This window comes from Centropristis striata, chromosome 23 (genome assembly GCF_030273125.1).
Source record: "Centropristis striata isolate RG_2023a ecotype Rhode Island chromosome 23, C.striata_1.0, whole genome shotgun sequence".
In the NCBI taxonomy this organism is placed as follows: domain Eukaryota; kingdom Metazoa; phylum Chordata; class Actinopteri; order Perciformes; family Serranidae; genus Centropristis; species Centropristis striata.
The window spans coordinates 29,799,524-30,087,881 of record NC_081539.1 but is presented as its reverse complement, the minus strand read 5'-3'; the positions used below and the strand labels follow the sequence as shown (position 1 = coordinate 30,087,881).

Genomic DNA, 288,358 nt, shown 5'->3' with positions numbered 1-288,358 from the left:
TAAACTTGCCTTGCCTTGCCTTGCCTTACAAGTTTTTTTTGTAAGTAGGCAATCAAAGATGAGGAAATTAAGTTTCTAGATCTATATTCTAGGGTCAGAGCAAGGATATAGTGGAGGCTCAGTGTCTTTTTTATGTATATATATATATATATCTAACTGTTAGCCTGTTAGCACATACACACTGTACTGCTACAGAGCTAACTGTTAGCCTGTTAGCACATACACACTGTACTGCTACAGAGCTAACTGTTAGCCTGTTAGCACATACACACTGTACTGCTACAGAGCTAACTGTCAGCCTGTTAGCACATACACACTGTACTGCTACAGAGCTAACTGTAGCTAACTGCCACTAACGGCGGCTCTTCTTAACGAGCCGGCCTCCGGCTTGTTAGCGGCTCGTTAAGAAGAGTAAGAAAGAGTCGCTGGATTTGTCTCCAGTCGCTTTCTTGAAAAATTCTTGAAAAAAAGTCTTTAAGGGGGTCTGAAAAGTAGCTAAATTTAGCAACAAAATCCCTAAGTTGGAAACACCGCTGGCTTTTACAAATGGTGTGTTGTTGTCGTGTAGAGTACTACTCACATCCCGCTTAGTGATCTATCCAATCAGTAACCAGGCTTTTTTCATCAACAGCCCTTATTTCTCACTTGATTTATCACCTCAGTAAACATTCTCAAAATTAGTTCATGATCTCAATTGCTAGTTCAAGTCTTCTTCAATACAGCATGACATTCATTGGGTCCCATTTATAGTTAAATAAATGACAGATCCGTTCTTTGCTACTGTAGACAGCGTGTATTTTCTGCCATATTTTTATATTCAGTCTTGGCAATGTGTGGATTTGATACGGTTAAGCTATGCATCTTCAATACTTTAATTTCATGCTCGGTCAAAAGTACTGATAGAGAGAGGGTTATCTCCCATTTTCTGGTGTCAGAAGGCCTGATGCTGAAGATTAAACTTAGTGGTTTCTTTGCAAACACAAAAGAGAGAATAGCTATCTGCTAGACACTGTTATTAAAGAGGGCTTGGTTCTTTTATCTTACATCGTACTGTATGGGGCAAATGTTATTGCCAATAATAAAAAATATAGTCTGGCTGTAAGGTAATATAATAGTCTTGATGTCATATTGGATTCAGAAAAAACATCTGCTTTTTTCCTCACCTTTTCTCTCCAATCTCTCAGTGGCGCTCAGATTGGCCGCTGCTGAGCTTCATTTCAGTTGAAATGTTATCGCTCTAATCTCTGTGGTGGATTTCTTTTTTGTCCAGACTCAATTCTTTCTGGCAGAGGTGGGACATAACCTCACAACCCACTGCCAGGTCTCTCTTCCAGCTTAAAGACAGCTGCTGCTGCTGCTGCTGCTGCTGTTGCCGGGGGAAAACCTCATGAGAAAAGAGTTCTTCTAAACACCCATTCATTGCTCATTTATTTCTCCTCTGTTCGGGTTGTTCTCATCCTCTGGCTCTCTATTCCTTTCACTTGTTAACAGTTGGAGGAGTCAGGGCATTAATCAAACCCAGTGTTCCAGTGGCTGAGTGTTGGGGTTTGCTCCAGACTGGGTGATGATGGTGGACATTGAGCCCTCTGGCTCTCGGTGATCCGGCCTTGCTGGCTTTTTTTGCAGAGGCTTCTAGAAAACGGGGTTGTTCGAGTGTGGGAAGAGTTTGAAATTCTTGGGTATTTCCTTTACTTTTGGTGTTCGTTACGGACCATTTTTCACTTTGTCTCTGTCTTTGCTGCTCTGCACAGTCTAAGACAGATCTGGGCATTGGGCGGCCCGCGGGCCACATCCGGCCCGTTGGCTGTCCTTGTCCGGCCCGCATGAGGTTACCCAGAAATTAGAACAACCGCGGTGCTTTTATTTTGAAGGCGATTTACGTATAAGTTACCCGAGTTACCGAGGTACCTTGTCAAAAACACCTATTAACCCATTGAAGCCTGGAAAGCGGTTACGTCGTTTTGTAGTATTTGTATAAGCTCTCAAATACTTTTTGAATTTCGTTTATATCTGCTACAGAGGCTGAAAAATCTATTATTTAGTAGAAGCGTTGACACTTCTGTTGAATTTCCAGAAAAACTTCAGGTTTTAGGGGCTTATTTTAAAATCACCCAGATGTTTTACAGGAAGTTTTAGGCGTCAATGGGTTAAACATCTAAAAAGTTAATAAATTAACAATTAACAAGTTAATAAATTGAATCCACTGTAAGAGCTACGAGGTGGGAAAACAATAACAAACATTATCATTAGCACTAGAGCTAACAAGCACTTTTACTATAGTTAAGACAACAAATATAGCCACAAATAGATATTTCAGAATAAAATAAACTCTAACAAACCTTGTGTCCTGTCAGTCAGCCACTATAGAAGCCTTTTGATACTTTATATCAACTTTATATGAATTACTACGCACTCGTTATTATTTACCGTTCGTTTTTTAATTTAACCGTTCCACCTGTTACTTCCTGTCACTACCTTTCAAAATTAAAGCACCTGTTTCACACTGGAGAGCACCTTTTCAAAATAAAAGCATCACAACATTGTAAAACACCTTGAAAATTGACAAACGTGAAAAAACAAGCTATATAATACAAAAACATAAATAGGAACCTTGCTAAAGGTCATTTACAGTTGTGTTTAAAATAAATGTTAAAGTGATATAGTGATTGGAGTATTTACTACTTTTTACTGCTATATTTGATTTACTCCACATTAACAGTCTTATCATAACATGTATTGTTATCAATCGCAGCTCAAAACCAGATAATTTACTGTATTTCATAAAGCCGTTAAATTAATACTGAGCAGAATTTAGTTCAGAGTTTTGGTCCGGCCCCCGTAACCTTTGTGGTATTGGTCATGTGGCCCCTTGGGAAAATGAATTGCCCACCCCTGGTCTAAGAGGACATGAGACTGAAATAAGACGGGTCCTTTAAGGACAGTGGCGGACATTCACCCTCCTCTTGAGACATTTTCCCCCCTTCTCTCTCCTCACAATGCATTATCTAGTGACAGAGGCGTCCCAGGCCTCGCTCTCTGGGCCGTGATGGATGGTCCTTGGTGCTCCACAGTGGTCACAGTGATTGGCTAGTCCTGATAAGGCTCTAAATGGCTTTAGTGGGAATCTCATTGCCCCACAATCCCCCAAAGACACGACAAGGCTACAGCTTCCTCTGCAATCCCCTACTGCTGCTGAAATTGAAACCGAACCAGCCTGCCGTTTTTCTCAGGAGTGACCTCTGACCCTTTCGAGTTCTTTCTGAAGAAAAGTACAGCAAAGGCAAGAAAAAGATGTAAGAAAAAACACACAATGGGACAGTTGAGGCCATCACAGAAGCAATCAAAGTCTCCAGATCCCACTGATCAAGCTGCCAAAGGCCTCCGCCTGCTGAGAGGAAGTGGCACTTTGACTTACAATAAAGTTCTTCACCTTTCTCTTTTCTATCCCACTTTACCCAATGTCGTGTCAGCGGGACACTTTGCTCCTTAACCAGGCTTACCTAGGGCGCTGTCTCTTGTCGGGTCAATAACAGCAGGTCTCTTTCTCATACTGATACCCTGAAAGCTACACAGATAGGTTTGGGCATTGTTGGACCTGAAACTAATCTGATCCAACACCTCGACGCCCAGAGTGTTGGCTGTGAAAGCTAACTGTTAGCCTGTTAGCACATACACACTGTACTGCTCCAGAGCTAACTGTTGGCCTGTTAGCACATACACACTGTACTGCTCCAGAGCTAACTGTTAGCCTGTTAGCACATACACACTGTACTGCTACAGAGCTAACTGTTAGCCTGTTAGCACATACACACTGTACTGCTACAGAGCTAACTGTTAGCCTGTTAGCACATCATACTGTACTGCCACAGAGCTAACTGTTAGCCTGTTAGCACATACACACTGTACTGCTACAGAGCTAACTGTTAGCCTGTTAGCACATACACACTGTACTGCTCGAGAGCTAACTGTTAGCCTGTTAGCATATACACACTGTACTGCTACAGAGCTAACTGTTAGCCTCTTAGAATAAAGTTCTTCACCTTTCTCTTTTCTATCCCACTTTACCCAATGTCGTGTCAGCGGGACACTTTGCTCCTTAACCAGGCTTACCTAGGGCTCTGTCTCTTGTCGGGTCAATAACAGCAGGTCTCTTTCTCATACTGATACCCTGAAAGCTACACAGATCGGTTTGGGCATTGTTGGACCTGAAACTAATCTGATCCAACACCTCGACGCCCAGAGTGTTGGCTGTGAAAGCTAACTGTTAGCCTGTTAGCACATACACACTGTACTGCTCCAGAGCTAACTGTTAGCCTGTTAGCACATACACACTGTACTGCTCCAGAGCTAACTGTTGGCCTGTTTGCACATACACACTGTACTGCTCCAGAGCTAACTGTTGGCCTGTTAGCACATACACAATGTACTGCTACAAAGCTAACTGTTAGCCTGTTAGCACATACACAGTGTACTGCTACAGAGCTAACTGTTGGCCTGTCAGCACATACACACTGTACTGCTACAGAGCTAACTGTTAGCCTGTTAGCACATACACACTGTACTGATCCAGAGCTAACTGTTAGCCTGTTAGCACATACACACTGTACTGCTCCAGAGCTAACTGTTTGCCTGTTAGCACATACACACTGTACTGCTACAGAGCTAGCTGTTAGCTCTGTAGCACATACACACTGTACTGCTCCAGAGCTAACTGTTAGCCTGTTAGCACATACACACTGTACTGCTACAGAGCTAACTGTTGGCCTGTCAGCACATACACACTGTACTGCTCCAGAGCTAACTGTTAGCCTGTTAGCACATACACACTGTACTACTCCAGAGCTAACTGTTAGCCTGTTAGCACATTCACACTGTACTGCTCCAGAGCTAACTGTTAGCCTGTTAGCACATACACACTGTACTGCTACAGAGCTAACTGTTAGCCTGTTAGCACATACACACTGTACTGCTACAGAGCTAACTGTTAGCCTGTCGGCACATACACACTGTACTGCTACAGAGCTAACTGTTAGCCTGTTAGCACATACACACTGTACTGCTACAGAGCTAACTGTTGGCCTGTTAGCACATACACACTGTACTGCTACAGAGCTAACTGTTGGCCTGTTAGCACATACACACTGTACTGCTACAGAGCTAACTGTTAGCCTGTTAGCACATACACGCTGTACTGCTACAGAGCTAACTGTTAGCCTGTTAGCAGATACACACTGTACTGCTCCAGAGCTAACTGTTAGCCTGTTTGCACATACACACTGTACTGCTACAGAGCTAACTGTTAGCACATACACACTATACTGCTCCAGAGCTAACTGTTAGCCTGTTAGCACATACACACTGTACTGCTCCAGAGCTAACTGTTAGCCTGTTAGCACATACACACTGTACTGCTACAGAGCTAACTGTTAGCCTGTTAGCACATACACACTGTACTGATCCAGAGCTAACTGTTAGCCTGTTAGCACATACACACTGTACTGCTCCAGAGCTAACTGTTTGCCTGTTAGCACATACACACTGTACTGCTACAGAGCTAGCTGTTAGCTCTGTAGCACATACACACTGTACTGCTCCAGAGCTAACTGTTAGCCTGTTAGCACATACACACTGTACTGCTACAGAGCTAACTGTTGGCCTGTCAGCACATACACACTGTACTGCTCCAGAGCTAACTGTTAGCCTGTTAGCACATACACACTGTACTACTCCAGAGCTAACTGTTAGCCTGTTAGCACATTCACACTGTACTGCTCCAGAGCTAACTGTTAGCCTGTTAGCACATACACACTGTACTGCTACAGAGCTAACTGTTAGCCTGTTAGCACATACACACTGTACTGCTACAGAGCTAACTGTTAGCCTGTCGGCACATACACACTGTACTGCTACAGAGCTAACTGTTAGCCTGTTAGCACATACACACAGTACTGCTACAGAGCTAACTGTTAGCCTGTTAGCACATACACACTGTACTGCTCCAGAGCTAACTGTTAGCCTGTTAGCACATACACACTGTACTGCTACAGAGCTAACTGTTAGCCTTTTAGCACATACTGTACTGCTACAGAGCTAACTGTTAGCCTGTTAGCACATACACACTGTACTGCTACAGAGCTAACTTTTAGCCTGTTAGCACATACACACTGTACTGCTACAGAGCTAACTGTTAGCCTGTTAGCACATACACACTGTACTGCTACAGAGCTAACTGTTAGCCTGTTAGCACATACACACTGTACTGCTCCAGAGCTAACTGTTAGCCTGTTAGCACATACACACTGTACTGCTACAGAGCTAACTGTTAGCCTGTTAGCACATACACACTGTACTGCTACAGAGCTAACTGTTAGCCTGTTAGCACATACACACTGTACTGCTACAGAGCTAACTGTTAGCCTGTTAGCACATACACACTGTACTGCTACAGAGCTAACTGTTAGCCTCTTAGAATAAAGTTCTTCACCTTCCTCTTTTCTATCCCACTTTACCCAATGTCGTGTCAGCGGGACACTTTGCTCCTTAACCAGGCTTACCTAGGGCGCTGTCTCTTGTCGGGTCAATAACAGCAGGTCTCTTTCTCATACTGATACCCTGAAAGCTACACAGATAGGTTTGGGCATTGTTGGACCTGAAACTAATCTGATCCAACACCTCGACGCCCAGAGTGTTGGCTGTGAAAGCTAACTGTTAGCCTGTTAGCACATACACACTGTACTGCTCCAGAGCTAACTGTTAGCCTGCTAGCACATACACACTGTACTGCTACAGAGCTAACTGTTAGCCTGTCAGCACATACACACTGTACTGCTACAGAGCTAACTGTTAGCCTGTTAGCACATACACACTGTACTGCTACAGAGCTAACTGTTAGCCTGTTAGCACATACACACTGTACTGCTCCAGAGCTAACTGTTAGCCTGTTAGCACATACACACTGTACTGCTACAGAGCTAGCTGTTAGCCTGTTAGCACATACACACTATACTGCTACAGAGCTAACTGTTAGCCTGTTAGCACATACACACTGTACTGCTCCAGAGCTAACTGTTAGCCTGTTAGCACATACACACTGTACTGCTACAGAGCTAATACACACTGTACTGCTCCAGAGCTAACTGTTAGCCTGTTAGCACATACACACTGTACTGCTACAGAGCTAACTGTTGGCCTGTTAGCACATACACACTGTACTGCTCCAGAGCTAACTGTTAGCCTGTTAGCACATACACACTGTACTGCTACAGAGCTAACTGTTAGCCTGTTAGCACATACACACTGTACTGCTACAGAGCTAACTGTTAGCCTGTTAGCACATACACACTGTACTGCTCCAGAGCTAACTGTTAGCCTGTTAGCACATACACACTGTACTGCTCCAGAGCTAACTGTTAGCCTGTTAGCACATACACACTGTACTGCTCCAGAGCTAACTGTTAGCCTGTTAGCACATACACACTGTACTGCTCCAGAGCTAACTGTTAGCCTGTTAGCACATACACACTGTACTGCTCTAGAGCTAACTGTTAGCCTGTTAGCACATACACACTGTACTGCTCTAGAGCTAACTGTTAGCCTGTTAGCACATACACACTGTACTGCTCCAGAGCTAACTGTTAGCCTGTTAGCACATACACAGCACATACACACTGTACTGCTACAGAGCTAACTGTTGGCCTGTTAGCACATACACACTGTACTGCTACAGAGCTAACTGTTAGCCTGTTAGCACATACACACTGTACTGCTACAGAGCTAACTGTTAGCCTGTTAGCACATACACACTGTACTGCTACAGAGCTATTTGTTAGCCTGTCAGCACATACACACTGTACTGCTACAGAGCTAACTGTTAGCCTGTTAGCACATTCACACTGTACTGTTACAGAGCTAACTGTTAGCCTGTTAGCACATACACACTGTACTGCTCCAGAGCTAACTGTTAGCCTGTTAGCACATACACACTGTACTGCTCCAGAGCTAACTGTTAGCCTGTTAGCACATACACACTGTACTGCTCCAGAGCTAACTGTTAGCCTGTTAGCAAATACACACTGTACTGCTCCAGAGCTAACTGTTAGCCTGTTAGCACATACACACTGTACTGCTCCAGAGCTAACTGTTAGCCTGTTAGCACATACACACTGTACTGCTACAGAGCTAACTGTTGGCCTGTCAGCACATACACACTGTACTGCTCCAGAGCTAACTGTTAGCCTGTTAGCACATACACACTGTACTGCTACAGAGCTAACTGTTGGCCTGTTAGCACATACACACTGTACTGCTACAGAGCTAACTGTTGGCCTGTTAGCACATACACACTGTACTGCTACAGAGCTAACTGTTAGCCTGTTAGCACATACACACTGCACTGCTACAGAGCTAACTGTTAGCCTGTTAGCACATACACACTGTACTGCTACAGAGCTAACTGTTGGCCTGTCAGCACATACACACTGTACTGCTCCAGAGCTAACTGTTAGCCTGTTAGCACATACACACTGTACTGCTACAGAGCTAACTGTTAGCCTGTTAGCACATACACACTGTACTGCACAGGCTATTTCAAGGGTGCTGAATCCCAAAAAAAAGGTTCCCAAGCGAAATTTTGAGTTTTTGACCTTCTCATCAGCCTGTTAGCACATACACACTGTACTGCTCCAGAGCTAACTGTTACCCTGTTAGCACATACACACTGTACTGCTCCAGAGCTAACTGTTAGCCTGTTAGCACATACACACTGTACTGCTCCAGAGCTAACTGTTAGCCTGTTAGCACATACACACTGTACTGCTCCAGAGCTAACTGTTAGCCTGTTAGCACATACACACTGTACTGCTACAGAGCTAACTGTTAGCCTTTTAGCACATACACACTGTACTGCTACAGAGCTAACTGTTGGCCTGTTAGCACATACACACTGTACTGCTCCAGAGCTAACTGTTAGCCTGTTAGCACATACACACTGTACTGCTACAGAGCTAACTGTTAGCCTCTTAGAATAAAGTTCTTCACCTTTCTCTTTTCTATCCCACTTTACCCAATGTCGTGTCAGCGGGACACTTTGCTCCTTAACCAGGCTTACCTAGGGCTCTGTCTCTTGTCGGGTCAATAACAGCAGGTCTCTTTCTCATACTGATACCCTGAAAGCTACACAGATCGGTTTGGGCATTGTTGGACCTGAAACTAATGTGATCCAACACCTCGACGCCCAGAGTGTTGGCTGTGAAAGCGTTTGATGGGATGATGCTGCAGGAGCAGGACGTGTGGAGGTGGAATCAGCATCACTGTGATTATTAATTATGACAGATTGATGACGAAGGACTGTAATCTTTGCCAACAGTAAAAAGGCCACCAACACACAGCTAGAACTCCACAGAGTCGGATTATCCTCAGTTATACAGCGAGCTTTTCTATCCAGGGAGTCTCACTGAGACGCGTTCCAACAGTTCTATCATTCTCATGAAAGCACATGTGGCAGTTATCGGTTGCTATGCCAATTTTTATGGCAACCAGGCAACAATTCAGAGCTTTCCTTGGTTTGCTTTGTCTTTTATTAGTATGTTTCTAATCAGCTTTGAAGAGAATGACGTAAAAAAAACCCAACCATACTGACGTTATTCACTATGATTTGGGTTCTTTCTGCTTTTGATTACAGATGTGCTGCTGTACTAGTTTTACTTTATATGTGGTGAAAGGTTCTGATGGTAACAACACCGCCAACAATTTATATTTATGTCATTATGATGGGACAGCTTTTTAGCTACACTGTGAAAAATGTTTGTAGAAATGACAGTAAAACACTGTCAAATTACATCAGAAATAGGGTGTAAAATTGAAAATTGTATATCACTGTAGTAGACACTTTTAATTACCGTAAATCAAAGAATAGCACAAAACTTTAACTTTTACTGTCATTAACTGTAGGAAACACACACTTTTGCTGTAAAAATATAACATTTTCATGTAAAATTAATGGAGAAATACCATGATGTGTGAATGAATGACACAATTACCCTAAAAATAACGGGAATATTCAGTCTAAATGACAGTTTTTGCTGATATTTGCATTTAAATCTATAGTAGAAATTACAGAAAAACTGTCCAATTACCTCAGAAATAGGGCGTAAAATTTAAAATTATATACCACCATAGTCAGACACTTAATTACCGTAAATCAAACAATAGCACAAAACTTTTACTGTCATAAACTATAGGAAACACAAAGTTTTGCCATAAAAATACAACATTTTCATATCAAATTAGTGGCGAAATCCAATGATGTCAAAATTACACATTATCCTAAAAATAACGGGTTTATTCAGTCTAAATTACAGATATTTACATTTAAATTTACAGTAGAAAATGTCCACCTCCAAAAAAATGCTATAAAAACATTACAGATTAATATTTTTTTCTACTTTTTTCTGCATAAACCTCTTAAACAACTTCTGCCCTGCTCAAAACTATTAAACATTCAAAGATTTTGAGGATTTTAACCCTTTAAATGCCAATTTGATTGCATGATGTCACTGATGTTTTATATGAAAAAAACACAAAAATTCAAAGATTCAGAACAAAATTGATTTTGATGCATTTTTAGTTTTTGTGTAGTGTCAGATTTAAAATGTAATACCCTTTCAGGCCCTTTGGGCTGAAAATGTCCACTTCCAAAAAAATGCTATAAAAACTGTACAGGGCTCGAAAGGGTAGTAAGCTTGTACACGGTGTATTATAGAGCCATTAGAAAAAATTAAATTAGAATTTCAAAATATATCAAAAAAGAAATCCTTCTTCCAAAAATTATGTCATTTGCAGTATCACAGCCAAAATTATTGCCAAAAATCAAGTGAAAAATTTCTGAAATGGCTGAAAATGTCCTTAGTGGGCCCTGAGGGTTAAAAGTGAAGCTAATGCGGAAGAGCATCAAACCTGCAGTCTTTCTAATATATATATATATATATATATATACTGGCCAGCAGGGGGCGAGAAAAAGTCCATCTGTATAAGTCAACAGAAAAGGACCCTACTTCTTACTTGATTTATTACCTAAATAAACATTCTCAAAATGAGTTTATGGTCTTTATTGCTATTTTGAAGCCTTCCTTAATAAAGGATGATGTTCATTTTGTAAAGTGTCATTTAGAGAAAAATAGACAATAAAGCAGGATGTGCTTTAGGGCATGGCAACCTTGTGATTGATAGGTTTTCGCCTTAAAACTTTGACCCTTTTACAGTGTGTTTTAGGTTTTTCACACACACATGGTGGTCGCTTAAAAATGTCAGCAGCAACTAAGAATCTCACACGCACAGTTCAGATCACCCAAAAAAGAAACAAAATGACCAAAAAAGACACAAAATGACCAAAAAAAAGACACAAATGAGCAAAAAAAAGACACAAATGAGCAAAAAAAGACACAAAATGAGCAAAAAAGACACAAAATGACCCCAAAAAGAAACAAAATTAGCAGAAAAGACACAAAATGACTAAAAAAAGACACAAAATGACCAAAAAAAGGAAACAAATTGACCAAAAAAGACACAAATGATCAAAAAAAGACACAAAATGACCAAAAAGACACAAAATGACACAAAATGAGCAAAAAAAAAAGACACAAATGAGCAAAAAAAGACACAAAATGACCAAAAAAGACACAAAATGACCTCAAAAAGAAACAAAATTAGCAGAAAAGACACAAAATGACTAAAAAAAGACACAAAATGACCAAAAAAAGGAAACAAATTGACCAAAAAAGACACAAATGATCAAAAAAGACACAAAATGACCAAAAAAGACACAAAATGACACAAAAAAGACACAAAATGAGCAAAAAAAAAAAGACACAAATGAGCAAAAAAAGACACAAAATGACCAAAAAAGACACAAAATGACCCCAAAAAGAAACAAAATTAGCAGAAAAGACAAAAAATCACAAAAAAAGACACAAAATGACCAAAAAAGACCCAAAATGACCCAAAAAAGACACAAAATGAGCAAAAATAAGACACAAATGAGCAAAAAAAGACACAAAATGACCAAAAAAGACACAAAATGACCCCAAAAAGAAACAAAATTAGCAGAAAAGACACAAAATGACTAAAAAAAAAAGACACAAAATGACCAAAAAAGACACAAAATGACACAAAAAAGACACAAAATGAGCAAAAAAAAGACACAAATGAGCAAAAAAAGACACAAATGAGCAAAAAAAGACACAAAATGACCAAAAAAGACACAAAATGACCCCAAAAAGAAAGAAAATTAGCAGAAAAGACACAAAATCACTAAAAAAAAGACACAAAATGACCAAAAAAAGGAAACAAATTGACCAAAAAAGACACAAATGATCAAAAAAAGACACAAAATAAAAAAAAACTTCCACTTTCTGTTTCAGCACAGATAGTGCAAAAGAAAATGGACAGCTGTGGACTTGGACAGTAGACATGCTTCTTTACCACAATCTGGGATGTGCATATACGTTGCAGATTACAGGGATGCTGTGACTCAAGACAGGTAATGTAGCCAGCTATGATTTATGTTTCTCTCTGACAGAAAATATTTTTTTTGTGTACATTATAATAGTTCCATTTTCACAAGTTTGACCCACGTCCAAACACAAAAATAACACAACAAGTCCCTTCTGACAGTGGCTGCAACTAATATCTTATGCATCACAGTTATACCAATAATTGTAGAACACCATAAAAGTCTCCCTTTCAACCTAAATGGCAGTATAAATTATATTAGGTTGGAGATATGAATGCCAGACAAAGAGACGGGAGTGGAAAAAGAAAGAGAAAAGAAGGATGAGCAGAGGGTGATTGAAACAGAAAGCTGAAACAGATTGTCAAAGAAAGGGAGCGCAGGATGAAGACAAATGACAAGATGAGAGTGGACGGACTGTGTCAGCATCTGCGTGTGCAGGAGTTTAGATCATCCTCTCTTTTTGTCTCTCTGCCTCTTTACTACCATGTTTTTCCTGAGTGACAAACTCTCTGGAGTACAGAAGCTGAACCGCTCTGCACTCAGCACCACACATGGCTGACCTCCTGTATGCCAGTAGTTCTCAACCTTTTTGAGTCGCGACCCCCAATTTAACATGCATGTTGTCCGCAACCCCCGCTCACTGAACACAATCTCACACGCACAGTTCAGATCACCCAAAAAAAGAAACAAAATGACCAAAAAAAGACACAAATGAGCAAAAAAAGACACAAATGAGCAAAAAAAAAGACACAAAATGACCAAAAAAGACACAAAATGACCCCCAAAAGAAACAAAATTACCAGAAAAGACACAAAATGACTAAAAAAAGACACAAAATGACCAAAAAAAGGAAACAAATTGACTAAAAAAAGACACAAAATGACCAAAAAAGACACAAATGAGCAATAAAGACACAAAATGACCAAAAAAGACACAAATTAGCAAAAAAGACACAAAATGACCAAAAAAAACACAAAATGACCCCAAAAAGAAACAAAATTACCAGAAAAGACACAAAATGACCAAAAAAGACACAAATGAGCAAAAAAAGACACAAAATGACCCCAAAAAGAAACAAAATTACCAGAAAAGACACGAAATGACTAAAAAAGACACAAAATTACCAAAAAAAAGGAAACAAATTGACCACAAAATGATCAAAAAAAAAGACACAAAATGACCAAAAAAAGACACAAATGAGCAAAAAAAGACACAAAATGACCAAAAAAGACAAAAAATGACCCCAAAAAGAAACAAAATTACCAGAAGAGACACAAAATGACTAAAAAAAGACACAAAATGACCAAAAATAGGAAACAAATTTACCAAAAAAGACACAAATTGACCACAAAATGATCAAAAAAAGACACAAAATGACCAAAAAAGACACAAAATGAGCTAAAAAATACACAAATGAGCAAAAAAAGACACAAAATGACCCCAAGAAGAAACAAAATTACCAGAAAAGACACAAAATGACCAAAAAAAGGAAACAAATTGAACAAAAAAGACACAAATTGACCACAAAATGATCAAAAAAAGACACAAAATGACAAAAAAAACCCCACAAAATGACCAAAAAAAAGACAGTAAGTGACCAAAAAGACTAAAACACATTAACACATGAACACTTTAACACAGTGGAGACAGAGCTGACTTCCAAAATGATTTGGCGACCCCCAGAAATCATCTCGCGACCCCAATTGGGGTCCCGACCCCAAGGTTGAGAACAGCTGCTGTATGGGACACTCTCTCTCTCTCTCACCGACACACACCTGGCACACGCACACGCAAACACACACACACACACACACACACACACACCCTGCACCTCACATCCCACAAATTAATCTGCCACAATTGTACCTTTTCTGACTGCTCAGCTCCTTGCTGTGTGTGTGTGTGTGTGTGTGTGTGTGTGTGTGTGTGTGCATCAAGGAGCTACAAATCCTTGACACTGCAGAAAATGCATTTTTTCCCCAAGAATAATTCAAGTCCTTCCTGTACTCATGATGATAAACTTTTCCACCAGTTAATTACAAATGTATGGAAGGATTAGAGGGGGGCAATTATTATTATCACTGGAAAATTTATGATTAGTGTCACCAAGTGTTATATGAAAATAGCAGCTGAAGCCTGAATTAATTAGAGATGTTTGTTTACTGTGAAAGCAGGATGAAGAGCGAGCACTCCTCGTGGCCTAACCTTGAGGTTTAAAGAAATGCATAGCTTTGCTATTTTAAGGTTTTATTTATCCTCTAAGCTGTGGAGTACTCGCAGTAACATATTTTCTTAAACAAATACAGGGATACAGAAGGTCACTCGCTTTGCTTTGCCTTAGAATTACAAAAAAATCAAAAGGAATCACTAATAATATAACTCTGCCGTTGCTTTTGAAGTAGAAAATTTAAAAAGAGCAGAAATAAGTTTGACAAAATGATGCTGCTTGAAATACAAGAAGATATTAGCTCTGTGAGGCTGTGATGCTAATGCTAACCAGTGGTGGGAAAAGTATTCAGATCCTTTACTTAAGTAAAAGTACTAAAACCACACTGTGAAATTACTTTACTTCAAGTAAAAGTCCTGCATCCAAAACTTACTTAAGTAAAAGTACAAAAGTATCAGCATCAAAATGTACTTATGTAAGTATGTAAGTATCAAAAGTAAAAGTACTGATAACGCAGAATGGCCCCATTCAGATTCTTCTATATATTCTAAATACATTATTATTGATGCATTTATATAAGCAGCGTTTACATTTTCTCAAGGTAGGGCTCATTTTAACTACTTAATATACTGCTATGTGCTTAAAAAAAATAAGTCTAATCACTTTAAATTTATCATGTTTTATGTTAAATCTCGACCTAAAAAGTAACTAAAGCTGTCAGCTAAATGTAGTGGAGTAAAAAGTTCAATATTTGCCTCTAAATGTAGTGGAGTAGAAGTATAAAGTTACATAAAATAGAAATACTCAAGTAAAGTACAAATACCTAAAAACTGTACTTAAGAACAGTACTTGAGTAAATGTACTTAGTTACATTCCATTGCTAATGCTAACATGCTAACAACATGCTAACATCATCATCATTTTAGTGAGGTCTATTAGCATTCTAACATCTGGTGATAGGCAACACACTAACACACTAAACTGATGGTGTGTTCAGACTCAACACAAAGTTAATTTTTTTTTTAAATGGCGCAATTACATACAAAGTTGCAAAGTAGGCTTGTGTCAATCTGCAATCAGATCTCATATCAATGATAAAAGTAGTAAACGATGACACCTGTCCAGGTTGGACCTCGTCTCTCGCCCCAATAGTCTAGACGGAATTGTCCAAAAAGTGAAAGTGAGGAGCATTTATGGGTACAAGTCAGGAACTTATTTCAAGGGTGCTGAATCAAAAAAAAATGGTTCCCAAGCGAAATTTTGAGTTTTTGACCTTCTCATTTGCATATCAATGTGGCGGCCAAATTGCCCATCTTGCTCAGTTGTTGGACCATTTTCCCCAAGTTTTTTTGTGAGTAGGTAATCAAAGATGAGGAAATTAAGTGTCTAGATCTATAGTCTAGGGTCAGAGCAAGGATATAGTGGAGGCTCAGTGTCTTTTTTATGTATTATTATATATATATGCAAAATACCAACTTTTAAGGTGAAATTAAGCATTATTTGTGTGTTTTTTTTAAGGCCGACATAAATATTCAATCAATATCACTTTTAAATGTTCCAGTTGGTATTTTGCATACATATATATATACATAAAAAGACACTGAGCCTCCACTATATCCTTGCTCTGACCCTAGACTATAGATCCAGAAACTTAATTTCCTCATCTTTGATTGCCTACTTACAAAAAAACTAAGGGGAAATGGTCCAATGACTGAGCAAGATGGGCAATTGGCCATTTGATACAAATTAGAAGGTCAAAAACTCAAAATTTCGCTTGGGAACCATTTTTTTTGGACTCAGCACCCTTGAGATATGTAAGGTAGGCCGGTTCCTGACTTGTCCCCATAAATGCTCCTCACTTCTTACAGGAGGCCTTTATTCTGAAATCCGTCTAGACTACAATGTCAGCTGTGATCGGATATGTCAGAACTAAAATGCTGTGTGTTTTCTGGGACCACAACAGGTACAAAGCACAATAGTGTTTTTTCAGCCACGGTTGATAAAGGAAAAAAATGGCAGCAAGAAAAGTTGTTGATATCAACACTAGCGTGGGGTAAACAGTGTCTATCCAGTGTTTATGCCACAATAATAGCCTTCAGCTTTATTTAAATGCTTTGCTGTGACAATTTTAGCATTTGATTGCATCAATCCTCAGTTGTTGGAAATGTTTTGCTCGCCTACAGTAAAAGTGAAATATGAGGCACATATAAAGGAGTTCTCAGATGATTGTAGGAGGTCTTACTTTGCTAATTACCCAGACAGGGATGATTACAGCATGCTTTCTTTGTGCCTACAGGCACTGCATCACCAAACAAAACCTTCAATTTCAAAGGCAACACATGTACGGTACCATATGGTTTGTGATGCCTATAACTGTCAGAGAGGAAGCACATTTAATTATCTGCAGGTCAGCGGTCAAGACTAAAAATGGCAGCAGCAAAAGGTCTAGAGAGGGAACAACGCAGAGATCTAATTAGTCTTCATACAGGCAGGGAGCATGTTTCATGACTTAATATATCGTTTGTCACATGAAAACCCTTTTCTATATTTACTATTTTTCATTTGCTTACACATAGTGTCTCATAGGCAGTGGTGGAAGAAGTATTCAGATCCCTTACTCAAGTAAAAGTACTAATACCACACTGTGAAATTACTCCACTACAAGTAAAAGCCCTGCATTCAAAACTTACTTAAGTAAAAGTACAAAAGTATCAGCATCAAAATGTACTTAAAGTATCAAAAGTAAAAGTATTCGCAATGCATAATGGATTCACTCAGATTGTCCAAATATATTATTGTATTATTATTTTTGATGCATTTATGTTAGCTTTGAATTTACTGTTGTCAACATAGGGCTCATTTTAACTACTTAATATACTTTTGTGTGGTTTAATTAGTACAAATTTTAAATCTATTATGTTTTATGTTAAATCTCAACCTGAAAAGTAACTAAAGTAACTAAAGCTGGCAGCTAAATGTAGTGGAGTAAAAAGTACAATAGTTGCCTAGAAATGAAATGAAGTAGAAGTAAAAAGTAACATAAAATGGAAATACTTAAGTAAAGTACAAGTTCCTCAAAACTGTACTTAAGTACAGTACTTGAGTAAATGTACTTAGTTACTTTCCACCACTGCTCATAGGTACTGTAGATTTACATTTCTAAACACACAATGCATGTGTGGATTCCCAACTGTCGGGATTCGTATTCAAGGAAGAAAATAAGAAACATGGTGTACTTCTCATTTCCATTTTGGTAGAAAAAGAACACATGTGGTCCCTCTGAGACTTGAGAAGAAAGGGAACCCCCTCACAGTCCCATGAATACTGTTAAAACAGACTCAAACAGCACAGCTCAGCATAAAGCTGCTGACTTTGGCTCCAGAATAACTGACATACTGAGCTCATCCAGCCTCTTATGAGTTGCAATAACCGTAAACTAATTATTACGTTATGCTTGCAAATGAAACAGCGCCATAAGCAGGAAATCAAATGCAGATACCGCAGGCTGCTTATTCCCCGTTGGCCTCAGTGTGACTAGGCCGATACAGATATTGATTTAGCATGCAAGCTCTTTGAACTTGTCTAGCACTGAACTTTGAAATAAGCTGGGAGCTATGAGGCAGAGCTCAGCAGAAGACATGCACGACTTGGTCGGAGAGGACGGAGGAGCTCGGTGTTGGAGGATTCATCATGGACGAGCCATGCTCGGCTTGGCAGGTGGCTAAGCTGCAGAGCTCACTATCTGACTTTTAAAAAGGTGATCTGAAACTGCAACACCAGATTTTCTTTGTGCAAATGCAATAATGAGCTAAATTCTTAAAACTGTTTGTCAGAGAAAAGTCTTGCACTCGTGTTACACTGCAAAAAAGCCAACTTGTATTTTTTGGCCTAAAACAGTGATTTAAGTTGGTAAAACTTGGAAATATAAATGAATGACATAGCTAACTGATGCTAGTGGCTAACTGATGCTAGCGGCTAACTGATGCAATAATGAGGTAAATTCTTAAAACTGTTTGTCAGAGAAAAGTCTTGCACTCGTGTTACACTGCAAAACAGCCAACTTGTATTTTTCGCCTAAAACAGTGATTTATGTTGGTAAAACTTGGAAATATAAATGATTGACATTTAGGGCAATAATGTAAGTTAGCACAACAAAGGAAGCCAGTTGTCTGCTCAAAAACAAGTTGGTGAGTTGTTGTTACTTATATCTTTAAGTTGGGGTTCACAACAAGGGACAATAGTTCTGATAACTCTTATTTCTTTGTTGTGAAATGCGGGAAAGAGGTGAAATTCGTCATTAGCGAAAGCTAGCGGCTAACTGATGCTAGCGGCTAACTGATGCTAGCGGCTAACTGATGCTAGCGGCGCTGCTTGTTACAGCTACAAGAGTAGCCATTAGCGTATCAATGCTAACTCAAAATTGTGGTCGCAACATTAGCTGACATTTCATAGCGGCGTTACAATCGTTACAATTCAGCACATTGCAGAAGTTAGCAGAAGTAAGGATTAAAAGTTATTACAATGTAAAATTATAAGTTAGTACAATTTACAGTTGAGTTGACAAAAATCTGAATTCAGAGTTGAGCAAACTCAAAAACAAAACTTAAAATATTTAGTTTAATTGTCCAACTTAAACTTTTATCGAAGTTTGTTGCCTTGAAATTTTGAGTTCACCCAACTTTTATTTTTTTGCAGTGTACATATGAAAAATATTTTTCGACTCTAGGTCCCAATCATGAAGTGGATAAAACGGTTCTAACAATTCTAGTTCTTGCATCTTAATTCATTGTAAAAGTCCTGATTTATCTGCACATGGCAACTACCGTATGGTTTCAGTTAGGATGACATCATGGTTATGGCAAATGCAGATACAGTGCTTCCTGTGTTGGCAATAACTTTTGTTGTGTTTTGCAAGGTTCAGCCGGTGAAAATAGTTTCAAACCGGTGTGATATTAAACGAACCACTGGACTGGTACACTGAAATTTACCACCAATTGAGTAGCACCTCCTGTGTGGAACATAATGAGACTGAGAGAGCCAATGAGTTATGGTGTTTATATAAAAATAAAATTAATTGAGTTCTATCCATGTATCAGTGCCCACGTTCATCAATAAAAAGACTAGTTTGTTATCAACACCAGGCACAGCTGCACCACATGCCAGCTGGTTCTGGTTCTTTCCTCCACATAGCTTCATACCACAGTGAGAACATTTCAGAAGCAGAGTAAGACGATGGTGGAGGATTAGTCATCAAAGTGAAAAGGAAACATGTCTACTTAGAAATATATTCCAGATCCAATCCAAGCCTTCTTAAATGTCCGTTGTATTTGGTATCTCCAGTCTTGTCATGAGTTTGGGAAAACTCATTGAAACACTGTGGCGTCCTCATTGCCAACCGCCAGTAAACACTGACTGAGGCTACGTTTTCACGAGGACGGTCTGAACAGAAGACGCAAAAGTGGCGTCGCGTCTTCACTTTTTATTCTTCGTTTAGACGAGCGTTTTCAGGAGGAAATCTGCTGCATACGGTGACGCAAAAGTGTGTGAAATTGGATTGTATGCAGCCAGGCGGCATCACTTAAAGCCATAAGAGCATCTTTGGGCATGCAGAAGTTTTCACGCCACACATTTTCATCAGCTACTCCTTCCACAAAGTTCTCCTCCATCACTAGATCTCCCAGGTCTCGTTCACAGCCGTCTGGCTCCTCCCACCAATCGCTGCATCCAGAATGTGATGGAGGTAATTCCAGATCCTTCTCTGTTCACTAATACTATCTGTACATATCCTGGACATTTGGTGGAAAGACTCCTGTAAGTTTATTAGAGCTGCCAGAGCAGCTTGAAGGTCCCACCATGGAAATAATCCCACGTTTCTTTATTTCCTGTCCTGGAGCATGTATGTGACGTAAACACATACGTGACGTGAGCAGATCAGATCAGAGTTTTGTGTCTTGTCAGTGTAGACGACACGCTACGGAGGAGAGGATTATACTTTTCCACTTTGGAAGGTGGTTTCAGATTTTTGCGTTTTTAAGCCCCAAAAACGCTGTCACCGTCTAAACAAAAGGCACTTCCGATAAAATATTTAGTCGTTTTGCCTAACTCTGCCATGTCTATCGTGTGATGCTGCAGCACAGGTTGCTGATGTTGCTCCTTTTTAATCTGTCAGAACGTGTCATGATAATAAATGCTGGCCCAGAAGGTTTGCATAAAATCAAACTGGTTGAAGCTTGTACACTGGAGCAAAAAACTGTGAATTGACCCAAATCCAGTGTTTTGGTCATTATTATAAAGAATATGTTATTGGTTGTGGTCAATGTCCCTAGGCAGGACTTGTATGGTCCTGGCAGTAAAGGAGCAGAAACAGGAAGTGATTAATATATATCTTTTGCTTGTCCTGTCAAACTGGTGCTGGCAGCTATGTTCTGTTTTTGTCTTTGTTGTGATAAATGGTTGAGATTTTGACAACTCAATCTTCAGTGTTTAGAGTGTAGACAGCATTGTGACTCTTCATCAGTCCATTGCTTAACAACATGAGTCATGCCAATGGCTGACTACAGAATGCCATGTCAACATGTGGGAGCATCTTCTTGTCTACAAATATAGCACTTAAAAAGCATTTGTCATAGTGATTGATTGGAAACAAGTATGGTTCATATATTTTGGTGGTTTGTATAAATGCTGAAATGGATGTTCACTGTTTCAGATGAACAGATATACTTAAACATTCCTATAGGCAGAACTTGTCAAATGTGAAAATTAAGCAAACTTAACCCTGAAATAATTGCCAGAAAATTATATTTTTTAAAAACTTGAGTATTTATTGAACCTGCTGACAAAAAAAAAATCAATTTGCATATATGAATTCTAATTTGTATCATATTTGATACATCAGGTCTTTTTGTACAATTTGTTGCTCACAGTTTGTTTTTCTTGAACTAACAAAAACATAAAACCAAACATTTTTATCCTATTAAGACTTTCCTTTTAACATTTAATTCAAATATGCAAGAAAAAAATGATTTATCTGCTGATATGAAGTTTTCACCCAGCAATGAACCTGTATCATTTTTGCTACATCTGGTATTTTTGTGCAATATGTTGCTCAGTTTGTTTGTTTTTAATCTCCAACACATGTATACATCAGGTTTTTCAGGAAAAAAATATATCACTCTAATGATGTAGAGGTCTCAACAACATGTGTATCAAATGTGATACACTTGGCTTTATAGGGTTAAGTTAGCAGCTGTTTTTACCAAGTGCTACATTAAAAAGATTTGTCTTATGCCCAAAAAACATGATGCTAAACATTTGATTTCTCCATTTCACAATGAGATGAGATGAGGCAACCTGGTCTCACACAAATCCGTGAAATAGCCACGGATTTCGCTTAACTCAAAATCTGTGGAATAGCCACGGAATCACTCAAATTTCCGTGAAACTGACACAGATTTCGCTACAATGCAAGTTAATGACAGTCATATCCCGTGGCTATCCCATTGATGTTTGTTCCTATTGGTTTGTTCCAAGTCACGTGACTTTCAAGGTCCCGGCGGTCAGAACAAAAAACATGGCGGACAGTTCTCATTTTTAGTGAAAAATCAATATTTTGACTTAGTTTCTGCATAAAAATGGATTTTGATCACATTTCTAGCGAGAAATATATGTTTTATTTTCTAAATATTCACTCAGTGAATGTACATAATCACTTTGTATGTTGGAATAGCCACGGGATATGACTGGCATTAACTTGCATTGTAGCGAAATCCGTGTCAGTTTCACGGAAATTTGAGTGATTCCGTGGCTATTTCACAGATTTCTGTGAGACCAGGTTGGATGAGGACAGAGTAAAGAAAGGAAAAGGAGAGACGTTGCTATGTGTGATGTGGCTTCTTTGTGAGATTGTAAATACATCTTCAGAGTGGACAAACACAAGTTTCTGTAATCATATAGAATGAGCCCACACCCGTATGAGTAAATGAAAAAGCATACACAATAACATCTCCCTCCGTCTCTGTCAGAGTCACGCACATAAACACACATCGTCTGCAGTCTCCCAGCAGGCCTGCATTGTGGAGGCTCCTGTGATTGATGTCCCTGACCTATTCTGCGAGCAGACAGCCACATCGGCAACCTAATTACCCTATCATCATCACTGCTCTATCTGCTGGAGCAAAACACACACACCAATACACATTCACAAACAAAATCACAGTGGCAGCAAGTTCCTGGTGACTTTTTTTCTCAGCAAAGTTGAAAGTACAACTTGCAGGTTGGAGTATGATCAAATTTAATTGAGATCTTTGACCTCAGACAACCTCTGACTGAGCACAAAGTGTTGTTTTCACAGTGATTCCTGAGAACATTTCATTGTACTGGAATAAAAAGCTGTTTCTGGCAGACTATGGGCTGTGCCATCCATTTCCTGTTTGGATTACTATACAAGCCTTCATTGTCTCCACTGTGGGAGTTTTGCAGAAACAGTGAACACACCTTTTTCTGTCTGTGTCTTAGCCTTTTTCTATGTACTTCACAGTTGACTACTCCAGTGGTTAGCTGTTCTCTGGTTGGATTCCCTGAAAAGCCAGCAGCTGAAGTGTCCTTTAGCAGCCACTTATAGCAGCCTAATGCAGAAACGCTGCACTAGCTGACAGGGACTACTAGTCTAGACAGATTTCAGAAAAAAGGTCTCCTATAAGAAGTGAGGAGCATTTATGGGTACAAGTCAGGAACCGGCCTACCTTACATATCTCAAGGGTGCTGAGTCCAAAAAAAATGGTTCTCAAGCGAAATTTTGAGTTTTTGACCTTCTAATTTGTATCAAATGGCCAATTGCCCATTTTGCACAGTGATTGGACCATTTCCCCCTTAGTTTTTTTGTAAGTAGACAATCAAAGATGAGGAAATTAAGTTTCTGGATCTATAGTCTAGGGTCAGAGCAAGGATATAGTGGAGGCTCAGTGTCTTTTTTATGTATATATATGTATGCAAAATACCAACTGGAACATTTAAAAGTGATATTGATTGAATATTTATGTCGGCCTTAAAAAAACCACACAAATAATGCTTAATTTCACCTTAAAAGTTGGTATTTTGCATATATATAGATATACATAAAAAAGACACTGAGCCTCCACTATATCCTTGCTCTGACTCTAGACTATAGATCCAGAAACTTAATTTTCTCATCTTGATTGCCTACTCACAAAAAAACTAAGGGGAAATGGTCCAACAACTGAGCAAGATGGGCAATTTGGCCGCCATATTGATATGCAAATGAGAAGGTCAAAAACTCAAAATTTCGCTTGGGAACCATTTTTTTTTGGATTCAGCACCCTTGAAATAAGTAAAGTAGGCCGGTTCCTGACTTGTACCCATAAATGCTCCTCACTTTCACTTTTTGGACAATTCCGTCTAGTCTATACACTGAAACAAGGGTCACAACAGAACTTTCACTAAAAATCTACTTACTTATACAGCACATACATTTGCACATATGTACACAGAATATAAATAAATACATTTTTTTCTCCGGTATGTGAGGCATTAAGTACAGTATTGTCATTACATGTTGACTGCATGCTATTGTATCTGTTTTTGGGACATTTACTACTCTCATTGCTTTTTAAACTGTGTGCTCTCAAACTGCTGTATTTTTGGGAATTCAAACTGGTTTCCAACCTGTTCTGCTTTGGAACTCTTGGGAACCAATTTTCAACCAGCTTTGTGTCTTTGGATCACATATGTAGATGAATGTTGATTGGCTTACTTCCATGTTGCCAGCGCCCAAAGACCCTGGCTCATTTTGCTCACAAAAGTCAGCTGGATGATGCTAAACACTTAATCAGCAACGTGTAACCCATTATCTGGCAGACTGAGCAGGGAGTCTCCAGCAGCTGCATAAACTACCACACTGCAAAAAAAAGAAAAGTTGGGTGAACTCAAAATTCCAAGGCAACAAACTTCAATCAAATTTTAAGTTGGGCAATTAAACTAAATATTTTAAGTTTTGTTTTTGAGTTTGCTCAACTCTGAATTCAGATTTTTGTCCACTCAACTGTAAGTTGTACAAACCTATAATTTCACATAGTGATAACTTTTAATCCTTACTTCTGCTAACTTCTACAATGTGCTGAATTGGCACGATTGTAACGCCGCTATGAAATGTCAGCTAATGTTGCAACCACGATTTTGAGTTAGCATTGATACGCTAATGGCTACTCTTGTAGCTGTAACAAGCAGCGCCGCTAGCATCAGTTAGCCACTAGCATCAGTTAGCCGCGAGCATCAGTTAACAGCTAGCTTTCGCTAATGAATTTCACCGCTTTCCAGCATTTCCCAACAAAGAAATAAGAGTTATCAGAACTATTGTCCCTTGTTGTGAACCCCAACTTAAAGATATAAGTAACAACAACTCACCAACTTGTTTTTGAGCAGACAACTGGCTTCCTTTGTTGAGCTAACTTACGTTATTGCCCTAAATGTCAATAATTTATATTTCCAAGTTTTACCAACTTAAATCACTGTTTTAGGCCAAAAAATACAAGTTGGCTTTTTTGCAGTGCACCCACACTGCAATGACACAAAGCCAGTTGAAAATTGTCAACGTTTTCGAAGTTTCCTTATACAGTATTTCAGAAAATAGTGTTTTTCTGCTTACCTACCCTGATAATCATCTTTGGAATCCTTAGATTTGTATTTTAACTCTTTGTGGTGTTCCTGACGCCATATTTCAGAACTACAGATTTAAATACTGTTAATGTACACTAACATACACTAGTGAAATTGCTCTGTCCTAATTCCATACTACATACTGATTCCAACAGGGTCTTGAGTGTGTAATAAATGAATCCATCCATTATTTCACACAGGAAAAGTAATAAAACTACATCATGAATATTTAAAGATGTTAGTATGAAGACTAACTGAAATGGACTATGGATGGACACTATTGTTCCACAATGAAATCTGAAAAGAAACTTGAGGACCTACTCGCAGCTGGAAAAAATTAAAAGTAATTGTGGCCAGAGGTGAAGCAGCTCCAGGGACAACGTGGAAAACAAAACATTAAATAATAAACAGTATTGTTTTTCTTTGCCAAACTTCCAAATTTGCAGGCGGCGTGGGTTTGAAAATTGACTGATTGATGTAATCTCATTTCCTGTTAGTAAAAAACACATGGTACAAAAGTCAATTTATTTCTTGTGAAATCTGAAATCTGTCAAAACAGTTTACTTACTTCTACTTTTGTGGAACTGCAGTTTTTGACACTTTCTCATTGGCTTTATTTTCCAGGTTGCCACTTGTTTCAGCCATATCTAAGTCTACATACTCCTAAAGAAATGGAGTTCTTAAACTTTAAAATGTGCCTGATTTCTGGTCTCTTGTGTATTATTTTCCACTTCAAAGACCACTATAACCACTATATAACCCATTTGTTTGCTTAAAATCCCAACAGAGACCAGTGGCGGTTCTACACAGGGGCCTCCAGGGGCCACTGCCCCTGTGAAGAAGCCTTTGGCCCCTGCTGTGGCCCCTGTGTCAAATTAATAATAAAATTATCAATTTATAACAATGAACAATGGAACAATTCTAACCTTTTTGTTCAAACAATATCTCATTGTACACAAAAGGAACCCAGAATGTTACATTGTATAATAGTTTAACTCTATGGAGTCTTATTGGGCTATTTTGTCCATTTTTGAATCCTTTTCATGTCTTCACATGTCTTTGTAAGTCATTTTGTGTCTTTTTTGGTAATTTGTGTCTTCTTTGTGTCTGTTGTTGTGTCTTTTTTAGTTATTTTGTGTCTTTTTTTTGTCATTTTGTGTCTTTTTTGTCATTGGTGTCATTTATGTGTCTTTTTTGTGTCTGTTTTAGCTATTTTGTGTCTTTTTTTCATCATTTTGTGTCTTTTTTTGTCATTTTTATGTCTTCTGTGGGGGTTTTTTTGTTATTCTGTCTTCTCATTTTGTGTCTTTTTTGGTCATTTGTGTCTTCTTTGTGTCTGTTGTTGTGTCTTTTTTAGTTATTTTGTGTCTTTTTTTGTCATTTTGTGTCTTTTTTGTCATTTGTGTCATTTATGTGTCTTTTTTGTGTCTGTTTTAGTTATTTTGTGTCTTTTTTTCATCATTTTGTGTCTTTTTTTGTCATTTTTATGTCTTCTGTGTTTTTTTTTGTTATTCTGTCTTCTCATTTTGTGTCTTTTTTGGTCATTTGTGTCTTCTTTGTGTCTGTTGTTGTGTCTTTTTTAGTTATTTTGTGTCTTTTTTGTAATTTTGTGTCTTTTTTGTCATTGGTGTCATTTATGTGTCTTTTTTGTGTCTGTTTTAGTTATTTTGTGTCTTTTTTTCATCATCTTGTGTCTTTTTTTGTCATTTTTATGTCTTCTGTGGGTTTTTTTTTGTTATTCTGTCTTCTCATTTTGTGTCTTTTTTGGTCATTTTGTGTCTTTTTCAAGACATTCAAAGATTTTGAATGCTTAAATATCATCTTTGCCATTTTGTGCCACTAGTTATTTTGTGTCTTTTTTTGTCATTTTGTGTCTTTTTTGTCATTGGTGTCATTTATGTGTCTTTTTTGTGTCTCTTTTAGTTATTTTATGTCTTTTTTTCATCATTTTGTGTCTTTTTTTGTCATTTTTATGTCTTCTGTGGGGTTTTTTTTGTTATTCTGTCTTCTCATTTTGTGTCTTTTTTGCTCATTTTGTGTCTTTTTCAAGACATTCAAAGATTTTGAATGCTTAAATATCATCTTTGCCATTTTTTCATGTGCTAATGTGCCCCTCTGATTAAACACTGGCCCCCACAGTAAAACTGGTCTAGAACCGCCACTGACAGAGACAGAAGATGTGAGAAGACAGACAGGTAAGTGAGTCAGACAGACAGACAGCCAGGTGGGTTGACAGCCGTTACAACTCTTCTGCTGTTTGTTTGCACAACTACTGTACAGTAAAAAAAAAAAAAGCTTTGATGTTATTGCTTCAGACAGCCCCATCCCCGGCTACCGCTCTCTATCACACTGAAGACACAAAAAACACATACAATCACCATCTATTATTCATTCTATTCACCAAAGCCATTTGAATACATCAAGCTAGCTGTCTGTGTGTCTATTAGATATCGCTGTAGGGAGGCAGCAGGCAAAACAAACAGGGAGAGTCTGTCTTTCTGCTCACGCCTGGACAATCATTAGACATGGATGTTGTATTGCGTGCACACACTAATGCATATGTATGGAAGTAAATACACATGCATGCAAACCATTATTCCACCCTGAACCACATTTTCTGTAAGATGATTGAACATGAATATCAGGAGAGCTCTGACTGCCCCAAAGGAGTCCCATCTGCCTCTGTTTCTTTTAATTATTCAGTCTCCATCCATCCATCTATAATTCACTCTCTCTGCTCCCCCACATCTCTGCTCCTTAGCTGAAGGGCTCCTTCTCTACGTAGAGTCGGCCAATTTAAGCATATTTGGAAAACCCCTTCCATGTGGATATAGCAGAAAGAGGAGGACGTGGACAGTGAATGGGAAGAAAATACAGAAGAGAAGAAAAGTAGAGTTTTAGAGGAGAGGAGGGGAGAAAGGAGTAAAGGAATGGAAAGTACGGTTGGGATGTAATTGGGAGAGGAATGACAGGAGATGAGAAGCACCATGGGGAATTCCACCACTTGGAAAAAGCTGTCAGCCATTTAGCCTCTGAAACAACTTCAGTCTCTACTGAAGCAGCAACAAACAACAAATGAAAGCATGAAATGCAACTGTTCTTCCTCCCTGCTCCCCTTTCTTTCTTTAATCAGCTCCTTTCAACCTGGTCTCACAGAAATCCATGAAATAGCCACGGATTTTGAGTTAAGCGAAATCCGTGGCTATTTCACGGAATCACTCAAATTTCCGTGAAACTGACACGGATTTCGCTACAATGCAAGTTAATGACAGTCATATCCCGTGGCTATTCCAACATACAAAGTGATTATGTACATTCACTGAGTGAATATTTAGAAAATAAAACATATATTTCTCGCTAGAAATGTGATCAAAATCCATTTTTATGCAGAAACTAAGTCAAAATATTGATTTTTTTCACTAAAAATGAGAGAACTGTCCGCCATGTTTTTTGTTCTGACTGCCGGAACCTTGAAAGTCACGTGACTTGGAACAAACCAATAGGAACAAATATCCATGGAACAGCCACGGGATATGACTGGCATTAACTTGCATTGTAGCGAAATCCGTGTCAGTTTCACGGAAATTTGAGTGATTCCGTGGCTATTCCACGGATTTCTTGAACTAGTGTGGGACCCTCACCGATTCGATGAAGTTGGTCTTCTACTCCGTTCTGGAACCGAACTCCTGGATGTGGCCTGAATTCTTTCCTTTTCTGTCGTGACTCAAGAGACGCTGGTGGGTGTGGCTAGTGAGAAGAAAGAGTGGGCTACCTTGCGTACAACCAGGGCCAGACAAGGTAGATTAAGCATTGCTCATATTGCAGTCTACTTGTCAGATTAGATCCTCAATTGGTACTTTGCTACACAACTTCTGTTTTTTTTACCCTTTGCATATAGTCAGGTGTCTTAGCTAAATAAAGGGGACACGTCGGACAAAAGCACCACATTTTTTCCACATGCTCTCTATCACCATAGGTTTCAATTTTTGGTAGGAGCCACTTCATCAAGATTGCGGATTGGAGATGGCAGCCATATAAAGTCTATGAGAAATGCTATATCTTCCAAGCCACTTAGAAGGTCCATCTTGGTTTCAAAATCTACATTTTCTGGGTCCAGGAATCATTTAAAGCTATTGAGAATATCACTAGATGATTATTTGATCAAATAGATATGTTCATTTTCACTCAGACTGGGCAACTTGCTTCAAGTGCTGCAGCAGAGAATCCTGAGTTGAAACTGTTTGGAATCAATGTTCACGGGAGAGTGAGGATTAGCTTCCATGAACACTGCTAAAAAAAATCAAGGGTACGCTTTCATCTCATGTCAGATCTTGATCAACACATTATTTACAGTGAGTCATCTAGTGATATTCTCAGTAGCTTTAAATGATTCTTTGACCCAGAAAATGTATATTTTGACACCAAGATTGACCTTCTAAGTGGCTTGGAAGATTTATTGTTTCTCATAGACTTTATATGGCTGCCATCTCCGATCCGCAATCTTGATGAAGTGGCTCCGACCAAAAATTGAAACCTATGGTGATAGAGAGCATGTGGAAAAAATGTTGGTGCTTTTGTCCGGTGTGTCCCCTTTCTTCTCAAATCTGGTCCTAAGCCGCCTGGCTAATATTCAGACGGTGCTTTTCAGACAATTGTCGGTGGCATTTCCTTGTCCAAACACGTGAAAAAAATACATGTATTGCATGTTAAATGACATTATAATGTGTGCTAGAGGGGAATTGGGTGACTAGACGAGCGGAAACGTTCAATATTTAAAATCAGATGAGGCATGAGAGGAAGGCAAGGATGTGACTTGGGGTTTATCAGACTGAATGGGCTGTGGTATTTGAGACTTTTCTTAAATAGATGTGTTTTCAGTTCACAAAGGGAATGGCTGCCTGTGAGGAAACGATTGAGCTGGGAAGGTCATTTCTCCATTGGGGAGTCATTGTTCTATAAGCTATGATTACATTTGCTGATTAAATTATGGGCTATGGGTCTTTGGAAACCACTGAGCTAAATCAGCAACACATTTAGCCTATAATTAATGAGAGCCACATGAACCATTGGTCAAATTGAACTGCTCGAATAACCATATAGCAGTTGGATAGAAGGAGAAAAACTTCACTTTCTGCCTCCAACACCTACGTCATTGCGTGTTATTGTAAAGTTCTAGTGCCAAATAGCACTCTAAATGTGTCTTTATTACTCTTGTACGCTGTTATCATCTGCCAATATGACATAAGTGTGCCACTTGAAATAGATTTTTGATAAAACTAATATGTTTTAAGAACCTTTGAATAAACCACTGTGAGGGGCACAAAGGTCAAACAAGATCCAATTTCACCAAGTGCTAACTAACAACATTGATCCAAAACTGCTTCTGGCTGCGTTTGTGGTTTAGAGCTTTTTGTTTTAGGTTTCACAGTCCTGAGGATTAAATGCTGTTTTAGTTCATTTCATTGGACTTTAAACTGGTTTACAACCGTGGCCTGTTGAGTGAAGTGGCCATGACTGCTGCTGATTTTAGTGCTGTGTTGAAAGAGAGTTGCTTTATGGGCACAATACTGAACAGCTTCTCATGTGGTAGAGAAAAGGCTGGGACAGACAAAAGATAATTATAGATATGTGGCACATAAAGTCAGTCCAGGTTCAAACAACTTTTGTAGACATTGCTGAACTAAAATGTGTGCTTCAACATAGGACCTTGGAAATACAGGACCATGGAAATACAGGACCCTGGGAACATTTGTGGAGCACATATGAAAGCCAACTTGTATTTTTTGGCCTAAAACAGTGATTTAAGTTGGTAAAACTTGGAAATATAAATGATTGACATTTAGGGCAATAATGTAAGTTAGCACAACAAAGGAAGCCTGTTGTCTGCTCAAAAACAAGTTGGTGAGTTGTTGTTACTTATATCTTTAAGTTGGGGTTCACAACAAGGGACAATAGTTCTGTTAACTCTTATTTCTTTGTTGTGAAATGCGGGAAAGCGGTGAAATTTGGTCATTAGCGAAAGCTAGCGGCTAACTGATGCTAGCGGCTAACTGATGCTAGTGGCTAACTGATGCTAGCGGCTAACTGATGCTAGCGGCGCTGCTTGTTACAGCTACAAGAGTAGCCATTAGCATATCAATGCTAACTCAAAATTGTGGTGGCAACATTAGCTGATGTGCCAATGTGCTGAATCGTGCCAATTCAGCACATTGCAGAAGTTAGCAGAAGTAAGGATTAAAAGTTATTACAATGTAAAATTATAAGTTAGTACAACTTATAGTTGAGTTGACAGAAATCAGAATTCAGAGTTGAGCAACCTCAAAAACAAAACTTAAAATATTTAGTTTAATTGTCCAACTTAAAATTTTACCGAAGTTTGTTGCCTTGAAATTTTGAGTTCACCCAACTTTTCTTTTTTTGCAGTGTGGAGGCATGTTCCCATTTCGTGCCATATACATTTGGGGAACCTTGCAACATAGCAATGACCCTAAACATGTGTGGAAATATAAAGGATGTTGAAACTAGTTCCAGTTGCTACGGTATGATTGGACAATCCCTGTTTTGGGGAATGGTTTACCAAGTACTAGTCACTTTGGAGGCAAAGTTGGACTTGAAGCCTTGAATGGTGATTATTGAGCAATGTCTAACTATCCATCTATCTTTACATTCAACCTGGTCTCACAGAAATCTGTGAAATAGCCACGGATTTCGCTTAACTCAAAATCTGTGGAATAGCCACGGAATCGCTAAAATTTCCGTGAAACTGACACGGATTTCGCTACAATGCAAGTTAATGACAGTCATATCCCGTGGCTATTCCAACATACAAAGTGATTATGTACATTCACTGAGTGAATATTTAGAAAATAAAACATATATTTCTCGCTAGAAATGTGTTCAAAATCCATTTTTATGCAGAAACTAAGTCAAAATATTAATTTTCTCACAAAAAATGAGATAATTGTCCGCTATGTTTTTTGTTCTGACCGCCGGAACCTTGAAAGTCACGTGACTTGGAACAAACCAATAGGAACAAATATCCATGGAATAGCCACGGGATATGACTGTCATTAACTTGCATTGTAGCGAAATCCGTGACAGTTTCACGGAAATTTGAGCGATTCAGTGGCTATTCCACGGATTTTGAGTTAAGCAAAATCCGTGGCTATTTCACGGATTTCTGTGAGACCAGGTTCTTACATTATAGTTAAATGCACATTTGCAAATTTTAATGACCAAGAGAAAAGGCAAAAATCATTCCCTTCCTTTTGGGTGAATAGTATCCACATAGAGTGATAATAACATGACCCACTGAGACATGCTAAAGCGCCGCTGCAAATGAAAATGCTTGTATTAGATTGACTGTTGAAGACATTATTGAATTCCAGGTTCGATTTATGAATCAATTTGTCATTATCAAAGGCTGTCAAAGCAGAGCCGACAGCGCTCAGTGGATTTTCATTTGTCATTTCAGGATCGTCTCTGCTTTGATACGAGCCATTCTCTCTTTCTCACACTCACAAAATTGCCTTTCCTTTCCTTTGTCCGACCTGATAATCACTTGTACATTGTCGTCCATTAATGATCGGGAAAGAAGTCTGACGCGAGACCATTCTGAAGGAAAAGAAAATCCCCCTGCCTGTTTTTAAAGTGCCAACGGTTGGTAGACAGAGAATAATGATGTCCATATGTCAGGATAAATGTCAATACTGGATACATTGTGAGGTTTGAGACAACTGTTTTATGAAATTCATGACAGTAAAAGTGAAATGTGCAATATCAGAAATGTGTTATTTTTGCTTGTGTATCCATCCTTTGAGACAAAGACTCGTAATTGTTTTTCTGCGAGAGATAAGCCTGTGCCATGGTTTGATGTCTGGCTTTTATCTTGGTGAAGGCTGTTTTATTAATTGCCCGGAGAAAAATAACAAAAGCTGAATGCGCTGGAATCAAACTTGAAATGATTGTTTGATGCATTCAATGGTGGTTATGCCATAAAATCCCTGAGTGTCGACATTCAGCCAGAAAGTAGCTGTATAATGACTCACTCTCTGCTTGTTGCTTGACAGGAAGTTTGGATTTAATGTCTTTTTAGGTGCGGCCCCATCAGCTGGACTAAGCAGAAGACTTTGACCCAAAGGACCCGGTAATTAAAACACAATGGGATTCATTAATCATCCCTTGAAAGATGAATCAATCAAAACATCCACTTTATATGAATTATGTCTTTTAGTCTTGAGAGAATGACTCCGTAAGAAAAATGGTTTGTTTCCAGAGGAGGGCTAACATCACATTTGATGAGCCAACATGGCTAACAAGCCAACATGTGTGTTTTGTCTACAGAACCATCAGAATAACTCAAAATGTCTCACACTGGATTTAATTTTTTGTAGATTTTTTGGCATGTCTATTATCTCTTGCTGGCTCACAACATCTTACACTGTAAAAAAAAACAACTGTTGTTTTTACGGTAAAAAAACTGGCAGCTGTGGTTGCCAGAACTTTACCGTAATAAATACGGTGCAGCTTTTTCCAATATTACGGTAAAAGGATATTAGCACTGTTGATTTCACATTAAAGATTGCCATTTTATTGCATATTTTACCGTAAAAAATAAAGAGTTTTTCCATCAAAAGAAACGCTGTTTTGCAATATGATTGACAAGAAAATCTTTATAAATTCTTCATAAATTAAAGATATTATCATTAAATATTACAGTATATTTCTGTTAGAGATATGGTGTTTAGTTAATTTAACAGTGAGAAAAAGTATTTATACAAATAATAAATGCAAAAATTATGGCTTGTATATATATTACAGTATATTTTTGCTACAATCATGGTGCCAGTGTATTTTACAGTGAAGTAATGTATTTAAAAAAACTGTAAAAAAAATACTGTTTTGGCTGATATATACATTCACGATGTTTCATTGTTGCTTAAACTTAATTAACTCATTTATCATTTTACGGTCTTTTACTGTCATGGTTTAGCAGTTTTTCACTGTAAAAGCTACAGACATTTTTTACAGTGTACTATAGTGCCAGGCAACTCCAGGAAGTTAGTGCTCCCAGTCAAACAAAAAAAGGAAGGCTATGTCATTGTTAGACTATCAAGTTATGGTTCATAAAGATCAACAGATCATTGGTTTTATGCCCTAACAACTGTCAATTACATTTTCAAGTCCTTCCTGAAACACACGCTACAATGTATCCAGCGTGATGTAACCGCCATATTTTTTTGCAAATGAATCTCAATAAGTCCAATTCAGAGTGTCAGATTGTCACTAAAATGGGGATAACTGGTGCACCTTACAGGTGAGTCCAGCCTGGATGGGGTTTTGAGAAGTTATTTTGTCAATTTTTGAATTCTTTTCATGTCTTTGTAAGTCATTTTGTGTCTTTTTTTGGTCATTTTGTGTCTTTTTTTGTCATTTTATGTCTTTTTTTGGTCATTTTGTGTCTTTTTTTAGTCCTTTAGTCCAACATAAAATGTGATTTTGAATCTTTTTTTTACTTTCAAAACACTATCATGCTCAATAAAGAATTTTAAATGTTGCAAATGTGCATTAATTTCAGAGTACACTGAGACATTAAACTGCATCATTTTCATTTTCACCATCAAGTTGGTGTGTTCTAAAACTTTTGACCAGTAGTGTATGTACCTACAAATATGTACAAGCATAGGTTACAGGTTTATTTTCAGAACTTGATATGCTTTGTGAGGCTGTTTCCCAAATGTAAACCCTCAAACATAGCGTGAAGTGTCAGTCAGAGGTTTCTGTCAGGTTTCATCTTTTCCTCATCATGGATATTCACACCTGCCAGCTCTCTTGATTGAACTCTGCTACTGTGTTGTGAAAAAGAGATAAGAGATGGGAGTGATGAGGAAAAACTAAAGGTAAAGGAGGCAGAAGGGGTAAGAGTGTGTAAAGAAATAAAAAAAAGGGTAACGGAGAGAAAGGAAGACAGAAAGGATGAAATAAAGGCAGATAGAGAGAGATGGATGGATAGAGTGGAGATAACAGCTAACTGGGCCCACAGACAGAGGGAAGGAGGATTGATTGTGTCTTATCAGCACCTTCACCTGACAGGTGACTGACAGCAAGATGCACACACACACACACACACACACACACACACACAAAATACAAAATGAAGCTGTCTCTGTCTTAATAATTTCCCTCATTTGTATGCAACAATGCAGGCTCTTGATTCAGGAAGGAAGGGTGTTGTTTGTGTGTGTGTGTGTGTGTGTGTGTGTGTGTGTGTGTGTGTGTGTGTGTGTGTGTGTGTGTGTGTGTGTGTGTGTGTGTGTGTGTGTGTGAGTGTGTGAGTGCTGTGGGGTCTACCTGCAGCCACAAAATAAACCCAGTTGTGTGTTTGTGATTGCACAAGGAAATCTTTCCCTGCTCTGGATGTTCTTTTATTGTTTGTTGTGTGTGTGTGTGTGTGTGTGTGTGTGTGTGTGTGTGTGTGTGTGTGTGTGTGTGTGTTCTTGTATTTCCTACATTGTGAGGACCACAACATGTTTTTAACCAACAGAGTGAGGACATTTTTGCAAAGTGAGGACATTTCGGCCGGTCCTCACTTCTTTAAAGGTTTTTTTTTTAGATTGCAGACTTTGTTTTAAGGGTTAAAGGTTACATGATAATGATAATTAACTGAAACTGTATTGTGTGGTTACAAAACTAACTAAAATTATAGTGAAAATGTCCTTCGTTTTCCATCTTTGTCAACTTTTTTCATACATAATGAAGATGGATCAGACAAAGGAAATAAAGGCAAAATTAACTGTGTACTCTTTTAATCTCCCACCCAACAAATACCCCATTAGAAAAACAAAAAAACAAACTGAAGTACAACTAAAGCATTTCAAAAAAAAAAAAAAAACTAAACTAAAACTAGCAAACTCACTCTAAAAACGAATTAAAACTAACTGAATTTAATAACAAAAATTCATGAAATTATAATTATAGTGTCTTTTTTTTGTCCTTTAGTCCAACATAAAATATGATTTTGAATCTTTTTTTTACTTTCAAAACACTATCATGCTCAATAAAGAATTTTAAATGTTGCAAATGTGCATTAATTTCAGAGTACACTGAGACATTAAACTGCATCATTTTCTATTAAATTCTGGAAAAGTTGGTGTGTTCTAAAACTTTTGACCAGTAGTGTACATATCCACAATACAGACATAAGAGTGGTATCCATTTTCTTAGAAACCAACACATTTCAGTGCAATGACTCTGCTTACATTCTTTTGAACAAAGTACAGAGGAAAAAACGTTTTTGTAAATAAATAAATACACTCCTTCTGAATCTCATGCATTCTGTTTCTGTGCCCCCAACTTTTCCCAGTTACCTATCAATAAATAGCAGGGGGAAAAAACAATTATTGGACCTCCAGACCTCCAATATGGCTGCCAGAGTGTTCATTTCCTCAAATGTCATTGAATATTGTGCTACCTCAATGTGTCTGTCCAACGCTGAATCAGCTGGGACGCATTTCTTGTCTTTACCAGCCGCAGGTAATCAAGCAGGTGTCATGCTTTTAGGTTTCCCTGAGCAGAGGATTGTCTGGCCTTTAATGAAGTATTGATGTTTTATGAGAGCTTGTGCATGGGAATCAAAACACTTTTCTCTCTAAGAGGCTTTAGTCAGCAGGTACAAAGACTTTACAAGTCTAACAATGATCTCATCTAAAGCAGCTCTTCTCAACCTTGGGGTCGGGACCCCAAATGGGGTCGCGAGATGATTTCTGGGGGTCGCCAAATCATTTTGGAAGTCAGCTCTGTCTCCACTGTGTTAAAGCGTTCATGTGTTAATGTGTTTGAGTCTTTTTGGTCATTTTGTGTGGGTTTTTTTTGTCATTTTGTGTGTTTTTTTTTGTCATTTTGTGACTTTTTTGGTCATTTTGTTTCCTTTTTTTGGTCATTTTGTGTCTTTTTTGGTCATTTTGTGTCTTTTTTGGTCATTTTGTGTCTTTTTTTGGTCATTTTGTGTCTTTTTTGGTCATTTTGTGTCTTTTTTGGTCATTTTGTTTCCTTTTTTTGGTCATTTTGTGTCTTTTTTTGGTCATTTTGTGTCTTTTTTTGGTCATTTTGTGTCTTTTTTTTGTCATTTTGTGTCTTTTTTGGTCATTTTGTGTCTTTTTTGGTCATTTTGTGTCTTTTTTTTGTCATTTTGTGTCTTTTTTGGTCATTTTGTGTCTTTTTTGGGTAATTTTGTGTCTTTTTTGGTCATTTTGTTTCCTTTTTTTGGTCATTTTGTGTCTTTTTTGGTCATTTTGTTTCCTTTTTTTGGTCATTTTGTGACTTTTTTGGTCATTTTGTGTCTTTTTTGGTCATTTTGTTTCCTTTTTTTGGTCATTTTGTGTCTTTTTTGGTCATTTTGTGTCTTTTTTTGGTCCTTTTATGATTTTTTTGATCATTTTGTGGTCAATTTGTATCTTTTTTGGTCATTTTGGTTCTGTTTTTTGGTCATTTTGTTTATTTTTTGAGTGATCTTAACTGTGCGTGATTCTGTTCAGTGAGTGAGGGTCGCGGACAACATGCATGTTAAATTGGGGGTCGCGACTCAAAAAGGTTGAGAACTACTGATCTACAGAACTCTTTATAATGAGCACACATGCACACACAGTAGTCTGATACACACAGCTCTGAATGACATCACTGGATATGCTGCACTGATCAACTGTGATGCTGCAGCTGCAACACACACACATTTACACACATGTGCAAACAAACCTCCGAGGCCCTTTGGCTGGCCCGGCCCGGTTCAGACAGCAGCTTTGCTTTCCCACGCTTCCAAACTGGAGCAGACCGACCTGGAATAAGATACCGTGGAATATTCACTGGACACACTATCGGAATATTGTGTCTCATGTCCAGACAGTCATATTAGTCCACTGGGCCTTTTTGTTTTATTTTCATCTACCACACACACACACACACACACACCTACACTGTAAAAAATAATCTGTTTAATTTACGGAAAAATACCGGCAGCTGTGGTTACCAGAACTTTACCGTAAAAATTACAGTGAGTGGGTTTTCAGTTCTAAATTTAAACGTAAATATCTGCAAAAACTGTCATTTAGACTGAATAATCCTGTTATTTTTTAGGGTTATTGTGTCATTTTGAACAGGACTTGCACACTGTAAAAATGAATCTGTTTAATATACTGTAGTATAATATATAATGTATATGTAAAATACCGGCAGCTGTGGTTGCCAGAACTTCACCGTAAAAATTACAGTGAGTGGGTTTTCTACTGTAAATTTAAATGTAAATATCTGTAATTTAGACTGAATAAACCCGTTATTTTTAGGATAATTGTGTAATTTTGACATCATTGTATTTCTCCACTAATTTTATTTGAAAATGTTATATTTTTATGGCAAAACTTTGTGTTTCCTACAGTTTATGACAGTAAAAGTTAAAGTTTTGAACTATTGTTTGATTTACGGTAATTAAGTGTCTGACTATGGTGGTATATAATTTTAAATTTTACGCCCTATTTCTGAGGTAATTTGACAGTTTTTCTGTAATTTCTACTATAGATTTAAATGTAAATATCAGCAAAAACTGTCATTTAGACTGAATATTCCCGTTATTTTTAGGGTAATTGTGTCATTCATTCGCACATCATGGTATTTCTCCATAAATTTTGCATGAAAATGTTATATTTTTACACACAAAACTGTGTGTTTCTTCCAGTTTATGACAGTAAAAGTAAAAGTTTTGTGCTATTCTTTGATTTACGGTAATTAAAAGTGTCTAATACGGTGATATACAATTTTTCATTTTACGCCCTATTTGTGATGTATTTGACAGTGTTTTACTGTTATTTCTATAAAAAATATTTTTTACAGTGTACATGGAGGCCTGTTTTGTTGGATTTCTATTCGGAGAACTGAGGATCAAATTTATTGTACATGCAGGCGTTTTAATCCAGCCAGCCTGATGGATTACATGTAAAACATGGTGATCCATTCATATGGCTGTATAGTGAAAGAACTGATCGATTTGCCATGCCTCCTGCCTTAATCCTGTGAAGACTCAGTCCTGGCTCCAGCTTGCTGTCCTGTTGCGATGTCTTTTAATTGAGTGGGGCGGCTCAGTGTTAGGCATCACTCTGACGCCTTCGGGGAATGCAGGTGGTAAAGCTTACGAAGGGCTACGAGGCTTCGTTGGGTGTCGTTCCCACTGAGCCATCAGTGGTTGAGCAGCAGTGTGTATACTGATGTTACGTGATACATCCTCTGGGAATGAATTAATTTCCTCCTAAAGCTCGCGTTGTTGGCATCTGGCCTCGTCTGAGATTTCTCAGCTGTCTTTTTCTTCTCTTCTCCCTCCATCTTTTTCCACTGTTGCTTCATGTGCCAGGGCTCCACACTATATTATGGACTGATTATAGCTCCACTGGCCTCATTACTGTCAATGAAGGCTCAAACAGGGTAATAGCTGCCTATTATCGGGCTATTAAGGAAGATGATTTGCCCCTTATTAGCCCTCTTTCCTTGGTAACCAGACAATCAATGAGCCCAACTGCAGCGAGTTTGTTTTTGGGCAGTGAGATATAAAATATACTTAAGTGTAAAGAGCATGCCAACACACAGCGACAGGCAGATGTTAATACTTGTACACATGTAATCACTTCAGCTGCCACCACAAACCAGTAAAAGCACTGGAGTTAGCTTCACCTCATTAGCTCGGTGTCAATCACAGATGCCAGTTTCTTGGTTCCAGAGCATACATCACACTTAAGCCTTCAATTTGCAGCTCATTAATAAAAAAGTCCTGCTGCTACCCCACCATGCTGTCTGCACTGGTGTCAAATAGAAACTGTATTGATATTTTAATCCAATTAAATGAAGAAAGTGAGTATAAACGGTGTCACTTTGAACCTCTTGATTTTCTTTTTAAACAGTGTTGATCCCAACAAAGCAGAATTCCCTGAGTCTTAAAAGTGAAGTCAATACAGAAGTTCCTTAACCTGCTTTCTTTTTAATGGCCAGCAGGGGGCGACTCCACTGACTGCAAAAAGAAGTCCACTTGTATGAGGTCTGTGAGAAAAATGACAGTACTTCTCACTTGATTTATTATCTCAGTTAACATGTTCGTAATAGGCAAGGTTATAATAGTTTTGGATTTTTCATTAGTTTTAGTTTTAATTTCGTTGTCAATTTTTGTTTTCAAATTCAGTTAGTTTTAATTAGTTTTTAGAGTGAGTTTGCTAGTTTTAATTAGTTTTTATTTTTTGGAAAATGTTCAGTTTTAGTTTAGTTTTTATTAGTTTTAGTGTTAGTTTTAGTTTTTTTGTAATGGGGTATTTGTTGGGTGCCAGATTCAATAAGGTCACAATAAATGTTTGCTTTATTTCCTTTGTCTGATCCATCTCAGCCCCAATAAATTTACTAAGTCATAAAACCAGATAGATGAAATAGATTTCATATCAACCAAAAGGGTTCACGTATGAAAGCACATTTTACGGGAAAAGGAAAAGGAAGTGCATGATACTTTTTATTGAGCAAATTTTGCCTTGAAATGTTGTTGGCTTATTTTATATAAGTCTCTGAAGAACACGTTAAAACATTCTCTGAATTATTTTAGCTGTATTTCAGTATAGTATTTACATGTTTGTGCTGACAAAGACGAAAACTAAGGACATTTTCACGATAATTTTAGTTAGTTTTAGTTAGTTTTGTAACCACAAAATGCAGTTTCAGTTAGTTATCGTTTTTTTAAAAACTCTCGTTTTTATTTTTATTTCAGTTAACAAAAATGTTTTTTCAATTCTAGTTTTCGTTATTCTGTTAGTTTTTGTTAACTATAATAACCTTGGTAATAGGTTTATGGTCTCAATTGCTAGTTCCAAGTTTTCTTCAATACAGCGTGATATTGCTTCTGTAAATGAAGATAACATTTAGAGTTAGATATGTGGTAAGCAGGGTATGCTTTGGGAAGTGACAACCTTGTGATTGACAAATTGCAATATTTTGGTCACCTAAAAACATTTTGTTGAGTTTTCAGATGTAATAAAATACACTGGATTCTGCTGTTTTGAATTACAGATGTACCTTGCTAACCTAGCAGTTTAGCACGCATTAATGCTAGCATTAGCACGCACTAATGTTAGATGGTAATTTAGCATTCTCCTAGAGAGATAATAATGATGCTGGTAATAATGATGCTGTAATGGTACCGAGACACGCAGAGAATGCTGCTCTCATCCTTTTCTTAATCAACCTGGTCTCACAGAAATCCGTGAAATAGCCACGGATTTCGCTTAACTCAAAATCCGTGGAATAGCCACGGAATCACTCAAATTTCCGTGAAACTGACACGGATTTCGCTACAATGCAAGTTAAAGACAGTTAATAAGTTTTCCTATTGGTTTGTTCCAAGTCACGTGACTTTCAAGGTCCCGGCGGTCAGAACAAAAAACATGGCGGACAGTTCTCTCATTTTTAGTGAAAAAAATAATATTTTGACTTTGTTTCTGCATAAAAATGGATTTTGATCACATTGCTAGCGAGAAATATATGTTTTATGTTTATTTTCTAAATATTCACTCAGTGAATGTACATAATCACTTTGTGGTGAAGATCTCGCCAGAAAAATATGACTGTCATTAACTTGCATTGTAGCGAAATCCGTGTCAGTTTCACGGAAATTTGAGTGATTCCGAGGCTATTCCACGGATTTTGAGTTAAGCGAAATCCGTGGCTATTTCACGGATTTCTGTGAGATCATGTTGTCTTAATACATAATCACAGAAGCTCCATTTACTATTTGCACAAACTGATAAAACTAGGCAGCACTGGCATCTGATTTAAATTCTACCATCATCCTGCAATCTCTAACTACAATTAATTTAGCCTAATAATCTCGCCCCTGAACTACTGCTTGATTGTGTTGTGATTTGGGAAACTGTTGTTCCTGCATACAGATCTGGTGAATTGTTTTCTTCTTGCTTCTTGCTCCATTCTTGTGCGAGTGAGACACAGATACAAGAAACTGAAAATGTTTTGGTTTTTTTGTGAGGAAATTATTCAGACTTATTTACAGTATTTCTCATAATACATAAATCATATACACTACCGGTCAAAAGTTTTAGAACACCCCAATTTTTCCAGTTTTTTATTGAAAATCAAGCAGTTCAAGTCAAATGAACAGCTTGAAAGGGTACAAAGGTAAGTGGTGAACTGCCAGAGGTAAATAAAAAAAGGTAAAATATAACGTACATTTCAGAATTATACAAGTAGGCCTTTTTTTAAGGGAACAAGAAATGGGTTAACAACTTAACTCTATGGAGTCTTGGGCTATTTTGTCTATTTTTGAATTCTTTTCATGTCTTTGTAAGTCATTTTGTGTCTTTTTTTGGTCATTTTGTGTCTTTTTTTGGTCATTTTGTGTCTTTTTTTAGTCCTTTAGTCCAACATAAAATGTGATTTTGAATCTTTTTTTTACTTTCAAAACACTATCATGCTCAATAAAGCATTTTAAATGTTGCAAATGTGCATTAATTTCAGAGTACACTGAGACATTAAACTGCATAATTTTCCATTAAATTCTGGAAAAGTTGGTGTGTTCTTAAACTTTTGACCGGTAGTGTATGTAAAAATAAAAGCTATGTATATCAACAGCCCTCTTATGCCATAAGTACATTTGCATCTTGCACCGTTACATTACATTAGCTGCTCTGCATGGAACATCTGCTAAGCACCAAAACGATGTAAATGTAAAGAAATCTGCAGGCAGTAAGGCTGAATTATACAGAGCATCACTGACACACACACAGTCTCAGCATTTCAATCCAGTCACTTGTTTAGTGCTGCCTGCTCCTCCTAATCCTCTGTTTATTCTCTTCCTCTTACATTTGCATCCATTTGAATCACTCAGACTTATAATATATTTCCCTGTGACATGCCTTAACACCTCTGTAAGAAATGGAGCTGGCTGAGCTGTGTGAACGTCTTCTGGGGCAACGACATGATTAAGTTATGTGGTTTCTCAATGCACTACTTTGTGTAATGCAATTCCCATGACCTACATTTATTAGCATGTGTGTAAAACATGCAAAGTTTGTACCAAAGTGTTCACAGATTAACATGTATGGAAAACTGCTTTACTACCAAAGGAGACTCACTGCTGTTACGTTTGTATTTCATGCTTAATTTTCAATTTACTGCTTCCTGTCCACTGAGAAGTACCTCTCACCGTGTTCATATCCAACTTCAAAGGCCAACAGGCTGAATTTGTGATGGGACAGTAATTTGGAATGGGACCCATTCCTCTCACGTCGCTTTAAAGGAACACTCCACCATTTTTTCATAATAAAACATGTTATTTGGGTAAGTAAGACGAGTTGATACAGACCTCTTGCGTCTCAATGCGTGCACTCAATCGCCCTAGTGCGCGGAGCTACTTGGCTAGCACTTAGCTTAGCCCAGTTCATTCATTAGGATCCAAACAGATGGACAGTTAGAAGCGACCAAACTCCTCCACGTTTTCCCTATTTAAATACAGCTACACCAGTAGTTAAACGACCAAGTATGGCGACACAAAATAAAACGTGGCGCTTTTCTAAGCGGATAAAAAGGAGAACTATAACGTGTGGCGGAATAGCACTTCGACTCGACGCAGTAATATCATCACTTCCGCTCCCTCTCACTTCCGTCAGGAATGATGATATTACTGCGCCGAGTCGAAGTGCTCCCAAGTGCTATTCCGCCATACATTATAGTTATCCTTTTTATCCGCCTCGAAAAGCACCACGTTTTATTTTGTGTCGCCATACTTGGTCGTTTAACTACTCGTGTAGCTGTATTTAAATAGGGAAAACGTGGAGGAGTTTGGTCGCTTCTAACTGTCCATCTGTTTGGGTCCTAATGAATGAACTGGGCTAAGCTAAGTGCTAGCCAAGTGGCGCCACGCACCAGGGCGATTGAGTGCACGCATTGAGACGCAAGAGGTCTGTATCAACTCGTCTTACTTACCCGAATAATATGTTTTAATATGAAAAAACGGTGGAGTGTTCCTTTAAGGTTGTATTTCATGCTTAATTTTCAATTTACTGCTTCCTGTCCACTGAGAAGTACCTCTCACTGGTGTTCATATCCAACTTCAAAGGCCAACAGGCTGAATTTGTGATGGGACAGTAATTTGGAATGGGACCCATTCCTCTCATGTCGCTTTAACTTGTGATTTAAGCACGTCCTTACATGACAATTTACTAAAATGAGATGATAACATTGCTACAACATTTTCTAGGGTTTGCATGACCTCTCAAGGCTTGCACCTGTCTCTATAATGGCTTCTGAGCTGGTTTCTCAGTTGAATCCTGTTTCCATTGCTGCCACCCATCTGCTCTGTCCTGCTTCTGTGTTTCCCATCCACATCCTGTATGAGCTAATGAGCCTGAGACGCAGACTCCATCATCTGTTCCAATCTACTTCAGCTGTGCAATAGAAGGAAAAAACAAATCTATGCCACTGTGGACCCAAGAGGAAAAACACTATTTTCTGGGAATGATGCAGCAACAAATACCCAAATTTCAAAGTGTGTATTGCATCAAAGAGAAGATATTTTGCAGGGCCAGACCGAAGGTCGCAAAAGGGTCAGAACATTTCCAGTAAACATCTGGAAAAAGTCCAACCTTCAGCATTGACGGGGCATTCAACCTAATATATGTGCAGCCCCCTGCCACTGCCTCTGCACTTTCTAGGCCAAAGGGCTACACGCTTTGACATTGAAATCATTGTTTTTTAATGCGCAACTGCACTGCAAAAAAGCCAACTTTTTTTTTTTTAGGCCTAAAACAGTGATTTAAGTTGGTAAAACTTGGAAATATAAATTATCGACATTTAGGGCAATTATGTAAGTTAGCACAACAAAGGAAGCCAGTTGTCTGCTCAAAAACAAGTTGGTGAGTTGTTGTTACTTATATCTTTAAGTTGGGGTTCACAACAAGGAACAATAGTTCTGATAACTCTTATTTCTTTGTTGGGAAATGCGGGAAAAAGGTGAAATTCATTAGCGAAAGCTAGCGGCTAACTGATGCTAGCGGCTAACTGATGCTAGCGGCGCTGCATGTTACAGCAACAAGAGTAGCCATTAGCGTATCAATGCTAACTCAAAATTGTGGTCGCAACATTAGCTGACATTTCATAGCGGCGTTATAATCGTGCCAATTCAGCACATTGCAGAAGTTAGCAGAAGTAAGGATTAAAAGTTATTACAATGTAAAATTATAAGTTAGTACAACTTACAGTTGAGTTGACAAAAATCTGAATTCAGAGTTGAGCAAACTCAAAAACAAAACTTAAAATATTTAGTTTAATTGTCCAACTTAAAATTGTATCGAAGTTTGTTGCCTTGAAATTTTGAGTTCACCCAACTTTTCTTTTTTTGCAGTGAAGTTGGAACTGGTTCTTGATTCCTGTCCCCAAGCCGAATCTCTCTTTGGTGTTTGGAGAACAGATAATATGTTAGCAGATATATGAGACAATGCTGGAGAGGAGTGGTGTGATGCACCATTTCTGAAATTCTATCAAAAAATGGTCAGTGACAGATGGAAAAAAGCAAAAGCACTTTTTCACTGAACAAAACTGAAATTGAACCCAAATTGTGTATTGTGTCTTTTTTGACTTGCAGTGAGTGCTGTCCAGAGATAGAAACATGACAAAGGGTGGCCATGAGTTGAGATTAGTTTATACATCTGTTTCCATCGACCACAGAGGACGATCACAGCATTAAATGCCTTCACACACAAAAGCGTCAGCAGACAAATGGCTCCCAGCCGATAACAACATAAAAGCAAAAAGATCGAGAGAAAAGTGAAGAAGGTCAAGAAAGGCTGAGTATTTCTCTTTAGGTGGAGAAGACTTGCATTGATTTACAGTGAAGCTGCTACTAGTTTGAGGAGATGGTGCATCAGTGCTGATGGCTGTTTTTTAAAACCTTATCTCTGCGTGGCCTGGGGCGTCACAAACAGGAAGTATCAGTTAAATGTGCATCTGTGTGTGGAGTGTGTGTGTGTGTGTGTGTGTGGACACGCTGAGGAGCGCTGCATGATGGAATGAGGGAACTTTAATATAGTCCGGCGGCTTAGCTAAATAAAGGGGACACGCTGGACAAAAGCACCAAATTTTTTCCACGTGCTCTCTATCACCATAGGTTTCCCATATAAAGTCTATGAGAACCAATACATCTTCCAAGCCATTCAGAAGGTCAATCTTGGTGTCAAAATCTACATTTTCTGGGTCAAGGAATCATTTAAAGCTGTTGAGAATATCACTAGATGATTATTTGATCAAATAGAAATGTTCATTTTCACCCAGACTGGAAGGCAACTCGCTTCAAGTGCTGCAGCAGAGAATCCTGAGCTGAAAATGTTTGGAATCTAATAATTATGTAAATACATGGCCAAAATGAACATATCTATTTGATCATCTAGTGATATTCTCAGTAGCTTTAAATTATTCTTTGACCCAGAAAATATATATTTTGACACCAAGATTGACCTTCTAAGTGGCTTAGAAGATATACTGGTTCTCATAGATTTTATATGGCTGCCATCTCCGATCTGCAATCTTGATGAAGTGGCTCCTACCAAAAATTGAAACCTATAGTGATAGAGAGCATGTGGAAAAAATTTGGTGCTTTTGTCCGACGTGTCCCCTTTCTTCCCAAATCTGGTCCTAAACCTCCGGACTAATAGTGAAGGCAGCAAGTTGGAGTGAGACCTCACAGAGCCAGATAGAACGTGGTCCTCCCAAGTCCTCTGTTTATGTATGTGTGTGTCTGTGAGTTCCTACAGGGCTCAATAATCCAGATGCTCATGTTCCCCATTCACTGTCAGTGTGTTCAGGCAGGACAGGTGAGCATTGGCAGGTGTTTCTGTCCAACAACTGAAATATTTGCATGAGAATATCCAAAGTACTGTCCCTCCAAATGTGCTTTTCTTCGCTGGTTCTAGGTATGCACTGCCAAAAAGGTGCTTGCAGTTTCTGAAATGACTCTTCCATTAGTCATTTCTTTGTCCTACATCTTCTGACTGGGAAATTAAGATTAACGTCCTCAATTGTTGAGGACGTTCCACTCTTTTTTTTTTTTTTTTTTAATTGTGTATAATACAACAGTGAACAATGATGTATGCATTTGTATTTTTGTCTCGTAGGTTTCAAGTGCAATGCAGGTAAAAGTACTTAAAAATGGTTAAAAAACATTCTATTACATTAATAACATTTTTTTTTATTAAACCCCACAACAGTCAATCATTCAAATGATATACTGAATTTTAAAAAATCTACAAAATTAAATGCTGCTTATGTAAATGCATCAATACAAATAATTGAATGACATATATATATCAATATATGTATATATATATATTGATATATATAGATGTATATATATATATATATATATATATATATATATTGATGTGTATATATATATATATATATATATATATATATATATATATATATATGTTCCACTCTTTTGATATGATGAGGAATGTCTTCTAGGTGGCTTTGGAGCAAGGAAACACTCTTTTCTTCTCTTATACCGTAGAGATTCATGGCTCATTTGGAAAAAAAAAAAAGGTATCAAAATGTTGTTCACAGCTGCTCAGACATGACTATAATTTGTTTTATCTAAAAGTTGTTTGTGGTGTATCCAGTTCCAGTTTCCAGATATAATCTCAACAAGCTACTATAGCGAAAAACATGGATCACTCAGGAAGTGAAGTACTAGTGTTTTTACTTTTGTGTGCCAGTATTGTGGAGAAAATAACTGCTAAATCTGAGCCGAGTGTTTAAATGGCCTGCTCAGAGCTAAACACACCTGCAAGCTTCAGGCTTAAAGGCAAGAGAGAGCCTGCCAATTTGAATCCACATATGAGACTAAGGCTTTAATGTACCTGTGTTTCACCAAGCTTTATATAGATTTTAAGAGCACAGATGGCTGTTCTCACCTCCTTTATGTCTGCTTTGTTCTTTCAGTAATTATCTCCAGATTTCAATTCTGTATACCTCACTCCCTATATTGCATTTGAACCATTAAACCTTGAATTTAATTAATGCCAAGGTTGTTTTTGGATTTAATGTAGATTGGAACGTCTTGCAGATTCATGCTCATATTAATAAAGTCAGTATAAGTGGCGACTTCATTGCTAAATGCAAACAACATTCGTGAAAAATAAATACATTTACTACTACATTTTTACACAAGATAGGACTTTTAAACAAAATTTGGCATAATTAAAAAAAAGTTCCTGTCTTTTTCTCATCCTCACATCTCCAGTTGGAGGAGATGAAGAGATATGAAAGTTATGAGTTATGAAAGCTTGCCATTAACGTGACTGTGATATTTTCTGTTGAGATAATAGACTAGTATAGTATAGTATAAAAGAATTGGATGTGACTCTACCATTGGTTTGTGGACTACTGTTTGAAGCCTTGAGTTTGCCATTTTGGCTGTTTTTTGTGGAACCAGAAGTGACCATATTTGGCCAAGACTTTTTTTTTTTTTGCACTATCCTGTTAGCTTTGCAATGACACCATAATTTGAGTTCAAATCTTTTTCAGTTTAAAGTTTCAGTTGCTGTTTGTTGATTTGTTCACTTCAGAATCATAAAAACCACACTGCCCCAGCTGCACTTGACATATCTTGAAGCCCAGCCATGATGGACAAATTGGCCCTAAAAATTACGACGTGACCCTGGAGTTTAGATTGGATAAAAGCGTGGAAGGATTTTCCACAAACAGGATAAACGACGCAGCACTCCTACAGTTTCCTGTGTTTTATAAAGTCGGAAAATCTTTCTCACTGTTGACAGTTGTGGATCCAGAGTGACATGCAGGTGTTTAACATCACCATAAAGAGACTGACTGCATTAAATGAAGTGTCGTAGGAGAGCCGTTTGTACGTTTGGGGCTCAGTGGGAGCGGGATGTCTGCAGTTTTGACAGTTTTGTTGGCCCATAGGGGAGTTACAGGCGTTCTGTGCATCGCTGGGATTTGTCATCATCTACATCAGCTGTTCTCAACCTTGGGGTCGGGACCCCAAATGGGGTCGCGAGATGATTTCTGCGGGTCGCCAAATCATTTTGGAAGTCAGCTCTGTCTCCACTGTGTTAAAGTGTTCATGTGTTAATGTGTTTTAGTCTTTTTGGTCACTTGATGTCTTTTTTTTTTTTGGTCATTTTGTGTCTTTTTTGTCATTTTGTGTCTTTTTTTGATCATTTTCTGGTCAATTTGTGTCTTTTTTGGTAATTTTGTTTCCTTTTTTTGGTCATTTTGTGTCTTTTTTTTTGTCATTTTGTGTCTTTTTTTGGTAATTTTTTTTGGGGGTCATTTTGTGTCTTTTTTTGGTCATTTTGTTTCCTTTTTTTGGTCATTTTGTGTCTTTTTTTTTGTCATTTTGTGTCTTTTTTTGGTAATTTTATGTCTTTTTGGTCATTTTGTGTCTTTTGGTCATTTTATGTCTTTTTTTGTCATTTTGTGTCTTTTTTTGATCATTTTCTGGTCAATTTGTGTCTTTTTTGGTAATTTTGTTTCCTTTTTTTGGTCATTTTGTGTCTTTCTTTGTCATTTTATGTCTTTTTTGGTCATTTTGTGTCTTTTTTTGGTCGTTTTATGTCTTTTTTTTGTCATTTAGTGTCTTCTTGGTCATTTTGTGTCTTTTCTGGTCATTTTGTGTCTTTTTTTGGTCATTTTGTGTCTTTTGGTCGTTTTATGTCTTTTTTTGTCATTTTGTGTGTTTTTTGTCATTTTGTGTCTTTTATTGATCATTTTCTGGTCAATTTGTGTCTTTTTTGGTAATTTTGTTTCCTTTTTTTGGTCATTTTGTGTCTTTTTTTTAGTCATTTTATGTCTTTTTGGTCATTTTGTGTCTTTTTTTGGTCGTTTTATGTCTTTTTTTTGTCATTTAGTGTCTTCTTGGTAATTTTGTGTCTTTTCTGGTCATTTTGAGTCTTTTTTGGTCATTTTGTTTCTTTTCTGGGTGATCTGAACTGTGTGTGTGAGATTGTGTTCAGTGAGCGGGGGGTCGCGGACAACATGCATGTTAAATTGGGGGGTCTCGACTCAAAAAGGTTGAGAACTACTGATCTACATGACAATAAAAAAGCCGTGCAAAGGCTGTAAAAAAGAATATATAAAAGTTAATAGGAGAAAAGCTGAACTCTGGAGAATGTCATGTTTGATTGTTGGGTGCACCGAGTGGTTGCAGCTGAACGCATGTAGTCATTTAAATAATAATACACTTGAAATGTTAAACAAGTAACGAGCCATTTATTCCTAATTATCTACAACACTGCAGTGATTATAAAGAACAATATGAGCATGTGATCTGGCTGCTGCCCAAATCTTTTTGTTGGAGCTCTATTTTCTTCATAATGCAGAAAGAAAAGCAAAAATTCACAGTATATAATATTGGCGTCCCTCAGCTCACAGAGGATGAATGCACCTCTGGCAACAAATTGCGTGTGTTGTGAACTAGAATTTCTGCAATATATTTGTTGGCCAGATTAATTAAAGCTGAATATGGCTTTTGTGAACAATTTGTAATCAGTGGATGTCAGTGCCAATTAAACTACATCGTGTTGAATACAAATAGTAATGCTCAGTGAAACTGTTTCAAGCCTTGTTTTTTGCAGAACCACTGCAGTATTGATTGGGAAAAGTTAATGTATGTGCCGGTGAAATTCCTTACCGAGCATGTGTCTTTTAGTTATATGCGACATTGTAGCCATCCCTTTACAAAACTGTTCTTATTATCAATAAATCCCATGCAAGGACGGACACCGACAGTAAATTGATACTACAATATTGTCTGCTTAGCCAAGCCTGACAGTAAAGTATATTATTCCTTTGTACCATAGAGCTCCATTATTGTCCCAACACTATAAAAACACATCAATGAGCCATATAGTTGGACTGGGTGAGGTGCTTTTTCATTATCATTAACATGGGCACTGTAGATATTGACTCACACCATCCTGTTGCTGAAAAATACCAATTACAGCTGAAAATGCGTATTAATCCACAGCTGAAAATAGTCTTTTCTTCCAGTGTTTGTTTGCTGAAAACTGTAGTTTCTAGTAGAATAAAAATTATATATTTGTTTCACCGTATGTCCTACAGGAACAACCTTGGGGCTGAATTCCACAGAAAGGGTACGGAAGTTTGTATATATGTAAATTAATTAATAAACAATAACACCAGCCTCATTATTCTGGCCATCCAAAGGTCTGGCTCTAGAGTAGGTGTGGATCAGGCGGCAATCTCCGTGTCTGAGCATGGAGGCCACCAGGAAGTGCATAAAGCCTGCAATTCACTGAAAATTCCAGTAGGGGGCGCTAAGTTTGGCTGCAAAAGAAATCTGCCCATTCATTTCAGTGCTAAATTTGAAAACTTCTCACTTGATTTATTACCTCAGAAAAAATTTTCAGGGACAACATTATGGTCTCAATAACTAGTAAAAAATCTTCTTCAAGACAATTTGATGTCAATAGTTCTAATAATGGCCCCATTTAGAAGAAAATAGAAGATAAAGAATCGTATGATTTGGGGGGCGGGGCTACCTTTGATTGACAGGTCACTGACAAGGCGAGCCGTCACCAGGAGAGAAGCAGAGCAATGCGTATCCACGGCAACGTGTCAATAAAGTTATATATAACGTTATATAGATAGAAAAGAGGACGTTTATTGATTTGGCCTCATAACTTTGACCCTTTCACTGTATTTTCACTTAATGACAGTTTATTTGAACGTTTTGTTCAGTAAAAATGTCTTGTTCAGTGTTTGGTTGGACTAACAGACACTCCAAGGAGTTGCTGCTCAGTTTTCTGAGGTAAGAAAGATACATTTTGTTTTTGTTTTTTTGCTAGCCAAAACTAACATCCCAGTTAATGCTCCAGTTAATGCTAACATGAATTAGCAGCAGCTTCTCTCAGTCAGGTTGAGGTGTAGAGAGGCTGTAGTCAGTGATCAGATCCCTCTCCTCCTCCACAGTCCAGATATGGTCTGCTTCCTGTATCGGAAACAAGATGGCGACGAGTGTAACGCTGAACTCGAGGCTTCCAACAGGCCACAAACCAATGGGTGACGTCACGGTGACTACGTCTATTATTTATATACAGTCTATGGTGTGGATGAGGAACCCAATTTGGGAAACTGGTTCCTCCTGATGGAGATTCCTTAATACAGCTTTCTACTTTCTAATTCATGGCTGTTTATATATTTCAGTGCTGCAGGTCATTTTGCTTTATCTCTCGATCAATATGAGTCACAGAAAGAAATTGGGACAAAGCTTAAAGCAAAGTGAGATAGAAAAGAAAGAGAGCTACACCAAATATAGACTTTAACATCCCTGACTGATCATTAGCAAGATGGTGCTCAAGTGTCTCCGCTCGAGCTCAAGTACGGTCGACTGGAAAGGTCCACTTGGATTGGCTTCCACAGAAATCTGAATGGCTGTTATAAATAATGACAGAGGTAAAGTCGAGAGGGATTTTTACAGAAGGGCATGAAATAGAAAGGCTGGAGTGGGTCATAATGAAGGTAGAGAAAGAATAAATGCATTTCGCAATACAGAAACAGGACATGTCAATCAGTGCTGAGTTTTTATTGAGTATTTACTTTCTGCTACTTTCAAGTTCCATGGCAATAAGATATTAAATGTATTTTTTTGGACAATGATGCTATTATTGCTGATATCTACGGTGGCCCTGAAATGCAAATCACAACAGCAAATCAAAAAAAGCAACAACAAATCAGAAAACACAACGACAAATTAAAGAAACACAACGACAAATCAAAAAACGCAACGACAAATCAAAAAACGCAACGACAAATCAGAAAACACAACGACAAATCTAAAAACACAACGACAAATTAAAGAAACACAACGACAAATCTAAAAACACAACGACAAATCAGAAAACACAACGACAAATTAAAGAAACACAACGACAAATCTAAAAACACAACGACAAATCAGAAAACATAACGACAAATTAAAGAAACACAACGACAACGACAGTGACGACTTATGTCGCCGGAGGGTACCTACCTTTTGTGGTTTGGTTAATGTCGTTGTCGTTTCTGATTTGCCGTTGTGATTTGCACTTCAGGGCCACCGTAGATATCAAGTCTGCCACAATACGGATTTTGATTTAATTCCGGAGGCTGTGATCGATATGAGAAAATATAATATGCCCATTATAATATGTCAGTTTTATTTAGCCTTTATCAACTACAAAAAGCGAGAAGAATCGGGCTTGACAATTGTTTTACGAGCTCTTCCAGACATTTGAATGAAAAACAATCTATTACTTTTAAGAGATGGGAGTAAATATTCTCATTATCTACCTGTTGCTAGGCTGCCAGCACTTTTCAAATGTTGAGGAAGGAGGTGTGCTTGGACGGACCATTTGCACTGCTGTGGCAATTTCAAAATAAAGGTGTATCTTAAAGATGATGATATGTATCAATCGAGATCGATGCATCACTGTCACACTAGTTACTATCTCAGTTTGTTGTGTTAGCATCATAGACTGTATATAAATAATGGATGTAGTCACCGTGATGTCACCCATTGGTTTGTGGCCCGTTGGATGCCTCGAGTTCAGCGTTATACTCGTCACCATCTTGTTTCCGATACGTGGAGCAGACCATAATTGGACTGTGGAGGAGGAGAGGGATCTGATCACTGACTACAGTTACTGTTACTGACCTCAGAAAACTGAGCAGCGACTCCTTGGAGTGTCTGTTAGTCCAACCAAACACTGAACAAGACATTTTTACTGAACAAAACGTTCAAATAAACTGTCATTAAGTGAAAATACAGTGAAAGGGTCAAAGTTATGAGACCAAATCGGTAAACGTCCTCTTTTCTATCTATATAACGTTATATATAACTTTATTGACACGTTTCCATGGATACGCATTGCTCTGCTTCTCTCCTGATGACGGCTCGCCTTGTCAGTGACCTGTCAATCAAAGGTAGCCCCGCCCCAAATCATACGATTCTTTATCTTCTATTTTCTTCTAAATGGGGCCATTATTAGAACTATTGACATCAAATTGTCTTGAAGATGATTTTTTACTAGCGATTGAGACCATAATGTTGACCTGAAAATTTTTTCTGAGGTAATAAATCAAGTGAGAAGTTTTCAAATTTTGCACTGAAATGAATGGGCAGATTTTTTTTGCAGCCAAACTTAGCGCCCCCTACTGGAATTTTTGGTGAATTGCAGGCTTTATGCACTTCCTGGTTGGCCTCCATGCTCAGACACGGAGATTGCTGCCTGGTTAGCATGCTAACATTTGCTAACATTTAACATTCAGCTAAAAAAAAAGTATTTAGTTTTGCTGCTATTTGGTTTAAACCAAAGTATGGATAATATCAAATCTGAACCTGATGATGGTGACCAATAGTATTACAATTCATACTGAAGGGGATATGAACCTCTGTACCAATTTTCTTGACAATCCATATAAAACCATAATGTGTTGCTCGAAGAAAACTTACCAGACTCATCAAAGTCATTAAGATTTATCATCTACAACCATAAATGTCTGTACAAAATTCTATGGCAATGCATCCTATAGTGTTTGTGATATTTTAGTCTGGACTAAAGTGGATTTAACATTACGAACATTAATATTTCTATAACAAAGCCACACAGCTAGCAGGGCTGCTAAATACATGAACATTCTATTTTCAGCTTAACACTGGCAGACAAAGAAACTATTTTATTGTGAATCACTTTTGGATTTACCAAAATTACCTCAACAAAACTTAAAAGCACTCCTTCCACACAACTTCAGTTCATAATGGGCCCACTGGGCCTCTTTGAAACTACAGACAGTGTGCTCTTCTTTAAGGTGTCAAGATTATTTCCTTGTAACAGGAAAAGATCAACTGGGAGTCAAGAACTCTAAATAATAAGAATGTACCACGGTATCAAATAACCTCCAGCTGTCAGAAATGACAGAAATAAGTATTTGATATTATTAGCATCATGTCAGAGACTCATTTTAATACACTTTGTCTGACTTTGGGTTTGATGGGACAGGGGAAATCCCACAGGATTTTACTGTGTTTGAATGATTAATTTGAATGATTTTGCCTTTGTAGTGCACCTTCTTGCTTTGTGACTGTGTGAGAGGCCTGGATCACGATGCAGAATAAAAAGCTGACTTGCTTTGATACTCAGCAGAGCTTACTAATTCCCTGCCAGCAGCTCCAGCGGTTTCTCTTTGTTTTCTACCATACAGCTCTCTCTCCACGAGTCTCGCCTTCTCACTTTACCCTCTCTGTTTGTGGTTGTGTCATGTTAGACGTGTGTTGGGATTCTTCCAGTTTCCCAAGAAGATTACACCAGCGTGTGCTGTGCTCCATCATTTGCCATGGCTTAAATCCGGACTTAGAGAAGAAAATTCATTACGGATGCTAACCAGCCCAGTGCAATCCCTTTAGAGTCCCACAATCGCACGTCGTCATGCTTACTCAGCTTGTGTGTAATCATTTCAGACTAATGGACAGATAGGTAAACAGGTAAACAGGTAGGACAGGACGTGAAGCCAAGACAGACAATGAGCAGGCAGGCAGGTGTACACAGGTGCTCTACAGAGGTTTGAACAATAGACAACACTGCAAAAAAAGAAAAGTTGGGTGAACTCAAAATTTCAAGGCAACAAACTTCGATAAAATTTTAAGTTGGACAATTAAACTAAATATTTTAAGTTTTGTTTTTGAGTTTGTTCAACTCTGAATTTCTCTGGCACGATTGTAACGCCGCTATGAAATGTCAGTTAATGTTGTGACCACAATTTTGAGTTAGCATTGATACGCTAATGGCTACTCTTGTAGCTGTAACAAGCAGCGCCGCTAGCATCAGTTAACCGCTAGCGTCAGTTAGCCGCTAGCATCAGTTAGCCGCTAGCTTTCGCTAATGACCGAATTTCACAACAAAGAAATAAGAGTTAGCAGAACTATTGTCCCTTGTTGTGAACCCCAACTTAAAGATATAAGTAACAACAACTCACCAACTTGTTTTTGAGCAGACAACTGGCTTCCTTTGTTGTGCTAACTTACATTATTGCCCTAAATGTCAGTAATTTATATTTCCAAGTTTTACCAACTTAAATCACTGTTTTAGGCCAAAAAATACAAGTTGGCTTTTTTGCAGTGAAGGCCTTTCCCAGCAGTGTGCCAAAATGAGTTTGTAATAACTTTGTTTTTGTTACTTTGTTGTAATTTTGTATTGCCATGCAGTACGACAAAGCATCTGCCTTCTGTCTTTTCAGGGCAGGAACTCAATCACTACTCCTTATATTCACAATTACTCTTGGCAAGTACAGCAGGGTTAATTTTCTCTTTTGGACATTAGAAACTCTGGCCAGTGAGCCTGCCAAAGGAAGCTGAGCCCAGCTGTTGAACTTCATGACTGCCTGTTGTCAGAATCCAATCCATGTCTGGAGTTCCCTCCTGTCAGGGTTCACTGGAAAATGGTACAATGAACCTGAAGTGTAGAAGTCAATATTCCACAATGATCTTTAAAAACCAAAACCATGCTCATCCGAGGGGTAAAGCAGTGCTAAAGTACCAAGTGGCAACTTCAGACTCTGAAAAGTCAAGTCAATGTGCACACTGCAAAAAAAGAAAAGTTGGGTGAACTCAAAATTTCGAGGCAACAAACTTCGATAAAATTTTAAGTTGGACAATTAAACTAAATATTCTAAGTTTTGTTTTTGAGTTTGCTCAACTCTGAATTTCTCTGGCACTTGTAACGCTGCTATGAAATGTCAGCTAATGTTGTGACCACAATTTTGAGTTAGCATTGATACGCTAATGGCTACTCTTGTAGCTGTAACAAGCAGCGCGGCTAGCATCAGTTAGCCACTAGCATCAGTTAGCCGCTAGCTTTCGCTAATGACCAAATTTCACAACAAAGAAATAAGAGTTAGCAGAACTATTGTCCCTTGTTGTGAACCCCAACTTAAAGATATAAGTAACAACAACTCACCAACTTGTTTTTGAGCAGACAACTGGCTTCCTTTGTTGTGCTAACTTACATTATTGCCCTAAATGTCAGTAATTTATATTTCCAAGTTTTACCAAATGAAATCACTGTTTCAGGCCAAAAAATACAAGTTTACTTTTTTGCAGTGCAACTGCCTTAAACTTGCATTCTTTGTAATGTTCAGCAGGGGGCGACTTGACTGACTGCAAAAGTAAATCTGATTATATAGAAGTCTATGAGAAAATGACCCTACTTCCGAAATGATTTGTTCCCCGAGTAAACATTTTCCTAATGAGTTTATGGTCTCAATCACTCATTTTAAGTTTTTTTTCATTAAAGCATGATGTTCATTTAGGAAAGTATGGTCCCATTTAGTGGCATGGCTACTGTATTATGGACAGGTCGCTACTACAGTGCACAACAAGTGTTTTCTTCTTTGAACATTAACCTTCAGTCTTCTTTCAGTTCATGAATTTTAACATTTTGGTCGTCTAAAAATGTCTTGTTCAGGATTTGATTGTACTAAAAGATACTTGCTAAACAAGCCAGCTACACTACCGGTCAAAAGTTTTAGAACACCCCAAGTTTTCAAGTTTTTTATTGTAATTCAAGCAGTTCAATTCAAATGAACAGCTTGAAAGGGTACAAAGGTAAGTGGTGAACTGCCAGAGGTAAATAAAAAAAGGTAAGGTTACCAAAATTAAAAAATAATGTACATTTCAGAATTAGTAGGCCTTTTTTCAGGGAACAAGAAATGGGTTAACAACTTAACTCTATGGAGTCTTGGGCTATTTTGTCAATTTTTAAATTCTTTTCATGTCTTTGTAAGTCATTTTGTGTCTTTTTTTTTTTGTCATTTTGTGTCTTTAGGTGTCTTTTTTGTCATTTTGTGTCTTTTTTTGGTCATTTTGTGTCTTTTTTTAGTCCTTTAGTCCAACATAAAATGTGATTTTGAATCTTTTTTTTTACTTTCAAAACACTATCATGCTCAATAAAGAATTTTAAATGTTGCAAATGTACATTAATTTACACTGAGTACACTGAGACATTAAACTGCATCATTTTCAATTAAATTCTGGAAAAGTTGGTGTGTTCTAAAACTTTTGACCAGTAGTGTAGTTAGCGCTAACATTAGCTGGTAACTTAGCGCCCTCCTTCCTAGCGCCAAGCTCATGTCCAAATATGGTCACACAAAAAACCAACATGTCAACAGACAAAATGCCAAACTTGGGGCTTCAAAAGTAGTATTACACATACCAAGGGTCCACTTCCTCTATGGTCTGGACTCTGGACTGCAGGTGACATGGACAAAAGGCAGGTTGGCACCAGATTGTCATTTTTTAAGGCTGTATCTTAAATCTGTACTGTTGTGGATTCACAAGGAATTAAAGGAACTGCAATGCTGGGCACTTTGAAACCTTCAATCAAAGGATTTTTGGATTGAACCAATGCTACCTAACATGACCCATACACTGGAAATGTGCCTTAATCTATCTATTTTTGGTAAATCCAAGAGCTGTTGTCTGGGAACTGTTAAAAAAAGACCTAATATAGGATTTAGGGGGAGAAAAGTGGGCGAATCTCTCCTATAAATTACAGTGAGTCTCTACTGCTCAGTAATCTGGGCTGTAATTTTTGGGACATCAGCACTTGTGTCATCAGCAGCCTAAACTTAGATTGCTTGGGTTTTTTGGTGTGTGTGTGTGTGTGTGTGTGTGTGTGTTGTCCCTGTCAATGGAATAAGTTTCATGCAGTGATGTGGGAAGGGTGTGGATGATTTGGGAGGGAGCAGATAAAGGCAAAACCGGAGTGAAGCAATTTTAAGCTTTCTTCTAATAACTATTTCTCACCAGGCTGTTGGATACGACATATCAAGACAAAAAACACTTTACCATGTAACATCTCTGCACTGCAAAAAAATCCAACTTGTATTTTTTGGCCTAAAACAGTGATTTAAGTTGGTAAAACTTGGAAATATACATTTTTGACATTTAGGGCAATAATGTAAGTTAGCACAACAAAGGAAGCCAGTTGTCTGCTCAAAAACAAGTTGGTGAGTTGTTGTTACTTATATCTTTAAGTTGGGGTTCACAACAAGGGACAATAGTTCTGATAACTCTTATTTCTTTGTTGTGAAATGCAGGAAAGTGGTGAAATTCATTAGCGAAAGCTAGCGGCTAACTGATGCTCGCGGCTAACTGATGCTAGCGGCACTGCTTGTTACAGCTACAAGGGTAGCCATTAGCGTATCAATGCTAACTGAAAATTGTGGTCGCAACATTAGCTGACATTTCATAGCGGCGTTACAATCGTGCCAATTCAGCACATTGCAGAAGTTAGCAGAAGTAAGGATTAAAAGTTATTACAATCTAAAATTATAAGTTCAAAAATCTGAATTCAGAGTTGAGCAAACAAACTTAAAAACTTAAAATATTTAGTTTAATTGTCCAACTTAAAATTTTATCGAAGTTTGTTGCCTTGAAATTTTGAGTTCACCCAACTTTTCTTTTTTTACAGTGTGATTTGGGACTCCTTTTTGTCTCAATGTGCTAATTATTTCAAGTGCTAATTTTCTATCGACTAAAATGCTGTCATGCTCTTTATAGAAAAGTTTTGCTTACCTTTTATAGGCTCTAATCAACTAAACTAGGGTTCTTCACCTTAAAATCCGTCATTCGCAACCCCGACAGTAGACCAATCCTTTTAGAACACACACACTAATTTATTTATTTATTTTCTATTATTATTTTATGACTATCTATTTTTAGAAACTGTGGCCTGAGGTAGGATCTAATGAACCCGATAAAAAGGCTCCTGCTCCAGTTCCTTCTTAATTGAATTTTGTGTTCAAGTGCGCCCACACTGTCTATACATCTGTCAGTCTACTGATTTGTGTGTGTGTGTGTGTGTGTGTGTGTGTGTGTGTGCAGGTGCCTCTTTATTTGTGCGTGAGCATGCTTCTTGTAAGGCAGATAATGAGCGTGCAGCATGCATTCTCTCATTTCAATCCAAAGCCGCATGACTAGAGTGCAGCGGTTTGTATTCATAAACATAATGCACATCGATCCCTTGATTTGTTTCCACAGCCAAATCAGTCTCGGTGTCTGCCTGTCTCTAATTCACTCTATGATTGGTTATCTGTTTCCTATAATTTTGATCCACACTACGTGCCCATGAGATAGTTGAAGTAGTAGCTCTGCATTGATTTATATCCATTCTCCTGTTGTAGATAATGAGTCTACTTCCAGTCATGTTTTCTTTGTTCTTTCCTTTACATTCACTCTTGGCAGAGTTAAGTAAACTCATGGGAAGATGTTACTCCAGAAGTTAATTTGTCTCATCTTACACATCTCATATATTCACATCTCAGTCTTTATCTTAATGTGAAAATATTTTAATCCCATGCATTTTATTGTATGCGCCAACATCTGAACTTTCTTCTTCTCATCTATCTGTAAAAATGGTCAGACATTGTCAAGTTCTGTCTTCTTTGTGACCACAACTCTGCCCAAACTTGAAAAACTGCTTGATCAATATGCGAAGGATGCAAAGGACAACTCGTTTTCCACTTTTTCTTTGGTTTTTATTTTCTTGAAGATGGTTGGTGATTTATGGTTTAAACAGAATTACGCAGAGTGGTGTGAAATAGGTTGATAACCTTTAAGATAAACAGAAAACAGGCATTAGTTTTGAAAGCAAATCCCACTAAACATTTAACTAAACAGTTTTTCTAGAAAATAAATGTTACCATTACTTTAAAACAAACAAAGTCATTCAAAATTAACCAAGTAAACAATTAAAGTAATGATTTACATACTTAAACATAAGGTTTACTTAAACAAACGTTACATTTTTTGTAACTAATTAAATCAAAACAGTCATAAAAAAGCATGACCTCAACATATATCATTCACAATTTAGAGTGGGTTTCTCCTACCAGTTGCATCTTCGATCTGATTAGGAGTTCTGGTCTTCCCTTGTTTCCAGCAGCAGGTGAAAGGGCCAACTGACCTACCACCAAACATTTAGTGCCATGCCTTCCCAGTTGGTGTGCAGCAGAATATGGTCCCCCTGGGAGCACTTCCTGATACTTTGGTTCCACCCTACTTTCCAAGTGGTCAGAATGTACAACTTCTATGCTCAATATGAGCCAGCATAGACTATTAAAGAGGTGGACGTTGCCATTTAAGATCAACTAGTGGTTTGAAGCCTTAAGCTTGGCATTATGGCTGCCGCCATCTTGCCACCAGTTGGTTTCTTGGTGCCAGAAATGATCATATTTAGACGAGAGTGTGGAGCAAAGTTATCAACAAGAACTCGCTAGCTTGATTAACCAGATACAAATATGAACAGTCTACTCCTTAGAGTGTCTTTTAGTACAACAACATTTTAATGAATTGACTATTAATGAAACAATATTATTCTCATGAATGGGTTTGTATCAAGGTTATAATAATTTTGGATTTTTCATTAACAAAAACAAAAATTCACAACGAAATTAAAACTAAAACTAATGAAAAATCCAAAACTACTAAAACCTTGGTATACAGTCACATGTGGGCTTTGCACAGGGGACAGTTATAGTTTGACACATTCTAGTTGAATTTGCCATCTTTTGCTTTCTTTCTTTCTGCACATAAAAAGGTATAAAGCACTATATATTAATGGTAACATTGGAAAGAAGTGAAAAGTACAGTTGAAGCCATGGACCAAACTTCACCTCTTGTTTTTGTAGGACACACATGGTGCCTTTGACTCAGGAGGAAGCCAGATGTTACAATATTCAAATCAACACTGGAAGTTTCCCTGCCAAGCCCAAATAAGCTGTTTACGGGATGACTTCATACTTGCAGTTCCCACTTCTCACAACAACACTCACCATATTTTACCCAGGTTGAAACCATCTTTCACTGCTCTGAACTGCTGCAGCATCAGATAAAAAACTAGAAGAGAAACATTCAGCGTTTTGTACATGTTGAAAAGCTCGATGCAGACCAAGGTCATTATAGTTAACGAAAACTAACAAAATAACGAAAACTAGAATTGAAAAAACATTTTCGTTAACTGAAATAAAAATAAAAACTAGGGTTTTTAAAAAACGATAACTAACTAAAACTGTATTTTGTGGTTAGAAAACTAACTAAAATTATAGTGAAAATGTCCTTAGTTTTCGTTTTTGTCAACTTTTTTCATTCATAATTCAGTGTTTCTATTTGAACATGCAACACATGGTGAATATGTTTACTGAGACTGGGATGTTTACACTAGAACCAAAATTCAAAACACCCAGAACTGTAAGAGTTAATAACCTTATTGGGGCTGAGATGATAAACCAAAGGAAATAAAGGAAACATTTATTATGACCTCTTTGAATCTGACACCCAACACATAGCCCATTACAAAAAAACTAAAACTAACACTAAAACTAATAAAAACTAAACTAAAACTAAGCATTTTCAAAAACTAAAAACTAAACTAAAACTAGAAAACTCACTCTAAAAACTAACTAAAACTAACTGAATTTGAAAACAAAAATTCACAACGAAATTAAAACTAAAACTAATGAAAAATCCAAAACTATTATAACCTTGATGCAGACCGATCTCAAGTCGTTTTGTTCTTTTGACTCAAGAAATATTTACTGAAACGTCTCCTGCCTTTTGCTGCTGCGGTTTTCTCGGGTTTGATGGGTTATTCATTAAGGTCACTCTGCTCTTTCAATGTGACAGACAACACAAAGGAGAAAATATTATTTGCTTTCCTTTTCAAACAGTCAGTTTAGAATGTCACAAGAGGACATATCTATATCTCAAGCACTAGCATAGAATAACAGAGACTTTGAATAGCTCTGCCTATGTTTGGAGACCCTGACTGACCCTCTACAAGAATCTGGTCTTTCTCATATTCTCATAGTAGAATAATATTGGTCATCCTGAACCGAAACGACCCCTCGGTCTGGGTAAATTGATTCCAAAAAAAGACTGAGACCACTGTGCCAATCTGCATTGTTTTCCATGTGATCATATCTTCACTTTATTCCCCAAACTCTTCATGTGACTGGAAGAAAAATAATCTTACAGCTGCGTCGGCATATATCCACCATGAGGGGTGCAATGAAAAAATGGCTCTGGATTCAGATTGCATCAGGTAATTACCGCTCCAGTCGTTACTTTTATGTCTAAGATTATCTGCCGAGGTGGGGAAATATTCCTATCAGCAGAGATGGCAGATGAAAAGCCGCCATTAGCGGCAAGCTGCTGCATCACTGGCGTTGGTAAGTTGTGCATTTGGAGATATGCGTCTCTGCTGTCGTTGTCGTTTCTGCGGCTTGTCAAATGAAGCCAATTAATCTCAATGAGAATCTTTTTTTCACTGATAATTGTGAAAGAATTTGTCCTGATGACATTGGTGCGGAAAAATACCAGCTGAAAGACAGAACGTCACCTACGAGAGCTACGGAAACTATTTATTTCCACATATCTGTTATTTTACTGTTACATTGATAATAAACAATCAATCAATTCAACCTTTGTTTCACAGCAAATTAGTACACTTCCTCCTTTATGTGTATAAACGAACCTGGTCTCACAGGAATCCGTGAAATAGCCACGGATGAACTCAAATTTCTGTGAAACTGACACGGATTTCACTACAATGCAAGTTAATGACAGTCATATCCCGTGGCTATTGGTGTTCCAAGTCACGTGACTTTCAAGGTCCCGGCGGTCAGAAAAAAAAACATGGCGGACAGTTCTCTCATTTTTAGTGAAAAAATCTATATTTTGACTTAGTTTCTGCATAAAAATGGATTTTTATTACATTTCTAGCGAGAAATGTATGTTTTATTTTCTAAATATTCACTCAGTGAATGTACATAATCACTTTGTATGTTGGAATAGCCACGGGACATGACTGTCATTAACTTGCATTGTAGCGAAATCCGTGTCAGTTTCACGGAAATTTGAGCGATTATGTGGCTATTCCACGGATTTTGAGTTAAGCGAAATCCGTGGCTATTTCACGGATTCCTGTGAGACCATGTTGGTATAAACTGCTTACTCATCTAGACAGTGACTCATGTTTAAACGCAGCACAATTACAGAGCTTTCGATCAACATTGAGAGGTTTGGTTTTTGTTAAACTAAACAGTAGGAAGGATAGGACATGTCATTTTGGAGACTTTGGACAGAAAATTATTGTTGTGCCAGACAACTTGGTTCCAGCATCGACCAACCTGACACTACAGTGTATACAGGACAGTTTATGGAAAAAATTTGCAACAGCAAAAGCAGTCAAGCCAGAGAAAAACATGTTGAAAGAGGTTGGAGAAAGAAAGTGCTTGTGATAGCAAACAGGTGGGCGACGAGTATACAAATACATCCGTATGTTGCAACATGCTGATTGTGAGATGAAGATTCAGAGTCACATGGAGATTTTAATCAACCCTGCTCACCGTTAGCACCACAATGGGATGTTCAAACAGTTTACTGGTTCATATTTGGCCTTAAGAACCAATTCAGCTTTATTGACAAGCAGGCTTGGAATTTTGTCATTTTAGGGGCAAGGCCATTTGGCCTTCCTGTTCACACTTATTTTAAAGGCACAAAGGCCACATGACAGGGCATAAAGGCCGTTTGGTTAAATTACGCTGGTTTTACCTTTCAGATTAATACCTTAACATTCTCATTCACCAAGAAACATTAATGCACAATATATTAAATATATTAGAAAGGACCTTTTTGGAAAATGAAAAATGAACCTGTTTTGAAAAGACGGTAAATGCATATATTTTGAAAAGATGGCAAAATGAATCTCCTGCCTGAGTTCATCTAAGAGTAAGGAAAGAGAAATGCCTCCTCCTCCCATAAAAAGGAACCTGCTGAGGTGAAATCTACATCAGCTAAATGTGGAGCCCTTGTTCCTGAGGTAGGGAAGACGTTAGCGCTATCCCAACTAGCTAGCTATCGCTAGTTTTCATGACGCAAAAATGTAACGTTAACGAGTCGACTTTAAATAGGCAAATACAATGGTAATTACCTATCAATAGTACTTTCTATAAAAACGTAAATGTTAAGTTCTGTCAAATACTACCACATAGTTCAGTCACAACATATCAAAACAGCTTGTCCGCTAGCTTACCTGTGCTGCATCAACACATGGCTCATTAGAATATTCAATGAGCCATGTGTTGATGGGCACACGGGATTGGGTCGAGTTAGCGTTGTGTTTACTGGAACTTTGACAGGGGCGCAAAGGCCACCTTGGCCATAAATTGAACATTTTTTCACAGGGCATCAAGGCCAGAGTGTGGGGCAACGATGGCCATGGCAGTCGTGGCTGTCGTGAAATTCCCACCCTGCCTTGAACGCACCATTAGCCGCCGGACTCCATATGTGCGCTGCAATGTAATTAGTCTAACTAACGGAACATTAATCCTGTTTTACCTGCGATGTTTGTCGCTGAAAGTGGGAAACTGTTGACATCCCTACTCAAGATGCTTCAGAATCAGGACACTGATTAGACCATATGTCAGAGAATAAGGTTGAAAGTGGTGCTAGTATTGTTGCTAATAATCACTACAAACAGCAGCTGAGGTTGATGGAAACATACTTAGTTTTGCAGGTTTATGCAAACTGGAATTTTGAGCCAATGATTGCACTCCATGAAAAGTCCTTACATTTCATCATCGAGGGACCATGAATGTCTGTGTAGAATTTCATGGCAATAAATTAAATAGTTACTGAGATATTTCAGTCTGCAAGTGAAAACTAAATGGTAATGTGGAGTCTTAAAGAAGTCAGTCTTTTTCTTAGTAAAAAAGGGTGCTATCTGGGAGGGCAGTTTCTAGAGTGCAGCACAAAAATTGAAAAATTGCAGGCATGAGTTTTCTAAAGGCCTGTGAAATCAGCTGACAGGTCTCGGTAAGAAGCTGCAAAACTATTACCTGACATTCACAAAGTCACACAACTGCTTCAGAAACCATTATTCCAACATGAGAAAATTCATTCATTTTCTTTCCTCAGCGTTTGAAAGGTTTGCTGAGTCTGTGCAGCCTCCTGTTTGCCCTAGCAAGGTAGAGGGGAGGAGGGTCAGAGCCAAGTCATTTCCGCTATTTGGATTAAACCCTGTGAAAGTGTCCCGGGAGGCCAGAGGACTCATTAGGTGTGGTGACACCATTGCCGCAGGAGGTGTCACCAGGAAACCCGCTGACAGCTCCTTAAATATAACACACATTTCCTATGACCTCACATCCGGACAAGCTGCTGGAGCGTGCTCCAAGGCCAATATGTCTTCAGTCATCGTTTTAAAAGTACACCCAAAGGCAGCACACACACACACACACACTGGTGGACGAGTATCTTGAAAACAAATATACAGTAGAAAGCAGAAGTTTACATACACTATATAAAAAGACACATATGCTTTTTTTCTCACTGTCTGACATGAAATCAGACAATCACTTTTCCTGTTTTAGGTCCGTTAGGATTACCAAAATTATTTCTATTTGCTAAATGCCAGAATAATGAGAGAAGGATTTTTTTAGACAATTTTTTATGACTTTCTTCAAAGTCAGAAGTTTATATACACTAACATTATTATGCCTTGAAACTATTTGGGAAAGCCCAGATGATGCTGTCATGTCTTTGGAAGCTTCTGATAGGTTTATTGACAACATTAGAGTTAATTGGAGACACACCTGTGGATGTATTTTAAGGCACACCTGAAACACACTGCTTCTTTGTGTAACATCATGGGAAAGTCAAAAGAAATCAACCAAGATATCAGGAAGAGAATTGTGGACTTGCACTAGTCTGGTTCATCCTTGGGTGATATTTCCAGATGCCTGAAGGTTCCACATTCATCTGTTCAAATAATTATACCCAAGTATGAACACCATGGGAATGTCCAGCCATCATAGCGCTCAGGAAGGAGACAGGTTCTGTGTCCCAGAGATGAACGTGCTTCGGTCCAAAATGTGCATATCAACCCAAGAACAAAAGCAAAAGACCCTTGAAGATGCTGGCTGAAGCTGGTAAGAAAGACCTTGTGAAGATGCTGGCTGAAGCTGGTAAGAAAGACCTTGTGAAGATGCTGGCTGAAGCTGGTAAGAGTGTCATTATCCACAGTGAAACGAGTCCTGAGACATGGGCTGAAAGGCCACTCTGCCAGGAAGAAGACATTACTCCAAAAGAAACATAAAACAGCCAGATTACAGTTTTGTCAGACCACAGGACATGCCTCCAACTGTAATCTGGCTGTTTTGTTTGACGTGACGTTTACTGACATTCAGGTGAAGCTTTTTACTCACAGTCAGTCCAGTGATGACCAACAACCAGTCAGGTCAGTGATGCTTTGTATCAGTTGACAGAAAAGGAACAAGAGGGACTATGTTGGTTTGATTTCCCTTGTTATATTTCATTTCCACCGCTTCCTGTGTGTAAAGAAACCAAACAATAGGCCAAATGTTTCACTTTTCAATTCACTGTCAGGGGAACAAGCTGCTCCACTTTGCATGCCATTGTTGTTCTCTGAATGATACTGTGCTCCACAGCAACGCTGCCTCAGAAAATCAGTTTCACTCAACACCTGATTTGTGTTTGTGGCTGCTACAGGGGGAACAGAGGTATAATGTGCTGCCAAAGTACCTTGTTGCTAACCAAGCAGAGACCGAGGAAACAAAGGTCTGTTACGCTTCTTGAAAAAAAAAGGGATTTCTTTTCCTTTTCTGAAATATATCCATCCAAAATAAATCTACAAATGCAGAGCAATGCTGTCATATCACCTCATACTGCTGCTGCTTAGTGGGCACAAAAAAGGCCTTTCTCGGGTATGGGAACTTCCAGTTCTTGTATGTTAACAGTTGATGAAAAATTACCCAGATGAACCAATTTTACATAAACAAACACTAGATTTTGACTCAGAGACCCATGTTTATCTATGAAGGTATAGGTGCTACTGGTCAATTACAAAATAAAGGCTTTACCTGCAAAACAAGAACTAAAACCCAACTGATAAATCAATATTATGATCAATATTAGCCAATATTATTGGCTGATGTCAGACTTCCATAAGGCATACTGTATCACCGTATATTGGTATAGGCTGTAAAATTACAGTAAATTACTGGCAGCAGTTTCTCCTGTAAGTTACTGTAAAATTTACAGTACCTCTATTGTATTATAGGAAATACAGTAACTTATTGTAATTATCATGTACAGTAACTTGCTGTAAAAATTCAAAATAACAGTAACTTACTGGCAGCAGTTTCGCCAGTAAGTTACTGTAAAACTTACAGTAGCTCTACTGTATCCCAGAAATACAGTAACTTGCTGTAATTTCAATTGACAGTAATTTGCTGTAACATAAAAATACAGTAGATTACTGGCAGTGGTTTCGCCAGTAAGTTACTGTAAAAAGTCTACTTATTAACCTGTTGAAAAAGTTTATTTTGATATTTAAATCAGAAGGATGCAAATAGAAAAGAGGCATACGATTTTTATTTAATAAATTAATGACAGTGATGTGTTTTTTATTTGAAATTTGATTTTGCATGTCTGCACTATTTAGTTATATATTGTATGTTTATAAGCGTTGCTGGTTCCATATTTAATGTTAAAGCAAAACATGTTTGGTATATATTAAAAAGTTTATTTGTTCAATGTTGGCCTAACGTGTTCCAAACAATCCGAGACCTCTACTGCATCGATGTAAAGTTCTTATGAATATGCTGGTCACATGCCAACTTGTGGCACAGCGTTGTGTGAGCAGCAGCTCTATTAGCTCCTATACATTATGTGTTAATAATCAACAATGTGGCTGATTCCACTGGGGATGCAGGTTGTTGTATCTGTAACGCTGCCTGAGGCCGGTCTGCTGACAGACGACTCCACACAGTGTCCAATAATAAACATATAGGAGGAAACATGAGAGCAGCTTGACTTCCAGTCCTTATAGGTAATCCATCATTGCAGTGCTGACTGGCTAACTTTCACAGAGCCATGTGGAAGACATACAATACAGTAAAGAGAGAGTAAAGAGAGGCCCAGTGTGTTTGCCCCCTCTATTGACACTGAGCATTGTTTCCCACTGTCTCCGCTGGTTGGTCGGAGAGCAGAAAGGATAAACAGAGCACTGAGCTTGGCACAAAGTTTGTCCTCCTCCCTAATGAAGTGCAACCTCCCGAGCCCAAACATCATTCATCATACTCCAGCTCTGTGTTGGTGTGTGAGCGTGCTTGCGTCTATACTGAATGTCTGTCCGTATCTGCGTCTCTGCTTGTGTTTTCATTGCCGTCCTACAGACTGCAGGCCTGGATCAGGCCTGAATGACTGTAACAGAGAAGGAAAACAAATAACCTAGTTTGACCCATTTGTGTTTTTGGCTTTTGCTTTTTTTGGCAGGAAACTCATACATCCAATTTCCTGTTTATTAGCCGCTATCAGAAATCTTAGTTATATCTGAGGGTAAGTTTCCACTGTTGATTTATGTAGCCTTATGACACAATTTCCCAGTTATTCATATAGGAATTACCTCTTTTTCAGACTCTGCAGCTGTGCCATAATATTTGCATGATAAATTGTTGGCTTGTGTTTAGTCTGTGCTCAGATACATATCTATGTTTAATGGTTTTCCCCATCAAGTATGAGCTATGAATGTCTGCAGCAAAAGTCATATATGGATGTGTGTGTGTGTGTCCTTGAGATCAGGGTCAAGACTGACAATTTGTTCCGTGCTTTAAATCTGTAAAACGATCCAGGAAATTAGAATAAATCAGAGTGAATAGAGGATTGTTTGATCAAAGACACAATTCGATGTAATACATCTTGCATGAGGGTGAAGAGCAAAAGGAAATTATGTTTGGAGATAATACTGAGAAACTCAGATCTGGCTTTGGATGTGTGATATCTTCCATATGGTCCTGTTCTGTTTTACAGCTGTAGCATAACAAAGGAAGTTGAGCATATCCAGACGTGGCTGTGTTGAGTGTAATATATGAGGGCCAGTGTGTTTCTCTTTCTGATGTTTTCTGGGGCTTTACATCGCAATGGCTCAAATTCTGTGTCTGTTTCATTAAACTGACACATCCATTAATAATGTTCCTCAGATTCTTATCGTAACAAATTACATCACGGTAGGGTCGCAAAAAGATGTAAAGCAACAGATTTGAACATTTGAGCCGGATCTGGTGAAAATTCATGAAATGAACACCATGTTTTTAGATGATTTATGTTTGTAAACAGTAAAAAGTTGCCTCAGACAAATTATAACATGTGGTTTAGATTGTGGATGATGAATGCTTTCCCCTTAAATTCTAACAACTTAAGTGTCTTCAAATCGACTTAAAATATTAATACACGAGTACACTGCAAAAACAGAAAAGTTGGGTGAACTCAAAATTTCAAGGCAACAAACTTCGATAAAATTTTAAGTTGGACAATTAAACTAAATATTTTACGTTTCGTTTTTGAGTTTGCTCAACTCTGAATTCAGATTTCTGTCAACTCAACTGTAAGTTGTACTAACTTATAATTTTACATTGTGATAACTAATGTTGCGACCACAATTTTGAGTTAGCATTGATACGCTAATGGCTAGTCTTGTAGCTGTAACAAGCAGCGCCGTTAGCATCAGTTAGCCGCTAGCACCAGTTAGCCACTAGCTTTCGCTAATGACCGAATTTCACCGCTTTCCTGCATTTCCCTACAAAGAAATAAGAGTTATCAGAACTATTGTCCCTTGTTGTGAACCCCAACTTAAAGATATAAGTAACAACAACTCACCAACTTGTTTTTGAGCAGACAACTGGCTTCCTTTGTTGTGCTAACTTACATTATTGCCCTAAATGTCAATAATTTATATTTCCAAGTTAAACCAACTTAAATCACTGTTTTAGGCCAAAAAATACAAGTTGGCTTTTTTGCAGTGTATCACGATGTACCAAGTCTCAAAAACCCTTTTTATTTTTAATGTGTTCACATGCAAAGATTCGTAGCACACAGACTGACAGATTGCACAAAAATTAATGCTGCGAATGATGTTGGATGTGATGTTATGCTCTTTATTGTATCACTTTTTTTCCATCAAATTTCATTAAAATATTGCATCTCATCGCTTTGCTTACAGTATTACAGAGCCCTACGACTTACACTGTCACTAAAGTGGCAATAGTGAACTGTTTTTCTTAAGTCATCATTATGAAGTAAATGTGGATTGCACAATGTATTGGCTATAGAATAATGACCTCCATCACCGTTAACATTAGTTCCCTAAAAGCCTAAATTTTACTCAATTTTACTCTGTAATTCTGTCTGCCTCAGGGTCTATTCTACCAGGAAAGAGGCTTGATTTACGGCACAAAGCATGGGCTTATGATTTGCACCTTTATTAATAAAAGTAATAACAGAGTAATAACACAGAGACTTTATTGTTTAAACCAAAACAATAGATTGCCAACAGCAGCGCATTACAGCTTTACTGCTTCCTTTCTGTTCTTTTACAACAAAAACTTACTAAAGATCACTTCACTAAGAAGCAACTAAACCAAAAAGCTCACAACTCAATATAATAATAACATAGCTGATGGAAATACCAATTTTTTTATTTTTTTTGCAGACTTTGCTGTTCTGCTTGTGTCGGCTGGATTTAAACAATTAATACTAGTTTAATGAAGTCATTAATCTATTTGTTTTCATTGCCTTACATGTAAAAGAGTTAAAGTTGCCCAACTGTAATCAAATTCACATGATTAACTGTTAAAAATGATGTAAACACAGTAATATGCCTGCACAAAACAAAGGAAAGCAGTGTAACACCTTTGTGAGTTGTGATGTTGAAATGTAGTGGAGATAGGTGTTGCTGTGTTCTGTTATTGTGCTCAGCTATTCTCCTTCACTTCATAATGGAAAGTCATAAACATTATATTTGTGATGACAGGATTTCTTTATGTTTCTCTGGGACTGCTCGTCTCAGACATTGTGTGCTGCTTTGTTCTGCTTCTTTGTTGATTAAAATTCAAGGCAACATCTTCAACAAGTATTGTTCACCTCAGATGGCCCGCCGCCTCACAGACAGAAGATAAGAAGCTATCATAACACCAGGTAACATAAGGAGAAATAGGTCACATTAAGGATATGAACCTCCGCCTGGCCGTGTGTGTGTGTGTGTGTGTGTGTGTGTGTGTGTGTGTGTCTCCACAGATAACACTCCCCTATCTCTACTCCATTTAGTGCCGCCATGCCTCTGTCTGGTTACATCGACTGCCGCCTCGGGGGAAATAAGGATACGGCTCTCAGGTTCCCAGCAGGCCCAACATATGGGAGCTGCTCTCTCATCCAGTAGAGATGAATTCATCCCAAACTCATCTCCTCACACAGATTAATTTGGCAGACATGGCGAGACAGGTGGAGAGTGTTGAGCAGCATCTGCGTGAGTGTATGAGATTGATGTGGATACTTTGCTTTTGTGTATCTCACTTCTGTACCACTGAAAGGCTGGGTGATGGAAAACAGAATGAGATGTCAGCCTATTGTTATTTATTGGCATGTTATTATTAGTCTCAGAAGTTAAGGAAGGGAGATACATAATTTATTATGACTGAATACATGTGTGAATCAAAGTTCTCCATGTCATTATAGCGCTTTTATCTGCAGCAAAACACAAAAAGATGAATATGGAACAAGACTTATTAGGAAGTCGAGTTTAAAATAAAGGCAGATTAGTACGGCAACGGTAGATGCCATACAGAAATTTTATTTAATCTTTTATATGAACAGTCAACTGTCAACTGAAAATGTCTACGCTGCAAAAAAAGAAAAGTTGGGTGAACTCAAAATTTCAAGGCAACAAACTTCGATACAATTTTAAGTTGGACAATTAAACTAAATATTTAAAGTTTTGTTTTTGAGTTTGCTCAACTCTGAATTTCTCTGGCACGATTGTAACGCCGCTATGAAATGTCAGCTAATGTTGCGACCACAATTTTGAGTTAGCATTGATACGCTAATGGCTACTCTTGTAGCTGTAACAAGCAGCGCCGCTAGCATCAGTTAGCCGCTAGCATCAGTTAGCCACTAGCATCAGTTAGCCGCTAGCTTTCGCTAATGACCGAATTTCGCCGCTTTCCCGCATTTCCCAACAAAGAAATAAGAGTTATCAGAACTATTGTCCCTTGTTGTGAACCCCAACTTAAAGATATAAGTAACAACAACTCACCAACTTGTTTTTGAGCAGACAACTGGCTTCCTTTGTTGTGCTAACTTACATTATTGCCCTAAATGTCAATAATTTATATTTCCAAGTTTTACCAACTTAAATCACTGTTTTAGGCCAAAAAATACAAGTTGGCTTTTTTACAGTGTATAAACACACAAGCACTAGGGTTCGACTAGATAAAAACTTATATATTTGATCTGCAAGTTGTTGGTTAGCTTCTTTTATTTTCAAAGTCTGAGTAATTTTTTGTAGCATTGTTTTCCTCCTTTGGGAGCGTTTTCTGTTTGTAAATTTTGTAACATAGATTAGAGTAGATAGTTTCTTAGCCTGTGAGCTTTTCCTCTTTGGAGTGATTTTGTTTTGTTTCTAAATTTTCATAGAGTATTTCCTGATAAGATCAGAGTAGTTATTTTTTCCTCCTTCGGGAGCGCTTTTTGTTCTGTGTTTGTTTTGTGTTCTTGGTGTGTCTTCGGACCTTCTAGATGTTCATAGCTTGTTTATTTATCATTGCTGTCTAAGAGAAATCTATTCAGATAAATAAAACCTGTCATTACCGCTGCCTATCTGCATCTGAGTCCTCCTTTTTGCCCAAGCCTGACATTGTTGAAGGCAGCAGTTGAAGCAGCTTACAGTGATTTACGCTGTACTGTTGTTTGGGTGCTTTGATATTAATGAAACCCTGAGCCTTTAATGTTGAATCTTATCTTTTCTAGTGAGTCTCATGGTGAATAAATCCAATGCAGATGTTACATAAACCTGCCCAAGCACTTGACTGATTTACACCTCTGAAAATAAAATTGACTTGGACACAAACAGATGCGAGAGGATCAAATGCACCTTCTGTGCTCCGTTAGGCCTTCTTCTAAATGCAGAACTAAGGGCAGATTTACAGTAGTTAATAATGATGATAATAACAGCAGAGAAACTAGTTCAGCCTTGAGGCCACTGGCTCAGCTGAAAAATAAAACCATATGGCTGCAAACACAATCTGCCTTGATCATCCAAACCAAGAAATGCAGCCATTTGGTGCAGCGGCTTCCTCCAGACAAGTCAAACGCTTCCCTGCCTTCATGGTTTTGGGTGGAAGGACGGCAAAAGTGAAATGATTTGGGGTTTGGGGGTTGGCTCGAGGTTATGGCCGTTAATCTGCTGACTTTTTAATTATAAGAGCATGGTGAAGAATAGAGATTTAAAACCGCAATGAAAATACATAGAGCAAAAACATAGTAAACCTCAGAGTGGAAGGAAATAATAAGAGTAAATACTATCTTCTTTTAACTCTGAATATAATCCAGAACTGAAGTCAACAATTTACCTCAAAACACTATTACTACATAGTCATTTGACATGTTTTTCTGACATTATCAAACTGAAACAGGAGCGTCAGAGCAGCTTATTTACTGTCAGACAAAAAGAGTCCATGAATAATGCAACATGCTTGCACAACTTATTTTGAAAATGACTTCCAACCCCTAAAATACAATACAAATCCTTATATTATCAAGTGCCACATGCTACCAAAAGCAGAGTCTCCAGTGGCTACTTGGTAAACAATTAAAAACGAGGAAACATCATAACATTAAGAAATTGTTTTTCAAATTAATTCCCTTTGTGTGCAATGTGTTTTATCTAAAACTAATAACTGCTATAGCACATAAAATGAAATATTCACAGGATAATTGAAGATGCAAATGGGAAAACAAACACACTGAAAGAAGATTAACTGCAGACTGTTGCACCAATATGCTCTCCTAAAATCTAGTGTGTTTTTTTATGCAGGAAACCAAGGACCCTAAAACCTCATCAAAGACAAGAGGACTCTTTAAACCAGCTGCCAACTTGTTGCTCTACAGTTTGTGGCAGAGGTTAATAACCACTGTGGTTGCTATCTGATGGTTTTCCAGGGGTGATGGGAATCTGTGCGTGTGGAAAGAGGACAGAGGAAGAACATGTTTCTGGCCCTGGTTCACAGTCTGACTGCTGCTTTTTCCTTTCCACATTGTTGCTTTTGGGACAGCGAACTAAGATAGCTCACTGGCAGGACTGTGGACGGAATATTACATTATTGTTCTCCTGGGTTTAAATGGGGCAACTGGTGCTACCATGTCTGCTCTGCCCATTCACTGCAAAAAAGCCAACTTGTATTTTTTTGGCCTAAAACAGTGATTTAAGTTGGTAAAACTTGGAAATATAAATTATTGACATTTAGGGCAATAATGTAATTTAGCACAACAAAGGAAGCCAGTTGTCTGCTCAAAAACAAGTTGGTGAGTTGTTGTTACTTATATCTTTAAGTTGGGGTTCACAACAAGGGACAATAGTTCTGATAACTCTTATTTCTTTGTTGTGATGGCTAGCGGCTAACTGATGCTAGCGGCGCTGCTTGTTACAGCTACAAGAGTAGCCATTAGCGTATCAATGCTAACTCAAAATTGTGGTCGCTACATTAGCTGACATTTCATAGCGGCGTTACAATCGTGCCAATTCAGCACATTGCAGAAGTTAGCAGAAGTAAGGATTAAAAGTTATTACAATGTAAAATTATTAGTACAACTTGAGTTGACAAAAATCTGAATTCAGAGTTGAGCAAACTCAAAAACAGAACTTAAAATATTTAGTTTAATTGTCCAACTTAAAATTTTATCGAAGTTTGTTGCCTTGAAATTTTGAGTTCACCCAACTTTTCTTTATTTGCAGTGCATGTTTCCTTAAAGATCAACACATTGGTGACTGCTTCCTATTCGGCCATAGCGCTAATTTGTAGAACAGTGTTCACCAAAGCTGAACCCAACACACACTTATTTAAAACAGTGTTGTGAGCAGCAATTACTTCACATTTTCAAGACAGCAAGGGAATCATTTGTGCTGGAGACCATGCAGCCAGGTATCACAGCTGCATCAGGACTGCCAATTTTGCTGCCATAAATGTCTCATGAGTCATCCACTAAAGGTTCCCACTGAAAGATTTGTTCTTAAATCCTGACACCGTGAATTTGGGGATTATTTGAAAAAAAATTGCAAAACACAGTTATTTAAAGGAACACTCCACCGTTTTTTCATATTAAAACATGTTATTGGGTCAAGTAAGACGAGTTGATACAGACCTCTTGCGTCTCAATGCGTGCACTCAATCGCCCTGGCGCGCGGCGCCACTTGGCTAGCACTTAGCTTAGCCCAGTTCATTCATTAGGATCCAAACAGATGGACAGTTAGAAGTGCTATTCCGCCATACATTATAGTTATCCTTTTTATCCGCTTCGAAAAGCGCCACGTTTTATTTTGTGTCGCCATACTTGGTCGTTTAACTACTCGTGTAGCTGTATTTAAATAGGGAAAACGTGGAGGAGTTTGGTCGCTTCTAACTGTCCATCTGTTTGGATCCTAATGAATGAACTGGGCTAAGCTAAGTGCTAGCTAAGTGGCGCCGCGCGCCAGGGCGATTGAGTGCACGCATTGAGACGCAAGAGGTCTGTATCAACTCGTCTTACTTGACCGAATAACATGTTTTAATATGAAAAAACGGTGGAGTGTTCCTTTAAGAGCTAATATGACACAAACTGGGCACCTTTTTTGAACAAAACCTGCTGAATGCTGATTAAGAAAACTGTGTAATGAATGAATTCCACATTGCCTTTCCCAGAACGGCTTTGGAAACATTAAATATATTAAATAACCCACAGTCTTGTGCAAGGCCATGTTTCTACTGCTGAGACCCAAATTGGACCTCTGTGTGAGTCCTTTGTAGCTTTAGGTGGATGTTGTTGTCTTTAGCCCAACGTGGACAGGATTAGTTCTCCAGCGGGTGGTGTGCTAATGTTGTCATTCCTGGAGCAGCTCTATAAATCAAGACACATTTGCCTCATAGACTTCCTTTCCCTCCCCCAACTTTGTTGTGTCTTCTGTCAGGGTTTACTTGTTACATTTTCTGTGCCGTTAGAGATTTTCTTCACTTTTACTGGTAATGTGCATCGTTGTATAACATGATTTTAGTTGTTGAGGATAAAAGCAACAGCCTCTCTTGCTAATTGTACAAAATGAATACAAAGACTTCTTATCCTGTGCAAATTGGCCATCAACATTGCAGATGTCTGGTGTTGATTTACTTGCTGCGTATTGTGCTGAAAACTAATCTTGTTTGACTCCCTGTATGCATTCTGTGAGATCAGATTATAATGAAATACAGCAAAAATGCATAAAACCCTGAATGTAAGGCACTCAAGGGAAACTAAGGATCCAACAAACCAAAACCACAAAAAAACAGCATGAACTAGACCTGAGGACAAGGCCTGAACAGAGACATTACATACTCCATCACGATCAGGACTAATTACTCACATTATGATTCAGTCCTGATCCAGACAACTGAGACTGTCACAAACAACTATTCTTTTATAGATTTATGTATCTCTTTTTTAGAAATCTTCCTTCGTTTTTAATATGGGAGCCAATGAGGCTGTTGGTGGTGTTGGTGGCGCATCTGTGCGTCCTACGCCCAAACAACCTGGTCTCACAGAAATCCATGAAATAGCCACGGATTTCGCTTAACTCAAAATCCGTGGAATAGTCACGGAATCGCTCAAACTTCCGTGAAACTGACACGGATTTCGCTACAATGCAAGTTAATGACAGTCATATCCCGTGGCTATTGGTTTGTTCCAAGTCACGTGACTTTCAAGGTCCCAGCAGTCAGAACAAAAAACATGGTGGACAGTTCTCTCATTTTTAGTGAAAAATCAATATTTTGACTTAGTTTCTGCATAAAAATGGATTTTGATCACATTTCTAGCGAGAAATATATGTTTTATTTTCTAAATCTTCACTCAGTGAATGTACATAATCACTTTGTGGTGAAGATCTCGCCAGAAAAATATGACTGTCATTAACTTGCATTGTAGCGAAATCCGTGTCAGTTTCACGGAAATTTGAGCGATTCCGTGGCTATTCCACGGATTTTGAGTTAAGCGAAATCCGTGGCTATTTCACGGATTTCTGTGAGACCATGTTGGCCCAAACTATAACTCTGACAGCTTTACCAGAGGATTGTGAGTGAGAAGACAAATTTTCCTACGTTTCTATGTATAAATTATTTCTGTAGAGTGGAATTTGCGGCCTGGAGCGCAGTTTTCAAATGTATTTTTTGACAATGTTTTCTCTCCCTCTACACTCTGGCGATGATGTCACACACTGTGACACGAACATTCCGTGCAATACACACCCATTATAATCTCAGAATTTCTCCAAAAATGATCATGGTCATTGAACAGGGATTGATAAAAAACTATATGACCTATCGAAACGTGGATTAATACACCGATACACAAGACTTGTGTCTACTGTTTAAAGTTTAAATGGAGTCTCTAGCTGAAATTATGCTGGAGAAGTAGACGTTTGAAAATCTCCAATTATTGTTCTTTTTCGCTCATTTTCTTTCGGCCGTCCCATTCACTTCAATGCAAAATTTTTGGCAGTTTTTCGCAACGCATATTCCATAGAGAAAAGTAATAGCACACCGATCCCGATCAAACCGCACGTTTTGATGTATAATTTGTCCTACAACTTGAAGAGTTGTAGGACTAGTAGCGGGACGAAATTGCGTCCAGAAGAGGAAGAAGAAGAAATCCACAGTATAACAGTAGTGCAGCACTGGTCCCATACAGCTATTGCTGTATGGGACCAGTGCTCGGTGCGATTGCCCTAATAAGACTGACTGCTAGTCACAATTATCAGTCAAGGTGAATTTAATGAACTAGCATTTTGGAGGATAGGTGCAACCAAAGCAACCTGGTCTCACAGAAATCCGTGAAATAGCCACGGAATCGCTCAAATTTCCCTGAAACTGACACGGATTTCGCTACAATGCAAGTTAATGACAGTCATATCCCGTGGCTATTGGTTTGTTCCAAGTCACGTGACTTTCAAGGTCCCGGCGGTCAGAACAAAAAACATGGCGGACAGTTCTCTCATTTTTAGTGAAAAATCCATATTTTGACTTAGTTTATGCATAAAAATGGATTTTGATCACATTTCTAGCGAGAAATATATGTTTTATTTTCTAAATATTCACTCAGTGAATGTACATAATCACTTTGTATGTTGGAATAGCCACGGGATATGACTATGTCATTAACTTGCATTGTAGCGAAATCCGTGTCAGTTTCACGGAAATTTGAGCGAATCCGTGGCTATTCCACGGATTTTGAGTTAAGCGAAATCCGTGGCTATTTCACGGATTTCTGTGAGATCATGTTGAACCAAAGACTGGCTACTAACTCGAAACCAGGTTTACTTTACAGCAAAACTTCTCAAAAAAAGTGTTGAAAGTGAGATGAAACACTTAAAACTCTTCTATAATAGAAAAACGAATCATCTGTCCGTAGTTCAGTCCTTTCCTCTCTCAAAAGGCCTGAATTCTCATGTGGTATTATCTTGTATTTCTGTGAAGCTCTCGTCTCCTGCAGCGCTCTCCTCCTCCACGCCACTGCTCATGAGCATGACATTCCTCCTCATTTTCTCAATGGTCTGCTCGTCCTCCTGAGGCTCTGTCACTTTCTTCTGCTAGATCGCCGTCTCCTTCTCCGTGCCTCACCCTCAAACTTTGAGTCTCTCAGTCCTCTGTGTCATCTTATCTACCCTGCTGTCCTCTGCTCGGCTCATCTATCTGTCACTTAACCACCAATCCCAGAGACGGATAAAGACACGGGACGCTCTACGGCACGCACACACAAAAAGAGGGGTGAATCGTGTTAATAAACTCTTAAACTCTTGGTTTCGTGTCGCTCAAATTGTGTGACTTTAACACAGAACCCGAAAATTCACAGATAGGAAATCTTATATTTCATCCTGTTAAGCCACTTCAAGATTAATTGTGTACTGAGTTCTAGTGCAGAACATGCTCCTGTATCATCTTCAGATATGAAGGTTTTTTTCATACCTTTCATTTTGTGAATGCATTAATTAACAACGTAATAAGTGAGATTGTAACTTAAACCTGCTCTGGCCAATTAAGTGGTTATTTAGAGCAGCTGTTCTCAACCTTGGGGTCGGGACCCCAATTGGGGTCGCAAGATGATTTCTGGGGGTCGCCAAATCATTTTGGAAGTCAGCTCTGTCTCCACTGTGTTAAAGTGTTCATGTGTTAATGTGTTTTAGTCTTTTTGGTCACTTCATGTCTTTTTTTGGGGGGTTATTTTGTGTGTTTTTTGGTCATTTGGTGTGTTTTTTGGTCATTTTGTGTCTTTTTTTGATCATTTTGTGGTCAATTTGTGTGTTTTTTGGTAATTTTGTGTCTTTTTTTGATCATTTTGTGACTTTTTTGGTCATTTTGTGTCTTTTTTTGGTCATTTTGTGTCTTTTTTTGGTCATTTTCTGTCTGTTTTGGTCATTTTGTGTCTTTTTTGGGTCATTTTGTGTCTTTTTTGGTCATTTTGTGTCTTTTTTTGGTCATTTTGTGTCTTTTTTTGGTCATTTTGTGTCTTTTTTGGTCATTTTGTTTCCTTTTTGGGTGATCTGAACTGTGCGTGTGAGATTCTGTTCAGTGAGACGGACAACATACATGTTAAACTGGGGGTCGGGACTCAAAAAGGTTGAGAACTACTGTACTAGAGGGATGGAACATTTACAGCATTACATAAAATAATGTATTCTTTACTGTAAATATGCTTCAACCATAGACTGACCATAGCCCAAAAACCATAGCCCAAAAAGACTCCATAGAGTTAAACTATTATACAATGTAACATTCTGGGTTCATTTTGTGTACAATGAGATATTGTTTGAACAAAAAAAAGGTTAGAATTGTTCCATTGTTCATTGTTATAAATTGATCATTTTATTATTAATTTGACACAGGGGCCACAGCAGGGGCCAAAGGCTTCTTCACAGGGGCAGTGGCCCCTGGAGGCCCCTGTGGAGAACCGCCACTGACACAATGTCTATCACAGAATTACGATTATGCTCCCAGGTGGAAAATCCCTGAGCCGGTGTAGAGAAAACCTGCATGTTGTTGCCAATTGTCTAATTGCAGACATAGCAGACATCATAGAGCAGACAGAGAAGAGCACAGCTGATAACTGGTAGTGAAAGTACAAAAGGAAAAAAAACACAGTTTCATTCTGTCTTATTCAACTCTTGGGTGAACCAGACACCCGTTTAATGCCAACACGCTACAACAGTTTTTAAAGGGATTTTTAGGACAGTTTCCATTAATCTTCGCCATATGCTGCGCAACTGTCACAAACAAAAAGCCACCTCGCAAACCAATTACATGTCGGCGCGGGGAAGAAAACACACAGGCGCGGCGACTCGATTAGATGGATGACAAAATGAAACAACAGAAAGGAAACAAATTACACCGTGTCAGCGACGGCGTCAAAAACAGCCAAAGGGATGAAGGTGGAGCCGCCTCACGCAGCTCCATGCTCAGCCCCACCTCCTCCACCTCCACACTACAGCTGCTCCTCTCTGACTGATGAGTCAAGTGAATCATTCATTGGCAAAAACAAACAAACACATTTGTTGTAGAGCTGCAGCATTATCATCCAGTCTCATATTCAACAGTTCTGCTTGTCTTTTTTGTGAATGAGGTATTGATCAGTGCAGAATGCTATGTCTATCATGTTTGAGGTACAAAACTGTATCCACTTTAAGCTGCCTATTACCTACACCAGCTGTTCTCAACCTTGGGGTCGGGACCCCAATTGGGGTCGCGAGATGGTTTCTGGGGGTTCTTTCATTTTGGAAGTCAGCTCTGTCTCCACTGTGTTAAAGTGTTCATGTGTTTCAGTCTTTTTGGTCATTTAATGTCTTTTTTTAGTCATTTTGTGTCTTTTTTTAGTCATTTTGTGTCATTTTTTTGGTCATTTTTTTCCTTTTTTTGTCATTTTGTGTCTTTTTGGTTATTTTGTGTCTTTTGGTCATTTTGTGTCTTTTTTATCATTTTGTGGTCAATTTGTGTCTTTTTTTGGTCATTTTGTGTCTTTTTTATCATTTTGTGGTCAATTTGTGTCTTTTTTGGTCATTTTGTGTCTTTTTGGTATTTTTTTTCCTTTTTTTAGTCATTTTGTGTCTTTTTTTTATCATTTTGTGGTCAAATCGTGTCTTTTTTGGTCATTTTTTCTGTCTTTTTTGGTATTTTTTTCCCTTTTTGAGTCATTTTGTGTCTTTTTGGTTATTTTGTGTCTTTTGGTCATTTTGTGTCTTTTTTGGTCATTTTTCCCTTTTTTTGGTCATTTTGTGTCTTTTTGGTTATTTTGTGTCTTTTGGTCATTTTGGTCATTTTGTGTCTTTTTTTTAATCATTTTGTGGTCAATTTGTGTTTTTTTTTGGTCATTTTGTGTCTTTTTTGGTATTTTTTTTACTTTTTTGGTCATTTTGTGTCTTTTTTTTAATCATTTTGTGGTCAATTTGTGTCTTTTTTGGTCATTTTGTGTCTTTTTGGTATTTTTTTTCCTTTTTTTGGTAATTTTGTGTCTTTTTTTATCATTTTGTGGTCAAATCGTGTCTTTTTTGGTCATTTTGTGTCTTTTTTGGTATTTTTTTTCCCTTTTTTTAGTCATTTTGTGTCTTTTTTTGGCTCATTCATTTTTTTCTCTTTTGGGTGATCTGAACTGTGAGATTGTGTTCAGTGAGTGGGGGTCGCGGACAACATGCATATTAAATTGGGGGTCGCGACTCAAAAAGGTTGAGAACTACTGACCTACACTGTGCTACACATAGTAGTTATCTGTATCTCTAATGTGTCAACATAGAAAAAACATAAAAATATCTCATTTTATGATCTGAAATCTGAGGCCCCAGTTTTTGTAAAATCTTAACAGCTCTTGCAGACAATTTGCATTTTAATTCCAGACTGAATGGTCTGCACACGAGAGCTCCAGCATAGTCACTCTCATAAAGATTTTATTAGAAAGCTATGCATTATCTTGTCTTATTATCGTCTGCAGTCAAGGGAATGGCCCATTTTTATGGCCCCTTTTAGCCTGCTGCTCTGACATTACATCAGTTACCTTGTCATCTCCACGCACTGCTCCGTCGCCAAGACTGATCTTGTTCTCTCTTTTCCTGTTTAATTCTTTATTCCTCCCTCTCTTGTGTTTGAACGCAAACACACACACACACACACACACACGCATTCTTGTACTTCTATCTTTGTGAGGACCCTCATTGGAACAGTGAATTCCCATGGAAGGTTATAATAGTTTTGGATTTTTCATTAGTTTTAGTTTTAATTCTGTTGTGAATTTTTGTTTCCATATTTAGTTAGTTTTTAATTTGTTTTTAGAGTGAGTTTGCTAGTTTTAGTTTAGTTTTAATGTTGTTTAATGGGGTATTGGTTTGATGGGAGATTAAAAGAGGTCACAGTAAATTTTGCCTTTATTTACTTTGTCTTATCCATCTTCATTATGTATGAAAAAAGTTGACAAAGACGAAAATTAAGGACATTTTCACTATAATTTTAGTTAGTTTCGTAACCACACAATACAGTTTCAGTTAATTATCATTATCATGTGACCTTTAACCTTTAAAACAAAGTCGGAAATCTCAAAAAATCCTTTAAAGAAGTGAGGACCGGCCGAAATGTCCTCACTTCGGAAAAATGTCCTCACTTTGTTGGTTAAAAATGTGTTCTGGTCCTCACTATGTAGGAAATACAAGAACACACACACACACACACACACACACACACACACACACACACACAGTTCTCTCTATCAATTTGTGCTCCAGATGTGATAGCCAGGGTGGTGGACTGGCTACAAATTATTCATGATGTAATTAGCCAGAAGGGAAATCATATTAGAGAATCTTGACTTAGACCTCAGGGAAACTTTAAGCACTTCATCAAATAATGGGCCAGGCATCCAAATAATATCCCTGACCTATTTCTGCTCCCCTCAGGGCGAGGTCGTCTCAACCACTGCTAAGAAACAAGAAAAAGTCATGTTTGATCTTCCAGCCGGCTAGGTTCAGCTAAAAGAGGCTTACTGTAATTGACGTTTCAAGAGGATAATTCATACACGCTGAGATTAAGATACAGAAAGGTAATTTCTTGTAGCTCATTGCTTCAAACCTTCATGTCTCAGCTTTGCTCTTTACCAGTGAGATCATTAGATCAGCGATCCAACTCTTTCTCTCCCGATACTGATTGCATTATCTCAACTTACTCTGTTGATACGGACTACAAATCCCATATCATTACTCCTTTTCCTCTAAATTTAAAGGGTTTTCAAAGTGATTTAGTATGGCTATTCTTTAGTGTCACTAGAGGCTGGGGCTGTGGAGGTGAACACATTTTCCCTGCGGTGATTTGAGGTTACTCAACAGCACAATATTTGATATTAGAGCACATAGACGGATCCACATAATGCAAAATCAAAGTTCTTTCCAGAAACTTTTAGCTGTGGGCTATGCCGTCAGCAACAGGTGCTCTGTCAGACTCACTTCCCAATGACCAATATGTTTTAACTTTAGATGAACCTCAAATACGAGTCAGTTTCTCTGGATTCCCAGCATAGTGTGCATCTGCATTCAGGATAGGGCTGGGCGATATGGACCACAGGTCATATCCATATATATTTAGGCTGAATATAAATATACAATATATATCCCGATATTTTTATTGTTGTTTATATACTGTATTTATTCACTTTTCTTACAAGCAAACATACAGAAGACAGGACCAGACAAAACGACAAAACAACAACAACAAGCTGGGAATACCAATACATAAATCAAAGACCCAAACAAAATAATCAGTTCCAGGTAAATGTGACAGGTACAATATGCAGTACAGAGCGAAATACAATGGGAGCTAAATAAATACAGAAAACACTTAAAAAATACAGGGTTTTTTTTTATACAAATGCTCTTGTTAGTATAGCAGAAATATTTACATGAGTATAGTCAAGAAATGGTTTCCATATTCTTTCAAAGGCATTTGTTTTGGAGTGAAGAAGGCAGGTAAGAAAGTCCAGAGGTGTGTATTCAGTTATTGTCCTATGCCATCCCACCACTGAGGGGGGCTTATCTGAGATCCAGTGCTGAAGAATATTTTTCCTGGCACAAAATGTCAAAACATTATACAATTTTTTCTGATATGTATCAGTCACACGATCACTGGGAAGACCCAGAAGGAGGGAAACCGGGTTAAGTTCCAACTTTTTCTTCAGAATCTTCTGTATTTCAAACAAGACATCACTCCAATATTTTTGTATTTTAACACAGGACCAGAAACAATGAGTAAGATCACCAAGTTCTGTTTTACATTTAAGACAAAATGGAGAGACATCCCTTCTGTATTTGGAGAGGTGGTTTGGACCAACATACGCTCTATGCAGTATCTTAAGTTGCATTGCTCTCGTCCGGTTACATACAGTTATTTTCCTTGCATTATCCCAGATGTCCTCCCACATCTCCTCAGTTATCACAACACCCAGCTATATCCCGATATTTTTATCGCAAAGTGAGAGCAAATGTTCAGTCAAAGTCAAAGCCAAATATGACATGTCACAAGTAGTTTTATTGAAACTGTTTATTTAAGTGAACATAAATACTGTATAATAACAGGAGTACACCGGTAGTGTATATCACACATATTCTTATTTGTGGGAGCACTGAACATATTAACATCTTGTGGTTAAAATGAATGTGGACTTTTACCCTTTCCTTCGCCTTTTCTCTTCCCCAAACTTTCTTCTTTGTCAAACATCAACCATTTGATACTGAAGGTGGCAATTTGAAATTTTAGAAAGTGTAATTACAGGTTGTGTCCGCATCTCAAGCTTCTCGTGGAGATTTGAAACTCTCCAGGTGTCTTTTCTAACAGCCAGTCATTGTGCTTCAAGATTTGGGAGTTCCACTCCTCACTGCTACTACCAGTGTATTTACACTACACCCATGTTCACTTTATCCTCTAATCCACATTGATTGCCTGCACCAGTCAGCTCAGCACTGCTCGGAGCCATTTCCCAGGCAGCTGACCAATAATACAAAATATATGGTTGGAGCCAGGGGATGATAATCCAGCAAACATTTCGGTAACACTTTACAATAACCATAATTTATAAATGTAAACAGATAGTTTATTGATGTTTAATCATCATTTATAAACTGTATATAGGGCATTTAGAATGGTAAATACACCATTTATTAATGTTTAACTAACTAAATCATTTATAAATGACAAATCAATGGTATATTAATGTAAGTTTATTGTTACTTTACCATTAACAAACAATTAAATTATAATTAATAAGGTAACACTTTACAATAACCAACTAAGTGATGTTTATAGATGGTTTATAGACCAATTTACAAAGTTCTATACATATTTAATCGTTAAATGTTTGAAACCAATTTCTTGAAAGGTATGTGAATCATTTCAAAATCATTAACATACTTAATATGGTGTTAAAAATGTTAAAATGAGTGCAACTAAAACGATTGATAAACTAATAATTATAATTCAAATGTTTGATTTTGGTAAAGTAACTATAAACTTACATTAATATACCATCTATTTGTCATTTATAAATGATGTAGTTAGTTAAACTTTAATAAATTATGTATTTACCATTCTAAATGGCCTATATACGGTTTATAAATGATGATTTAACATTATAAATGATGGTTATTTTAAAGTGTTACCAACATTTCAGCTCAATCATTAGAATATGATTACTTTTATAATTGCCTCACAAGAACCATTGAGCACAGAAAGTAGTTATATAATGCAGGTATTCAAGCATTTCCCTCCCATCTTAGTTGGGCTGTCAGTGAACACTAACAATGTACAGTAGCGTGATGCTTAGTTACATGCTAGGAGGAGCACGGGAACTGGTGAATTGGATGACGATAATTAGGTGAATAATGACTTGAGGGGATCGGGGAATTGAAATAGGATACAGCTCACTGTTTTAGTTTATTACAGAGTAAATCCCAGCGTGGATCTGGGTGGGGGGAGGAGGAAGAAGGTGTGTTTTTGAAGGAGATTTAGTGTAAAAACATGAGCCACCTGCTCCGGATCCACCATGAGGGTTTCAGAGCCTTCCCCTCCTCTTCCTCTTCCTCTTTGCTTCTAACAACAGTCCTCTCTGTCTGAGATCATCTCAGACCCACTGTGTTGAGTCGGAGTGTGTATATATGTTCATCTAAATTGGATTATACTTTGGTTTTGTACCAAACCAACTTTTCACATCTGCTGAGAAATAAAAGTCCTTGGAATGGCTCCTGGTGGGGAAATGAATGTTCCTTTTTATTCGCTGTCCTATCTGTCTGGATGGCATGCTATTAAATAGTCCCCCCTTACACTCCATATTTTATTGTAAACTGTTCTTTTCTGCCTTTTGCTGCATCACTCAACACCTCCTCAAAGGCAGCTTGCTCTGATATTTTGGGAGGCCTTCTGGATGTATCGATGGGGAAACATTTTCAATTCTTGCCAGGTGCTTTTGTACTTTGTGTTTTGTCCCTTTAAAAATAAAGAAAGAAAAGGTATATCCCTCTTCTTCTGACTTCCGTTGTTTACCCGGAGCCGATGGCTGCCTTTATTTCACTCATAAATCTCGTTGTCAGCCTTTGACTGGTAGATTGAGCAGACAAAATGGGCTGCTACTCTGAGCCTAGAAGGAGTTTGTTCCACGACATTACACCGCTGTTTGCAGGATGCCTCCATCCTGAGAGAAGTGGTCCTGTTTCAGCAGGGAGACGGGAAAAGGGAAATATATCTAAGAATGCAAGGCCTCCATCTGCACGGTTGTAGGACATCAGCCGTCATTTTTACGATGTGACTGAGGTCAGTCGTTAGCTCTTTGGAAATGTCACCTTGCCTTCATGCAGTTTCCCTCCAAAGGAAACTACAACATTCAGGTATATTATGAAATATAGTTAGAATTCTGTTGTTTCCTAAGCACTGATGTGGAAACACTGGCACAGCAATGTTGGTACAACTCCATTCCAAGACAGAGAACACAGACTTTTATCAACAACTGGCAAGTCATGGAGATTATTTAAACTTGCAATATGTATTGCAGTCAGTTTCTTCTAGTTTAAATTCCTTCAGGGTTCATCATTCAGGAGGTTTTTACCGTGAGCTGAATTATCAGCAGAGTCTCATCCTCTTCAAAACAAACACACCAGGCGATTTAAACCAGTAAAACCACTCAATAAAGCAGTTTAATCTTTTACTATTATACCATTATTTGATCAGTGTTAATGGTGTTACTATTATTTGATCAGTGTTAATGGTTTTACAATTATTTGATCAGTGTTTATGGTTTTACTATTATTTGATCAGTGTTAATGGTTTTACTATTATTTGATCAGTGTTAATGGTGTTACTATTATTTGATCAGTGTTTATGGTTTTACTATTATTTGATCAGTGTTTATGGTGTTTCTATTATTTGATCAGTGTTAATGGTTTTACTATTATTTGATCAGTGTTAATGGTTTTACTATTATTTGATCAGTGTTAATGGTGTTACTATTATTTGATCAGTGTTAATTGTGTTACTATTATTTGGTCAGTGTTTATGGTTTTACTATTATTTGATCAGTGTTAATGGTTTTACTATTATTTGATCAGTGTTAATGGTTTTACTATTATTTGATCAGTGTTAATGGTGTTACTATTATTTGATCAGTGTTTATGGTGTTACTATTATTTGATCAATGTTTATGGTTTTACTATTATTTGATCAGTGTTAATGGTTTTACTATTATTTGATCAGTGTTTATGGTTTTACTATTATTTGATCAGTGTTAATGGTGTTACTATTATTTGATCAGTGTTTATGGTTTTACTATTATTTGATCAGTGTTAATGGTTTTACTATTATTTGATCAGTGTTTATGGTTTTACTATTATTTGATCAGTGTTTATGGTTTTACTATTATTTCATCAGTGTTAATGGTTTTACTATTATTTGATCAGTGTTTATGGTGTTGCTATTATTTGATCAGTGTTTATGGTTTTACTATTATTTGATCAGTGTTTATGGTTTTACTATTATTTGATCAGTGTTTATGGTTTTACTATTATTTGATCAGTGTTTATGGTTTTACTATTATTTGATCAGTGTTTATGGTTTTACTATTATTTGATCAGTGTTTATGGTTTTACTATTATTTGATCAGTGTTTATGGTTTTACTATTATTTGATCAGTGTTTATGGTGTTGCTATTATTTGATCAGTGTTTATGGTTTTACTATTATTTGATCAGTGTTTATGGTTTTACTATTATTTGATCAGTGTTTATGGTTTTACTATTATTTGATCAGTGTTTATGGTTTTACTATTATTTGATCAGTGTTAATGGTTTTACTATTATTTGGTCAGTGTTTATGGTTTTACTATTATTTGATCAGTGTTTATGGTGTTACTATTAATTGATCAGTGTTACTATTATTTGATCAGTGTTTATGGTGTTACTATTATTTGATCAGTGTTTATGGTGTTACTATTATTTGATCAGTGTTTATGGTGTTACTATTATTTGATCAGTGTTTATGGTTTTACTGCAACTTGGTCAGTGCTGATGGTGTATGTAAATGTGCTGAGTCACTCTAAAACATACTGTATGGGCTCCTTCTGGCTTGTTGTCTCTACCCACCCTTCCATCATGTCAACAGGCTGACAGCTTTGGGAATAGAGGTGCACCTCGGGACCGAATGGGCAATTAAATGAGCGGCAGCTGGTGCTCTGGCGGCGATGTTACAAAGCATCCAACGATGTTCAACTCAGCCCCGTCTTGCATGGTTGCTTTGAAAGCCAATTCTTCTGAAACACATTTTTGTAATGGAAGGCATCTGGATATATGAGCGTCTTCTGACGACCCTCCTGTGACGATCCAAGGCAGATGGAGCAGCGGGGACGAGGAAGGATGGGGAAGGGAGGAAAGGATCCAGAAAGAAAGGCCTGATGGAGGCTAAATCAGAGAAAATGAGAAAGAGCATGTGGACGAGGAAAGCAATGTAGGTGATATGAGCGATAGAGGCAAAAGGAAATGAGGAAGAGGAGAAGTGTTTTGCTTTCACAGTAAACGATCCATCTGCTGAGGTGTGTTGTTGCTGCAGGGAAGGAGTTTGTTTTGCCCTTGGGATGTCTTCATCCTCAAAGTATAAGCTCACAGCTGGCTCCACATTCAGCTGGTGGGAGCCTCAAACTTAGAGAAGTAGACCTGCAGTCAAAAAGCTGTGTTTTTAAATCCCTGAAACGTTTCAGATTATGCTGGTGAGAAAGTGAATGATACTTTCCCTTCAAGAAAAACATCTGACAACATGCCTTTGAGCGATGTGCGCTTCTACAGCAACTGTGGATGAAAGAAAACAGTGGAGAGTCTGTTTCTGAGACATCCTTAAGTGTGCTATTCTGCCAACTAACCATCACAAGACCAAGAGGTAGGGGAGGGCCATATGGCCAAAATATTCTATCATATATGACAGGAACAGTATATCTATAATGGTAGAGCAATTATTCTGATAATTCAGATAATAAATGGTTTTAAAAGATAACCACTCTACATCACATTTGATTATGTTCTGATATGGGATTTTTTATAGACAAAGATTTTAAGGTCAACAAGTATTTACAACTTCACTCTGCACAAATCAAATCACCCGTCTGAGCTGTGGGATCAGCTGAAAGATGATACAAGATCGCATTACAAAATCTAACACAGTGGAAAGAGAATTGCCAAATCTCAACCAGTGGACATATTTATACCGTCGCAAATTCCCTCCTCAGTGATCCCGACTACACCAACGCTGTCACACACCATTGCTGCTGCTACTACTGGAAAAAAAACTCCTCCACTCCATCTAGTCTAGACGGAATTGTCCAAAAAGTGAAAGTGAGGAGCATTTATGGGTACAAGTCGCGAACTGGCCTACTTTACTTATTCCAAGGGTGCTGAATCAAAAAAAAAATGGTTCCCAAGCGAAATTTTTAGTTTTTGACCTTCTAATTTGCATATCAAAATGGCGGCCGTTGGTCGTTGGACCGTTGTCCCCTAGTTTTTTTGTAAGTAGGCAATCAAAGATGAGGAAATTAAGTTTCTAGATCTACTGAGACACTGAGCCTCCACTATATCCTTGCTCTGACCCTAGACTATTGATCCAGAAACTTAATTTCCTCAACTTGATTGCCAACTTACAAAAAAACTAAGGGGAAATGGTCCAATGACTGAGCAAGATGGGCAATTTGGTGGCCATTTGATACAAATTAGAAGGTCAAAAACTAAAAATTTCGCTTGGGAACCATTTTTTTTGGACTCAGCACCCTTGAGATATGTAAGGTAGGCCGGTTCCCGACTTGTACCCATAAATGCTCCTCACTTCTTATAGGAGGCCTTTTTTATGAAATCTGTCTAGACTAATCCTTCGCCTTTCTAGTCTAGAGTCTGGACGGCTCAAAGCCTAATATGGTTTCAATGTCTTCTTCAAGTCCCCACTATTGAGGAGGTCTGCATTGTGCTCCCTGTTTTGGCTTAGCATGCTGCTTGGTCAATCCAGGGAGCATCCTGTAATGCATATCCATTGCAAAATAACCTAGAATTTCAGTTTTGAATTCAAACACATCATATTTCAAACTATTAAAAGTTAGCGCCTCATAGTCAGGCAGTAATGCAATTCATTTTGGAGCTTTCTCATGAAATTGCATCAGATTATGTGATTCAAAGTGGATTGTTGCCTAACCTTGAGTAGTCTGTAACATGTTTAAAACAGTGTCAGTATTTATTTTGTGGATCTCATTGGAACCAGCTTGTTTTTATGCGAAATCAAACACATTTGTTAATGAGAATACTTGGTTATAGTTCATAAGACGGTCCGATGACCTGCCGTGATATTCATGGAAAGAATTTGATTGCACCAAACAAAACAACCATTCTTCTCATAGAAGAAAGTACACAACATGAAAATATGTCCCATAAGCCCTCGCTACATCAACCCCTTTCTCTTCATCCGTCTCCTTTCAATCTGTCCTCATGTCACCTCATCGTGACCAAGAGGTAGGGGAGGGCCATATGGCCAAAATATTCTATCATACACTACTGGTCAAAAGTTTTAGAACACACCAACTTTTCCAGAATTTATGTAATTGAAAATGATGCAGTTTAATGTCTCAGTGTACTCTGAAATTAATGCACATTTGCAACATTTAAAATTCTTTATTGAGCATGATAGTGTTCTGAAAGTAAAAAAAAGATTCAAAATCACATTTTATGTTGGACTAAAGGACTAAAAAAAGACACAAAATGACCAAAAAAAGACACAAAATTACAAAAAAGACACCAAAAGACACAAAATGACTAAAAAAAGACACAAAATGACCAAAAAAAGACACAAAATGACAAAAAAAGACACCAAAAGACACAAAATGACTAAAAAAAGACACAAAATGACTTACAAAGACATGAAAAGAATTTAAAAAATGGACAAAATAGCCCAAGACTCCATAGAGTTAAGTTGTTAACCCATTTCTTGTTCCCTGAAAAAGGCCTACTTGTATAATTCTGAAATGTACATTATTTTCCAGTTTTGGTTAAGCTTACCTTTTTTTATTTACCTCTGGCAGTTCACCACTTACCTTTGTACCCTTTTAAGCTGTTCATTTGACTTGAACTGCTTGAATTTCAATAAAAAACTGGAAAAATTGGGGTGTTCTAAAACTTTTGACCGGTAGTGTATATGACAGGAACAGTATATCTATATTGATAGAGCAATTTTTCTGATAATTCAGATAATAAATGGTTTTAAAAAATAACCACTCTCCATCACATTTGATTAATAGAAGAAAGTACACAACATGAAAATATGTCCCATAAGCCCTCGCTACATCAACCCCCTTTCTCTTCATCTGTCTCCTTTCAATCTGTCCTCATGTCACCTCATCGTGGCTCGTTAATGACAGAGGACTGTCAGCACCTAATCATTTCAAGCCGTTATAATCAAGATGAAGGTCACTCCTCTCTTTTGGTGTGCTGCTCTGCTTCATCCTTCCTTTGCTATATCTTTTACAGGTAACAAAAGCTACAGAAACGGATTGATGGAAAGAGACTTCCTCTAACTATTGAGATGTATCCAAAGTAAAGAGAATCAAAACAGTCTCTCAGCTCTCTTCCCTGTGGACTTCTGAAATGTGGCCTCCTTCCCTGCTTTGATATGGGCTCAGAGTACGGAGGAGGCCCCTCAGGTAACCAGAGCTGGCTCTTTGGACTGCAGGGCCAGGCTTTCAGAGAGAGACAGATGTGTCATTGAAGACAGCCAAGCATGACCTCCGGGCCGGCCAGACAGCCTGGGAGGCTCTGACAAACAACTACCAGATCTCTGCATGAGAACACACACAGCCACCTGTTTTTATGCTCTTACAATAATCCTGTTGAAAGAAGTTTCATTTTCAGCCTGGGAACTTTGAGAGGGAACTTTTCATTTGCTGATTTCAATCATCGCCCTCTGAAATGAAGCATGTCATGTTTTCATGTGAAAAGAATTGATTGATTTTTCTCAATCAGCTTGTTACTTTGAGCCAGGGGGTCCTACATGAACAAAATTTTCCAACATCTCTTCCAACGTTTTTTCCTTTTTTGACCGTTTTACATGAGAAATGTGTGTTTTTGTCATGTCCTTCTCGTTGTATTGAAGTAGGCGGGACTTTGGTGCTGTAAAACCAATCCTACTTCCTTCTTTATATCAGAAATTTTATTGAGTAGGATAAAGCCCTTGAGAGGAATCCTCTGGTTTTCAAGGGGGTCCTAAAGTACATTACAAAACAAAACACTCAACAATTTACAGACATACAACAACAAAGACAACAGGCATCAACACAAACATAACAAACAAAAAATGAACACAAGAATAATCACAACCTCTCAATGGCCACACGTTGGCCATAACATTAGCCCAGTAAAACTGAAAGAAGTAACATAATATTATTGTAAATTGAAATTGCATTTTTAAAAATAAAAAAAAATATGGCATAATATTATCTGAAACATGTGCAGTTTAACTCAAAATAAGAAGACAGGGCATATTTAAAACTATGAAAAGACGTCGATGATCGTATGTTTAAAGGAAGATTATTCCTCCGATGGCGCTTTGAACTTAAATGCTTTTTTACCGATTGTTTTGTTCACTGTAGGAATGAAAAAGAAGTACTGAGATGAGTGTCGTAATTGATATGTTGAGGAATATGGAATCAAAAATTGTTGTAAATAGACAGGATAATTGCAATGTATACATTTAAAAATAAACTGTTGCCAGTGAATATGTCTTATTATGTTATGTGGAAGCACCATTAACAGTGAGCAAGCTGAGAGCATGCATTGCTAAACCAAAAGTCTGACCACTGATCCTGATAAAAACAAATTGGGATGAAGAAAATTATAGTTCCTGGATAAACATAACTTCAGTGCACTATTTAGAGCGGGTGATTACAGCAACATACTGATTAAATTGAACTACTGAACCAAGAAAAAAATCTAAATAGTAATTTGTTATAAAGGAAGAAAGTAATGATAATGTTACCATTTCTTTCCTGCTATCCAACAGCAATGAGAGTGATGAAGCATACGGTGCTCTAGGTCAGCATGCACTACTGTTTCAGTCCTCACCATCTTCACACTGAACCTGCTGTCAGATAAAAGCTATTAGCTATTATTAATTACAGGACAATTCAGCATTGTGGTTTGTATTCAGAACAGGGGTGCCACAATTCTCTAAATCCACAATTTAATTTGACTTTCTAGTTCTAGATCAGGATTTGATTAACTTTTTTCCAGCATTGACTCATGGTATCAAGTGTGATATAACCAGCATCACCATCAAATTGGATTTAGTTGTTTAAAACTATATATATATAAAATACATAATTTTATTTATTTAAAAAAACATTTTTCCATTTGTTTTTCATACATATCCAAAATCCACTTTAAAAAGAATTAAATAAGCACATGTTCTTTCCAAAAACCCATTAGTAGGCCCCTTGATACTGTAGTTTCAAGCAGCGATATTTACAGTGGCTCCATGTGGCTGTGACAAAAAATAAATAGTACATTTTAATTTTAATTTATCATTGACGTAGGCCCAAAGTAAATGTTAAGCTTATATATGGCAATAAAGCATTTATTTTTAACATAACATAACATGATGAGACCAACCTTGTTTTCTTCAGTTTCTTGTTCATTTTAATGCCTGGTACAACTAAAGGTAAAAGGTATTTGTTTGGACAAATATAATGAAAATATCATAAGAGATTAATTTAAGAGCTGACATCTAGACATTTTTCATGTTTTCTTGATAATGACCAAAATCATTATCAAGAAAAAACATGGAAAATGGCTAGATATCAGCTGTTCATCAATGGTCTAATTATTTTTTCCATGACTGTAATATTCAACTAAAATATGCATCATAGCTTATGAAAATCTTAAAAAGCCTTAACATACAAGTCTAAGTTTTGAGTTTCCTTAGCTAGACTAGCTTTTGATTACAAACTCCAAAATCACATTAATAAATGCTAATTTTGACCAATTGGGCATGTTGGTAGACTAATTTAGAGTATTTTATTTTCATTCAAAATAGGGTTTGCGGCTCAATTCCAACAATTTTTCCCTCATTTTGGCCAATGATGGCTCTTTTGTTAGTAAAGATTGCTGACCTCTGACCTAAGGCGAGAAGCCGGCACAGATCTTCATGTTAATATGAAGTGTGGGAAGGCACTATGAAAGGGCCTAGTTATTATGGTAAATAATCCTGATCTCAGCCCTGGCAATAGGGTACTTAACAGCTAACATGTCATATTTGCTGTATTGCCTCAGGTAGCTGCACAAAGCGTAGCCTGCTAACTGCAGTTATTCTGTTAACGATGTGTTCAATATTTACATAACTTAAGGGGAAGACAAAAGCTCGCCACAGATCTGTTGTTGTTTCCCGCCATGTCCAAGCCAATTTTTTATTTCTTGGAACAAGCATGGCTGTGTTAAAGAGTAAAACAATACCGGGAGTCGTCGATCCTTTTGATCGATTTCCGATTTGGAATGGAAATCATACACCCCTAATGTGGAGGGCGGTTCGTTAACTGGGGCTTTACACATTCTAGTTAAATGGGGTCATTTGGCAGCCTGTGTCTGCTCTCCCACTGTGTATCTCGTACAAAGATCAATGGGACTCATTCTATTCCATTGACTTTCAATCATGTTTCTCTGAGTTCCCTTGTTTCCCACCAGCCAGAAACCACTGAGTCATTACAGGGCCGGTAAAGGTAACCAGGCCTCTGCAGCCAATACATTATGGGCCCAGTGCCCGTGGGCCAAACCATCTTATTCTGTTCATGGCGCTCTAATGACAGGCCGCTGGTGTTTATGCACTAAATTTGCCTGCCTCATTCACAGCAGTAACTTTTCTTGTCAGACAATATTGACTAGCTGAAATCATTCAGAGCTATCTAAACCTCTGGTGAGGTCACACTCTGTGGCAGCTGTTCTCAACCTTGGGGTCGGGACCCCAATTGGGGTCAGCTCTGTCTCCACTGTGTTAAAGTGTTCATGTGTTAATGTGTTTTAGTCTTTTTGGTCATTTCATGTCTTTTTTTTTTTAATCATTTTGTGGGGTTTTTTTGTCATTTTGTTTCTTTTTTTGTCATTTTGTGTCTTTTTTTGTCATTTTGTGTCTTTTTTTTTATAATTTTCTGGTCAATTTGTCTTTTTTGGTAATTTTGTGTCTTTTTTTGATAATTTTCTGGTCAATTTGTCTTTTTTGGTAATTTTGTTTCTTTTTGGGGTCATGTTGTGTCTTTTTGTCATTTTTTGTCTTTTTTTTGGTCATTTTGTTTCCTTTTTTGGTCATTTTGTTTCCTTTTTTGGTCATTTTGTTTCCTTTTTTGTCATTTTGTTCCCTTTTTTGGGTGATCTGAACTGTGCGTGTGAGATTCTGTTCAGTGAGCGGGGGTCGTGGACAACTTGGATGTTAAATTGACTCAAAAAGGTTGAGAACTACTGCTCTACGGCAACTGATGAAGTTTCTAAACCAATTATGTGTTCATAATAGTAATAATTGGTCAAAATCCAATAAGAAGGCTCCCTTAAGAGGGTGAAATTCTGTGAAAGTGCCAAATGATCTAATTCCAGAGACGCTTTAGACTAGATTGAGATCAATATTGAAATCCTATAAAACAGCTACACATCCTATACAATAACAATAATGTATAACATTAGCAGACAAATGTATTAGATAAGCTATCTGACTTTCTGCGTTAACTGCAGAAAGAAAGTAAAAATCCTGCAGTTTTATCAGACAAAACACCAAAAAGGCTGCAGCCCTGTAATGTTGTAGATTCAGACCACAGTAGGTGCCTTAAATAAATTCTGATGTCTGTACAGCAATTACAAGTAAAATCCTTTCCAGCACAGTAAGAAACAAATTAAAAACTTAATAGAAAAACACTGAGGAATCTTTTAAACAGCAGTAAGCAAATGTCCCAAAAAAGCTGAGCTCACCAACAATGGCTGAACCTCCAATTAAGACTTTTATAATACAGGTTAAGTTTTCTTGAATCAGCTCTACACTGTAAAAAATGTCTGTGGATTTTATGGTGAAAAACTGCTAAACCATGACAGTAAAAGACCGTAAATTGATAAATGGCTTAATTCAGTTTCAGTAACAATGAAACACCGTAAATGTATATATCAGCCAAAATAGTATTTTTTACATTTTTATTTTTTTTAATACATTACTACCACTGTAAAATACACTGGCACCATGATTGTAGCAAAAATATACTGTAATATATATTTACAAGCCATCGTTTTTGCATTTAATTTTTGTAAAAATACTTTTTCTCACTGTTAAATATACTAAATACCATACCTCTAACAGAAATATACTGTAATATTTAATGGTAAAATCTTTAATTCATGCAGCATTTATAAAGTATTTTCTTGTCAATTATATGGCAGAACAGCGTTTCTTTTGATGGAAAAACTTTTTATTTATTATGATAAAATATGGAATAAAATGGCAATCTTAAACGGGAAATCAATAGTGATAATATCATTTTACCGTAATATTACAAAAAGTTGCACTATATTTATTACGGTAAAGTTCTGGCAACCACAGCTGACAGTTTTTTACCGTAAAAACAATATTATTTTTTTTTACAGTGTACACAATAGAAAGGTATTTGAGCCCTGTGTTCATTTGTCAACACACCAACCCAAACCACCAGTCCTGAGAGGCCAACTAGCTCGTACCACTTTCCTGTACGAGGAACACGGTGCGAACCTGCTGTTCAGAGCCAGCGCTAACAACACACATCCCATCTGTTCCATTAGTTCAGCAGAAAAAGGTTTGAGGTCCATCTGAGTAACCGCAAAAAGAAAAACAGATTCATCTCCTTTGGAAAATATTATTAGGCCTCCATGGCGGTGTGTACACAAGGTCTGCCTGCTGCCAAGCACACAAACACAGATGACTTTCTACTGTCTCTTTGGCTTCAAGTGAGAGGTCAGCTGGGACCACTTCCTCCTTCTCCTCCTCCTCCTCCTCCTCCTCACTTGTTCTCTCTCTATCTACTGCACTGCAAAAAGTAACCACCTTAGGCTACGTTTACACGCAAAAGTGGCGTCGCATCTTCACTTTTTATTCCTTGTTTAGACGAGCGTTTTCGGGAGGAAATCTGCTGCATACACTGCAAAAAAAGAAAAGTTGGGTGAACTCAAAATTTCAAGGCAACAAACTTTGATAAAATTTTAAGTTGGACAATTAAACTAAATATTTTAAGTTTTGTTTTTGAGTTTGCTCAACTCTGAATTTCTCTGGCACGATTGTAACGCCGCTATGAAATGTCAGCTAATGTTGTGACCACAATTTCGAGTTAGCATTGATACGCTAATGGCTACTCTTGTAGCTGTAACAAGCTAGCATCAGTTAGCCGCTAGCGTCAGTTAGCCGCTAGCGTCAGTTAGTCGCTAGCTTTCGCTAATGATCAAATTTCACAACAAAGAAATAAGAGTTATCAGAACTATTGTCCCTTGTTGTGAACCCCAACTTAAAGATATAAGTAACAACAACTCACCAACTTGTTTTTGAGCAGACAACTGGCTTCCTTTGTTGTGCTAACTTACATTATTGCCCTAAATGTCAATAATTTATATTTCCAAGTTTTACCAACTTAAATCACTGTTTTAGGCCAAAAAATACAAGTTGGCTTTTTTGCAGTGTACGGTGACGCAAACGTGTGTGAAATTGGATTGTATGCAGCCAGGCGGCATCACTTAAAGCCATAAGAGCATCTTTGGGCATGCAGAAGTTTTCACGCCACACATTTTCATCAGCTACTCCTTCCACAAAGTTCTCCACCATCACTAGATCTCCCAGGTCTCGTTCACAGCCGTCTGGCTCCTCCCACCAATTGCTGCATCCAGAATGTGATGGAGGTAATTCCAGATCCTTCTCTGTTCACTAATACTATCTGTACATATCCTGGACATTTGGTGGAAAGACTCCTGTAAGTTTATTAGAGCTGCCAGAGCAGCTTGAAGGTCCCACCATGGAAATAATCCCACGTTTGTTTATTTCCTGTCCTGGAGCATGTATGTGACGTAAACACATACGTGACGTGAGCAGATCAGATCAGAGTTTTGTGTCTTGTCAGTGTAGACGACACGCTACGGAGGAGAGGATTACACTTTTACTCTTTGGAGGGTGGTTTCAGATTTTTGCGTTGTTAAGCCCCAAAAACGCCGTCACCGTCTAAACGAAAGGCACTTCCTTTTAAAACTAAAACTAATGAAAAATCCAAAACTATTATAACCTTGTTCCCTCCTCAGATGGTTTCGGTGTCATGGTTATGATTTGCTGTTCAGCTTGTCCACATGATAGATTTGCACTAGCAAACATGCAGTAGGTCAGACAGTGAATTCTTAAAAAAATGAGTTTGAAGAGATGAAAATGATATAATATCATCATCAATTGAATCTATTTCCAAAGCTAACCTGAATTTAAAAGCTGTTGAAATACCCCAAAACCTCAAGGATGAATTCCTTTATTCTGGTGATGGAGCTTATTGTGAGCTGGCACTCACTTTTCCAGCAGTAATGATTTTATTTCATTTGTATTTCAGAATTTTTTTTGGCAAATTTCCTCTAGTTTCTCTGAGGCTTCAAGCTTTTCTTTCCCTAAATAAATACTGCATTCTTGTCTGATTGTAACAATACAAATACTTTTCTTTTAGCTTGTGAGCAGTTTGTGCTGACAGATCAGACTGATGGGACCACATCAGGTAAATGATGTTGGACATCCAAATATATGCAGGTAAATCAAACATTTACACTTTGTGAAGAGGTCAAGTTTCATTTATTCTCTGTGAGAATTAAACAGTGGACGACATGGATTACTTTACCAATTGAAAACAGGTTGTTAGCTTTGCAGCATCACAGAAAAACTACTGGCCGTATTTTCAGGAAATTTGGTGGAAGGGTCAAGATCAGACCTGGGCATTGGGCGGCCCGCGGGCCACATCCGGCCCGTTGGCTGTCCTTGTCGGCCCGCGTGAGGTTACCCAGAAATTAGCCGTGCTTTTATTTTGAAAAAAAATAGCAAACATTATCATTAGCACTAGAGCTAACAAGCACTTTTACTATAGTTAAGACAACAAATATAGCCACTAATATATATGACAGAATAAAATAAACTTTAACAAACCTTGTGTCCTGTCAGTCAGCCACTATAGAAGCATTTTTCATGCTTTATATCAACTTTATATGAATTACGACGCACTCGTTATTATTTACTGTTCGTTTTTTCATTTAACCGTTCTACTGGTTATTTCCTGTCACTAACTTTCAAAATAAAAGCACCCGTTTTACACTGGACGGCACCTTTTCAAAATAAAAGCATCACAACATTGTAAAACACCTTGAAAATGTACAAACATGAAAAAAACAAGCTATATAATACAAAAACATAAATAGGAACCTTGCTAAAGGTCATTTACAGTTGTGTTTAAAATAAATGGAATAGTGATATAGTGATTGGAGTATTTACTACTTTTTACTTTTTACTAATTTACTATATTTTATAAAGCAATTACATTAATATTGAGCAGAATTTATTTCCGAGTTTTGGTCCGGCCCCTGCAACCTTCGTGGTATTGGTCATGTGGCCCCTTGGGAAAATGAATTGCCCACCCCTGGTCAAGAAGAACCCATTAAACAGAGCAACTGGTTCTAAACCTGTCTTTTGGAGTAGATTAGTAAGGGTGTCACAATTTTTCTGGATCTTGCCTCCGCCACGCCCACCCCCTCTGCATGCTCACTAGGTTGACTGGTGAAAGAGCAGTGCAAGCGGACTGTGGTGGTAGTGTCAGTGTCTGATCTCTATTAGAGGAAACAGTAAGTAAACAGTGAATAACTCTGCTCAGCTCTGGAGCTTCTAGTTCCTTTTTTCACCTTTTCATTGGCTTTTCGAAGCAGTGATGTACTTAATGTAGCTTGCCCGGTGCACAGTTGAATCTCAGATTGTGTTTAAGTGCAGAGACATCTCCCCTTTCAGTAGAGGGATGTGACAACACCTCTCTAGTGACAAACTTTGCAAAGATACAAGTCAATATGTCTTTTAGGAGACATAAACATAAGCAAAACACATTTTAGAGTGCAGGGGGAGTTTAAGCCTTCAGTTCTTGGCACAAGTAAAAACTGCTACAATTCACATAAGTGGGGTGTTAAAAATAAAACATTCGACTCTCTTTTAAAAATTAATATGAACATTTTTTGCAGTGCTCTCTCTCCCTCAGCCTGCTGTCCAAACATTTGTTGATCTATGACATCTTCCCTTCCACGTTGCTTTTGGAAAGTAGGATGTATGAGAGGAGAAACCTTCATTAAGGCGGCCTTGGCATCGAGTGATGGCGTGGAACAAAAAGTGGACAAGAAGAAAGAGAAGAGAGGGAGCAGCACGATGAGCTGGCGGGAGGAGGAAGGAAAGGGGGACGTGGGAATGGCAGCATATGGGTGACACAGTAATTGTGAGCGTGAGCATCTCGGCACACATGCCTGTGCATGTTTCGCTCATGAAGTTGATGGAGATTGAGCCATTAAAGGCATTATCACCGTTCTGCTCAGGGGGACAATTGATGCCGAAGCAAACAAAGACAAAAGCATCTCAACCTGTCTCTTTGCCATTTATCATTGTTAGGACGACAGCTGCAGCACTCCCAGTATCCCCACAAAATCCCCCAAGTGTGTGTGTTTCTAAGAATCCCTCAGTCTCACACTGTATATTTCACAAAGGAGGCAATTTACGATGATGGGAGGGAGATAAAGCTCAGGGAGAGAGAGGCAAACACAAGACGCTAGTGGAAGGAAGCAAATTTTATCTTGGCAGAGAACGGGTGGCCAGAGGGTCGATGTGTTTTTGTATTCCAGATGCTCGCCGGAAAATGTACTGTCGTCTGGATTTCTATGTGAACATAAGAGGAGACAGTGGTGGGACCGGGGGTGTCCCACTGCACAGCTGACTCTCTCTCTGTATTTGTGTGCATGTGTATATTTCTCAGTGTTTAGGAATCTCCAGACATCCATCCAAACAAACTTCCATTGTGCACTTGTTTATGCACGCACACGCTTGTGTTGTGTGTCCGCTGACTTGATTTCCTGTGTGTGCGTGCATGTTTTTTTATGTGCGTCCCGTCCCCTCAGGGCCGGTCCAGGCCACAGTGTTGAGCACTGAGCGCTGAGTCAGTGCATTACTGTCATGGCAGATGTATCCTCCGGCCTGTCCCCTGGCTCTCACTGCTAGCCCATAGAGATGCATTCAGCTGCAGCCAGCGGCACTTTGCGTGATGAGCCTGGGCAATGGCCTCAATAAGGACTGATGGCACCATTTGGAGAAAAAGAGGGAAGGAGGAGGTAGAGGACGATGTGGAGGAAGGATGACTGAAAGGAGGAGATACAGATGTGAGGATGGAGGGTAATAGTTGGGAGAGATGGGTAAAGAAGGGTAATATTGGTATATACTGAGCTGTGTGTGCACTCAAATGGGCAAACTGCTGGCTATTAGAGATAAACAGCCATGTTCTCTGACTACAGCCAGCTCAGACACCTATCATTACCCGGCTGAATTTATTATCAGACACTGAGAAAAAAAAATTGAACCCATTTCACAGTCACATTGAATCAATGACCGGAGCCTCGTTGGCAGCTGAGTCCGTGGCACGTGTCAGCCGATGGCACGCTTTATAAACCTTCACTAAGGCCTGGCGCCTGCTGATGGGAGGGGGGCCAAAGCAGGGGGTGCTATCTCATTAGCACTTCAGATCCATATAGCTGGGACTTATAAATAATTAGCAGTAAGGCACTATAGGGAGCCAGGCATGCTGCCATTTCTAAAGTTAATCAGCAAAAAGGTGATTTATTTACATGGAGATGGTGGATGTGTCACATGGGTCGGTCAACACGTGTCGCTGAGCCAGAGAGTGTTGTTCTTTTCCTTGTGTTGTTGTTCTTTTCCTTGTGTTGTTGTTTCTTTTCCTTGTGTTGTTGTTCTTTTCCTTGTGTTGTTGTTCTTTTCCTAGTGTTGTTGTTCTTTTCCTTGTGTTGTTGTTTCTTTTCCTTGTGTTGTTGTTTCTTTTCCTTGTGTTGTTGTTTCTTTTCCTTGTGTTGTTGTTCTTTTCCTTGTGTTGCTGTTCTTTTCCTAGTGTTGTTGTTCTTTTCCTTGTGTTGTTTCTTTTCCTTGTGTTGTTGTTTCTTTTCCTTGTGTTGTTGTTCTTTTCCTTGTGTTGTTGTTCTTTTCCTTGTGTTGTTGTTCTTTTCCTTGTGTTGTTGTTCTTTTCCTTGTGTTGTTGTTTCTTTTCCTTGTGTTGTTGTTCTTTTCTTTGTGTTGTTGTTCTTTTCCTTGTGTTGTTGTTCTTTTCCTTGTGTTGTTGTTTCTTTTCCTTGTGTTGTTGTTCTTTTCCTTGTGTTGTTATTCTTTTCCTTGTGTTGTTGTTTCTTTTCCTTGTGTTGTTGTTTCTTTTCCTTGTGTTGTTGTTCTTTTCCTTGTGTTGTTTCTTTTCCTTGTGTTTTTGTTCTTTTCCTTGTGTTGTTGTTCTTTTTCTTTGTGTTGTTGTTTCTTTTCCTTGTGTTGTTGTTTCTTTTCCTTGTGTTGTTGTTTCTTTTCCTTGTGTTGTTGTTCTTTTCCTTGTGTTGTTGTTCTTTTCCTTGTGTTGTTGTTTCTTTTCCTTGTGTTGTTTTTCTTTTCCTTGTGTTGTTGTTCTTTTCCTTGTGTTGTAGTTCTTTTCCTTTTGTTGTTGGTCTTTTCCTTGTGTTGTTGTTTCTTTTCCTTGTGTTGTTGTTCTTTTCCTTGTGTTGTTGTTCTTTTCCTTGTGTTGTTGTTCTTTTCCTTGTGTTGTTGTTTCTTTTCCTTGTGTTGTTGTTCTTTTCCTTGTGTTGTTGTTTCTTTTCCTTGTGTTGTTGTTCTTTTCCTTGTGTTGTTGTTTCTTTTCCTTGTGTTGTTGTTCTTTTCCTTGTGTTGTTGTTCTTTTCCTTGTGTTGTTGCTTCTTTTCCTTGTGTTGTTGTTTCTTTTCCTTGTGTTGTTGTTCTTTTCCTTGTGTTGTTGTTCTTTTCCTTGTGTTGTTGTTTCTTTTCCTTGTGTTGTTGTTCTTTTCCTTGTGTTGTTGTTTCTTTTCCTTGTGTTGTTGTTCTTTTCCTTGTGTTGTTGTTTCTTTTCCTTGTGTTGTTGTTTCTTTTCCTTGTGTTGTTGTTCTTTTCCTTGTGTTGTTGTTTCTTTTCCTTGTGTTGTTGTTTCTTTTCCTTGTGTTGTTGTTTCTTTTCCTTGTGTTGTTGTTCTTTTCCTTGTGTTGTTGTTTCTTTTCCTTGTGTTGTTGTTCTTTTCCTTGTGTTGTTGTTCTTTTCCTTGTGTTGTTGTTTCTTTTCCTTGTGTTGTTGTTTCTTTTCCTTGTGTTGTTGTTCTTTTCCTTGTGTTGTTGTTCTTTTCCTTGTGTTGTTGTTTCTTTTCCTTGTGTTGTTGTTCTTTTCCTTGTGTTGTTGTTTCTTTTCCTTGTGTTGTTGTTCTTTTCCTTGTGTTGTTGTTTCTTTACCTTGTGTTGTTGTTTCTTTTCCTTGTGTTGTTGTTCTTTTCCTTGTGTTGTTGTTTCTTTTCCTTGTGTTGTTGTTTCTTTTCCTTGTGTTGTTGTTTCTTTTCCTTGTGTTGTTGTTCTTTTCATTGTGTTGTTGTTTCTTTTCCTTGTGTTGTTGTTTCTTTTCCTTGTGTTGTTGTTCTTTTCCTTGTGTTGTTGTTTCTTTTCCTTGTGTTGTTGTTTCTTTTCCTTGTGTTGTTGTTCTTTTCCTTGTGTTGTTGTTTCTTTTCCTTGTGTTGTTGTTCTTTTCCTTGTGTTGTTGTTTCTTTTCCTTGTGTTGTTGTTTCTTTTCCTTGTGTTGTTGTTCTTTTCCTTGTGTTGTTGTTTCTTTTCCTTGTGTTGTTGTTCTTTTCCTTGTGTTGTTGTTTCTTTTCCTTGTGTTGTTGTTTCTTTTCCTTGTGTTGTTGTTCTTTTCCTTGTGTTGTTGTTCTTTTCCTTGTGTTGTTGTTTCTTTTCCTTGTGTTGTTGTTCTTTTCCTTGTGTTGTTGCTTCTTTTCCTTGTGTTGTTGCTTCTTTTCCTTGTGTTGTTGTTTCTTTTCCTTGTGTTGTTGTTCTTTTCCTTGTGTTGTTGTTCTTTTCCTTGTGTTGTTGTTTCTTTTCCTTGTGTTGTTGTTTATTTTCCTTGTGTTGTTGTTCTTTTCCTTGTGTTGTTGTTCTTTTCCTTGTGTTGTTGTTTCTTTTCCTTGTGTTGTTGTTCTTTTCCTTGTGTTGTTGTTCTTTTCCTTGTGTTGTTGTTTCTTTTCCTTGTGTTGTTGTTTCTTTTCCTTGTGTTGTTGTTTCTTTTCCTTGTGTTGTTGTTTCTTTTCCTTGTGTTGTTGTTCTTTTCCTTGTGTTGTTGTTCTTTTCCTTGTGTTGTTGTTCTTTTCCTTGTGTTGTTGTTTCTTTTCCTTGTGTTGTTGTTCTTTTCCTTGTGTTGTTGTTCTTTTCCTTGTGTTGTTGTTTCTTTTCCTTGTGTTGTTGTTCTTTTCCTTGTGTTGTTGTTTCTTTTCCTTGTGTTGTTGTTCTTTTCCTTGTGTTGTTGTTTCTTTTCCTTGTGTTGTTGTTCTTTTCCTTGTGTTGTTGTTTCTTTTCCTTGTGTTGTTGTTTCTTTTCCTTGTGTTGTTGTTTCTTTTCCTTGTGTTGTTGTTCTTTTCCTTGTGTTGTTGTTTCTTTTCCTTGTGTTGTTGTTCTTTTCCTTGTGTTGTTGTTTCTTTTCCTTGTGTTGTTGTTTCTTTTCCTTGTGTTGTTGTTCTTTTCCTTGTGTTGTTGTTTCTTTTCCTTGTGTTGTTGTTCTTTTCCTTGTGTTGTTGTTTCTTTTCCTTGTGTTGTTGTTCTTTTCCTTGTGTTGTTGTTTCTTTTCCTTGTGTTGTTGTTCTTTTCCTTGTGTTGTTGTTTCTTTTCCTTGTGTTGTTGTTCTTTTCCTTGTGTTGTTGTTCTTTACCTTGTGTTGTTGTTTCTTTTCCTTGTGTTGTTGTTCTTTTCCTTGTGTTGTTGTTTCTTTTCCTTGTGTTGTTGTTTCTTTTGCTTGTGTTGTTGTTTCTTTTCCTTGTGTTGTTGTTCTTTTCATTGTGTTGTTGTTTCTTTTCCTTGTGTTGTTGTTTCTTTTCCTTGTGTTGTTGTTCTTTTCCTTGTGTTGTTGTTTCTTTTCCTTGTGTTGTTGTTTCTTTTCCTTGTGTTGTTGTTCTTTTCCTTGTGTTGTTGTTTCTTTACCTTGTGTTGTTGTTTCTTTTCCTTGTGTTGTTGTTCTTTTCCTTGTGTTGTTGTTTCTTTTCCTTGTGTTGTTGTTTCTTTTCCTTGTGTTGTTGTTCTTTTCCTTGTGTTGTTGTTTCTTTTCCTTGTGTTGTTGTTCTTTTCCTTGTGTTGTTGTTTCTTTTCCTTGTGTTGTTGTTTCTTTTCCTTGTGTTGTTGTTCTTTTCCTTGTGTTGTTGTTCTTTTCCTTGTGTTGTTGTTTCTTTTCCTTGTGTTGTTGTTCTTTTCCTTGTGTTGTTGCTTCTTTTCCTTGTGTTGTTGCTTCTTTTCCTTGTGTTGTTGTTTCTTTTCCTTGTGTTGTTGTTCTTTTCCTTGTGTTGTTGTTCTTTTCCTTGTGTTGTTGTTTCTTTTCCTTGTGTTGTTGTTCTTTTCCTTGTGTTGTTGTTTATTTTCCTTGTGTTGTTGTTCTTTTCCTTGTGTTGTTGTTTCTTTTTCTTGTGTTGTTGTTTCTTTTCCTTGTGTTGTTGTTCTTTTCCTTGTGTTGTTGTTCTTTTCCTTGTGTTGTTGTTTCTTTTCCTTGTGTTGTTGTTTCTTTTCCTTGTGTTGTTGTTTCTTTTCCTTGTGTTGTTGTTCTTTTCCTTGTGTTGTTGTTTCTTTTCCTTGTGTTGTTGTTCTTTTCCTTGTGTTGTTGTTCTTTTCCTTGTGTTGTTGTTTCTTTTCCTTGTGTTGTTGTTTCTTTTCCTTGTGTTGTTGTTCTTTTCCTTGTGTTGTTGTTCTTTTCCTTGTGTTGTTGTTTCTTTTCCTTGTGTTGTTGTTCTTTTCCTTGTGTTGTTGTTTCTTTTCCTTGTGTTGTTGTTCTTTTCCTTGTGTTGTTGTTTCTTTACCTTGTGTTGTTGTTTCTTTTCCTTGTGTTGTTGTTCTTTTCCTTGTGTTGTTGTTTCTTTTCCTTGTGTTGTTGTTTCTTTTCCTTGTGTTGTTGTTCTTTTCATTGTGTTGTTGTTTCTTTTCCTTGTGTTGTTGTTTCTTTTCCTTGTGTTGTTGTTCTTTTCCTTGTGTTGTTGTTTCTTTTCCTTGTGTTGTTGTTTCTTTTCCTTGTGTTGTTGTTCTTTTCCTTGTGTTGTTGTTTCTTTACCTTGTGTTGTTGTTTCTTTTCCTTGTGTTGTTGTTCTTTTCCTTGTGTTGTTGTTTCTTTTCCTTGTGTTGTTGTTTCTTTTCCTTGTGTTGTTGTTCTTTTCCTTGTGTTGTTGTTTCTTTTCCTTGTGTTGTTGTTCTTTTCCTTGTGTTGTTGTTTCTTTTCCTTATGTTGTTGTTTCTTTTCCTTGTGTTGTTGTTCTTTTCCTTGTGTTGTTGTTCTTTTCCTTGTGTTGTTGTTTCTTTTCCTTGTGTTGTTGTTGTTTTCCTTGTGTTGTTGTTCTTTTCCTTGAGTTGTTGTTTCTTTTCCTTGTGTTGTTGTTCTTTTCCTTGTGTTGTTGTTTCTTTTCCTTGTATTGTCGTTCTTTTCCTTGTGTTGTTGTTCTTTTCCTTGTGTTGTTGTTTCTTTTCCTTGTGTTGTTTCTTTTCCTTGTGTTGTTGTTCTTTTCCTTGTGTTGTTGTTCTTTTCCTTGTGTTGTTGTTTCTTTTCCTTGTGTTGTTGTTCTTTTCCTTGTGTTGTTGTTCTTTTCCTTGTGTTGTTGTTTCTTTTCCTTGTGTTGTTGTTTCTTTTCCTTGTGTTGTTGTTCTTTTCCTTGTGTTGTTGTTCTTTTCCTTGTGTTGTTGTTTCTTTTCCTTGTGTTGTTGTTCTTTTCCTTGTGTTGTTGTTTCTTTTCCTTGTGTTGTTGTTCTTTTCCTTGTGTTGTTGTTTCTTTTCCTTGTGTTTTTGTTTCTTTTCCTTGTGTTGTTGTTCTTTTCCTTGTGTTGTTGTTGTTTCTTTTCCTTGTGTTGTTTTGTTTCACAGCTGATCAGATGTTGACCCAAGGTCAGTAGAAAGAGCATTAATCAGCTAATACATTCTGTCTCGCATGTAACACCTTAAAATAATTGTAAACTGGACCAATCAATAGAATAAGGGGGATGGTTAACAGCATCACTGAGCAGTGCCAAGGTTTCATTTTCCATCAGCCGTACTTGGTTTGTAGCTTTGACTGGTTAAGTGCCAGCAAAGTAATATCAGAGCATTAAATGCCCAATAGCCAGACTGTTGGCCAGCCCATTTGTGTGCAGGAATTATAAAAAGGCCCTGATGGCCAGTTACTACAATAAAAAACTGAACAATGACCTTGACTTTCTTTAGTTCAACAACCGGTAAATTTTCTATTTCCATTTGGAAACTATTTCTAAACCTAGTTTTCAATTTAATTTGTATCACACCATCACTGGTTGATACAGTCATTTTCCCTCTGACCTCTGTGTGATGAAAGCAGCACAGCAGATTCAGTCCTCGGTAAGCATTCATGTAAAATACTTCTGTGTAGGGCACCTGCGTTTTGTAGGCACAAAGGAACAAACATAAGAATATAGATCTTTAACCTTAAGAGACTATTTGTGAATGACACTATAATTATCAAAATAAAAGGGAGTTTGTATTGACAGATGTATGTTAGAGAGACCAGTGAAAAACTTCTGAAATCAAATCAGAAGCGTTTGATTTGATAGTACTGATGCAGTGATGAAAGTGTTAGATTACATTACCAGCTCTCTATACTCCTTAATTAGGGCCTCGGGGCAATCGCACCGAGCACTGGTCCCTACAGCAATAGCTGTAGGGACCAGTGCTGCACTACTTTTATACTGTGGATTTCTTCTTCTTCCTCTTCCGGACGCAATTTGACTAACTTGAAGAGTTGCAGGACAAATTATATATCAAAACGTGCGGTTTGATCGGGATCGGTGTGCTATTACTTTTCTCTACAGAATGAGAATTTTTCGCGACGTAAGTCGTGAAAAACTGCCCAAAATTTTGCATTGAAATGAATGGGACAGCCGAAAAAAAATGAGCGAAAAAGAACAATAATTGGAGATTTTTAAACGTCTACTCCTCCGGCATAATTTCACCTAGAGACTCCGTTTCAACTTCAAACAGTAGACACAAGTCTTGTGTATTGGTGTATTAATCCACGTTTCGATAGGTCATATAGTTTTTTATCAATCCCTGTTCAATGACCATGATCATTTTTGGAGAAATTCTGAGATTATAATGGGTGTGTATTGCACGGAATGTTCGTGTCACAGTGTGTGACATCATCGCCAGAGTGTAGAGGGAGAGAAAAAATTGTCAAAAAATAAATTTGAAAACTGCGCTCCAGGCCGCAAATTCCACTCTACAGAAATAATTTATACATAGAAATGTAGGAAAATTTGTCTTCTCACTCACAATCCTCTGGTAAAGCTGTCAGAGTTATAGTTTGGGCGTAGGACGCACAGATGATCCACCAACACCACCAACAGCCTCATTGGCTCCCATATTAAAAACGCAGGAAGATTTCTGAAAAAGGGAGATTTAACAGTTTTTTTAGATCGCTCTAACAAAGCTATTTTTTAATTTTTCTTAAAAAAACAAACATATGTAGACATTCAGGAAGAACTCAGGATGCTCAAAGTGAAGTCGGATCAATGATAGGTATTATGGTTTTGCCAAAAATGCTTTCTATTCAAAGCCAGAAATTTCAGTCCACCTCTGGCTGCTGTCACTCTTTCTGAACATTAATAGGTGGCCGTTAATTCTGTTGATTGCTTTGATCTTTGATGTGATTACAGTTACAGATACACACACACACATGCGCGTAAGCACGCACACTCCTCACACATGCATACACATGCTTCAAACACACACGCACACACACACACACACACACACACAGGGAACTTTATGTGATTTTAATTACACACACACACACACACACACACACACACACATATATTTTGAGGTTAAAGGGCATAGTTTGAAATCTCTGAAGAATCTCATCATAGTGTAAACACACCGGCAGTAGCCCCCGTGGCCCTTTCAGAATTTCCCCAGAGGAAATTTTCTAGTTACAGACTGTTAGCTGGTGAACCCTTTAAAACAAAATCAATGAAATCAATTAAACTAAAACTATGTTTTTTCCATTGGGTGTATTTCTGTCCATGGCTGTATTTAATGCTGTCCAACAACTCCACCAATACAAATATGGTATTTTTAGGTGTTTGTTTTAGTAGTCTTCATACAAACTTGCAGCACTTGAGCTGTGGCATTAACATCCATGGGTATTATGAAGCTATAGTCAGATTCCTCAACAAAAATCTATCCATATTACCAGTACACTTACTTTGTTTTCTTTTGTATTTCAAGTGTAATAGAGTTGGCTTTTATTTTTCCATTGTTAAAGAAACAACCATCCCCAAACTGACCTATGGTACACCACACTGACACCAAATGAACCATCCAACTCTAGAAGAACTCTAGAATAACCGTGGCAACAATCAAACAATCAACCTCCATCTTAATTTTGTGAGTTTTGTTTCTTAATTAATGTGTTTCCCTATGCTCACTTGTGACGCGCCTGTTTCCCAAAGGCATTTAAGATTTGATAATCTTGGATGTTGCAATTTCCTCAAGAGTCCTCCTATCAACACACAGGACGAGTCATCTCTGAATGTTGCTAAGGCCTGATAATGAGTTCTTCCGCTGAGGTTCGACTCAGTCACAAAGCTTCCTAATCAGGAGCTGATCGCCCGCCGACCTGCTGCATCCACCTCCAATGAGCTTGATTATCTTGGCGCTGATTTCCGGCAGCATAACAGCCCTGCATGACTTCTCTAATGTGAGATCACTGCTGACGCCTTTGACTGCTAGTTAAGATTGAAAGGAAGAGAGTAGGAGAAAGGAATGACTTGCATAATGACAAAAGTTGCTCATTAAGAACAACTGACCAAATAAAACTTACTGAAATTTTGGTAAGTAAATATGATAGTGAATGCTCCTGTATTAACCCATTAAGGCCTAAAACGCCTGGGAAAAAAATGCCTGTAAAACCTCTGGGCGATCTTGAAAGAACCCCCTAAAACCTGAAGTTTTTCTGGAAATTCAACAGAAGATTTTTCAGCCTCTGTAGCAGATATAAATTAAATTCAAAAAGTATTTGAGAGCTTATATCCATGGCTTTCATGAGAAGTTGAGTTTATTTGTCCAAACCTTCAATAAAGTTTTTTTTTAAATCAACAAACTCAGCAAATGTTACATTTGACTGAATATAAAATCCTATGCATAATACTAATACATGCCCATTAGCAAGATGCAAACATTATATGACCATTGGAAGAAATAGACATAGTTCTCATTAGCCCACTGTAATAAAAAAATAATAATCATAATAATAATAAATAATAATAATACATTTTATCTATATTGCACAGGGTACTCAACGACGCATAAAGTAATATAAGACATCAGACAACAGTCATGATTTCTTATATCATCATCACAATCAATTAGTATTATTATTGTTATTATCTCCAGATGGTCACAAATCTGTCTGTTCTTCGGTGAAAATATGTCGTCTAAAAACATGTTCCTCGTCCATAAATGCCGGTCGATTGGTTCCGAGGGTTCAAAGTCCAGATCAGCAATAAAATGATCGGCGCTGTTTTCATCAGATCTCTTCCGTCACTTCCTGCTGAGCTCCTCCGCTATAGTCGTCTTCCTCCATGATTTAAAGTTCTGGAAAAGTCCCATGATGCATTGCGACACTCCCACGTGTATTCTGATGCATTTCATTGGCCAAGAGACCGAAAATAGGTGGAAAAAACTACAAATACTACAAAACGACGTATCCGTTTTCCCGGCTTTAATGGTAGAAAAACGCAACATCGCTTCCGGTTTTAATGGTAGAAATGCGATAATGCTTTCCCAGCTTAAATGGGTTAAATTAACCTTGTGCAGCAGCTGGATTCTCAAAATATCACAAGATCACACGAGAGTCCATTTTGTCAGGTTTAAAGTTTCCAAACCAGCAGGTGTTTGGCCTGTCAGCGTCCTGTGAGGACCACCTGGTGAGATCTGGCAACACAGATGGCGTTAGCGTTAGCGTTAGCTAAACTGCACAAAAATTTGAAGGTAACGTTAATGTGAGTTTCTAATGATGACTTCACTCATTCTCCGATATTAGTTTAGTATTAAATTAATGAAATTTCTGTATTAGGATGGCAACAAGTAGTAACATCACAGAATAATACCTTTGACTTTCTGGGACAATACGAGAATGTTTCAATGACACCACATGCTCTCATTGAAAAAGTGACAATCGGTTCAATTTATTTAACATTTTTAAAAATAGCGTGTCAAAACAATAAAATTTAATAAAATTAAACTTGTTGATAATGTTGTTCACATGGTATTTATCAATATTCTGTTTGGTAAAAATATGTTGAAGTCAAAAGTAAACAACATTAAAGTGTCCAAAGTAGAACAATAGTACATTTGTTTTGTTGGTCTATTGAAATATAGTTAATCTAATGAATTTCATGTCAATTAACTTATGCCGCTGAAGAAACTACGTCTGCTGTACACTGCAAAAAAGCCAACTTGTATTTTTTGGCCTAAAACAGTGATTTAAGTTGGTAAAACTTGGAAATATAAATTATTGACATTTAGGGCAATAATGTAAGTTAGCACAACAAAGGAAGCCAGTTGTCTGCTCAAAAACAAGTTTGTGAGTTGTTGTTACTTATATCTTTAAGTTGGGGTTCACAACAAGGGACAATAGTTCTGATAACTCTTATTTCTTTGTTGTGAAATGTGGGAAAGCGGTGAAATTCGGTCATTAGCGAAAGCTAGCGGCTAACTGATGCTAGCAGCTAACTGATGCTAGCGGCGCTGCTTGTTACAGCTACAAGAGTAGCCATTAGCGTGTCAATGCTAACTCAAAATTGTGGTCACAACATTAGCTGACATTTCATAGCGGCGCTACAATCGTGCCAATTCAGCACATTGCAGAAGTTAGCAGAAGTAAGGATTAAAAGTTATTACAATGTAAAACTATAAGTTAGTACAACTTACAGTTGAGTTGACAAAAATCTGAATTCAGAGTTGAGCAAACTCAAAAACAAAACTTAAAATATTTAGTTTAATTGTCCAACTTAAAATTTTATCGAAGTTTGTTGCCTTGAAATTTTGAGTTCACCCAACTTTTCTTTTTTTGCAGTGTAGAAAGATTAATAAATGGGAGGTTACATGGCATCACAGCATAAAAGTTTCATTGTGTGTTCTACATTCAGTTCTTCTTCTTTGACAAAACATGTTCCAGTCCACCAGACTCACATCATCATGTCTCCATATTAGCTCCTTAGAACGTCACTGCTCCAAACATTACCACGCTAATGTTATGACTAAGATTATCATTATGTGTTCCTGGTACACACACACACACACACACACACACACACACACACACACACACACATGAACGAGCTGGAGGACTCATTCCATTTCCTTCCCTGCCGTGAAACAAATCAAAAACTAGTTACGGCGGCGTCTCTGAATGCCATCTCTGCTACCTCGCCACGACATTAATATCAACTATCGATAGGAAGCAGCCAGGAAACTGTCGGCTGGGGGCCACTTCTGAGCTGGAGTCAATTAGTGAGGATGACGACCTCTTCAGATCTCCAATTATTATCCTCTCACTAAAAACCCTCTGGTTGATGCTAGTCCGCCATAATAGCATCGTAGCCACGCTGCTGAGTAGAACTAATTCACATTTATGAAAGGGCGTGAATATGTGTGTGTGTGTGTGTGTACATGGTGTAAAGCCCTTCAGTTGCTTGGTGGGGATCTGGATCACAGCATACACACTGAGGCTAAACAGTTTGTTTTGACATATTGTTTTTCACCTTTGTTTGTTTTTTTTGTTTTTTTGTTTGTCTGTTCTTTTTTGTTTGATTGTTTTTCTCATCTGTTTGTTTTCTCATACAGTACAGGCCAAAAGTTTGGACACACCTTCTCATTCAATGCGTTTCCTTTATTTTCATGACTATTTACATTGTACATTCATCAAAACTATTAATGAACACATGTGGAATTATGTACTTAACAAAAAAGTGTGAAATAACTGAAAACATGTCTTATATTCTAGTAAGCAAAGGGTGGTTACTTTGAGGAATCTAAAATACAAGACATGTTTTCAGTTATTTCACACTTTTTTGTTAAGTACATAATTCCATATGTGTTCATTCATAGTTTTGATGCCTTCAGTGGGAATCTACAATGTAAATAGTCATGAAAATAAAGAAAAACGCATTGAATGAGATGGGTGTATCCAAACTTTTGGCCTGTACTATGTTTTTTTTTTTCTCATATGTTTTATTTGTTCCTTATTTATGCTGTGTAACCATGTCTGTTGTGTGTTGAGGGTATAGGTTTGGATATTATTTTGGTTTTCTGAGTGGTGTGAAAGGGACCAGCCCCCCGCTTAAGATTGGAAGGTGTCTCACTTTCTGTAATAAGTTTTTGACTTTGGCAAGTTTGTGTTTCTGTGCATATTATTAGAGCTATTTTGATGTACCCTATGTGAGGGAATATGAGTTGTGGGGGTTGGAGTTTTGGGCATATCCTCTGTAACCTGTTGATTGTGTGTGATAAAAAATATTTAAAAAAAAAAAGAAAAAAAGATTGTTTTTCACCTTTTGATTGTTTCCTTGACAGATCTCAATATAATAAACCAAAGACAATGTAATTGCATTACAATGTGCTCCTTCTACTGCAGCCTGAATAATAGCAGAGCATTAGCACACAGAAGTTAGCGATTGGTCACTTGCCAAACACAATTTCTTACCATTTTTTCTAACAGATATGAAGAAAAAGGCAGAATGTCAATACATTCCCTCCCCTGTGGGACTGCTGCTGCTCTAATGGACAGATTTGTGTTATTCCATATCACATTCAATAATACCTTTATTATTGGTTCTTGAGCCGACACACTATCGACTGTTTACTCTCCACCGTTAGACCAAAATACAAGAGCGAAAGTGGAATAATGTGTTTATATTCTACTTTAACACACACTGGAAACATTAGCAGGTCACACTTTAAAGTTTGTTTACAGGTGTTGAAGTACAGTACTACTGCATATGAGAAGATGAATATGTGGAATAATAAAAAAAAAAACATCTAGGGCTCTGCTGCATCTATTTTTAAACATTTCCTTCCTAGTTCTGCCCCAGTATTCTCCATAGCTCCATTTCTGCTCCCACACGGATGGAAGAAGCCTGAATGATTTTGAATTATGAGCCCGAAATTGATACAGGACATAAGAGATGCTCATGTAAAAAGAAAAGTCAGTTGGAAACATAAAAAACTCAACCAGAGACGTTTGAAGCTTGATAAGCTCGCTAACTAAACCTGATCAAATCTAGTCGAGACAGCTGCAAAATCAACGGTCACCAATAACAAGTGAGAACCAGCTTTTGTCTCCATCCCATTTTAAAAATATGTATTTCTTTAAATGTATATTACGATGGTAAATCTGCAATGCAACACCAGAAAATCTGACTGCTTGAAGGTCAACCTATTCTCATGATCAGGTATTTTTAGTTTTTTTTTATTAAGCTGGAAGAATGTGATTTGTTTGTGTCTACATTAGGGATTCCCAAAGTGTGGTGCGTGGACCCCTGGGGGTGCGTGAGCTGCTGCTAGGGGGTGCGCGAGATGAAAAATGTAATGGCGGTCTGATAATGACACAATTACATTTTTTCCCCCCACACAATAAAGACGTGTTATTAATTAATTAATAAATACAGGCTATTCATTTTTGTGTCATTTTTTGTTCATTTTTGCATCTATTTTGGTCATTTTTGCATCTATTTTTTGGTTGTTTGGTCATTTTTACATGTATTTTTGGTCAATTTGTGTCTATTTTGACAATTTTGTGTCATCTTTGGTCATTTTTGCATCTATTTTTGGTTGTGTTTGATCTTATAATGAAGCGTAGAAAAAGTTATCTTCTTGTTCTTGTATCATTTTTCCAGCCTGTGTTATGATGACGGGTTGTGTTCACTCCACGCTCATTTAAATTTGCTGCAATTTTTGTTCGACGCAGCTCAAAATATTATAACATTTTCCCAACTGATCTGCTTTCTGCCTCTGATCCTGAGCCTGTCATCATCCTCCACTCCTCCATTAATATGGCTGTAAAAAATCTTGTTGCATTTTGTTTTATTGAAGTTGTGGGGGATTGGGGGTGCGTCAACCCGGTTGGGACATAGAAGGGGGGCACGGCTAAAAAAGTTTGGGAACCGCTGATCTACATAATGTAACATAATTGATACACATTTTCCTTCAATAAGGCCTAATTTGAAAGATAATGCAGGAAGATACGTCGCAATAAAAGGAAGCCTGTTTGGCGAAAATATTTCTATTTTAAATGTCTATGCCCCACCAGGTCATCCTCCTGATGTTATAACAAAAGCTTTTTCAGAATGAGCAGAATTAGACTGTGCTCAGTCAATTGCTGGCGGAGACTTCAATTGCATATTAGATCCTCACATTGATAAGTCACCCGCTGAAGGAACTAGACCAGGGGTCTCAAACTGGTGGCCCGCGGGCCAATTGCGGCCCTCGTGACGATATTTTGTGGCCCCCACCTTGATATGAAAGTTTAATGTGAGTTTTATATGAATGACACTTTACTGTCTTGTGTGTGGAAGGTCCCTTTAATTACTTTTTTTGGTAATTCTGTGGTTTTTTTGTTGTAATGTTGACACTTTTTGGTAGTTTTGTGTCTTATTTAATAATTTTATGTCTTTTTTTTAGTAATTTTGTGTATTTTTTTGGTAATTTTGTGTTTTTTTTGGTCATTTTGTGTCTTTTTTTAAATAATGTGTCCTTTTTGGTAATTTTGTGACTTTTGGGTCATTTTGTGTCTTTTTCAGTCATTTTGTGTATCTTTGGGTCATTTTGTGTCTTTTTTGTGTCATTGTGTGTCTTTTTTGGTAATTCTTTGTCTTTTTTGGTCATTTTGTGTCTTTGAAATAATTTTGTGTATTTTTTTGGTCATTTTGTGTCTTTTTTAAGTAATTTAGTTTTTTTCTGTCATTTTGTGTCATTTTTCATCATTTTGTGTCTTTTTCTTAAATAATTTTGTGTCTTTTTTGGTAATTCTGTGATTTTTTTTGTCATTTGGTGTGTTTTTAAAGTAATTTAGCGTTTTTTTCAGTCATTTTGTGTCTTTTTTTGGTCATGTTGATACTGCCTCCAGCGGCCCCCAGGTAATTTGAGTTTGAGACCCCTGAACTAGACAGCTGATGTTTGTGAAGAACTAGGATACCTGGATGTGTGGCGAGCGTTAAATCCAAACAACAAAGAGTTCACATTCTTCTCTGGAGTGCATAAAAGTAGCTCTAGAATAGACTACTTGTTTGTCCCTAAAACAATGTTGTATTCTGTCTCATCTTGCGAGATTGGGAGCATTACGATATCGGATCATGCTCCGGTTTACTTCAATTTCTCACATGGAGAGGCCCAGCAACGATCGAGTATATCGCGGTTTAATAAGGCCTGATTTGGAAATCCCTCCCACAACTTTGATAAAATTCCAATGAATTATTCTGCCCAAGTTGCAACAGTGATTAACCCTATAAAGCCTGAACCATTAAATAATTGCCAGAAAATTCTTTTTTTTTTTAAACTGGAGTGTTTATTGAACCTGCTGACAGATCATTAAAAAAAAAAAATCTAAAAACAATAGGGATATATGATTTTAATTTGTATCATATTTGATACATCAGGTCTTTTTGTGCAATTTGTTGCTCACAGTTTGTTTTTCTTGAACTAACAAAAACATATAAAACCCAACATTTTTAACCTTTTAAGGCTTTACTTTCTTTTAACATTTTCCTCAAACATGCAAAATATTTTTTTCCATATAACACAACATCGTACATCTGCTGATATGAAGTTTTCACGCAGCAATGACTGATCCACCAGTGGAACCTGCATATCATTTTTGCTATATCTTGTATTTTTGTGCAATTTGGTGCTCAGTTTTTTTTTTCTTCAACACATGTATACATCAGGTTTTTCAGGAAAAAAAATATCACACTGATGATGTATAGGTCTCAAAAACGTGTGTATCAAATATGATACACTTGGCTTTATAGGGTTAAATGCGACAGGGCTTAGCAAAAGGTCAATAGGAAGTATCTAGAGAAGTATTATTTGACACCATAACCACAGTCAGTCATTGTTTATCCCCCTTTCAGCATTTCCTCTCCTCCTCCTCTATCCCTCCTAAACCTCCCTAACATCTAGTCTTTTCCCTCTTTGATCCCACTCTGACAGATCTGCACGGCTAACTTCGCCCTTATTTTGTTAACAGTAATTGGAGAGGCATGATGCAAGTAAAATGCAGCTGGACTCGATTTGTAATACAAATGAAAATGTGATTTAGTCAGGTACAGGCTGCACCTCTCGCTCCTGGCATCAAAGCTGTCTCTTCTCATTCTTCTCCAGATAGTCAATGAATACAAGCTTGACTGTGTGAAATCTTTAAGAAAGAAAAACTACTTCAGTGGGTCAAAGTTCAAAAGTTCAACCCGATGAACCTCACAGATTGACATAAACATTATCAACGTGTCACTACCAGTGGTGGAAAGTAACTAAGTACATTTACTCAAGTACTGTACTTAAGTACAGTTTTGAGGAACTTGTACTTTACTTAAGTATTTCCATTTTATGTTACTTTTTACTTCTACTTCATTTCATTTTTAGGCAACTATTGTACTTTTTACTCCACTACATTTAGCTGCCAGCTTTAGTTACTTTAGTTACTTTTCAGGTCGAGATTTAACATAAAACATAATAGATTTAAAATTTGTACTAATTAAACCACACAAAAGTATATTAAGTAGTTAAAATGAGCCCTATGTTGACAACAGTAAATTCAAAGCTAACATAAATGCATCAAAAATAATAATACAATAATATATTTGGACAATCTGAGTGAATCCATTATGCATTGCGAATACTTTTACTTTTGATACTTTAAGTGCATTTTGATGCTGATACTTTTGTACTTTTACTTAAGTAAGTTTTGAATGCAGCGCTTTTACTTGTAGTGGAGTAATTTCACAGTGTGGTATTAGTACTTTTACTTGAGTAAGGGATCTGAATACTTCTTCCACCACTGGTCACTACTTCTAATCTAAACTCGTTTGTTCTTGCAGGTGAAGTTTAGTTTTTTAATGCAGTTTAACTTAAATGTTAAGTAGTTCTGGAGAGAGGCTTTTTCTCTCCAACTCATTAAATCCTCCCTCAGACTTCAGGCTTTGCAATGAAGCACAGATTGCATGGTGGAGTCTGAGAACAACATGGAAAACAAACAATTAAAAAATACTTCTCCAAAACCTGCCCCGTCCCCCTCCGCATTCTCAATCTTCTCTTCACCTTCAGCTTTCTAATAACAGTCTTAAGTTGACATTCAGTTTTTCCCGGGGCAAAACACTTCTGCTGGGTCTGTCTGCTTTCTAATTGTAATAATAATTGTGGTTCCGCCTAATCTCAGCCGGGGCTGTGACCCCGGCCCGCTCTGAGCGGATTTGAGATAATGAAATAATTGCCCCAAATGCTTTTTTCCCATGCAGCCGCTGAAAGCAGAACCCTCAGACGAAGAGGCATCAACATTCATTCGCTCTCTATCAGCGGTATTTTACACTTTAATTGAAATTTAGATTGTTGTTGACCCCCTGGGTGAGGTTTGGTGGGCCACGCCGAGCAGAGAAAGGATAGCATGCAGCTGTAACGGGGAGGATGCATCTATCTATCACTGTGTGCATGGATGTGTGTGTGAGAGTGTGTGTGTGTGTGTGTGAGAGTGAGTGTGTGTTCATGTTAGATCATCTATCTTCCCCAGAGCTGCGGCCATTTCTGCATATACATATATATATGCGTTTGTGATGATTAGCAGCTCACACACACACACACACACACACACACACTACCTAAAGGACATATATTCCATTTCTGTATATCTGCCTCACTAAATAATGAGTGCAAAAATGCCAGTGGCAATAAAATGTATAAAATGACTTATAACTCACCATGTGTCTCTTTAAGCAGCTGAGACGCTTAAATCAAGTCAGTTACCACAGAAGAAGACATGTATGAGAGCACACTGCATTATTTAACAGGAGTGCTTTAAGGACGTGTGCAGTGGGATTGATATAGACATTATAGTCGGTCGTTATATATATATATAACGAATATATTTAAAAATAAAAAAATAAATAATATTTCACCAATAAATATCGGGCAATATCCTTTTCTAGCTCATAGTTAAATATGAAGAAACAGATTCCATTACTGTACAACAGAAATCATCAACTGGCGGCCCGCGGGCTGAATCCGGCCCGCCGAACTGTCCAATCCGGCCCGTGACTGGATTCCAAAATTGTAAATCAAGGAGAAAATATCATGTGGTCCGCACTATTAAAGCAACTGTAAACAGCAACGGCAACTGAGACTCTTAACTATCAGTAATCCACTATACTGCCCTACAAAGTCTAACTGCAGTAACTACATTTTTGGTCGAAATTGAGTTATAGCTAAAAATGAACTTTATGTCTGTTTTATCTTGTGACAAAGTTTTAGATTTCAATTTTGTAAGTAATTGCACTTTCCAAGGTGTGCTTTGGATATATTTATGCATTTTAATATAAAACAAAAGCAGTGTAGCCTTGTATTTCTTCATTGTGTTGAATAGTGAGGACAAGAATATTAGAAATTATAATTTTATTTGATAGGGAAATTATTATCTACATAGTAATTAAGTAGAAAAGTGAGATACAATTATATTAAGACTAAAATATAACATTACTTTATAATATTAAGTCTAAAATACACAAATATTTGAATAGAGTTGTGAAACACTTTTAAATACACATACAACAAAATTCATTTTTAAATGTTTATTCACTGAAAACAAAATATAAAAGCTGAAAGTACACTGTTTTTGCATTACTATAAGTACCTTTAACAGCAAAACCAGAGTGCACTTACTACATGTTTGGGGTTAAAGGTCAATTTTAATCATCAGGATTTTTGAGCATAAAAATGACGTCATCAATACATGTAGAAATAAGTGTCATATCACTGACCTACCTATAACTAATTTTTCTGGCCAGTTAAAAAACGTTAAAAAACTTTAAAACCGTTTTTCTCAGTTCTACCTTTGGTGTAGTTACTGCAGTTAGACTTTGTAGGGCAGCATATATGACTACATTTAATGAGGACAAACTCGCTGTACTGTTTAAATTAACATTTATTGTTTCACACAGTACTTGTTTTTGTTTGGGGTTTTTTAACGTAACTTTTCCTCATGCCATTACGTAACATGGTTGGTTTTTATTTCAAAGTTTCAACAACAAGCTTCAGACTAGACTTCTCAGTACAGAAAAAAAAAGGAAAACCAACTGGCATAACTTAAAATAGCATGGTATCAGAACAGAACAGGTCACAAATAATGATTGCACATCAAATAAAACAAGACTCATAAAGGCTAAAAATGCCTTCAGTTTTGTAATGACATGAAAAAATATGAACAATAAATAAACATTAAATAATAATGTTATGCCAAAATTTGTTTTTTATTTCATTTTATTTGAGGGTCCGGCCCCCAAGGTGACTGTCCAGTAAAATTCTGGCCCTCCGACAAATGTAGTTGGTGACCCCTGATGTACAACATTGCATCACTCATGGGAAACACCATAGTCAGGCAGCTTAGGACCAGATTTGAGAAAAAAGGGGACACGTCGGACAAAAGCACCAATTTTTTTCCACGTGCTCTCCATCACCATAAGTTTCAGTTTTTGGTAGGAGCCACTTCATCAAGATTGCAAATCGGCGATGGCACCCATATAAAGTCTATGAGAACCAACATATCTTCCAAGCCACTTCGAAGGTCAATTTTAGTGTCAAAATCTACATTTACTGGGTCAAAGAATCATTTAAAGCTGTTGAGAACATCACAAGGTGATTATTTGATCATTTGATCTTTTTTTATTTATTACATTTACAACTACAAAGATCTTTGCAATTCCAGTGTGCCTTCTTGCCTGAGCACCTTGCACCACAGCCACTTGCACATTTTGTGCATTTTATCAATTTTTCAAAATACATGCACTGTATATGACCTATTATAATAATCATCTAGTGATATTCTCAACAGCTTTAAATGATTCTTTGACCCAGTAAATGTATATTTTGACACCAAGGTTGACCTTCGAAGTGGCTTGGAAGATATGTTGGTTCTCATAGATTTTATATGGCTGCCATCTCCGATCTGCAATCTTGATGAAGTGGCTCCTACCAAAAATTTAAACTTATGGTCAGATATCAGTGAAACATGACTCCTCATGGAAACTCCTCCAATGCTCGAGGTTGGATCGATTTATCTACAGAAACAAGTAAATGAGATGTATTTCTCCCACTGAAACACACACAGAGATGCATCCAGGACTCATTGTATCACAGTTGTAGTTATAAAAGCAATGATATCGCAGTATGAATAATAATTGTTCTGAGTCCACTTCAGGGCCACAGTGACCACCGGCTCGGGATCAGGGAGTCTGAATTATTTAGGACTGTGAGAGTGAACTTGCAGTTCAGGGATTAGAGGTATACAGATTACATATCCATAATTTAAGACTAAAATATTACTATAGAATCATGTTACGGTTGCCTGCCGTTCTTTAGTTATTGTATTGTTTCTCTGCATTACTCTGTATTTATGTAAATTCAGCTGTGAGGTTGCCTGGAGTTGGTTGGACCTTTCTGGAGCTGAGAGACCGCCTACTTCCTGGTTCTACTGCCTCTACTCGTCTGTGATTGGTGCGGCAGAGATTCCTGCGAGGCAGCCAATCAGAAGCAAGGTTATAATAGTTTTGGAAAATGCTTAGTTTTAGTTTAGTTTTTATTAGTTTTAGTGTTAGTTTTAGTTTTTTTGTAATGGGGTATTTGTTGGGTGCCAGATTCAATAAGGTCACAATAAATGTTTTCTTTGTTTCCTTTGTCTGATCCATCTCAGCCCCAATAAGTTTATTAAGTCATAAAACCAGATGGATTAAATAGATTTAATATCAACCAAAAGAATTACGTATGAAAAAAGTTGACAAAAACTAAGGACATTTTCACTATAATTTCAGTTAGTTTTAGTTAGTTTTGTAACCACAAAATACAGTTTCAGTTAGTTATCGTTTTTTTAAAAACTCTAGTTTTTATTTTTATTTCAGTTAACGGAAATGTTTTTTCAATTCTAGTTTTTGTTATTTCGTTAGTTTTCGTTAACTATAATAACCTTGATCAGAAGTCGTCAATCAACAGGCTGCACCTTATAAAAGGCTCATGTGTTCACAGTTCATGGCGGCTGTGAGACAGTGAGCAGTCTGCCTGTGCTGTTGGGTTATGTCAATTAGTATAAATTAGGAGTATTGTATTAGTGTGTGTGCTGCAGTATTGTTTGACTGGTTTCAGACATCGTGTTATCTTGGACACTTTGTTAATTTTGTAGTTTAGAACTTTGTTAGTTAAAGAACACCAAGACTTTGGACACCCTTTGTTTAAAATCCCACACTGCAAAAAAAGAAAAGTTGGGTGAACTCAAAATTTCAAGACAACAAACTTCGATAACATTTTAAGTTGGACAATTAAACTTAATATTTTAAGTTTTGTTTTTGAGTTTGCTCAACTCTGAATTTCTCTGGCACGATTGTAACGCTGCTATGAAATGTCAGCTAATGTTGCGACCACAATTTTGAGTTAGCATTGATACGCTAATGGCATCAGTTAGCCGCTAGCATCAATTAGCCGCTAGCTTTCGCTAATGACCGAATTTCACAACAAAGAAATAAGAGTTATCAGAACTATTGTCCCTTGTTGTGAACCCCAACTTAAAGATATAAGTAACAACAACTCACCAACTTGTTTTTGAGCAGACAACTGGCTTCCTTTGTTGTGCTAACTTACATTATTGCCCTAAATGTCAATAATTTATATTTCCAAGTTTTACCAAATTAAATCACTGTTTTAGGCCAAAAAATACAAGTTGGCTTTTTTGCAGTTCAGTTTGTTTTGTTGTTTTGTGTAAGCTTATGGTTGCTGACCTCCTGTTGTTCTATCATGTTTTCTTTAAGCCAAGAGTTTGGTAATTTATGTTAGTGGTATATTGTATTGCCTATTGTCAGCCCCATACAGCCTCTTTTTGTTAGCTTTTGTTGTAAAAGCATTCTCTTACTGGGTAATAAAACCCTGATTTAACCAGAACCTCCCAGTGTTACGTTCCACCTTCATTTCTATACCTTTTCACATGTTACTGCTCTCAAAATCGAGCCGGGTCGTAACAATCAAGATTAAAATAGCAGCTTTTGTTGTCATAATTTCCACACAGTTATGGACATAGAGGAGCAATCATACTTGGAGTAGGAACATGTTTAGTATATTTATAGTAAATAAGAAGTGAAAAATAAAGTAAATGTGTGTATTTAAGACGTCACTGTTGAATTACTGAATGCAGATGATAATTATGTTTTAATATTTGGCATTTCAGGGCAGCTTTGAAAGAAAAAAGTAGCTATTGCTCCTATGGACATATATCTAATTACCACCAAGTGACCTGCTTTTACAGCAAATCCTCCAGCGCAGTTCTTGAGCAAAGTATTAGCAAAGAACCATTTAAAAAATAAAAGGACAAAGACAATGCGTTTTTCTCAAACTGCACAAAACACACTTTGTCCGATGAGTTGTGTGCTGAATGGCATTTAGATCCTGGTTCTTACACTATTCATCACACTAATTAAACTGACTGGGGAACAAAAGCCAACTTAGCACATCCAGTTTCCTTAATTGCTTTTGACGCAATGCACAGATCGTAAAAGATAAGATCCATAGTCAGCGTTAGAATTAGTACAATTTTTAATTAGCCTCCTTTATAGAAGTCATTTTCATGAAGGCAATAAGAGAGAGACGGGAACTTCTTGTGACCACTGAGAGCACTCAAGAGAAGGAATGACCTGATTCGGATAAAGGTAATTTCATCATTACGATGCTCAACAATATTGCAAAAATATAACAGGAAATTGTGAGGCTAGAGCAAATATAGATGCACCGTAATTATAGTTATTATAACTGTAATCTAACAAGGTGATTTCTTTGTGAAACAATTTCTTTGTTTGTATTAATTAAGCAAACGCCCGTCTACATATTACAGTCTGGAGCTGGAAGGCTCAGGTTTGATCTGTGATGAAAACCAGATGAAAAACTGCCACAGCATGGCCTGAGAAGGGGTCAAAGGTCATCGGCAAAGGGTTAGAGAAAAATCAAGGAGGCCACACACAGAAACAATATACGACTACCTGTTATCATGTGACCTGGGCCACATCCGGCCCGTTGGCTGTCCTTGTCGGCCCGCGTGAGGTTACCAAGAAATTAGAAATCAATATAACCGCAGTGCTTTTATTTTGAAAAAAATAGGAAACATTATCATTAGCACTAGAGCTAACAAGCACTTTTACTATAGTTAAGACAACAAATATAGCCACTAATATATATATGGCAAAATAAAATAAACTTTAACAAACCTTGTGTCCTGTCAGTCAGCCACTACAGAAGCATTTTTCATACTTTATATCAACTTTATATGAATTACGACGCACTCGTTATTATTTACCTTTCGTTTTTTCATTTAACCGTTCTACCGGTTATTTCCTGTCACTACCTTTCAAAATTAAAGCACCCGTTTTACACTGGACGGCACTTTTTCAAAATAAAAGCATCACAACATCGTAAAACACCTTGAAAATGTACAAACATGAAAAACAAGCTATATAATACAAAAACATAAATAGGAACCTTGCTAAAGGTAATTTACAGTTGTGTTTAAAATAAATAGAAAAGTGATATAGTGATTGGAGTATTTACTATTTTTTACTGCTATACTTGATTTACTCCACATTAACAGTCTCATCATAACATGTGTTCCTATCAGTAGCAGCTCAAAACCAGATAATTTACTGTGTTTTATAAAGCGATTACATTAATATTGAGCAGAATTTAGTTCAGAGTTTTGGTCCGGCCCCTGCAACCTTCGTGGTATTGGTCATGTGGCCCCTTGGGAAAATTAATTGCCCACCCCTGCGTTATCATGTGACCTGAATTCCATACTAAGGTCACATCACAATCTCCATGACAATGAAGCAACGGCATCTGATTTTAAAATATATTTTTTTTAAAGTAAAGTCATGTTTTGTTTTAGTCTCAGTTGATTTGAAGGAGCCATGTTTCTATTCAAACATCAAGCAAATTTCAATCAACAAAGAAATAACTAAAAATGTCATAAAAAAGTTAGTTTAGTTTAGTTTAGTTTTCATCAGACGTCGGCACAATCCACCATTAAACATTGTCGTGATGTCTACGAACCAGAAACGTCTGAAACATCTTCGAGAGAAAAATGGAGAAAGTTCTTCAGAAATGTCGTTCAGTTGAGGAAGTTTTAATTGTTCTTTCACGTCAGTTCGTATTGGCCATATTTCATTTTGTTCAGAGACAAAGACAAATTAATATGAGACGGAAAAACACATAAAGCAGCTGATTAGTCTAACCAAATCCGAACTCTTTATTTGATAAAATCAAGAACCACATTAATTGAGTGCGAAAACTTGATGAAGTGGACAAATTTTGCAGTGACCATCCATCTTTGCTAGTCCAATACTTAAAAATGCTTAAAAAACAGGAATGTAAATATGTCTAATGCCAAGTTATGAATGTTTTCACTATTTGGAAAGGCAAAAATGTTTCCAAATATTTCCCTTACGGTCCCCGACTGGGATATGAAATCATTTTGACAGCTTTTGGTCAAACCAGGTAGTCATGGATTGATTACACTGCTCATGATCTTTTCAATAATCAATATCTTTAAAAATAAAAAATAAAAAGATGTGTACTCGTTAGTTGATTAATAGATTAATCTGAAACTTTTTGATCATTCAAGTATTTTTTTTAAACAAAAATGCTACAGATTCACTGGTTCTAGTGTCTAAATGTATGTTTTTGCCAACCTGGTCTCACAGAAATCCGTGAAATAGCCACAGATTTCGCTTAACTCAAAATCCGTGGAATAGCCACGGAATCCCTCAAATTTCCGTGAAACTGACACGGATTTCGCTACAATGCCTGTTAATGACAGTCATATCCCGTGGCTATTGGTTTGTTCCAAGTCACGTGACTTTCAAGGTCCCAGCGGTCAGAACAAAAAACATGGCGGACAGTCAAAAATCAATATTTTGACTTAGTTTCTGCATAAAAATGGATTTTGATCACATTTCTAGCGAGAAATATATGTTTTATTTTCGAAATATTCACTCAGTGAATGTACATAATCACTTCGTATGTTGGAATAGCCACGGGATATGACTGTCATTAACTTGCATTGTAGCGAAATCCGTGTCAGTTTCACGGAAATTTGAGTGATTCCGTGGCTATTCCACGGATTTTGAGTTAAGCGAAATCCGTGGCTATTTCACGGATTCCTGTGAGACCATGTTGGTTTTTGCTGTTTTTGACTGTCAGACATTTGATGACGTCCCCTTGGCTTTTAGCAAATGTTTGCATTTTCCACTATTTTGTGACATAGATACGACTCATCTGCTTTTAACTATTGCTCCAGTTTTGTTTTTTTATCTGTCCCTTTTCATACAAAATCCTTTCACAATACGCTGGGTCAATTCCAAACGAGGTCAAGCCTAACATCTTTAATGTGGTTGGTGGTTGAAGTGTTTCCATTAAACAAAGATCATTTATTTCAGTGTTAATTAAGGGCTATATATATATAAATCCTCTTGCTTTGACAGTTATATCCTACTAAATACACAACGATCATGTTAGAGCAGAACTGTGTTTGAACACACAGTTTATAATCCACTTTCTTGACATCACTGAAGCTTTAATTCCCAGGCAGATGAGAAATGAGGAAATGAGATGGTCGGATAATCATCTCATAAATTTGGGAGGTCAAAATGTCTGTGTGCGGTGGGATTAGAAGAGAGATTAAATCAGATCAGAATCTGAGACGCCTTCAGTTATCAAACAAGAAGTCAGGTCTGAGGCTGGATTAATACAGCCGAGTGTGTCCACTGAGAAATATATCTTACTTATTGATATATACACGTCTCAGAGTTAAAAAATTAACTGTACAGAGCATTTTAGATTGAGTGCAAATGTATGTTTCATATTTGGAATAAGCTTTGCCCGAGAATTTTAATCCAAACGTTTCAGCCTGCGTTCCTGAGAGGTTTGGAAATGAGATTGTGCTGTCGTGTATAATCCACTTCTATAATGACTTCCCTGTAAAAGGGATAGATAGTGTGAGCCCACAGGGGTTTGCTAAGTAACTCTGTCAGAGAGCCACGGCTACTCACCGCTAACACAGCGCTACTATAAATACACACCGTCTGCTGAGCAGCACATCCACCCAGCGCTCTGCTTCACACTGTAAATAGACGTCTATGTGTCCTGGTGTACAGGTGACAACACTGAGCTGCAGCCACACTGTAAAAAAAATCTGTTTAACGTACACTGTAAAAAAAAAACTGTTGTTTTTACGGTAAAAAAACGGCAGCTGTGCTTGCCAGAACTTTACCGTAATAAATGCGGTGCAACTTTTTGTAACATTACGGTAAAGCACTGTTGATTTCACGTTCAAGATTGCCCTTTTATTCCATATTTTACCGTAAAAAAGTTTTTCCATCAAAATAAACGCTGTTCTGCCATATAATTGACAAGAAAATACTTTATAAATGCTGCATAAATTAAAGGTTTTACAATTAAATATTACAATATATTTCTGTTAGAGATATGGTGTTTAGTACATTTAACAGTGAGAAAAAGTACTTTTACAAAAAATAAATGCAAAAATGATGGCTTGTGTGTATATATATATATATTACAGTATATTTTTGCTATGAACATGGTGCCAGTGTATTTTACAGTGGAATAATGTATTTTTTATTATTTTTTTTAATTGTAAAAAATACTGTTTTGGCTGATATATACATACACTGTGTTTCATTGTGACTGAAACTGAATTAACCCATTGATCATTATACGGTCTTTTACTGTCATGGTTTAGCAGTTTTTCACCGTAAAATCTACAGACATTTTTTACAGTGTACGGTAAAATACCGGCAGCTGTGGTTGCCAGAACATCACCGTAAAAAATACAGTGAGTGTATGTAAATGTAAATATCAACAAAAACTGTAATTTATACAGAATAATCCCATTACTTTTAGGATAATTGTGTCATTATGGTATTTCTCCATTAACTTTACATGGAAATTTTATATTTTTACAGCAAAACTGTGTGTTTTCTACAGTTTATGGCGGTAGAATTTAAAGTTTTTTTTACTATTCTTTGATTTACAGTAATTAAAACTATCTACTATGGTGATGTACGATGTTTAATTTTACACTGTAAAAAATGTTTGTAGAAATTACAGTAAAACACTGTCAAATAGCATCAGAAATAGGGCTTAAAATAAAAAATTGTATATCACTGTCGTATCCACTTAATTACCGTAAATCAAGAAATAATACTATAAAAACTTAAATAAAATAAAAACTTAAATTGTAAAAATATGTTTTAAAAATGTATGTAAAATGAATGACGAAATACCATAATTCCACAAAGACTCAATTACCCTAAAAATAACAGGATTATTCAGTCTAAATTACAGTTTTTGCAGATATTTACATTAAAAATGACAGTAGAAAACCCACTCACTGTGTCTTTTTTGGTGAAATTCTGGCAACCACAGCTGCCGGTATTTTACCGTAAATTAAACAGATTGTTTTTTACAGTGTACGGCCTATTTCTGATGCAATTTGACCGTTTTTTACTCTAATTTCCACAAACATTTTTTACAGTGCAGCTCACCTCCAGCCTCTCAGTGACTGCTCTGTGCCACTTTAATGTTTCCCCCTACAAAAGGCCATCTGTGGCGCGCTGCCACACTTTTATCATGCCTGCCACTGAATCATTAATAATGGAAATTCCATTATGAAGTCTTAAATCGATTCATAAAGTCGTGCCAAGTGGTGCACTAGCTGAGAGTTTGGTAGAGCAGAGCGGTTCATTTTTTTTAAGCTTGTATATGACGGTTGATAACATCACGTTGAGTCCGTTCAAATAAGTTTTAACGAGTATAGTAAACGGGAGCCATTAGAACAAAGAACCTCATTAACTACCAGCATGTTCCTTACATATTTCATACAGAGCAAAATTACACCAGTTGGTCTTCTCCAGGTTATTAGCCAACACACTGGATACAAAGCAAGAGGTTGGGGAACACTGAGCTAACGGAAGAAAGTCGGTCAACAAAATGTGGAAACGGAAAATAGATTCTGAATGCAGAATCTATTTTCACCTGAACCTGTTACAAAATCATTGTGAACTGGCATCAGCTTGTGTTTTCATTTTCTACAAAATAAAAGGAATATCTGTGGTACTTCAAATAAACATGTGAATACTTTTTATTACTTTTTATTACACCAACAGGTGGTGCCAAGGCCAACAAGTGATCGTTATATTTACACAATAACACTGGTGGTCATATCATTTCCTGTTATAGACTGACCCCGGCCCCCATCACAGAAAGAAAAGTTGATGTGGCCCCCACCGAAAAAAGTTTGGGGACCCCTGATATAAGTGGTCTGTTTCTTTTTATCATATACTTTTATGTTGTTAATTTGCCTTCAGCCTAGGATAGACTCTTATTATCAAATCCAGTGAGCTCTCTTGCCGTTATGAGCGGTTTAAACAACAGGGGAAAGCTACGACATATATATATATATATATATATATATATACACTACCGGTCAAAAGTTTTAGAACACCCCAATTTTTCCAGTTTTTTATTGAAATTCAAGCAGTTCAAGTCAAATGAACAGCTTGAAAGGGTACAAAGGTAAGTGGTGAACTGCCAGAGGTAAATAAAAAAAGGTAAGCTTAACCAAAACTGGAAAATAATGTACATTTCAGAATTATACAAGTAGGCCTTTTTCAGGGAACAAGAAATGGGTTAACAACTTAACTCTATGGAGTCTTGGGCTATTTTGTCCATTTTTGAATTCTTTTCATGTCTTTGTAAGTCATTTGGTGTCTTATTTTGGTCATTTTGTTTCTTTTGGTGTTTTTTTTGCCATTTTGTGTCTTTTGTTGGTCATTTTGTGTCTTTTTTTAGTCCTTTAGTCCAACATAAAATGTGATTTTGAATCTTTTTTTTACTTTCAAAACACTATCATGCTCAATAAAGAATTTTAAATGTTGCAAATGTGCATTCATTTCAGAGTACACTGAGACATTAAACTGCATAATTTTCAATTAAATTCTGGAAAAGTTGGTGTGTTCTAAAACTTTTGACCGGTAGTGTATATATATTGCCCGCACAATACAACTCAAACCAACCAAATTTGTGGGTAACCACCCAATACTTTGTAAGTATTTCATGTATTATTATGTATTTGAAGATGTTATATGTTGTTGTACCTTTCAGTGTGTAAAAATAACCAAGTACATTTAATCAAATGATCAACATAGGTACATTTTCGAGGTACTTTACTTGAGTATTTTCATTCGATCATAGTTATTCTACCTATTTATCACATTTCAGAGAGTCTGTTGTTACTTTACAAGCTGTATACAAACAATATTCAACAAAATAAATATGTTGAATTGTTACAGATTAAAATCAGTCTTGAAGGCCTGGGGCATTTATTAATAATATTTAACTTTTGGTAGTTTAGGTATATTTTAATGCTTATAATTTGAAATGTGTATCACTACACTATATGGTTTTGCTACTTTTACTGAACTGAAAGAGATCAGCACTTCTTCCACCTGTGATGTATCCTATATATGTTAGCTTTCTTTCTCCGCTCAAAGTACAAATAATGGCATCCAGTTTCAGAAATGTGTCATAAATCATCTGGGATCCATACACCATGTAACCCTTCAAGTGTTTGTTGACAATACAAGTGATGTTCTGTGTGTAAGTTGACCTGATGAAGGTCTGAGGAACATAAATCTAGCATATATTATATATATTCAGCCTGAAGGCCATGAGTCAGTGTGACGTGTGTGACCGAGCAACTGAAGCCAAACACAAACCACATACACTGCAAAAAAGCCAACTTGTATTTTTTGGCCTAAAACAGTGATTTAAGTTGGTAAAACTTGGAAATATAAATTATTGACATTTAGGGCAATAATGTAAGTTAGCACAACAAAGGAAGCCAGTTGTCTGCTCAAAAACAAGTTGGTGAGTTGTTGTTACTTATATCTTTAAGTTGGGGTTCACAACAAGGGACAATAGTTCTGATAACTCTTATTTCTTTGTTGTGAAATCAAATGAAATCAAATAGTCTTTATTGTCATTATATAGTTCACTATACAACAAAATTGAAAGTGCCACTGCATAAGGTGCATAGTTATGACAATCATAACACAAAAACAACATGAGTAAAAGCATTTAAAAAAAAATACCAAGCTAAACAAGGACAAAAACAAGAACAAGGACATGTGATGTAATAAATAAGTATAAAAATAAATAAATGGCTACTTAAAATGCTATAATTTATACATGAGGTAAATTGAGTGTTTTGCACATATCAATTGTATTGCACATGTCTGTTTTATTGCACCTTTTAATTCATTTATCCTGTGTGGGTGTAGAAATGCGGGAAAACGGTGAAATTCGGTCATCAGCGAAAGCTAGCGGCTAACTGATGCTAGCAGCTAACTAATGCTAGCGGCGCTGCATGTTACAGCTACAAGAGTAGCCATTAGTGTATCAATGCTAACTCACAATTGTGGTCGCAACATTAGCTAACAACTTACAGTTGAGTTGACAAAAATCTGAATTCAGAGTTGAGCAAACTCAAAAAACAAAACTTAAAATATTTAGTTTAATTGTCCAACTTAAAATTTTATTGAAGTTTGTTGCCTTGAAATCAGTGGCGGTTCTAGACCAGTTTTACTGTGGGGGCCAAGGAGGGGCCAGTGTTTAATCAGAGGGCACATTAAAAAACGGCAAAGATGATATTTAAGCATTCAAAAACCTTTATTTTAGCTTATTTAAACATCTCATTTAAGTATATTTTAAGATACAAATACATTGATTGAAACAATGAGACTCACCAACAATAAGTTATTTTTGACATTTGTCATTTTTGTGACCAATTACTTTTTATTTTATTTTGAAAGTACAATACAGTGAGAATGATCTTTCTTATTTTTTATTTACACAAGCTTTTATTGCACAATTAAACTATTATACAATGTTCACATTCTGGGTTCCTTATGTGTACATTGAGATATTGTTTGAACAAAAAATAGTTAGGAATTGTTCCGTCGTTCATCGTTATAAATTGATCGTTTTTTTATTAATTTGACACAGGGGCCACTGCAGGGGCCAAGGGCTTCTTCACAGGGGCAGTGGCCCCTGGAGGCCCCTGTGTAGAACCGCCACTGCTTGAAATTTTGAGTTCACCCAGCTTTTCTTTTTTTGCAGTGTAGAGAAACACACAGGACGCCATGAGTCATAGTGAAGCTCAGACATTACACTGACATACACATGCCACACACACACACACACACACACACATAGAAACATGCTTGAGGCAGTACAGGCCACTGACCATACATCCTGTCAGTACAACACCATGCGGCTGTACCCTCCATCGCCCTGAGTCAGTTCCTTTGTGATCACACTGTGCAGCATACATAACATGCCCTTTGCGTTACAAGGCCACAGCCCACATTTCCTCTGTAAAGAGCCATTTACATCAGGTTGACTGCTCTGTGTTTCCCACAGTCATTTGTCTCATCCAGCCTGCTGTCATCTTATTTTAACCCTGCTTCCCTGCCGTAACATACTCCTTAGAGACTTAATCCATGCTGAAGTCTACTTATGTTTGTGTTTGATATTAAAGATGTGTCTGACTGGGGTTATAAAGGCCCACAGATCTTATCCTAATTGCCTGAGATTTTAGTGAAATTCTGCTGAGCACAGAAAAAGAAAATTGTCTGTGGAAACAAACAGGGGTCCATCATGGCTGGAGTACCAAAATAAAGTCCAGAGCAGGCCCCTCACATTAACTTCACATCGATGCTTGAGACAAAGCAAAAAGAAAGCAAATAAGACGGAGAGCCAGCGGGGAGCCGTGCCGCGGCTCTCTGGACTGTTTGAAATGCGTAACACTTCCTGAGCCTGACTTTCCACTCACTGAAAATAATCACCAAAGAGGGAAAAAAGGGAAAATGTCTGGGGTGTGTTGATTTAGCAGATTTGTTGCTGAGGTCTTCAGAAATGGTAGTGTTCAACATGAAGAGATTGTATCCCATGTCTCCTGCTGATAAAACCTTATCACTGTCACAGGAAGCTGTGAAATCAGTGCAGGAAAAAAATAAAGTGATATTTTTGCTCTTCTGATGTTCTCACGCTCATGTCTCCACTCCTGTAAAGGTCAAACTGCAGTCAAAGCCACAGGGTAACTCTTGTAAAGGGACACTCCACCAAATTCAGTCTATTCATTCTGAATAGTTCTAGTTCAATTATTGTATAATGCCACCTTTCCAAAGTCATGATTCAAAAATATGTTATCTTGTCAAACATAGGAACATAGACTGTGTAAAAGAAGTGGGCGTGTCCACCGTGACATCACCCACCTGTTTCAGATGTTATCAACCCATTCAATGGCTGTTATCAGCCTCATACATATGGGTCAGAAGGGCTTGTCACACTATTAAATGCCCGTTAAATACACCACTGGTCAAAAGTTTTAGAACACACCAACTTTTCCAGAATTTAATTGAAAATTATGCAGTTTAATGTCTCAGTCTACTCTGAAATTAACGCACATTTGCAACATTTAAAAGTCTTTATTGAGCATGATAGTGTTTTGAAAATAAAAAAAAGATTCAAAATCACATTTTATGTTGGACTAAAGAACTAAAAAAAGACACAAAATGACCAAAAAAAGACACAAAATGACAAAAAAAGACATGAAAAGAATTCAAAAATGGACAAAATAGCCCAAGACTCCATAGAGTTAAGTTGTTAACCCATTTCTTGTTCCCTGAAAAAGGCCTACTTGTATAATTCTGAAATGTACATTATTTTTCAGTTTTGGTTAAGCTTACCTTTTTTTATTTACCTCTGGCAGTTCACCACTTACCTTTGTACCCTTTCAAGCTGTTCATTTGACTTGAACTGCTTGAATTTCAATAAAAAATGGAAAAATTGGGGTGTTCTAAAACTTTTGAACGGTAGTGTATATTGAATATTCAATATATACAATAATGTATATATAGTTTGTGGTCTTCTGTTGAGTCACATTTGGACGGGAGGCTACTTTGCGCTAGCTAGCTTGGTAAGTTTTGCTGTTGTTGGATGTTCAGTGCGAACAGATCTTGAAATATGTTTGTCTGATTTCCACAAATGTTGGAGGTAGGTGAAAAAATAGAGTCTGGAACAAATTTTTAGCTGTGGTGAGAAATGAATAAACTCATAATGAACAGAAGAACTGCAGGTGTCTCCATGGTCAGCAGTAGCAGTGGTATCTATGAATCTTAACCGGGCCTGTCCACTGTGACGAATGACGACATACACATAGAAAAAACTCCACAATTTGAAAGCAAAATGTACATGTTGAGGTATATGAAATCCTTAATTTCTGAATGAAAGTATTCTTATTCAGAACAAGGGATTTCTGACTGACAATAATTTGTTCCAGCTTGTTTCACCACCAGTGTTGGCAGTGAGGGAACAAACAGGTTTTGGACTAACAGGTTTAACTGTTTGGCTGCTTTGTGCTGCACAAGCTGTTTAAAGAAAAACATATCATAGAGGCTGGCGGAGGAAAAGACAAAAAGAAAGAAAATTGTGCAAGTAAAATGAAACAGCATTATCTTATTATAGTAAAGAGGCAGCAATCTGTCATAGGATTGGAAAATAACAATGGAGTTTAGGTTTGCAGGTATTTGGGGCTGCATAGTAATGGCCTCTATTGTCTCTCCACTTTGAAATCTCATACATCTTTCTAAAAGGTGGGTATCAATCACAGAGAAAGCTCTCTTACTCCCGCTCTGGAATCTGGCCACTAAAAAATGAAAACAGTTCATAATGTCTGGGTCAAGACGCCGGCAGAAAATCTATGGGGAGGAGGAAGGAGAGAGGACAAAGGTGGTGATGCAGAAAGTGAGATTTAAAAGTTTTCTGGCAAATTGCTGTTGAGTCTCACTTCTTTGAATAAACACGGGATGGAGGAAGTTTTCAAGCCCAATTCTTCTTAATCTACAAGGAGACAGGTATTGACCGTTCCCCCGAAGACTGAAAAACACAAACAGCGCAAGAAAAGAGCCTCGAGATCAACAAAGACATTTCAACAAAGACTATTCCTCCACAATCAAAACATATTATTTATAGTCTCCAGAGCTCATAACTGCTTCTTGTGAAAGAGACAGTGAAGGGCCATCGCATCCTGCAGCCGACCAATCAATGGAGTGATTAATGGAGCTAATTTTACCTGGACACTGTGGATCATTACTTCCTGCTCTCCATCTCCTCCTTCCTCCTGTCTATATGGAAGTCAGCGTGGATAATGTGTTTGCTTCACTAATGAGAGTCCTGCAGAGAGACAGAGGACGTGGAGGGTAAACATGGATCACCAGTCCTGTGGGACTGCAGCCTGGTAGCAGAGATGTTATCAGCAGCAGCAGCCATGGCTGTTAGCAGCGCTGCAGCTGATGCATGGTGACCTTCTCCTCGTGTCAGCCCTGACAACGTGTTGACTGGAAATGTTCTCCTGCATACCTGTCTCATAACAATATTTCATTAGAGGATGGAGAGTTTTAGCCTTGTTAAAATGTTGTTTCAGGGACTCTTTCAGCACTAAAAGAATAAAATTGTAGGTGAAACATTAACCCTTATGCCCTCTTCACATTTACTACACTGCAAGAAAGCCAACTTGTATTTTTTGGCCTAAAACAGTGATTTAAGTTGGTAAAACTTGGAAATATAAATTATTGACATTTAGGGCAATAATGTTAGTTAGCACAACGAAGCCAGTTGTCTGCTCAAAAACAAGTTGGTGAGTTGTTGTTACTTATATCTTTAAGTTGGGGTTCACAACAAGGGACAATAGTTCTGATAACTCTTATTTCTTTGTTGTGAAATGCAGGAAAGCGGCGAAATTCGGTCATTAGCGAAAGCTAACGGCTAACTGATGCTAGCTGCTACCTGATGCTAGCGGCTAACTGATGCTAGTGGCTAACTGACGCTAGCGGTGCTGCTTGTTACAGCTACAAGAGTAGCCATTAGCGTATCAATGCTAACTCAAAATTGTGGTCACAACATTAGCTGCCATTTCATAGCGTCATTACAATCGTGCCAATTCAGCACATTGCAGAAGTTAGCAGAAGTAAGGATTACAAGTTATTACAATGTAAAATTATAAGTTAGTACAACTTACAGTTGAGTTGACAAAAATCTGAATTCAGAGTTAAGCAAACTCAAAAACAAAACTTAAAATATTTAGTTTAATTGTCCTACTTAAAATTTTATCAAAGTTTGTTGCCTTGAAATTTTGAGTTCAACCAACTTTTCTTTTTTTGCAGTGCAGGCTTACTCTACTTTTTAAGTCTATTTGGGCTTGTGTAGTCCTTAAAAAATAAAAAGCACTGTGGTTAAGCTTAAGGTCAGGGTAAGATCAAGGCCAGTATTTCTGAGGCCTTGCAAAGTTGACATTTTGGACATTTTTCATCCAACAGCAACAATAAGCCAAGTGTCCCTCGTTGACCTGAACCTTGGGCTCAGTTTCAGGGTCGTATGTGTAATGCCCTTCTCTGGGAATTTAGGTTGCATGGCTGCAAAGGCCACCTGAGACCATTGTTTGAAATACGACTAAAAACAAGGAAGCTCCCGGGGCTGGTTTTCTCAAGACGACCCCTACAAAATGAACTTGTGACCCATGCAGAAGAAAAGAGAAAAACTAGGCCCGGAGGGGCTCGTACAATAGATGTGTGAGGCTGACAACATGAGTCAACAGAGCTCTGAGGCTCCATTAACTACTGACATACTGGACTGGATCCCTTCATGAAGAGTGCAGGACTATGTTTTCCAATTGTGTAAATCAGGGATCAGGGTCACTTAACTAAAAAACCCTGAACTGTATAGCAGTATCTACTTTTATTAGTTCATGTTATAAGGCATCTATCTCTACCATTCCACTGACCACATCAACCAACATGGTCTCACAGGAATTCGTGAAATAACCACGGATTTGCTTAACTCAAAATCCGTGGAATAGCCACGGAATCACTCAAATTTCCGTGAAACTGACACGGATTTCGCTACAATGCAAGTAGTAAACAAAGTGATTATGTACATTCACTGAGTGAATATTTAGAAAATAAAACATATATTTCTCCAAGAAATGTGAACAAAATCCATTTTTATGCAGAAACTAAGTACCATGTTTTTTGTTCTGACCGCCGGGACCTTGAAAGTCACGTGACTTGGAACAAACCAATAGGAAAAAATATCCATGGAATAGCCACGGGATATGACTGTCATTAACTTGCATTGTAGCGAAATCCGTGTCAGTTTCACGGAAATTTGAGTGATTCCGTGGCTATTCCACGGATTTTGAGTTAAGCGAATCCGTGGCTATTTCACGGATTCCTGTGAGACCAGGTTCACCAGATTATACATCAGAGAGTAATAGTTAATCCTGTAATGTGACAGATGTATCTCAGTAACAGCAAGGTATAACAACACGTTAGCTACGTTAGCTGTAATCCACTCATCTGATGGGAAGTTAGTCGACGTTATGTTAGCTAACGGTACTTTTCACTATTTACTTTATTACGTTTATGTTACGTTAGCTAACGTCACTTGCATCTTTTTCATTAGAAATGACAATGTGACTAAAGGCTAATAATCTTAATGTGAATTAAATTGAAATATGTTAATCAGTGTGAAAACAACATTCTGATTTTTAAAAAATGAAGTCCATTGTTTTAAATGAGAGACCCCTATGATGGCAGATATTAAATATGGTGTGTTCAAAACGGTTTATTTTATAGAATGTACAAATCTCAAATGTTTACCAAATACACCTTGAAGACCAAAGGTGAAGAGGGACCAATGTGGATATAGTCTATAGTGTAATGTATTGCTATTTTTTAAATCTTCATTATGAGTCAGAGTTGTGACTAATGGTAGTCTGCATGAGAATTCACAAGTTTTGAGCAACTGGAGTCCTTAAATTGGTGGATCATTTATTGAAGTGAAATCAGTAACGGAGCAGATGTTGCTAGACTCTCAGCCTGAGTCTATATTACCTTAATCATCTCCCAGCTCATCAGGCTGATTGAAGGTTGTGCCATATTGTGCCCTCAGCATCATTACACCAAATGTTTAGTGGGAGGGATGGTAAATGGACGCTACAGGGAGCAATGGAAAGTACAGAAAATAACTATTTCTTTACTTCATTTAGGTCTGTTCTGTATTAAAGCTCCTTTCCTTTGTGTCTCAGGCCATCAGCCCCATACCACTGGAGTTAATGATGTGAACATAGCACACATAACAACAGTGGCGGAGACAGCTGGAGAATCACAAACTACAAAACTCTCAGTCAAAACATGTTGGGAAACCTAAACAAAATGTCAGCAATTAAGGGGGAAAGACTCTAATGCTGTTACAACAGTGCAGAAATACTTTCAACAAAAGCATAATGTGTCTCATTTGAGTGTCTGGAATGTACAATATGCCCCGGGTATGTTTTCATATGCATGTAGGTGTTATTTCAAGCAGATTTCAGGGAAAAGGTGCATGGACGAAAAACCATTTGGAACCAATGATGGGAATGATAGAAATTGGAAACAGATTACGAGGCCGTCTGGTCCAAGCAGCTCGTTCAAAGCCAGCAGACACAGAAATGGGTATTTCTTTGTAGATGCAGAGTCTGCTGTATTGCAGCAGAGAGGTGTCATTGATTTGTAAATTCAATATAATTCTACATGGGGCTGTGTTAGAAACGTTAGTGTTTCATCCTCCATGTGAATTCTCCTGTCCTTACAAAGGTGGTTTATTGCTGCAGAAATATGAAGATGGTCCATTCTGTGGTACGAGGAGAAAGACTCTCTCCATCTGAATGGACCTGAGGGAGATTGGAAGATGGCTTTCATCTGTAACACTCCACATAGTGACAGTAACTATTCTATTCCTCCACAAGAAAAGAAATAAAAAATCATGGCACGGCTGGGTTCACCTCTTTGAAGGAATGATGGAGGATATCAGAATGGATGTGGGAGCAATGATATGAAAGGCTGTCATATGATCAAGCTGTGAATATAAAAAAGTTGGAAAAGTAAAGTAAATTTTAGATCACAGGTATGGGTTTTTCATATTCAAATAGTTAAGTTAGTTAAGTTTTGGGAAAAGTGTATTTTCATCAGCTACATCAGTAGCCATTTTTAAAAACAGATTAAAAACCTATCTTTTCTCTACAGCATTTGGTTGAATTGTGTGAATTTTTGGTTGTGGGAGTGGGTGCACATGTGTGAGTAAGTAAGTGTATATGTGGTGAATATGGAATAGCTTGTCTACCTGCACTCTTCAATTAATTTGTAATCTATTTTTGTTTGTTTTTTCTGTGTTTTTTGTTGTTTTTTTAACTGTAATTATGTGTATACATTGTGAAGCACATTGAGTTTGCCTTGTGCATGAAATGCGCTCTATAAATAAAGTTGAATTGAATTGAATATTTTAGAAAATGTAATTTTTGATGATCTGTAACTTTTTCCATGTCAAAGCGTGATGTCATGAGTGAGTGAGCGCGGCGGCGGTGTTACTGAAGAGAATGGCGGCAGGTCACCACCACGCTCGCATGAACACGAGCACGAACAAGACAAGGATACATGGAAACATCTTCTCCAATGTATTTATTGATCGACAGAGCGGAGCGTTCAAAGACAGACTGCAACAACAACAGTGATGCAGTGAGACATTCAGTGGAAAATGGTATTAAAAGAATTGACAGTGATGTCATCACGGTGCTGCCAGAGCATGATGACATCACTGGACAGGTCACTGAGCCCTGTTCACCATAGTTGTTGTGCCTGTCTAGTTTTATCTTCTCACACAGCACATGTGCATTTCATAAAGATAACAGAACAGATTTTCCACTCAAAATTCAAAAAAGTATTCATTTACACACTGCAAAAAAAAAGAAAAGTTGGGTGAACTCAATATTTCAAGGCAACAAACTTCGATAAAATTTTAAGTTGGACAATTAAACGAAATATTTTAAGTTTTGTTTTTGAGTCTGCTCAACTGAATTCAAATTTTTGTTAACTCAACTGTAAGTTGTACTAACTTATAATTTTACATTGTAATAACTTTTAATCCTTACTTCTGCTAACTTCTGCAATGTGCTGAATTGGCACGATTGTAACGCCGCTATGAAATGTCAGCTAATGTTGCAACCACAATTTTGAGTTAGCATTGATACGCTAATGGCTACTCTAGTAGCTGTAACAAGCAGCGCCGCTAGCATCAGTTAGCCGCTAGCTTATGCTAATGACCGAATTTCACCGCTTTCCCGCATTTCACAACAAAGAAATAAGAGTTATCAGAACTATTGTCCCTTGTTTTGAACTCCAACTTAAAGATATAAGTAACAACAACTCACCAACTTGTTTTTGAGCAGACAACTGGCTTCCTTTGTTGTGCTAACTTACATATGCTTACTAAGCATGGACATTTGGAGGAAGGATTGAGCCATCAGTTAATTTTGACAACGAATGAGCTAAAGGAGGTACTGGGACGTCACACTCATACAGTAAACGCCATGAAATTAACGTAATGATCCAACAAACAGAGCAGCAAGCAGCAAGAGGAGACACCACAAACAGTCTGGATGATCCACTGGCCTCCCTGCTGCAACACGCACTGCAAGTAAACAGCCATTAATCTCTGTGTGTCTTCTTTATATGTTTTAACCTTTTTTATTTTGGCCAAAGCAACAGCTTGACCCCTGCTGACCTTTAACAAGCTCCTTTCAGCTGCTTTACCGTGCCGCACTAATAACCAGCAGTAGGATATACGGCCCTTAACCTGGAGGGGCCATTAAGCATCGCACTGTAAGGACCCGGGTTAAATGAAAATGTATTACTGCGGCTGCTGTTGTAATCACTCACGTTTTGAGCCAATGACAGCAGGAGAAGACGGAGAAGGAGGGGGAGGGGGGCTGACAAAAATAGCACAGTAGAAAAAAAAGCTGTGGCCACACTGCAAAAAAGCCAACTTATATTTTTGGCCTTAAACAGTATTTTAAGTTGGTAAAACTTGGAAATATAAATTATTGACATTTAGGGCAATAATGGCAATAATAGCTCTTATTGCACTATACCTTGATTGTTTGCTTTTACTCTTCCTGTAAGTCGCTTTGGATAAAAGTGTCTGCTAAATGACTAAATGTAAATGTAAATGTAATGTAAGTTAGCACAACAAAGGAAGCCAGTTGTCTGCTCAAAAACAAGTTGGTGAGTTGTTGTTACTTATATCTTTAAGTTGGGGTTCACAACAAGGGACAATAGTTCTGATAACTCTTATTTCTTTGTTGTGAAATGCGGGAAAGCAGTGAAATTCATTAGCGAAAGCTAGCGGCTAACTGATGCTAGCGGCTAACTGATGCTAGCGGCGCTGCTTGTCACAGCTACAAGAGTAGCCATTAGCGTATCAATGCTAACTCAACATTGTGGTCGAAACATTAGCTGACATTTCATAGTTATTACAATGTAAATTTATAAGTTAGTACAATTTACAGATGAGTTGACAAAAATCTGAATTCAGAGTTGAGCAAACTCAAAAACAAAACTTAAAATATTTAGTTTAATTGTCCAACTTAAGATTTTATCGAAGTTTGTTGCCTTGAAATTTTGAGTTCACCCAACTTTTCTTTTTTTGCAGTGCAGTGTAGGTCAGTTTAGCACCAATAGTTTAGCCTGGCAGTCACTAGAGAGCCTGCTGGGCCCACTGGGTTTGTCCAGGCTCCAGTTGTGATTTACAAAAACACACACACACACTCCAGTGAGCATGCAGAGAACTAAGATGCAGAAAGAGATGCACTTATTGTTAGCGTGACAGAGACCCAGATACAGATACAGCAAGCTGGCAAAGCAACATGAAGCTTGTGGACCAACTTATTACTTCTTTAACACCCACACTGCACTCTGCTCAGCACACTCACACATGTACACACAGATACACAAATAGAAGTAAAAAGAAAGAGTGCTGACTGGCTTTTTTAGCGCTACGCTGCTTGTATTACTGCTACATGACTGGTACATACCGTACACACATCTGTAGGGAACATAAGGGAGGCTACAAATAGACACACACACTCTGAAAGTGTGTATTTACAGCGATGGAGAGAGAATAGACAAAGAGTAAAGCCTGAGGAAACAGCACCGATCTAAACAGCTGAGCATATAATACCTTTGTCGAAAAGCAGAGAGGCAATTTCACCACTAAACACTCCTGTGATGAGAACAGATGAAGTTATTCCTAATAGTCAGGCGGCTTAGGACCAGATTTAAGAAGAAAGGGGACACGCCGGACAAAAGCACCAAAATTTTTCCACATGCGCTCTATCACCATAAGTTTAAATTTTTGGTAGGAGCCATTTCATCAAGATTGTGGATCGGAGATGGCACCCATATAAAGTCTATGAGAACCAATATATCTTCCAATCCACTTAAAAGGTCACTCTTGGTGTCAAAATATGCATTTTCTGGGTCAAAGAATCATTTAAAGCTATTGAGAATATCACTAGAGGTCTGACATGAGATTAAAGCGTTCCCTTGATTTTTTTTTGAGCAGTGTACATTGCAGCTAATCTGCTCTCTCCCGTGAACATAGATTCATTTTCAGCTCAGGATTCCCTGCTGCAGCACTTGAAGACCTACCAGTCTGGGTGAAAATGAACATATCTATTTGATCAAATAATCATCTAGTGATATTCTCAATAGCTTTAAATGATTCCTTGACACAGAAAATGTATATTTTCACACTAAGATTGACCTTCTAATTGGCTTGGAAGATATAGAGTTTCTCATAGACTTTATATGGCTGCCATCTCCGATCCACAATCTTGATGAAGTGGCTCCTACCAAAAATTTAAACCTATGGTGATAGAGAGCATGTGGAAAAAATTTGGTGCTTTTGTCCAACGTGTCCCCTTTATTTGGCTAAGCCGCCTGACTATAAGAGTGTAATGTCATCACACACACACACACACACACACACACACACACACACACACACACAAAGACTCACTGACCTCACCTTCTTTGTTCTAAGTAACTGTATGTCAAATGTGTCCCAGCGAAGCTAGAATAAACACTAGTGGGCCGTGGATGGCTCCTGTTTCACATTCAATCCACAATAAATGGCAGCGCTGCACCGCTGGGACCGTACATCTAAAGCACTGATTTTTATCATGCCACCCAAAAATACAGCAGCAACAATAGCACTGCTGAGCTCTCAGGCCCACATCAACACATTTATAGTTTTTCTCTGAATGAAATGCTATTATTTTTTTCTTTTCCTACTGCTGGCTGAGTTTATCTCTGGAGTTCAGAGTTCACTGTAGTTTTAGCCGATATCCTTGCACACTGTAGCTCTGCACTGCTTCCAGCCAAGTTTAAAGCTGCTTACAGTCCAACTGGAATCCTTTTTACAGTCAAAAAATAATGTTTTTTAAATGTGTTGTTCAAATATTTTTTGTTATTAAAAGCTCAAGGGGGGTGTTGGTGTCTGGGTTTGATTGACAGCAGCTGGCAGGCTGAGCCCAGCAGGGACTGACACAGGAAACACCATATATGGCTCTGTCGCCTTCATGCTCCGTTGTAAGTGAGCTGAAGAGTAAAGAGAAAGGTAATCATCTAACCAGACCTCAGTGAAATACACAGGTACATTAACATTCTGTTAAATGTGCAGCAATGCAAAAGCTAATAGCTTTTTAGCTCGTAAATTAATGTTAGCAGTGCAGTTTTCTCCGGTGAGTGGTTGTTTGGTGGCTCATTCAACAAGCTAAGGTGCAGTACAAGATGTGTATTTATGGTTCTAAATTACATCAGGAGACTTTAGCATGAAAGATAATGTGGTAGTTTAAAGAATCTTGTACTTGTATTGCAATGTAGATATAGTTGGTCCTAGTATAATCTATATTAGACCTGGACATTGGGCGGCCCGCGGACCTTCAAGCTGCTCTGGCAGCTCTAATAAACTTACAGGAGTCTTTCCACCAAATGTCCAGGATATGTACAGATAGTATTAGTGAACAGAGAAGGATCTGGAATTACCTCCATCACATTCTGGATGCAGCAATTGGTGGGAGGAGCCAGACGGCTGTGAACGAGACCTGGGAGATCTAGTGATGGAGGAGAACTTTGTGGAAGGAGTAGCTGATGAAAATGTGTGGCGTGAAAACTTCTGCATGCCCAAAGATGCTCTTATGGCTTTAAGTGATGCCGCCTGGCTGCATACAATCACATTTCACACACTTTTGCGTCACCGTATGCAGCAGATTTCCTCCTGAAAACGCTCGTCTAAACGAGGATAAAAAGTGAAGACGCGACGCCACTTTTGCGTCTTCTGTTCAGACCGTCCTCGTGTAAACGTAGCCTAAAAGTGCATACATTTTCACAAGTTATCATACGAATTGTACGAGGATACGTTCTTCGATCACCTGGTTGGTACACAAGTGTTTAGTTCCCTCTTCTTTTATAGTGTCAGAACACACCACTGCAGAAGGGTGTAGGGTGCCTACAGAAAAACAGAGAAAGACAGCACAGACTCCACACATATACTCTACAAACCAGTTAAAAGATGAGAAGAGAGTTTGAAGGCAGCTCTTAATCATATATTGATCAATTTATTCATTCTGTCAGGACACATTTCCCCAATGTCCCAAAGTCTTACACAAAGAAGTCATTGTGAGATGTCCAATTTGTTTTGACCAGAAAACAGGAAAGAAAGAAAAACCAGTATGTGATCATGAAAACAGACACACATTCAAAGACTTCTCGCCACGACAGCGAGGACACTACATGTTTGCTAACCATTGTTTTTTTGTTGAAGCCACTTTTTTTTTTTTTGCCAAATACCCATCAAATCTCCCAAAGATTTCCCAAATGTACCACTTGAATCTTTTAAAGGTTTTTTTTCTTCGATTTAACTGTACCTGGAGGTAAGGGAGGGGGGTTGGGGTACACTTAAAATATACAAAAATAAATGCAAACAGTATTTTCAAGAGAAAACTTCCTCCTCAGCTATTGAGGGGTTCCAAAGCCACGTTGAGCAGAACCAGTTGGATGTACAGTAAATTCTTGCATGCACGTTGACACAGGCACTGATCTTGACTTGGTGTCTCACTTTGTGGGTCCTCAGTCAGGAGACAAGAGCATTGTGGGAACTGTGAGCTCTCTCAAACAAGGCAGTCAACAGGATTCTTTAAAAAAAATGGTCTGTCCATTCACAATGAACCATACAGAATGACCATTTTGGATGCACACTTCTTTAAACTGAGGGGAATATGGGCCAAGGACAAAAAATAACATCAGCAAATCCATTAACAAGCACTCAAGCTCATAATTAGCCTGATTTCTGTTGTATGGAAATGATAACAGTAACAAATATCTTAACACACAAAAATAGTGGCTTTACTCCAGAACCTTCTGACATCTTTTAACGATACAATACATAACTCTCAATACAGGCTGACCCTACTGTATATTCTGTCCAGAATGGCTCAGCAAGCCAGTGCTGAGAATTCTGGGTAATGTAATAAAAACCATAAAATAGCAATCACAAGAAGCTCTCAATTAGCTCCTTTTACAAACAGACAAACAAAAACAAAAGCGGTATACAAATTAAAAAAAAGAAAAAACCCCAAGAACAGCAAAACCAAGCACAAGTAGTATGATCTATAATTAAGGCGAGTTAAAATATTGCAGAATAATTTGGCCCCTGTGTCTCAAACAGACTGCCACAACAGTCAGAGCTCCCCGACTCTTAATCGCTGCAAAGGATCCAGAGAAGGGAAGGAAGGATGAACTGAAATGAGAAAAAAGAAAAAAGAAAAAATGTAATCCTCTTTGGAGAGAAATTGATTTTATTTGGTTTCATTTGGTCTCTTCCTCAGGAGCGTGTTAAAGGGAACAGTGAGGACCTCCTTTTCTCAAAAGAATTTAAAAAATATTGGAAATTTAAAAGAAAAAGAAAAAGGATTGAGGATTGGAAATGTGATTAACTGGTGTTTATCTGAGACTGTTTATCTTCTGAGCGCAGTATGAGGTGGTGGGGGGCACCAGGGTCAGAAAATAGAAAACTGTTGTTTCATCAAACAACCTGATATGACCGATGACGATGCGGCGCCCTGTGGGAAGAGGGTGTCCCCCGAAAAGTCCTCTGTCCTTCTGATTAAAAGCAGTCAGGCAAAGAAATCAAACAGGAATGGGACAGGAAGTCAAGTTTCTGAGATACAAAGTGATGCCAGAGTGACCCTCTTTGTTTTTTACCGGGACTGAATGTCATATCAGGCAAAGAAGCGTCCCCATAAACTGTCCCTCTGCTCCCCTGTTTGTTAAAAAGGCTGGGGGGAAGCGGAGTCAACTTCAAGTCCTTCAGGGCCGCCAACGGGCCGTCTGGTTGTTTCATCGGGTCTGAGCGAAGGTGTCAGGTGACCCGTTAGAGGAGGCGTGGCTATGTGTCCAGAGTCCACTACCTGCTCTGTAGAGGAGGGGGGGCGTCCTCCTGTTTCAACTGTCCTCACTGGCCCCCCCTCCTCCTCTCTGTCCCATAGTTCAGACCCATTCCTGCATGGAGCGTTTGCAGTACAGTATGTGGCGCGGCGTGCCCTTCCTCTTGAACTGCACCACGGTGTAGACCAGCACCAGCAGGCACAGCGCCAGCACGCAGGGGATGACGATGGCGATGGCCTTCACCGTGTTGGCCTCGTTGTCCAGCTCGATCACCACGTCGGAGTTGCCGTCGTCGCCCGGCGGCCGGGCGGGGTCGATGGGCGTCAGGTCGCAGCCCATGAAGTCCTTGAGGATGGAGCGCGGGTAGCCGGGCTCCACACGCAGCAACTGGTTGTTGAACTTCCAGTACTCCTTCCCCTTGTAGAAGTAGGTGTAACCTGAGGAAAGGAGACAAGGAGAGGAACAGAAACATGGGATTATCATCTGGAGTACATCTCAGATTCCTTTACTCTCCTCCTCTCCTCCACTCTAAGTCCCGCCCACTAGGGCTGGGCGATATAACCCTAAAAGAATATCAGGATATTTCAGGCTATTTTTGCGATAACAATTTTCTTCAGGATATTACGAAATACTTAAAGAGATATAGAAAATGTGATTTTTTTTTTAGTCTGTATAAATAAATACAAATCTAAAATGTAGTGTGAAGTGCAAATCTCAATAGTCAAAATGCCAAATACAAAAAACTGTACTCTTGACTCTTGAGTATGTATATATTTTAATGACATTTTGTAAAGGAGAATAAAGGTTCTTGTATGTTTTATTTAAGGCATCTTATTTTGACAGTCTTCTTGTAAGTTCTGTGGTGGATTCTGTTAACACACCATGCTCTTATTTTGAAAGCTGAATGTGTTTAGCGACAGAGAGTAAGTAGCTTTTTGTGATTAAAACAACTTTAATTGTTAGCCTTACGCCAACAGTGTTTTAACATGTACTATCTTTGTACAGTTTTCAATTTAAATTATGTCACGAAGGATTAGCAAATGATCACGTTTATTAACACGTCAGACATCGTCCCAACATTTTGGAATCAGGTTTGTTTTTATAAGATGACCATGTGATTTGTATGTTAAATCTTAATGTGTAAAGTAACTAGTACCCAAAGTATCAGTATTTCCTGTGAAATGAATTTAGTATAAAGTATTAGTACCTTGAGTGATTGTGCTTAATATTACATTTCACCAGTGATCTTAGTGTTTTGGTAAACTGCAGTGGAAAGCAGCGTGTCTACCGAGCAAGTTAAAGCTCAGCTCACTTTCAGTTAATTTTCTTTCTAATTAAAATATTGAACACATTGTGCTTTTACTATCATCAGAAAAAAAAGTTGATTGAAGTGAAATAGAAGTGAGAGTAACCTGCCAGTGTGTGAGCCATTGTTTCCTTTTGAGCTCTACTGTTGAGCCGAGATGTCTCCGACTGTCCCGAAGGACTAATTATATCTGGTCATAAAAGAGGAAACACATCCAACCAGGAGCCAAAAACCCCACAGCTAATATCACACAACAGCACAACAAATGTCAGGCAGAGCCTGAGAAGCTGCTGAGGTGCTTTCAAACCACAAGAGTGAAGGGAAGTGGGGCCATTGTCCCAATGTCACACACATCCAGTCAGAGCTCATTGTTAATGCTTCGACTGGAGAAAAAACACCTTCTCTGTGTTTGTGTGCAGAGCAATGCAGCTAAAAATATGTTTTAAAACACATTGCAGCATTTGACAATGAATAACTTGCAATGTAACAATATCAAGTTACAACAAAAGGAAAAAAAAGTGGTGAAATGACAATATGAGTCTTAATTTGACAGCTTTTCCTGTTCCTTATTGTGAAAATGTTCTCTGAAAGTGTCTAAACTTCGCTCTTCCTGAAATGTTTGTTGCAGTAAATGCTCACCTCTTCCTCGCTGGGCCCTTTAAAACAGTTTCTCTTGATTTATTATTTATGCACACTCTTCTCAGGGAAAATAGTTGAAGAAATGCTATAAAATTCCCAGTCTGATGGCGAGATAGCTATCGGGTCATTCCGTGTCAAATCAGATAGAGGTTTTTGTTTATATTTTAGATTTTAATTATGTATAACGTCAATCAAATACTGTATTTTTAGTGGGAAATCCTGAAATACCCTAGCCCCACAACACCCAATTTGCACTTCTCTTCCACTTTTAAGGGCAAGTAATGAAAAATACAACATTTGCTGGTCCCTTTCTATCAGCTGGATCTGTTGGACATCATTTAGTCTGTTGCCCTACCAACCTTCATGCCTCGAGGCATTCTTCTCAAGATATTACACCCTAGAAATTGCTTCCCAGCTAAGAGGCTTTTTTGGGGGAGTGAAAATGACAACATTCCCAAGGGCAACAAAACAAAGAAATTCACAAAAATCAGCCAAAATGTTTAGCAAAATGTATTTTTTGGTGTTAAATAGCATAGACATCAAGTCTAAAATGTGATTAAAAAGCTTAGTAACACTCTCTGTCACACCCATGGTTTGATTGCAGGACTTTTCCTTGTAGCGGAGTATGTTCAGTGTGATATTAGTACTTTTATCTGTCTACTTCTTCCACCACTGCTTAGCACACACAGAGTAAGAGTGTTATCAATCTTCTCATTGAAAGCCAATAAGCATATTTCCACAAAATGTCAAATTATTTCTCTAATTTAATTTGACTCTCTAAAAAGAAACAGTTCTTCCTTTCATGGAGAGTCTCAGCTTGGTCCTTCAAACCAGACCAGGTCCAGTCGGAGCAACATGTGGCTGTGTAGCCAATCTACACACAACACCCTCCAAACTCTCATTTAGAGTTCAGCTCAGTATTCTGAGTATTGTGATTAGCTGAAGAAATATAACCACTCTTGGGATTTTTTTCTTCTTTTCAATCTGGCAGCAGCTTCTGCCACACTTTTCTCCTACATTTAACACAAATGAAGTGAAAAAGAAGTTATTCTGAGACATCCAGATGAAGCAACAGATAGATGGTGATCCTGAGCTCACACATGCAGTACACTGTAAAAAATAATCTGTTTAATTTACGGAAATATACCGGCAGCTGTGGTTACCAGAACTTTACCGTAAAAATTACAGTGAGTGGGTTTTCAGTTCTAAATTTAAACGTAAATATCAGCAAAAACTGTCATTTAGACTGAATAATCCTGTTATTTTTTAGTGTCATTCATTCGCACATCATGGTATTTCTCCATAAATTTTGCATGAAAATGTTATATTTTTACACACAAAACTGTGTGTTTCTTCCAGTTTATGACAGTAAAAGTAAAAGTTTTGTGCTATTCTTTGATTTACGGTAATTAAAAGTGTCTAATACGGTGATATACAATTTTTCATTTTACGCCCTATTTCTGATGTATTTGACAGTGTTTTACTGTTATTTCTACAAACATTTTTTACAGTGTACTGCAGGGGTCTCAAACTCAAATTAGCTGGGGGCCGCTGGAGTCAGTATCAAAGTGACCAAAAAAAGACACAAAATGACTATAAATAAATAAATAACAAAGACAAAAAATTACCCCAAAAAAAAGACAAAATTACCAAAAAAGACACAAAATGACAGAAAAAAACACTAAATTACTTTAAAAAGACACAAAATGGGCAAAAAGACACAAAATTATTTTTTTTAAAGACACAAAATTATTTTTTTTAAAGACACAAAATTATTTTTTTTAAAAAGATACAAAATTATTTTTTTAAAAGACACAAAATGACCCAATAAACATACAAACTTATTTAAAAAAGGAATAAAATTACCCCAAAAAGAGACAAAATTACCAAAAAAGACACAAAATGACAGAAAAAAACACTAAATTACTTTAAAAAGACACAAAATGGCCAAAAAGACACAAAATTATTTTTTTTAAAGACACAAAATTAATTTTTTTAAGAGACACAAAATTACTTTTTTTAAAAAGACACAAAATTATTTTTTTAAAAGACACAAAATGACCCAATAAACATACAAACTTATTTAAAAAAGAAACAAAATTACCCCCAAAAAGACACAAAATTACCAAAAAAAAAAAGACACAAAATTACAAAAAAAGACACGGAATTACCAAAAAAAGACACAAAATTACCACAAAAAAAATGTAATTAAAGGGACCTTTCACACACAACACGGTAAAGTGCCATTCATATAAAACTCACATTAAACTTTCATATCAAGGTGGGGGCCACAAAATATCGTCACGAGGGCCGCAATTGGGCCGTGGGCCGCAAGTTTGAGACCCATGGTATACTGTGATGAGCATGATCATTAAAAGAGGTGAGGCAGCCTGAGCTAGTGTGGGTTAGAGCCAGGTCAACGGGGCCCCGGGGCCCCTCCTCCTCTGAAACCTGTTGCCTCACACACACTATCATCATCATCATCATCATCATCATCAGCATCATCAGACTCTATCACGCTTGTTATCTGGGTCAACGTTATGAGCGTGCCACTTGACACACTGTCTGCAAACAGCTAGCCGCCAAATAAAGGCAGCCGCCACATAAACCAGCGGAGAAACATGATGCAGCCATCGCTCCACCCTTCATGCTCAGATTGATGCCCGCTCCACCTGGCCTCCCCGCCAGACGCTCCGCTACCGATCTGGCAGCAGATCCTCGGGACAGATGGCCGGAGCGTTCAGCACCACCTGTCCTGCTTTTTCCAACCCGGGCGCTGCCAGGACCCACCTGGCAGGATGCATCCAATGGGAGAAGCTGGTCCCCTCTTCAGACCATCAGACTGGCCAATGGGTGAGCTCTCTGAGAGGTATAGATCCCGCCTCCCCCACCCTTGGCGAGGGCCAACTGGCTCAAACCGGAATGAGCGCCCAGTGGTGGTCTTGTCCTTTTTTGCTTTCCACAATCCTGCTCCAACTGGGTCTTATGGCCCACTGAGCAGGATGGACTGATTATGGAACATTCTGCTTGTGAAACAATTCTAAACTGACCTCTTTTCATCTTTCATTTGCTGCACACAGACACTATCAGTTTCCATTTCCCCTGATACGGCATGTATGGATGCGTGCCACCGACTAAGACTCACTATAATAACTGGGGCAAATTTCAATCAATGCTACCCTGGTTTACCTCCCCGCAGCATGTGCCAGTGACCAGCTGAAATCAATGCTGCCTGGCATATGAAGCGTGCTGTTATTGCCAAATCAGAGTATCGGGCAGGACAACTCGTACCATTGGCTTTGTCCACGAAGGCCCCCTGTGGCGAATCAGGCACACCTCTCCACACTGTGACGGGCTTGGGATAGCCGGGGTCCATGGTCCTCATCTCCTCATTGTAACGCCAGTACCTAAAGAGGAATAAAATGATGAGAATCAGCAGACGAAGAAGCAGAAACTGTACTTCTGTATGAATGTGGGAGTAGCTAGACAGATGGCATTTTAAATATCGTAATAACCATATGTCACGGCGTTCTTTTTTAATCTGTTTCTTGCAGGTATGAGTCATACCCAATTTATGCATTCCAAGTCTGTTCAGGGACCTCCAGCATGCAGAAATATCCAAAATAACACATTTGTACTGTATGAGAATGAATAGCAGTTTTCAGGTGGTTTCTGCCCCAAATCATGGGACTAGCATAAACATATATACACTACCGGTCAAAAGTTTTAGAACACCCCAATTTTTCCAGTTTTTTATTGAAATTCAAGCAGTTCAAGTCAAATGAACAGCTTGAAAGGGTCCAAAGGTAAGAGGTGAACTGCCAGAGGTAAATAAAAAAAGGTAAGCTTAACCAAAACTGAAAAATAATGTACATTTCAGAATTATACAAGTAGGCCTTTTTCAGGGAACAAGAAATGGGTTAACAACTTAACTCTATGGAGTCTTGGGATATTTTGTCCATTTTTGAATTCTTTTCATGTCTTTATAAGTCATTTTGTGTCTTTTTTTAGTCATTTTGTGTCTTTTGGTGTCTTTTTTTTTGTCATTTTGTGTCTTTTGGTGTCTTTTTTTGGTCATTTTGTGTCTTTTGGTGTCTTTTTTTAGTCATTTTGTGTCTTTTGGTGTCTTTTTTTGGTCATTTTGTGTCTTTTGGTGTCTTTTTTTAGTCATTTTGTGTCTTTTGGTGTCTTTTTTGGTCATTTTGTGTCTTTTTTTAGTCCTTTAGTCCAACAGAAAATGTGTTTTTTTACTTTCAAAACACTATCATGCTCAATAAAGAATTTTAAATGTTGCAAATGTGCATTAATTTCAGAGTACACTGAGACATTAAACGGCATAATTTTCAATTAAATTCTGAAAAAAGTTGGTGTGTTCTAAAACTTTTGACTGGTAGTGTAAATACATCTATAAATGGTTGACTTGTACACATAGAACCCATTTTCATCCAGTTATCCTAAGGTCAGAGGTCAAAGGACCTTTTTGAAAATACCATGTTAAGCTTATTTACCCCTTTTCCCCACAAGTAGAAGAGTGTTCTTCCCACCTGTCCCCTCTAAAGAAGTAGGTCTTGGCCACGTCCTCCCACCACACGGCCGTCTCGATGCTCTGGGCCGGCATGCCGTGGCCGAACTGGGAGATGTCCTTGGGGTATCCGGACTGCAACACTGTGTCCTTAAACACCCAGAACTGTTTCCCTGCACATCAAGAAAGAGAGAGAAAAATAAATGAGAAGAAGAAGGACGAGCAGCAGCTGGGGTTACCCTCCAGGAGCAGAAACACGAGGAGGGCAGATTTACAAGGACAGATACAAGCCTTGTAACAAACAGCAGGCAATAACCTGTTGCCTTCTATTACTGTTTTTGATGTTGATGTTTCCCTAATTTAAAATAGGACACAGACATGGTGACAAGTTCTCCTTGCCCTTGCTTAGAGGTACTCTGGGAACTTTTCAGAGCTGGCAAACTGAGTCGGTCACTGCTCGGCTCAGATAAAAAGAAACAGCAGCAACCCTTGTGGGAGAATCGGCGGCCAAAGAGTCACATTAAAACATTTAAGTATCGTTTTTTTAAAAGTTTCCGAGCCCAGAGGAGCCAAACAAATACCTGAACTTTGGGGTATTTTTGGGAGGACTGTAATACGAATTAAAAATACATGCAATGTGTCCTATTTTTTTTGGACAATGCTACATTTTGAGATTTTTTTCTCCTCATCAGTTTTCTTCTTTCTCTTTAAACCAGGGGTGGGCAATTAATTTTCCAAAGGGGCCACATGACCAATACCACGAAGGTTGCAGGGGCCGGACCAAAAATTCTGCTCAATATTAATGTAATCGCTTTATAAAATACAGTAAATTATCTAGTTTTGAGCTGCTACTGATAGGAACACATGTTATGATGAGACTGTTAATGTGGAGTAAATCAAGTATAGCAGTAAAAAGTAGTAAATACTCCAATCACTATATCACTTTAACATTTATTTTAAACACAACTGTAAATGACCTTTAGCAAGGTTCCTATTGGTGTTTTTGTATTATATAGCTTGTTTTTTCATGTTTGTACATTTTCCAGGTGTTTTACAATGTTGTGATGCTTTTATTTTGAAAAGGTGTCGTCCAGTGTAAAACGGGTGCTTTAATTTTGAAAGGTAGTGACAGGAAATAACCGGTAGAACGGTTAAATGAAAAAACGAACGGTAAATAATAACGAGTGCGTCGTAATTCATATAAAGTTGATATAAAGTATCAAAAGGCTTCTATAGTGGCTGACTGACAGGACACAAGGTTTGTTAGAGTTTATTTTATTCTGTCATATATATTAGTGGCTATATTTGTTGTCTTAACTATAGTAAAAGTGCTTGTTAGCTCTAGTGCTAATGATAATGTTTGCTATTTTTTTCAAAATAAAAGCACTGCGGTTATATTGATTTCTAATTTCTGGGTAACCTCACGCGGGCCGACAAGGACAGCCAACGGGCCGGATGTGGCCCGCGGGCCGCCCAATGCCCAGGTCTGCTTTAGACCCTCATTCCTCTGGAGCAGTTAGGTTGAACAGCACGTTTTTGACACGATGTGACCCCAGGAAGTGCTTTTCTTCTCCCTGGTAGAGGTGGAGGCTGTTCCACCAGGAAGTGAGAAAAAAAAAAAGAGGTGGGATGACGAAGGAAGGGAAAACAGGAAATATTTTGGCCTTTTCTGAATCACATACCCCTTTAGCCAGTTTATTTGATTAATTGAAATGAGGCCAAAAGCTGTCAACATTCAATACTCCATGCAGGGGAACAAAATCCGCCACAAAGACTGTGAATATCATATATCCATAAAAATCTGTTTTGATTAATTCTGTGAAATTTATTCAGATGACAATCTGTGCTCAGTGTGAAACGGCTTTTTAAGGAAGGCGTGTTTGTATTTTTGTATCCAACTTTTTAAACTAATCAGGTTTTAATATAACATTTTTATTTAATATAATTATATGATAGATAAACATAGCAGACTTTTGCAAGGTCAGCTTTAAGACAACCTTTTTTTTTTTGACAAATACAGGAAATGGGAGTGAAAAAGAATCAGAAGTGATCCCAGCACTTATTCTCTGGCTTCATGAAGGTAACACAGCTGACATTTAGCCTTTGAGGAGTGTTTCTAGCATGGCTGAGGTGAGGGAGGGAGATTTATAGATGGAAAGGAGAAATGTCTGAATGTAAGTGGGAGGGAGGGACCTGTTGTGGCCTCTTTTTGGAAAGGAAATTCCTGTCATTTCACCTCTTTCTCTTACAGCGCTCCACTCATTCTGGGTCACACTTCCTCTGGCTCTGACGCACAAACACACCGCACCCTGAGATTAATGGAGGCTCCCATCCCCGCAAAGAATGGCTTCAACTTGATTCACAAAAAAGCCTATAACCTCTCTCTCTATCCTACATTAAATGGGATTCTCCTTTCTTTTTCTTTTTTTTTATGAAATTGGTTAAAAGTCTGGGTTCATCTTCAGAGCTGTAAGATGTAAGATGCTCCAGCATCAGTATGAAGTTTGTTCTATAGGATGGAGATCTGCTCTAAAGAGACACAGGCCACACACAAACAAATGCTGTACAGCTAAATTAATCACACGTGTGCATTGAAATATTACACATATTAAGCCCCGCCCCCTCCACTCACTCGGACAAACTGTAAACATTCGGTGACGGGCGCTATGGCGGCTGTGACAGTCGGAGAAATTTCACAGGAGGCAATAAATCATTTTTGGAGACAGAAAAATGAAATATCATCTCGAAATCACCAAAAGGGCCTTCATTAACAGGTTAGAGGTTTTCACTCGTCTTTTCACCCCACTGACACCGCTCATTCTGGTGCTTGTTGTAAACAAACAGAGATCGCTAAGTGAACACCTCCTGCAGCAGCAGCACATACACACTGTACTGCTACATAGCTAACTGTTAGCCTGTTAGCACATACACACTGTACTGCTACATAGCTAACTGTTAGCCTGTTAGCACATACACACTGTACTGCTACAGAGCTAACTGTTAGCCTGTTAGCACATACACACTGTACTGCTACATAGCTAACTGTTAGCCTGTTAGCACATACACACTGTACTGCTACAGAGCTAACTGTTAGCCTGTTAGCACATACACACTGTACTGCTACAGAGCTAACTGTAGCTAACTGCCGCTATGAAACGTGTAGATAACTAAAGTGATAACTAATTTCCAATGACAAGTAGAAGGTTATTTGCTTGGACCTGGACCATTGGTTACAAAACAGCACCTGAAGCTGTAAAAGGTGAAATACCAGCAGCATGTTGCACCAGCTAAAATATGTCAATATGAAATGATGAAAGGAGTTCGTCTGATACTGAAGTTGTGTCGATGTTTGGTTTGCACAACACAGCTGGAAGGTTCATCTCAGTAACTTTGGCCTGAAGTCTGCTCTAAACAAAATATTGTTGCAAAAATGTTTTCACTTACAATGGCCAATCAGTAAAAAGGTCTATTCAATAGGAAAGAGGCTTAAAATAGCTCTCATTAATCACCAAACAACCAAAGGGTAAACATGGACATTATGATAAGTTGATAACTATACAACACCATTATATACAACTTTATTTGGCATCTACACTACCGGTCAAAAGTCAAATGAACAGCTTGAAAGGGTCCAAAGGTAAGTGGTGAACTGCCAGAGGTAAATAAAAAAAGGTAAGCTTAACCAAAACTGAAAAATAATGTACATTTCAGAATTATACAAGTAGGCCTTTTTCAGGGAACAAGAAATGGGTTAACAACTTAACTCTATGGAGTCTTGGGCTATTTTGTCCATTTTTGAATTCTTTTCATGTCTTTGTAAGTCATTTTGTGTCTTTTTTGGTCATTTTGTGTCTTTTTTAAGTCATTTTGTGTCTTTTGGTGTCTTTTTTTTGTCATTTTGTGTCTTTTTTTAGTCCTTTAGTCCAACATAAAATGTGATTTTTGAATCTTTTTTTACTTTCAAAACACTATCATGCTCAATAAAGAATTTTAAATGTTGCAAATGTGCATTAATTTCATAGTACACTGAGACATTAAACTGCATCATTTTCAATTAAATTCTGGAAAAGTTGGTGTGTTCTAAAACTTTTGAACTGTAGTGTATGTACTGAAAGTTCTACTTCACAATGTTCACGTCCATACTGATATATGAGAAGCTTCTATTGGCAGACATATTGGCCTGTGTCTACCTTTAATCTAAAATCACTCTCTCAGACAGTCTGCATGGGGTAAATCAAGCAACCAGCTCTGTCTGAAACAAAAAGCACCAATCAAACTCTGATTGGATCCTGCCTCCTGGGAAGAAAATGCATATTGACATATAGATTGTGCTGCATATGTAGGGTGCCTTTATGTAAGCCTGACACAGCCAACATTTGATTTGATTAATTTAATTTAAATTCATAATGCAACCTTGTTATTCAGACTAATCAATTAGTCACTTGTGTATTTTTAAATATGCAGCTTTAATGTGTAATTCTTTAAAACCTGTCTGCATGCAATCATTAACATCAACACATTCAGTCTGATTGGTGAAGTTGACAATAGGCTTGATTATCTTGTTTTCACATGATAAGCTGACACATTCTTCTCTTGCAGATCCAATGTCTCTGAAGAAAAGAAAGAAACGCTGACTTCAAACTGGCACAAAGCTGCTCTGTAGGAATGGACACATGCTGGATCTACACTACTGGTCAAAAGTTTTAGAACACACCAACTTTTCCAGAATTTAATTGAAAATGATGCAGTTTAATATTTCAGTGTACTCTGAAATTAATGCACATTTGTAACATTTAAAATTCTTTATTGAGCATGATAGTGTTTTGAAAGTAAAAAAAAGATTCAAAATCACATTTTATGTTGGACTAAAGGACTAAAAAAAGACACAAAATGACTAAAAAAAGACACAAAATGACCAAAAAAAGACACCAAAAAGACACAAAATGACTAAAAAAAGACACAAAATGACCAAAAAAAGACACCAAAAGACACAAAATGACTAAAAAAAGACACAAAATGACCAAAAAAAGACACCAAAAGACACAAAATGACTAAAAAAAGACACAAAATGACCAAAAAAAGACACCAAAAGACACAAAATGACCAAAAAAAGATACAAAATGACCAAAAAAAAAGACACAAAATGACTAAAAAAAGACACAAAATGACCAAAAAAAGACACCAAAAGACACAAAATGACCAAAAAAAGACACAAAATGACTTACAAAGACATGAAAAGAATTCAAAAATGGACAAAATAGCCCAAGACTCCATAGAGTTAAGTTGTTAACCCATTTCTTGTTCCCTGAAAAAGGCCTACTTGTATAATTCTGAAATGTACATTATTTTCCAGTTTTGGTTAAGCTTACCTTTTTTTATTTACCTCTGGCAGTTCACCACTTACCTTTGGACCCTTTCAAGCTGTTCATTTGACTTGAACTGCTTGAATTTCAATAAAAAACTGGAAAAATTGGGGTGTTCTAAAACTTTTGACCGGTATTTCTAATGTCTACCAGTGGAGTCTGTGATTCTGAACAGCACTAAGTTCATCAGCCGTGACTTCAGTGCAAACTAAACCCTCAACCCTTAATCTGCACATTTATTTTAAGAAATTCATCAGACAAGGACGAGGATATTGAGAACGGCTCGTTAGACGAGGACCTAGAGTGCTGCATTTTGTTTTCTGACCGACTTTCTTCCTAATGTTTTATTCCAAATGGGGACAGACAGAATAAGGCCTTCTGGGAAATCAACTGTGCGTGTTCAAATGAAAAATAGCATTCTGTTCGTATAAATTGTCTAAATCTGTGTGCAAGCCTGTTGCTACAGAGCCTGGGAAGAGAGAAAGAGAGCAGGCTGGAGGATAAAACACCCAAATCAAACTCTCAGAGCTTCTGGTGCACACGGGACCAGACGCTTTCATTTCCAGGAATTGTTTGGTGTTGAAAATAGAAACAGGTTGCAATGAGGATTTGTAGTTTTTATCTCAGCAGACTTTCATTGCTTACCTACATCTCCTTTCATCAACACCCGCTGTCTGTCTGTCTGTCTGGAGTGTGTGTGTGCAAATAGCAGTTTACAGGACTGTGATGCTTGTTTGCAGTCTCTTTTAAGTGGCTTTTTTGGCTTTAGACATAATTAGCTTTGAATCTCTGTGTTTTGGGGCTAGAGTAGTTTTTGGATTTGAATATGTGGACTAATCTCTTCAGGAGGTAAAAAAATCAAACATACACACACACACACACATTCTTGTACTTCTATCTTTGTGAGGACCCTCATTAGAACAGTGAATTCACTGCTGAGGTTATAATAGTTTTGGATTTTTCAATTGTTTTAGTTTTAATTTTGTTGTGAATTTTTGAATTCAGTTAGATTGAATGAGTTTTTAGAGTGAGTTTGCTAGTTTTAGTTTAATATATATTTTTTAAATGCTTTAGTGTTAGTGTTAGTGTTATTTTTTTGTAATGGGGTATTTGTTGGGTGGGAGATTAAAAGAGGTCACAGTAAATTTTGCCTTTATTTCCTTTGTCTGATCCATCTTCATTATGTATGAAAAAAGCTGACAAAGATGAAAACGAAGGACATTTTCACTATAATTTTAGTTAGTTTTGTAACCACACAATACAGTTTCAGTTAATTATGATTATCATGTAACCTTTAACCCTTAAAACAAAGTCTGAAATCTAAAAAAAGCCTTTAAAGAAGTGAGGACCGGTCGAAATGTCCTCACTTTGAAAAAATGTCCTCACAATGTTGGTTAAAAACGTGTTCTGGTCCTCACTATGTAGGAAGTACAAGAACACACACACACACACACACACACACTCACACACACCTTGTGACAGTGATTTCCATAAGGTATGCATACTAATTATGTTTAGCTACAGTTCAAACTAAAAGATATATTAGTACCAGCGCCAGACTTAAAAGTAAAAACTGGTGGAATATAGTGGATTTTCCAACCAAGTGAGCAAAACACTGCTTTAATCTTCCACAGATTTACATTGAACTCACACACACAGATACGATCAAGGCAGTTCTTTGAGCAAGCATGATAACATACAGCAGTTATTAAAGATAAAAACACTCAGTTCGTTCCTAAATACAGGCACATATATATAAAACACATGCTGAATACTAAAAAGACATGTGCATATAGTTTATGCAAAAGGACAACGTGACAGCCATGTACGCAGAACATATCTAGTAGAATTCCTGCAGATGAATAATACAGTTACAATATTTGGACTGGGCTTCAAAACTGCTGGATGAAGATGAATCAGAGCTTTCAGACGGGCCTCTAATGGAAAAGAGCTTTACAACAGCAGCAGCAGCACGTGAGCTTACCTTTGAAGAAGACGAACTTGCCCTCGCTGTTCTCATAGACGGCGTCTATCTTTGGCGGCAGGCCCCTCCAGAAGACACTGATGAGCATGGGGTACCCGGGCATCACTGAGTTGTCTCTCACCCGCCAGAACCAGTGGTCCTGAAAACAACAAAGGACTCTGTTAGGAAACATAGACCCTGTTTACACTTAGTTTCAAAAATGCATTTTCTGTGTCCAAAACACAGGAAAATATCAGGACTGGGTATTGTTTAAAATTTGTTGATACCAGTACCCTTAACACGATACCGATACCACATTCGATACTATTTTTCAACTTAAATGTGTAAATGTCACCACTCCTTCCCATTCCAAAGACTTTTCTAATCAATTTTTTTTTGTTATTAAACTTTTTATTTGAAGAAAAATAAAACAGCACATACGTGTTGCTCTACATCTTGTAAACATGTCAAGTCTTTTCATCAAAACATAAAAAGAAAGAAATGGTTTAAAATAATAATAATAATAATAATAATAATAATAATAATAATAATAATAATAATATAAATAAAATCAAAATCACACCCTTGCAAAAGCATTTAAACTCTATCACAATACTCTTACAAAGACATACTTATACCTAAATTGATAGGCAACTTGAAAATCAGAAAAAAATAAAATAAAGATCTAATCAATTTTTAACCAATCAAACGGCGCATTACTCGAATAACGCTTGCGGTGATTGGCTGCGAGCAAAACCATAGAAACAGTTTTTTCTTGATCTGGGGAGTGGGTACAAAAATAACTGACTGCAGGTATCCTTTGACAGGCGCAGTTTCAATACTACTTGGGTTCTTTCGATCGATATCTGAAACGTATTGAGTACCAATACCCATTCCTAGTAATTATTCATCCAACTGTGTTTCTCTGGGACCTATCAGGACGCGTTTATAGGACCAAAGCTGTTGGGTCAAATGTTGCCCAGACCACCTCGCCAAGTGGTTTGTGTGATCGGATCAAAATGCGACTTCATGGTCATTTATACTGGTCCAGCTGTGATCCAACCACTAGGGTCGGGTATTGGTACTGGATAATTCTAAGGTATTGACCAAAATAATCCAGTACCAAATAGAAGGCGACTGAAACTTCTCCAGGGAAACAATATCTGCATTTGATCCTTGTTGTACCCAGATAATGAAGAATAAGAATATGTAAAATAATATTTTGCTCACAGTCAATCACCGTGGGTGTTCTTCCATTTAATGCAACATGTGATTGGCCCATTACAGCAGTAGCTACAACCCACAGCCTGTTATGTGCTGAAGTTGGCAGTTCAGTGTACTGGGATGCAATCTAAATATTTACAGGTATGGCTATACTACATGGCTGTGGAGGCTGATGTATCAATGCATTCCTCTTAAAGTCATTTGAATGTGGAGGAGACGTGGTGGAATTTTACGCACCTTAACCCATTGAAGCCTGGAAAGCGGATACGTCGTTTTGTAGTATTTGTATAAGATCTCAAATACTACAGAGGCTGAAAAATATATTATTTAGTAGAAGCGTTGACACTTCTGTTGAATTTCCAGAAAAACTTCAGATTTTAGGGGCTTATTTTAAAATCGCCCAGAGGTTTTACAGGCGTTTCAGGCTTCAATGGGTTAATAGCTCCATTCACATGTTGGGCATTGAATGGAGAAGGCATCAAATGAAGTACTGCATTGGTACTGGTATTCCTTTAAGGGTACTGGTATTGGTGCCGACTTTTTAAAATTATATCCTGCTCTAACAATCTAAAGATGCATTTCAGGTGAAAACAGAGTAAGAGAAGCAGCATCAAGGTCACTTTATAAGTTTCTTGCCACCGAACAACAAACCCCTGAACCAGGAGAAAATATATAATGAATTCTGCATATTGTAGCACAGTTGGCAGTAAATTAGAACATCTGATCGCGGTGAATTGAGGCCAGCTCCTTGCTTTGCTTTCCCGCACAACAAAGCCTGCTGGCCATGATCAAGTCAAGCTGCTGCTTCTGCTGCTGTGATCGCCCTGATGGCTTCAAGACCCACAGATACTTTCTCAGGTTGCCTGGAAAAGCCCGTGAGACCCCCGATACGCACGCAGAAGTTGAAGAACATACTGGGAAAAGCATCAAGTGACGGGGGCAAAGTGATAGCCAGGAGCTTTATGAGGAGCCAAGAGTCTCTGATTTCCTTCGGGTGGGGAAACGTGAGCGCGGCCAAGTGGAAGGTGTGTCTTTTTGATGTTGGATGAAACTTGATGACGGAGGGGAGCCGGGGGGAGACCCAGCTGTGGAAGCCATTAGGACACAGCGAGATGTCCCACCCTTTGGCAACCAACGGCCAATTGAGTCTCCCGAACGGGTTGAAGACTCTGACCTCATAGCGAGACAACACATCATCACACCGAGCCTCATTCACAGTGAAAGCTAAATAAACAGGCCATTTATCAAACACTCTCTCCGCTGCTCTCTCTGTCTAATCCAATTGTTTCTCTGGGACTCTCTCCTCTCCCTGGACTCTTCCTCCTCTTTCTTTTCATTTCCCCTTGTATCTCATTCCAATTCCTCCTCTCTTCCTCTCCCTCTCCGTACCTACTGCCTCCGTAGATTTCAATTGTTCAGCATTTTCTTCTGTACACGGCCCGGCCCAGTAATTGAAAACAGATCAAACTGTGAAATCCGACCCATTTGAATCCTTTTGACTTTATAAAAGAGAAAATGTTCTTTCTTTCCCCCCACCCTGCTGCCGTCCCACTCTGAGAATAAAGCTCAGGCGAGCAGACTTCACTTGTAGAGGCTTTCAGCCGGCACTTTGCAATTACAGCAACGTCGAGAATAATCACAACAAGTTTAGTCTTAGGAGGAGTTGGAAATGTTTTATCTCAAATTGTTCATGTTCACTGAAAGGGCAGTGTACGAAGACTGTCTCACACTGATACGTTCAGAGCAATAAGGCTGAATTACCACACGCTCTCTATGGGAATATCAATTCTAGACTACACGACAAAATTAAAATACTCGACCTACTGATAAGTTTTTGTCAGTGTCGATTAAGTGTTTGTAGTTTGTGTCACGAAAACAAATACTGTACAAATTGTCAATGGACTGCATTTATATAGCATAGTTCTACACTGCAAAAAAGCCAACTTTTTTGGCCTAAAACAGTGATTTAAGTTGGTAAAACTTGGAAATATAAATTACTGACATTTAGGGCAATAATGTAAGTTAGCACAACAAAGGAAGCCAGTTGTCTGCTCAAAAACAAGTTGGTGAGTTGTTGTTACTGATATCTTTAAGTTGGGGTTCATAACAAGGGACAATAGTTCTGCTAACTCTTATTTCTTTGTTGTGAAATGCGGGAAATCTGTGAAATTCAATAGCGAAAGCTAGCGGCTAACTGATGCTAGCGGCTAACTGATGATAGCGGCTAATTGATGCGAGCGGCTAACTGATGCTAGCGGCTAACTGACGCTAGTGGCTAACTGATGCTAGCGGCGCTGCTTTTTACAGCTACAAGAGTAGCCATTAGCGTATCAATGCTAACTCAAAATTGTGGTCGCAACATTAGCTGACATTTCATAGCGGCGTTACAATCGTGCCAATTCAGCACATTACAGAAGTTAGCAGAAGTAAGGATTAAAAGTTATTACAATGTAAAATTATCAGTTAGTACAACTTACAGTTGAGTTGACAAAAATCTGAATTCAGAGTTGAGCAGACTCCAAAACAAAACTTAAAATATTTAGCTTAATTGTCCAACTTAAAATTTTATCGAAGTTTGTTGCCTTGAAATTTTGAGTTCACCCAACTTTTACTTTTTTTGCAGTGTAGTGTAAGTGAGCACTCAAAGTGCTTTAACAACACTTGCCAACATTCACCCATCTATCTATCTATCTAAATAAGAAACAATAGATTATATAAACGTAAGATTTTCAAAGTATATGAAAATGGATTAATTAATTAATTAATAACAAATTTACTCAAATAGGGGGAAAAAATGAGAGCAGGGAGGAAGTCCTGCTACTGCCAGATAAGGAGGAGAAAGAATAAATAACTGGAGAAAAATGAAGATGCATGGAAATTATTGTTAGTGTGTCCTTAATAAACAAACGAATGAAAGAACAAAGTCTAATAATGAGGTTAGAGATGAAACCTCGTCATGGAGACATCCAGGTCAACCCGCTGAGCATCTGCTGCTGCCATGAGTGTGTGTGTGTGTGAGAAGAGGTGAGAATGTGACAGACAGCAGCGTTGGATGACAGTGTTGCTGACCTCTCACTCGCTTAATGTGACGCACACACTTGACTTGGCTTGACTGAGAGCAGGATGCGGCTGTAAATAATTCAGAGGGCTTGAGGATTAGGTTAGAAGACTGAGGAGACAGCATCTATCAGGGTTTCTCTCCAAAATCCTCCTTCACTGAGGAAAATAACGGCACAACAGTTGTTGCTATGTGTTTGTGTGTTTTCTCATCTGAAAGCTACGACATACACTACCGGTCAAAAGTTTTAGAACATCCCAATTTTTCCAGTTTTTTATTGAAATTCAAGCAGTTCAAGTCAAATGAACAGCTTGAAAGGGTACAAAGGTAAGTGGTGAACTGCCAGAGGTAAATAAAAAAAGGTAAGCTTAACCAAAACTGGAAAATAATGTACATTTCAGAATTATACAAGTAGGCCTTTTTCAGGGAACAAGAAATGGGTTAACAACTTAACTCTATGGAGTCTTGGGCTATTTTGTCCATTTTTTAATTCTTTTCATGTCTTTGTAAGTCATTTTGTGTCTTTTTTGGTCGTTTTGTGTCTTTTTTTGGTCATTTGGTGTCTTTTTTTGGTCATTTGGTGTCTTTTTTTGTCATTTTGTGTCTTTTTTTGGTCATTTTGTGTCTTTTTTTAGTCCTTTAGTCCAACATAAAATGTGATTTTGAATCTTTTTTTTACTTTCAAAACACTATCATGCTCAATAAAGAATTTCAAATGTTGCAAATGTGCATTCATTTCAGAGTACACTGAGACATTAAACTGCATCACTTTCAATTAAATTCTGGAAAAGTTTTGAAAAAAGACACAAAATGACAAAAAAAAGAAACCAAAAGACACAAAATGACAAAAAAAGACACAAAATGGCAAAAAAGACACAAAATGACCAAAAAAAGACACAAAATGACTTACAAAGACATGAAAAGAATTCAAAAAAGGAAGAAAATAGCCCAAGACTCCATAGAGTTAAGTTGTTAACCCATTTCTTGTTCCCTGAAAAAGGCCTACTTGTATAATTCTGAAATGTACATTATTTTTCAGTTTTGGTTAAGCTTACCTTTTTTTATTTACCTCTGGCAGTTCACCACTTACCTTTGTACCCTTTCAAGCTGTTCATTTGACTTGAACTGCTTGAATTTCAATAAAAAACTGGAAAAATTGGGGTGTTCTAAAACTTTTGACCGGTAGTGTACATTGATGCACTTGATACTGTTTGTTTTAAAGCTGGTTAAAAATGTCCTTGGTGGCATTAAAAAGCATTTCACATGTTCTTCTCTGACTCCCTGATACTGCAGGACTCTTCGTCTCTTTCCTCCAAGTTACAGAGAGGAGAAAGATAGTGAGAAGAGTGGACAGCTCGCTGCCCACTTGGCCACTGTGTTCTCATTAATGGATGTCGGAATCAAAGCTTGTCTCCAAGTGGCCAATCCTGAACCGCAAGGCACCCTCCGGCGTCCCAGAATCCCCTGCTCTAAATCTGTCCACATCAAGGACTGAAGGTCTCTCAGTGACTGGCAAGACTTTGTGATTGAATGTGGGACTAGTGGAGAGGAGGAGGGTGGTAGTTTCCTTTATTACAGACTGTCTCGGGATGAGAGCCGGACTGATGAGGGAAGTGTTTTTTCCTCGATTATACCTGACTGCAGCCGCTGCAAGAGGCTCTGATTGCGTCTCTGCAATGCTCTGCAGCTACAAACTTCTAAGCTCTATGCATCATAATTAGATACTGTTAACCCTTTGATGCACAACATGGGTCAAAAATGACCCGCATTCATTCCCCATGTTATTTATTGCTGCTGTGTGTTTCTGTGCTCTATCTTTTGATATCAACTTATTTTATGATTGAATATTCTTAGTATTCTTTAAATATCTTGTTTTGATAACAAAAGATCATTTTGCTGCTCATAATTTATGAAGTTTTTGTATTATTACATAGCTAACTACTTGGCTAAGTAGCTTGCTAAGCTAACTACTTAGTCAAGAAGTTAGCTAAGTAGTTAGCTTAGCAAGCTACTTAGCTAAATACTTAGCCAAGAAGTTAGCTAAGTAGTTAACTTAGCAAGCTACTTAGCTAAATACTTAGCCAAGAAGTTAGCTTAACAAGCTACTTAGCTAAAAAAAATGGATATGGCTAATTTTTCACCCATGTTGTGTATTAGAAGAGTAGTGACAGAAAAAGGTATTTTATTTAAAAATGAATAAAGGAAAACATAAAAATTAAGATGTATGATGATCAAAAACAAACTAATTGAGGAAAACCTGGAATACTGAATGATAAATTATTGCAAAGATATAGAACATAAAAACTCTGTCGGGTCACTTTAGACCATGTTGTGCATCAAAGGGTTAAGACGACAGCAGAGGTATGCTCAATAAAATTACTTTACAACCATTTCTAAATCATTGCATCCAAAATATGCATTCCTTTACGCTTTCAAATAGAAGTTACAGTGAGTTGTGAGCAGTGGTGGAAAGTAACTAAGTACATTTACTCAAGTACTGTACTTAAGTACAGTTTTGAGGAACTTGTACTTTATTTAAGTATTTCCATTTTATGTTACTTTTTACTTCTACTTCATTTCATTTTTAGGCAACTATTGTACTTTTTACTCCACTACATTTAGCTGCCAGCTTTAGTTACTTTAGTTACTTTTCAGGTCGAGATTTAACATAAAACATAATAGATTTAAAATTTGTACTAAATTAAACCACACAAAAGTATATTAAGTAGTTAAAATGAGCCCTATGTTGACAACAGTAAATTCAAAGCTAACATAAATGCATCAAAAATAATAATACAATAATATATTTGGACAATCTGAGTGAATCCATTATGCATTGCGAATACTTTTACTTTTGATACTTTAAGTACATTTTGATGCTGATACTTTTGTACTTTTACTTAAGTAAGTTTTGAATGCAGGACTTTTACTTGTAGTGGAGTAATTTCACAGTGTGGTATTAGTACTTTTACTTGAGTAAGGGATCTGAATACTTCTTCCACCACTGGTTGTGAGTCTTAAAAAGGCATTTAAATGGCTTTGAACAGTTGGAAGGATATGGAAGTCGATGGAAAAAAAACTTAAATTCTCTCTAGACAAGAAGTTTTTGTCACAGTGGTTGATTTTCTTTCTTGTTATCTGCATCTTTGTGTTATTTGTCAAAAGTAACATTCCTTTAAGACAATATGAAGGCTTAAAGAGAAGTATGTTGTAGAAAAAGCCTGGCCTAAAAACAAAAAAAAGCCCAGTTTGGATTTTCTTCTTCTCTCTACAAAGTGACAAGATGGCAGCGAGCCATGAACTGAAATCCAGACTTCTAACAGTCTGCTGGAAGATGTCGGAAACTATATGTTCATATTTTACTACACTCCTGAGCCTGATGGGAAATGAACAGACTCTTGGTAACTTGCTGTCTGGTCTCTGTCTGACAGTATAAGTGATGGGGTCACAGTCTAGTACATTTTTGGTCGAGCAGGAGAAAATGCCTGAGAAAAGCCCCGGCCATGTACACATGAATATACAAGAATGAGTGATTCTCTGTCTCTAATGGGATACCATATGGTTTAAGGGGTTCACAGAAAGTTGAACCCAAAGTGCCTGCAGTCATAAAAGTGGTAGCTGTGTAATTTCACTGAGGCATTTACTGGTGACACTGGATCTAAACGGCCACACAGATGACTGTGTGAACCTTAAAGGACCTTCTGTCACCCTGCTGGAGAGAAAAATGATCCACCGTAAAACTAGCAGCTTAACAAGCGTGACTCCTAACCTGCCTTTGTAGATTAATGGGGACGAATAAATCAGGCTCCTCTCAGTGTTGTTGGGAACAATAGTTATATAGCACCTATTGTTCATCTGCAATAGTTGCAGTAGTTATGTTCAGGAAATGTAGATCTTTCTTTTTATGAGAGCATGTCTAATGTTCATGTTATTCTCTTTTTTTTACCTAATTGAAATAATAACCCTGAGGATAATATTAGGGTCACATTGCTTTTGGTTTTAAACATACTTATTTGGGGGGGGTTTGCTCTGACGGTTGGTCGACTGATTGGTTGGTCGGTCCAAAAAAATGTTCCCCTGCCTTTTAGTCTAGACGGAATTGTCCAAAAAGTGAAAGTGAGGAGCAAGTCAGAAACCGGCCTAATTTACTTATTTCAAGGGTGCTGAATAAAAAAAAAATGGTTCCCAAGCAAAATTTTTAGTTTTTGACCTTCTCATTTGCTTATCAATATGGCGGCCAAATTGCCCATCTTGCTCAGTTGTTGGACCATTTTCCCCAAGTTTTTTTGTAAGTAGGCAATCAAAGATGAGGAAATGAAGTTTCTGGATCTATAGTCTAGGGTCAGAGCAAGGATATAGTGGGGGCTCAGTGTCTTTTTTATGTATATTTATATATATGCAAAATACCAACTTTTAAGGTGAAATTAAGCATTACTTGTGTGGTTTTTTTAAGGCAGACATAAATATTCAATCAATATCACTTTTAAATGTTCCAGTTGGTATTTTGCATACATATATATACATAAAAAAGACACTGAGCCTCCACTATATCCTTGCTCTGACCCTAGACTATAGATCCAGAAACTTAATTTCCTCATCTTGATTGCCTACTTACAAAAAAACTAAGGGGAAATGGTCCAATGACTGTGCAAGATGGGCAATTTGGTGGCCATTTGATATACAAATTAGAAGGTCAAAAACTCAAAATTTCGCTTGGGAACCATTTTTTTTGGACTCAGCACCCTTGAGATATGTAAGGTAGGCCGGTTCCTTACTTGTACCCATAAATGCTCCTCACTTCTTATAGGAGGCCTTTATTCTGAAATCCGTCTAGACTATTTGGTCGCCATAATTTTCGTCTTGGGACATTCAGGTTTGGCGCGGAGGTCAAGTATTTGAGGTTGTGTGTGTGGATACAAGAACACATGGATGCATGTATGTACGTGTTTGAATCTATTTATAGTAATTTTTATAAATAATAATTTTTATAGTAATTTTTCCCTTGTTTAACAAAACGTCTGCATTACAAACTGGAGGTGTGGGGTTTAAAGATGGAAACCTTTAGAAGGCAGGAGGGTCTAATTAAAGAGTTGCATTATGGGAAGTGTAGGAACCAGCATTTTAAGATTTTGACTTTGATTTTTCCTTTTTAAAATAAAAAAGTCTCTTGTGCAATATGAAATTGTACTGTGCTCCACTGCTTTTTGTATTACCTGACATTGATAATAACAAAGTTCTTAGTTTAAGAATACATTTGCCTTCATGACTGCATAAAATTGCATATGGAACAGATTTTCTCAGCAGTCCTTGATGAGCTGCACTACTTTGTGATTCTGAAAGTGGAACATTTAAATATTTTTTTGAAACAATTACCCCTGTGTCTGTGGGGCAAAGTGAGAAGCCTGGTTTCACCATTTTGGGTTGTCAAGAAGCATTTTAAAAAGGCCTGCGGACACAGGGAGCTGTCCTAGTGCACAGCATTACTGCAAGTAACTTTCTATCTAAAAAGAGGCTCTGCAAGTCTTGCACAGGAAAAACTCCCTGACATCCTCTATACTACGGATGCAGATTGTCAAAGAGTTTTTATTTACATGTAAATGGTTATGGAGGCAATCTACAAATCTGTAGACTTCAATTTATTTCCAAAGGCAGGACACAAGCAAGTAGGAATAATCAGTCAAAAGTTTTGACAGTATGCATTAATCTGTTGTTCTTCTGGAAACATTCGACTGACAACACTGTAAAAAATGTCTGTAGATTTTACGGTGAAAAACGGCTAAACCATGACAGTAAAAGACGTAAAATGATAAATGATTTAATTCAGTTTCAGTAACAATGAAACACCGTAAATGTATATATCAGCCAAAACAGTATGTTTTACTTGTTTTTTTTTTTTTTTAAATACATTACTCTACTGTAATATTCACTGGCACTGTGTTTGTGTCAAAAATATACTGTTATATATAAACAAACTTGAATATCATGAATAAAGATGAAAGTGGCAAAAGACAAAAACTCAAATTTCTGAGAAAAATAAATCAGATATTCTTTAAGATTAAAACCAGTAAATTTATGAGTAAAAAATAAAAATATTTTCTGAGATTTTAGATGCAAATTTAAATGAAAGCAACTGATATTCTGAGATAAAGTTTTAATGTGTAAGCCATCACTGTAATTTTTGCATTTATCTTTTGTAAAAAATACTTTTTCTAACTGTTAAATGTTCTAAACACAATATCTCTAACAAAAACATACTGTCATATTTAATAGTAAAATCTTATGAAGTATTTTCTTGTCAATTATATGGCAGAACAGAGTTTCTTTTGATGGAAAAACTCTTTTTTTATACTGTAAAAAATGGAATAAAATGGCAATCTTAAACATAGCCAATATTTTTTTACTGTTATATTAAAAAAAGTTGCACTGTATTTATTACGGTAAAGTTCTGGCAACCACAGCTGCCGTTTTTTTACCGTAAAAACAACAGTTTGTTTTTTTACACTGAACGACACTTTCTTCTTTGCTTTATTTTCCCTTTTGGAGATCAACAGGTTCCAGCTTGAATTGTGCTAAAATGCTGATAATGTAGAACTAAATGTTTGGTTCTCATGTTGCAAAGAAAAGAAAAGAAAACCGAACCATATCATGAGTCGCTTTCAGTCAAAGAATAACTTGTTTGGTCAGTATAAATGCAGCTCTTGCTTCAGTGCGTTCTCTCTAAATCCCCCCTGCTTTACATTGCTGGACCACCTGTGGACCTTGGCGGCTGTGAGACTGCTGAGATCTCCACTATAATGACTTGGCACCAACTTGAGTCTGCTCTTCCAAAATAATCAAGTGGGGATGGTGAGTATAGCCAAGCTGTTCAGGCCAAATGGAGTAACCAACCAGACAATCAATTGTATCATAAAAAAGTGAAGAAGTGAAGAAACCACCCCTATAAATGGCATCAACAAGAGACATAAATTCAAATAAAAACTGAAACTAGAAGTAAGCACAAGCTGTAAATCATTTCCATTCCGTCAGCCATCATTTTAACCAGTCTGTAGTGTAATACGTAGACTTTGGCCTGCTCTAAAGGGGATATATCAAGCTCTGGAGTCACACAAACACCTCCAATTAGGTTTCCAGATCAACTGGTTTACTGTTGGGCAGCTTCAGCTACCAGGAGGAAAGAAGGCCTTAACATGATACCTCAGTCTTTTTGGAGAAAACTGGCTAGACACTCACTGAGAGTCAAGAAATATTAGGACCACCTGCTCCACCGGTGAGAAACACTAACAGAGAGAGTCCAAGGCAAACCACTGATCCCTTATTGATTTCACTTTACTAACACATTTGATTCAGCGGCTGAGACGTGGATTATGCAAAAAAAGGCGAGCAAATCATTTATGAGTCATAACTGGTGGTCCTAATGATGTGAACGCACTGGATTTACAACTGCACGTACACGTGTTCTGCAACAAATCATCTCTCCGTGTCAGTGTTTCCCTCCACTTCTCTACACCTTTGGAAAAAATGTGAGCTGCTTGTACTTAAAAGCCAACAGAGAGAAACATTCATCAAAGCTTTCAAAATGATGGAGCCAAAAGCTCTTCACAGCTGCAGTGATGCCCACTTCATACTCCTACTTCATACACTTCACTGTGTACTGCACTGTAAAAAGTGTTTGTAGAAATAACAGTAAAATGCTGTCAAATTGCATATGAAATACGGCCTAAAATAAAAAATTGCATATCACCACAATAGACACTTTTAATTACTGTAAATCACAGAATAGAACAAAACGTTTGGGTGAACTCAAAATGTCAAGGCAACAAACTTCGATAAAATTTTAAGTTGGACAATTAAACTAAATATTTTAAGTTTTGTTTTTGAGTTTGCTCAACTCTGAATTTCTCTGGCACGATTGTAACGCCGCTATGAAATGTCAGTTAATGTTGTGACCACAATTTTGAGTTAGCATTGATACGCTAATGACTACTCTTGTAGCTGTAACAAGCAGCGAGTTAGCCGCTAGCATCAGTTAGCCGCTAGCTTTCGCTAATGACCGAATTTCCCAACAAAGAAATAAGAGTTATCAGAACTATTGTCCCTTGTTGTGAACCCCAACTTAAAGATAGAAGTAACAACAACTCACCAACTTGTTTTTGAGCAGACAACTGGCTTCCTTTGTTGTGCTAACTTACATTATTGCCCTAAATGTCAGTAATTTATATTTCCAAGTTTTACCAACTTAAATCACTGTTTAAGGCCAAAAAATACAAGTTGGCTTTTTTGCAGTGTAGGGAGGGGCTTGTAGCTCAAATTAAACAAGTTGGTCTTTAAAAAGCAGTGCTAAGAACATTTGTTGTTGCACCAGTGCATTAAAATTGAATGTGAAACCCCCAGAAACACTAGAGGTGTATTTACAGCAAAACTGGCCTCCACTTTCTAAACTCATAAAAAGGTTGGCTGAGTTCTAAACGTCCTTTTTGTCTCTTCAGAAATCCCATGATCCTCATCACTCAATCAGTCCAGTCTGCTGCCCTGAGACTAATGAAGGCTGACAGAAGCTACTATTCTAACAAGCAGATATTATTCCCACCGAAAAAAAACAGACAGTGTGAGCTTTGAGTCTAATTTTGGTTAAATACCTTCACAGGTAGCAGCTCTGTTTCCGAGCTCAATTTATTTTTTTTAGTTTAACGAACAGAGTGAGAGCGAGGGGGCAGAGAGGACAGAAAGGGTATTTCCCCTGGCTCTTATTTAACCATTGAATACTATCTATTTATATCACAGGAAAATAGTCACAGTCTTTCTCCTTTCTGTGGAGAACACAGGACATCTTTGTGTTGCCCCAAGGTTTTTCTCGCTTCCTTACAGCATGTTGCCAAGGTCTTGTGCTCACAAGCTTACACCAAGGATAAAGATGCATTAAGGGACATGTGTACCTTTTTCTCTTGCACAAGAATGAAAGCAGACTGAGAATGTTCGGAGAAAGGAAAGCTGTGCTGCACTGTGCGTGGCATGGTGTTTTTTCTTTGTAAAAACCAGTTGTGTCCAAGTTTTCTGCTCAACTGGCCCAAAGTAATGTGGACAGAGCTCATTTTAGACATAATAGCTGCTTTAATTATGCACTGAAATACACAGGCACTAGTTTTAAGAAAACGTAGAGAGTCCACCATACTGCTACAAGCTATAACACAGTTTCAAACATTTCTCTCTTCACAATTCCAACAAAATAATTTAAATTACATCCAAGGGAGCCATTTTCCACATTATGCACACTATGCACATACTGAACATGAAGCAGATTAGCAGAAAAGCTCCCACTCTCTGTATATTTAGGTAATCCTCCAAGCTCTCTTGCAAGCTCTCTCTCTCCACAGGGTGTTTTCGAACCTGCAGGCCATTTCCAATGGTCTGAATCAAGGGATGAGTCAGTCTTTTGTTGCATTTATGATTACGCTATACAGGGAAGGACTCTTCATGCATGTATTGTTGGTATGGAAATATGATATAAAAGTACCCTTCCAACAAGATCTCACAAGTTTGTTTGTTCTGCAAAGACTGATTTCTGTGTTCTGACACTGCTGAGAGCTACACGTTTGGGGTAAAACAGCTCCAGGGATAAAAATGACTCTTCAAAATGAGCAAAAGGTGAAATTGCCCCAGGTTTGTTTAGATATCATAGACTCTTCACTCACCTTGAACACGAACATTTCTCTCCTCAGTATGGCGAGTGTGTTGAAGCCGCCATCACAGATGTTGGGTTTAGAGTTGGGGTGGGACGGCCTGTCTCCGGGGGGCAGCCTCGGGGGTCGGGTCTGCCTGTCGGGCTTACGGGGGTCTGATGGAGGGTGGGAACGGGCAGGCGGCACCGTCGGCAAAGGCTTGGTGGGCTGGGGAAGCTTATCGGGAGGCCCTGCAGGAAGTCAGGGAAATACGTCACTTATTGTCATGCATTTAACTGCCACATTTATCATTTGCATGAATCAGGAGTTTTTCCACAGCTTTCACAACTCTTCACAACTATTTATTGAATTGATGATATCAAGTTTGTTGAAAAAAGTGGAATGCTCATAGAATGTTTTTTTTTGTTTTGTTTATTATCATTATTTTTTTTATTATTATTATTTATTTTCATTTTTTTATTTTTTTATTTTTTTATTTATTTTAAATACTTTATAGGTATGTATATGTATATATGTGTGTATTTATGTGTATATATTTGTGTATGTATGTATGTGTGTGTATATATGTGTATGTATATGTGTATGTACGTATGTATATGTGTATGTATATATGTGTATGTATATGTGTGTATGTATATATATATATATATATATATATATATATATATATATATATATATATATATACATGTATAGCCTTTTTTTTATTTTAGCAGTCGATTCAGCTGTTACCTTTTTTTTTTTTTTTCTCTCCTGTTTTTCTTATTGCATTACTTTCTCTGTTGTATTCTCCCTTTTTTTGTAGAGGATATGGGACAATGGGGTGGGATGGGTGGGGGGAAGGGGGGAGTTATTGTGTACACTTACAGAATCTGTAACCTGTTTTTTTGTTTAATTACAAATACCAATAAAAAGATTTTTCAAAAAAAAAAAGAAAGTAGAATGCTCATTTAATACTGAATATATTCATATAGCTGACCAGCCACATGAGCATGCAGGAGAGCCAAATATTTAAGCCAAGTTGAATTTGTTGTCACCTGAAAACAAGCCGAAGCTCAGAGCCTGAAGAGTGAAGCCAATGCAGAAGTTCCTTAAACCTGCATTCTTTCTAATGTCCAGCAGGGGGCGACTACACTGGTTGCAAAAAATGAGTCTGATTGTATAGAAGTCTATGAGAAAGTGACCCTACTTCTCAATTGATTCATTATTTAAGTTGATTCTTTTTCAATTAATTTATAGCCTCAGTCGCATGTTTCAAGTCTTCTCCAATAAAACACGATGTTTATTTGGTCCCATTTAGAGTAAAATAGCTGATAAAGCAGGCTTTAGGCTTTAGGGCTTGGCTATGTTGTGACAGTTTGGATGTTGTCCAACAAATGGTAGTTACAGAAACAATATATGACATCACAAGTTGCTATGTCCACCTTTTATTTACAATTTATACCTGTAGCTAGAAATACCATAGCAACGGACAAGGTAAGATGTGAAAAGGAAATATAGCAAAGAAGATTTGAATACAAAAAACAAAAAGAACCCATGAGAGATAGAAGAGAAGATAGAAAAACAAGATGAGGTAATGCAAAACTCAGTGGGTAGAGTTTAACACTGCCAAGTTTAGCGATTCGGCTTACTGAAGCACAATATGATATCTTCAGATGAATAAAACAGATATAAAAAGCATACGGAAAATGTATATACTGTAGAGATAAAAAATGGAGGCCCAGACATGCCTCGGCGTCATTTCACATTCATGATTTACATGAGAGAACGAGGGCGAGAGACATACAGAAGAAAAACAGAGCGAGGAGGCCAACGAGTGGGTTGTGTGTGTGAGTAATTGAGCACATGACAACACAAGAATAATACACTGTGTATCTGTGAAAACCAGGATATGAGTTGCCATGTGTTGATTGGGGCCAACAGATGCAGGAATAGATGACTGCAATATGAAAAGATGCAAATGTGACAAGCAGACCTCCAGACCCCACCCATACGTATCAATGAGTAATAGCCACATGTATAAATAATGACCTTGAAAGCTACTGTAAACATTCAGGAGTTATGAATGAATGATTAAACGACTTGACAAATTATTTAAAGTTCATTGAATGAAGAAGATTAAAAATAAGTGAATGAGTGAGTCTATTTATCTGAGTGAGTCAATCCACAGTGAGCAATTACACAAAGAAATAAAGACAAACCGCCAAATAGTTGATCATAGGATTAAGAAGGAACGCTACTCTGCTAGCAGGCCCAACATCTGATCACCAGAGATTCATTCACCCACTGGATTAAATCCCCTGAAATACACCCCAGATTAGTGAGCCAAAACACTAGAGCTGCTGTTATGTAAGCAGTGGGAAGACTCACAGTCTGATGGACATGTAGACCAGTAGTTCTCAACCTTTTTGAGCCGCGACCCCCAATTTAACATGCAAAAAAGACACAAAATGACCCCAAAAAGAAAATAAAATACCAAAAAAAGACACAAAATGACCCCAAAAAGAAAAAAAAGACACAAAATGACCCAAAAAAGAAACAAAATGACCCAAAAAAGAAACAAAATTACCAAAAAAAGACACAAAATGACCAAAAAAAGACACAAAATGACCCAAAAAAGAAAAAAATGACCAAAAAAAGACACAAAATGACTAAAAAAATACACAAAATGACCAAAAAAAGACACAAATTGCCCACAAAATGATCATAAAAAGACACAAAATGACCCAAAAAAAAGACTAAGAAAAAGAGACATTAAGTGACCAAAAAGACTAAAACACATTAACACATGAGCACTTTAACACAGTGGAGACAGAGCTGACTTCCAAAATGATTTGGCGACCCCCAGAAATCATCTCGCGACCCCAATTGGGGTCCCGACCCCAAGGTTGAGAACAGCTGGTATACAGTAACGTGGACATTTTATTTACTCTGCTGCTGTGTAAACAGGAAGTAGACATTAATTCCACTTTTAACTTTGTGTGTGATCTGTCTTTATTAGTTATAATTACTTGCAGCCTGCTAAAAGTTTTTAATTGTTTTTCAGCCAATAAATATCAAGTGAAGTTGTTAATTACTCCTGAGAAATTATTATGGGTTTGTGAAAAGGGAATCTGAGGAATAAATGCAAGCTTTCCTTCTTCTACTACGACCTTAGCACAAAGGTAAAAAAACACAGAATACAGATAGATGTCCAAAAGAGTGAGAGCGAATCGATCCTCCACATCAAGCTCATCCAACCCGTCATCCTTTATAACAAATCTTATGCTTCTGATGGGAAAGTTTCACATCCACAAGGTGAAGTTTTCCAAATCCCTCCCTAACTTCAACGTTTTCACAAGAGAATTAAAATGTTATATAGAAACTTTAGAGTTGACGTCAAATAAAAAAATGTGAACGCACTCTGCTACACTTTAAAAATGTATTTTCAGAAACCCCAGAATAATATAAAGAGAAGCACCTTATACCCTATGAGCCTTATGTTATTTTATTTTTATATACTGTATTTGATTTACTGTAACTGACATTTTTCTTTGTATATCTTGTTTATATACTGAATGCCTGTATTTCTTTCATTCTTAACCCATAAGAACCCATGGTGACACCCTTGTAACAAAAACTTTAAATCTACTAGAATCTAAGATTAAACCCATTTAACAATTCTAATCCATTAATAGGGCGTCCTGTATTGCATTTAACTTGTTCTGACCACAATTTTGATATATGTTATGGAGATGCAAACAAAAAGGCAATGGTTATTTGTTTTTATTTATTCTTATTTTGTTACTTAAAAACAAATCTGAAAAATAATTTGTTGTTAAACAGCACTATTCATGTCACAATTTTGCTAAATGTTGTGGAGATGCAAAGAAAAAGTCAAATTTGTGTTTTTTGTAAGCAGAAAATGTTTAGTTTATTTATTTTAAAATTAGGAATATTATGAACACAAATACCATAAACACCCAATGTAACGTTTATGTCACATCACAGATCTTTGACATTTAGGGGTAGTATTTTTTTAATTAATTTAATTTTTTTTTTGGTCTGTGGTATATCCCCCATCATTTTCCTTTAAGGATATTTGGGTCTGGGTTCTTATGGGTTAAATAAAGATCTGAAAAAAAAACGAAAAAAAAACCTCATCCTACCCCTGTCAGAGCTTTTTTCCCACAATTCACTATGCGTCCTGCACATCAAAGTCCTAAATTCAACCTCTTCTTCCCATTAAGACTCCTACACCAGTTTTCTATGTAAATCTCTGACTCATGGGCATAATTCTCTTCACATCTCTCTTTTGGGAAACTCATTCACACCTATTCTTATTCAACCTTGATGTTGCCACCATCTAATTCATCTCAAGTGTGCAGCTCCCATCATTGTCCCTGTTTAGCCTCCACATCACTGTTGACAAGAGGAAGAAAAGGAGGCCAACTGGTGCTGGAAAGAAAAATGAGAGTGAGAGAGGAGCTGCCATCACTCGTCCTGCCCTTCAACTCCTGGTAGAAGAGAGAGGAGGAGGGAGGAGGAGCAGCGAGAGGAGTTAAACGCGAGAGGATGAGGAGAGATTTGATCGCTTGCCCAGGTCTGTCACTCCCAGAGGGACGTGCCCTGACCATGTAAGCAGATGGCAGGTTCTTTTGTGTGTGTGTGTGTGTGTGTGTGTGTGTGTGTGCAGCCATTCATGTGACAGAGCGGAGTTATCTCAGCAGAGTGTGACTGTTTACAGCCTCGGCAGCTGGACGGGACAATACTGTCACTTCCCACCAAGTTGTTTGTGAACTTGGATGTCAAACTGAGGTTGAAAATTCATGAATCTAAAAAAAAAAGTCTGGGTTCCTCCACAACAAATCTAGATTTAGCAACATCCAACCTGATCAGTGGCGGTTCTTCACAGGGGCCTCCAGGGGCCACTGCCCCTGTGAAGAAGCCCTTGGCCCCTGCTGTGGCCCCTGTGTCAAATTAATATTTAAATGATCAATTTATAACGATGAACAACGGAACAATTCTTACATATTTTTTGTTCAAACAATATCTCATTGTGCACAAAAGGAACCCAGAATGTGTACGTTGTATAATAGTTTAATTGTGCAATAAAAGCTTGTGTATATATATAAAAAAAGATCATTCTCACTATACTGCACTTTCAAAATAAAAAAAAAGTAATTGTGCACAAAAATGAGAAATGTCATTGTCGTGCAAAAATAATTGTTGTTGGTAAGTCTCGTTGTTTCAATCAGTGTATTTGTATCTTCCAAATATATTTAAATTAGATTTTTAAATGAGCTAAAATAAAGGTTTTGGATGCTTAAATATCATCTTTGCCGATTTTTTAATGGGCCCCTCTGATTAAACACTGGCCCCTGCTTGGCCCCCACAGTGAAACTGGTCTAGAACCGCCACTGAACCTGATGTTCCACTAATTCAACTCTGAGGCCCCGTTTACACGAGGACGCTTGCGGGTAAAAACGACAAAATATTTTATGGGAAGTGCCTTTCGTTTAGACGGTGACGGCGTTTTTGGGGCTTAAAGACGCAAAAATCTGAAACCACCCTCCAAAGTGTAAAAGTTAAATCCTCTCCTCCGTAGCGTGTCGTCTACACTGACAAGACACAAAACTCTGATCTGATCTGCTCACGTCACGTATGTGTTTACGTCACATACATGCTCCAGGACAGGAAATAAAGAAACGTGGGATTATTTCCATGGTGGGACCTTCAAGCTGCTCTGGCAGCTCTAATAAACTTACAGGAGTCTTTCCACCAAATGTCCAGGATATGTACAGATAGTATTAGTGAACAGAGAAGGATCTGGAATTACCTCCATCACATTCTGGATGCAGCGATTGGTGGGAGGAGCCAGACGGCTGTGAACGAGACCTGGGAGATCTAGTGATGGAGGAGAACTTTGTGGAAGGAGTAGCTGATGAAAATGTGTGGTGTGAAAACTTCTGCATGCCCAAAGATGCTCTTATGGCTTTAAGTGATGCCGCCTGGCTGCATACAATACAATTTCACACACTTTTGCGTCACCGTATGCAGCAGATTTCCTCCCGAAAACGCTCGTCTAAACGAGGAATAAAAAGTGAAGACGAGACGCCACTTTTGCGTCTTCTGTTCAGACCGTCCTTGTGTAAACGTAGCCTAAAAAGTATGGGTTCCTCCACAACAAATCTAGATTTAGCAACATCCAACCTGATGTTCCACTAATTCAACTCTGAGAGTGTGAAAAAGAAGACTACACTGATGCTTGCATAAATCCATAACCGTCAAATTGAATTTCACACTTGTGACACACGCGCCCCAGAGCTACGTTAGCTTCATGAGCAGACAAAGCACAGCAATCAGCAACTGACAGCTCCAAATGTGTGTCAATGAGGAATCTGGAGGTGCTCTGATGATGAAGCGCTCGTCTAGTGTGATCTTAAATTTAGGTCTTAATCTCAGATCTGCTTATCAAAATGATCTTGTGCCATAACTGGGTTAGAAAAATACAGGAAATACACTTTTGAGACCCAGTTATGATGCCTTACGTGAGGCACGGTCACACTAAATCAAAAGTTTTCTGTGAAATCAATTTCCTTTCTCTCACTGGTGTAGTAGATCTCAGGGTTTTTGTGGTCCTGTTCAACTTGGTTAACCCTTTGATGCACAACATGGGTCAAAAATGACCCTCATTCATTTCCCATGTTAGTTATTTAATGCTGCTGTGTGTTTCTGTGCTCTATCTTTTGATATCAACTTATTTTATGATTGAATATTCTAAATATTCTTTAACTATTTTGTTTTTGATAACAACAGATCATTAGTTTAATTTTGCTTCTCATAATTTATGAAGAAAAAAAGTTTTTGTATTATTACATAGATAACTACTTGGCTAAGTAGCTTGCTAAGCTAACTACTTAGCCAAGAAGTTAGCTAAGTAGTTAGCTTAGCAAGCTACTTAGCTAAATACTTAGCTAAGAAGTTAGCTTAACAAGCTACTTAGCTAAAAAAAAATGGATATCGCTCATTTTGCACCCATGTTGTGTATTAGAAGAGTAGTGACAGAAAAAGGGATTTTATTCAAAAATTAATAAAGGAAAACATAAAAATTAGGACTAACTAATTGAGGAAAACCTGGAATACTGAACGATGAATTATTGCAAAGATATAGAACATAAAAACTCTGTCGGGTCATTTTAGACCCATGTTGTGCATCAAAGGGTTAACTCAAATAAGACCTTAACTGGACTGATAGTTACCCTGTACATTTAAAGTAAGACAGGTGTCCTTACCATAGATCTTCTGGATGCCCAGCAGGTCGTCCATGGGCAGTTTGAAGTTGTCCGTGTCCATGTACTGGTAGAAAGGAGCCATGATGGCCGTGGGGTCGTTGGAGTGTTCCAGGCCCAGCGCGTGGCCGAGCTCGTGGACCGCCACCAGGAACAAGTCGTTACCTAGAAACAGAAAAAGAGAGAGCAGTCTGTTACTGCTGTGCTTAAATTCAACATTTGTCAGTAGCATTTATATCTCTCACTAATTGCGCCTGTTTCAGTTGGAGAAGGCAGTGAGACTTTTACACTGCAACGCCCTTTAAGGGGAAAGTTTAGGCTAGTTCATGTTTAGGAAATAAAATTGCCCATTTAGGGTCCTCTAAACCAGCTGTTCTCAACCTTGGGGTCGGGACCCCAATTGGGGTCGCGAGATGATTTCTGGGGGTCGCCAAATCATTTTGGAAGTCAGCTCTGTCTCCACTTTGTTAAAGTGTTCATGTGTTTTAGTCTTTTTAGTCACTTAATGTCTTTTTTTGGTCATTGTGGGTTTTTTTTTGTCATTTTGTGTCTTTTTTGGGTCATTTTATGGTCAATTTGTGTCTTTTTTGGTAATTTTGTTTCCTTTTTTGGGTCATGTTGTGTCTTTTTGGGTAATTTTGTTTCTTTTTTGGGTCATTTTGTGTCTTTTTTGGTCATTTTCTGTCTTTTTTGATCATTTTGTGGTCAATTTGTGTCTTTTTTGGTCATTTTGTTTCCTTTTTTTGGACATTTTGTCTTATTTTTTGGTCATGTTGTGTCTATTTTTGGTAATTTTGTTTCTTTTTTGGGTCATGTTGTGTCTTTTTGGGTAATTGTGTTTCTTTTTTGGGTCATTTTGTGTCTTTTTTGGTCATTTTGTGTCTTTTTTGATCATTTTGTGGTCAATTTGTGTCTTTTTTGGTCATTTTGTTTCCTTTTTTTGGACATTTTGTCTTATTTTTTGGTCATGTTGTGTCTATTTTTGGTCATTTTGTTTCTTTTTTTGGTCATTTTGTGTCTTTTTTGGTCATTTTGTGTCTTTTTTGGTCATTTTGTGTCTTTTTTGATAATTCTGTGGTCAATTCATGTCTTTTTTGGTCACTTTGTTTCCTTTTTTTGGTCATTTTGTTTCTTTTTTGGGTGATCTGAACTGTGTGTGTGTGATTCTGTTCAGTGAGCGGGGGTCGAGGACAACATGCATGTTAAATTGGGGGTCGCGACTCAAAAAGGTTGAGAACTACTGCTCTAAACAATATGCATGGGAACATATGTGAATATGTGTGTACGAGCATAGATAATCCACTATTCATGCACCTCATGAGTGGATTATGTAGCGAGCCACAGCCGCTGATGGGACATATCACAAAGGCCTGTACACATATAAATATACAAACACACCCTCCCCCTCGCGGAGCACAGAGAAGCCAACGCTCTGTAATTAGTCTGGAGCTGTGGTAAGCCGATGACTACACTGGGTTGACCTTTTGACTCAAAAGCCCTACGTGGCCGCCAGCCAAGCCCCAACCCAATCCCAACTGTATTAGGTTTGGATATTTGGGATTTAAAGCCGCCCCTCCGTGTCCCATTCAAGTTCTTCAACTTACGTCACTGGCAACCAAAACAACAACAGAAACCACCCCCTCTCTCTGATGTTCTGCCAATGTGTCCAATCCAACCCATAAAGAAACTCATCATCATTGTTGAGAAACTCATGGGCATACAATTAGGGTTAGACTGCTGTGTCTTATGTATAATTTATAATAGTACACTGTCTGTCTGTGGAAAGCTATTAATGTGATTCCAAGGAGACATCTACCGCTTCAAAATAAATAATGTACTTCAAAGAAGACCCTTTTTTAGCCTTTCAAGAAGTCAATGTTCTGTCAAAACCAGGAGCAATCCAAATGCAAATTTAAACCGAATTTTGGGAAAATCAGCGAAAAACATGAACAATGCTTCTTTCTGCAATTGAGCATTACATGTGCAAAAAAAGGTAGATGTACACTCACCTAGGGGTGTACCATATCGTATCGTTCACGATAATATCGGTATATTTTTTTCATAGTTAAAAAAAATGCATATCGTGATATTGGCAACATTCCTACTTCTTGATGTAGTGGAGTAAGGTTAACATTAGCTAACAATTAAAGTTGTTTTAATCACAAAAAGCTACTTACTCTCTGTCGCTAAACACATGCAGCTTTCAAAATAAGAGCATGGTGTGTTATCAGAATCCACCACAGAACTTACAAGAAGACTGTCAAAATAAGAGCCTTAAATAAAACATACAAGAACCTTTATTCTCCTTTACAAAATGTAATTAAAATATTCACCTGGAACCCCTAAATGGTTATTTTTATTATTTTCTCATACATTTTTTTTTTATATGGCAACTGTTGAGATTTGCACTTCACACTACATTTTAGATTTTTATTTATTTATACAGACTAAAAAAACACATTTTCTATATCTTTTTAAGTATTTCGTAATATCGACAAGAATATCGTTATCGCAAAAATAGCCTGAAATATCGTGATATTCTTTTAGGGCAATATTGCCCACCCCTACACTCACCAAATTATATTTTGCCATTAAAAACATAAATGTAAAGACCCTAATCGCGGGTAACAAATATGTTTTTTTCAATAGGAGTTTGGAATTGGACTGGTCAGCTGTCTTGTCTGTTTCAAGGTTGTCCCTTCTTTGCTTACCCCGCTGCCATCAGTCTTCAGTTTTACCTTTCTCGCTCTTTCTTATCACACCGAGAGACTCGACAGGAATGCAAAAAAAAAGCATCACTTATTCATTGCAATTCCTACTAAAGCGAGGCACTTATCTGCCGCAAATCTATCACATGAATAAGGCATCAGCAGATACCGACCATGATTCAGATCACTTCTTAGCACATACAGTACAATGCTTAGGATTTTACAGACCAGACTACTACAGAGAAATGGCCTAATTGGAACCTCATGGAAGATATTTGACTGTATAAATGTCAGTAAGTCTTCATAAGGTTGATGTAAAAGCCTCCATTGCATGGGCGTAAAAGGACAGATTTAATATCGAGGGTTTTGCTGAAGAAGCTCGACTCTTCAGCCAAATTCTACCAATGAAAATAGATGGCTTATAAAAGTACAGAAACCGAGGGAAAATTTATGCAAGCTTGTAATATTGAACAAGTGTCTGGAGATAAGAGTTTATAGCAAATAAAGAGAGGCGCAGAAGAGAAGGGAGATAAGGAGGCGAGAGAAATGGCTCAGTGAATTAGGAATAACTGGCAGAGGAAACAGGGTCACTCCTCTCAGCTCCACACTCGTCTTCAGGCCATTTCCTGTGATGGCTGCGGGAGCAGGCCAGTTAAAGGGCTCAATGAAGCAGTTTCAAACATCCAAATACTTTTACATTGTCAAAATTAACCATGGTACAAATGCTTGTGCAACAATAAACTGTTGACACATTTAAGTACGGGTACAGAAGCGTTTTCTGAAGAAAGAAGGCATCATTTTTAATGACTTTTTGAATATACAAACTCATCTATCTTAATACCTCGGCTGTTGAAATATAATGGGAGTCAATGGAGGCTTTAACCTCCTGAGACCCAAGCTTTAGTTTGGTAAGTATTGTTAGTTTTTCCTAGATATTTAGGATTAGTAGGACATGATAAGTTAGGGGTGGGCAATATGGCCCTAAAAGAATATCACAATATTTCAGGCTATTTTTGCGATAACGATATTCCTGACGATATTACCAAATACTGAAAAATATATGGAAAATATGATTTTTTTTAGTCTGTATAAATACATAAAAATCTATAATGTAGTGTGAAGTGCAAATCTCAACAATATATAAATACATAATTACAAAATTACATACAAAATTTATATATAAATAATATATATAAATTTTGTATAAATACAAAAAATTTTACTCTTGACTCTTGAGTATGAGCAAATAATAAAAATAACCATTTAGGGGTTCCGGGGGCATATTTTAATGACATTTTGTAAAGGAGAATAAAGGTTCTTGTATGTTTTATTTAAGGCATTTTATTTTGACAGTCTTCTTGTAAGTTCTGTGGTGGATTCTGTTAACATACTGCTCTTATTTTGAAAGCTGCATGTGTTTAGCGACAGGGAGTAAGTAGCTTTTTGTGATTAAAACAACTTTTACCACTACATCAAGAAGTAAGAATGTTGCCAATATCATGATATGCATTTTTTTTGTATTTATTTATACATTCTCTGTATCTTTTTAGGTATCTCCTTATATCTTCAAGAACATCGTTATCGCAAAAAATGCCTGCAATATCGTGATATTCTTTTAGGGCCATATCGCCCACCCCTAAGGGCAAGTAAAAATTTACCTCGGGCAAGATTTTTTCTCAGCCACTTGCCTGAATGAAGTAGAAAAAAACCCACTGACCCTGTTAGAGCGGTACCAGTGCAGGTTCTGATACTACATATGCTCTGGTAGCTGTATGAGTAAGAGGAAGGACTGTCTGTCTTTTCCCATCTATGTCTTGTTATATCCCTCAATCTTGAGTCAGCCTTTCTGCCTCCCGGGGCCATTCGAGGTCAGTGTTGTCACTTTGTTTCGGTTGCTTATGTAAGTCACGCTGTGGTAAACAGGGACGTCCTGTTGGCCCCCGGGGCCACAAACAAAGCCAAGGAGGGTTGTACTGCCTGGCTAATTATCAGCTGGACGGTATATACAGAACCTACACAGAAGGATGGTAGAGAGAGGAAAGTGAGGAGAGAGAGAGAATGAGACAGACAGCGAATGATGAAAGAGACAAAGAGGTAATGCGAGGGGATAGTGTACAGGAGGAGCCAGACGATGGCGAGAAAAAAAGTTATGGGAAGGAGGAAGAGATGTGTGGGAGACAAACACTCGAAAGAGAAGATAAACACAGATAAAAAAAGGTGAGGTAAAATGAGGAGAAAGGGCGTTTGGAGTGATAGCTGTGTGAGGAAATGTGGGAGAAAACAGGATGATAAAGAGAACAGAAAAAACAGAGGCAAGGGAAAACGATAAGGCTCGGGACTATTTGTTATCTTGTGAGATGTTCCAAACATGGAGATGATGAATTATACAACTGTGACCTTTGACCTTGGCATTTGTAACATCAGCTCCCTGTCAGTGGCTGTATCTCAGTCCCCAAAAATAAAGCAGAAAATAAGAGTGTGAGGGCTTCAACAGCATGATACAGTTGAAGAAAACAATGCCAGGAGATGAAATGCATTACAAAGCTGTGCAGGGTGTGTGATAACCCACTGAGGGCAACAGTTTTTTTGTTTGTGGGGGGAAAAAGAAGAAGAGACAGTCCTATATTTTTACCATAATGTGATTCATCATTTTCATCTGTGGCGTCCGCTGGTTTGGGCAAGAATTTTGCATAAAAACAAGGCATCCCAAGCAACTATTTAAATCACAAAAGCTACATTTGATGTAACAAAACAGAAAAATTCCACTACTGTTAGAAGAAGTTTTTTCCATGTTAAGTGGGCAATGATCACAGTGGTATCCTGTGGCAGCAGACTCTCTCCTCAGGGTAGGTCAAGGTTGCTGCTAATGAGATAGTGTAGCCAAAAAGAAAAAAAAATAAAGAAGGGAAGATAAAGTGGAAGAGGTGGAGGAGGAGAGTCACTGGAGATTTATGATCAGAAGTAGCGCTCTCTGTCTTTCCCCACAGGGTTGCAGTAAAGTAAACAGGGGTTGTGATTAGAAACTAGAAACCTCTACCTGCTTCTCACCATAATTTACCGGCTCCCTGCACATGCCACGGCTGCTACAGCCCATCTGCTGGCTGCAGGCACATGTGACATGGGAATACCCATAAACACACAGAGACAAACACACAGCGGCCCACAAATCAGACATGGAGCCCTGGTCTATGCTGTTCAATTGCAATAATAGCTCAGGTTGTCAGAGCAGGCCTCTCGGGGCCTGTAACCCTCTCTGCTGCTTTACTGTTTAACTAAGCGCCAGTGGTTCGCTCAATACATGACATCTGACGTCAGCTACAAGCAGGACTGGCCACTATAGTCAGGCAGCTTAGCCAAATAAAGGGGACACGTCGGACAAAAGCACCAAATTTTTTCCACATGCTCTCTATCATTATAGGTTTCAATTTTTGGTAGGAGCCACTTTATCAAGATTGTGGATCGGAGATGGCAGCCATATAAAGTCTATGAGAAACTCTATATCTTCCAAGCCAATTAGAAGGTCAATCTTGGTGTCAAAATATACATTTTCTGTGTCAAGGAATCATTTAAAGCTATTGAGAATACCACTAGATAATTATTTGATCAAATAGATATGTTAATTTTCACCCAGACTGGTAGGTCTTCAAGTGCTGCAGCAAGGAATCCTGAGCTGAAAATGAATCTATGTTCACGGGAGAGAGCAGATTAGCTGCAATGTACACTGCTCAAAAAAAAAATCAAGGGAACGCTTTAATCTCATGTCAGATCTCTAGTGATATTCTCAATAGCTTTAAATGATTCCTTGACCCAGAAAATGCATATTTTGACACCAAGATTGACCTTTTAAGTGGATTGGAAGATATATTGGTTCTCATAGACTTTATATGGGTGCCATCTCCGATCCACAATCTTGATGAAGTGGCTCCTACTAAAAATTTAAACCTATGGTGATAGAGAGCATGTGAAAAATGTTTGGTGCTTTTGTCCGGCGTGTCCCCTTTATTCTTAAATCTGGTCCTAAGCCGCCTGACTACTAGGCTGTCCACATGTTGGCTTCTCTAGTTTTCAATCCCTTATGCAAGTTTTCTGTCAGCATTCAGCTGTTCATTATTACGTTTTTTTGACCAATGTAGTGCTATCAAGAGACCAATAATTTCTCTCCATTCAGGAAAGTTTTCAAGGACCAGTGGTGGAAGAAGTATTCAGATCCCTTACTCAAGTAAAAGTACTAATACCACACTGTGAAATTACTCCACTACAAGTAAAAGTCCTGCATTCAAAACTTACTGAAGTAAAAGTACAAAAGTATCAGCATCAAAATGTACTTAAAGTATCAAAAGTAAAAGTATTCGCAATGCAGAATGGATCCACTCAGATTAGCTAGCTAGTTAGCTTTGAATTTACTGTTGTCAACATAGGGCTCATTTTAACTACTTAATATACTTTTGTGTGGTTTAATTGGTACAAATTTTAAATCTATTATGTTTTATGTTAAATCTCGACCTGAAAAGTAACTAAAGTAACTAAAGCTGGCAGCTAAATGTAGTGGAGTAAAAAGTACAATAGTTGCCTAAAAATGAAATGAAGTAGAAGTAAAAAGTAACATAAAATGGAAATACTTAAGTAAAGTACAAGTTCCTCAAAACTGTACTTAAGTACAGTACTTGAGTAAATGTACTTAGTTACTTTCCGCCAGTGTCAAGGACACAACAACCCCTGAGACCTTAACTCCATGTCCACATCTTGACCTAGCGAAAGTCAGCTAACAAAGCTATAACAACCTCCAATTGTACAGTGGAGGATGCCCAGCAGAGTCTGACCATTTCCAACTCCTTCACCCTTTCTTTAGAAAACACAGCGGAGACTGTTACTGCTGTTATCTCATTGCTGTTGTTTTGCCGTCCAAGTCGAAGCAAGCATAAGCACTCTCTTTGTCCCAGAGGATCTCAAATGTTTCCCATTGTTCTGCTCCTACAATTCCCTGGGTGGCTGAGACTGCACTTTCAGGAATAGGCTTGGAAACACACGGTGAAGTAGATGCAGAAAGGGCTTGCTTTTCAAAAAAGGGGTTAATTGCTATTTCAGGAATGTTCCTGAAATAGCAATTAACCCCTTTTTGAAGTTTAAACCTTTTTGGGCAGTAGGGCAGGGTTTCTTTGAGCTTTTTCTTTCATGCACAACCTCAGTGACATTGAATAAAAGGGCACACACCACAAATCAATTTGAACATGAAAAAAGCTGGTGGAACTGGAGTGGAGGAATAAAGATAAATATTTACTTAGAATATTATTGGTGGCCTGTAAGAAATCAATAACAAAGAAATGTCTGAAGAGGGAGGCACCTAGTGCAGATGGATGGATTGATATTGTGTACAGTATCTTTGTAATGGAAAGAATTACTTTTAATTTAAGAACACAAAAAGAGGTATTTATTGAAAATTGGCAAAAATGGATTACGTATGTCTCTACCATAAAACCGGATTTCAGGTAATCTCAGATTGGACGATCAGAGTACTTTCATTTCTTTGTACCTTTCCACTTTTTATTTTATTTTATTTATTCATTTATTTTTGGGTGTTTTCCAATCCCCCTTTTGTACAATTTGACTTTTTCCTTTGATATTTTCTGTATTTGTCTATAGGTCTTCATGTTGATTGTTTGTTTGTTCATTTCAAAAAACCAATAAAAAGTAAATTACAAAAAAAGAAAAAAGCTGGTGATCCTGCTGTTCCTGACACTGGCTGAGGGCTCAACAGTGGAGAGGAGGAGAAGGAAGGAAATCAGCTGCTCTCCACTATCTGAGGTGGAGTTCTGTTGTTTCTGTGTGCCGGCACGTCATCAGAAATCAGAACAACGTTCACCCTGAAGGAAGCTGGAGATATGTGAAGTCAGTAGGAAAAGAACAGAGTCCAAAGAGGCAGCATTGAGAGCTCTAGCCATCCAGGAGTGCTGTGCTGTACTGACAAGCTGCCAGAGAATCTCAGCCCAGGGGTTCAGTGCCTGGCTCAGAGGGCCCCGGGCACACAGGGCTCGGCTGGCTGTCAAAACAGAGCTGTGTGCCTGACTTGACAGAGTGACCATTGTGAAGAATGCAGCCAAAGTACAATGGCTGCATTCTGCTCGCTTCACTTTCACAATCTCTATGTTTCCAACATGCCCCCACAGGACAAAACACAAGCACACAGCGTGCCATTTGGTGCATTTCACCAAGTCAACTTACAGTACAACGGGACAAGAGTTTCACATGGGAAATTCCAGGAACCAAGTTGGACTTTAATGTCTTTCCTTCTTGCTTGTTTGTTGCTGGTTGCTTAGATTAAAAACGGTGGTAGGAAACTTATTTGCAAACAATAAAAAGTTGGGTAACACTTTACAATAACCAACTAAGTGATGTTTATAGATGGTTTATATACCAATTATTAACCATTTACAAAGTGCTATACATATTTAATCGTTGAATGTTTTCAACCAATTTATTAAAGGTGAATATGAATAATTTCAAAATCATTAACACACTTAATATGGGGTTAAAATGGTATAATAAGTGCAACTATATATATTAATAAAATATTAATTATAATTTAATTGTTTGTTGATGGTAAATTGACTATAAACTTACATTAATATACCATCTATTAGCATTTTATGAATGATTTAGTCAGTTAAACATTAATAAATGATGTATTTACCATTCTAAATGGCCTATATACGGTTTATAAATGATGATTAAACATTAATAAACTATCTGTTTACCATTTATAAATGATGGTTATTGTAAAGTGTTAACAAAAGTTGTGATTAGATGTGGCACCTCTCCCCAATACTCTCTTGCTTTGACAAGTTCTCACAAACACCCCCTAATGTTAAAAGTGTGATCAATTTGTAAATTCCTTGAAAATTCTATCACGTCACACAAAAAAGATATTACATTATTTGTTGTTTTCTGTTTGGAGGACATTTGCTAAAAAATACCAGTGACGACCAGAGGAAACTATGATAAAACCCATTGCTGGGGTAGTTACCCCCAGTGTAATCTCCATAATCAGATATCTGCAAATCAATGCAGATTCTGTAGAAAACGGGACAAGATTTGGGTATCAGACACAAACCAGTTTCTGTTAGAAGTCTATTTCAAGTCAAGTCAATTTTATTTATATAGCCCAAAATCACAAATCACAGATTTGCCTCAAAGGGCTTTACAAGTTACGACACCCTCTGTCCTTAGACCCTCACAGCGGCCAGGGAAAAACTCCACAAAAAACCCTTTTAACAGGGGAAAAAGAAGAAGAAACCTCAGGGAGAGCGACAGAGAACACTGCAAAAAAGCCAACTTGTATTTTTTGGCCTAAAACAGTGATTTAAGTTGGTAAAACTTGGAAATATAAATTATTGACATTTAGGGCAATAATGTAAGTTAGCACAACAAAGGAAGCCAGTTGTCTGCTCAAAAACAAGTTGGTGAGTTGTTGTTACTTATATCTTTAAGTTGGGGTTCACAACAAGGGACAATAGTTCTGATAATTCTTATTTCTTTGTTGTGAAATTCGGTCATTAGCGAAAGCTAGCGGCTAACTGATGCTAGCGGCTAACTGATGCTAGCCGTGCTGCTTGTTACAGCTACAAGAGTAGCCATTAGCGTATCAATGCTAACTCAAAATTGTGGTCACAACATTAGCTGGCATCCATAGCGGCGTTACAATCGTGCCAGAGAAATTCAGAGTTGAGCAAACTCAAAAACAAAACTTAAAATATTTAGTTTAATTGTCCAACTTAAAATTTTATCGAAGTTTGTTGCCTTGAAATTTTGAGTTCACCCAACTTTTTTTTTTGCAGTGAAGGGATCCATCTCCCAGGATGGACAGACGTGCAATAGATGTGGTTATACAGGGCAGATAGTACTATTTGTACTGCTATTTGTAGTCAGAATAGTACTGATCAATCCCATTAGAGCAGGCTGTGGTCACATGCAGGTAAACAGTCCCATGGACAACAGAAGAGGCTGATGAAGTGCCATCTGGGAACAAACCAGCAATCGTCTCAAATGATTTAAGTACAATACAAACCAGATGTCGTCTCTCAAAACCAAATCTCCCAACAATGACCAGCGGATGGAAGAGGAAGTCTTGGCCCGGATATCAGTTCTCCAGATATCTGCTGGCCACACCGGAACACAAGAAATATTGGCTTTTGCCCCCGGTGGCTAAACGGTTATTAGACCAACACACGATGAGCTCCAAGATTTCTCTCAGTCTTAACCCTTTGATGCACAACATGGTCTAAAGTGACCCGACAGAGTTTTTATGTTCTATATCTTTGCAATAAATTATTTTCATCATTCAGTATTCCAGGTTTTCCTCAATTAGTTTGTTTTTGATCATCATACATCCTAATTTCATGTTTTCCTTTATTCATTTTTTAATAAAATCCCTTTTTGTGTCACTACTCTTCTAATACACAACATGGGTCAAAAATGACCCATATCCATTTTTTAGCTAAGTAGCTTGCTAAGCTAACAACTTAGCAAACTTCTTGGCTAAGTATTTAGCTAAATAGCTTGCTAAGCTAACTACTTAGCTAACTTCTTGCCAAGTAGCGTGCTAAGCTAAGTACTTAGCTAACTTATTGGCTATGCTTGTTACTTAACAAGTTAGTTAGATATGTAATAATACAAAAACGTTTTTTCTCCATAAAGTATGACAAGCAAAATGGAAATAATGATCTGTTGTTATCAAAAACAAGATATTTACTTGGAATATTCAATCATAAAATAAGTTGATATCAAAAGATAGAGCACAGAAACACACAGCAAGCATTAAATAACATGGAGAATGAATGCGGGTCATTTTTGACCCATGTTGTGCATCAAAGGATTAATCAGTATAATTTACTATCCATTCAGCAACACTATCCTATAGAGAACTGTCTGTTGTTCTTCTACCCCTCCACTGTTTGCTGCCCTCTCTCTGCTCCCCTCGCTCCAGGCTGTTGACATTGGTTGAGCAACACTTGTGCTGTTGAATCTATTACACTTAATTCTCACAAGCTTGTCAGAGAACAAAAGCTCAGCTGATGGGAGCAACATATGTACACTGGAGTAATTATTTATTTACAGAGACTGCTACACACTGAAACTCTGCGTGTGGAACATTGCCAGGGATCCAAATATTGGCCGTTCCTGTGGACCCGAGGTAAATAAACCAGCAGAAAGGAGGAAAAAATGCTGCCAAGGAAAGGACATCCTTTATTCTTGTCATGTTTATCTCTGTGCAGCACCTGTGAACGAGACGGGGATGTGTGTACGTTTTCATTTGTGATCATTAATCATTAATAATGCATTCACACACCCTTCTGCAGCTGTGTCTATGGACAGAGCCAACAGTAATGTTACTTTACCACAGAAATGCCTGAGGAAACTTTGGAAACTCAGCTTGTAGCAGTACTCTAGTACACACTGCAAAAAAGCCAACTTGTATTTTTTGGCCTAAAACAGTGATTTAATTTGGTAAAACTTGGAAATATAAATTACTGACATTTAGGGCAATAATGTAAGTTAGCACAACAAAGGAAGCCAGTTGTCTGCTCAAAAACAAGTTGGTGAGTTGTTGTTACTTATATCTTTAAGTTGGGGTTCACAACAAGGGACAATAGTTCTGATAACTCTTATTTCTTTGTTGTGAAATTGGTCATTAGCGAAAGCTAGCGGCTAACTGATGCTAGCGGCTAACTGATGCTAGCGGCGCTGCTTGTTACAGCTACAAGAGTAGCCATTAGCGTATCAATGCTAACTCAAAATTGTGGTCACAACATTAGCTGACATTTCATAGCGGCGTTACAATCGTGCCAGAGAAATTCAGAGTTGAGCAAACTCAAAAACATACTTAAACTTAAGCTTAAAATATTTAGTTTAATTGTCCAACTTAAAATTTTATCGAAGTTTGTTGCCTTGAAATTTTGAGTTCACCCAACTTTTCTTTTTTTGCAGTGCAAGCTGGTAACAGACACCTACAAACCCAAGGATAAAAAACAACCACAGATCTGATAAACATCTTCAATAATGCGTCAATGTGGCCGAGATAAACATATTTGCAGATAATCACTATGGACCCTTCTTTGGTCATTAAGATTCTATGCAAAGTTCAGCAAACAAGTGATGACCAACCAACAAATCCTCAACTTTTACAAATGCATGGCTTGTTATTTCTCTGGAAAATAGAGAATGCTCACTTCTTTTCTGCATGTGCCAACTGATATTCCTGCCAATGCAAAGTTATAATGGCAGTGGAAAACATGAATATTGAGTGAATAGCTGTTAAAATGGTAGTGCTGAAAGAAGTTAAAGTATTTTTTCCTTTAACTAAGGCTTAAACTTTTACCACTGACACATAGACTGACATTTCATATGTTTCTCTTCAACTCCTTTCATCTATTACTCCTTTTTCTCAAGTGACATTTCAGCTACTTTCAGCGTTTACATCAACAGATAATTTAACTGCTTTAATCTCTCTTCAACTGATGTTTCTCCTTTTAATGCTTGCACTTGGACTGACACGTCAAACCCTTTCAGGTCTCTTTGAAAAAACATAAAACAACATAAAAATTCCCCCAATTTGTTCATACACAATTCACTCAAACTGCTTCCAGTGCTTACACTTTAGCCAGAGCCATTATCTTTCAGTGTCAGAATTATTATTTCAACATTCAACAAAAAACATTCAACTGTAAAATCTGAGCAGTGAGAGCACACAAATCTTCTCCACCAAATAAAACACTTTTCTGTCTTTTTGTGGTGCAAAAAAAAAAATTCACTGCTTTAAAACTGTTGCCAAAAACCCCTGCTTGCTTTTATGACTGGATCAAACGGATCATTGTTAGGTGAGACTTTCTTCCCGGATGCAAAACTACAAATGTGATATTTACAGACAACCGCTGCCTTTGTGGATGTGTCACAGACTTTTCTAGCCTGAGGTCTTTATTTACGGCGGTTACGAGTGACTGTCTGGGTTTGTAGCAAACACATTTTCATTTAATGACGTAAATAGAAACAAAGGGTGAGGGTTTTATTCAAGTCTGAGCAGCTCAGTGGGTCACTAGTGACTCAAAGCAGCCTTGAAGATTCTAAAAATGTTCCCTTTGAAATGAATAATATTGATAATAACATGACTAATTCTGTTTTCTGATACAAAAACAGATCACACATCACTAAATACAAAAGTGATATTCCTTCAAGAGTGATAAAATATGCGGTAACACTTTCTATGAAGACTACATCTATAGTGCATTATGAGCGCATTCATAGTGAATTATAATGCTCATTATAATCAATCATAATGCATTATGACTGCACTCATAAACACATATAAAGCTTCATGATGCACTATATCAACAGTTATAAATATAGCTTATAATGACTTATAAATCCAAGTGTCTTATGAGTGCTCTTGACTGGTTATAAACTACAGGCTGACTGATGAGGCTTATAATGCATTACAACTACTCATACCCCTCTATACACACACCTCAACAATCAATTGTTATAAGGACTCATAGGATGCCATAAGTATAAATAAATGATCAATGTATGCTTTAAGTAAAGTGAGGTTCATATAGACGCATCTATAATGCAGTATAGCTAATCATGATGTTTCATTGTTGGCGTTAAGTAAAGTGTAACACATTTTCATGCATTTAAAAGAAGCTATGCTGCATCATAAGTCATTTCGTCAGATACTATAGCTTCTTATGTCATAATGCATTATGATTGATTATAATGAGCATAATAATTCACTATGAATGCGCTCATAATGCATATAAGTATAAGTATATAAGTATATAAGGATGCCATAAGTATAAATAAATGATCAATGTATGCTTTAAGTAAAGTGAGGTTCATATAGACACATCTATAATGCAGTATAGCTAATAATGATGAATCATGATTCATCATGGTTAGCTATACTGCATTATAGATGCCTGTAGTTTATAACCAGTCAAGAGCACTCATAAGACACTTGGATTTATAAGTCATTATAAGCTATATTTATAACTGTTGATATAGTGCATCATGAAGCAGAGTTATGAGTGCAGTCATAATGCATTATGATTGATTATAATGAGCATTATAATTCACTATGAATGCGCTCATAATGCACTATAGATGTAGTCTTCATAGAAAGTGTTACCAAATATGCATATTCTGCAGGGCTGTTTACACTTTTTGTTTGCTAAGGATTATGGGTACGAGGTTATGAAAGCATCTGACTGACTGGTGGGAGGGCGAGCCTCCCCAGGTGCGCAATTCGTGCGTGTGTGCTTCTGAGAGTGTAAGTGTGTGTGTGTGTGTGTGTGTGTGTCGGCGGAAGAGAGTACTGGCGCCCACGTGGAAGTTGATGCTGCTGTCAGTAGGCGGCCGTCTATTTCTAGTGGCAGCCTGGTGGGCAGCAACGCATGGTGGTGATAGCTCTGCTTTCTTTTTCTCCGTTTCATTTTCTTTGTGAAAGTGTGAAAGCAATTACTTAAACCCCTTATCTTTCTCAAAAGTTGGAAATTAAAATAACCTGGTGTGGAACTAAAGATATTCTGTGCACACAATACAGAAGTTATTAAAGTATATCGCAAATTTAAACAAAAGTATATAAAAAAAAAACACTTAGTAGCCATTATCTCACACCTGTGCCTTTGTCAGAGCTAATAATCAAATAAAAAAACCTGCATTTTCAGATAAACTTTGGCTTTCTGCCCAAAACAATAACTGCACCTCAGCCCTTCCTGTTACTTGCAGCTTAGGCTTTAGTAAAGAGCTTACACACTGCTGTATTTTATTTCCCTCTCTGGGTCTTTAACTTAAGTCACCACCTGCCAGAGCTGCAAAGTCTGAAATCTTCAGCTCCAGATTTGCACCATAAAACAGTATGGCTCTATTGATTTACTATATTACTAGCCAACATATTTTCTCACACAGGTTCAGCCGAACATTTCACTGATCCTCTCGTCACCATCTGCCGGTGCTGCAAAGTCTGAAAACTAGCTCCACGTTTGTACCATAAAGCAGTTTTAATCTGGTTATTAATTTGCTGTAGCGCAATTCATGTTGCCCCATTCCATGCCTACAGCTTTTATACCAAGCGGAAAAAATGGCAAAGGATAGCTGCTTTGAACAGGCTGTGTAAAATAATAATAATAATTATTACTATTATTATTATTATTATTATTATATATACTGTTGCTGCCATTAATATTATTACTATATACTGTAATATACTACTATTATTATATTACCGGCCTTATTTATTATTATTATTATTATTACTATTATTATTATTATATATTATATTATTTTACTTGTAATTACTTTATTTAATATTTTTCATTTTATTTTTATATTGTTTATTATCTATTATTACATATTATGTTATATATATGATATACTGTACTATTATTATTATTATATACCGTCTAGTCACTATAGCATTGTTGCCATCATATCACCAGTTTAATTATTACCTTCATCTTGCCAACCATCCTACCAACTGATGTTCTTTTTTTAACTTCTTAAGTGTCCTTGTTCTATTCTGTGCTTTGTTTTCTATTGTTGTTTTTATTTTATAATATATTTGTTTTCTATATTTCTATCTATCTATCTATCTATCTATCTATCTATCTATCTATCTATCTATCTATCTATCTATCCATCTATCTAAAAAAGGGGCTACAGATACAGGGAGCTAGACTTTTCAGTACTGGCTTAATAATACTGAATACTTAAATCTAACAGGAAAAGAGATTTACTGCAGTATTAAACCACTATCTCTATTCAAAAATCACATTTAGCATAATTGGTAGATCATTTGTAATTGCGTGTTTAAACATAAGACCACTTACCTGTACAGCCCAGGGCTATAACCTAAGGCTGTTGTACCATCCCATGGATGGGGAAAAAAAGATTATACATATTTTTACTAGTAAAGGGGGTTAGTTTTTCTCCTTCCCTGAATAGTGTCTGCACCAATGTTATAATAGTTTTGGATTTTTCATTAGTTTTAGTTTTAATTTCGTTGTGAATTTTTGTTTTCAAATTTCAGTTAGTTTTAGTTAGTTTTTAGAGTGAGTTTGTTAGTTTTAGTTTAGTTTTTATTTTTTGAAAATGCTTAGTTTTAGTTTAGTTTTTATTAGTTTTAGTGTCAGTTTTAGTTTTTTTGTAATGGGTTTATGCCTTCATTTCCTTTGGTTTATCCATCTCAGCCCCAATAAGGTTATTAACTCTTACAGTTTTCTGTGTTTTGTATTTTGGTTGCAGTGTAAACATCCCAGTCTCAGTAAACATATTCACCATGTGTTCCTGCATGCTGAAATAGAAAAACACTGAATTATGTATGAAAAAAGTTGACAAAGACGAAAACTAAGGACATTTGCACCATAATTTTAGTTAGTTTTGTAACAACACAATACAGTTTCTGTTAGTTATCGTTTTTTAAAAAACTCTTGTTTTTATTTTTATTTCAGTTAACGAAAATGTTTTTTCAATTCTAGTTTTCGTTACCTATAATAACCTTGGTCTGCACCAACAATATCCACTAATGAGAGTTTAGGACAGCCTGTATGTTGCCTGAGAGTCCATAGAAAGTCACTGCTGGCCCTTAAACATACTCAGTTTTATGTGATCATATCTCACAGAGACACAATGTGCTGTACATTGTAAAACATATATATATCTATTGTGGTATATAACATTGTATCTCGTATATTCATCATGTTCCCTGACATCATGTAGTGTCCCATACTGATGATCTATTACATTGCTCCCGATCATATCATAGTGTTACATCATGTAATGCCAACTGTCATACTGCAGCCTTGAGATAAACTGCCTACAAGGTAGGGAGTTCTTCCAGCAACCTTGAAATGATGTGTGTGTGTGTGTGTGTGTGTGTGTGTGTTCTTGTACTTCCTACATAGTGAGGACCAGAACACGTTTTTAACCAACAGAGTGAGGACATTTTTGCAAAGTGAGGACATTTCGGCCGGTCCTCACTTCTTTAAAGGCTTTTTTTGAGATTTCAGACTTTGTTTTAAGGGTTAAAGGTTACATGATCATGATAATTAACTGAAACTGTATTGTGTGGTTACAAAACTAACTAAAATTATAGTGAAAATGTCCTTCGTTTTCGTCTTTGTCAGCTTTTTTCATACATAATGAAGCTGGATCAGACAAAGGAAATAAAGGCAAAATTTACTGTGACCTCTTTTAATCTCCCACCCAACAAATACCCCATTACAAAAAACTACAACTAATAAAAACATTTAAAAAAATAAATACTTAACTAAAACTAGCAAACTCACTCTAAAAACTCATTAAAACTAACTGGATTTGAAAACAAAAATTCACAACGAAATTAAAACTAAAACTAATGAAAAATCCAAAACTATTATAACCTTGCAAGGGAATTCACTGTTCCAATGAGGGTCCTCACAAAGATAGAAGTACAAGAATGTGTGTGTGTGTGTGTGTGTGTGTGCGCGCGTCAGAGTTTTACTGCCTGTGTCCTCCCACTAATTCTCCTGCTTACTGTAACCAACCATCAGTACTGTCCCTACTGCCCGGCTAAACGTAGCCATGCTGGACGTCCTCAGGATTCACACATACATACACATGCTTCCAGTAAAAGATAAAGATCTGCTCCTGTGGTAAGAAAAAGCATCTGATTCTCCTCATTTATTTTCTCTAAGAGATAGGGGCAAGGCAGCGGCAGAATAGAGGAGATAGAGGGACAAAGATAGAGACAGAAGGACATTGGAAAGATTGAAGATCTTTATAGAACATGCTGCATGATGAAGGGAGGTTTTCTGAAAAGCTGAACAACCTTGAAAGAATGACAGATTGTTTAACTTTTCTGGTTTCCCCTTCAATTGAGCAAGAGCTTGAAGACAGAAACCCAAGATCAGATATCGGTTTTATCTTGTCAATATGTTAGTTAATGAGTTTGTGATGTTATAAAAAATTGTGAATAACTCATCTAATTTAAGACCCTGTCTATATGTATAACAAATGTGTATTATTCCAATTATGTAAAAATGTCCATACAATGTTGTATAACAAAATACGTCTGTTAGCCCTGTAAAGATAATAATCTGTAATCAGCAAACCGTCTATATGCAGATGACACTCTTCTATTGCTTTAATGGTACAGCTCTTTGATTGAAAATAAGAGAGATATTGCACATTGTTGTTATCTGCTGGTGAAAAGAGAGAACGCAAAAGTTTTTCTCCCAGTGCATCATGGGAGATCGGCCCATGGCGACCTTTGACCCGGGTCAGTCCTCGTCTCCATGGACACAGTTCATCACATGGATTAAAGTCCATGTAAAAATGTCCATACAATGTTGTATAACAAAATACGTCTGTTAGCCCTGTACACATAATAGCAATATTGGAAAACATCTGTTATCAGCAAACCGTCTATATGCAGATGACACTCTTCTATTGCTTTAATGGTGCCTGGACCGTCTCAGTTATTAGATTTGCACCATTCAAAGTTAAGTGGACTTACTTTCTAAAGCAGCTAGGTAGAATCAAGTTTTTACAACTTTTGAACAATCATCATATTATCTCATCCCAGGGCAGAAGTGTTGCAAAATACAATAATACAACAGAAAACATTGGGATAATATACTGAATCATACTGGGAAATGACTCTGATATAACACACATTGAATCAAAGAATGTAATGCACTGGGTTTCAGTGAGATATGTCCCAAAAAATGTATTGGGACAAAAATCTTACTGTAACTCTGCATACAGAGTAGGGGTGTGCCATATCGTATCGTTCACAATAATATCGGTATATTTTTTTTATGGTTAAAAAAAAAGCATATCATGATATTGGCAACGTTCCTACTTCTTGATGTAGTGGCGTAAGGCTAACAATTAAAGTTGTTTTAATCACAAAAAGCTACTTACTCCCTGTCGCTAAACACATGCAGCTTTTAAAATAAGAGCACGGTGTGTTAACAGAATCCACCACAGAACTTACAAGAAGACAATATAAGATGCCTTAAATAAAACATACAAGAACTTTTATTCTCCTTTACAAAATGTAATTAAAATATGCCCCCAAAACACCTAAATGGTTATTTTTTTATTATTTGCTCATAGTCAAGAGTCAAGAGTCAAATTTTCTTATATTTTAACTGTTGAGATTTGCACTTCACACTACATTTTAGATTTTTATTTATTTATACAGACTAAAAAAAAAATCATATTTTCTATATCTTTTTAAGTATTTCGTAATATCGTGAAGAATAATCGTTATCGTAACCCGAACACCTAATACAGAGTTCTGAGGACATTATTTTAAGGCCCAGAGTAAAGCTCATAATTAATTAACTAAAATAATGCCATACCACTTAACATTATCACGCAATGTCCTCTTAATGAGTGACCACAGAAACGAAGGCCCAGATGGAATAACAAAACTCAACCCAACACAAGACATTGAGGAGACTGCCACCCAGAGCACAAATTCTAACTAAAGAAAAACAAAATGACACCACTTGCAGGAATGGAACAACATGCAGACTAACTGACCACAATACGTGATAAGAAACCTAAAAAGGACCATGACAACGTCTGAATGACTGTAGTCCGACAGCAGATGGATCGACCTCGCTCTCCAGACAAACTTAACTTCCTAAAACATCGTCCAACCAACATAAGGAGACATTCTTTCCGACATTTGGAAAAATATACACTGTAATTTTAATGTCTGGACGACGGGGAGAAATGACCCTTGTCTCTGGGGTCCAGCTGGCTGTTATACATGAGACTGCCTGCTACAAAAGATGGACAGCAAGCAGGAAATATCAAGCAAATAAAGCAGTTTCTCCATTACTCTCTATTATTATTATTTCAACAGCTTTAATAATGCTTGAGACACACATCAAGCGACATGCCAACTAAACCCACTGAACTTAATGGAGAGTGTGAGTGGAGAGTGATGAGGGAGGAACAAAAGAAAAACAGAAACAGGGTGGAAAAGAGTCCACTGCTTCCTCCTCATCACCCAGTAGGAGCAGCAACCTAAAAATAAACCTGCAAGGACACCATATGCTCCTCTACTCCTCAACCTCTCTCGTACTCTCGCTGCTCCAACATCTCTGATTTTCTCCTCTCATTTTATCTACCGTATTTTCCGGACTATAAGTCGCAGTTTTTTTCATAGTTTGGCCGGGGGTGCGACTTATACTCTGGAGCGACTTATGTGTGAAATTATTAACACATTATTACCGGTATATCATTTCACATGTTATTTTCACACTAAACCGTAAGAGGGCGCTCTAGGCCGAGTATGAGGATGAGTCTGACGTAAGCGACGTAGAAGAAGAAGCGCCGCATCTTCTACCTCCGGAGTTAGCGGAGTTGTTTAAAAGTGACACCGAGGACGAAGATTTCATTGGATTTTAGTTATTTGGAGTGACACGGATGGTTTGGTAAACTTCTTAGCATGTTATTTATGCTATAGTTATCTGAATAACTCTTAATATGTTATGCTAACATACCAGGCACGTTCTCAGTTGTGTCATGTAACGTAAGCATACCATACAATTATTCAGCCTGTTGTTGCCTCTATTCTATTTTTATTAGGGACGAGCACTAACGGTGCGAGGACCCTATTGTAATTGGTCCGTTTATTATTATTCCGGAATCCGCCTTTTTGGGGCCTTTATCATATTCAAAAACTCACCATTTTTGGAATATACATAAATCTCTGCTGAAATTTACATATTCTAGTGGTCCTGGGAATGGGCGTGGTAAAATGACTCAACAGCGCCCCCTTGAAAGTCAATAAAATTCAGCCCCTCGCACAGGAATGTCGTAGAGACACGAAATTTGGTACATACATGTATCATGGCAAGACACACCAAAAAGTCTCAAGAACCCATCCCCAAAAATGTACAGGAAGTCGGCCATCTTGGATCGAAAATGGCGTTTCCTACTGTTTTTGTCCATTTCCAGGTTGCATACTTTAACGAACTCCTCCTACAGATTTTACCCAATTGACTTCAAACTTGGTCAGTACCATCACAAGGCCTTTGGGATCAAAAGTTGTATAAATCTTTACCGACGGTCACACTATGTGGGCGTGGCATGGCGCCAAAATATGGCGTCTCGCCATAACACACGAAACTGTATAACTTGACCATACATTGTCCTATCTGTCCCAAATTTCACACACGTGATTAGAGTCCAGCCCTGAACACACCCACATGTCAATATCGACACACAGTCATAGCGCCCCCTGCTGGCAACAGGAAGTAACATGTTTTACACCTACCACGAGCACAGTAGTAGGAGACATGCAATTTGGTACGCATAAGCGCCGCGTCCGATGGCGCCTCCCCCGACTAGGCGCCTCCCCCGACGGCTCCACTCTGCTCCGTCCCGTTCAGTACTGCTTGCAGTCCTAGTTTTAAATTGCCTTTCAAGATGACATGTCTGTTCTTGTTGTTGGATTTTATCAAATAAATTTCCCCCAAAAATGCGACTTATACTCCAGTGCGACTTATATATGTTTTTTCCTTCTTTATTATGCATTTTATGGCTGGTGCGACTTGTACTCCGGAGCGACTTATAGTCCGGAAAATACGGTACTCTTCTGTTTTCTCTTCCTTTACAACAGCCTGACTCGACAGAGGCTGCTTCACGTAACAAAGCCTGCACCGTCCACTGCTAAGAAGATTGATCTCCTTTCATTGTCTGCTGGTAAAAACACCCAAAATGATGGGCCGCTTTGAATGTACAATCAAGTTACAGGATTGGACATCAATGATAAAGCGTTCTGCCGATCGATGCCCGGGAGCTGAGCTTTCTCCTGCGATCATCAATCAATCAGCTGATGAATGCCGGGCCTGTCCCGACATCCCGTCCCTCAGCCAATCATTGCTCTGTTATTGAGTGCCCCACCAACTCAGAGCCTGTTATCTAATCCCTGATACCTGGAAACATAAATTCTTGGTGTATTTTTCCTCCTGGTGACTGTATGTTTTTCTAACATCTTTGGCTCATTTTAGGGGGCAAGGGTGAAGAAAATAATAAAGCCCTGGAATCTCTCATTTCCTGTGTGTACGTCTAGCTCGCATGCTGTGTTATGTTACATAGTTTTCACTGATATTACTGGAGGCTGGAGGTCCTTGAAGGCATACCAGGCCTTATAAGTCACCCTAGGGTGAGCCTGGGTGTTTGTGTACAGTCATGGTATGCAGTGGCAGTGATGAAATTTCTTTTTTTTCCTGGTGCCAAGCTAAAATCCAATCAGCCTCAGTGTGACTGAAAGTCAAAATGGAATCTGTCTTATCTATTCCTGCGAGCATCGCTTTGATTTTTTTACAAAGAAAAACAGCGGGCTGGGTCCACCAAGATGACCTTGTGATAAAGCGCGGATGAGCGTCTGCTTGTTGGTTTTTTTTTTGGTTGTTTTTTTTTGAAGAAATTGAAAACTGCGCTCCCTTTCAAAAGTGGTCGTGGCACGTTAAGCTCTGATGAAAAGACAATCTAATCATCTCAATCTCCAGTTCCAGTTTTATTCCCCTTATCCTATGTTCACAACAAATCCCTCCACAATCCTCTCTTTCTGCCCTCCAGCGCTCCACATCAACCTTTGTTGAAACATTTGTCGCTATGTTCCATCCAACATACACTACCGGTCAAAAGTTTTAGAACACCCCAATTTTTCCAGTTTTTTATTGAAAATCAAGCAGTTCAAGTCAAATGAACAGCTTGAAAGGGTACAAAGGTAAGTGGTGAACTGCCAGAGGTAAATAAAAAAAGGTAAGCTTAACCAAAACTGAAAGATAATGTACATTTCAGAATTATACAAGTAGGCCTTTTTCAGGGAACAAGAAATGGGTTAACAACTTAACTCTATGGAGTCTTGGGCTATTTTGTCCATTTTTGAATTCTTTTCATGTCTTTTTTTAGTCATTTTGTGTCTTTTTTTGGTCATTTTGTGTCTTTTTTTAGTCATTTTGTGTCTTTTGGTGTCTTTTTTGTCATTTTGTGTCTTTTTTTAGTCCTTTAGTCCAACATAAAATGTGATTTCGAATCTTTTTTTTACTTTCAAAACACTATCATGCTCAATAAAGAATTTTAAATGTTGCAAATGTGCATTAATTTCAGAGTACACTGAGACATTAAACTGCATCATTTTCAATTAAATTCTGGAAAAGTTGGTGTGTTCTAAAACTTTTGACCAGTAGTGTATATGAAAAAAAACAAAAAAAACAGATGTAATTATTTTAGAAACTCACTAAATGTTTTCAACTTATAAAAAATATTCAGCCTGAATCCCCATTTGTTGCCATTTAGCCTTTCAAAAACAACATTTTCGCTGCCATCAAAAACTGTTTTCTCTCCCTCTTGCTGCACACAAAGAGAGACACATGTATTAATAATGCAGTCAAGGAGCAATCTAACAGCACTATAAATTACATTTATATAACCCCAATTACAAGAAAATCTAATTTGGCTCTTGCACCATTATGTTGTTTTAAGCCTAAGGGCATGATTATTATTTCAGCATTATTTTATGTCTTTTTTGGATTAGCCTCCTGTCTACACATATTCATGTTGACAAAACTGATGAGCTGTATTTATAAAATAAACTTGATTTAATAATAAAAAAAAATGACTAACTCATTTTATCTGATGAGTCACTTTATTTAAATTAAAGATTTGGATTAGGGCTGGGCTATATATCGTTATAAACGATATATCGATATATTTTAAATGTGATATGGAATTAGACCATATTGCATATATCGATATAGTTCAATTTTCTTTCTTTCTTTATATATAAATGCTGCCCTTACTAGGGGTTGTCATATTTAGTTCATATAAATAAATTTATTTCAGAAAGATATTGGTCTATTTTATTTCATAGGCTATTTTTATTTAAGCTTTTAATTTATTCAAATGTGCACTTTATGGAGCTTTGATTTGAAAATAAGGTACTCCTGTTATACAGTATTTATGTTCAGTTAAATAAACAGTTTCAATAAAAATACTTGTGACATGTCATAACTGACTTTGATTGAACATTTGCTCTCACTTTGCGATAAAAATATCGGGATATATATCGTATATCGATATTCAGCCTAAATGTATCGGGATATGACTTTTGGTCCATATCGCCCAGCTCTAATTTGGATCAAGGTTTTTTTTAGGTTGATGTCTTAAAAGACAGCCCTAAATATCTGACTTTGTTCTTCTTTTCAAAGAGAAAACAGAAACACTGAGACAGAAAGAGAAAATGTTTGAGATTACACATAACAACGACCCTATCTACCTCCAGCATCGATAAACAAGTAGAACACTTAATCGAGGGTGTTGCTCAATTTTGTAAACTGAACGAGAATGTTGATCTTTTTTGTATACAAAATATGTCAAGTTCAACTCCATATTTGCCATCTGCCAGGTTCTAGATATCCAGTTTACTTCTTCTGTCATCTGTGTTCCACTTCGTTAACAAGACCAATCATGATATGAACAGAGTTTGATTATGATGGAAGAAAACCAGCAAACAATTTCCTCAAGCCAAATGTGCTTCTCTAATCCACTGCTGGAAATGTTTGTTCATTTAAATATTGCTTAAACAAATCCTTTCCCTCGACTGCAAGCTCCATTGTTGAAGCAGCACCAAAGGCTGACACACACTTTGTAGCGTACAAGAGAAAGGAGGGAGGGAGGAGGGAGGAAATGGGTAAATCCGTCAGTTAGTCTTCATAGAAAAGGATTTCTCCAAACCTCTGTGTCAAACACACTTCACTCTCTGCTGCTCTGAACTCTTCTCAGGCATGATATGCTGCAGAAAAGGTTCCCGCTCTGGGCTTTGACATGTGTGATGTGATCATGGAGGTCTATGTCAACCACAGCACTTGTTTAGTGTGAAATAGTGGCGATAACATCTGACTGAGGATGAATGTGAGATTCACGTCCCCAGAGAGCTTTCGCTGTTCTGACGCAAAGATGATGGCAGGTTCTGCAACTGTGTTTCTCTGAGACGTACCACCCACAACATGTTATGTCCTCATAATTCAGAATCTTTTGTAGGGATGCGATGTATTTCAATAATATGTATTATTCCAATTATGAATTTATAGTAGGGCTGCACGATTCTGGAAAAAATGTGAATAACGATTTTTCTGCTTAGAATTGAGATCACGATTCTCTGGCACGATTTTTTTTCACAAAATGTTTATTGCACTGATGAACTTTGACAAGGGCATAGTAGTAGTTAAATTATTGGAAGATAAATTACTTTAACAAAAATAAAAAATAAAAATGAAGACATGCAGGTGATAACAACTTCCCCCTATCATCATATGCACATCAAACAGTCTGATTTCCTTAGAACATAGAGTGTGTTGTACAGTGTTTATTGGGGCCATATCTTTGGCTAGGTGATATGTAATAGCTGCTGTGATCTCCTTATGTCTACTGGAGTTTGGTGGGTATGCCGTTGCATTGTACAAGGTTCCGGTTATTGACGTCTGTTTGTTTCTTGCCTTGTACGGCTTCATCATGCTTTACTTTGTGGTGACGTTTAAGGTGATTGTAGAGATTTGTAGTGTTGCCTTGCGGCGCCGCAACGAGGGAAAACACACTTTACAATGCACCTCACACTGCTTGTCATCGTCTGGCTGAAATCTGAAATACTTCCACACCGCCGAATGTGAACCTTTTTTGGGCACGAGGTCGGTTCGGGACGGTGGGTGACTCTCGCCACTACAGCTTGGGTTTTTTTCCGCATCCATTCAACCCTCCTTACCGGCGACTTTCCTCCGCTTTAGCTCACTCTTTCCAAAACACACAACTGCAGGCGGGCGTCCTCCACTGAATCACGTGTTAACGTAAAGATGCTTTACCATTGGTTGAGGGAGGAGGCAGCGGCAGTGCTGCGTTTGGGGGCGCTTGAAAAAATCTGGGCGATAATAGGAGCATTTGTTTCTGATGCAGCTTCAGATATAAAATACTTCAGAATCGACGTGTGTAGAAATTAGATCACGTGTATGTGCGAATCGAGATCGCGATTTTTTAACAATTTATCGTGCAGCCCTACTCTCTTCTGTATGATAAAAGCATCACATATATAGAAAGCAGATGTATGCTGTGTATCCAAGTCTCTCTTAAAATGCCATTAACTAATCCTAATAAGAAGCTCATTCTGCAGTGTGTGCTAAAAATCCCACTGAATGTAACTATTGAGTAATCCTCTATCCTCAGACGCCTGAGGATGAGTTGCAGCGTGAGCGAAGGTGCAGACAAAACACTGCAGATGCATGCATGTGTGTGTGTGTGTGTGTGTGTGTGTGAGTACTTATTAAAGACGTGTATGAGAGTGTTTATCGTCATGCAGATGGGGATTAATCCTCCAGTGTGCATCTGTGACGTCATCATACAAAACAACAACAATAACATGGACGGTGCGATGCTGGCAACAATCGCCGGGACGACGGATTCTTCCCGACAACAGCGCGTGGGGATTAGGTGTGACAGGCACCAGCAGCTTACTGGACAGGACTCATCTCCAGTGTATGTCAGTGTGTGTGTGTAGTTTTAACTTTTAAAACACAATAAAAAGGAGGGAGAGGACACTAGAGGAAAATTAGATGAGAAAGACGAAAGAAAAGCCAGACAACAGACATCATGTGCTGTTCTGAGCTAAAATTACATCATTCCCAGCTGTTGCCTACAAAGAATGGATACAGGAGGAGAGAGGAGAGATGATAGATGGATTACAAATCCTTGGAGCTGGTTGCATTGGTAATATATGGAATTATCTGCCTCTGCTGGCAGAGATTTTGAGACAATATCTAGATTAAAATGAACATCTACATGTTGTTCATATTAAAATGATGTACTTTGGAGATGTAAGCTTTCATCTGTCACAAAATATATACAATATAACCAAATTGATTTTGGCTTGCAGCTTTGCACATGGAGGATGCACTGCAAAAAAGCCAACTTGTGTTTTTTGGCCTAAAACAGTGATTTAAGTTGGTAAAACTTGGAAATATAAATTATTGACATTTAGGGCAATAATGTAAGTTAGCACAACAAAGGAAGCCAGTTGTCTGCTCAAAAACAAGTTGGTGAGTTGTTGTTACTTATATCTTTAAGTTGGAGTTCACAACAAGGGACAATAGTTCTGATAACTCTTATTTCTTTGTTGGGAAATGCAGGAAAGTGGTGAAATTCTGTCATTAGAAAAAACTGCAGCCAGAGTATCCCTATTATATCACAGGAGATGTGTTATGACATATTAAGCTGATAAAGTGATTGCACATACTGATATGTGACTATGTTTACTTATTAGTAGTAACATTAATACTTCAAGTACTATCTTATAGTTTCCTTTAGGTTTAAGAACCTATACACAGCCTCAAGGTTTTGTTATTGCTCCAAAAAACACAAAAAAACCAACACCAGTACCTGATATTTCTGGTATTTGTTGGAATAGGAAATGTGAAATTTGAAGATATATATCAAGCACAAAACACTGTCTGTGGGCAGCTTCAAGCTGCACCAGCCTTTCAGAAATTCATCTCAGTGTAACAGCAGTCATCATGCAGGAATAAGAACACCCCCCGCCACGGCCAGCAGTCAGGATTCAGCCAGTGCATGTTCATATTTTGCAAGAAAGCCAGCTGGAGAGTACGTAATAGAACTGAATGCATTATGGGATGCTTTCACAGAAGTGTGGGCCGCAGCAGGGCTGTATTAATATTGCACTGAGGGGTAGAAAGAGAGAGAGAGTGTCTGTATGTGAGTGTTGAAGGGGTGAATCATAGCCTCCAATGACAGCTGCTTCTCCTTCCTCCAAGGCGCGACAGCAGGGACGGCAACACACACGTGTGTGTGTGTGTGTGTGTGTGTGTGTGTGTGTGTGGATGCACCTGCGCTTGTGTAAATATGTGTGTTTTAGTACTTTTAACAATATGAGTTTCTATGATCATGAGGGCAATGAAACAGCAGACGCAGCAATAATTTCCTCGCGGTTATTGCGATCGTTTCCATCGTGTTATTCAACCTGCGAGAGAGATTCTCCTCCGTTCGATCAAACCACGACTCTCACAAGCCTTAAATATAGCCGTTCACAACATATTATCTAAGCCTACAAAAGCCCCACCGCTCCTACTTAAAATTCAGTCTTCGACAGCAAGTTCCTCACTTCTATTTCCAACACATAGTGCTCAACTGCTCCCACTCATCTCCTCTGCTCTCCTCTCTCCCCTTTCCTCTTCAAATGTTTTCTTTACTTCTCGCTACACTGCTTTCTCAGTCTTTCCCTCTCCGTCTCTCTCTCTTGTGAGCTCTTGAACCTCCAATATTTGTCTAGAGATACTCTGCCATTCTCTCTTATCCTCTTTTTTCACTCTCTGTTATCTCCGCTGCCTTCCTGCTACTAGCTCGGCTTTCTTCCTCTCATTTGGGTCCTTATTTCTTAAGAGTGTCTCCTTGTCTCCTGCTCAGTCATCTCTGTCATTGTTTTGACTCGTGACTCAGAAACAGTCATGACTCCTCTTGAGTTCTCGGTGGACCACGAGGCACCGTTGCCCCTTAGATTAAATGAGGAATTCAAAGAAGAAAGGCTGAAAACATCTTTTTAAATCTGAGTCACAAATTTGCCGTGCTACGATAAGCCTCCATCAGGAATTTAAACCAAGAATCCATTTAACGTTTATTCTTTTTTTGGCTCAGTTTAACTTTTCTTGTATGTCTCTTTCACAGTATTTTCCTTCCTTTAGCATGCTCTCTGCCATCTTCTCTCTTACTAAGCCCTTTCATCACCACAATGAAGGCTGCACAGGAGGTCAGAGGTCAAGCTGTAAGCACACACACACCAGTAGAGATCTGTTGGATCCCACCACAATGCTAAACAGCAACACAGCTGCTCATCATGCAACCCACACAGCAGAATGACTTACGGTCCCTGCTAAAGGCTTACACAGAGCCTGACAAGCTGTAAAGCTCCGAGGGCAAGTATTCAGCGAGGGCACAAGCTGGAGGTCTCAGCGGAGTGAGAGGTGATGTGATTACTGTGGTTCACCAATGGAGATATCTGCTGTTGTCAAAGAGAGAGAGAGGACTGAGCAAGCCTCAGCTGATCACACTTAAATCACACCAGATCAGGCTGACCAGCAAAACCCACAGCAAAACCCAGCAGGCATTACACTTTTATACATCAGACCTGCTAGAAGAGCATCAAATCTGTGCCTCAGTGAGAGGAGATGGTGGTGAACCAGAGCAGACACACAGCTCACCTAAGGGCTATATGCAGCAGGCTTGGAATTTTGCCATTTTAGGGGCATTTGGCCTTCCTGTTCACACTTATTTTAAGGGCACAAAGGCCACATGACAGGGCATAAAGGCCGTTTGGTTAAATTACGCTGGTTTTACCTTTCAGATTAATACCTTAACATTCTCATTCACCAAGAAACATTAATGCACGATACATTAAATATATTAGAAAGGACCTTTTTGGAAAATGACAAATGAACCTGTTTTGAAAAGACGGCAAATGCATATATTATGAAAAGATGGCAAAATGAATCTCCTGCCTGAGTTCATCTAAGAGTAAGGAAAGAGAAATGCCTCCTCCTGCCATAAAAAGGAACCTGCTGAGGTGAAATTTACATCAGCTAAATGTCGAGCCCTTGTTCCTGAGGTAGGGAAGACGTTAGCGCTATCCCACCTAGCTAGCTATCGCTAGTTTTCATGACGCAAAAATGTAACGTTAACGAGTCGACTTTAAATAGGCAAATACAATGGTAATTACCTATCAATAGTACTTTCTATAAAAACGTAAATGTTAAGTTCTGTCAAATACTATTTTGAATTGCCCCGCACACATTTATTACATCGGATAACACCAACTTGAGTCGCTAGTTGCTATCTTGCTAGCAATGCCCTCATAAAAGGCCAGGTTTCGATATGAGTCCTCATCAAAAGGATCACTATCTAGTCACTAGTCTCTAGTTTCCTGTGACGTCCTTTTCGGGGACGCACCAGGACACATTGGCACTTACTCAATAAAATATATGTGGTAAAATGTGTTCTAGACCACCTCGCCAAGTGGTTTGAGTGATCCGATCATAATGCGTCTTGGACCCTCATTACGGTTGTATTTGGCGCTGACCACTTCCGATCACCGAAGGCGCATTTTAAAAGTGTAAACAGGGTCATAGAGACTTTTAAAAAAGGACTAAAAACTTTCCTTTTTAGCAAAACCTTTGGTTCCTCCCATCTAGATGGTTTTTAGATTATGTATGTATGTTTTCTGTTTTTAGCTGTTTTTTTTCCCTTTTTTATCCTTTTTATAATTAGAATGTTATGCTTTTAACCTGCAGCACTTTGAGATTTCCTGTAATGTAAAGTGCATAACAAATAAAATGTATTATTATTATTATTATCATAGATCGGTTAAGGCTTTTTCAACCAAAATACTTCGACCTTTTTTATTGTTTTGACTCTATATATCATCAAATCGGCCAATCCTTTGCCCCACTCGCTGCTTTACTGAGCATTGTGCTTCTTCATGAGTGACGAAGTTCCAGGTGAGTTAACTGACCTTTTTTTTTAAAAAACATGTCTGACACCATCTTGTTTAACCCATTGACGCCTAAAACTTCCTGTAAAACCTCTGGCCGATTTTAAAATAAGCCCCTAAATCCTGAAGTTTTTCTGGGAATTCAACAGAAGTGTCAACGCTTCTACTAAATAATCGATTTTTCAGCCTCTGTAGCAGATAGAAATGAAATTCAAAAAGTATTTGAGAGCTTATACAAATACTACAAAACGACGTATCCGCTTTCCAGGCTTCAATGGGTTAAAGCCATCATTAAATGAATGCCTACCGTCATGGTTGGGGTTTCCCAATGTCCACGGTTCATCTGAGTCAAAGTGCGTGTCGCCTCCTATTCCCGGCCCTGGAAAGTAGGCGTGGGCCAGAAAGCCACCCTCTCCGTCAAAGGGCGAGCTATCGCCATGGAAACCTGAAGCGAAGATGATGGTGATGTCCACGTCTTTCTTGGTCCTCTCCAGCTCGCTGTAGGGCACAGCCTCAAAGCGAAGCGGCGTCACATTTTGCCAAACGTCAAAGGCTCGCCGAATGGCGTCGTGGGTCTCCTCCGCACCCACTTTGGGTGTCACGTTCTTTATGCTGCAGAGAAAAGAGACACCGGAGGGAAAAGTTAGACTGGGAAAACACTAGAAGTCTCTGTAAACATTTCACACAAGATTATTTCCTCTTATCATCATGCCCCAGTAAGCCTCGAATCGGGATTTCTCCTTCAACTGTCAGGATGAGAAAATCTATTGTAAATTGGTCTGATAAGACTCTTGGCTTCTCTGAGTGTTTGGTAAAATAAACGTAGTATTGAGTAGCTTATTCTACTGGATGTCCACTCAGAGGAAAAAATGAAAGATTAAAATCCAATCAGGCACAGTAAACAGCCTTTGAAGCACGAGATACGGTGGAAAAGAAAACAATACAGTCAGTTTAGTAAAACTGTCACCAACACAAGAGCTGAAAAAAAAAAAAGAGGATATGACTGCGTGTCAATCTACATGATCACTGTAAGCCCCCTCCCCAAAAAATCCATCACTATCACTGTTTTCCCTGCGTGCTGCCATTTCACGCTCATGGTGTTCGCCAACAGAGAGCTAAATGGAGCGATTTGTGAGAGAAAACAGCTGAGTCCTCCCCTGCCGGCTTTGAGTTGCTGCAGGTGTGGCGAGGACGGGACAATTTCCTGCCACTGGAATTTATTTTCTAATTAAGGATTATCAACAGCCCACTGCCTGCTGAGAGCCCCAGTCTGGTTTGGGCAATCAGGAAAACCTCACTCCACTTTATTCGCTCTCCGAAAATATCTCAGTGTCACGCTCTATTAAAATTTGGTTTCTCTCGTGGGATGGACAGATAGGTATAGTTTACATCATCCAACTTAGACGCTTGTAAACACTCTATACTCTTAGTCCGGCGGCTTAGGACCAGATTTTAGAATAAAGGGGACACGCCGGACAAAAGCACCAGATTTTTTCCACATGCTCTCTATCACCATAGGTTTCAATTTTTGGTAGGAGCCACTTCATCAAGATTGCGGATCGGAGATGGCACCCATATAAAATCTATGAGAAACAATAAATCTTCCAAGCCACTCAGAAGGTCAATCTTGGTGTCAAAATCTACATTGATTGCTGAGCAAGATCTGACATGAGATGAAAGCTTTACCTTGATTTGTTTGAGCAGTGTACATGGCAGCTAATGCTAATGCTATGTTTATGGAACATAGATTCCAAACATTTTCAACTCAGGATTCCCTGCTGCAGCACTTGAAGACCTACCAGTCTGGGTGAAAATGAACATTTCTATTTGATCAAATAATCATCTAGTGATATTCTCAATATCTTTAAATGATTTCTTGACCCAGAAAATGTAGATTTTGACACCAAGATTGACCTTCTGAGTGGCTTGGAAGATATAGCATTTCTCATAGACTTTATATGGGTGCCATCTCCGAACCAAAAATTGAAACCTATGGTGATAGAGAGCATGTGGAAAAAATTTGATGCTTTTGTCCGGCGTGTCCTCTTTATTCGGCTAAGCCGCCTGACTATCTGTGTCTTCTTATTTCTGTAGCTCAGGATCTGATGTATAGTTGATAATTTCAGTGTGTAAATGAGATGAACAGCAAAACAACTCTGTGCTTTTTCCTCAGGTGTTTCAATTAGTTTCAAGAATCTCCCTCTCCTCCTTCCATCCTGTCTGTTTCTCACTGTACTCCCTGTCACCCCCTTTTCCTTTGTTCCCTTTTCATTTTAGTTCCTCTCTGTTTGGCTGTCATTTCCCATAATAGGAATAAATATTATCAGGACGTTTTTGTCTTTTATTGCTCATCTTCTTCTGCATGGTGGGCCGACTGCTGCATTTATATCCTGCATATTAATATTGGATGTAAGCTCAGATTAATTATTGAATCAAACTCAGTGAAAAGGGAAGCATAAAGGCTGGTTATGAAATATAAATAGAGTGCCACTGAATAACCAGCGATGTTCATTTTAAATGTTGTAATTGCTTAAACCCAACCACAAACTGTTTCCATTTCTCAATCTGCTCTTTCAAGACGGACTTGCTGACAGCCGGCTCTCACTTTAGCAGAGACGTGTTTGCTTTAATTACGCTCTAACAAGTTCTGGAAAAAGTTTCACTTTCAGCTAATGATTTTCTGTTTTGACAGTCACACACAGGTATCATTAAGAAATGTAATTTATGTAATTCTAAAAGACAAGTCTACAAAAACAAAACATCAGAACTGTATTTGTTGAAAAAGGAAGCAGAGCTTTTGGTGGCAGAAATGATGGAGTAAGACATTTTAATAGTCAACAGCAGTGTGGAAGGTGGAGCTGATTAATGAATTAATGAATTAAACTGGTCTTTGTTTGGGTCATCCACTGATCACATGATGTTCTCATGATTTACAGTGTAGCTTTAATCGCTATATGCAGTTATCTGCAAATGGTTCCAGAATCGATAGGCAACAGGACAATGTTTGCATCTTGCAGGCTTTGGTTTCATGCATGTCTGTGTGGAGAGCAAAAGTGATCAAATAAAACACCAAAAACCATTGGCTACTGTCTGACAATCATGTTGTTGTGATCTAAACATGTATCTGAAAATTTGGAGCTGAAGAATATGAGTCCAACTCTTCTTTTAGCTCTGCTTTTGGTCTCCACCAACTCTTAAGGGAAATACTTGGTTCCTACACTGTAAAAAAGCCAACTTATATTTTTTGGCCTAAAACAGTGATTTAAGTTGGCAAAACTTGGAAATATAAATGATTGACATTTAGGGCAATAATGTCAGTTAGCACAACAAAGGAAGCCAGTTGTCTGCTCAAAAACAAGTTGGTGAGTTGTTGTTACTTATATCTTTAAGTTGGGGTTCACAACAAGGGACAATAGTTCTGATAACTCTTATTTCTTTGTTGTGAAATGCGGGAAATCAGTGAAATTCGGTCATTAGCGAAAGCTAGCGGCTAACTGATGCTAGCGGCTAACTGATGCTAGCGGCTAACTAATGCTAGCGGCGCTGCTTGTTACAGCTACAAGAGTAGCCATTAGCGCATCAATGCTAACTCAAAATTGTGGTCGCAACATTAGCTGACATTTCATAGCAGCGTTACAATCAAATTCAGCACATTGCAGAAGTTAGCAGAAGTAAGGATTAAAAGTTATTACAATGTAAAATTATAAGTTAGTACAATTTACAGTTGAGTTGACAAAAATCATAATTCAGAGTTGAGCAAACTCAAAAACAAAACTTAAAATATTTAGTTTAATTGTCCAACTTAAAATTTTATCGACGTTTGTTGCCATGAAATTTTGAGTTCACCCAATTTTCCTTTTTTTGCAGTGTAAACTGTTACATATTAAACTTTTTTCACAGTTTAGTTGCTCATTTTGTTTGTCTGCTGTTTCTTGCTGGCCAGCTGCCTGCTCTATTGCTAAACAGCTTGGATGAGAGCGGTAAGAACGAAGCTAAACAGTAAACTGGTGGCCCGTTAAATCAAACCAATGAGCTGGAATATGCTGAAAGCCACAACAATCCAGTTTTGATGGCTTGTTGTTGCTTGTAATCAAATTTCTTGTAAGTGATATAAATTGTGATGAATAATAGCTTAGAAATGTTGTGTCCTCCACTGTCATAAAACAAGTATGAGTAATAAGAATCTCCCGTTTCAAGATGTGCCAATACTCATGAATTACAGAAACAATCTTGCACATCAATTGAAGTGGTGTGTTGGTGCAATGGTTGGTTGTTGAGGAAGCAAACAGTCTCTGTGTGATTGGGGCCACTTATGGAGGCAACAAGAAATGGCCCTTTTGTCTTTTCAAGTGTCTATGTAGAGCAGATAGAGACTTGCTAAGTACAAGACAATTTCAAATCAATATCAGCTGACCCAGAGAGTCTGCAACGGCACAAATGTTTTCCCTGAGATTTTGATAAAGAAAAAATGTTGTAGTACCTTGAGGGTTCTCATGAATACACGTCCTCGTCTAGCTCTGTCTGAGGTTACAATGAAACGCCTTAGCAGCAACTGTGGCCTCTTGAGGAATACAAAGATGGTTTCATTTGATTCTATTACCCATCTCACTTTATGTGTGTCCTATTTTAAGGGCAAGAGAGAAACATGTGCAGGGAGAGGCTGCAAAACCACAAATGAAAGAATCCCGTGCCTGCTCTGAGGCCATATAAAATATTAAACTCCATGTTGTGAGGTGATAATGATTCCGGATGCAACTCATGTGCTATAATAGTACCTGCATGCAGGGAGAACTGTAGGGATGCCAAAGCTAATTAGTGCCTCCCCACAGCAACTACTGTATGTGGGTACATGGAATCTAGCACACACCTGGGGCGGCCATGCATTTCTTATATTCTCCAAATGCCAGAGTTGTTTGGGTTTTTTTACAATTATTTTTGGACCTTTCAGCTCATAGTCTGGAGAATGAAGAAGGTTTTTTAGGTAAGAACGAGTGACTTCAGTCAAAGACTGAAAGAGGAAAAAAGCTACATTACATATACATTACATTATTTATCTTTATCAGTCTGTTTAAACACATATTACAGAAACAATTACTATTACAGAAAACCAAAAAATATGCCATTTAATTGCAGTTTCAGATTTGTTTTGGTGTCTATTGGAAACTAGGGCCACCTCACTATTTGATTCGGATTCAGAGAGCTACAATGCAGTTATTAAGAGATCTCACCAAGCTCACAGCATTGTGATAACCCATGGGCAAAACATAAAATAACAGTCTAAATCAGGGGTGTCAAACTCAAATACACAATGGGCCAAAATTTAAAACTTGAATAAAATTGCGGGCCAACATTGAACAAATAAACCTTTTAATATATACCAGACATGTTTTGCTTTAACATTAAATATGGAACCAGCAACGCTTATAAACATACAATATATAACTAAATAGTGCAGACATGCAAAATCACATTTCAAATAAAAAACACATCAATGTCATTAATTTATTAAATAAAAATTAAATAAAAATCGTATGCCTCTTTTCTATTTGCATCCTTCTGATTTAGTATCAAAATAAAGTTTTTCAATAAGGTTAATACATTTAAAAATAAAATAACAATAATAAATCCAGTATTAGCGGTAAATGCGCCGTATAATACTGGCGGGTCAGCTTTTATCGTACAATAATAATATAATAATTTGATATTGGCTCGCGGGCCAAATAAAATTACACTGTGGGCCAAATTTGGCCCGCGGGCCAGAGTTTGACACCCCTGGTCTAAATCATGTATTCTTCAAGATGAATCTACATGGAAATGCGACACACGATACTGGTTATGGATGTCTTTAGATAATAATAAATGTGCTACATTCTCTAACTATCTCCATTGCACCGATTTGAGTTAAAAGGAGCAGCTGCAGGCACATCTGACTGCTGACTGGAGGCCAGGCACACATCCATGTACAACACACACACACACACACACACACACACACACACACACACACACACAAGCACACACTCTCAAAATGCTCCCATCCTATTACATAACCCTAATCTGTCAGAGAGCACCCTCTGCTTTCCACTGGGGTTTCCTCCTCTCCTCTCCTCAACTCTCAGCTCATCTCTTTCTCTCTGCAGCTGCTTCTCCTCCATCACCCTCTTTCCTCCACCTATCTACTGCTCCACTCTTCATCAAGCCTGCTCATTTTCTTCTTTTCAAATCTGTGCTGTCACATGACGAACCCAGCACTCATGAAACAAGTTGCAAAACCAATTCCAGTGTAATTTATTAAAAAGAAAAAAAATGCATGAAAAAGGCATGAATCTGGACATCTCAATGATATACAGTCCTACTGCAGCTGTAGGTCCCTGATCCACTAGATTATATTCCACATGTAATGCTGCTTATACATTTATCCTCGGGGCAGAGCAAAATAAAAAACAAGCCCACTTCTTGGGGATTATCCCATGAAACATGGAGCTGAGGGCGATGGTATAGTATCTATAAAATATTACAGAAACTGGGCTACTGACCTCACTAAATCAACAGGGAAATATTATATAACAAGTTGCCCTATACATTATTAATCATGTAGCTGAATGCCAGAAACTGTGCTTGTGAATTATGAAATTGGTGATCAGATCCGTGGTACATGTACGGCTCTTACATTTACACTCTTTTCCCATTTGTGCTGCATGTTCTGAGGATAAAGCTGCTTCTTCTACAGTCTGAGCTTTAACGAACATGCTCCATGTGTAGTTATTGTCGTGGCTTAAAGCAATATTGAACTTTGGTTTGCCATTTGTATAATGGTTTTCCATTATATAAGTCAAAATATTGTGTTCAGCAGTTGCTGCCCGAGAGGGACTCGGGAAATGTTTAAGCATAAAGCTGATTGACATGAACTATACGGTCAAAAGTTCTACCAAGATTTCAGTTTATAAAAAGGCTGCCACAGATGCAATAAAGGCAGATACAGAGGATAAAATAGAGCAAAGACTGCATGAAAAAGTGGTTAATTTTCCATCCCTCTCAAAGGAATGTGTATGCTAATGAAAAAGGTCAATGACACTGAAGTCCTGTTTGTGTTACATGCCTCTGTCTTTGTACTGTACTGTATAGTCTAGATGGATTTCAGAATAAAGGCCTCCTATAAGAAGTGAGGAGCATTTATGGGTACAAGTCAGGAACCGGCCTACCTTACATATCTCAAGGGTGCTGAGTCCAAAAAAATGGTTCCCAAGCAAAATTTTGAGTTTTTGACCTTCTAATTTGTATATGAAATGGCCAATTGCCCATCTTGCACAGTCGTTGGACCATTTCCCCTTAGTTTTATTGTAAGTAGGTAATCAAGATGAGGAAATTAAGTTTCTGGATCTATAGTCTAGGGTCAGAGCAAGGATATAGTGGAGGCTCAGTGTCTTTTTTATGTATATATATGTATGCAAAATACCAACTGGAACATTTAAAAGTGATATTGATTGAATATTTATGTCGGCCTTAAAAAAAACACCCAAATAATGTTTAATTTCACCTTAAAAGTTGGTATTTTGCATATATCAACGTCCAACGACTGAGCAAGATGGGCAATTTGGCCGCCATATTGATTTGCAAATGAGAAGGTCAAAAACTCGAAATTTCGCTTGGGAACCATTTTTTTGGGATTCAGCACCCTTGAAATAAGTAAAGTAGGCCGGTTCCTGACTTGTACCCATAAATGCTCCTCACTTTCACTTTTTGGACAATTCCATATAGACTAGTAGGAGCATAGTGAGATACCGGATGTCTTCACAACTTAACAACAGCCCTGTTGATGGGGGAGAGTCAGTGTGTGTGGTGGGGTTTTCTGGGTCTATCCTGGTGGTTATTGAGATTGCAGGGACATTGAATTATCATGAAATGTAATGCTGTAATGGCACCAGCTCTATATTAATCACTTGAGCAACAGAATATTGACACATTTAAAACCACCCACCTGTATGTGATATGTTTGTGTTGCCACTTCTGACCCGTTAGGGCGTACCGCCGTTTCCTCACACTGAATCTGTGAGCGTTTCCTATCTGGTCAGGAACTCCACATCTGGGCTTCTTCATCCACCTGCAGGACAGAAGAGAGGAGGTCAACAATCAACACCAAAGATCACTTTATTATTCTGCTGTGGGTGCATATTTTTCAAAAAGTGATGAACAAATGATGACTAGAAACCAGTTCTAATTAATGTAGCTCTTTACGATAATGAACGGAGGTGTTTACTGATGGATGCAATGATTCATATGAAGCTCTCTGTGCATTTGCAACTCTAACAGGTCAAAATGTGAGCAGGAAATGGATGAAACACATGCAAAGCATATACATGAGAATGCACAAATGCAATACATACATATTGGAAGTTTTTAAAAACTAAACACATCACAAGGCAGTTTCTCATAACTCCCAGACTGTACTTAAGTGAAAAATAACGGCAACACTTTACTTGTCGATAAGTTTTACTTTACTTATCGTCATAATAGTGACATGATACTGTCATAACTGTGACATGACACAGTCATAAACGTGTCATAAACATTATGTCAATGTCATAAACGTTTATGACTGCTGTCATTAAGTGTCATTCGGTTTTTGTCATGACAAGTTGACATTCCTTGGGTTGTCTTGATTATGACAACTTGACTTTAATCAAAGTGACATTACCAGAAAATGTCTTTGTCATGGCAACTTGACATAAACAAAATATGTCAACTTGTCATGACAAAAACCGAATGACACTTAATGACAGCAGTCATAAACGTTTATGACATTGACATAATGTTTATGACACATTTATGACTGTGTCATGTCACAGTTATGATAGTATAATGTCACTATTATGACGATACCTTCAAGTAAAGTGTTACCAAAATAACAAATCACAAATTACACAAAAAACACGCCTCACCTTATCGTGTTATCGCTACATCAGCAAAGTGAAGCAGAGGTGGAGAAGAGAGAAACACAGGCATGCTGTTAGCTGTTAGCTGTTAGCTTATCCCATTTCACTGTTTCAGCCCAGTGGTTGGACAGCTGTTAGTCTGCCGGCCACCACACCGCCACGCTACACTTCACTGGACAATTTGAGCTCATTGCTATTTGTAGCACGGATGGCATTTCAGTGTTGGTGGGGACAAATGTCAGTGAACAGTGGCTTCAGTGATTTGCAGGTAAAATGATTTCTGGTTAAGGCCCAAGAGTTAAAACTGGCTACATAGTATCACTGTTACTGCATATACTGCATATTATATACTGTGTTTTATTTCAAATATCCTCACGTAACAAAGTTGGTTTTTTATATCGTTCCATATTCATACACTACCGGTCAAAAGTTTTAGAACACCCCAATTTTTCCAGTTTTTTATTGAAATTCAAGCAGTTCAAGTCAAATGAACAGCTTGAAAGGGTACAAAGGTAAGTGGTGAACTGCCAGAGGTAAATAAAAAAAGGTAAGCTTAACCAAAACTGAGAAATAATGTACATTTCAGAATTATACAAGTAGGCCTTTTTCAGGGAACAAGAAATGGGTTAACAACTTAACTCTATGGAGTCTTGGGCTATTTTGTCCATTTTTTAATTCTTTTCATGTCTTTGTAAGTCATTTTGTGTCTTTTTTTGGTCATTTTGTGTCTTTTGGTGTCTTTTTTTGTCATTTTGTGTCTTTTTTTGGTCATTTTGTGTCTTTTGGTGTCTTTTTTTGTCATTTTGTGTCTTTTTTTGGTCATTTTGTGTCTTTTTTTGGTAATTTTGTGTCTTTTTTTAGTCCTTTATCCCAACATAAAATGTGATTTTGAATCTTTTTTTTACTTTCAAAACACTATCATGCTCAATAAAGAATTTTAAATGTTGCAAATGTGCATTAATTTCAGAGTACACTGAGACATTAAACTGCATCATTTTCAATTAAATTCTGGAAAAGTTGGTGTGTTCTAAAACTTTTGACCTGTAGTGTACATTTACTGTTTTTAATCTTTCTTTCTCTTTTCATAGATCTCATGGGACTGTGAGAAACAATTTTCAATTTCCGTGTGCCTTGTACTTTGACAATAAAGTAAACTTTCATCTTTTTAGGTCTGAGTTTATGGTGTCAAGTCTTCTTCAATACAGCGTGGTGTTTATTTTGTCAAAAATAATAATAGATGATACATGAGGGAATGCTTTAGGGCGTGGCCACCCTGTGATTGATAGGTTGCTACCACAGAGTTGTCCGTGTTTCATCTTAGAACTTAAAAGTTAATTACAACATTTCCTTTGCCTAAAAATACTTTGTTCAGCATTCGGACAAAAGACACTCTAAGACCACAATTATACATTCTGAATGGATTGTTGCAAAATCCTGAGAGAATGTGGAATAGTTGGATCTTTTCTACTCTGTGCTGGTTTCTCCTAGCAGTCACCAGAAGCTCCTCATTCTCTACGTAATTAGAAAGTATTGGAAGTTCACAGACAGACAAAAACCCTCCACATAGGCCATGTCTAATGCTGTGACATCACTTCATTTTTCCTACATTTTCGTTTGAAGTCAAAACCAAAATTAGCATCCCAATTAATATCCCAATTAATGTAAATTACCAAGGCACCTTGCTAACCTAGCTAGCTAGTAAGTGCTAGCCTAAAAAACCCTAAAAGAACGGCCAACTTCTCTTTGCACAGAACTAATGTCGCTTTGATTCTCAATATCTCTTATAGAGGCCTCAGGTGGGTTTACCATCATTATATTCCTATGTAGGCTCAATAGTCTAGACGGAATTGTCCAAAAAGTGAAAGTGAGGAGCATTTATGGGTACAAGTCAGGAACCGGCCTACTTTACTTATTTCAAGGGTGCTGAGTCCAAAAAAAATGGTTCCCAAGCGAAATTTTGAGTTTTTGACCTTCTAATTTGTATCAAATGGCCACCAAATTGCCCATCTTGCACAGTGATTGGACCATTTCCCCTTAGTTTTTTTGTAAGTAGGCAATCAAAGATGAGGAAATTAAGTTTCTGGATCTATAGTCTAGGGTCAGAGCAAGAATATAGTGGAGGCTCAGTGTCTTTTTTATGTATATATATATATATATATGCAAAATACCAACTGGAACATTTAAAAGTGATATTGATATATTTATGTCGGCCTTAAAAAATGACACAAATAATGATTAATCTCACTTTAAAAGTTGGTATTTTGCATATATATATATATATATATATATGTATATATACATAAAAAAGACACTGAGCCTCCACTATATCCTTGCTTTGACTCTAGACTATAGATCCAGAAACTTAATTTCCTCATCTTGATTGCCTACCTACAATAAAACTGTGGCAAAATGGTCTAAAGACTGAGCAAGATGGGCAATTTGGCCGCCATATTGATATGCAAATGAGAAGGTCAAAAACTCAAAATTTCGATTGGGAACCATTTTTTTGGGATTCTGCACCCTTGAAATAAGTAAAGTAGGCCAGTTCCTGACTTGTACCCATAAATGCTCCTCGCCTTTATTCTGAAATCCGTCTAGACTACAACAGGAAGCATCAGAAAGACTCCTCTTGTCGTTGTAGATACCAAAAAAGTGTGTTCTTCCTTTAAACGAACGTTATCCTTGTCTGATGCTTTCAGGCTTGACCGTTAATATGAGGATTGACTAAAGCTGTCCCTACTCTTCACTCTCTTCCATTGAGTATTAATACCTTGGCATTTTGGAGCCTTTGATCTGACAACAGAGGTGTTCTCTCTGTAAAAGGCCTCTTTGATCAAATTAAAACGGCCCACTTAATTCATGTTGGGGAAACTTTGTGTCTGGCAAACCGACTCTGGCTGCTTTCAGAATGCAAAACAGGGAATGAATGAGACTCCTCCACCATTTGTCACGCATTTTGAAGATGTCTACACCAATTTGTGATTTTTAACTATATTTCACTGCATGTTTTACCTTCTGGCTGATGTTCACATCTATTTATGTCCAAAATAAATAACACCAACATATCAGGAATAACATTGGAATAGGACATCTGTGTTTTTGGCTGTTTTAGTATTTCAATAATTATTCAAACTTATGAAATAGTGACATTTTACTAGCCATCAGTCTTTTGTTTGAAAATCTACAAACTAATTTTCCAAAGTAACATGCACACAACAAACAAATATACCAAGACTGATTAAACATTGCTGCTTCTTTGTATTTACATTTAACTCTTACAGGCCACATGTGCATCCAGATACACTACTGGTCAAAAGTTTTAGAACACACCAACTTCTCCAGAATTTAATTGAAAATGATGCAGTTTAATGTCTCAGTGTACTCTGAAATTAATGCACATTTGCAACATTTAAAATTCTTTATTGAGCATGATAGTGTTTTGAAAGTAAAAAAAAGATTCAAAATCACATTTTATGTTGGACTAAAGGACTAAAAAAAGACACAAAATGACCAAAAAAAGACACAAAATGGCAAAAAAGACACCAAAAGACACAAAATGACTTACAAAGACATGAAAAGAATTCAAAAATGGACAAAATAGCCCAAGACTCCATAGAGTTAAGTTGTTAACCCATTTCTCGTTCCCTGAAAAAGGCCTACTTGTATAATTCTGAAATGTACATTATTTTTTTATTTACCTCTGGCAGTTCACCACTTACCTTTGGACCCTTTCAAGCTGTTCATTTGACTTGAACTGCTTGAATTTCAATAAAAAACTGGAAAAATTGGGGTGTTCTAAAACTTTTGACCGGTAGTGTATATTCATTGAATTACTGGCAAGAACAGAAACTCATGAACCGAGCTCAGAACTCAAATGTTCTTGTGTGACTCACACTAAAGTGTTGCTGTCCAGGATCCCTGTGACATGGAGGCCGTAGCGGCGCTGCATGGCAGCGATAGCTGACTGCATGTCTTGTGCAGAACGCAGCACCGACATTCTGGGGTCTGCAGGAGGGAGGTAGCCGTACCTCTGGAGCCATGCCTGGGGACAAACACAGCACAGAGGGGGAAGGGTGAGAAACTGCATTACAGGTTTCCAGGGGAGAAACTCAAGTCAAAATGAATAAAAAAAAGGTTATTTCCTGTTCAATTTGACCTCCAACAACATTTAAACATCCATCAAAATACAACTTAACATGAGAGCTAAGCTGTTTACTCATATGACCTGTCTGATTCTCCAGACATTGTCCAGAGGATTACAGGTCCATGGCAGACCTGCTGGCTGTTTAGACCAGTAGTTCTCAACCTTTTTGAGTCGCGACCCCTAATTTAACATACATGTTGTCCATGACCCCCACTCACTGAACACAATCTCACACGCACAGCAAGGTTATTATAGTAAATGAAAACTAACGAAATAACGAAAACTAGAATGGAAAAAACATTTTCTTAACTGAAATAAAAATAAAAACGAGAGGTTTTAAAAAACGATAACTAACTGAAACTGTATTGTGTGGTTACAAAACTAACTAAAACTAACTGAAATTATAGTGAAAATGTCCTTAGTTTTCGTCTTTGTCAACTTTTTTCATACGTAAACCTTTTTGGTTGATATGAAATCTATTTCATCTATCTGGTTTTATGACTTAATAAACTTATTGGGGCTGAGATGGATAATAAAAGGAAATAAAGGCAACAATTACTGTGACCTTTCTGAATCTGGCACCCAACAAATACCCCATTACAAAAAAACTAAAACTAACACTAAAACTAATAAAAACTAAACTAAAACTAAGCATTTTCCAAAAAATAAAAACTAATTAAAACTAGCAAACCCACTCTAAAAACTAACTAAAACTAACTGAATTTGAAAACAAAAATTGACAACAAAATTAAAACTAAAACTAATGAAAAATAAAAAACTATTATAACCTTGACGCACAGTTCAGATCACCCAAAAAAAGAAACAAAATGACCAAAAAAAGACACAAAATGACCAAAAAAGGAAACAAAATGACCAAAAACAAGACACAAAATGACAAAAAAAAAGACACAAAATGACCAAAAAAAAGACACAAAATGTTGTGTTCAAAATGATTTGGCGACCCCTAGAAATCATCTCGCGACCCCAATTGGGGTCCCGACCCCAAGGTTGAGAATAGCTGGTTTAGATGAGGGTGGCAGGTGTGAGTAGAGAGTAGAGTAGAGTGTGCAGGAGGCGGGACATCACGCAAAATGTACGCTATGGACACATAACCGGTTTGTAATTTGGTCATGAAGAAGCAAGCCATCATTGTCCTTGAAACCTAGAATTTGTCCGACAGAATCTCCTGAATCTTGTCTCTTCAGTTAGACATTTCCGTTGGTATGATGATTTGTTTCATTATCAGAGTTCAGGGTTACAGTGTATGTGTGAAAGGGGCTTTAGAAATACAAAAAGGTAAGAAAAAGATCAGCAAATACCAAATCTGAAGGCATTTCTTGCAAGTGTTTTGTTAAGGGAAAGGGCATGAGTAGAAAGTAAGAAATCTCTATAGGAGTTTAAAGTGCAGAATGTCATCTGTTATCATGTCATTTGGCTTGTCAGGGGAAGGCTTTGGTGTAATAGAGCTTTCAGTGTCCCTATAAAATCCTGCCAGAGGGAATCACAGCTCAGATCTTTGGAGCAGGGAGAAGATGGGGGATCGGTCGGGCTTTCCCACAGAAGAGGCTTTAGGGATTTGGACAATCCCAGCCTCTCTGTATTCTCTCAGTCTTCATCATAAAAATGGAAAACAGATTCTTCAACTGCTGCATTTAGCAACACAAAGCCAACCAACCAACCTATAAAGAGAAAATTCAACTAATAAAAAAATAAAGCGTATTGTTTGAAGTGCAGAGAAAAAACCCCACAAAAACACTGGCCTTGAATCTCAAAGAAGTAATGAAAAGTCAGGCTGCGTATTTGCCTCAAACCTTTTTATTCTTCACTCTTCTCTTCACTATTCTCCTACACAGTGTTGTGGAGCTGCTTCAGTCATTCTGGTGGCCTGCTGCTCAGGATGGCATACACACTGAGAATGAAATTCACTAAACATGGAGGGAAGCTTGGTGTAGAGAATGCAATAAAAGCCAAACCATTATTCAACAATGGAACAAATGTGAGTCCACGGCTTCTGTTAGAGTGAGTGAGCCTGGTGTCAGGCTCCAAGTAGCAACAATGAGCTCTGGAGATGCTCATTGGACGGGCTGTTTGTATATATTCATAAAGTGCTTCAAACTGGAACACAAAAAAAGTCTGTTACAGGAGCTAAAGATGGCAATCTCTGTGATTTTTGGTTTTGCTTGCCTAAAAGTTAAATTGAGCCTGGGGGCTCAGATAACGTGCAAATGGGGGAATTTTATGGGTAATATTTCATTCTTGGCAGGGTCTAAATAAATTAGAAAAATGCCCCGCCACCTGAACACGGTGAGCAGTGTGCAGTGCAAATGGCTGAAACTAACTAAAACTAACTGAAATTATAGTGAAAATGTCCTTAGTTTTCATCTTTGTCAACTTTTTTCATACATAATTCTTTTGGTTGATATTAAATCTATTTAATCCATCTGGTTTTATGACTTAATAAACTTATTGGGGCTGAGATGGATCAGACAAAGGAAACAAAGGAAACATTTATTGTGACCTTATTGAATCTGGCACCCAACAAATACCCCATTACAAAAAAACTAAAACTAATAAAAACTAAACTAAAACTAAGCATTTTCCAAAAAATAAAAACTAATTAAAACTAATGAACTCACTCTGAAAACGAACTAAAACTAACTGAATTTGAAAACAAAAATTGACAACAAAATTAAAACTAAAACTAATGAAAAATCCAAAACTATTATAACCTTGGTTAGCTGTTAATGGATGTTGGGGTATCGAAAGCAAAATGAATCAAAACTGACATGTGTAATATGTAGAATACACCACAGTGAGTCTTAGACTACAGATGTAACAGAACAGCTTCCCATGCTCCCATTAATAGGGATAAGCAGAGAGCATCCTCCAGAATGACCAAAAAAAGAAACAAAATGACCAAAAAAAGACACAAAATGACCAAAAGAAGACACAAAATGACCAAAAAAAGAAACAAAATGACCAAAAAAAGACACAAAATGACCAAAAGAAGACACAAAATGACCAAAAAAGGAAACAAAATGACCAAAAAAAGACACAAAATGACCAAAAAAGGAAACAAAATGACCAAAAAAAGACACAAAATGACCAAAAAAGGAAACAAAATGACCAAAAAAAGACACAAAATGACCAAAAAAAGACACAAAATGACCAAAAAAGGAAACAAAATGACCAAAAAAAGACACAAAATGACCAAAAAAAGAAACAAAATGACCAAAAAAAGACACAAAATGACCAAAAAAGGAAACAAAATGACCCAAAAAAAAAAGACACAAAATGACCAAAAAAAGACACAAAATGACCAAAAAAGGAAACAAAATGACCAAAAAAAGACACAAAATGACCAAAAAAAGACACAAAATGACCAAAAAAGGAAACAAAATGACCAAAAAAAGACACAAAATGACCAAAAAAAAGACACAAAATGACCAAAAAAAGAAACAAAATGACCAAAAAAAATACCGTTGACAACAGCAATATCACAACAACCAGTTGCTCCATTGACTCTGAATGGGAGGTTCAGTCCAGTGTAGTTAGCTGTTAACGGATGTTGGGGTATCGAAAGCAAAATGAATCAAAACTGACATGTGTAATATGGAGAATACACCACAGTGAGTCTTAGACTACAGATGTAACAGAACAGCTTCCCATGCTCCCATTAATAGGGATAAGCAGAGAGCATCCTCCAGTATGTGAGCCAGCCTGCAGCTTCTAGTTTCTGTGCTGTGATTGGCACGCTGACAAATCCCCGACGCTCTGCCTCCCGACTCCCCGTCCCCTGAGGACGCTAGGTAGCACATGCACACATTCACTCTGCAGCAATGACTTATCCTGCACAACTCTAGAGTGGCAGATGTCAAAATGTTATGCATGTGCCATGGTTCACATTTCTTTGCACCTTTTTGCATACCCAGGGTGCATACATATATATGTCATTCTTTCTTTTTACCTTTCACTCCTTCGTTCTCTTTAATTTGTCATCTTTCTCTGCTGGGTGCTCTGCTTTATTTCATGGATTTCCACCCAGTGAGCGGAAGATAACGTTATGATGTGTGTCAGGTTCTTAAATTCTGAATACACCTCTGGGGGAGAGAGGTGCATGGGTACAATTTCCATTTGGCTGCTCAAGTAGTGAAAGTACAGCTCTGTAAGATGACACACACGTTAGAGGTGGGGGAAAAATCGATACAGCATAGTATCGTGATATTTTGCGTGGCAATTTTATATCGTTTGATGGCCGCCAAGTATCGATATTTAGCGTTTATTTAGTGCCAGTGTTTTCGCCTTTTTTGTGCTGTAGCAGGGCTCAATTTTAGGAATGTACTGGAGATACTGGTATCATATGAAAACTAGAAGATCTAAGGAATCTATAGGCACCATGTGCGTCAGGAAGTTTTTGAAATAACGTTGAAAAGTTAGGCTTTTTAATGTTAAATTTTGTTTTGTTTTTGTTTTCTTTGTTACCTTTGTCAATTTTGTCAATTCTGTATTTTATTGCACTTTCTTGCACTTTTATGTGAAGCACTTTGGTGCGGCTCAGCCGTCTGTAAATGCGCTATATAAATAAATCTGACTTGACTTGAATGTTTATAAAAAAATCTGAATTCAGAGCAGAAGCTTAAAGTTGAGGAAAGTTTGATAAAATGCTGCAGTTGTTGTCGTCCATACATGTTTGATATCAGTTCAGTTCAGTTTGACTGAATACTTTGTCTGTGGGTTTGACTCTCATTGTGGAGAAATAAAAAGACTGAAGTGAGATGAACAGACTGAGAATTTTCTCTTATTTGACAAAACATTTCTTGATTGAATTTAATTTTGTGGACACAAAATGCAGTTAAACAGTGAAATTGCTATACATTGTATCGCAATACTCACCATATCGCGAAATGCTTAAAATCGCAATAATATCATTTCGTGACTCAAATATCGGGATAAAATCATATCGTGGGGCCTCTGGTGATTCCCACCTCTAACACGCGTGCACACACACATGCACAAGCTTCGAAGACACACACACTAGGGCTGGGCGATATGGCCCTAAAAGAATATCACGATATTTCAGGCTATTTTTGCGATAACGATATTCTTGACGATATTAGGAAATGCTTAAAAAGATATAGAAAATATGATTTTTTTTCCCCGTCTGTACAAATAAATAAAAATCAAAAATTTAGTTTAAAGTGCAAATCTCAACAGTTGCCAAATACAAAAAATTTACTCTTGACTCTTGAGTATGAGCAAATAATAAAAATAAGCATTCAGGGGTTCCCGGGGCATATTTTAATGACATTTTGTAAAGGAGAATAAAGGTTCTTGTATGTTTTATTTAAGGCATTTTATTTTGACAGTCTTCTCGTAAATTCTGTGGTGGATTCTCTTAACATACTGTGCTCTTATTTTGAAAGCTGCATGTGTTTAGCAACAGGGCGTAAGTAGCTTTTTGTGATTAAAACAACTTTAATTGTTAGCTAATGTTAGCTCGCGGCTAACAAGCGGCATAATGCCCGCACTAGTTCATAGTATTTAATTCGGTAGGAATGTTACAAATATCATGATATGCATTTTTTTTAACCATAAAAAAAATATACCGATATTATCGTGAACGATACGATATGGCACACTCCTAACACACACTAATGATGACGCTGACAGAGAGCTCAGCTGGAAGAGCATTTGGTGAAGAGATCACAGGACAATAGCACTACAGCCACACAACAACCAAACCAACAAATCTCACCAACACACCCTCATTTGTTCAGTTTTAATGGTGTAGTGATCTGCTTAATAGAGTCATGATGTATGGCATAAAATCCATAAAACTGAAAGTAAGGTTTTGAATGCACAAATGATTGATTGACCCACAGTTACACCCTACCAAGTCTAGTTTTTACACCCTACCAAGCAAGGTTATAATAGTTTTGGATTTTTCATTAGTTTTAGTTTTAATTTCGTTGTCAATTTTTGTTTTCAAATTCAGTTAGTTTTAGTTAGTTTTCAGAGTGAGTTCATTAGTTTTAATTACTTTTTATTTTTTGGAAAATGCTTAGTTTTAGTTTAGTTTTTATTACTTTTAGTGTTAGTTTTAGTTTTTTGTAATGGGGTATTTGTTGGGTGCCAGATTCAATAAGGTCACAATAAATGTTTCCTTTGTTTCCTTTGTCCGATCCATCTCAGCCCCAATAAGTTTAAGTCATAAAACCAGATGGATTAAATAGATTTAATATCAACCAAAAGAATTCCGTATGAAAAAAGCTGACAAAGACGAAAACTAAGGACATTTTCACTATAATTTCAGTTAGTTTTAGTTAGTTTTGTAACCACAAAATACAGTTTCAGTTAGTTATCGTTTTTTAAAAAACTCTCGTTTTTATTTTTATTTCAGTTAACGAAAATGTTTTTTCAATTCTAGTTTTTGTTATTTCGTTAGTTTTCGTTAACTATAATAACCTTGCTACCAAGTCTAGGCATGTAAAGCTAAAAAAGGCGTGTTTTAATCTCTGATGAAGTAGTGAATTGTCAGAAAGGCGTGCACGCAAAATTTAATTAAATCCCTGTAACACAGCAAACATTACAAGAGCAGTTATTGCAGACACCTTCAAATATTTCCTTTCAACCGTTCCAATCAGAGTTGAAACTTTGAGGAGTTGTGTTTATTCTTCTAGTTAAATCTTCCGTTTTACGATTGTTAATCTGATTACCTTAAGACACATTTACATTATATATTCACACTCAATTACAGGCATGCGTAACAATCACCTTTTATATCCCCATAATAAAGCTTATTTCATTCAAGTCCCTTAAAGGGTATTGCACAAACACTGTGTCTCTCTGCAGCCGTTCCTTCTCCTCCTAATGTCTACTTTCCTCTGTTTTTGTCCTGTAATCTTCCCTGTCCCTCCCTCTCGTCTCCTCTCTGACACTGAAGGGTTTTTCATTGTGACCACATATTGGCTCTGTCCTATAACCACTGCCCTGGTGAATTTCCTGCTTCTTTTAAGGGTGAAAGAAGAGAGAGAGGAAAAAAATATATTGATGAAAAAGTACACAGTTTAGACGTGGCACTGCATATTTAGGCAAACAAAAATCCAAACGCTATGAGGTTGTTTTTCCCCTGTAGTAATGGAATTCTGTATAACTGGTAGAGAAGCAATAAGTAATACTACTTTTTCTATGTGGAGGCCAAAAACTTTCAGAAAGTGTGAATTTACGACTCAAGCATTTTTATGTAACAAATGTCAGAAATGAGTGTCTGAAATGTATTTGCAGGATGAGCCACATACATTTCAGAATAAAGGCCTCCTATAAGAAGTGAGGAGCATTTATGGGTACAAGTCGGGAACCGACCTACGTTACATATCTCAAGGGTGCTGAGTCCCAAAAAAAATGGTTCCCAAGCGAAACTTTTAGTTTTTGACCTTTTAATTTGTATATCAAATGGCCAATTGCCCATCTTGGACCATTTCCCCTTAGTTTTTTTGTAAGTAGGCAATCAAGATGAGGAAATTAAGTTTCTGGATCTATAGTCTAGGGTCAGAGCAAGGATATAGTGGAGGCTCAGTGTCTTTTTTATGTATATATATATGTATGCAAAATACCAACTGGAACATTTAAAAGTGATATTGATTGAATATTTATGTCGGCCTTAAAAAAATGACACAAATAATGCTTTATTTCACCTTAAAAGTTGGTATTTTGCATATATATAAATATACATAAAAAAGACACTGAGCCTCCACTTTATTCTTGCTTTGATCCTAGACTATAGATCTAGAAACTTAATTTACTCATCTTTGATTGCCTACTTACAAAAAAACTTGGGGAAAATGGTCCAATGACCAACGGCCGCCATATTGATATGCAAATGAGAAGGTCAAAAACTAAAAATTTCGCTTGGGAACCATTTTTTTTGGATTCAGCACCCTTGAAATAAGTAAAGTAGGCCGGTTCCTGACTTGTACCCATAAATGCTCCTCACTTTCACTTTTTGGACAATTCCGTCTAGACTAACACCACTATTATATATTTGAAAAGCTGCAAGGAAAACAAGACAGTGAGTTTCTCCAAGAGGTTTTGGCTGCAGTATGTATTAAGTGAGCCGCTATGATCTGTTTGGGCTTTCAGACAATGCAGCCATTATCAGATACAGAGATGTATTAGAAAAGAGGCGAGAGAGAAAGAGAAAGCTGAGGCTGCTGTTAGATACGTCCGTCACTCACACATTGACAGGATATTGGATGGTGTGTGTGTGTGTGTGTGTGTGTGTGTGTGTGTGTGTGTGCAGGAGGTGAGGGCGGTTGTTCAGAGAATGAGATGGAGAGACATGGGCAGGACATGGAGGGTGTAGCTGTCACACCGCTTCTTTTTATACAGCACTGCAGGGAAACAGCGAGACAGCACAATAACTGAATATAGCAGAAAAGAGCAGAGATGGATATAGAATCATGTCATAAATACTGGGGCTTTTGGATTGTACATGGTTATATGCTTAAAGGAGCATTCAAAGTTTTTAGTACTGCACACCAAGGTTATTATAGTTAACGAAAACTAACGAAATAACGAAAACTAGAATTGAACTGAAATAAAAATAGTTTTAGTTTTTTAAAAAACGATAACTAACTGAAACTGTATTTTGTGGTTACAAAACTAACTAAAACTAACTAAAATTATAGTGGAAATGTCCTTAGTTTTCATTTTTGTCAACTTTTTTCATTCATAATTCAGTGTTTCTATTTGAACATGCAACACATGGTGAATATGTTTACTGAGACTGGGATGTTTACACTAGAACCAAAATTCAAAACAGTTAATAACCTTATTGGGGCTGAGATGATAAACCAAAGGAAATAAAGGAAACATTTATTATGACCTCTTTGAATCTGGCACCCAACACATAGCCCATTACAAAAAAACTAAAACTAACACTAAAACTAATAAAAACTAAACTAAAACTAAGCATTTTCAAAAACTAAAAACTAAACTAAAACTATCAAACTCACTCTAAAAACGAACTAAAACGAACTGAATTTGAAAACAAAAATTCACAACGAAATTAAAACTAAAACTAATGAAAAATCCAAAACTATTATAATCTCGCTGCACACCAATAAAGTTTGGGGACTTTTTTGACCGGACTTGTTTGTAGTATGGGTCACACTCCAAATACGCTATATCCAACATTTCCTGTAATATAAATAGCATATTTAACCGGTAAGTGTCTACATCTTTCACAATCCACACGTACAGGGTTGAATTTAGGCTTTCTGCTACAAATTTGTCAATTTGGGAACCCATTCACTATCTGTCTGACAACAATTTAGCCTCTGGAGGCAACGGTTGCCATGTAGCCATCAGATATCTGGCTAACGGATACCCGCTCCAAGATTTCCTCTTCCTTGCACCGGTCATTGTCTTCAGTCCAATTAGGAACTTGAGACATGAAAATAGAAATGCAGTTGAAAGATGAACTCTCCAGAGAATGTTCCCTAACACCTCCAACCTTTGTTATCAATGTAAAATACACAAATGTACATTTATCCACTTGTTTTGGTCATGTGACCGCATCCAGACTTTCTGGAAGGAGTTCACTCTGTTATCCAGGAGGTCACTTTGTTGACTCCTTCTCTCTATGTACTTAATCATGCTCCAGACTATTTCTCAGGCACAGACACCAAATCTCTGTGGATAAATCTTTTGTTTTTGGCTAAAAAAATGATGTGCTGTGTGGTCAACTCCCCAGATCCCAACATGGTCTCACAGAAATCCGTGGAATAGCCACGGAATCGCTCAAATTTCCGTGAAACTGACACGGATTTCGCTACAATGCAAGTTAATGACAGTCATATCCCGTGGCTATTCCAACATACAAAGTGATTATGTACATTCACTGAGTGAAGATTTAGAAAATAAAACATATATTTCTCGCTAGAAATGTGATCAAAATCCATTTTTATGCAGAAACTAAGTCAAAATATTGATTGTTTCACTAAAAATGAGAGAACTGTCCGCCATGTTTTTTATTCTGACTGCTGGGACCTTGAAAGTCACGTGACTTGGAACAAACCAATAGGAACAAATATTAACTTGCATTGTAGCGGAATCCGTGTCAGTTTCACCGAAATTTGAGCGATTCCGTGGCTATTCCACGGATTTTGAGTTAAGCGAAATCCGTGGCTATTTCAGCCTGTGAACATGATTGGTCAATCCTAATCAGACTACAAACTAAAACCAGAACACCTCAGCTACCAAAACCTAGTCCCACTACCAACAAATTCTGCATTCATATGCACAATTTTGTTTATACTGAGATACCGCCATGACATGACACTTCACTTTTCTCTGACTTGTTGATTGAGAAGTTTCATTATCAGTTGATGAAGCTGCTGTATAGCCAACTTTAAGCCACTTCTCTATTGTTCAGTGAAATCATCTATATCTCAGCAACACGGCTCAGATCATGTCAAAGCCCAAAGCTTTGACTTTGGTATTTGCATTTTCCTAAAAACTCGAGTTGTTCCTCAGTACATCAGTCACACAGAAAGCCTTAAATGTCCGTGATCACTGATCAGACACAGAAGTTGCTGTAGTTGCACTTCCAGAATCGAAAAATACACACCCTCAAGATTCAAAGAGAAGCATAAGCTCAAGGCTCAGATATATTAATACTGCATAAACTTTCAAAGATTGAATCCAAGTCTTTGATCTTTGATTACATCAGCATGCCAAAGTTTATAGATTATGTCTCTACTCACACATTATTAATATTCTATGACTGCTTTTGGGAAGAGGTAAAAAATAGAAGGAGTTTGAATTATTAAGTTATGGGTCTTGTAGAAAGTATGGGGCCGTAGCTAAAATAACAATACAGTAGCTTTTTTATTACTGTTAAGGCTGCCAGAGTCTCAGGACAGTCAGTGACCCATCTTCTTCTTATAATCCTAGAGAGAGTAGATCCTAAAAATGGTGTTTTGCTGAATCGTTCAAGCTCTTTTTGTGTTTTTTCCTACCTTTTACTCTCCTATCTGTCCTTATATCTGTCTGTTTTCTTTCTTTATCCTCCCTCTCTGCTGCCCTCTTCTCTTTTTCATTGATTCACTCTTTGTCTTCATGATCTATGGTTCCAAGAGTTCTGTCAATGTAAGGATTCCTGAGAGCGGGAGGCTCCAGCTCGACAGCCCTCCTTATTCAATAAGACAGAAATTCCTCCCCGTCCTCTGCACAAATGGATAACGAGGGAGCTTGTAAGCATAGACGGAGCTGTTCAATAGAGCTGCAATTTGGACTACTTGTTGTTATAATGATACTCCATCTAGCGGTGCCTACATTCTTGACACATTGTCTTACAAAAAATTGCACATTAGGAACTCAACTGCTAACTAATCTCTAGTTGTGGATAGTACCTGGTACTTTTTTAGCACCACTGCAGTCAAGGTTCGAGGTGGAGTAAAAAGTTATTTGCACAAACCCGCAATTTTGAAATAGCCAAGCTACCGCCAACACTGCAAAAAAAAGAAAAGTTGGGTGAACTCAAAATTTCAAGGCAACAAACTTCGATAAAATTTTAAGTTGGACAATTAAACTTAATATTTTAAGCTTTGTTTTTGAGTTTGCTCAACTCTGAATTTCTCTGGCACGATTGTAACGCCGCTATGAAATTCAGCTAATGTTGCGACCACAATTTTGAGTTAGCATTGATACGCTAATGGCTACTCTTGTAGCTGTAACAAGCAGCGCCGCTAGCATCAGTTAGCCGCTAGCATCAGTTAGCCACTAACATCAGTTAGCCGCTAGCATCAGTTAGCCGCTAACATCAGTTAGCCACTACCTTTCGCTAATGACCAAATTTCATAACAAAGAAATAAGAGTTATCAGAACTATTGTCCCTTGTTGTGAACCCCAACTTAAAGATATAAGTAACAACAACTCACCAACTTGTTTTTGAGCAGACAACTGGCTTCCTTTGTTGTGCTAACTTACATTATTGCCCTAAATGTCAGTAATTTATATTTCCAAGTTTTACCAACTTAAATCACTGTTTTAGGCCAAAAAATACAAGTCGGCTTTTTTGCAGTGAACAGCGGTGCAGGCATTCCTCTGTTTGGTCGTCAACGAAAGGATTCAGCTAGTGTCGCGTTCAAGATGGCTGTTTCAAACAGCGTTGCTATGGCAATCAGCTGAGATTTACAGTGGAAAACAAAATAGAGAAAAGGACCTGGCACCAAAAGTGAGTTGGGCCATGTCAAGTCAAAAATGTTTATTCACTTTCACATTAGCCGAGAATATTGATCTGGTAGACCTTTATAGGGTACTCATTGAAATACTTGGAAATTGACATTTTCAACCCTAAAGCTATTGGAGGATATTGTAAGACTTTACCTTTCCTGACTTTTTTCAAAAATGGTTCATTTGCAAATCAAGGTCAATTGAGTTGTTGTTATTATTATTATTATTATTATTATATCCCTATCTGTGACGTAGCCTGATCTTTGCTGATTGGCTGGGAGAAATCAATGTGGTTCTACCCCATTATTGACGTCCACTAAAGTTACCAAATATGGTTCTTTCCCCAACAAAGGGTGAATAAAAAAATGTTTAGTACCGGTTTAACAAGCCAGTACTAATTTTGGCCTGTTTTTTTGACCCATTCACAAATTCACCCCAACGACTACTAATATGATGCAACTGACCCAAACCAGTCAAGTTTGAACACGGCAGAAAAAAAAAAAAGTCTTTCATGTGTAATCTAATAATGATACTATTTTTATACTAAGAATAGCAGGTCTTCCGGACCGAGTGGTGTGCAATAATGAGGTTAAACTTTTCCACAAATCAAGGCCCTCTTGAAGTGGAAAGATAAGGAGTCCAGCAGCACGCCCTGATGAAGGCTAAAATGTCTGAAATGCATCAGTGCCTATTTTTGGGTTCTCCACACTTGATTTAACTCCACTTTGAAGTAGATTTCTCTCATGCTGCTGATGGGAGAAGAGCCTGGACTCACCTCACTTCTCTACACACTTCTTCACAGTGCATTCCAATTTTCACCTTTGTCACAATGTGAAAAAACAGCTTGTGGTTTCAAATCTTGGCCCTCACAGCTGCACTAAAAGGATACTCCACTGCACTAACACAACCATATCTATAGAAAATGCAATATGTTGGTTCTTTGAGTCTGTTATCCGGCTAAATAAGGCCTTTCAGGTAGAGAAAAGTCTCCAACAAAGAGACTGAAAACAACAATCAGACTTAGCAAAGTCATCTCAGGCAAACTCCCTTTGCTACCAACGCACAAACAGACGGCACTGAGGAAACGAGGGCAGAGTAGCGTAGTGATTCAGAGGCCTTGTCCTCATCCAGATGCCACACACAAGCACTGAACTGAGATGAACCCGGAGCATTCGTGTCCCTGGACCACCTCTCAACCAGCCAGCTTGGCCCGCTACCTGATGAGCAGACGGCCAGCCAATTAGCCGATGGGTGCTATCAAAAGGCCAACCTGCAAGGCGATGGAATCACTCTATTATGAATGATACGTGTCTCGGGAACTCCGGTTGGCATGACAACGTACTGATGGCGTGCAGCGGCTGCTGATGTTGACGTTTGTGACCGAACAGCTGATAGGAGCCGATCCCCTCGGGTTACAGAGACAGATCAGATGTGGATTCATTGTTCATGGTGAATTGTGGGCAGATGAGGGCGTAGTTTTGACATTAAAGTGTTTTTTTTGTTTGTTTGTTTGTTTTTTTGCTTTTTATATATATTTTTTTTAATATTCTTTTTATTGCCAAGTTCACATTGGTTAGAATACATGTTTCACACAAAGCAATCATAGTTTTATATGCTTTTTTGATATACAAGAAAAAAAAAGAATAAAAGTTAAAACAAATCAAAACCAACAACAAACAAACCAACAAAAAACAAAACTAACAACAACACGGCAGCATCTTAAAACACAAATAGATTGGATATGACAAAACGGCAGATTACCACACAATTTGGGTACAGTGTCCAAACAACAGCAACAAGAAAAAGAAAAGTGCCGACCTGAATTGGAGATTTATAGGAATTAAAGTGTTTTTAATGTCAAAAGCCCACCCTATGGAAAGCCATATACAGTAACGCATTCAAAACTAGCCAAAAAAAAAGATTGAAAAAATTGATTCAAACTTTTGGTTGAGGTTTGGAAAGCATCAGTTTGCCAACCAAATACTAATTTTCATTTTTGAACGAGTTTTTTGTTTACAATTTAAATATGTAATAAAATAAAGAATATTTATTTAGAGCACTAATATACAGTATGGAAAAGTAGCATATTTTCTTTGCTTACAATGATGTAGGTTTATAAATACATTTTGGTGGCAAAACCAAGAGTCCTGTGAAACACACTGCCATATTGGAGGTTCAGACTGTTGTATAAAATCTCAAAATGATGCTTGTGATCACCAAGGTTATTATAGTTAACGAAAACTAACGAAATAACGAAAACTAGAATTGAAAAAACATTTTCGTTAACTGAAATAAAAATAAAAACTAGAGTTTTTAAAAAAACGATAACTAACTGAAACTGTATTTTGTGGTTACAAAACTAACTAAAACTAACTAAAATTATAGTGGAAATGTCCTTAGTTTTCGTTTTTGTCAACTTTTTTCATTCATAACTCAGTGTTTCTATTTGAACATGCAACACATGGTGAATATGTTTACTGAGACTGGGATGTTTACACTAGAACCAAAATTCAAAACACCCAGAACTGTAAGAGTTAATAACCTTATTGGGGCTGAGATGATAAACCAAAGGAAATAAAAGAAACATTTATTATGACCTCTTTGAATCTGACACCCAACACATAGCCCATTACAAAAAAAACTAAAACTAACACAAAAACTAATAAAAACTAAACTAAAACTAAGCATTTTCAAAAAATAAAAACTAAACTAAAACTAGAAAACTCACTCTAAAAACTAACTAAAACTAACGGAATTTGAAAACAAAAATTCAATGAAATCCAAATGAAAAATGAATGAAAAATGAAAAATAAAATGAAAAATGAAAAATCCAAAACTATTATAACCTTGGTGATCACAGCAGGTTTTGTCACAGAGCGTCCATGAACTGTTGGGAGAGTAGAGAGTGTTTACAAGCTTCAGCTACTCAGAGAAGGTTTATAGGCAGAATGGGACGGAGGAGATAAACCTGTATATTCAACAGTATTACTCACCTTGAGTACACACACTGTCCCTGCATGTTTATATATATATATATATATATATAGTAACCCAATTATGCATGGCTTATAGTTTAGCTGTTTCAGCCCCTTTTGTCTCAAACACAAAGGTAACATAGCTTGTAATTATTTTTTCTAATACCTTACATGGTAAAAAAGGCAACAAGAAGTGCATGCTGTTGAAATTGTCACTCTATATCAGGGGTGTCAAACTCAAATACACAATGGGCCAAAATTTAAAACTTGAATAAAATCGCAGGCCAACATTGAACAAATAACCCTTTTAATATCTACCAAACATGTTTTGCTTTAACATTAAATATGGAACCAGCAACGCTTATAAGCATACAATATTTAACTAAATAGTGCAGACATGCAAAATCAAATTTCAAATAAAAAAACACATCAATGTCATTAATTTATTAAATAAAAAAAATAAAAATTGTATGCCTCTTTTCTATTTGCATTTAAATATCAAAATAAAGTTTTTCAACAGGTTAATACATTTAAAAATAAAATAACAATAATAAATCTAGCATTAGCGGTACATGCGGTATATAATACCGGCGGGTCAGCTTTTATAGTACAATAATAATATAATAATTTGATTACATTTGATTACACTGCGGGCCAAATTTGGCCCGCGGGCCAGAGTTTGACACCCCTGCTCTATATAAATCCTTTCATAATTCAGAAGATCCATCCGTCAAACCTGAGAATGGTAACTTCATACTTGAGGATAATGTTTCACATTAATTCAGCAGACATGGTGTTCAAATATGAGCCATATGCCACCCGGTACGAGTTCACCAACATCCAGTGACAAAGGTGTTGTGTCAGGACAGACATGCTGCTTTAAAACTGCCTGAAGGCTGCAAAACGTCAATAAGTCCCTCCGCTACTAGAGCTCCTGTCAGTACTTGCCTTAGAGCCCTCCTGGTTTTCAGTCTACTCATCTAATCAGTGAATGATTTACACCCACAGATGCTGAGTGAATACAATTAGCTCTCTGCGAGGGCAAAAAATCAGCAGTAGAAGTCCTTGCCCCGAGTCCTTTTTATATCACGAATAAAGGTCTACCAATTATTAAAAGTTAAGAAAGTTAAACAAGAAACTACATTTTGGAATCGTTCCATGCCCTGTTATTTATGGGAATTATTAAAAAACAATGTATGCCTTTGAAAGAATATGGAAACCATTTCTTGACTATACTCATATAAGTAAATATTTCTGCTATACTAACACGAGCATTTGTATAAAAAAAAACGGTATTTTTTTTAATGTGTTTTCTGTATTTATTTAGCTCCCATTGTATTTCACTCTGTACTGCATATTGTACCTGGAACTGATTATTTTGTTTGGGTCTTTGATTTTTGTATTGGTATTCCCAGCTTGTTGTTGTTGTTTTGTCGTTTTGTCTGGTCCTGTCTTCTGTATGTTTGCTTGTAAGAAAAGTGAATATGAAAATACAGTATATAAACAACAATAATAAAGAAATGGAATTGTTTTGACTTTGGCTTTAATATGTTACCAAAATAAAAGAAGAATTTTGAACTTTTTTTTGCCTCGATACATTTTTAAGTATTCAGCAAAGTAGATCAAGTGAGTGTGCCATGCATCTGATGTTTTTGATTGTATGATTTTTTTTGTTTGTTTTTGTTTTTTATGCACACTGTTCATTGCACCTTATTTGTTTCATAGCACCAACATTTTTTTTTTTTATACTGTATATTCATATTTATTCTGCACTGGAATTCTATTCTACTCCTTAATACATACTCCTTCTTTAGACACTTTATTTTTTATTGTATTTTTGTACTTATTGTATTTTATTGCTTGAAGTATGCCTAGGTTGTTCTTTTTTATTTAATTGTGTTGTTATTGTCTCTGTGTGTAATGCTGCTGCTACACTGTAATTTCCCAGCTTGGGATAAATAAAGTATATCTATCTATCTATCTATCTATCTATCTATCTATCTATCTATCTATCTATCTATCTATCTATCTATCTATCTATCTATCTATCTATTCATCTATCCATCCATCCATCTATTATCAGTCATGTGAGTTAAATGTTCGTTACGTCAGAACTTATCCGGCAAAAGCGTTTCCATCTCCGATTTAGCACATTAACTATTTTCAAACAACACAAAAACCACCTGAAGCAAGCGTAAAAACTTTCTATGGGCATTTTTGAAAGTTTTATTGCATTTTCATAGTGGACTGTTGACAATAGCAATATCACAACAACCAGTTGCTCCATTGACTCTGAATGAGAGGTACAGTCCAGTGTAGTTAGCTGCAAGGTTATTACAGTTAACGAAAACTAACGAGATAACAAAAACTAGAATTGAAAAAACATTTTCGTTAACTGAAATAAAAATAAAAAGAGTTTTTTAAAAAACGATAACTAACTGAAACTGTATTGTGTGGTTACAAAACTAACTAAAACTAACTGAAATTATAGTGAAAATGTCCTTAGTTTTCGTCTTTGTCAACTTTTTTCATAAGTAATTCTTTTGGTTGATATTAAATCTATTTCATCTATCTGGTTTTATGACTCTGAATCTATCTATCTATCTATCTATCTATCTATCTATCCATCCATCCATCCATCCATCCATCCATCCATCCATCCATCCATCCATCTATGTAGCTTCTGGTATGAAGTGGCTCTATGGGACCAGAGCAGCTGGGAGTGACCGCAGCTCTGGGCCCAGGTGACTTGTGGGAACATGATCCAGCCTCCAGGGAAAGCCTGCCACCTCTGACCACCCTGAATTATTCATCGGTTACACGCAGAACCACTGGCGAGTGTGCCAGGGTCGTCAAGGCAACCACAGCCTTCCTGCCCACACCAGCAACCACAAACCCACACGCATACACACATTATTTAACTGCTGCGCTTGAATTCATACTGTAAAAATTTACATTTGCAAAAAACCTCAGCATGACTTTTAATGATATCATATGAATCATCTGCACCTCATGACCCCGATGCAACGTGATTATTGCAGAGGTTGAACAGGACATTGCTTCATATTTAGCCCCGAGTGCTTATAAACACACATACACACACACACTCGAAAAATACTTAATGCACACCATGTTCACTATCTCTGTGGCCCCATTAGGACAAAATGTCACAAAAATGTCACCCAGAAATGTCACGGTCTGATCATACATACTGATCAGAACACTGACTCTTCTAGTGGATCATTTTGGGGCTGTTTCCAAGGCATTTTGATTACTGAAGATGTTGGAATTTGACAAAAAATCATGTCTGGATTATGCCATCTGACACCTGCTGATGTTTTATAAACTCATTCTGCAGAAAGATCTCAATCCTAAAAGACCTAACCTCCATATAGCAGTCTTTGGGTGAACTGTTATCACAGAGATTCTGGTATTAGGTTATGTTACTGCACATAGAAGGGCTGCTCGATTATATTAATATATATATATATATAATATATATATAATATATTAATATTGAGATCATGAGTATTTTAACACAATTACTCATGCTTTTATTGAACTTTTAAAAGTAAATCTTTTTTCAACAGATTTTCTCAAGCTTTAATAATAAAAATAAAAATGTTTAAACAAAAAAAAATGTTACATCTGTGATTAAAAAAGTATTACACATAAAAAAAATGTTTAATATTAAAAAATCCCTCTCCTATTAACTAACAGTGGATGTTTACACGCTGCCACTCCAATTGAGACCATTAGAAACTGGTTTTAGGCTTTTCAGCGAACGTCATGCCGCAAGAATCATCTCAACAACAAGCAAACGTTGTAGATTCGCAAACAAATGTTTTTTTTCAAACATATTTTGATTGCAGTATGGAAAGTTTTGCTGTCATATGTCAGTAAAATGGGCAAAGGAAGAGGAGCAGTGGATTTACAACCCAAGACAAATAAGAGCATCATTGTGAAACATAATGTGATACAAAAATTATTTTATCTTGATTATCCTGTTTTCATAATTTTTTGGAAGCCAAAATTATAATTGAAAATAAACTCTGATTATTTTCCCTAGCACACAGACCCGTATTGCAACAGGCTCACATAATCATGGAGTGTAAAGAAACACACACACACACACACACACACACAGAGTTTCCCCAAGCGTTTCTGTCAACAGCTTAATTGACAGCCTTACATGTGATGCCCCATTGGCATCATCTAATGCTGCAGTTGTCAGTCACATTAAAGATTTAACGGCTCAGTAAGCTGTGACCAAAGATACATCTCAGAGAGAGAAGCACTGTGTGTTGACATACAGAAAGAAAAACACAACAAAAACAAGTTGCTGCTGAGCAGAAATCATGCGTGTGTGTCTGCGTTGGTGTGTGTGTGATTATGAATCATTTAGGTCAGTGCAGGTGTTGTGTATTCTCCAGGATTGGGTGAACAGACTGACACAGACACCCCAGCGGCTCCGAAATCTGCTCTCTTACCAAAGCCAAATGACGTCAAGAGTATGTGTGTGTTTGTGCACACAAGTATAATAAATACAGTCAAGTAGCCCTGCAAGCACTCACACACACACAGAAAGCCCCAGTGTAAGTATTCAGATCCCTTACTCAAGTAAAAGTACTAATACCACACTGTGAAATTACTCCACTACAAGTAAAAGCCCTGCATTCAAAACTTACTTAAGTAAAAGTACAAAAGTATCAGCATCAAAATGTACTTAGAGTATCAAAAGTAAAAGTATTCGCAATGCATAATGGATTCACTCACATTGTCCAAATATATTATTGTATTATTATTTTTGATGCATCTATGTTAGCTTTGAATTTACTGTTGTCAACATAGGGCTTATTTTAACTACTTAATATACTTTTGTGTGGTTTAATTAGTACAAATTTTAAATCTATTATGTTTTATGTTAAATCTCGACCTGAAAAGTAACTAAAGTAACTAAAGCTAACAGCTAAATGTAGTGGAGTAAAAAGTACAATAGTTGCCTAAAAATGAAATGAAGTAGAAGTAAAAAAGTAACATAAAATGGAAATACTTAAGTAAAGTACAAGTTCCTCAAAACTGTACTTAAGTACAGTACTTGAGTAAATGTACTTGGAAACAACAGTGACATCTATTTTGTTAAAGATAAGGATGAAAACAAATGATTAGTGTTGTGATTGGATGTTACCATTACAGAATTACACAGATAAAAAAATTATTTTCATGTAAATGTAAGTCTAAAGTAGTAAATATAAGTACTGATAACCACCATGGCACAGGAAAGTAAGGGAACATTGAAACTATATTAAGAGACATTTTAGGTAAAAACAAGCCAAAGTATCATGCACGCTGTTTGACTGCCAAGGGATTTCTGGGAAATGCAAAAACACCATGCCAGTGAATGCTTATCACTAAAAATAGCAAATAAGATCTTTCTGATTGTTTAAACACTGTTTTGAGTTGCATTCTGCTATATTTAGGCCTAAGTTTATTCCAGTAAAGAAAGTCTTTCAGTTCTTTTCTTTGGTCAAAACAGTGACTGTGAGGGCATTGAGGCCAATGTAAAATGACTGGTAGGACACACATACAGCTACACTGTAAAAAAAATCTGTTTAATTTACGGTAAAATACCGGCAGCTGTGGTTGCCAGAACATCACCGTAAAAAATACAGTGAGCGTATGTAAATGTAAATATCAGCAAAAACTGTAATTTATACTGAATAATCCCATTACTTTTAGGATAATTGTGTCATCGTGGTATTTCTCCATTAACTTTACATGGAAAATTTATATTTTTACAGCAAAACTGTGTGTTTTCTACAATTTATGGCGGTAGAATTTAAAGTTTTACACTATTCTTTGATTTACAGTAATTAAAACTATCTACTATGGTGATGTACAATGTTTAATTTTACGACCTATTTCTGATGCAATTTGAAAGTTTTTTACTGTAATTTCCACAAACATTTTTTACAGTGTACAAATAATGCACAAATAAAGTTTGAGTGAGTAAAAAAAAAAAATCCATGGACGTGAGAGAAGCCACAACTGTTTACACACACTCATACACACACATTCACACCAGTTGCTTTCTATTATTCAGATGCCAGTCAGAGGCCAACATGCCGACTGGTAACATGAGCTGTGACAGGAATGAAGCTGCACCATTCCCCTCATAGTGACAACAGCTCTGAGGGGTTAGCATTGGACAGCTGGACTGGACTGTGTTGGCATTAGCATGGTGCTGAAAACAGCAACAGTAGTTACAATGTCAATGGTATGCAATGCAAGATTTTGCAGTAGGGCCGGGCAATATGGATGAAATCAACATCATATTATAGTCAGGCGGCTTAGCCAAATAAAGGGGACACACCGGACAAAAGCACCACATTTTTTCCACATACTCTCTATCAGTGGTGGAAAGTAACTAAGTACATTTACTCAAGTACTGTACTTAAGTACAGTTTTGAGGAACTTGTACTTTACTTAAGTATTTCCATTTTATGTTACTTTTTACTTCTACTTCATTTCATTTTTAGGCAACTATTGTACTTTTTACTCCACTACATTTAGCTGCCAGCTTTAGTTACTTTAGTTACTTTTCAGGTCGAGATTTAACATAAAACATAATAGATTTAAAATTTGTACGAATTAAACCACACAAAAGTATATTAAGTAGTTAAAATGAGCCCTATGTTGACAACAGTAAATTCAAAGCTAACATAAATGCATCAAAAATAATAATACAATAATATATTTGGACAATCTGAGTGAATCCATTATGCATTGCGAATACTTTTACTTTTGATACTTTAAGTACATTTTGATGCTGATACTTTTGTACTTTTACTTAAGTAAGTTTTAAATGCAGGGCTTTTACTTGTAGTGGAGTAATTTCACAGTGTGGTATTAGTACTTTTACTTGAGTAAGGGATCTGAATACTTCTTCCACCACTGCTCTCTATCATTATAGGTTTCAATTTTTAGTAGGAGCCACTTCATCAAGATTGCGGAGATGGCAGCCATATAAAGTCTATGAGAAATGCTATATCTTCCAAGCCACTTAGAAGGTCAATCTTGGTGTCAAAATATACATTTTCTGGGTCCAGGAATCATTTAAAGCTATTGAGAATATCACTAGATGATTATTTGATCAAATAGATATGTTCATTTTCACTCAGACTGGGCAACTCGCTTCAAGTGCTGCAGCAGGGTATCCTGAGTTGAAACTGTTTGGAATCAATGTTCACGGGAGAGTGTGGATTAGCTGCCATGTACACTGCTCAAAAAAATCAAGGGTACGCTTTCATCTCATGTCAGATCTTGATCAACACATTATTTACAGTGAGTCATCCAGTGATTTTCTCAATAGCTTTAAATGATTCTTTGACCCAGAAAATGTAGATTTTGACACCAAGATTGACCTTCTAAGTGGCTTGGAAGACGTATTGGTTCTCATAGACTTTATATGGCTGCCATCTCCTATCTGCAATCTTGATGAAGTGGCTCCTACCAAAAGTTGAAACCTTTGGTGATAGAGAGCATGTGGAAAAATGTTGGTGCTTTTGTCCGGCGTGTCCCCTTTCTTCTCAAATCTGGTCCTAAGCCGCCTGACTATTAATAAGAACAGTCTATATACAGGATATCATGATTACATGTGCCAATTGTACTGACAATTGACAACAATTTTTCGATCATTGAATAACTGTTTAAGTCATTTTTTCATGAAATAAGCCTAATATTTTTCTGGCTTCATGCTTCTTAGATGTAAGAATTTGAGGCCATTCTTTGGCAAGTTGGTCTTGTAATTTGTGATAATAAGCTGAGTAGTGTGGGATTTTTGCAGGGCTGCAACTTACGAATATTATTTTCTTCTGTGATTAATCTGTTGTTTGTAAAATGTCAGAAAATAGTGAAAAATATTGATTCCCAAAGCCCGAGCTGACATCCTCAAATGTTTTGTTTCTTCAGTGTTATTAGCGATTGATTGAGAAAATAATGGGCAGATTAATCAATGAAAATAAGCGTTAGTTGCAGCCCTACATTACATCTAACTCTTTACACATGTAAAACAGGTATAATCATATCATACTATGATTCCACCTTAAGTTGATATACACTACCGGTCAAAAGTTTTAGAACACCCCAATTTTTCCAGTTTTTTATTGAAATTCAAGCAGTTCAAGTCAAATGAACAGCTTGAAAGGGTACAAAGGTAAGTGGTGAACTGCCAGAGGTAAATATAAAAAGGTAAGCTTAACCAAAACTGAAAGATAATGTACATTTCAGAATTATACAAGTAGGCCTTTTTCAGGGAACAAGAAATGGGTTAACAACTTAACTCTATGGAGTCTTGGGCTATTTTGTCCATTTTTTTATTCTTTTCATGTCTTTGTAAGTCATTTTGTGTCTTTTTTTTGGTCATTTTGTTTCTTTTTTTAGTCATTTTGTGTCTTTTTTTGGTCATTTTGTGTCTTTTTTTAGTCCTTTAGTTCAACATAAAATGTGATTTTGAATCTTTTTTTATTTTCAAAACACTATCATGCTCAATAAAGAATTTTAAATGTTGCAAATGTGCATTAATGTCAGAGTACACTGAGACATTAAACTGCATCATTTTCAATTAAATTCTGGAAAAGTTGGTGTGTTCTAAAACTTTTGACCAGCAGTGTACATTAATGCTGGATAAGAATTACTGTGCAACATGTTCCCATTCCTATATTCGACATTTTGGCATCTTAACAGTTTGGAATAACAAGTCTTTTTTGGTTCATATATGGCTAAAAGTCAAGACCTGACTAATGTAGGATCACGACAGAAAATCAAATCAAGTTTTTTTGTTTTTTTCCACCAGGTCTGTCCACCAGATTTTATGGAAATCTGATGGCAGAATTTCGAGCTACCTCACCACTGTCATACAAACAGAGGGAACAGATCAAATCCTTTGTGGAGTTAATTATTACAACTGACAGTCAGCAGAGTCTAGCCAAACCAGCTTTTATTAATTCATTCCTCCATCTGAGACAGTATGTGTTAACAGATGGGAGTACACCGGAGCAACTTTGTTGTACAGCAGATTATCTCTGACTAAGCAACTTCTCTTTGTCTCTGGTGAGCATAGTGGCATGATTCAAACACTTAATGTGGCTCAGGGCGAGCGCTGCACCTGATGCCTCGCTGTGAAATACTGAATTGAAGCAATGCTCTTGAGGATTTGGCACTTGCATGTTGTTGTTGTTGTTGTTGTTGTGTTCCTGGGGAAAGCTACTGTGGTGAGAAAATTCATCCATGAGTCAAAATATCACAAATCCCAACAGAATGAAGAGAAGGTAGACTGCAGAGCACAGAAATAGATGTGAGTGATACAATGAGGATTTTATGTAACCAGACTTTTTTTTTGACACAGATGTATACTGATGTTTCACTGCAGTGTTTGCAATTTCTTAAAATTAATGCATTTACAGCTTTAGGGTAGCATCAATCCAATGCAAAAGCAGCACAGGGGTAGAAGTTTCAGCTTTAAATATGCTAAATATGATGCTGTATCTTTACCTGAAAGCATAAGAGTTCAGAAGAGCCCCAAACGAATTCAGAACCACCACTTTAGACAGAATGGGAGGATAGTTAAACACAGTTTCTGTGTGTTTGTGGCAGTGGGCAGAGACAACTCTTATGCAATATTAAGTGAAATTTCATCCTAACTGTGAGACAGTGTCAAACAGACAGGAAAAAGAGATTAAAAATCCATTATCTCTCTTTAAATTACTCTGTCTTATGTAAAAGCTAATGATAAAAATAACCCAACATAGCTCCACTGCATGCTCTGCCCACATACATTACTATGTGTGGTCTTGCAGAGACAGCATTAAAAAACAACTTCACTGGCGTTTTTCGTATTAAATCAATATGGATTGAAACAGAAAATAAAACGTACGTGGAGATAAATGGAGTTAACTCGTGGCTGTGGCATTGTTAATGACATTGTCTAATTTGCGGAGAAAATTACTTCTTGAGGAAAGACAATCGGATAAACAAAAGCTGGGGAGCTTTTGGAACTATTAAGCAAAGACAGGCAGATCTGTAGTGTGACTGCAGTAAGGTGTTAGAAGTTAGTATTAATTACTGTTTTATCGCCCAGTGACAGGCTGTACTTTCTGTTAAAGTAATCCAGAGCAAAGAAAATTGTGAGAAAGGAGAAAATTGGCAATACAGTAAACTGAACCATGAAGTCAAATCCAGGAAGTCAGCACTAAAGCTGCCATCCAGAACGTTTTCTAAAAGACCGCAGTCTGACCAGCAATTACAGGGAACCTCCTACCTCCAACCACACCTGTTATTGAGAGGAAATACTCTCTCTTCATCATCACCCTCTACAACCTGTGGTGTTAGCATACACAGTCATAGCAAGTCCAGTAAATGGCTCCAATGAAACCACCATCAACACCATCCATAGTCTTTACAAAACAAACTGTTTAAGACATAACAGACAAGCCACCCTGTGTCCTATCAAACTACATTCCCTGACAATGAAACTGCATTTTCAATTTCAACATAGGGGTGTGCCATATCGTATCATTCAAGATAATATCTGTATTTTTCTTTTATGGTTAAAAAAAATGCATATCATGATATTGGCAACGTTCCTACTTCTTGATGTAGTGGCGTAAGGTTAACATTAGCTAACAATTAAAGTTGTTTTAATCACAAAAAGCTCCTTACTCTCTGTCGCTAAACAAATGCAGCTTTCAAAATAAGAGCACAGTGTGTTAACAGAATCCACCACAGAACTTACAAGAAGACTGTCAAAATAAGATGCCTTAAATAAAACGTACAAGAACCTTTATTCTCCTTTACAAAATTTCATTAAAATATGCCCCCGAAACCCCTAAATGGTTATTTTTATTATTTGCTCATACTCAAGAGTCAAGAGTAAACTTTTTGTATTTGGCAACTGTTGAGATTTGCACCTCACACTACATTTTAGATTTTTATTTATTTATACAGACTAAAAACTAAAAACTTTGATTAGAAACTTATTTGTGATACGTCAAAACTAAAGGTAATCTGGGATAAAATAAGTTTCCCTTCGAATAGTCATAACAATGCAGTTTCATTGTTTGGAAACTTATTTTTTAGAAGACCATGTTGTTTAAAGCTGAACATGGCAACACTGTTTACAAACACTTACTGTAAGACACATCTGAAGCTATAGCTTTGCCCTGTTTCAAATAACTCATATTGATAGATAATTAACCTCATTTTAACTCCTGGTATACCTGGATTTGATCCTTTTTGCACCCAGATCTAGAACAACATGACTGTTTCATGTTTCTCAACCCATACAGTCCATGGTGTGGCAAAGTCACACGTGGCACATTTGACAGAGTTGGCAGTTCAGCGTGTTATGCATTCATGTAAAAATAATTTGGACAGATGTGTCCAGTCACATGATGGGTATCAACTCATATGAAGTGCTCTATTGGCATCGGTATCACTTTAAAGGTGCTGGAACTGGTACAGGTGTAATTTGTTTAAATGATCCCCAGCCCTACTAAGTCATCTCCACTGACATTATACTGGACATCCACTGTTACCTGATCTCCCTCAGAGATACTGTTGGCAACTTGATGCTCAAACCTTTAAGTTTGCAAAAGGGAACCTCTAAAATGTCTGTGCTACGCCCTTCAGCAGGCTTAAGAGTTCTCTCACATCAGGGCCCCCCAAGACAATGATGATTAAGGGTCATAAAAGGCTTGCATTACAATGAGGAGCCAACTTTATACTGACTTCACATACTACAGTGGTCACAAAGATAAAACTGCTATAACCACAATTATTCTATTGGCAGGACACATGACAGGCACAATAAGAGGCTCCCATTAACATTTAAAAACGTATCTTATACTGCTTTTACTCTTATCATATATAAATGCATTCATTGTTAATTATTTTTCCTATGAATACTTAAAACATACACTACCGGTCAAAAATTTTAGAACACCCCAATTTTTCCAGTTTTTTATTGAAATTAAAGCAGTTCAAGTCAAATGAACAGCTTGAAAGGGTACAAAGGTAAGTGGTGAACTGCCAGAGGTAAATAAAAAAAGGTAAGCTTAACCAAAACTGAAAAATAATGTACATTTCAGAATTATACAAGTAGGCCTTTTTCAGGGAACAAGAAACGGGTTAACAACTTAACTCTATGGAGTCTTGGGCTATTTTGTCCATTTTTGAATTCTTTTCATGTCTTTTTAAGTCATTTTGTGTCTTTTTTGGTCATTTTGTGTCTTTTTTAAGTCATTTTGTGCCTTTTGGTGTCTTTTTTTTGTCATTTTGACATTTTTTTAGTCCTTTAGTCCAACATAAAATGTGATTTTGAATCTTTTTTTTAACTTTCAAAACACTATCATGCTCAATAAATAATTTTAAATGTTGCAAATATGCATTAATTTCAGAGTACACTGAGACATTAAACTGCATCATTTTCAATTAAATTCTGGAAACGTTGGTGTGTTCTAAAACTTTTGACCAGTAGTGTAGTTTTCCAGGATTCTACACAAAATGTGCACAAAACCAAAAGACAAGTCACTGCCACACAATGACTTTTCTGGTGCAAGTCGCCAATATAAAAAAGGAAAAAGGTTGATGCCTTGACTACAGTGCATTCAGAAGAAAGACAAAGAAAAGCTTGGGAAAGAAAGGGCAACATTCAAGAGCCGGAGGAGGATAATAACATGCAAGTCAAGGCAAAAAAAACATGGGGGAAGAAGGGGATGTGAAGCCAAGTTAGGAACTTGAAAAAATGATACAACATGAAGATGATAATAACACCAGCTGAACCACTAGTGGCTCATATATACATTGCTTATTATGTCTTGCAACAAAGGACAAGGTAAGATCTTATTGAAAAGCATGGGTTTTGCCCGGAGTTTTACTTTGCCCAGTTTAAGATGTATCAACTGATTACAAAGAACAAACCATTTTTACATCTCTCTAACTTTCTTCCTCTTGTCTGTCATGTGAGCTTGGACATTTTAAGTGAATAACCTGTAGCATCTGGACTGAATCGGCCTCTCCGAGGGGAACAGTGTGGCATGCCAAGCTTGCAAATCATGTGGACATGTGGATGTAGGACTTGAATGACTGTCAGTAGACATGCCAGGATGTTCCTGTGTGGTGTCTGTGTGTGTGTGTGTGTGTGTGTGTGTGTGTGTGTGTGTGTGCAGCTAAGTGTGAGAGACAGCGAGGGGGTTGCGGTGTAACACTTTATGATAGCCGTATGCATTCAACTTTGGCTAAACAGAGTAGATTTGTTCTGGAAATCAAATAGACAGATGTGCCCTTAAAACCCAAACTTATCCCTTTAACCATGAAAGGAGCACTTGTGCTAGTTTTGCAGATTCTTGAAAGAAAGAAAGACAAAAAGAATAAACATTGATTCTTTTTAAAGGCTGATTGAGTGTTAAAGTGTATTGGCATAACACTTGCAGCCTGAAGGCTTTTAACAATCCATTAAGTCAGGATATCACATCAGAATAAAAGCGCCCTTTGAAAAGAAACCTCTCTTTCTCAGTTAAAATCTCCTCTAGCTGCCCACATTGTTGCCTGTGAACCCATAAGGTCTCTTTCTGCAGGAAAAAAAGCCTCGGAGCATGTGTTGCTTTTGTTATAATGGTTTGAGTGATATTATCTGAATGCTCTCAAGTGGAGGTCCTCATGTCCCATTTTAAAATGTTCAAGTCACGGACCCCTAACAACACAAAGATCTGTCCATGGAGACACTGAATATTTGCACCACTGACTTCTTTTCAAGAAGATTTTTTTTAAGCAGCTGACTTTGTAGTGAGTGAATTACATGGGTATGTAAAGTTTATATAGGGAGAAAGTAGTATCACAGTTAACTACATTTAAACTAGTTATGTGGCCTATAGTCTATACTGGGGTATACTAATTTGTATTGAATTATAATATATTGAAATGAAACTTCTTATTTTGCTTGGCAACAAGGTTTTATCCCACTTTTAGAACACGAAACCCAAACATGGGAATAAAATTGGTTATTATGCTCTTACATATACATATATATATATATATATATATATATATATATGTTAGAAGTAAAATTGAGAAGTGGAGAAGAGGACAGGATGGAAGTAAACGCAGCTGGGCTCCTCACAAAGACCCTGTTGTTACTGAAACATCAACACAGACTAAACATGCGCAACAATGTGCCCTTAAATGCATTATTCTGTTAAAATAAAACATTGAGAAAGGGGAAGAAAGGACATTTCTTGTCCCTTTTTTTTTTTAAATGTTGTCATGCATGTCAACAAATAGCTTATGGTCTTACCTCCACACTGAACGGCTGCTCCTCTCCGTTCACGGCACATAAAATCCACAGCAACAACTGCAAGCATAACGTCCCCATACAGCAGCTATTAACACATTTCCTATTGCGGAGCGCCAATAAAACCATAGTGAACCCCGCTGTTGTCGCTTATTGTCTCTGTTCAGTTTTATTTACAGTCGGTGCAAACAAAGGGACAGCGGGGATAAATCCTACACGTTTAGCAGCAACATTGCTGATGTCTCGGCGTCTCGTGCTGCTGGAAGCGGAGGAGAGGAGAGGGGAAACGGGGAGAAAGCGAGGTGGTTTTCTCCGTGGTTTCTGGAGGAGGTTTCCCCGGGGAAAGTCTCACTGTTAACGCCTGTCAGCAGCCTCCCGGTCCCGCAGTCCCCGGGTCAGTCCTCCGGTGCACCGGCCGTTGTTCCGAGCGGACGCGTCCAGCTGGTTTTCTGCAGCGCGCGGCATAGCTGCCCGTTTTCTATCGTGTTTCCCACCGAATGCGCATGCGCGTACTGGCACGAGCGCCCCCATCCCGCTCCTCAGCCAAACACCTATAAAAACAATCAGGATGGGTTTTTGTTTGAAATGTTCTTTACCAGCTCCCTGTTTCCTCCGTCGGTGCATTTTATCTAATTTTTTTCCAGTGGTGGAAGAAGTATTATGATCCTTTACTTAAGTAAAAGTACTAATAAAACACTGTGAAATTACTCCACTACAAGTAAAAGTCCTGCAATCAAAACTTACTGAAGTAAAAGTACAAAAGTATCAGCACCAAAATGTACTTAAAGTATCAAAAGTAAAAGTACTCGTTTTGCAGAGTGGACCCACTCAGATTGTTTTATGTGTTCTAAATATATTATAAGATTATTTGTATTGATGCATTTATATAAGTAGCATTTTACTGTTGTCCAGATAGGACTAATTTTAACTACTTAATACACTGTTATGTTTTATAAATGTGTAATCATATTAAATATTTTTTCATGTTGAATCTGAAAAGTAACTAAAGCTGTCAGCTAAATGTAGTGGAGTAAAAAGTACAATATTTGCCTCAAAATGTAGTGGAGTAGAAGTATAAAGTTACATAAAATGGAAATACTCAAGTAAAGTACAAGTAACTCAAAATTGTACTTAAGTACAGTACTTGAGTAAATGTACTTAGTTACTTCCCACCACTGTTTTATTCATACATATAAACATTAAATTAACAACCCAAATTGGGAGTTCCCAAACCCTAACGAAAGAATAAATTATCTAAAATCCCCACTTTGTATAGAGAGAGAGCAAAAACTGCTCAGTGTTGACCAATTATTCCTAAACATTTAATCCAAAATGGCTATAATTTAATGGTTTGATTCTGCAAACTGTCTTTTTAATTTAGAATTTCCTGGCACAAGACTTGTGTGACAGGAGTGCCAGTTTACCAGAATAAATACACAACTTCTGTTTTAAGCAGAATCAAACTATTGCTCATACAATTTCACTTTTAAACGTCTTTTAACATAAGGCTATACAGGTAAAATGTTTCAGCAAAGTGCTGAACTTTGCTTACTCTGGGGATATTTATGAATTTAATATTGGGGAACCTGCAGTAAGAAAGTAGGATTGGTTTGTTTTTCATAGCAGTGTTACAATAATGTAATCTATATAAGAAAAGATATTGCTTTAATATAGCCTAATTGCCTTATTTTCCTCAAGTCAGTGTTTCAATGGGTTGCAAACACTATCAGTTACATGAGAATACAGAGTCTTAAAAAAAAGCAGTTTTATGTTTATGCTGTTTCTTTCTATTGGTGTTTCCCCCTTCTCTTTAAATGAAAGATGTGTCGATTAAAACACCAACAACTTTCTATCTACCTATACAAAAGGGCATGTTATATTACTGTATTTCTGTGTGTTGGGGCTTCATTTACTGTATTTATTTTATAAATCCTTCAAGGCCACTAGAGGGCGATGATAGGCTCATGTCAAACAACCACAACCTCAGTGTATTAGTGACTCTTTTATGGTACCCAGAAGTCCCTTCATGTCTCAGCGTTGTTTCCAGTAGGTGATGATGATGATGCCACTGACTGTCACTCAGTTACTGTAGAGTCAGTGATGCCATCAGGATTTCAAGGCCCTGCTTTTACAGGCAAGGCTTCCATCAAGGTCTAATCCTCTTTGCATTTATAAAGCATACCATGCTTTTCATATCTCATGTTGTGATAGTAAAAATATATTATGCAAGTGCCTGGTAAAAAACACAAAAACGATCCTCTGACTTGTGGCTCTCACATAATACACAAACAACACTGGATCTAAGGAAAAAGGCTTTCTCTAATCTCCTCAGATAATAGAGAAGGGTCAGATCTAATGAGCCGGATCAATGATTTTCCACTTAGACTAACACCAGGGGATGAGGAACAAGTCGGTGTGTGTCGGTGTGTGTGTATGTGCCACAGAAAGTTAGGTGAGCCGCACCATTAGCCCATTGATGAGGTTTCAATTTGCACACACAGACACACACACACACACCAACACACACCACTACCCTCCTCTGAGGAATTCTTACCAATCACACTAAATGGAAAACTCCATTTAAAGTTTGGGGAAACATCAGCAGCGTTGCAGGCTGGTGTACAGCTGTTTATCTCTGTTTGACCCCTGTGTGACCCGAGTCTTGAGTTTCTATTGGACACACTGTTACACTACAGGGTAAAAACAAATGCCATAATGCTCACTGTGCACTGTAAAAAATGTCTGTAGATTTTACGGTGAAAAACTGCTAAACCATGACAGTAAAAGATCATAAAATTATAAATTAGTTAATTCAGTTTCAGTAACAATGAAACACCGTAAATGTATATATCAGCCAAAAAAGTATTTTTTTTTTAATTAAAACAAAGACAAAACTTTACTCCACTGTATAATACACTGGCACCGTGTTTGTAACAAAAATATACTGTAATATATATACAAGCATCACTGTAATTTTTGCATTTATTTTTGTAAAAATACTTTTTCTCACTGTTAAATGTACTAAACACCATATCTCTAATCCAATCCAGTCCAATCCCCTTTATTTATATAGCACAATTTTAGCAAACACAAGGTTTCCAAAGTGCTGCACAAACAATAAATACATAACACAATACAAAGAGATGTAGTAAACAATAGATCAGTAAGATGCAATAAGATAAAATAAATTAAAAATGGGATAAAAATAAATAAAATAAAATATAAAATGTACTGCCCACACAAAATAAAATATGCATGAATACAATAAAATAAAAAATAAAAAATCAACATAAAATCAACATAAAATCAACACTCTACGTGCTAGCAAAAAATACTGATATTTAATAGTAATATCTTTATCTTTAATTTATGCAGCATTTATAAAGTATTTTGTTGTCAATCATATGGCAGAACACCGTTTCTTTTGATGGAAAAATGTTTTATTTTTTATGGTAAAAAATGGAATAAAATGGCAATTTTAAACGTGAAATCAACAGTGATAATATCATTTTACCGTAATGTTACAAAAAGTTGCACCATATTTATTACAGTAAAGTTCTGGCAACCACAGCGGCCAGTATTTTACCGTGAAAACAACAGTTTCTTTTTTACAGTGTGAATAAAAGCGGGACTATAAATAACACAATTTACACATGTGACCTAAACGTACATAAAGTAAGTTAGAAACACTGTCTGATTTAGTGTTTGTAACAAAAATATACTGTAATATACATGCAAGCATCACTGTAATTTTTGCATTTATTTTTGTAAAAATACTTTTTCTCACTGTTAAATGTACTAAACACCATATCTCTAGCAAAAATATACTGATATTTAATAGTAATATCTTTATCTTTAATTTATGCAGCATTTATAAAGTATTTTCTTGTCAATCATATGGCAGAACACCGTTTCTTTTGATGGAAAAATGTCTTATTTTTTATGGTAAAAAATGGAATAAAATGGCAATTTTAAACGTGAAATCAACAGTGTCAATATCATTTTACCGTAATGTTACAAAAAGTTGCACCATATTTATTACGGTAAAGTTCTGGCAACCACAGCTGCCAGTATTTTACCGTGAAAACAACAGTTTCTTTTTTACAGTGTGCATAAAAGTGGGACTATAAATAACACACTTTACACATGTGACCTAAACGTATATAAAGTAAGTTAGAAACAGTGTCTGACTCTCGGGGGTTGCCATGTGACACAGTTCATCACGGCTTGATAAAGGATGCGTTGTGCTCTGAGGTCTGCTGACTCACACAGCCATTACTACACGCTGTGTGTAACAAGGCGGACTGCAGACTCATGAATTGTTAATTTACCTTTTTCCACAGCTGAGCCTCCGTTTAGAATTGTAGAGAGTTATGGAAGACACAGAGAAGGTTGATTTACCTCATAAGTGATGAGAATATAGACAGTGAGATCACCCTGGGAACCCTCAGTAGATAAATGATTCAACCTAAACTGACAAGTTCTCATTTCTTCTCACTGTTGAAATCATAATGATGTTCTCCTCTCACTCAAAATAGACTTTGTTCGCAGCACAGTTTCTGCTTAGAAGTAAAAAAATGAATTGTCCTGGCACATGCAAAACTTTTTAAAATATCCCTCACAGCACTTAAAGGGACAAGTTTTTCCTCTTATCACCAATATGTGACAACTTACACCAAAGCAATCTAGACTGATAAACAGAACAACAGGTAAGAGTTAGAATGTGTATATAGATATGAACTGTCCCTTTAAGACATCTTTAAGCCTATGATAAACTGTGTAGCCAAAATACAGACACTCAGACCCTATGGGACAAACATGTCCCCATTAAAACCCATTAAATCCACAATTTTTGATCACACGGCCATTACACTGCAAAAAAAGAAAAGTTGGGTGAACTCAAAATTTCAAGGCAACAAACTTCGATAAAATTTTAAGTTGGACAATTAAACTAAATATTTTAAGTTTTGTTTTTGAGTTTACTCAACTCTGAATTCAGATTTTTGTCAACTCAACTGTAAGTTGTGCTAACTTATAATTTTACATTGTAATAACTTTTAATCCTTACTTCTGCTAACTTCTGCAATGTGCTGAATTGGCACGATTGTAACGCCGCTATGAAATGTCAGCTAATGTTGCGACCACAATTTTGAGTTAGCATTGATACGCTAATGGCTACTCTTGTAGCTGTAACAAGCAGCGCCGCTAGCATCAGTTAGCCGCTAGCATCAGTTAGCCGCTAGCATCAGTTAGCCGCTAGCTTTCGCTAATGACCGAATTTCGCCGCTTTCCCGCATTTCACAACAAAGAACTAAGAGTTATCAGAACTATTGTCCCTTGTTGTGAACCCCAACTTAAAGATATAAGTAACAACAACTCACCAACTTGTTTTTGAGCAGACAACTGGCTTCCTTTGTTGTGCTAACTTACATTATTGCCCTAAATGTCAATCATTTATATTGCCGAGTTAAACCAACTTAAATCACTGTTTTAGGCCAAAAAATACAAGTTGACTTTTTTACAGTGTACAGCACAAAATCATCACGTCCATCATATCTGGAGTCCTGGTTTCAAAATCTAAATTTTGAGCCATTTCCTCATGTTTGCCCTATGGGCCACATACATGCTATTTTACTGGTTTCTGCTAGAGTTATTGCTGCTGTATTATGGAGTAATGTGGCATTAGATGCAATGCATCAAAACCAGTCGTCCAATCACTGACTTAATCAAAGCCTGTAAAAAAAATCCCTCTAGCATTTAATATACAGAAATTGATTCCATTTCTGTGTTTTTTTAATGGCATTTTGTAAACAAACTGGCAAGAACTGGTGTTGGTTAAAAAAACTTCAATTCTATGAAAGTGGAAATAATATTAATATTTAATTTTCTGGCAGACATTTTTGTCCTCTTAAGTAGACCTAATAAGAATATTTTAAAGGAATGCATAATGGTTTAAAAAATTGTATTAATATGAAATTCCTGCTGTTTGTCTGCTGCACATGTTGGAAGCACAGGAACTCCCATGGTTGTTGATAGTATTCTATCAGCTGGACTGAAAGTGCTTTTACCATCCATTCACTATCAAAATATACAAACACATGGTGTGTTATTCAAAACTCAATTAGATGACAGTAGGGAAACCTCTCATAAAAATAAAAATAGGTAAATACAGTATTACTATTTCTAATCAGCCACATGGAAAGTCTTCAATTCTATTTGGTGGTGTTTTCCTGAAAAACAATCAACGTTTTTTATCAAAACCCATCAGTCTGCCACCTCTATCAGCTACAGAGTCACACAATAATAAACTGGCAATAATAGTGTCTCACCTTAAAACAGGTATTTCTTCCTCACTGGAATCTGTACAAAAACCTTCCACCACATTAATAATCCACACTGCAAAAAAGCCAACTTGTATTTTTTGGCCTAAAACAGTGATTTAATTTGGTAAAACTTGGAAATATAAATTATTGACATTTAGGGCAATAATGTAAGTTAGCACAACAAAGGAAGCCAGTTGTCTGCTCAAAAACAAGTTGGTGAGTTGTTGTTACTTATATCTTTAAGTTGGGGTTCACAACAAGGGACAATAGTTCTGATAACTCTTATTTCTTTGTTGTGAAATTTGGTCATTAGCGAAAGCTAGCGGCTAACTGATGCTAGCGGCGCTGCTTGTTACAGCTACAAGAGTAGCCATTAGCGTATCAATGCTAACTCAAAATTGTGGTCACAACATTAGCTGACATTTCATAGCAGCGTTACAATCGTGCCAGAGTAATTCAGAGTTGCGCAAACTCAAAAACAAAGCTTAAAATATTTAGTTTAATTGTCCAACTTAAAATTTTATCAAAGTTTGTTGCCTTGAAATTTTGAGTTCATCCAACTTTTCTTTTTTTGCAGTGCAGGGCTCTAGCCAGATTACTAGATGCTAACACATCATTATGAATGGTTATCTATCTTCTTGGGCTTTTTATATTGTAATTTGTGCAGCGAATGACACAAAAAACAACTTCGCCATAAATTTGTTCTTGTTTGTTTTCTTGCCCCAGACATTTTATGATGATGTCACATAGAAACTGATTTATTAGCACTGAACTACAGCGCAAGCAATCACTATCAAGATAATATGAGATTTTTTTCTTTCTTGTCATATGTTGACACATTTGCTCTATGTCTGAAAGCATCTGTGAAGATGATGTGTCATTTGCATTACATTTGGTGGAAATTTCGTTGCCAAATAAACTGCAAGAACACAGCTGAAAGGAAGCAGTGAGACAGAAGTTGCGCCCCTTCCCTTTATCCTTTGGATTCAATTCATTTCACCACACTTAGCTGTGATAAACGTTTACAATAATTCTGCCAGCGTGAAAGTTTGACTTCCTTTCTTTGTTCTCCTTGTGCTCATTTAAAAGTTAGTTGGCTGGTTAATCATTTTCTCATCCTGACTTCCTCTCTCCTTCCCTAATTCTCTCGCTCTCAACCGTCTCTCTTCCTGTCCTCTTGTTAATGATTTCCTCTCTCACTTGATAATCCTGAATACCCTTTCTGAAAGGTTCTGGCCCTTTCCAACTGGCCCTCCCACCAGCGCCGAGCTCTGCCAGGATCCTCAAAGCCTCCCTTTCCAAACATGACTCTGTCTCATAACTGCTGCATCTGCTCCCAGTCAGACCTCCTGGATCTCCTGGCAGCATGAATCCAAAGCCTCCCGTCTGTCTCCCTCTCTCTCCGAGCAGAGGAATTAAAAAAAAAATTGTATGAGGGGAAGATGAAGTGATCTGCAACAAAGCGTTGTGTTTCCCCCCAAGTGGATGCATTATTAAAGGCATTGTAAAACCTATAGTACATTTGTTCTGGGAATGAAATTTAGTGTTCTGCTTTGCTTCTAGAATAAAATTTCAAATGTATCTCAATATTAGCCTGGCTAACACCAGACCAAATCTCATTTGAGATTTGGTCTGGACACCAGCCGTTCATTTCTCCGTAGAGGAGGCGTGGTTTACGATCCTCCAGAGCCGTTTATTGGACGCTTAGAATGTCTATCAAAGCGTCTGTAGGTAGCTCTTAGCCAATCAGATCAGTTATACCAGATGACGTAGTAGAGCTACAGAAATGGATGTTTGTTGTGTGTGTGTCTGTGAGAGAGTGTTGCTGCTGCTTTGCTTCTCCAGTTCTCGCTTTCTGCAAGATTATTTATGTTCACGCTTTATTCCCCCTCATGTCATTCAGCCACACACATCCACTGATTTTATGGACAATAAACAAGCTGCTGCGGGTCTCTGGGGGCTCCGCTGTCCTCCAGCTCGTATCGAGAGCACCGGCGTTACGGTAGCGGGGCTAATAGCTACCGCTAACGCCGTAACGGTAGCGTAGCGCTACCGCTAATAGCCCCAGTTCCGTAACGCCGGTGATCTCGCTACGAGCCGGGGGACTGCGGAGCCGCCGAGAGACCTTTCGCCTTTCAACTTTGGCTCTAAACTATTTAAAACACCATCTACAGCTACAGAGAGTTTCGCGTCTGCAGCAGCCATGTTGGATCAGTAAGAAAACTACAAAACTACAAGCTTCCAAGTGCCGGGTAGTACGCGTCATCGTCTTGCCGTCCCTCCCCGCTCTGTGATTGGATCCTAAAACAGGGCTAAGAAACCTCCCTGGTTGCCAGACCCCTTGGCAGTTCGAAATGAAATCAAGCGCGCAAGGCAGTCTGGGTATACCAGGCTATCTCAATATATCAAAATCGAGCCAATTGGGAGCTGACATTCCCCTTGTTTATTTAGGGGTGAAACTTGTCTTCAAGCAGGCTTCACAGCATGTTCAGCTCTTAATGTTCTTCCTGAGGCTGGCTGGGATCGCCCTGAGATCACGTTCTCTCTCTAGATGAAGTTTGGAAGCAAAGTGAGAAGTCGCCCTCTCAACAAGGTCTCGGATTGATTGCTGTGTTATCGTACGTCCAGCTGAAGCCAACCAAAAGGGGAAAAAAGCACTCCAGTGAAAAAATAACTGCTCTCTTCCAACAAGAGTCTTTTTCACAGTTGGATCACTTTAGTTGGGTCTGAACCCAAAATCATTTCGGGGTTCTGTTCAGCCTGACAGTGTTTCTTTCTTTCACATGGAAATTCTTCTTCACCACAAATGGTTTGCAGTTGTCAGCATGACATTGTTTATTTAGTGCTCCTTTTTTTAATTAAATATCTAAAAAGTCTCTGGTTGCCACAAAAAGGACAGTTTGGGTTTATTAAGTAGGGTTGTGGGAGTCTCCAGAGTCAGTGAATTCCAAAAAAGTTGTATAAAATTTAATACAGCAGAATGCAATAATGTGCTAATGCGTTTTGACATATATTCAACTGAAAACTGTACAAAGACAATATATTTAATGCATTACCTTATCAATTTAATAGATTATTTAAAAATGCATGTCTACTCTGAATTCTATACCAGCAACACATTTTTTAAAAGTTGGGACAGGAGGAAAGTTGTGGAACCAAAGTTAATTTGTTAAGATGATGGGGTATGAAAAAGGCATCCGCATATTCACAAGCAAGAATGGTTAAGCAAGAACACAATCTTGCACATATTTTTCTTGCTGTTTCTTGCCTGGCCAAATAATCCAACAGTTTAACCCTATAAAGCCAAGTGTATCATATTTGATACGCACGTTTTTGAGAACTCTACATCATCAGTGTGATCTTTTTTTTCCTGAAAAACTTTATTTTCTTCATGTGTTAAAGAAGGAAAAAAGAGCAACAAATTGTACAAAAATACTAGATGTAGCAAAAAAGATATGCAGGTTCCACTGGTGGATCAGTCATTGCTGCGGGAAAACTTCATATTGGCAGATGTATGATGTTGTGTTATACGGAAAAAAAATATTTAGCATGTTTGAGGAAAATGATAAAAGGAAGTCAAAGTATTAATAGGTTAAAAATGTTGGGTTTCATATGTTTTTGTTAGTTCAAGAAAAACAAACTGTGAGCAACAAATTGCACAAAAAGACCTGGTGTATCAAATATGATACAAATTAGAATTCATATGTGCCTATTCATATTGGATTTTTATTTATTTATTTATTTGTCAGCAGGTTCATTTAACACTTTTTTCATGGTTCAGGCTTTATAGGGTTAAGAACAACTCTTTAATGCTTAATTGCAAGAAGCGTAGGGATTTCATCCTAACATTCTAAAACACCTTTAAAAGATTAGAAATCTGGTGAAGTCTCTGCATGTAACAGTGGATACCCATGACCTTTGACCCCTCAGGCAGCACGGCATTAAAAAAGACCCTCACGATGTATAAAGGACATAACTTCATGGGCTTGGGAACGCTTCTGAAAACCGTTGTCGGTAAACACAGTTTGTCGCTGCATCTACAAATACAAAAAAAAATAATTTATCAACAACATCTACGGAAGCTGCAGACTTCTCTGGGCCCAAAATCATCTGAGACGGACTGATGCAAAGTGGATAAGTGTGCTGTGTCATCACAGTCAATATTAGTTTCTATATATAGAATATTTTCCCTTCTTTACCTTGCCACCAAACAGCCCCATAGCATAATGCAACCCCACTTCAATAAATCCAAACCATCCATCTAAGAAGGTTTCTTGGTTTTCATGTTTTGTAGGGATACATTCAAAACCTAATTTCAATCCTTTTAAGTCCTAACAAGTTATAGTTTCTGCTCAAATGTTTTATTTCACGTGTTTCATTAGTTATTACTCCAAGTTTCCCCTTTTTAGGGGATTTATAGGAGTTTGGGTTTCAAGTCTGCCAATACACATTTACTCATTCAGTTCAATAAAAAAAAGAAAAAAAGAAAAATATTTTGACTCATGCTCTCCCAACTTACATCAAATCCTTTAAACATTTCCAAGACAGTTCATACCTGCTGTCGCTTTTTTTTTTTTTTTTTTAAAGAGTCCAACTTCAGTTTGCACATGCACTCTTATATATGAAGTCATAGAATATGGCCCCGCATGTGCACTGATGTACACTGTAAAAAATGTTTGTAGAAATTACAGTAAAACACTGTCAAATTGCATTAGGAATGGGGCGTAAAATTAAAAATTGTGTATCACCGTAGCAGACACTTTTAATTACCGTAAATCAAGGAATAGTAAAATTTTTACTTTTACTGTCATGAACTGTAGGAAACGCACAGTTTTGCTGTAAAAATATAACATTTTCATGTAAAGTTAATGGAGATTTGCCATGATGTGTGAATGAATGACAAAATTACCTTAAAAATAACGAGAATATTCAGTCTAAATTAGTTTTTGCAGATATTTAAATTTACAGTAGAAAACCCCCTCACTGGAATTTTTTTTACGGTGAAGTTATGGCAACCACAGCTGCCGGTAATTTACCGTAAATTTAACAGATTATTTTTTACAGTGTAAAACCCGGTAGTCATGTTTTGAGGCATGGCTTGGCTGAGCTCTCAAATGAAACAGAAAATCAACATATCTGGGTCTCTGGCTCTGATCACAGACCATCAGAGATCTGATTGCACCTTCCTATAGGAAGTTTCAACATAAGTCAGAGAGCTGTATTAACCCGGCCATGACACCAGAGTCCCTGCCACTTGTTTAAACTCTGGACACACAGACATACAGACAAACAGCAGAAATGGGTCGACTCGGTGTAAAAATAACCTGATTACAGCCCACACGTTGCCATCACAGAGAACAGATTGGACATTTACATAATAAGCTTAGTCGTGCAGTCTGTTTCACACCAACAAGAAACCAGATTCACTTTGCAGAAGCAATAGAGTCCCTGTTGTCTGTACTGAGAGAGAAAAATGTGGGTAACAAATGTGTGTGGCGTGCTTCACACACTTGTATTGACTCGAGAACCACAACTTGATGCAGCTTGAGTTGGTTTAAAGAGATCAGAAAGAAGATGTATGAATCAGATTGAGCTGTTCAGATACCAGGCTTGTCAGCTGATTTGGCAGTAGATTAGTTGAAGTGGGGAAGACAGTGGATTTTTTTTGGCTTTAGAGTCCTGCCGTTTCTTTGCTGATAAAAGCAAAAAATCCCAACAAGAGGAACCGGTGTTGAGAGACAAAAAGATGAAGAAAGAGAGAGAGAAAGGCAGACAGAGGAGTTGTGGAGGAGTTCTGTGAAAAGCAAAGCATTGAGTAGGTACTCTGAGTGGAGGGTGTGTGTGGATTGGTCACTGCAGGCTGAGACAAGGTTATTATAGTTAACGAAAACTAACGAAATAACGAAAACTAGAATTGAAAAAACATTTTCGTTAACTGAAATAAAAATAAAAACTAGAGTTTTTAAAAAAACGATAACTAACTGAAACTGTAATGCGTGGTTACAAAACTAACTAAAATTATAGTGAAAATTTCCTTAGTTTTCGTTTTTGTCAACTTTTTTCATTCATAATTCAGTGTTTCTATTTGAACATGCAACACTAAAATATGTTTACTGAGACTGGGATGTCTACACTAGAACCAAAATTCAAAACACCTGGAACTGTAAGAGTTAATAACCTTATTGGGGCTGAGATGAATAAACCAAAGGAAATAAAGGCAAAATTTATTATGACCACTTTGAATCTGGCACCAACACATAGCCCATTACAAAAAAAACTAAAACTAATAAAAACTAAACTAAAATTAAGCATTTTCAAAAACTAAAAACTAAACTAAAACTAGAAAACTCACTCTAAAAACTAACTAAAACTAACTGAATTTGAAAACAAAAATTCACAACGAAATTAAAACTAAAACTAATGAAAAATCCAAAACTATTATAACCTTGGGCTGAGAGGAGTTAGTTTGGTGCAATCAAGTAGTTCTTCCACCTGAGCTTCAGTTATAACGTCAACAGTTTGGAAACTCTTTTGTTCCTCAGTCTGTCAAACATCAGAGTTTTGGTTCTCAGTAGCATCAGTGAATCTGGGTCAAACTCTGAATGTAAAACGTGTCCATGCATTCATTTTTTGTAATGTCTGATGTTATATATGCAGACGGTCCTCACCCAAGAAATGGACACAAAGGGCAGTTTTGCAAGCAGTTTATAGAGAGGGAACCAAATTACATATTTTGTAGGGCAATCTGGAAGTTAGCATCACCATGGGGTTTAGAATTCGCCGAGGGGATTGTTGCATTGGATTATAGATCATGGCAGAAAATAATCTCTGTGGCAGACATACGTTTTCTGATGCTTACGCGGTTTGTTCAGCAGGATAACTTTTACGTTGTTTGAAACATAAATGCAGCCGACAGATAGCCTGGGTATACCCATACTGCCTTGCGCGCTCGAATTTAATTTCGAACCTCCATCCAGTCTGGCAACCAGGGAGGTTTCTTAGCCCTGTTTTAGGGATCCAATCACAGAGCGGGGAGGGACGGCAAGACGATGACGCGTACTACTCGGCACTTGGAAGCTTGTAGTTTTCTTCCGGATCCAACATGGCTGCTGCAGACGCGAAACTCTCTTTAGCTGTAGATGGTGTTTTAAATAGTTTAGAGCGAAAGTTGAAAGGCGAAAGGTCTCTCGGCGGCTCCGGTGTCCCCGCTAGCGGCTAGCGGCTAATAGTCCGGGGGACAGCGGAGCCCCCAGAGACGTAGCAGCAGTGTGAAACGGGTAAAATGCTAACTTACTTCCTGGTTTGAGAACTCACTACTGTGGCGTCCTATTGTGACCATACAGTAAGTTAGCGGGAGACCTCTAGTGGCCACAGTAATTATATCAGGTGGAAAAAAGGAAGTTCATAGGTCCTGTTTGGGTGGGCTGGTCAAACATAACTTCCATATATAAATAAATGTCCCATTCTGATGTCACTCTCCTCAAATCTTTATTGAAACTGCGTCAAGTAGCTACGGACATTTTTGTTTTGTTTTTAAACTCAAAAACCTTTTCCTCACCATGACCATGTAGTTCTGGTGCTTAGACAAAATCAAGTGATTTTTGTTTGAATTCTCAATACGACCCAGTGTGTCACTATGCTTTCCCCCCAAAAAACTTTATTATCACTATGGTAGGTGTAACTTAATACCAATAATCTAGAGGGCATCTTTGCAGAATTTGCAAAACTGTCCCATATGAACATAAATCCTATGGGCTTAATAAACTCATACATACAATTAAGGTGCAATAAATCAAAACATTCACTGAGGTGTTTAAACTTGAAAGTTTTATGATAATTTTGATTCAAACAATGTGGAGAATAAACTCAAAACAGGCTAACATTTAGTTCACGTATTGTTTATTAGTCAACAAAAAGGATATCAGCAAGGTCAGTCAGTGCACTTTATATTTTTGCTTTCCTCTAAATTGCTATCAACATAAATTGATAGTATCAGCTAACATACAGTATTATACTGACTTTAGCTCCCAGATGGCCACTGCAATGTCAGAAACAGTTGTGCAGTACCTCCACGTAGATCTGATAAGACTAGAAACTGTAAGCTTCAAAGTCAAAGCAATGGAAACTAATTCACCACACACACACACACACACACACACACACACACACACACACACACACAGGGCTTTGGGAGATTTTCCCCAGTGATTGGTTGTGGTTCCAGCGGCTCTCGAACCCAGAGTCTCTGCTCTGCACCAAAAATGTTTCCACCCTTCCTGTACGGGGTAAACATTCGTACCATGCAGCCTCCCATTGGCCAAAAACCTGAAACTGATCCGTACCGCAAAATCGGAAGTAGGTCGATTGGCGCTGTTGGCAAACTGTGTCTCTCCCTAACTCACTCACTCTCACTATTCCTCTCTCTCCGACTCAGTGTGGCCAACAGTTTCTTTTTCAAACTTGTGCTTGTGGGAATAAGGCAGACTGATGCCATCACAGAGCTGTTAATAACTTCAGTGGGAGAAACTTGGAGGGGAAGTACAACACTAAAGAAGGCAATGGCACTTTTTATCTCCTGCATTTTATGACAAAATATTAAAAAAAATATGAAGTTGGTGAGGCGGCATAGTCTATCTTTTGCAGTGGGTGTTTTTTTTTCTGAAATGGTATGAATTTGACTGTAAAACAACAGTAAATGCTGGCAGTTGCTGTAATTTATGCCAGCAGGTTAGTTTTTGCTGTTTGTTTACAAACGGTAATAAAATCTGTTACTTTACATTTCATTTGCCACAAACAAAGAAAAGGTAGAAAACAGAAGACGAGGAATAAAAAGTAAAGGCGCGACGCCACTTTTGCGTCTTCTGTTCAGACCGTCATCATGTAAATGTAGCCTTATTTTTATTTTTTTTAAATCTCATTGAAATATATTTGGAAGATACACATTTTTATATATACACAAGCTCGTATTGCACAATTAGACTATCATACAATGGACACATTCTGGGTTCCTTTTGTGTACAATGAGATATTGTTTGAACAAAAAATAGGTAAGAATTGTTCAGTCGTTCATCATTATAAATGTATCATTTTATTATTTATTTAACACAGGGGCCACAGCAGGGGCCAAGGGCTTCTTCACAGGGGCAGTGGCCCCTGGAGGCCCCTGTGTAGAACCACCACTGCCTGTATTGAACTCATGACATGCCAATTGGACATAGTCCATAGGGTGGAGACATTTTTTTAACAACTCAACCCTTATGAAATGACTCATTTTACTACCCAAATCTGATTCATTTGGTCCAACAACATTTGGAAAGTCTAGAAGAACTGTAGGATTAAATCTTTTTATTTTTATTTTATTTAGTGGAGCACTAAACCAGAAGTAGTTGGCCTGGTTGGGCATGAGGTCTGGGTATTTTCTATTTCTATTTTATATGCTATGAATGGTTGGATTTTTTGTCATCATAATGCTGATAAGGCTAAAATTATCCACTCTTGTGGTTCACCAACTGTAACTGTTAATATACATGCAAAGGATGAATATTTATGTGTTTTACAATGAATATTACATAATGTAAGCCACAGGCATTCATTACAGTGTATGAAGCTTCAAGAAATAGTTAGGACATGTTTGGAAATATAAGCTTACCAATATGCAATTTTCACCATATTTTGAATAAAACTTTAAAAAAATAGGTCAGGGAATAGTGTAAATATGAAAAATATTGCTTTAAATTGCTTTCCCCATTCTGACAGTGATAATTACTGTTTATACAACTCTAAATGATCTCTGAATATTAGAAGCAGCACCAGGGCTTGTGCTTTGTATAGAGACAGAAATAAAAAAAAAAAAGAGTGTGAGTTACAGCTACCAATGCATTATTCATAGTTAGTGTAATTTTTTTTCGAAATGTTGTGGTGCAGAAGCACAAAATGCTCCAGCCCAATGAGAGGGAGTGCTGTGTTTGCCAACTGATCTATAATTTACCAGTCAGGGTCTAATGATATCTGCATCATCTGCTTCAAATGTCTGCTTGTGTGTTTGTGATGGAGAAACAAGGAGCTGGCTGTGACCGAAGAGGAAACACAAAGGTTCTGTGTGAGTAATATGACACGGCACTTTGGCCGATATGTTTTAATACAGCTGATGTAAAGGTGGGAACACTCTCCGTGATGGATCAACCACCTCCAGCAGCACCGTGGCCGCCGTGCTGCCGTCCACTTCAACATATTGCTGAACAAAAGCTGAATGGTGCAACTTCAGCAGTGAGGGGAACGCCACAGCAGAGAGATGAGCAATGCACTTACCAGGCTACTTTGAGAAATTATGATTGATTACAGCTCCCTGAAGCGTTCCTCACACCGCTCCTCTCTGTGCACTAAATTGCTTCTTGGCTTTGGGCAAAGCACCATTTCACACAGGGACATTTTAAAGCCGACTGTAGCCTGCAGAAGGGGGTTAGCCTAGACCTGTCACAGTTAGCATGTGAATTAATGCTACGTTACGCTAGATGGGTTTTATTCTTATTCCGAGTGCGACTGCAGTAGCCCAGCTGTCGGCACGGATTAGCCTGTAGTCTGAATGAATACCTGGACCCTCCTGACTGCAGAGGGCTCAGGCCCACAGGCTGCAGTCATGGACCCACATGATTTAGAAAATGTGTCTGAATTGTTGGCCCAGACTGGCCAGGTTCATGTAGTGTGAAGCAGTGCAAGACTTGGAAGACATAAAGTTTTTGTCAGTTTAGCTCAAGGGAGGAAAAAGAAAATGTACAGGAACTACAGTTTTTCAACATCAATGCTCACTTACACTGACACAATCATTCACAAATACAACTGATCAACTCTGGACTACACTGCAAAAAAGCCAACTTGTATTTTTTGGCCTAAAACAGTGATTTAAGTTGGTAAAACTTGGAAATATAAATGATTGACATTTAGGGCAATAATGTAAGTTAGCACAACAAAGGAAGCCAGTTGTCTGCTCAAAAACAAGTTGGTGAGTTGTTGTTACTTATATCTTTAAGTTGGGGTTCACAACAAGGGACAATAGTTCTGATAACTCTTATTTCTTTGTTGTGAAATTCGGTCATTAGCGAAAGCTAGCGGCTAACTGATGCTAGCCGCGCTGCTTGTTACAGCTACAAGAGTAGACATTAGCGTATCAATGCTAACTCAAAATTGTGGTCACAACATTAGCTGACATTCATAGCAGTGTTACAATCGTGCCAGAGAACTTCAGAGTTGAGCAAACTCAAAAACAAAACTTAAAATATTTAGTTTAATTGTCCAACTTAAAGTGTTAAATTTTATTTGCAGTGTAGCTGCTGATATTGAGATCAAAATATCAATGCAAGCAGCAATGACGTGTTGGAAAGTCACACTTCCCTCATGTGATTGGAACCACGCACCTTTGAATGTTTTATATTATGAGCCATGTCTACTTTAATTAATCATTATCAAATATGCAAATTAAAGCTTTATGAAAACTCCTTAACTTGTGTCCTGAATTTCAGGTTGATATCTCAGTGCATTCATGAGGAACTGCAAATTAAAAAAATGTTGTTTTAATAACAAAAAAATAGCTTCAACTCTAATATCTTTAATTTGCTCCTTTTTTGTCGCCCTGCAACTGTTAAGCTCAGTGCGACTCACTGGCCTTCACCTACAAGATATCATTTAAAGAGACATGCTTCAGTGAGGAAAAGCCTCAAAATTACCACAAAGAAACATACAACTACCACAAAGAGACAGATTGCAATTATAAAAAGGGGTAAAACCACCACAGACAAAAAATAACTACAAAAGAAATACTAAATCAATTACAAAGAGCCTCAACATAACTAGGAAGAGACAAAAAACAACAAAAAGAGAATAAATAACTATATCGTCTATTAGTCTAGACGGATTTCAGAAAAAGGGCCTCCTGTAAGAAGTGAGGAGCATTTATGGGTACAAGTCGGGAACCGGCCTACCTTACATACCTCAAGGGTGCTGAGTCCAAAAAAAATGGTTCCCAAGCGAAATTTTGAGTTTTTGACCTTCTAATTTGTATATCAAATGGCCAATTGCCATCTTGCACAGTGATTGGACCATTTCCCCTTAGTTTTTTTGTAAGTAGCCAATCAAAGATGAGGAAATTAAGTTTCTGGATCTATAGTCTAGGGTCAGAGCAAGAATATAGTGGAGGCTCAGTGGCTTTTTTATGCATATATATGTATGCAAAATACCAACTGGAACATTTAAAAGTGATATTGATTGAATATTTATGTCGGCCTTAAAAAACACACACAAATAATGCTTAATTTAACCTTACAAGTTGGTATTTTGCATATATATATAAATATACATAAAAAAGACACTGAGCCTCCACTATATCGTTGCTCTGACTCCAGACTATAGATCTAGAAACTTAATTTACTCATCTTTGATTGCCTACTTACAAAAAAACTTGAAGATGGGCAATTTGGCCGCCATATTGATCTGCAAATGAGAAGGTCAAAAACTCAAAATTTCGCTTGGGAACCATTTTTTTGTGGATTCAGCACCCTTGAAATAAGTAAAGTAGGCCGGTTCCCGACTTGTACCCATAAATGCTCCTCACTTTCACTTTTTGGACAATTCTGTCTAGACTATATGTGTAATGCTCTTATTTTGGTGCATGTCTGTGAGGGGCTCATTGTCTCATAATCTGCCAACATACGCAGCCTGTGTATGTATTGACCGAATGTTGGTGATCTTGAAATTGAAGCCTACTCCAGTTCTCACTGTAAGCAGCTCCAGATACAAGTGTTAGCTACACGTCTAAAATGTAAATGTAAAAAATCTAATGGGCTAAATTAGCCCTGGGCCAAGAATAAATGTGAGCTGAAAATATGCCATGGGAAAACCATTATCCCGCAGATGCTTCCCAGATGAATGATCACATTAAAACAAAGGTGTTATGACACGAGAGGCCTTTAAAAATGTTAATTGTAAGCAAAAAGCCCTGGGCTTTCAAAGACAAATTTGCTCCAACAGTTGAGAAACACTTCATGTAGCGGCTAGGCTACAGATGTGCTGCAGATATGAAGAGTTTCTGTGATCATTAGCCTTGCTAATGAGCTGGGTGGATTGGGAAGACTGGTGCGGTGTGAGAGGGAGTACAGAGGGTTTGCTATTGTGTCTCTGACACAGATACAAGAACACATTCCTGACTGATATCACTGCCAACTTACACATGAATGAATGTGGGGAGGTGAAAACGCTACAGGGAGCAGTAAAAGGAAAGGAGCGGGGCTCCCTGCACTTGTTAACACCAAATAATGCAATCCTGAAAAAAGAAAATATTTCTTTTACAGAGCGCACCTGAAGCCCAGACATAAAGCTGCCATCAGGGTGATTTCTGACAAGCCACTACAACTCAGCAACAGTTGGACCCAAAGATGATTTCAGAGTGTTCATCTCAACCATGGACACTCATGGTCCCCACTTTGAGGACTTTTTCCCCCCCAAGTCCCACAAAAAGGATCAATATAGTCACATACAAATATTATAAATAATTATATATATATACATATACTATAAACAATTTATATTACATTGTGAATACCTATCCATGTATATTATAAATGACTATATATATATACACTACTGGTCAAAAGTTTTAGAACACACCAACTTTTCCAGAATTTAATTGAAAATTATGCAGTTAAATGTCTCAGTGTACTCTGAAATTAATGCACATTTGCAACATTTTAAATTCTTTATTGAGCATGATAGTGTTTTGAAAGTAAAAAAAGATTCAAAATCACATTTTATGTTGGACTAAAGGACTAAAAAAAGACACAAAATGACCAAAAAAAGACACAAAATGACTAAAAAAAGACACCAAAAGACACGAAATGACTAAAAAAAGACACAAAATGACCAAAAAAGACACAAAATGACTTACAAAGACATGAAAATAATTCAAAAATGGAGAAAATAGCCCAAGACTCCATAGAGTTAAGTTGTTAACCCATTTCTTGTTCCCTGAAAAAGGCCTACTTGTATAATTCTGAAATGTACATTATTTTCCAGTTTTGGTTAAGCTTACCTTTTTTTATTTACCTCTGGCAGTTCACCACTTACCTTTGTACCCTTTCAAGCTGTTCATTTGACTTGAACTGCTTGAATTTCAATAAAAAAATGGAAAAATTGGGGTGTTCTAAAACTTTTGACCGGTAGTGTATGTTGACCAAATACCTGCAAAACTAATGTCATTTTCATTGGCCTTAGTTTATATCTCTCAGTCCACCATGTTGCCCATTTCCCACTAATTTGTCAAATGTTCAACCCTGGAAAATATAAATTTTACCAATGCAGCTCCACTGACCTTGACAACACTGTCCTGCATACATCACCAGCAGCAACCTGAGATCATGGGGTCCATATGGAGAGGACTGGGATAAAATGACATCAAGCATCATGTCCTTAGGGACAGAAATGGTTTAAAGAAGCATATGGGATCCTCACAGATAGATACACAGACAAATGGACAAAGTGTTAGTGGTCAGAGAGCAACCTGGCAGCGTTTATCCTAGACAACGTGTCATTTCCTGGCAGCCCCCCCACACAGTGACGGCATCACAGGAAGTTCACCTGCTGCTTCTGACCCTGACTCATAAACTAAAACTGCCAACTGGTGTGTGAACGACGGACACAGTGTTTATGTGTGTGTGTTGCATCAGCGTTGGAACCCCGCACAGGATGTAATAGGTCACATCCTCTGATATTTACTGTATGTTTGCCTTTAACAATCACATCCAGTTAGTGTGATCTTCCTCCGGGACATAAAGTACAAGGCTGTGACTCATTATGGACCGTCCAATTACAACATTATAGAGATCAACAGTACACTAATGGGACTCTTTTAAAATGTGCGCTGACACACTGCAAAAAAAGCCAACTTGTATTTTTTTGGCCTAAAACAGTGATTTAAGTTGGTAAAACTTGGAAATATAAATTATTGACATTTAGGGTATTAATGTAAGTTAGCACAACAAAGGAAGCCAGTTGTCTGCTCAAAAACAAGTTGGTGAGTTGTTGTTACTTATATCTTTAAGTTGGGGTTCACAACAAGGGACAATAGTTCTGATAACTCTTATTTCTTTGTTGTGGAATGCGGGAAAGCGTTGAAATTCGGTCATTAGCGAAAGCTAGCGGCTAACTGATGCTAGCGGCCCTGCTTGTTACAGCTACAAGAGTAGCCATTAGCTTATCAATGCTAACTCAAAATTGTGGTCGCAACATTAGCTGACATTTCATAGCGGCGTTACAATCGTGCCAATTCAGCACATTGCAGAAGTTAGCAGAAGTAAGGATTAAAAGTTATTACAATGTAAAATTATAAGTTCAAAAATCTGAATTCAGAGTTGAGCAAACTCAAAAACAAAACTTAAAATATTTAGTTTATTTGTCCAACTTGAAATTTTATCGAAGTTTGTTGACTTGAAATTTTGAGTTCACCCAACTTTTCTTTTTTTGCAGTGCAGTTTGATCATATTAAACACATGTATACATGGATAGTTAGTTAGTTTTTTTACTTGTATATCACAACAGGAATGTTACTTGAACAAGTTTATGACCTCATCTTACCTACAATTTCTTAACCAGTTAGAGACTCAAAAATACACTTAAATACCTACAATTAGCCACAAAAGAATAGGCAAGACAACAAAAACAACTACAGGGAGATGCAAAACAGCTGCAAAGAGATAATAATAATAATAATAATAATAATAATAATAATAATGAGACAATAAACATCTACAAAACACATCAAAATGACAACAAAGAGAAACAAAGTGACCAAACAGACACAAAACAACAATAAAAAGGGGCCAAACATCCACAGTCAATAAGATACTACATAAAGATAAAAAAAAAAAAAAAAAATACATTCAGGAACAGAAAATAACCACAAAGAGACACAAAGCAACTACAGAGAGACATGAAACAACAACCAAACCTGTAAAGTCTTTGTGTATTTTCGAACCTGGTCTCACAGAAATCCGTGAAATAGCCACGGATTCACTCAAATTTCCGTGAAACTGACACGGATTTCGCTACAATGCAAGTTAATATTTTTTCCTATTGGTTTGTTCCAAGTCACGTGACTTTCAAGGTCCGGGCGGTCAGAACAAAAAACATGGCGGACAGTTCTCTCATTTTTAGTGAAAAAAATCAATATTTTGCTCTTCTTAGTTCTTAGTTTCTGCATAAAAATGGGTTTTGATCACATTTCTAGCGAGAAATATATGTTTTATTTTCTAAATATTCACTCAGTGAATGTACATAATCACTTTGTATGTTGGAATAGCCACGGGATATGACTCATATGTCATTAACTTGCATTGTAGCGAAATCCGTGTCAGTTTCACGGAAATTTGAGTGATTCCGTGGCTATTCCACGGATTTTGAGTTAAGAGAATCCATGGCTATTTCACGGATTCCTGTGAGATCATGTTGGTATTTTCCACACATATATTCTGTTCATGCAAATGGAGCATCATAACAAGTAATATAACAGACAATTGGTCTATATTCATTTTTAAATAGAGAGTAGATAAAAAATAAAATAGACATAAAATTCTAATAGAGAGACAAACCAGCCAATATGGACTATTGGCACTCTGAGGCTGTTCCATCAATCTTCTATAACTGGGTGCTGATTGTGTCAGACTGAGGCATGTGTTTACACACTGACAGACAGTAAATTTCACACTGTAAATTATTCATTATGTAACTGCAGACAGGTTTGTGGATTAGGTGAAGACTGTTGACCCCTGGTGGGAGAGCAGATTTCCATTCTGCGATTGGACCGACTGGAAGGTGCGGTGAGGGTCAGTGATCCCTTCTCTCCAAGGATGATGAGCGGCCCTGATGAAGAGCTCAAACGGGCCACATGAGCAAATAAAAGCAGCACCGAGGGAGCACGGTTGTTTGTATGCAGCGTGGCAGCAGCACAGGTTCAAATAAATCTATCAGAAGTGAATTCATCATAAAAAGATATATTCATTTGAAAGGTCAGACTCGTCTGTGAGACAGACAGCTGAAGATATTTGCAAATATTACATTATCTATGTATTGAATATTTTGAAGGCAGAGGGTGTCCAGAAGATGAAAAAGCACACACAGGTTCAACCCATAAACAAATAGGTGTGTGCATGCAGATGGAAGTTATGCTTCTTTATTTCCTGAAAGAGATGAAAACCTGAGAGTAGGAACTGATTTCATCAATTTGTTGGCCTTTGTGTGCTTTTTTGCATGTTCAGTTGATGGACTTGTACACTGTAAAAAATGTCTGTAGATTTTACGGTGAAACACTGCTAAACCACGACAGTAAAAGACCGTAAAATGATGAATGGGTTAATTCAGTTTCACTAACAATGAAACATCGTAAATGTTTATATCAGCCAAAACAGTATTTAGTATTATATATATTTTTTAAAATACATTACTCCACTGTAAAATACACTGGCACCATGTTTGTTGTGCAAAAAATATACTGTAATACATATACAAGCCGTCATTTTTGCATTTCTTTTTTGTAAAAAATACTTTTTTTCACTGTTAAATGTACTAAACACCATATCTCCAACAGAAATATACTGTAATATTTAATGGTAAAATCTGGCATTTATAAAGTGTTTCTTGTCAGTTATATGGCAGAGCAGCGTTTGTTTTGATGGAAAAACTTATAAATGTATAAATATAGATAGATATAGAAACACCATAAATGTATATATCAGCCAAAACAGTATTTTTTATAGTTTAGTTTTTTGAAACATACATTACTCCACTGTAAAATACTTTATTCATACAGTAAAAAATGTAATAAACTGGCAATCTTGAATGTAAAATCAACAGTGCTAATATCTTTTTACCGTAATAATTAAAAAAGTTGCACCGTAATTACTACGGTAAAATTCTGGCAACCACAGCTGCCGTTTTTTTACCGTTAGATTTTTTATAGTTTAGTTTTTTGAAACATACATAACTCCACTGTAAAATACTTTACTCATACAGTAAAAAATGTAATAAACTGGCAATGTTGAATGTAAAATCAACAGTGCTAATATCTTTTTACCGTAATATTTAAAAAAGTTGCACCGTAATTATTACGGTAAAATTCTGGCAACCACAGCTGCCGTTTTTTTACCGTTAGATTTTTTATAGTTTAGTTTTTTGAAACATACATTACTCCACTGTAAAATACTTTATTCATACAGTAAAAAATGTAATAAACTGGCAATCTTGAATGTAAAATCAACAGTGCTAATATCTTTTTACCGTAATATTTAAAAAAGTTGCACCGTAATTATTACGGTAAAATTCTGGCAACCACAGCTGCCGTTTTTTTACCGTAAAAACAACAGGGGGTTTTTTTACAGTGTGAGGCCGGCTGACTTCCTCATCATCATAAATCCCCATTATAAAAGCAAACAGTGATATTTGACAGTCATAATGCTCAATTGCTCCCATTCTGTTGTGTAATGAATCCTCCACTGGTGGTCTGCTGCTGAGCCCAAACAGCTGCAGCTGCTATCTTGCTATCAATGCTGCACATTACTATCTGTATTATTATCCATTTAACCCAGTATGGGCGTGCAGCACATGGGTGCTTAGAGCTTTATCTAAAGCTATGATAGGCAATGAGTGCTGTAATCAATGGCTAATAACCATCCAGGCAGCTCAGCCGCTCGTTTGGACGGCCAGGTGGAATTGGATTATCTGATTGGGTCGTTTACAATGTGTCTGGTGGATATTGAGCGCTGTGGCCAGCTGCAGGGTGGATGTTCCAAGTGGGAACAGAATAATCACTCTGCTGGCACATGGGTGCCAGTGTGTGGGGTTACTGGTGGGTTAGAAAGATTCAAAACAAATAAATACAGTTTAAGACTTGATGTGGAGACAGTTACTGAGATGTTGGTGTATCTGCTTATTAAGTGTATTATCAGCCTAAGAGCAGCAGAGTATTTCAGCAAACCAATGTATTGCCCTGATCCACTTTCTGACTGAGTGCAAGGATTCTAAAAGTTGTTGAGAGTGGAACTTTGTTTGAACTAATCAGAATAGATAGAGAGGTAGGTGAATTGGCCAAAAAACAAGTAACAAGGGAAACATTCAATAAATAAAGATTTTCAGTTGTTATGATCATTAAATATTTTCCTGTCCTTCCATCCATCCATCCATCCATCCATCCATCCATCCATCCATCCATCCATTCATCCCCTCTGTCCTTCCATCCATCCATTCATCCCTCCATCCATCCATCCATTCATCCCCTCTGTCCTTCCATCCATCCATCCATCCATCCATTCATCCCTCCATCCATCCATCCATCCATTCATCCCCTCTGTCCATCCATCCATCCATCCCTCTCTCCCTCTCTCCATCCCTCCATCCATCCATCCATCCATCCATCCATCCCTCCATCCATCCATCCCTCTCTCCCTCTCTCCATCCATCCATCCATCCATCCATCATCCATCCATCCATCCATCCATCCATCCATTCATCCCCTCTGTCCTTCCATCCCTCCATCCATCCATCCATCCACCCATCCATCCATCCATCCCTCCATTCATCCCCTCTGTCCTTCCATCCATCCATCCATCCATCCCTCCATCCTTCCATCAATCCATCCATCCATCCATTCATCCCCTCTGTCCTTCCATCCATCCATCCATCCATCCCTCCATACTTCCATCAATCCATCCATCCATCCCCTCTGTCCTTCCATCCATCCATCCATCCATCCCTCTCTCCCTCTCTCATCCATCCATCCATCCATTCATCCCCTCTGTCCTTCCATCCCTCCATCCATCCATCCCGCCATCCCTCTCTCCATCCATCCCTCTCTCCCTCTCTCCATCCATCCATCCATCCATCCCTCCCTCCCTCCATCCCTCCATCCATCCCTGACAGCCTCTTTGATGGAGATCATGCTGTCATCTGCTTTCTGTGTTACTCACACTCAGAAATGGGACGTGGCCCTCCCACCACAATCTGTCTGTGTTACCGAGCTGACTTTGGGGAGGGACTCCGGTCACTTCGCAGTAGACTTTATTTCTCTCCGTCTTTCTCTCCATCTCTCTCCTCTCCCCCTCTCTCCACCCACTCGTCATTTGGTGCCCAGATGGAGCCGTTGCAGGCGAAGGAAGCTTTCGCTGTGCTCCCTACTTTTTACAGAAACATTTTGCTGCAGGGCAAAGAGATGGAAAAAATATCAATGAACACCTTTGGCTGTAATGTGTGTCCAGCAGAGTAAGCAGATAGGCACAGAACTGTAACAAGATTATGTAATCGCAAAGTTAAACCAAAGACATTTGATGCAGATACTGAAAATAAAATATTTTATCCATGATGTAATATCTGCGCCACCGTCAGGTCTAATTGGAAATTGGAATTTCATTTGTAATTTTTTTTTTAACTAAATAACTACATACATGCAAATCTAATAATATTCCCATTTTATTAGTCCAAGCTACATTTAGCATAAAACTGTGTTAGCATTGTCACTGTGAACATGAAAGCATTCATTAACCTTATACAGCTGACATAGAAAAAGACAGACCTGGACCATAGTCTGGACATATTATTTGGAAAATATTTGCACATAATTCTAAGCTTTTTCTTTAAGTCAGTAGCAATTGTTAAACATCATATGATTTATTTCTGATGCAATGTAAAGCAACCATCATGCATCACCTTTGTGTGAGCTTACCATATTTGACATTTATTTTAAAAGTCCAGTGAAAAAAACTTGCATCTCTAATAACTCCAAAGTCAGCTATGAATTTTTGTTTTGCAGCGGAGAAGTTGTATTAAGGGTATACAGTTATATGTGAATAAGAGCGTGAATGGTTGTCTGTGTGTCTCTGTGTGGCCTGTAATAGTCTGGTCACCTGTCCAGGTGAACCCTGCCTCTCACCCAACGTCAGCTGGGATTGGCTCTAGCAACCCAAGTTCGGCTAAGCGGTTAGGGAATGAATGAATTACATTTGTCCTGTGTTTTGGAGCTCCATTTGAAATTTAATAACTATTAACTATAGTTATTATTAACTATAACTATTTTGAACACACAAACATTCCATGCCAATTGACCTATGGCTAAACCACGCCTCTAAAAGTGATGAGCCAATCACAATGCTCATAGCTAACCCAATACACTTGGACATTCTCTGCTTCCACGTCCATTGAAATGCATTGGAGTTAGTCAGTTTTCATTCATTTTTTAATGTTTTTTCTTGACATTTTAAGTTTGAAACGTTAGCCTAACCCTTTCTAACATTAGGCTAAAGTTAGCTAACGTTAGCCTAACCCTTTCTAACATTAGGCTAAAGTTAGCTAACGTTAGCCTAACCCTTTCTAACATTAGGCTAAAGTTAGCTAACATTAGCCTAACCCTTTCTAACATTAGGCTAAAGTTAGCTAACGTTAGTCTAACCCTTTCTAACGTTAGGCTAGTAAATTTTTGCCTGGAGTTGAAGCTTTTCATCGACCTTCTCAACAATAAAATTATTAATATAACCCTCCAATGCATAGCTAAGGCCCTTTTGGTGACTTCGAGATGATATATAATCTTTCTGATCAAAATCAAAAATAATCAATTGCCTCCTGTGAAATGTCTCACACTGTGACAGCTGCCATAGCGCCTGTCACCCAATGTTGACTGTTTGTCCGAGTGAGTGGAGGGGGCGGGGCTTAGCCATAGGTCAATTGTCATAAACGCTGCTTTCAAATTGGCTCGGAAAGCTGAGAATCTCACTGTTCACATGCAAAGTCTGTTTCTAGCACTTATTTCATGTTTTTGTCAGACATGTCTGGTGTAGCATTGATGCTATGCTATTTCTTTAGGGTTTACACTTAGCACACAAAGACTTGCTTTAAAAGTTTACTGATTAAAGCCTTGTAAATAAAACTAAAAAGCAAACATTCATCAACATGTGCTGGTTATTCCTATTCCACGTTACTGAATATAACATAATAATAATATTATAATAATAATAATAAAATACATTGCATAATAAGTCAGTAAATTGCTCACTTCACAGAGGAGAAACTGTCACAGTTAGGTTACAATGCATGTCTTTGCACTGTGTGATTCAATTGTCTTGATTCGATGTGATGACTAAATGTTTCACTGCTTGTTCAAATGATTCAAAGCTCCTCGTTGAATGCATGACTAATATTTGCAATTAATTTTGAACTTTTCAAGAATATGAACACTGTGATTTCTGTTTGCTAGTGAAGGATATTTGGAGCTCCACAAATGAATGAAAGCTATTATATGAAAACTTTTGCCTTCTACTTCCTGCCACTTCCCTCTCATTCTCCTAACCTTTTTACATAAAAGTTTTGTGTTTCCATTGGTTTGTGATTTGGTATGAGAGTGTAACCACAGGAGTAGCCAGCTCTGAACATGCTGGTCCTGTGCAGCTGAGTTGGTAAAGCTTGTTATTGTAAAAGCCTGTGGTTTGCTCACCACAGGAGACAGCCATGCTGAAAATGCATGTTCTCCTTTGAACGAGGGCACCTGGCTCAGCTACACCAGCGAACATGTACTGGATGATCCTGGAGAGGAGGTCGCTCACTGCAGAGATGAAATGTGCTTCAGCATGTTGTCAAAAATGAAAACAACAGAGGCTGGCGAGGGAGTCCCGTCAGGGAGGACGGGGAGCTTGGATTGGATTACAGGTCATTTTTAAAACATCCTCACTCACATTCTGTACAGGCATCAGCTACACTTCCCACTGTTGTAGCGTCTAGTGAAGCTTTTCCTTCTCACTCGACAACATGCAAGCTTACACCAAGGCCAAACATCTGGCCATCTCTCAACTCTGGAGTGAATAACACACTGTAAAAAATGATTGTAGAAATGACAGTAAAACACTGTCAAATTACATCAGAAAGGGTGTAAAAATAAAAACTGTGTCACCGTAGTGACACAGTTTTGCTGTAAAACTAAACATTTTCATGTAAAATGAATGGAGAAATACCATGATGTGTGTATATATACCATGATCAGGTTGTAAAATTAAACATTGTATATCACCGTAGTAGACACTTTTAATTACCGTAAATCAAAGAATAGCATAAAACTTTGAATTCTACTCTAATAAACTGTAGAAAACACATAGTTTTGCAGTAAATATAAAATTTTCATGTACAATTTATGGAGAAATACCATGATGACACAATTACCCCAAAAGTAATGGGATTTTTCAGTAAAAAATGACATGATATTTACATTTACATACGCTCACTCTATTTTTTACAGTGAAGTTCTGGCAACTACAGCTGCCGGTATTATACCGTAAATTAAACAGACTTTTTTTTACAGTGCAGAGTTGCCCCAGGATGTACTTCTTTAAGAAAAAAGAAAATGTTGTACCGAAGTGAAAGAGTTACTTTTGAGAAATAATTTTAAGTGGAGTATGTGAATTATAAAAACACACTGTAAAAAATTGTTGTAGAAATTTCAGTAAAACACTGTCAAATTACATCAGAAAGGGTGTAAAAATAAAAACTGTCACCGTAATGACACAGTTTTGCTGTAAAACTAAACATTTTCATGTAAAATGAATGGAGAAATACCATGATGAATGACACAATTACCTTAAATATAATGGGAATATTCAGTCTAAATTACAGGTTTTGCTGAAATTTACATTTAAATGTACAGTAGAAAAACCACTCACTGTAATTTCTACGGTGAAGTTCTGGTAACGAAAGCTGCCGGTATTTTACCGTAAATTAAACAGATTATTTTTTACTGTGCATGTTGATATTGTAAGGTAATTAGATATATTTTTCACCCGCACTATTGTTA

At 37.6% G+C, this 288,358-nt stretch overlaps 1 protein-coding gene across 2 annotated transcripts; it reads right to left on the bottom strand.

Moving 5' to 3' along the window:
* Positions 1 to 147,354: 147,354 nt before the first annotated feature.
* On the bottom strand, positions 147,355 to 258,646 carry LOC131962468 (matrix metalloproteinase-16-like). 2 transcript variants are annotated; one of them, XM_059327475.1, is made up of 11 exons: positions 258,179 to 258,646; positions 228,366 to 228,514; positions 224,479 to 224,493; positions 223,518 to 223,640; positions 215,847 to 216,151; positions 184,235 to 184,396; positions 176,973 to 177,190; positions 163,023 to 163,161; positions 155,698 to 155,848; positions 154,445 to 154,560; positions 147,355 to 149,645 (listed from the first exon to the last, which is right to left on the bottom strand). In XM_059327475.1, exons 1-11 carry the CDS (start codon positions 258,302 to 258,304, stop codon positions 149,311 to 149,313), a joined length of 1,839 nt encoding a protein of 612 aa, XP_059183458.1. In that variant the 5' UTR covers positions 258,305 to 258,646; the 3' UTR covers positions 147,355 to 149,310. The 2 variants fall into 2 exon arrangements, with proteins under 2 accessions (XP_059183458.1, XP_059183459.1); XM_059327476.1 differs by lacking the exon at positions 224,479 to 224,493.
* Between the last annotated feature and the right edge of the window lie 29,712 nt (positions 258,647 to 288,358).

Coding starts and splice junctions, on each gene's coding strand:
- LOC131962468 (XM_059327475.1), bottom strand. CDS start 258,304: ATGGTTTTATTGGCGCTCCGCAATAGGAAATGTGTTAATAGCTGCTGT. Junction 216,152..223,517: donor CACAAACATATCACATACAG/GTGGGTGGTTTT, acceptor TTTTCTCTGCAG/CATAAAGAACGTGACACCCA. Junction 155,849..163,022: donor CAAGTTCGTCTTCTTCAAAG/GTAAGCTCACGT, acceptor CTTGATGTGCAG/GGAAACAGTTCTGGGTGTTT.